We start from the raw sequence: 288358 nt of genomic DNA, 5'->3' as shown, positions 1-288358 counted from the left end.
ATTGATTTATGAGAAAAATTACATGTGAAGTTAACAATATATATATATATATATACATATATATATATATATATATATATATATATATATATATATATTTACAAATTGAAACTACAACAGACTGCACCAATATAATAGTCCAATGATATTTGAGTCGGTGTTATCATATCCTTGTTGACTATCAGCTGTTCCTAGTATGGCATAGCTGCCTGTTTTGATTTAAGACACTATATGACTTTATTTAGGGTAACAACTGATGGTATCTGTTTATTGCAACAGACAATGCAACTGATTAGTAATTTTTACACTAGTAACACTGGCAACAGTGTTGGGCATGGGGTGTAGAGGGGGATTCAGATGCATCATCCACTATTGACTATTTTGGTGCAGACTGCTCTAGTTTCCACTAGAAAAAATACCTGTAGACGGGAAATGAGTCTATACAGTTCACGGGTATCATATTCAATGATCAATGAAAGAATGAAATAAAAATAAAAGCTGCTTAACTTACTTATAAAACACTAGTTAGCAATAAAGTTTCCCATAAAGTATATTGAAATATATATCCACTGTGCCTGCAATACTTAGCTTTTTACTAAGCATCACCACTCTATAATATACACTTCAGCTGGCGATACAGATTCTTATGACATGGAATTTTTTGGTCCGTCTCGTAACTTATTCAAGAATAACTAAATTTTTTTCTTAAATAAATAGTTTTTTTTTAATAACTAGTGATCTGTATAATATAATGGGGAGACTTTAATAAGCAACCTACACTCGTTATTCGATTGCTATTATTGAACAATTCAATATATAATCAACTTCGACGTATGTAAAAATCGTACACAATAAAGACTTATAATAAATTACCATAACAAGAAGAATCTCGTACACAATAAAATTTTCTTACAATAACATTACAAGACAAAAAAACCAACTATGGCCTAGACTTAAATATCAATGAAACCTTACAATATTTATAACTTGCCCAACTTGATATCAATATGTAACCACTTTTGTGAAATGGAGGAGAGAATTATCCCCATGTATTACCAGGAGCCAAACCCACATGTTAAGTCACTTAAACAAATCTCGTCACTAGTGAGAAATATCTTACATATTTTCCTCATATTCATAGCCATTTTCAAAGTCTCAAAATATTAGTTACTTCTTATTGTTTATTGTTTACTACCCTAATATAACAATTGTATAGTTATTCATTATATTACAGTTATTAAAGTAAAATCAATAAATGAATTATAAAACTTGAGTGTTACATTATATAGATCATATGATCTTTCAACAACCTATTTAATATGAATTAATATCACATACATATATAAATAAAATTAAAGGTCTTACAAGCTCAAACTATAAAAGTGAGTAAGATAGAAAAGTAGTAATTACTTAATTCAGACTGTATCAATCATATACTTGGAAGTTATACTAATCATGCAGTTCTGCATACCATTTTATAATAGAAAAGTAGAAGAGTAACTTACAAACAATTAATCACCACTGTTAGAACCTAAAACACATTAGGTACAGTTTTATAAAAACCGAACCAACAAATTGCACACAGGAACAAATACTACTGCGTTTTCAGTATTAAATGTTCTTGTGTTAAGGAATATGTACTAGTACTCATATTAGTAAACGGGAAGGCCTACTTTGTTTTATTTAATATCTGTTTCGTAATTTTTCAATAAACAAAAATGTTTTTTTCAATTAATAAGACTATTTATAATCTGTTTTTATTATATACGTTAAAAATAGTAAATATAATATATAAAAATAAAATAGTAAATAAAATCCTCACTTAGAAAATTTAAATTTGACTGATGATTACATGTTTTGTATTCTGTACTAACACTGAACACTTAACTGGTTTGAAATATATTTTAGATGTTATTTTGTGATAGACCTTTGTTTATATTCTCAGTACCTAAGTAAAAAAAATTGATGTAAAAATAAGGTAGAAATTCTGGCAATGATGTATGCAGAGAAGCAATCAAAATCCGAATGTGTGACGAAGTAAAACAATATATTCTAAATTTTGGTTGAAAGATTAAAATTCTGTTGTCACACTAGACACATTTTGATGTTAATTTAATATAATTTTACAAATTTTTACTATTCTTATGGTTAAATATTGGAGCAGAGAACAATAAGTAAACCAGATTTTTATAATGCATTATATAATCATTGGTACTTAATAATAGACTAGGCTAATAGTACTATCAATCCATTCCAATGGATCTACAGTATTAAATAAAAATCACATGTTTGTAATTAAAATAATGAATTTAATATACAATGACATTTTCATAAATTAATTAAAGAAAAATAACCATCAAACAACAATGACAAGAAATAGTGATGAATAGTAATTAAATAATAAAGAAGTAATTAAAAAATAACTATGGCAAATCCTATTAGTTTTTCTAAATTGACTTTTTTTTATTTAAAAACAGGGTCTTGCGATTTAAATCATCTTATGAAGTGTAAACACATTTTCAAATTGTAGGGCCTAAATGTAATGTTTTACAATTGAAAGTGATATAAATCAAGGGGGAGGGTATGATAAGCGGACTCGGTTTTTTATATCGAAATTGGCAAACGATATTACTTAATCATAACCATCAATGTAATCAATCGATACTAATTAATTATTTTGAACCGTTAACTTAGGCCTATCTATATCAACAGCTGTAAACACTTTCAAATAATACACGTAAGGTAAAATTTCAATTTTACATAAGTAACATTTGATCATTAAAAATTGCAGTCAATTTTAGAAAAAATACACAACATTGCTTTGAAAAATGACAAGACATATTTTACGTGGTTTCAACATGTTGGACTTGTACCGAAACACCCATTATTCGAAATTTGTGGGAAAGAAACAACTGTAACTGTGAGAGGAGCAAATATGGTTGTCTTCAGTTTTCCTCATTTTTGTTATAATAATTTGTTTAATCACTGTAAATATTAAATTAATATTTTAATATAAAACATATGATTGTTATTGAGGACTATACTTTTATATCGATTGATGGTCTAGGATTAGAGATACGAATATTAGGTATCGATGATTACATTCTTCGATATAAAAAAACCGGGTCCGCTTATCATACCCTACCCTAAATCAAGATCGTGGTTAAGTGTAGAAACTAAAGAAATTAAAATTTAAATATAGCTGTGTTTTACTTGGTATGTTTGTTTTGTTGGTATGATATCTTCATTATTTAATAAGTCTTTACTATTACATGTCCTAACTGGTTGTTTTATGGTTATGGCATCTTTATTATTTATACAATTATTTCAAGTGTATCAAATTAATTATTTTAAATATAACCTTTTATTTAGTATTTTAAATATGTTTTTGTCAATTAATAGTTCTTTTTAGATAGCCTATAAGTATCAATGATTACAGTAAGCAATATATTAAGTGGGTCCACTTATTGCACTCTACCCTCTACCTCTACTTTAAAAATGTCTTTTCAGTTGATTTAAATTAGTTTGTAATCAAATTATTTGATTAGTATCAGTTGGCTGTATTGAAATTTGGAATTATCCAATTGAGGTTATATCAAATCACTTCTAATATAAATACAATAATTGGAAAAAATAATAACATAAATTTTTAAGTCATACTGAATGGTTAGGTCAATATAAACATCAATTTTATAGCATTTTAAATAAATACAAATCTAGGCCTATTGGTATTACTCTGACTAAAGGAATTTGAAAAAGCACACAATTTGTTACCATACTAATTTGGCTTGGGATAAACTATCTGTTTGAGACATTCAGAAAAGTTTTAGACCAAGTCTTATTATTATTTTGATTGTTACTTATATAGTTCACCAATAAAAATTGATCTTATTTTTTACAAGCACTTCTATTTTATACAACTTAGCAGCCTATAAAAACATGATTGATACAACAAAATACCTGGCGATAATTTGTAAATAACAAACTAAAACATTTATCTATTAACCATTAAAAGAACTTAATAAATTTAAACTTATAGATTCTTCCCTCCGAACTTTACTTACTGTTTTTGATTAGATCATAATAATAAATCAGAACACAGTAATCAAATTGAATATTCACGCTTTTAATTTGGTTTTATGTGTACAGCATTTGTTTTTCGATTCAAAATATACATATTTTGTTTGACAGTTAAACAAAATCAAATAAGAGAACCCCATATGCATATGCAGAGTACAGTACAGAGTACGATTTTGTTTATGTTTTCCGTTCCGTTCCGATATTCCACTATTCCAGTACAAAATAGATTTGAATTTTGACGTAAAAAACGTTGACGATGTGTGAACCCCAGCTGTGCTGTTTCAGTGTTGTGTCCTTTATTTTAATTTAAAATGTAGTTTTTTTACCCAATTAGTGGTTAAAAAACTATATAAAACAGTTCTTAAAACATTTTTGTTCATAAATTTACATAAAAATGTTTAGATTTTTTTCGTAATCTTTTTTTTTCCAGTACTTTTCCTACAACTAATCTTACCCGTTAACTTTAATTGTTTTCAGTGTTTGTTTACTATTAGTAGTTTTTTCAAGTGAGAAGGTAATGGACAACTTAAAATTTGCCCCTTCAAACAACTCAAACTGTTTGGATTTTGATACCATAACTAAATGATCACAATTATTGTTCTAATAAGCAAACAATGAACATCATTTCAGGAAAAAACTAATTTCTAATGACGATGTCAATAATCAAAACGAGTGGCAAATCGAAACAACTAGAAACAAAAGACATTTGTCAACAGCCAACGTTTCAGATGTTAAGAAACCTTGTAGACCTACAGAGTACGTTGCAAAAACTGCTAGACCTATTGAATTGCACAACAGATTTGAAATGCTGAGTAACGCCAACCTAGGCTCTGAAGAAGAAACGATGAATGACGATAAATGTAGGACGAAGGTGAGGCCTCACACCTATATTTGTACCCAACATTGTCAACATAAGTAAAAATGATGGTAAACATTGAACAAGTAATTAAAAAAAGAGTCATATTCATTTAAATGCATAGCTAGAGATAAAGTAAAAATTAACACTGATACTATTGAAGCCTACCGCGCATTAGTCAAACATTTAACTAACATGAAAGTAAACTTCCATACATACCAAATAAAGGGTGACAGAGCTTATAGAGTAGTGCTCAAGAATATGCACTTCTCTACGGAACCCCAGGAAATTAAAACAGCTATAGAAGCTTATAACCACAAAGTTAGGAATGTGTCGAACCTTAGAAGTAGCAAATCTAAAGATCCACTGTCAATTTTTTTTGTAGACTTAGAGCCAGCATCAAACAACAAAGACATTTTTAAAATTGAATTCCTACTAAATGCCAAAATTGTACTTGAGCCCCCTTACAAACGTAATGATGTGGTGCAGTGCAAAAAGTGTCAAAGATATGGGCACACAAAGGCTTACTGCTGGTACCAAAACCGCTGTGTAAAATGCGGCTCAGATCATGATACTAGCAGCTGTAATAAATCTGTAAATGTTCCTCCCAAATGTGTATTATGTGGTGGTGAGCACCCAGCCAACTATAAAGGTTGCTCTATTTACAAAGATATTAAGAAAAAGGCTTTTCCACCTCTAAGACCAGCGTTAAAAAAAGACACTCCTCCTCCAGTGCAAGATCGAGAAGTAGATAGACCTATATCTGTTCGTACTCAAAATTCAACAGGTAATCAGTCTCAACCAGTATCACCAACCTTATCTTACGCTAGAGTGGCATCAGGTCAATCAAATGTAGAAGCAAATCACAATCTGAATCAAATAATTGATGGATTTTTAAATAAGTTCGAAATTATGATGTCTCAACAAGCCCAGCAAATAGGTACATTGATTAACCTATTGACAACTGTCATATCAAACTAAAATGAATAGATTTTATAGGATTGGACTCTGGAATGCCAATGGCTTGGCCCGACATGGCCAAGATATTCAACTTTTTATTTCAATACACAAAATAGATATTATGTTAATTTCTGAGACCCACTTTACAAACTTAAATTTTTTCAAAATCCCAAATTTTTACTTTTTATTCTACAAACCACCCTGACAATACGGCGCATGGAGGTAGCGCTGTGCTAATCAGAAAACAAATAAAACATTATGAATTACCTAGATTTCAAGAAGATCATATTCAAGCTACAAGCATAGTGGTTGAGGACTGGATGGGACCACTTACATTTTCTGGTGTTTTACTGTCCCCCGAGGCACATTATTACCAAACTTCAATTCAACGAATTTTTTCGAAACTTTAGGGCCTCGTTTTGTAGCAGGTGGTGACTTTAATGCCAAACATGTCATGTGGGGTTCAAGGTTGATTAACCCTAGAGGTAGAAAATTTGTTAAATTGCATGAATGACAATCACTTGAGTTACGTATCTACAGGGGAACCAACCTATTGGCCTTCAGATCCCAACAAAATTCCAGATCTTCTTGATTTCTTTGTTACGGGAGGTATTTCTCCTAACTATATGGAGGCTGTTTCATCTCTTGATTTGTCGTCCGATCACTCTCCGGTCATCCTATCAATAAGTTCATCATTTGTATTGAAAGAAAAGGCAAGCGTCCTTATCGAATAAAGGCACAAACTGGGTGAAGTTTCGTGAAACGTTAAATGACAGTTTAAGTCTTAATATATCACTTAAAACAAGAGAGGAAATAGACAACGCTGGAAATTTTTAATTATACTGTTCAGAAATCTGCTTGGAGTGCAAACGCCTGAACTTAATAATACAACGTGTGGCAATATTAATTACCCAATATATATTAAGCAGCACATTGCTCAAAAACGTCGCTTACGAAGAATATGGGCAAAATTCTAGAAATGTAAGAGATAAAACAATGTTTAACAGAGCATCAAGACAGTTAAAGATTTTGCTTAAAAACTTAAAAAACATATGGTTTCAAGAATTCACTTCAAATCTCTCCCCAACTAAAGCAACAGACTATTTCTTTATGGAAAGTAACAAAAAGCACAAAGAAACCGCAAGTGCCCATTCCTCCAATATCTAAACCAGATGGTTCTTGGCGAAAAGTAACAGAGAGAAAACTGATTTGTTTGCTGCATATTTTAGTAATGTTTTCAAAACCATACCCTGTAGATAACAACTTTGATAATAGACTTGTTTGTAAAGGAGTTTCTTGATTCAACCTAATCAACTCTCACTACCTATTGGCTCCTTTAAACCATCTGAAATATATGATGAGATTAAAAATCTTAATCCCAAAAAGGCCCCTGGTTATGAGTTAATAACAGGTAAGATACTACAAGAGCTTCCTAGGAAAGCCATACTCTTTCTTACCTTCGTATTTAATGCTATTTTGAGGCTTGAATACTTCCCATCACAATGGGAAGGTGGCTCAAGTTATTGTTGTTCCTAAGCCAGGAAAACCTCAAAACGAAGTAATGTCCTACAGGCCAATCAGTCTACTACCTATACCTTCTAAATTATTCGAAAAGTTATTTTTTTTAAAACGACTTCAGGTTATTATAACTGAATGCAATTTAATTCCCAATCATCAGTTTGGTTTCAGAGTGCACCACTCCACTATCGAACAAGTCCATAGAGTAGCTAATATAATAAGGCAAGATTTGGAATCAAGAAAATTTTGTTCTGTGCAGCATTTCTCGATGTGAGTCAAGCTTTTGACAAAGTGTGGCATGAAGGGCTTCTATTTAAAATAAAAAGTCATCTACCTCACACTGTTTACAACATTATAAAATCTTATTTAGAACGAAGGTATTTTCAAATCAAGTTTGATGATTGTCTTTCAGATCTGAATGAAATAAACTCTGGTGTACCTCAGGGAAGTGTACTAGGACCAGTGCTGTACTTAAATTTTCACGGCAGACATTCCAACTAATCAAAATTCTTTGACAGCAACATTCGCCGATGACACTGCCGTACTGGCATCCCACTCCAACCATGTTGTAGCATCACAAATTCTACAAACTAACTTAAATTCTATCACAGTTTGGGCTTAAAACTTGGAGAATTAAAGTGAATGAAACTAAATCTGTCCACGTCACATTTACGTTGAAACATGACACCTGTCCACCAGTGTTTTTAAACAACCATTCAAATTCCTCAAAGAAATGAAGCTAAGTATCTGGGTGTACATCTCTCGATAGGAAGCTGACTTGGAAACCACACATATGGAACAAAAGGCTCCAATTAAATTCAAAATTTTCAAAACTAAATTGGCTTTTTGGGAACAAAATCCCATTTATCAATAGAAAGCAAACGGTGTTGTTGTACAAGACTGTTCTAAAGCCCATCTGGACGTACGGAATTCAACTGTGGGGAGTTGCTTCTACATCAAAGTATTGAAATTTATACAGCGTTTCCAATCTAAAGTTCTCCGAAAGATATTACAGGCCCCATGGTATGTTCGTAATGAAGTCATTCACAGAGACACGAATATCCCTTTTGTTTCGTGTTTGAAAACAGAAGTATCAAAAACTTTGTGTTATGTAAACTTCTCACTACATGTTCGAGACGATAGTCATATTAATTTAGAACAGAATAGTCCATACTACTTTATAATAGGAAAATAGTTAAATACTTATTGTAGAGACAAAATATGTTGCATAACAAACGTGGAGATTCTGCTATTCAAAGGTCCATATATTATTGAAACGCCATTCAAATATAAATTTTGTCACTAATTCTGCATTATCCTGGTCCTCAGTCTTCTAATTGTGTGGTCTCCCAATTATAGCTAGATTGTTTACATTGTAATATGATTTTGTTAAACAGCGTGTCAAACCAGTATTAAACACATTGAGCGCAATTACATTGGTTCTATTAAATTTGAAAACTGTTAATGAAGGTTTTGTGTGTGCATAATCTTACTTATACAGTATGCTCTTTGACACACATTTTTTGACACCTAAAGAAGACGATAGATCACTATTCTCGAAATATAGTGTTCAATTTTTTTTATAACATGAAAGGCTGTTGTTCATGAGGACATTGTCTTGTGTCTTCTAGTTCGATAGTTATCTCTGCCTCTAGTATCATACGACTGAATGGCCGTTGGTGATGGCACATTTCCCACCATTAATCTCCAAAGTATAATGTCTTGGCAGAGTCAACAGTTAAAACTTTTTAGGGGTAGGTAGCCTGCACAATTCTCTAAATTTTAATTTTGCAATATTAAACCCCTTTTAAAACTAGTTTTTTCATATGCACCCCACAATATCAATCCATACTGTACATCAGATGTATAATTAAGGTAGTAATATATCAAGTCATAATATAAGCCGTCAACAGAACCCGAATAGGACATTTTTGTACTACCATATACGCTTTTCAGTATCTGCATAAGATGTTTTGGAAACCCTCTTCTGCCTAGGATGTTCTATAATAGTTTTCTGTCAAACCGATCGAATGCTTTCTCGAAATCTAATAGTGCTATATGGCTGCCGCAGTTATGTTCACGATTCTTCTCAAGCATTTGAATAATACTTGTTTTAATACAATGGCATTGCACGATATCAATTTACGAAACCCACATTGCTTTTCGCCTATCATAGCTTCACATATAGTCTCTAGTCGTCTATTGATTATTTTAGCGTATTTGTATACTTATCTGATCCCTTTATAATTAACTATAAGAGTAATTTTGTTTACCTTTTATAAACAATTAATGATTTTACTATCGTGCTTTTCCAAGCATTCGGTATTTAAGGCGTACCGACAACAAGAGTAAAAAGCACAACTTAAATTATAATCCTCCACATTTTAATAATTTTACACTTTATTCGTCTGATCCCGTGGCTTTTCACATTTTGAATATGTTAAGTGATTCTTATAGTTCTTGAAGTTATGTGTTAGTAACCTTAGTCCAGTCCTTCAAACTCATATTTCGAAATTGCCTTATTTCATAGTCCTCTATAATGTTCTTTCCATTGTTGTTCTTCTACTACGTTTAAGCTAGCCACATCTTTAGAACCAATAGTCTAGAACGTTCCTTCCAAACTTCCAGTCTCCGAGGCACATATTGCTGTGAGAGCTACCTGTCTAATTAACCTTGTAAGTCTCTATCGTTTGGAAGGTTCAAGTATCTGGAAACCCCAGATCATAAGATTTTTAGAAAATTTGGTCTCTGATATTGGAAACCACCAGCTTCTATGAGTTTCTGAACCCTGCTAGTTCAGCCGCCGAACTCTTAGCCTCCGTGAGTTCGTGAAGTCTGAAAAAAATCTCCTGATGTTCAAGTTTCTAGAAGCTTCCAACCTTTAGGAACTGAAATGCTCTGGACTTTGGCAACTATCGGTCTTTGTGAGTGTACGGACTCTAAGAGTTTTTCAATCTCTGGGAGTCCAATACTTCTGACAGATATCGATCTCTTAAAATCCAACATATGGGAGATTTCTGTGCCTAAGAGCCATCGGCCTTTAGAGCTAACGGATTCTGTGCGTTTTCGAAATCTGTGAGCTCCCAGGCCCTGATAGTTTTCTCTAGCAGTTCTCGGTCTTTGGGAGCTTCCGATCTCTGGAACCTCCATGTCCCTGGGAATATTCGGTACCTGACAACACACAGTTTCTGGTAGATCTCGGACTCTGAGATCTCCTGGCCTCTGATAACTCCCATTCATTACGATCTCTTGTCCAACAGATCGTAGTGACATGCGGCCTCAGGTAGCTTTCAGTGCCTGTCGTGGCTCTAAGCCTTTGAAAACTATATCGGCCCTGGGAGTTTTTAGCCTTGGAGAATTCCCAACTTCTGATAGGTACTAGTTTCTAAGTTTGTTGCCTTTGGTAGCTCCTGGTCCCTAGTTGCTTTCTGTCTCTTAGAGCTTTTAGACTTTGGGAGTTATCGGAAGCTGTCGGTCTATGGAACCCCTCAGCCACTTGATATCTTGTAACTCCAGGCCAACGTTTCGAGACGTCAGAACCAGAGGGTTCCATCTGCAATTTTTTGATTTTTTCATTTTATTGTATTGATTAATGTGTACATTAAGCATTTTTGTACTAATGTTTGACAGATCTCGGCCGTTAGGAGGTTTGTTGTTGAGAACTCCCTAAAGTTTTCTGGCAGCTCTCGGCCTTTAGCAGATACTACCTCTAGCAGCTTCTATAACAAAACTACCAAACGACTAGATTGGGATACTTCAATGCGTCGGTAACTGCTTCTTTCCTGTCTTTAAAAGCTATTTAACATTGGAATTTCTAAATTTCCTATCTCTAAACGATTCCGGACTTTGAGAGCTCTAGTATACTAGCTAAAACAGTAACCATGCAACCTGGATATAAACTGGTTTATATCCATGTAGCACTGTTTATTTTAGTCTAGTACTGTTTAGTCATGTAGCATAACTAAGTGGCCTTTGAGTTCCGCCCTCTTGGCGCAAAGATCGCCGAAAAACCATTTGGTTAACAAGCGAGTTAACAACACAATAGAACTTAGTGATGATTTTGGTCAGAATCCATCCAACAACAAGGAGTTTTAACTAACTGTTTATAAAATGTTTTTCATTCTTTATTCAAAAGGAGTCAATAAACGACCTTGGGTTATTATCTATCACATAGGACATTCATGCTGATTTTGGTTAATCATGAAACGTCCATGTTTGTGTTAACGGTTTAGCTCTTGGGCTCCTCAAACTTGCATAAAATCTCTATATCGAAATTATATAACATGCGTGAGTTATATGAGTGTATCTTAGTGTCCATTTCGTAAAAACTCTTATATTTAAGATCTTAGTATATGAACGCAACACTTAATGGAAATAATGGCTTTCACGTTTTGCGTACCGCACTATACGTAACATTTATCATTTTCCTTATATACTTAGCTATGACGAGTGATGGGGTGAAGCAGTGCTTAAGTAAATAAAAAGTGAGGTCTGGTATTTATTTATAAATTTAGACAGTTTGTCAGATAAATAAATAATTTTTGTAAATTATAATAAGGAATATTTCACTTACGAAAAACGAAACATAATATAATGCTGAAATCCGTCAATATTCTCTGTTCACCAAACAATCCCAGCTGATGTCTAGTAAAGTTAGTGAAAGCATCGGAGTTAGGAATGCGCCTGCAATTCTACAGGGGGTCCACGAAGGCCCAGGCAGGGAAATGACGCAGAAAAACTATACATAACTATGCAGATACAAATATACATATATTCAACTGTAAATTTATACAGATTTGTCTAGTTTTTATTACAAGTAACAATACATCCAAGTGGAGACATGCACAGAGGTTAATATCCCAGTCCTAACTTAATTTCTCCAAAAAGTGGACATGCCAAGTTATGATTCTAGCCTCTTCCAAAACGGAAATCCGGGGTTGCGTTGAGGATCTGAAGGAGTCGTGAAGGAGGAAAAAGATAGCTCTGGCCACCAAATAATGCTGCGACAATGGGGGGGGGTGGGGGGGGGGGGGGGTGGGGGGGGGGGGGGGTGGGGGGGGGGGGGGGTGGGGGGGGGGGGGGGTGGGGGGGGGGGGGGGTGGGGGGGGGAATCCAGTTTTTAGTGCCTCGGAATCCGAGATAGGCAATAGGCTTCCAGAATAGTGCCAGTTTTAATGCCATATTTAATAATATTTAAAACTATCTTGCTGAGTTCATGTCTGAATCCTTGTTAAATTACATTTAAATCATGGTAATTAATAGTATTTGAAACTAACGTATTGAGCCCACGTCCAAATCGGAAGATATGTCTTAATCAACGAATGATGTTTTAATTGTGTCGGCAAAAGAAAATCCGAGTTGATTTATAACTTTGAGTTTTCAACTTTTTATCGTTGGCCTGGAATATATTAAAAAAACCCTCGACTAGTATTTTTTGTATTTACCTTAACAGTTTGTTTATCTGTCGAATACCAGTTTTTTACATAACATTTATAAATTTATCTTCCCATACAAAGTCCATTTTGAAAAACTGTTAAATCATTTCATTTTTACTTTACAGCCTAGGTTACCATTGTTTTACAAAATATGTAATAAGTGTGTGACAACATATATAAATAAAACACGTAATAAATATTCCAATCCAAATATGTATGTTCGGTGATTTGAAAATCCCCCTAAATGGATTCTGCACTGTCCTTAGATACACGTAATTTTTAACTATGCTAAATGCTGAATTGGGTAGCTTCTATAAAATTACGAGAAGGTACTCACCGAAATTAATCACGACGACCATCAAACGATAAATTTATGTTTTCTGAAAGCTAAACCGTTTTTATTTTACTTCTAGAATCTGTTCCAAAATATTTTGTATAGCATAGGTTCGGATACACACTGAACACTATAAATTTTATTCAGAAATGGTATCATCACTTCAAGTGGGAGATAGAGTGCGCAAGGCCTGAGGAGCGAAGCCGGTGAGTAAAGAAACAAAATAATGGTACACAAACAAAAACACAGGAATGTGATAAGTGAAATAAGAATCTACAGAGTATGCAGACGTAGTGAAAGTGGTACATGTTTGGAGCTCCCACGGACGGGTTCATTGAAAATATAGATTCCTATCATATTTTGTATTTCGATATTCAGATAAGAGTGGAAAACGGTGTGAGTCATGCAGTTATTAGTGTGAGACTGGTAGTTCATCAATTGGAAACCAGTGTAAAACAGTAAAATAACAGAGTAAAGTGAAAATCGAGAAGAAACTTAAAAGAATTTGAAGAAGGAAACCCCCATCATCAGAGGGAAAGTAGAGCCGAAGACATACGCTAGCGAAGCGGGTCAGGATGTTTAAATTTCCCTTTTCATAGTGAATTAAAAATATCACGTTTTAGGTGAAAAAATTTTGTCAAGAATCCAAAAATCGAGTCCGACTTAGAAATATGATTAGGAGAAATAGAGTTGGTAATGCTAAGAAGAATAGAGATCAGTGGGGCGTAAGGGACGTGGCAATAAAGAGAATCAAAATCTAAACATATAGACAATTAACTCATAAAAGACAGTCGCATTAACAGAATAAAAAAGATACGAGATTAGTGATTTTCCGAAGATAATGGCCTACACCGAAGTCACGAAGAAAAAAGGAAACAGCAAAAACTTTCAAAATGTGACAAAAAGTGAGAGGTCCGAAGCACCACGCTTCTAAGCTAGTAATGATCAGGCAAAGGAAAGGGAATCGGAAAGTTACGAAGTGAAGAGATCATCTGAAATACAAGCTTGAAAGTTAAAGAGCATTTAGTGCGGCAGTAAAAGGGGTTCATAGAAGCTTGCTGAAAAGGTGAGAGTGCTAAAGGATAGTGGATCGATAGCAACGACTCCCGATAGGGAAGGGAAGGCTAACTAAAGAGGAAGAATAAATAAAGAGAGGGTAAAAAAAAAAGTCAAGTTGAAACGCTAGTCACGGATTATGATCTTTGATGATCATTCAAAATTTGATATTTAACACAAACACAGAAAATGAGAGAAGAGATATGAAGGAAGAAACGCAAGAAGATAAAATAATCTGATATCAGCGTTTTAAAAAACTCGTTTAGGGGAAAAAAGAAAGGCTCTGCAATATAAGGAAGAGTTGTTAGGTCAAGGAATACGTGAACTTGGCAAGGGACTCGTGACACAGCTCCGGCCACAAGAACTAAGCACAAACCCCGGTTAATCGTAGTTGGTTATGACGAAGATAGTGTAAGTATAAGAGCAATAAAAAGAATGTTGGAGTGTGTAGTCTGCAATAGAGAGAAAGGTCGTGCAGGTTACCATTATAATGCGGTAGTGGAAGGGTGTCCCAACGAACGTAGATGGGTGTCAAGAAATAAAATTAAGCTATAGATATAAACAAAGAAAAAAGAAATACAAAAAACTTAAGAATAAGTGAAACCAATGATCTTTCCATGAACAAAGTGCATTTGTGGAGATACAATTACAATAAAAATGGTCGCAAAAATAAAACACTGAATCAAAGAAATAATGTGATTGAAAACGAAACCTAAGAAATCTTGACAAGAATCAACATTTGTGCCAAGGTTTGAAAAATATTGCGAACAGGGACTTCTTAACCTCTATTATTAATGCCTTCTGAAGACATTCCCTTCTCCTTGACCACTCTCCAGCAACAAAATATATGCGTTTCGTTAAACCTCCGCGGAATTTAAAATTTTGTAGTTTGACTTATAGTGGATGCCAAGTTAAAAGAAAGATTAAATCAAAAATCTCAATTATATATTTTCAAATTTAAAACCATGGCAGATATAGCCTAACAACTTTTAGCATATAAGAATAAAGATTTCAGTGAGCAATCAAAATGCTATTGATGAGCAATAAAACCTGACAGGATTGATGGTTGGTATGTGGTAAACATCATGCCAAGATATTAATAGTTTGACCTCGACCGTCCCTAGTAAAAGCCGGACATGTACTGGTGACCATATTGTGTTGTAACCTTACCAGAACAATGTTAAACCACTTTTATGACATCGAAAAAATTATATGAGTTGTCTCGTTTTAAAACATTTCATTTATATGTATCCAGCACGCTTTTTCTGTTCTTCCGATAATTTTATTTTTTTTTTTTTTTTTTTTTTTTTTTTTTTTTTTTTTTTTTTTTTTTTATGTTACGTAGGGGGAATGCATTGCCGCACGGAGTGTGGGACTCCCTTGCGGAATACCCACTAAAGCCTTCCCGTACGGGCCACGGAGAGCCCAGGCCGGAACCCTTTCGGATGACCATTCTTGCCTGGTCCGTGTGTCTCTTATGTCTCAACCAGGACAAAAACAACTTGTTTCGGAAGCTAGGGGTCAGCCAGTGCATCCGTCTTTCACACGCTTCTGATGAAGGATCGCATGTGACGTGAGTGGTGACTGCATTCCAGGCGTCCTCATTCTGCAGCATCATCTCCACAATGGTCTCTGCCGTAACATCACCAACTGTGGTGGCGAGCGTTTGCCTGGCCTCGGTGAAGCGCCCGCAAGCGAAGAAGGTGTGATGAACATCATCATCTTCCTCCGGCAGTAAGCACACCGAGGCGACCTGACTTTTCCCATCCTGTAGAGGTACTTCCTAAAGTAACCGTGCCCCGTCAGGAACTGACACAGGTAGAAATCTATCTCCCCGTGGCCACGATCTATCCAGGATTGAAGCTCTCGAATGAGACGGAAGGTCCAGCGGCCGTCCAATCCTTCCGTCCACCTCCGCTGCCAAACCTGCAGAGTCTCCGCCCTGGCAGCAGCCAAGGCATCCTTTCTACCCGCTCGGCAGCCTCCCGGAAGACGGTCTGTCTCTCGATGGCCAGCAGGTCAATAGGAATCACCCAGCCACGACCGCCACGGCTGAACCGGAAACGGTGCGATAGGCGCAGGCGACCCTAAGTGCCGCTCTTCTCTGTACCGATAACAGCTTTTGACCTGTATCGCATTATCCTCATGACACCCGCCCAAACCTCTGCGCCATACAGAAGGGTTGAGTTTACAGTAGACATGAGGGAGGCGTTCTCTTTACTTGACCTAGGGCTTCCTACGTTAGCCATCAGCCTGCCGAGAGACATAAACCTCCTTTAGAGGGCTTTGTCACACACCCGCACTGAATTGTGCCTCCCAATACCGAAGACGGCAGTCGAGTAACACACCCATGTGTACTTCGCCGCAGTCCTTGTCCGAACCTCGACACCCCCACCACATTTCATAGAGATCAGAAGTGGGGTTTCTCCGTCGAAGGTGAGCATAACGATTTCGGTCTTGGGAGACCGCCAGCTCTATGTTCCATGGATCGTCATCCAAGGCATTGACCCGAATCATGTACCTGAATTAAGGCGTTAACTGTGCCAAGTACGGCGTCCTCGCCGTGATGGACTGCAGCAGCCACGTCATCAGCATAAACCCACGAGAGTAGACGTAGTGGGGCATCTCGAGGCGAAGCAAACCATCGTATGAAACATTCCAGAGGGTTCTCTGGGCCGAGAATAGACCCTTGAGCCGCACCGGCAGTGACCTCTTTTGTATCTCCTTCCGTTCTTGGTTTCATACATTAGCCGTCGGTTCTTCAGGTAGTCCTGCACAATGACCAGGGAGATAGGTCGGGGCACACTGAAGTCCCGCTGCAACGCCTCTAGCATGTCTTCCCACCGAGCAGAGTTATACGCGTTTTTTACGTCAAGTGATACACCTACAGCACAATCGGCCGAGCCTGGTGACAGGGCTGTTTCGGCCTGCTGGACGGACACTGATCACCTCTGAAATGGCGTTCAGAGGTGAGTGTTCGCTTTCGAAAGCCATGCTGCCGGGGAGAGAGATCTCCGGCTGGCTTCGGATGGACGACAGCAACCTGGGTTTCAGCAACCTTTCATAGAGCTTCCCCGCGGTGTCAAGCATACAAAAGTGGCCTGTATGCCGACGGGGAGTTCGGATAATCTTTTGCCTTTGCTGATCTCAGCGCCAACCTAGCAACCTTCCAGCGCGACGGGAACACACCCGCTACCAAACATGCATTAAACATGTTCAGCTGCAAGAGCGGATAACTCGCCGCCACAATCTTCAAAACCTCAGCTGGAATGCCATCAGGTCCCGGAGCCTTCTTATTTCGCATGGTAGTACACCGGCGCGCTACAAGCTCCTGCTCCGTAAAAATGGGAACGTTCTGGTACCGGTCTCGCTACTCTCTCCTCCCGCCTTACAGGGTGACTTGAGGAAGAGAGCTTCCCACGATCGTCGAAATCATTCCAGCAGGCATTTCCGTGCTTTTTCCCTATTCCTCCTAGCTTTTTTCGCACAAGTTTGTATCCTCTTCCCCAAGGGTCCGAGTCCACTTCCTGGCAGTGCTCACGCCAGAATCGTGATTTGCTCAAACGAATTGCTGCACTCAGAGCTTTCTTAGCAGCCTTGTGCTCTGCCGACCTAGTTATAGCTTCAGGCCGGTTTCGAGCTCGCTGCGCTCTACGTCTGCACATTAGTGCATTTCTCCTGAGCTCGCCAATTTCGTCCGTCCACTGAAGGCTTGGCGACGGCCACCTGGTAAGGTCGTTTCCGAGGCATTGACGAATTGCAAGCGTGTTCTATCAGTTTCATGGAACGGAGTCGATATAAGCCTCAACCTCTGCTGTTTCTGTGGACTCGGGAAAACCCCAGAACACCAGCCTCGATAATACGATCTAGCTGCTCGACAAGTTTTCCCCTGTCCAGCTTAGCCAGGGGGGGATTTCCAGCCATGAGTGTTTTCGGGTATTCTGCTCAGCCGCAGGCAGCAGAATTATCGATGAGATGGGAAAGCGATGAACTCCGTGGTTCACTAGCAGTTGTAGACGTCCATCACTCGCCTTTCCGCATAGAAAGGATTCAAATCGGCCTCGATACGCATCGTAATGTCTGGTTTTGACTCTCCGAGTGTGCTTCGGAAGGTCGGCCTTGTCCCTCTATTCGCGAATTCCAAATCGGAGTCTCGAGAACATCTACCAAAATCATGTCTGCCCCTAACGTTTAGTCACGGGCATACCCCATTCGGAACGCACGGGCGTTGAAGTAACCCGCCACTATAACACGCCCAGGGACGCTTTCGGAGACTTGGTCTTCCAGCGCCCTTCCAACCTTTCCAGGTACTCTCGCGCGGGGAGTATATTGTAGGGAGATGTAACACACTGTAAATGGTAACGCTGTTCAACTTAACCCAGACATAACCGTCACCGGAACCATGACTCAGTACGCGGACCCACTCGACTCGTCTGCGATCCAAACAGCCGCAGTGCCGGATCCAACGTAAAACCAAGATGAGCTGGTTTGGTTTCGGACGGGTTCACTGACGATCACTATCTGGGCTTTGGTCTCACAGGCCAGCTGTTCAAGGATTGCGTCCGCAGCGTGACATCTCTGCAGATTGGCCTGGATAAATCGGATCATTTTCGTGGCCCTAGCACGGGCTTTCCTGTCGTCCAGGGGCTTTCTTGAAAACCACGCAGGCACCTGATCCTGGAACATGATCTCGGTCTTTGATCCAGGGTTTCCGGTACATAAGACGCAAGAAGGAGCCCCCGTGCAAACCGCCGCCTTGTGTTCGGCGCTGCCGCATTTCCAGCAGTTACTGCTCCTATCCGGTCCGGAACAGTTCCTCCTAGTGTGACCGTAGCCGAGACAGCGGAAGCATCTGTCCACCTCCACACGGCCCCGAATCCGGCAGACGACCCACCCGACCTTGATCTTCCCCTTTTGGAGTACTGTCAAGGATCACTCTCGAGCAGCTCAACCACGGCCTTCCTCTGTTCTTGCCGGTTAGGCTTGAAGAGGGTAACCCTAATTTCGCCACCAAGGACAGGAAACTCCCTGCTTAGGGCGTCCGAGATGTCGGCTTCGGTGGTCAAGGCATCCAGATCTAGGATCTCTAGCCTTGCCTTAGGAACAATGGAGCGAACATCGCCCCTGTCGCCCCACGCCTTCTGTATCGCCTCCTGGAGTTTCCTTCTGTCGTCGCATTTTGCGATTTCCAGTAATACTCCTCCCGTGACAGTCTTCCTTATGTGGCGTACCACGGTGCCTGACTCTTCGGGAGTAACTCCAGCCCTCATTGCACCAAGAATCTCGGCGTATGACTTGCCAGCTTTAGGCTTGACAATCACCACCTGCCTCCCAGGCCTGGAACGCGGGAGTTTCTCCGGCTTCTTTACTTGTGGGGGAGGAGGTGGAGGTAGGTCTTGCCTCTTCCCGCTCTTATCTACGGCCTTCGCTTTCCTTTTTTTCTTTTTAGAGACTACCGGGCGAAACTCGCTCTCTTCTGTCTCGTTGACAGAAGCAGCTCTCCGGCGTCTCTCTGCCGCTTTTCTCCCTTGGATGTTCAGGGGGACTTCCGGCCGCTCCGATAATTTTTAAAGGGATTGTTTAGCAGAGATGAATGATAAAGAGAAAGATCTGGTATCAGTTACTATAATAGAAATTTATTATTTTTAGTTTGGACTTTACATGATGTACTTCAGTATTTTATTTTTCTGAATAAGCAATAAAATTATAAAAAAATTCCGATAATTTTATTGCTTATTCAGAAGAAAATTAAAAATACTGAAGGACATCATGTGAAGTCCAAACTCAAAAATTAATAAATTTCTATTATAGTCTGAGTAAATGATATACAGATCTTTCTCTTTATCCATTCTTCTCTGCTAAACAATCCATGTATAGATGGTGTAACATCCTGGGCTATAGCTTACATGAAAATTGAATTTGCCTCGAAAGTTCATTTGATGTTGAAGATGTCAGATGACTACCTTAGTTCAATAACTTACTATTTCTTAAGTCCAGTATTCATTCGATACCGTTTAACTTTTACCAACTTGAGACGAGTCAAATAATATTAATTCATAAAAACCACCTTACAACAGGACATATATTGTAAATGGTTTCAAACTTTAAAACCAAACGTAATTTTTTAAAGAGTGGACCTGTTTCATGTCGTATTGGCCGGCATTGAACTCTACTAATAGAGACATTTTATTTGATTAGTATTACTCGACCCTATGCTCTCTAATTTAAGGTTTTCCTTCCGACTCCTTGCGGGCCATCCTTCTGACATGACAAAAAATGGGTAGTTACTTCAAAAAGCTATTTATAGGTGCAGTATAATGATGTGCCAAGATGCATTAATGAATGGACGATTGCTGTTAGCTGTATAGTCGTCCGCGGAATTATCAATCTCCGTGGGGGACTTGTTTTTACACCTTGTATATTTAAAATGAGACATCTCCAATATTTCTCCGGCCAAAAAGCGTTTTTTGAAGTTTAAACCTTGATTTCCCCTTATTTTTGGGGGATTTGGGGGAACAGGATTGTTTTCCACTAACTGGCGCGTAAAGACTTGTAGGTTGAAGAAATCGAAGTTGATTTGTCTTAGAAGTCTTACTGGGATATTGTAGTTTACGGCTTGGTAATATCGCTTAGTGCGATAGGCGCGAGTATTTCGACACATCTTATATCAATAACAAAGTAATGACTGTGAAATAACCTGTCCAAGTTTATACCTATAACATTTTATATGTAAAAGGTAAGTACATAGTTCCAAAACGGCATATCCGCGTAACTCGCGAAGCAATAACGCGCAAGCTTTATGAACTGTGTGACTTTATAAATTGTTTTATAAGCTTCCTGCAAATTGTAAATTGCCGATAGATCTGTGAAAACAGCCAACAGGTTAGAAGGCGCACCCCACACGGACACGACACGAGGATGGATTGTGCTCAGGAGTGAGATGTGTCAGTGTGGCAGAAGAGGAGTATCCAGTTAATCCGTGGCATTCCTTACATACACGCGCGCAGCCGGAGCCTCTCATCGTCCGCTATAAACTCCGGGACCAGGTTTATCCTAGACCTGCCCTTGGATTGACACACTATAGCCGTATGTCCTGCAAGCGGGCGGGCAGCGCATCCTGTATTACTCGAGCGTCTTTACTGTCGACAGGCCGCTTCAAACAGAAAGTCCGCCGCTATTACCCACATTCGTGTCCGCCCCACACTTACCTTCTCTAACACCATTTATCATTTCGTTTGCAGCAGAAAAGACTAGATATTAGTTTGTAAAAAATTATGGTAAAGCGAGTTGTATTAAAACTCTGAGTGATACCTTCATATACACTCAGTTATAGTATATTTTCAAATGATAAAAAATAAGAATTTAGGATGTACTTGGTATTATTATAGGATATTAGTATTTAAATCTTCCAGATTAAAGATTGATAGGGTGTGCTTTGTAAAAATGATTCTAACGTAACCCTTAATTTGTTACAGTAGATTTTTTAATAATTTGGTGCACAATTAAATTTTTATTTGCCTGCTTTCCTCATATATATTATATGATAATATTATATATATAAATAATATATATATAATATATTATTAAAATATTATATGTGCGTGTGCGTGTGCGTGTGTGTGTGCATGTGTGTGTGCGTGTGCGTGTGCGTGTGCGTGTGCGTCCAGCAAAAACCAGGTATCGACTGTTCTACACCGCCGCCCATTTCACTACATATTAGATATATTTAATAATGAATAAAACTAATATAAGTACTAAAAACACGTTTTGAAAACAACAATATTTTATTTTATATTTTTATTAATGCTTTTATCAATATAAATAAAACTAAAATACTGTTCGATAGTACACGTTGCCCATTGAGGAAGGCTGAGACTGATTTGCTATTTTGTTTTAAAACTGTGTGTAGTTGTAATAAACCAAATTAGGTATTTATGGAACAGGAAATCAGAGAAGTACATTAACTAAATGAGCCATTCCTTTCATGGCTATAGGTTGAGGAGCGCAGGGGAAGTCTCTGATCATTGCTAAATGGGAATTTTACAAAGCAATTCATCAGACACAAGGTACAAATTCTTGTGTATAAGGGATATATCGAGAGAGAGAAGCGAGTGTTGTTATCTGATTTTGAAGGATACGCTACTGGGGTGAGGTTTATAAAAGTTGCTTATTATTTTTAGACTGAACCAAGAAAATAAGTATTAGATAAGCAGTTACATAGTGAACAGAGATCAGAGAGCAAGGACTTGCACAGTACTGTATCAGGTTTACAGGTGTTTATAATTTCGATGAAAACCGAGCTACAAACGATTAAGTGAGCCGGGTATTCTGCAAAACAGGCAGATGTTTCTTTTAGAGTAATAACCTAATCGTAAATATTATAGATGTTGTTTAGATTATTAGATTAGCCTTTTGTACTCATTTTATGTAAAAACTACTATGTACGATTGTGTTGAAAGTGATAGCTCATAATAGCTAAATGTTCATCATATATGCCTACGTGTGTTTCAAAATTACCATAGAACTCCACATTACATCATTGCTCTCTCCAACAAAGCTAAAAAAACTCCGACTGTAGGACACCTCTGCCTGGCCTAAGATGCCCAAGTACTACAGTATTTTTGTTTCTTGTATCAGTAAAACATCAATAAATTATGAAATGTTGATTGATGAAATTTTGAAACACTGACATTCAAAATAGGATATATCTTCCCAACTGCCATGACTTATCCCTTGTCGTTGCAATGCTATTTACAAGTTAAATTCGCTATTGAAAGGACCTTGTTATGTTGCCCGCAAGGAAACAGGTAGTCAAAATATTAATGAATGAATGAACTAATACGAATGAGCTGTGCGTTATCACGGTTAAATCGTTACTTGAATTAATGATGAATATTGTCAATATTTAATATGAATTATTAGCTACTATGTTTATTTTCTTGTTGATATGGGCCCAAGTTACCTTAAAGTGTAATAACTGTCACCTTATTGTAACTGGTTCTTGTGGAAATTTATTGAATTAAAATATTTTGTTATTAAAGTAATATTTATTTTTCATATTTATGAGTAAAAAGTTGTATTGTTATAGTTTACTACAAGAAATACAATGAATCATTAAAGAAACAAAAAATTATTATTATCGTTTAATAGCAAACTCACGATTTAAGCTTCAACTTGCTTGTTAACATTGTTTTATATAAAACTATTTATGTGTTAATATCACACTGTGATCGGTGGATTAACTTACTTTCGTACTAATTTTTGAGTTATCAAGCGACAGGCTTCCATCAGTATAATTATATAACACTATAGTTTACCAAAAGAATGGTAATCTTAGATTACCATTGAGGCCTTCCAAACGCATGTGAAGGAGGTCAAATGGCACTTCTGAAAAGATAGGGTAGTCTATCTCCCGGTACCCCCGGGATCGCAGGGGCCTTCTTCTCCCCTCGAGTCTCCTTCTGGGACTATCCCACCGCCACCAACACTAGGCAGGATACGCCCCACCAACGCATTTGATCACAATTTGTGTTCAGTGGTATAAGCTAACAATTCTTAATCTAACATTCAAGTGGTTCAAGGAGAGATTTTTTAATGTATCGGCAAAGGAATTTTATCACCTGGCGTCCGTTTGTAGTGATCGTAGGACGTGAAATTGTGTAACTCGCTTTTAGAATCACTGCGGTGACTATTGGATAGTTGAACATAAACAAGGACTTGGTGATGATCCCATAGTCGACGGTTGCATCACAACATAACATAACAGTGACTCACCACCTTTCGCTACCTCTTGCGGAGTCTACATAATATGCTGACGTTCTACATCGTAATAAACAACTATTTGAAATATCTAAAATATCTGTGATCTATACAGTTTTATCATAACGTAATCCAAATTGTCTACGATATCGATGAAGTAAAAGCCGACATGAATGTTTAAGATTCTACTAGTTAAACATTTTAAAATAAATCTCCTAAAAATGTACATATTTTACAATATAAATGCACTATATTATCCATAGCAATTGCATTAATTTATAAAAAATGTACCTTAAAGATAAATTAAATTATCGGATTAATTATCAACGGCTTAACTCTGCACCATCTCCACAATTTTATGAAATAAAATTAGTTTATTATGCAATAGAATTTTTGAAAATTTTGAATTAAAACTTATCTTAAAGAAATAAGATTCAAGATCTGAATAGAACATTCATAAATTGCTCGTAAAATTTAATAAACCCAATTCAGACTGTGGTCCTTCGACTGTGAATCTAGATTATCCAATAGATTTTCAACGCAATAATCTCAAATGCATCTGACCGTTTGCTGATACATTACCTAAATCGCACATTTTGACGAAATTGCAGGAAAAAGCTATAATTTCTTTTAAAAATATTAAAGACATTAATATTGCTGCTGACTAGATGGAGGTAACTGTAAAATTTGGGGTGGGGGGGGGGGGGGGTGGGGGGGGGGGGGGGTGGGGGGGGGGGGGGGTGGGGGGGGGGGGGGGTGGGGGGGGGGGGGGGTGGGGGGGGGGGGGGAAACGCAGACACAGCCCGGTCAAATTTTTAAAGCACAACCTCCAGTTACAGCCGAAGTTACTCAGTTATAAAATGAGACGCTTTGAGGACTTTTTAAACAAACACAATGACACTGATCAAAGCCAGTAAACTAGATTACTCAAGGCAGCTTAAGAAAAATATCAAAAAACACTACATATGCTAACTCTGAACAATGGACAACCGGTAATGAAAAAAAATCCCAAACCAACTACAACCCAGATACCTACAGAAAATGGTCTGAGTGCCCCAAGAAAGATCATTGGGAATCATTTTTTAGTTCATACCAAAAATGATCTAATACACAAATACAAAAACCAGGCACTTTTTCAACGCAACTTGTGTCAAGGATAAAATAAAAACAAAGGAAAGTTAACCAGTTAAAGATTTTTCACCCAAAATATGGATTGTCCTGTCAACACAAAGATTTGATCTGGTTTTGTCAACCACCGTTCAAGGATCATAAATCCTGAAATGTAGTCATTTTAAGTGAAACATGGCCTTAACCAAACATATCTAGAAAATACAATTATTAAAAGGTATACAGACTTGTATTGCTGACTTCTCTAGGAAAAGAACACTTAAGAGGGGGGTGTTGCTATTTATTGTAATCGAAAACCTAAAAATGCTTAAATAGCTTAATCTAAACGCATGACCCGTGATCCAGGCGGTCGACCGGGTTGTATGCCCCACGTCCCCCACCCTCGGCAAATGGACATAGAACTTGTGTGTGAGTTAGCAGCAATCAAACTCATCCTGAAGAAAAGAAGAGTTTTACATCCTAGGAGTCTATAGGACCTGACCCGCAACTTTCAAGTTGCTTTAGAAGCTATTTACTAACCTTCCCCTGGAAACCATAACCGACATGGAATGACCCTGTTTGTCATAATGGGAGATAGTTAATGTGGACTGTCCCTCAAACTACCCCCAGCACCAGGAAAAATGAAAAACGGGATTCAAGAACTCCAGGAACTCCTCCTTAGCTACAACCTTTCACGCTGTTAAACCTACCTCCCAACTAGGAATAACATCCCAATAGCAGGACTTCAATTGAAAAAAGTTGAAAATGAGAGAAAAACCTTGTTTGCTACTAACTCTTGGTCCAAATGAACTTTCAGTAGCAAATAGTTAAACAATCACATCTCAGACCATACTGGACAGATATGCACTTTCTCTACAATCTTCCAATATTGCTTGGACTCCTGGCAAGCAACTGAACACGAAGACATATTTTGCGACCAATCTCTGGGGATTACTTGAGACTATCCAGCTTGTGAAACAGAGTCCCTGGATATGAGGTTTAACCCCGACATTGCCCAGTGCTGAGGAGGCATATTGTGTGTTCTCTTCTATAATATCCTAACCTACCATCCTGGATGGTAGAGTGGTTGTCCTAAAAGTGAAAATGTGCAATAAAAACAAAAAATGCAACATCAGCGCCTAATGATCAAGAAACCATTCAAAAGAAAGAAAATCTTTAAACAGGCCTTTAATGCACATCAACTGACAGGAAATGCGGAGAGCAAAGCTTATGCTGCTCTAAAGAAAAAAGAATATGACCTCCACATTAAAGCCTTAACGAAAGCAGCAAAACTCAAACTTCATACAAGAGTCAGACAATAAAAGTAAGGCAGCTTGGAGTCTGATAAATGGCGAAAGAAGGCCTAAACAACATCTCAAAGGACAACACAAACTATGCATCAATGGCACAGACACAACTGATCCTTCTAAAATTGCTGAACAACTCAACACATACTTTGTAAACGCTGCTGATCCATCCTTTTCTAACACAAGCTCTGGGAACTTCAAGAATGCCTGAAACCCCTTACGACTTCGATCAAAACTTTGTGCTCTGGCCTACCAACCAAGAAGAAATACTTAACTCCATCAAGTCCTTAAAAACAAAATCGTCAGCCAGCTTTGATGAAATATCCTCAAAGATAATAAAAGCATGTAGGAATGAGCTAGCCCATCCTTTCAGCCAACATAATCAACAAATCCTTTGCTCAAGGAATTTTTCCCAAGCATGTTGAAAAGTGCTAAAGTCTACCCAAAGTTCAAAGGAGGGGAAACGAACAAACAAGAAAATTATAGGCCTATATCAGTTCTACCTACCCTCTCTAAACTTGTTTGAAAAATTGCGCTTGCAAGATTGATGCATTACTTGATTACCAACAATATATTGCCAGAAGAACAGCATGGATTTATAGCAGGACGCTCCACATTAACTGCTATCACAAGCATCACTGAATCCCTCATAAAAACCTTAGAACGAGGAGATACAGCTTCTGCCATCTTTTTGGATTACAGTAAGGCTTTTGACAGCTTAAACCATGATATATTGTTACATAAGATGGAAAATATTGGCATTAGAGCAAATGCATTAAAATGGTTTAAGAGCTATTCTAATTCAACCGGACCCAAGCCGTTGGAAATTATACAACTAACCACAATATACTACAGAATTCTAAACATCACATCTAAACAAGAAAGGCCATGGTCAAGAGGGAAGTCCACCACTAAGGATCTATCCTAGGGACTGAATACTCTTCATTATATATGTTAGTGGATCTGCCTAGCTACTACCTTTCGTGGTTACTTTGCGGGTACACTTATGTAATGCAGATGATACATCTAGCTACTCCTCCTCCAGAACCAAACACCTGAAACCCTGGAGATAGAATCTTACATCGCAATCAGCATGGCCCAAGAGTACTGCTATGCTAATGAATCTGGTCCTCAATGAGAGTAAGAGTCAGCAGATCTTCCTAGGAAGAAAAAGAAATGAGGTAGCTGAAATACCAGAGCTAAACAGAGTGCAACAGGCTAAATACCTTGGAGTGATCATAGATGATAAACTGTCATGGAACTCTCATGTCGACCAACTTTGCATAAAATTAAGTCTTCAATATATGTCTTGAGAAGACTTAAGCAGGTGACCCATGCCAACACGGCTAAAACAGCATACTATGCTCTGTTTGAGGAGCCATCTGCGATATGGTCTGGCTGTTTGGGGAAGCTCCTCCAAAGGAAATCTTAAAAGAGTTTTGGTACTCCAGAAGAAGGCTATACGTATTCTCTGCAATCTTGGAACCACAGGATTCCTGCAGGAACTCATTTAGAGATCTTAACATCCTTACGGTAGTCGGACTCTTTATCATAGAGGCCTATGCAAGTAATCAAAAGCTGGCAAGAGGAGCTGACACCACACAACTTTGCAACAAGAAGAGCCAACAATTATGCTTTGCCTGTCCATCGGCTAAACATCTATGAGAAAACAACCATCCTACATAGGTGCAAAATACTGGAACATTCTCCCAGATGAAGTCAAGGCACACACTAACCATCAACTAAGGAAGAGCGTCTACAAGTGGCTGCTGAAACGCCCCTTCTACAGTCTGGAGGAGTTTTGAATCTGGCAGCAATGAACTTGATTAGTTTAAATTTACCTAATTTGTTGAATTCTTTAATTATTGTTCTTTTTAATGTATAATTTCACTTAATGACAAACAAAAATGATTAGGTTAAGATTGACTCATTACTGTTCTCAATGAATATGTAATAAAGATTTATGATAATGATAATGATGTCAGTAATTGATTTTTACCTTATGTAACTGTTATCCAGATCTATTATCCAAATATCTATTATCCAGTAACTATTATCTAATAATTGATTTTTGACCTAATGTAACTACTATCCAGTGCATTTGGATTAAATATATCTAAGTTTTAACTGTATATCTAAACCACTATTATGGTTTAAATTGTCAAACATTGTTAAAAATAAATTAAATACACATGAAGAATATTCAAACACACAAGTTTTAACTGGACTAGTTTATAGGATATGAATAATTTTGAGGCTGCCCAAAAGGACATTGGCTCTGTTCATAAAATTTCTTTACTGTCTGCGTATCACAAGATATATTGAGAACTATTTGAGTTATAGACTTTAAATGTTGTCTGAAACTTCATTTATACATGAGTAAGATCGAGTTTTATGATTGTGCATGTCCTTTAATTGAATATTTCACATACTATCTTTCAAAGACTGTTACACAAAAATCACTTCTATATACGTTTGTGTGTGTATTACTGGCTGCCTTGGTTAACATCTGTTGGCTAAAAATTGCTCTCTATACAAGGCTAAAATATTTCAAGATTTCTGTTCTTTGAGTGTCACAGAGCTCAATGCTGGTTTGGTGGTATTATGTAAGAATTGAATAATTTTGCAAGTAATTTCATTTTCTTCATTACATGCTTATTAGTATTTATTTATTACAGCATTATATTATAATGTTTCTGGCAGAAAATCTACCAAATGCCACTTGAAAACATTTTCTCAATGAAATATCTGTAGATGGAATCATTAAAAATTGTTAAAGAGAAGCTATCTTCATCTGAGTTATAACTACTCGGCTATTAGTTGTTTGTAACAGTTAGTTGTTTGTGTGTTGTTTTGATATATTAGCTACATTTTTTTAAGTTATTGTGATATTTCTTTAATTGAAAACTTACACTGTTACAAGAAGATTGTATTACTTCACTTGACCTTATACAAGGTAAATCAGTAGTTGAACGAGATTCTGCTATCCAAGAAAACATCCTACTAGTTTTGTGCAAAATGTACAAATGTTCGATCCTGCTATTTGTTATAAAAATTTTAGACTTTTTATAACATTCCTTGAGTATAAATGAGGATGCAGATAAGAAATAAGTGTTACATTTGTAATGTACATAATAAATCAAAAATAAATTTGTCACAAAAAATTTTTCTGATCATTTTTTAGAGAAATATTGTCTTAAAACATAATTGAAAGTAAGTTAAATACGGATCAAACAGAAAATAAAATAGTTTGTACCAAATTTTACGTAATATTTCATATAAATCTAACTACAACATTTTGTACACTGCCTTTTTTGCATCCTATAAGATTATTTTTAAACAAAATTCCCCAAAAAGGTTTAAAAATGATATAATAGTAAATTTTTAATGACTTTTTCCTAAAGCCTTACATATTTATAGAAAAGGCTGCAAAATATCTTGACGTTTTAATTTTAAACAATTCCGATATTTTTCAAATAATATTTTTCCTCATGACAAAGTGTTAAAAATGCATTGTAAACTGAAAACATAAATAATAACTTAGAAAATTGATTTCACTAAAGATACAATATCAGAATTAACAGTATGTTTTTGAATATTTTTAATTAGAAACAATGTGTAGTCATAATATATCACATGCAACTTAACAAAGAAACAGTTTATGCACAAGCCTTAAGAATTGCCCTGTTACTCTTTCCACCTGATAAATATTATCAAATGTGCTAGTGTACAAGGCAAAATGGTGCCCGTTTATTATGATTACCAAATTTAGATTGATAACAGTTGCTAAACATAAAGAAATTGAGTGCAGCTGTTGCCTGACATTCATTCAGTAATTCACCCACATTCTATGGCCAGTTTTACAAAATAATGTTTGTGATAGAAGACCAATACTTATTTCAATTATTCGTATATTACTTAAATAACTTAAATATGCAGATGTAATACCAGTTTTTAAAAAAGGGGAAAGGCAAGACCCTAACAACTACAGGCCAGTGTCAATATTACCTAGCATATCGAAGGTCTTTGAAAAGATAGCCCACAAGCAATTATGTACATATTTAGAAAACAATGGTTTTCCTCTGTAAAAATCAGTATGGCTTTCGCTCTGGCCACAGCACTATTGAGGCAGCATCTGAAATGATTGAGCAAATTCTAGAGGCCTTGGATGGGTCGCAGGATACTGCTGGTATTTTCTGTGACCTATCCAAGGCCTTTGACTGTGTAAATCACTCATTACTTGTAAGTAAACTTAAATTTTATGGAATCTTAGGTAAGCCTTTGGAATGGTTCCAATCATTCCTTACTGAAAGGAAGCAAAGAATATTACTCAACAATAATGGCATAAAACATACATCATCATGGGCAAACATATGTAGTGGTATACCACAAGGATCTATTTTGGGTCCTTTATTGTTTATTGTTTTTATAAATGATCTGCCTTATAATGTTAAAAATAATTTGATATTGTATGCAGATGATACTACATCCCTAGTCAAATGTAACCGAGGACAACATATTAAATCAGAAATTGTTAATTCGCTCATAGATTTAGAAAAATGGTTTACATATAATGGGCTTGTACTAAATAGTGATAAAACTCAAATTGTAAAATTCCAAACATTGCAAAGCAAGACCCTGTCAAATTTTCAGATAAATTTTAAGAATACAACTCTGACTGCTGTAGATTTTAGTAAATTTTTGGGGCTCCTTATTGATAAAAATTTGTCCTGGAGACCATACATAGATGTCTTAAACAAAAAACTGAGTTCAGCTTGCTACCAAATGTTTACATTAAGGGAGTTGGTAGACATTAAGACTAGGCTTATAGTTTATTATTCTTGCCTTTATTCACTAGCACAGTATGGAATACAAATATGGGGCAGCTGCTCTGGCATTATCTCTGTCCTCAAAATTCAAAAGAGATACATAAGAACCATGCTATTTTTGGATATAAGAACCTCATGTAAAAAAAATATTTACAGATTTAGAAATATTGACAATTCCATCATTGTATATTTATAGTTGTTTAATTTTTATTCATAATCGTCTAAATTCAGGAAATATAAAGCAACATGAGCACCAGTATAACACCCGTTTTAAAGATAGACTGCAATTTCCTGTACACAAATTAACATTATTTGAAAGTTCACCAAGTTATATGGGAACTAAATTTTATAATAAGCTTCCTCCTCATTTAAAACAGCTTAAAATGTCTTGTTTTAAGAACTCAGTTAAAAGTCTACTAATTAGTAAAGCTTACTATAGCATAACTGAGTTTTTACATGACAGTCTTTACGATCACATGTTTTAATGTTTGTAATATTTTAATGTAATGTAAGTTTTATTCTGATGTAATTGTATTACAGATTTAGTATTTATTATTGACAAGCAACCTGTTCACACAACATCTGAAGTTGTAAAATCTGTGAATGTTTTGTTGCAATAAACTTCTTGATTCTTGATTCTTGATTACATATATGGAGTCATAGTATAAGACTTCCTATATGTTTAGTAAGGAATGGTAGTAAGGAATCCAAATTTTTGCTGTTCTGACCATGGCACGGTGTCTGTGTCAGATATGTGGGGTTCTACTGTAAATTTAATTTTCAGAAGTCTGAATTAAAAATGTAAATAATTTTAATTTTTAGGAAGCTATTCGTTATTAAAACAAGGTGTAGTATTCCAGCTGTAGTATTGCTACCCGGGAATTGCAACCGTTATTCTATTGAATGGTATTGCAACCCCGAAATACCCTGACCAGTATTCGTCATTCAAGGTAGGCCTACCCTTAACTATACTAAATTATGTCTTCTCGCCTAGTTTTTGGCCTAATGAAGTCTTTGTTTCAAGATTTAGGCTGAGGCCTAATTATTTAAACAAGCAGCATTCATCTTCAAACACTAAAGCTTTAACTTCAGTGACTACTTTATTTGACAAGCCTAATAGTTATTTTTTGGAGCAAAACGAAGATCCCCCCCAGAAAGACTAGAGACAGGTTTTCACTTAGTGCCTAAAACTAATGCAGGATCAACTTACAATACAAATAATCAACTTGACGCAACTAAAAGTAGGCCTACGCCTAACATAAGTGATGTTTCTTTATATCATTTGAACATTCAGTCTGTTAAAAATAAATTGCTTGAATTGGAGCTCTTTCTGCAGAATATTCAGTGTGACATTCTTTGCCTAAACGAACATTGGTGCTCACAGGAAGAGTTAAATTTTTATGTTCCTTCAGGATACAAGTTAATTACAAGTTTTACCAGATCTTTCATGAAACATGGTGGAGTATCCATTTATGTGGCAATTAACTTTACTTTTGATTTTCTTTGCATTAATGTCAAGGAGTTATGTGAGGAGCAACAATTTGAAGCTGCGGCGGTGGCATTCCCAGACCTTAATCTGATTGTGGTTGCAGTGTACTGTGCCCCAAACTCTGACATAAATGTTTTTACTGACAAACTTGAAAAATGTATTTTATTTATTAATAAGTCTTATAAGTACAAAAACAGCAAAGTTGTAATATTGCTGGAGACATTAATATTGACCCTAGGAACAGTGATCTTAAGATTAGAGGTTTCTTAGATAGGCTAAGGTCTTATGACTTTTTTTGTTTAAATTTTGAGCCTACCAGACATAACTCTTGTTTGGACAATATAATTACTAATTTTCACTATGAAGATGTAGACTGTAAGGTAACACAGCCTCATCTATCAGATCATTTGGGATTAATATTAAGTATTAAGCCTAATACTAGGCATCATGGTGATACCGGTACTGACAGTGCAAAGGGACTGAATAGTAAAAATAAATCTTTTAGGCTACTGAATGCTTTCACTGTAAATAGTTTTAAGGTCATGCTCAATAATATTAATTGGTTAGATTTGCTATTGCCTTACAATTTGGTTGAAGATGCATTTGATTGTTTCATGGAAACTTTAAAATACTGTTTTGATATTTGCTGTCCAATTAAAACTAAGCCTACGCCGCCTAATGATGTACCGGTAACTGGAGTAATGTCTCATAGTATAGATAAGAAATGGTACACTGTTGAGTTGAAAAATATTACTAGATCAATAATGTTAATCTATTACAATAAGTCCCTTGTTAATCCTAACTACAAAATCAGTTACTTGAGGCTAAAGCAAATTTACAGGTCTCAAGTTAAGATAGCAAAAAAACAGGCAAATGAAAACTATATTATGAATGCTACAAATAAATGTAAAGCAGCTTGGCATATCATTAACTCTGAGTGTGGAAGGCTGTCTAATTCAACAAATAAGTATGATAGGCCTATACCTATTTCTGTCAATGCTTTGAATACTCATTTTATAAATGTAGGAAGTAGGCCTAATGTTAACAGTACTACAAGTCATGATAATGTCTCTGATCCTATTGATATATTATTGTCAACATGGAATGCACCTCCTCTAAATGTTTTTAAATGGAAAGAAGTCACTGTAGATCATGTAAATAAAATTGTAAATAGTTTAAGTAATTCTAGAGCTGAGGATGTCTATGGTATGTCTAATTTTGTTCTAAAAAAGATTGTTTCTAGCATAGTAGATCCTCTAACTTTCCTGATTAATTGGGTTCTACATGAAGGTACCTACCCTAAGTGTTTAAAAATAACAGTTACAGTACCAGTTTATAAGAAAGGTGATAGGCAGGATGCTAATAGCTATCGACCTATTTCGCTCATTCCTGTAATATCTAAGGTGATTGAAAGTGCAATAAAAAGTCAACTAGAGTGTTATTTTGAAGCCAACAAAATGTTATCCCCATCTCAATATGGTTTAGGAAAAACCTTTCTTCTATTAAGGCTGTTATTTTGAAGCCAACAAAATGTTATCCCCATCTCAATATGGTTTAGGAAAAACCTTTCTTCTATTAAGGCTGTGGAAGATGTTGTATCACATGTAATGAGTGGTTTTGAGGCCAAAAAAGAAACATCTGCTGTGCTATTAGACCTAAGTAAAGCTTTTGATGTTGTTCCTCATAATGTTCTTATTAAAAAACTACAATCTTATAACATTAAGGGGAAAGAATTATTGTTAATGGAGACATATCTGACTGATAGGTATCAATTTGTAAAAATTTCTGAAGAAAAATCTGATGTTTTAAGAGTTTTAAGTGGGGTACCTCAGGGCTCTGTCCTGGGCCCTTTTCTGTTTGTGATATTTGTCAATGATCACCTGCTTTTATCCCTGATAAATGTATTTTATATGCAGATGACATGACACTGTTAACTTCAAGGGCTAATTCTGAAACTAACTGTATTGTTAAAAATTATATGGTTGAGAGATCTAACCTATGGTTCTGTGTCAATCAATTGTCTGTAAATAGTAGTAAAACAGAGGAAATTGTATTTAGTTTATGTAACTTAGATGATAAGACTTTAAAATTGTTAGGAATTACATTAGACTGTAAATTGGGCTGGCATCATCACACAAGTACCTTGTGTACTCGCTTATCTAAAGTAGTTTTCCTACAAAGTAAGCTAAAACAGTACACAAATGACAGTTTAGTCATAAATGCATACTATGCCTTTTTCCACTCGCACATATTGTATGGCCTAATCCTGTGGGGAAACGCCCCTGGTGCAAAGGAGGTTTTTAAATGGCAAAAGCGAGCAATCAGATGTGTTTCAGGTATTGGCTTTCTGGATAGCTGTAGATCACATTTTACAGAGCTAGACATACTTACTGTTCCCTCAATGTATATTCTCCAATATCTGATCTATGTTAAAGAACATTTGGATGAATATAACCTAAGAGGTAGTTGCCATGAGCATAACACTAGAAATAAGGGCCTAATTGATTGTAAATATGTTAGACTAAGTAAAACACAACACAGTTATGGTTACATTGGGGTCAAACTGTTTCATAAGTTACCATTAACTGCTAGGAATGTTACTGTACATAATTTTAAAAAAGTTTTACAAAATTGGTTAAAAATTAAAGCCTTTTATTGTGTTGAGGACTGGGAAACTGCTGACATGAGCGACCTTAAGTTTTAACAATACATAGCCTACCATTCTAGTCTAATATTTTATATGTTTTATGTAGGCCTTTATATTTATATTTTTAGCATAGGGTTTAATTATTTAATTTATTTACATTCTGTATGAAGTGGTATAAATGTATCTCCAGCTCTAATGTTTATAATATGTTCATTTTTTAACTAGTTAAACATTAAATTTGTTATGAATGTGACATCTTTCAGGTTTGAAAAGAGGGCAGTCCTCGTGTTACTGTTGTGGAGATAGCAAGAAGTCTCAATAACTTCGTGGTAAGTAACTGCTCAGCTTATACCTATTTTAAGTATTTAGATTCTAAGTGTAGGAATAAAATATTGAAATCAGTTGTAGGTAATTAGGCCTACTAACATTTGGACAGGGAGCAATGTAGCCAGCATAGTGCCATCAGTGGTAAGTTATGTTAATTTGTTTTCTTGTTTACAGTTGGCAGGCCTGATCTGCCGTGGTTGCCACAAAAGTTTTTACGCTCGTTGTAATATTGAAATATAAGTGCAATTAATGAATTGTGAGTTATTTTTACTGTTACACAATATATTTAATGGAATATTGACGAGACAATATACAGCCATTACGTAAAACGAACTGTAAGCAGTGAATGTTGAGACAGTAACTAAGGACAGTGACAAGCAGAATTGGAAGCGTGTTGTGCTGTCAACAAGCAGGCGGAGCGCCCGACAGACTTGAGCAGGCTTGGCCAGTGCTGCCAACGTTGCAGGGATTGTTGTCCCACTAACACTGCCCTATGCCGAGAAACTCCCCTCCGACTATTGTCCATTGCAGCCCCCCTGACACCCCCACACCTTCTGTCAAACCCACCCTCAGATGGCAGCACAAACTTTGGACATGTGTTGATGATAGGTGATTCTCATCTACGACACTCGAGCAGGAAATGTGTAAATCGAGGTGCCTATCTCGAATGTTGCCCTGGAGGGAAAATATTAGACATTAAGGCTAGACTTCTAAGTTATGTAGGTGTAAGTTTGTCTGTTATTTATATCCATGTTGGTGCTACTAACTTAAGAATGGGTTATCGGGGGGGGGGTCCAGGTTACGATGGCGGGCAGGGTAAGCGTGAGGCCCTCCATGACATGGCGGATCTTCTGTACACTGTCAAGACCAACTTTCCAAATTCAAAAGTGTTCTTGGACAGTGTTTAATCAGGCAAGATATTGGCTCTCCATGATTTCAACGACCAACTTGACCTCATGTGTAACAACCTTGGCGTTGAATTTGTGGAGGCAAACACTTGTGTCACCAGACGGGACCTCATCCGGGATGGGGTGCACTTCAACAGAAGAGGTATCTCTCATTTGGGTTCACTGTTTGTGAAGGCTATTGCGGCGGCCTTGCAGTCTCTGGAAGTAGAGCCAGCCTTTTGACTTTGACGTTTTTGGTGTATCTGAGACCTGGCTTCACCCCGATACTCCATCGGATAACTTCTCTGTACCAGGGTACACCATGTTGCGCATGGATCGAAAAGACAGAGTGCAAGGTCTTTCCAGAAACACAGCTGGTGGTGGAGTGGCCCTTTACGTTAAGGACGGTGTTGTGTATGAACAGTGCACACTCACTGAAGATGTGGACCCTGGTATAGAGTCTCTCGATTGTTTTGAAGATAAAGGGGCAGAGGCTGGGCTTATGTGTGGTTTATAGGCCTCCTCATGTGAAATACACCTCTCTTTCTGTCTTGTTTCGTTCACTCTTTGTTAATCTGGCCATAGAGGTGAACACTGTTATGTATCTAGGTGATACAAATATTGATGTGTTATCAACATCAAGCAATGATGCAAAATATTCACGCCGACTCATGCAAGAGACTAATACAAAGCAAGTAATTAACGAGCCAACCAGAGTGACAGCAACTTCAGCCACCTTGTTAGACCACATCATAGTGGACAGGTCGGCTGAAGTCATGAGGACCGGCGTCATTGATGCACCATTATTCTTGACCATGAAGGGGCGAAGATTACGGACCACAGAATGGTTTGCTGCACCATCATGTTTAAGATATGCAAAAAGATTCCAAAAATGATTACCTATAGAGATTCTTCAAAATTTGACAAAAAGACGAGCTGCCAGTGCAACTGCTGAAGTTGATTGGAAAAAAGTCACTCGGCTGCAAGGGGTAAATAGCATTGAAACATTTATCACCACTCATATAAAAACTGTGTTTAATAATGAGGCCCCAATAGTTCGTAAAAGAGTAACCAAAGATAAAGCTCCTTGGAGAAATGACATCATAATAAAACACACCAAATTAAAGAATAAGTTGCGAAACAAATATTGGAAAACCAGGGACAGTGATGATTGGAAAGATTACAAGAGAGCTCGCAATAACCTGAATAAATTGGTGTGGAGGACTAAGAAAGCCTTTTTTGCAGAAAAGTTGTCATCCAATAAAAATCCAAAAGAATTTTGGACATGCCTAAAGAAATGTAATGTTGTTGGAAATAACAAAAATAAAAGTTTTCCCACTTCAATTAAATATTGATGATATAAATAAGTATTTTATTGAAATGGGGTGTGGAAAACAAGTAAGTGTCGAAAAAATTGCCTTCTTTAAGGAAAACAGGCGAGAGGAAGTGGTAAATGATTTCATCTTTTCAACAGTAACAAGTGACGAAGTAAAATCAGCAATGAATGAAATCAAATCAAAAGCAGTCGGGAGTAATGAAATTTCAATAGATATGATCAAGGCTGTGAGTCCGTATGCCATAGAGGCCATTATACATTTGATAAACAAGTCATTAATAAATGAGATTTTTCCTGAAAACTTGAAAATTAGTCTTGTACACCCTTTGCCAAAGGTGGTAGCCCCTAAATGTGTCGAACAGTTAAGGCCCATATCGATATTACCTGCAATATCCAAGATTCTCGAGAAAATTGTAACAAGACAAATTGTTAATTATATGGAAAGAGAAAACATTTTGCCAACAACACAATCTGGTTTTAGGAAAAGCCACAGCACATGCACTGCCCTGGTAAACTTATTCAGTGATCTGATCGATGGAAGAGACCAAGGAAGATATAGCTCAGTTGTAATGCTTGACTATTCACATGCGTTTGATTCAATAAATCATGAACTGCTGGTGGCGAAGATGCATTATTATGGATTTGGCAAAAGTGTAATAGATTGGGTCAAATTATATCTATATGATAGGAGCCAAATTACAAAGTTGGGAGCTGAGGCATCTGCTGTCTTGTTTAAACGTAGAGGTGTACCTCAGGGAAGTTGTCTGGGCCCAATTCTTTTCAACCTGTACACATCAGATTTTCCTTCATGTGTGCAAAACAGTGAAGTACACCTGTATGCAGATGACTCACAATTGCACTTGTCATATGCGCCTGGCAACATTGAAGAGGCGTTTCTGAGGATTAACTCTGATCTAGAGAGAATCAGCCAGTGATCGCATGACAATGGCCTCAAACTCAATGATAGCAAGTGCACTGTGATTCATCTTGCCCCACACAACCTTGTAGAGGCCCTAAGTGACAGGGGTCTGAGAGTTACGATCGGTGGCGAGAGTTTGGCTGTTTGTGACAGCGTGAAGACTCTCGGCGTAGTGCTAGATAGGGACCTTACGTTCTCCAACCATGTCACTTATACCATCCAGCGTGCCATTGGCAGGTTAAGGGGTCTCTACAGGTTTAGGGATCTGCTGCCGGAGTCTGCAAGGCTGCAATTAATGCAGGCTTTCGTGTTCTCTGTGTTTTACTATTGTTATCCTGCTTATGGCAACAGTATCTCGAAGGGAGACCAGGAGCGAATCCAGAAGCTTCAAATTCCGCAATTCGTTTTGTTTTCAAATTGAAACGCTTTGATCATGTTTCTCCTTATCGAGATCCTGTTGGCCTATTGCCGATGGAAACTGTGTGCAGGATACAGACCTGTATTTTAATTCACAAGGTTCTGTCTGACGGAGAGCCACAGTACTTAAGCGGGAGGCTCTCATCCCGGGAGGAGGTTTCAAAATACAGAACCCGTCATGTCACGCACTTGCTACACTTTCCAAAAGTGAACCTGGAATTGGGTAGGAGGAGCTTCTCTTACTTTGGCCCAAAATTATACAACGACCTCCCCAAAAACCTCAAACGAGTAAAACTAGATTCATTTAGAATAAAAGTAAAAGATTTTTATAAAAATAGTCATGTAGTTTAAGTTAGTTTATTATTTAGTTACTGTTAAGTTTAGTGTGTACTTGTTAAATATTGTTTGTTGCACCTATTTTAAATATTTATAATGATTTACCTAAGTTATTCTGAAAAACAGTCTTGTATTGAGAAACGCTTGGAAATAAAAGGCATTTTTATTTATTTATTATTTATCTTTACCATTTTAGAAATAATGCTTTCTAGCAGTGATTCTGTGTACCTGGTCCGATTGTGTTGCAGCCTGATCATCACAGCCATAGCACATATTCACAAGCAGTTATCAGTGTAGCTATCTTATTTTTAGCACAAACTGAAAAAATGTTAAAATTAAAAAAAAAACTAGTAGTGAAAATTGTAATCAATATTTAGTTTTGAAATAAGTAGAAAAGTTTAATTTTGTGATTTAACTCACTTTCATCATGGTCATAATTGTTTATTACATATACCAGTTTTGGAGTGGTTTAGATTATTAAAATCTCCTGTAATGGCTCATGATATAACAGTCTGTCACTACACAGATTTCATAAAATATAAAAATTGGACCAGTTGGAAAGATCATTGTTTCATCAAGTTGTGAGTTTTAAATCAAAATTATCCATATACCCTTCACCAGAACACACTTTGGACCCACATTCACATTGCTTTATGTAGTTGGTCAAACAACATTCCTTATCTCAGACCACTTTGTTCAATTTTCACATTCGTAATAAAACATTTTTAAATTTTGAGAAAGATAGCTTGCCAGGTTGTTGGTGAAACATATTTTTTGTGTAAAAAAACATTTTATGGAAAGGCCAAGAAAACCAAAATAATGGTCAATATAGGTATGTTGGATTGTTAGGATCCTCCTGTTTTACATACTGTACATATACTTCCTTCACCATCATTTTTTCAACTGCTACCTTCAGTCTGTACTTCTAAAGCTTTTCTGCTTTACTAACCAATTAAGTTCATTGAACGCTTTCATTCATTCAAGATGGGTTGCTTCCTGGTAGGATTCTTAGCTTTTGTAGGATCTATCATATGCTTATGTAGCTGTTATTAAAGGGACAAATGGCATCATGAACTCCTAGTTCAAGAAGTTGGGATAAAAACAAATATACTTTCTGAAACTCGTGACCAAATGACATTGTTGACCAACTTACCAACTTATTTGGGTTTTGAAACACACCATGTACATTATTTTAAAAGACCAGGTTCATATAGCTCTTTAAAAATAGGATGTATTTGTTTTTTTAGTCTTTCTTACAAATTTTTTTTTGTATAAAGCAATTATCATTAGCATTAAGTGATGATAACTGAATGGACACATATGGATTTAAGGGCCTAATTCAAACAAATTTTAAACTGAATTCTTTATGGAGCCAAGTTTGTGAGGATAGCTTCACTCTTCTTTGCTAAAATTTTGAAAGGAATTTTTTTTAAGCTTCTTCTTTTGAACCTTCCGATTTGGAGCTTCTGAGATGTCAGTCTCTAGATGATCTGCATTGCCATTCTGTTGTATAAAATAAGCTTGATATTGAATATGGATTCCATAATTTGTTTTTTCCCCTCCATCTCATATTTTCAAACAAAAACTAGTTAAACTGAAGAAACCAATTTTGGCACATAGGTTTGAATAGCTAAAAGGAAAATTTACAAAAAAAATTGTTTTATTTTCTTTAATATTAACAAAATGGTGTCTGTTGAACAATTTTCAAGTCAAATAACAAAAAACCAATTTCATTACCATTGGAGTTGTAATGAAATTGTTTTAAATAGTTAATGTCTAATAAATTTTTTATAACTATACATCAGACTCCACTTTGTTAATATTAAAGAAAATAACTCAATTTTTTTATTATTCCTCTTATCTATTCAAACTTAAATGCTTAATTTGGTTTCTTTAGTTTAACTAGTTTTAGAGATAACAATTTTGTTATACAAAATGGTGGCTGGTGGCTAAACAAGACATTTCTCAACCTATGTTTACATAACATTTATTGTTAAAAATTATTAATACTATCACCCACAGAAGTTTGTGACTTACTTTTGTGAACCCTGTATATTATACATTTAAACGTTTAACATAAACATAACATAAATGATTTAATATGAGTTGAGTTTAACTCCAGTTCACCTTCCTCTTAGTGTAGTGTCTGGAATCTGACTGTTACAGACTTTGCTCCTGGAATCATTTGAAGAGATCCAAAAAAGTTAATGATGAAAAAGCTCAAAACGAACAATTTACATTGTTTCAAAATTAGAGCCACCTAGATTACTAAATATACAAAAATATAATGTAATCTAGGTGAATTAGCATTGTCATTGTTTCATAATGTGCACAACTGTGTGCACTACAATGTTTCTGACTAATGTATCTTTTCAGACGTTCTCTAAAAGACTTTTAATATTAACACATTCACTGCTAAAAAATATATTGAAACTTATTTGGCATGCTAATAAATTTTAGTATATATAGAATACAATGGCCGAAGGTCTCCAACCGGAGATGTTAGCAGTGAATGTGTTAAACAATACATATTCATAACCTTTAGGTGTTTATGTTCCAGATCTACATTGTCTCTATTCAGTGCCTGTATCCAATGAATTTGACCGCTGATAGATGTATTCTTTTGTCTACTTCATTGCCTTGTAATGCCGTACTTTCCTCAGTGGCAAAATGCAATAAAATGCTTTGCGTCCGCAAACTAATGTGTTCTTTTTTATAATTTATTTGATGTCTTGTTTTATATAATATTCTTCTTATTGTGCAATTTTAAAATTATGTATAAAATGTACTGTTAAACTAATTTCATTCAAGTAAGAATGTATTTATGATTTATATTAAAGAATGTTTTTAAAATAGATTTCTCAATTTTGGTTTCACAATTCCTTTCTGGTTCTGGAGTTATTTTAATCCTTTGAGGACCCCTTTTCTATGTCAGTAGTACGAAATTAATATAGTTGCATTAATAGTGATAAAATTATTGTAAAAATAATAATGTACAGGGGAAAAAGTGAGGAATTGTCAAACATACAATGAGTGTATGAAGCAACTAACACATGAGCCCCTTCACACTGATGCCTGTTAGTGGATATCATGTTCTGATTTAATTTATACTTACTTACCTTTAAGTGGTCTGGTGGTCATATTTTTGATCACCATGTACTATAATAAATTATATTATAATACATTTTAAAAATCGTAGCACTGAATGCTACTATTTTGTATACAAGGCTGAGATAGACATCCACTTCCAGTATAAATGTGGTGCGAGAAAAATTATTGGGGAGATTTGCGATGTCAGAAAGGAAGTGTTCAGGATAGGACTATATTTTTAAAGGCAATGTAAGTTAGAAAGATTAGTCAACGTTATATCTGTCATAGGCAATAAATAGGTCAGTATCTAACTTCAGAGTGTAATAATAAATTATTATTAGCCCTGAAAAGCTGATTTATTTACTAGTGTACACTCCCCTAGACCTCGGAATAACCATTAATTGTATTGCAAAACATGTGTTTTCTTTTAAACTGATAATGCCTACTAAGAAGCAGTGTACATATTGTCACAAAATACTTTGTTGTAATTTAAATTAACTTTAAACATACAAATAACAAAACCCTATAGGGGACACAGTGATGAATGAAAGCCATACAAATTCGGAGTCTAGAATTGATGAGATTTGAAAATTTATTTGGCTGAGATTTAGTACATCACTAGTCCATGCACTTGTTCCATTAGATGGAAGTTATGGTCCACCACTTCCAATTCAGTAACATAGCGGCAGGTAAAATCTTCCCTATGCCAAACTAGTGTACAATACATATTATGGTATGGTTGTTGTGTCAGCATAGTTAAATAAAATAATTAATAAATAAAAGAAGCTACAGCTCAGGGTGGCTAGTGCCAACAATTTAATCAGAAAAATACATGTACTGTACATTAACTAACATGCAAGATATGTTCATTGTCTCAGACTCTGCACTAGCCCCTCCAGCTTACTTTGACCCACTCCAGTATGAAAACGTTTCAGCATACAACTGTCTTTGCAAGGTAAATCCATTTCATTAAATGGTGAAGGATGAGACATAAATATATTGTTCCTGAAACATCTTCAAATCTGATGCCCAGCTGGAATTAAACGAAAGTTTTTTACTGATCTGACAGGAGATTTGTGAGACCTGAGTCTGCTCTCCTGTAGTGGGGAGTTTTGCATTATGGGTTAGTAAATGGTGCAGATATTTTTTCCATATTCTCTTAATAGACCTTCCTTGTGTCTTATTTTAGGAGGAGCTGTATTACACAATACAGGAAGCCATGGCAGTGGAGCTAACTTACATAACACTACGTAAATCTCCTCCACATAGGCACTATTTAACCACAAGGGAATGCAGTACTCAGTAGTCGAGTATACCAGGGACAAAGCAGAAGTGCACATACTGTTTCATTGATTCCCCATGTTTATGTGACTTTTAAAAGTGAGAGGTCTATGCAGTGTTTCACCTAGATTACTGGATTTGATGTTAGCTTCCAGCTATTAAAATAATTTCTTGATTATTAAGACCAAGAGGTGTGCTTTCTATTGTATTGACTGTATTTCTGTAACTAAAGCAATGTCACCTGCATTTAAATAAACATTTGTTATACTAGTATCAGGGATTTCAGCTATATAGATGTTAAATAAAATTAGTGTCAAAACTGATCCCTGAGGAAGTCTATAATACAAATTGCAAATGTCTGTAATTACTTTCCATATAGCCTAAGTGGACTTTTATTAGTCTATTGCTCAGCATTCCATTTAAAAGCAGAAAGAGGAACGAATAAGATATGATGTTACAAAGTTTACAATGTAATGCCTCCCTCAAACCATATCTTAAGCTAAGGAAATATAACTAAAGGCTGCAAATTACTTCATTTTCCTCTTGTTACCCTTCTAAATTAAATATTTTGATGCAAGTACAAAGCAGTTAGTGTAGTGGTCATAGCAGATTCTACCAGGTCTAAAGTCAGCTTGTTCTGCCGAATGTAACCTTGAGAACAGGAAAATTACAGTTGTGGGCAAGTCTTTATAACAATTTTGACATATACTTGGGAGGGCTATGGGATGATAACTATTAATCTACATGCTAAGCTTATTTTCTGAATTCAATATAAGGGAGACACAAAGGTCTTTTAGGACTAAGTGCGGAAACAGCCGTCTCTTTTCCTCGGAAGAAAACAAAAAAAAAAAACAATGATTCATGCTCCAGGGTGCCTTGACGGGACAAGGTTACTTTGGTCCTACCTCAAGTACAGGTACCTTTTTGCTCTTACATGTACTGACCACTTATTATTGCTCAATGATTGATTGCTACTTGTTTACAGTTAGTTTTATACTTATTGACAAAAGAAGTGAAAATTGAGATACAAGTAATATATTCATATCTAATTGTAAAAATGCTTAAAAAGAAATATATTATTAACAAATTAAAGTTTTGTTTCAATATGCTAGTTTTCCACGGGTCGAAAGTGGCCAATGGGCTGTAGGTTAAAGACTCCTGCTATAGATTACAACTACTGTACACTGTACACAATCACAGCAATCAATTGTGTTTATTAATATAGAAAGAATTGTCATATCTGATATCTGGACTAGTGACAATAAAATGTCTTGTCACTCACTGTAAATTCATTTTGCGAGCAAGGAATGTCACGCAGGCAAGCTCAACACCTGCCTTATGCTCCTAGGCCAAAGGGGAGAGGACCTGAGAGAGGTTATCACAATTCCATATCCGGTTATAACATTATCCAACCAACCCTGGCACTGCATTAGCCCAGATATGACAAGTTGTACTGTACCTACCACAAAATCAATATTATGATGAAAATGATATTAAGGGTAAAAAAACCACACTTAAATGACTGAACATTTTTAATCAGGTAAACACAAGTGTGTTATTTCTACAGTAATGTAGTAACTAATTTCTACTTGACAGAAATATTATCACAGCAGTAGTTTTATTGCAGTCACAAGAGCCAGTTTGATGTTTACAACAAATAATTACTACCCTAATTAATTTAAATCTATTCAGTTCTGAACTTTTACAAAATGAATTGCATACATGTTCTACTCAGTCACCATTCAATATCAAGATATATTGCATAAGTCTTGCAATACATGAAGTATCATTGAAATCGATAATATGAAAATGGTTTTATAACCATGACCAATTTTAAGTCCATCCACATTCAAAACTTACAATAACTTAAATAATTTACAATACTTTATCTACAATTTAACTGAGTCACTATTTACTTAGATAAAAATTTTAAGTTTACATGTGCTAGACAGTAAACAAATAAAAAGACTAGAAAGTAGACTAAAAAGTGTCAATGTTCATCAATATTTTGTTGTAGCACCATCATTTTTATTGTACATTTGACATTTTGGTGTTTTTCTTAAGCATATAAACTCTCTTTGATAATGTGTCTAGTTTTAAAACTATCATGTTGGTTTTACATAAAATATGTAAATGTACAGAGATGTTTTGTTTTTGTTCATCATTTTTATTGCCACTAGTACAGGACAGTCCAATGAAAAGCACTTGAGCTTCTGTATTATCGGTTATTAGTAGTGTTTTTATATAATCTTACGTGTTTTAGTTAATTTGAGATTTTGCCCACAATTTTTGTTATAATCTCCAACACAAAATTTTTAATATTTATTTAAAGATTGTAAAATATAAGGTTGGTAAAATAAACATACTCAAGCCATGCTGTGTAAACCATTATTTGAATGTAGTCAATATTTTATGAAATGATATTCACAGTTTAAACTGTGATAAAACAAATTTTTTGGTAAAATTATTTCAAAATTTTTAATTTCTAGAGTATGTATAGATTTAGTGTTCATACGGAAAAAAATACAACAAATCATTTGAGATTTTGAATTCTAAACCTGCCAAAAGTTTATTTACTTATAACTACTTAAAAAGATGTCTGCACTGCATATGCCTATGCTCTTTACATATTCAAAAAAGGTTGTAATCCTATTTCAAATTGAGTTTAAAAACCATGATATTTCAAATAATTTTTCATCCATCACCAATTCTGGTCCATTTCAAACCTTACCTTGTTTTTCAATATGTGTCAAACTAATCTGCATTCAATACAAAATGGCTCTTAAGCAACTAAGTTTGATACAAAATTAACCTCATCCTTGAAACTAATTTTTGCATAACAATTTAAAAGTGTTTTAGTTTACCTATATTGTATTAATAGGTGCAACACAATATTTGAGTGGTAGGTTAATCATCTATTAATCAATTGGTGAGAATGTTGGAACTGATACATGATGAATAAAAGATTTTAAGAATGTCAACTTTGAAAAGGATGAAGACGATGAATTTTAAAAATAAATAAATATTGAATAAGGAGTAGTGAATACTACATTTTTCAACTTTAAAGATTAGTGTTTACATTTTTGTAAGTGATTCAATATATTTTTATTGTGATTATATAAATAACAAGCAAAGCTATTAGCTCCACATGTACTATAGTGTTCCAAAAGAATTTTTATCCAGCAGTAGATACTCCAAAACCAGCTTCTTACATTTTTTTGTTCCTAAGCCATCTTTATCAAAATTTAAAACATTTTTCCCTTCTACAATATTGTAAATAAAAATTTTAGGTAATTTCTAAGCAATCCAATGGTTGTTATTTATCTTTGGAAAAAGAAATATTAATGCTAATCCCCATCTACAAATTTTCAGGTTTTTCATAGTTGGCCAAAAATAAAGTTTTTTGTTAATGGGGACTGGTTTTGAATCCAACGCCTATTTTGTGAAAAAATTTAAGGTTCAACTTAAAAACTGTTTGATACAAAAATTAATTAAAGCTTATTGAAAAAAAAAACAATTTTATGAAATTTGTTAACCCTTTTAGTGCTATAGCGTCTACGTCGTAATGTAGACGTGCGCGTTTATGTCGAAAAGTGCTAGCGTCGTAGACGCAGCATATTTTTATATATATTGGTTCAGTTTATGCAAGTTACTGGCTGCAAACGATGACAGTTCATCCAAAAGCCATAGAGTAAAGATATTTGTATATTTATTTGCCGACGACCAGCTGTTTATACGTCATTGACGTGAAATAAAAAGGTCAGTTCGGATGTTTACGTTGCAAGCGAACTGACGCTGTGCTTTGTTTACTCTGTTTCATCTTATTTTATCCATTAAATTGTGTTATAATTGTGAAATACTACTTCATTAGTATTCCAAATCATTGCATTACTTCATTTTTCATTTGTGTTTTTCGTGTGTGTTATATTTTACTAAGTTACAATGTCTAATAAGAACATTGCAGGTTATGATTAGTTACTTCACCTTTTTATAGTTTTATTACTGAATAAAACAATTATTTAGGTAAAAAAGGTGTTGACTGTGTTTGAATTTCTTCTTTTATAAATAATAATAAAGTTAGTAAAGCATTTATGCTAATAATAGTAAGTGTATTACTTTTGTTCTTGAGCATTTCAAACATTAGGCCTATATGTAGGGCAAAATTTGGCGCGGACAACTTATTATATTTATATTTTTAATCCACACTTCTTATTTGTTGTGTAAAAATAAAATCAAATATATGTAATTTGTTTAGTTTTAGTTGCTCTTTCTGATGGTAGCCTCAGAAAAATAATATAAAATTGTTTACATACTAAAATTGTATGCCAAAGTGAAAAGAAATTATAAAAAAAATTTATATTATAAAGAAAAATTTATTTATAACAATCCAAATATGTACAAATGTATGTTTTTGTATTTATTTCGGTTTATTGTTTAATTATCTTCAATACAAAAAAAAATGTAATAAGATATGACCTCAAATAAGGAAATAGTAAGGAATTTACTAAAACTCTGCATATATGCACTAAAATGCATAGCACTCTTGGGTATGGCAATGCGCCAGACCCCTTAGCACTAAAAGGGTTAAATTATCAATTTTGAGAAAACATTTGGAATAAACTTATTTCTTTATAATCAAAGTTTAACCAAACCATTGCAAGTTTTATTAAACTATTACAAAAGTAGCATTTTTTTCTGGCATTCTTGGGCAGTTATGTATGGAACAATCTTGGTGTTTTCCAGATTTCTTGAATACTCATAATTCAAAAAAAGTAACTTAACACATTCACTGCGGATGACAAAATTACCGGCAACAGAAAATGCGGGAATTTTGTCCAAGGTATCCCAGAAGCTTCGTTGGCCGGAACGGGTGACGTCATGTCCGTGCCGAGTCTGCTCGTCATCCGCACTGGGTGCCGGTCCCCGTGTTGTATGTGCTCGCAGAGCACTAGATTTCGGCACAAACACTCGCGAATTACACGTATATAGTACATGAATGACACGTAAATAGTACATCAATTACACGTATTGGGGTGGGGTGGCCAACTGAGGGTGGGGGACGCCGCCTTCACCGTCCCTAGAACTGTTCGAACTCGACTCATTGTCTTCATCAGATGAAAAATTATCGTCAATAACATTATCGTCTTCCTCCATTATGAGTACATACACTTACACAGTCAACAGACACTATAATCCACTCACACAATATCGCAAAGCATACACAACAAACGAAAATGGCGAACTGGCGACGAATCGCACCAACCGACTCACCGAAACAGGCACACCTCGCTATGAGTGTTACAGCTTTCCTGGGCAACTGCTCAGCTCACACTGAGGCAATATGAAAGCAGCTGCCGTATGCCGAGCTCGCTCGTCCACTGCCCGGCGCGCCATTTTCGCATGACGAGCATGCTCGTCACCCGCAGTGAATGTGTTAATAAATCTGTGACTCTTGTGAATATTGAGAACCACAGCAGACAGGTTTAAATCAGTGAATGCTTCTTTTGTAACCTTTTAAATTGCCTTCAAGTAGTAAGGCAACACTTTTGAAATCTACTATAATTCAGTTATTCAGAAACGAGAATGATATTTACCATGATATTAACCCTCTCCCGGTCGAATTACTTTTTCACGCTACTGGGCTGAATTGATAGGGCTGCTTTGCTGTGGAAGGACACTATTATATTTTTATTATTGTAACAACTCTCTTAAAACAAAACTGTTTACATATTATATATTGTTGTAAATATTATAAAGGTATCTATAACATTGCGGCATTTGAAAATTATTAAGCCTAAGGTAAATTAAATCTAAACAAAAACTGACTTATACAAACAAATGTTTTTATGTTGTTATATTAAAATAACATTAAATGTGTTGTTTAAAGAGCTGTAAGAACATATTGTTAATATGTCAGTAAAACATTAGTTTCAGGAAGTTCTAATACATCCAATAATTCTATAAGATAGCAACTTTACATGGCATTGTGATGAAAAATAAATAAATACCTGTTAATGAAGTGATCAATAAAACGTTTTATATACTACTACTAGATAGAATCACATATCACTTGAATGAATGAGGACCACAGTACTGTCAATATATATTTCCATTAGCAGTTTTGAAAGTAGCCGTATGGTAGTAACTCAAAGCAGAGAGCAGTGATAAAGCAGTTGGTGATGATAAGGGGCAATTGGACTTAAGCACCAGGCTCCCCCTCTGAGTAATTGGAGATGAATGCCCAGGAGAGAGTTAAATAAACAAGTAAAGACTTTTATAAGTGTTCATTCAGTATACATGTTCAAATAGTAAAATGAAATCATGGTAAATAAAAAAAATTAGACTCATAATAACAATGGAATGGATCAGAAAGAGGTAAATGATACAATAAAAAATCTTAAAATGAGTTACAATGTAGTAGTTAAAAAATGGTAACTACAGACCTAATAGTGTTATTAAAAAGTTAATATTGTCTTATATTATATTAACCTGACTTAGTGTTAGTCACTTCAGTTGATATTTTGAATGCACCAAAAACTTACAATATCACAAATTGTGGAATGTAAAATTATTACTGACTAAACTGACTGAATATCTCTACTGACTAGCTTTCTGTCTCTTGAATGAAAGAATGTACAGGAGCTGGAATTTTGTCTCGGCCTTTCAAATCTGTCAATTCTATGACCACGAGACACTCCACAACCTCGGCCCCAAGTTGTGTAATCAACTGACACGATGCTGCCAAACTGCCTGCACAAACATACAATTAATTACATTTAATGGAACATAAGAATTTCCAGCCAAAAATACATAAAAGCAATTTATATTGGGCTAATAGGGGTTTTCACTTTTAACTTTACTTTTTATCACATAATTTTAAGATAAAAGAAAATAATATATACTCAACACATTTTCTTTATCTTAAAATTATGAGCTAAAAAGTAAAATTATAAAAGACTGTAAGTGTCAAAACCCCTTATTTCAGCTTTTAATATAAATATAAATAATCAGCTCTCTTCCAGGAAATTTATAAGAATTCATATTTTCCACAACTCTGGTAGGAAATTTTTAAATGTGCAATGTGGACAGAATAGAAGTATATATAACATAAAGAAACAAAATGGAAAAAATAAGGAATTGCAAAGGGAAATGCTGACCATAAAGAAATTGTAAGATGGTAAAAAATAAGTAGTACAAAACTAGGTGCGAGTCACAGGACAAACAAAAAGATTTTCTGCATGAAAAGCTGTAACTTAGATAGGCAGAGACAAATTATATTAAACCAACAATAAAAACTAAACAAAAACACGCAGTGTTATAAATAAAAAACTTTGAACAAACAAGAATTGACAATGAAGTACAATGATGAATTAAAAGATAATATGATATTAAATAGAAAAAATTCCACATTCAAAACAAAGAAATAAATTAAAACCCTACAATATGCTTTAAAAAGTATTTATTAACACACTGATTGCAATGGACGCACATTACTACTATTCCAGTTGTCCTAAAGTTGGTTTGTGTCTTGTGTCATTATAAAGGTGTTTAACAATAAAGATTAAAAGTAACACTGGCCCTGAGAAACAGTAGTCTTTACTGTATCCTACCCAAAATTAAATTTATGTTAGTTTTTGTAAACCACAGTTCTTTGTTTACAATCTGAAATAAAAGAATATAGTAATCTTTTAAAGAATAGCTAGAAATACCAACTTGCTTAACTTTACTTATCAGTAGTCTATAGTCCTTGGACAGAACACACCAGCTCTGTACTGCGTTCCATCCAAGGTTTCTGAAACTTGGTTTTCCTGATTCCAAATTGATGTTATGTCAATAATTTGTTTTTCTCTAAATAATGAAAAGTTTATTTTTAATGACTCTTTAAAATATCTTTTAAATATTACTTAAATAACCATGTTTTATCAATATGCTACCTCGTTAGGCCAATTAATTATTGTCAACTTACCTCCAGTGGCCAGCAGGTCGTCCAGTAGCACCACTTTTTGACTAGGAAGAATACTTTCTGTTTGTATCTCAAATGTATCCTACACAAATAATATAAATGTAAGAATTTTATACATAATCAACTGTCAAGGACTTAGTAAATGGAAAAGTATATGAATTAGAAACTTTGCTTGCATTATGCTTTTTTCCATTAATGAAAAGATGACCATTGTTACAGATTATATTCTTAATAGTATTAATGTCTTATTAATTTAGAGAATATCTTACAAGGATTGCCAAGTCGAATGTTAAGTCCCGGACTCTCACAATAACTGCATAACAGTCAAGACCAATAAAATACGGTTTTGGGATGTTCTTTTTTTATCCAAGTGTGGCAATTAGATATCAGACCTTGGAACTCAAATCAAAATTATTACAAACCATGGAAACTAGAGGAATCTGACCAAGACACCCTAACTGACTTTAGCTTTAGATGCTGGTAATGATTTACAATTTGAAAGCAATAAACAGAAACAAAATATCCAAATCATGAATAAATAAGTTCCTATTCAAATCTCCTGGTACAGAAGCTAAAATCAAAGATATTTAGGCAAACAAGGAAAATACATCAATAACACAGGAGATATCCAGGAGAAACTGCTAGAGACTTCTACAACTGGATACACATATGAGCAACAGACACAGTTACAACAATCTTAGCAGATCATGATCAAACTAAAAACCAACCACCTCACAATATTTAACCCTATCACTCTCTTTATACAACACCCTGTCTTCAATAAGCAACAATCCAGTGTTGATTCGGCCCACTTGCTAATTCAGCAATGTAAAGTAGAGTTATTGGTACCAATTATACATTATACATTGGTACCAATCAACAGAAGAGATTCCAATAAATGATTATAAATAGGTTTTATCCTCTTTCTTTGTGTGCAATGAATACGGTATATAAAATACTAATTACAATTTAACATTTATGAATATCCAAATATTGGTAGGTAAGTATCGACTGGTACTTGCCATTATTTCTTATTTATAGCAGATTAATTTCTTTATTGAACCTTATAAACCTGATATCTATATTTTAAACTAAAAACAGTATTTTACATAATACAGTTTATAATAGTTACATTTTAACGCTTACAGTGCATCATTCAAATGTGTCTGTACAATCAAAATTATGGTAAATGTGGCATACAGGAATATCCGCATTGTCTTGTTTTAGTTTATTGTGTACATTTATAATTCAATAAAATGCTGCATATGTGTAGGAATGCTTAAATGTATTGATTTATAGCCATCAGGAAGCAAATTGGAATGTATCTTTTAACTAGTGCTATTCTTTTATTGACGTCCACCTTACCACGCGAGGTACAGCATACACCTGTAACCATACAGCAGGCCCCGTATATGGTGCAAACACGTGTAAAACCAGTAAAGCTTCATAAAAGAAATTGGTTTGTCATTTATTCTTTCAAGAAATAGAAAATAAATTTAACTTTGGCAAAACATAATTTTTTTAATCTCCCAATGCATGCTAATTGAACAGAGGCCAAATTAAAAGTAAAACACACATTAATATTACTAACCAGTATTTTCACGTTTTAAAATTGTTTTGTGTAATTTAGAAAATGTATTATATTCTTTGGTGTTATTATTTTATTATTTGTTATCCTATGATAGTATATCATACATATGTACTTTTCCCATATAAGTTGTGCTACAAACATACAATATCATAAAAACCCCTAAATTATATTAGCCTATAATTTGTTGTTAGAAATCACGCAACTTAAATAGGTACATGCTGTTTATTATTGGAAATTTAATTATTATTGTTTATCTATCATGCTAATTTCATAAATGTTATGTTTTATTTCTTCCCCTAAAGTACATTAATGACATAATTTTTTAAATATGACGCTAAAACAACAATTCCTATTAATGTTCATTACAATTATTTTAGTAAAAGAATAAATACTTTTTTGTAGTGATATGGAATGCTTTTTGATGTACACCTTCATTTTTATTCATTCACAAAATCATTTTTAGTGCATCTTAGAAACTGGCACAACAATAATTACATAGTCTTATAACTTATTAAACTGTGGTCATTTTTTATATCTTGAATTTCTTATTAAAGATGTCTTATCACCCCTAACGGACAACTTTTTCATTCCTCTTACAAAAAACCTTTTTTCAATATAAAAATATGATGTATTCTATGTATTAGTACTATAAACTCTGTACTTTATATTTTGTAACAAAAATACTGTGTATGACAAAAAATTATTTAAGTAATAGTTTTATTTTTGGCAATTTAAAAAAAGGCTTGCAAAGTGTTAAAAACAGCATGACTATATTGAACTTCTTACATGGCACCAGATATAGGGTTAATAAAGTTAAGTAATCTGAAACATTAGTTTTAAAACTAAATAATACAGCGAATTGTATTTTTGAAAGTACTGATGAGATAAAAATTATATTAATCACAAACATAAGATGAATCATTGACTTTTTTAGCACAACCTAGCTGCTACAAATAGCTAAATGTAAGAAAGGGGCAAGGTGGCATAAGACACAAAATAAACAAATAAGCTGTTCAGATAAATAACATTTATTCTGCTACATGCTGTATTTTTGAAGTAAGTGCCATTTTGACATTAATTTTTAATATAACTGAAATTATAAAAAAATAATAGCAAAAAAAAGTATAAAACAGGGCATTTTTCTTAAAATTAGCATATATTATTGATAAAAATAAAAATTTATTTCAAATAAATTTAAATTTCATTTTAAAATGTAACTAAACTGAAAAGTTTTAAAAACTACTAATTATGAGTATATTTTCTAATCACAACACTATCACAACCTAGCTGCTACAAATAGCTTATGTAAGAAAGGGGCAAGATGGCATACGACACAAAATAAACAAATAAGCTGTTCAGATAAATAACATTTACACGTGCACACGTGATAACTGAGAAAGCAGTAATACACGCCACGGATATATTTGGTTATGGCTCTGTAGGAGATGTAAAACAGAGGAGCAGGTGGTCGGAGCTATACAAAGTGCGCTCCTCTCCCCCTGCCGCAGAGTGAAGGTTGTTTATAAATACTTCCTTGGCAACCGCAATAAGCATCAAAGGTGCACGGGCATTTTGTTTTAACTGAAATATTAAAACTTTAGTTAGGATAGTACGTGCATTCTGTAGTTACTAGAGCCACTTCTCTGCACAATAAATAAAATTATATAGTTTATAACGCATTTATTAATTTTGAAATGTAGTTTACTGGCAGTATTTATATTCTAAAATATAATACATGTGTATTTAAAACCCATTTGAGCGTATTTATTGTCATACTAAATTACTTAAATTCGTCATCGGTTATTAAAAATTATCGTGGCCTTTGTTAGTATTAATACTATTGCTTTGCCTTGTGTCAGCAACATTTCAGTAACCTAACCCATAAAATAAACAATTCGGAAAAGATTCTGAAGAGCGTATCTCCTCAGCCCCAAGGACATCAGAGAACAGGAGCCCTCAAATCTGATTGGATTTTGCAAAAGCCTCAGACTTTGAGGACACAAGATTAAAGTAAGGGAGGCGCAAAGGTCCTTCTACGACTAAGCACGGGGACAAACTGTCCTTTTCCCTCAGGGCAAAAAAATACCCCATAAACAAAATGAATACCACAAAATTCGACTGAATAATATTTCATAATAACAACAAACGTTACACCAAATTCGTAAAAAAGTCAATCCCTTCAGTCATAAGAACTTTTAATTTTGTAATTGCTTTGATGAAAACCAGAACAATGATAAAATAAAATAATTGAACGTACTACTACCAATTATTTATGATTTATTATATATTAATTCCAAATAATTAGGTATTTACTAATCATAAAGTACAGCAACACAAACAAAGAGCACAATATTTAATAATAACTAATAACATGGTCTAGGTATTTTGTACGATAATACAAGTGTAAAAGTATGAGGGTTTTAAATACACTTTTATTTCAATATAATCTGCAACAAAATACAACAAAAAAATCACAAGATTGAATGAAATTTTATTACAGATCTTGCAGTAATTTCTCTTAAAATATCACATGGGTCAACTGGAACAACTGCTGTTGTTCTTGTTCACAAGCTTGCCATTGTTTCTTTTTTAACAAAGGCTATTATTACTGTAATGCCATACTTTATTGTTTGTTTTATAAAATTAAGACATACAATGTAAGTAGTAAGTGTTTTAATCTGTAAAAGAAATATTTGGAGATCATAGCAGTGAAGTAGATCATGAACGTGGATTTTCTGATGACAGTAATCTGTTTGTCAGATATATATATATATATATATATATATATATATATATATATATATATATATATATATATATATACATATATATTTATGATACTGATGATGTAATATATAAATAACAGATTATAGATAATCTTAACTGACTGATAATACAGACTCAGCATCCAGCTATAATGTATAATGCATACTTACACTGACTTCATATTTCTGGATGCTTATGTAGAGTTCTTTGATAATTTTGCTATTTACTTATAATTTTTCTTTATATTTTTATGAAAGTAAACTTAATCCTTTCGACTTTTTTGTATTTTGTAGCAGATTACATTTGAATAAAAGTTTATTCATTGTTGCCTAATATTGTGCATGCAATAAATCGCACACTGGTCCTCAAAGGATTATGCAAAATAACATGACTTACAATCCCATATTCTAGTGTAAAAGCAACTTGGTTGACTTTCCCAGGGAGCTTGCCTTTCTTCCGGATAGGAACAAATGGCAAATCAAGCTCCAGAGCTAGTGTGGGGCCGAACAGGAAACCCCTAGACTCCAGTGCTGCTATCACATCCACACCGCCCAGTTTCCTCACATGACTAGTGAACAGTTCCTGAAGTGCATGAAATGCTGCAGAACTTCTCAATACAGAAAATATGTCTCTAGAAAAGCATAAAGTTGAATTAGTTCAACTTCCAAATAACAAATATTGTGAATGACTTTTTTATGAAATCTTATTTTGGTCTAGTTTTAATGACACATTTCACATTATTCCATGATTATTTAAGTGGAAAATAATTCAAAAATAGATATAACCCAAGATGCCATTAGGCACGATGGTGCAGGTTGGGACACAGGTGGGGGATAGAATACCAAATAGGATAGATTTGTGTATGAATAGAGTAGTTAATGTATGTGTATGACAGTTATAGTTAGTTACTTTTTCTAATTTTCTATAAAATCTTTTAAAATAAACTGAAGTTTATTAAGTATTTAACACCCCTAATTTTGTTACTTTGTTTTGTTATTAATTTATTCACTAAAAAATCGAGCATGTAATGAAATGATATAAGTTTTGGTATGTTTTATTCCTGCTTGCCAGTGAGATCTTTGCAGAAAGTCTAATACTCAGAAACGATAGTGTCTCTATGTTGGGTATCTGCTCCCGCATGGCATTCCAGAGTAAATTCTTGGTAAATATGAGTGTTTTTGAAGGTTTATTTGTATATCAGCACTAAAGTAATTTAATTAATTTTTTAAAGTAATTGTATAAATGTGTTATGTGATCCTCCAATATAATTATAGCATAAGTTGCTCTAATATGTAATGGTTGTGGAATACCTGATATGGCTGAGCAAGAAATTAATGTAATAAAGTAATAGATGCCTTACTGTAAGTTTTAGGTAGGCCTCATAATAACAGTTCCATCGGGTGATATAAACCACGTGCTAAAAAATCAGAACGGTATATTGAACGGTATGTGTTACAATATTATATTGAACAGGTTCAAAATTATTACTTTACATAACGTCATATTTTTCCTGCACCTGACCAGTTGCTGTATAATTTCATGAAACTGACACAAATATAAACTATTTCACAATTATTGGATTATTATAACGTTATAACAAGGATAACATTAAAAAAATAATAATTTTTATTTTAAAAACATTTTCTTGAATTTGATGTGGGATACACAACAGTAAAAAATCATTGTAAATACAACAGACAACTAATACTCAAGCATCTCACTGGGATAGGGGAAATGACTCACTAAATTTTCAATCAAATTTGGGCCACTAGATGTTACGACAATATGCACTTTCGATTTACAAAATTGACACAGCATGTTTAACTTCAAATAAGAGCTTCAGACCACTTCTATTGATTGGAGTATATCTGAATATATAATACAACCGCATGTGTAACTGACTGACTGACTCACTCCACTCACTACACGTATACATAATTCTAACCTACTTTCCCAGATGGAGTTAGAGACTTGATAATTTGGTACACAGATAGCTTTCCACGTGTAACCACCAGGAAAATCCCGAAAAAGTGAGAATTTTTTCATTTTTCAAGCCCCCTCAAAAAAATTCCCAAAAAATCGCGCATTCTTCACCCCTGCAGGCAATTTTTTGTAAGCCCGATAGCGGGCGAAACCGTTGGAGCTAGCTCGGAATCTGACGGAAAAATTCATGGTCAGGAATGAAGTGAACTACAAAAAAGGTCTAATGACTTTTTGCTCTATCTTACCATGGTTAAGCGACAAAACGCTCGAACATTTGAAATTCCAGAGATTTTTTCGATAAAAATAATGTTTCAAGCCCGATTATCGGCCGAACCGTTGGTCGTAGCTCAAATCTGATTGACCCATCAAATTAGCAAATTGCGCGATCTACAGAAAAGGTCCAGTAATCTTTTTGCCCTATCTCGATTGGTTTGGCCGGAAAAAACGTGATTATAATGTACAAATTTTTGTTGTAACTTTTACGCGAAACTTTTGTTTTTTGGGGTCGATAGCGGCGAAAACCATTGGTCGGAGGTCAAAATAAGACTAACAGTTTTATTTAGGAAATAAGATGAACCTACAAAAAAGGTCTAGTGACTTTTTACTATATTTCCCTTAGTTTGACCGCAAAACGCGATTAAGTGAAAAATATTTGGACATTTTCGCCTAAAAATTTACATTCCGGGCTTGATAGCGGCTAAACGGTTGGTCCTTAACTCAAAACAATTTTAAACGGGATTTAGGAAATCACGTGATCTACAGAAAAGGTTCAGTGACTTCGGGAGTTGGCTGAGCGTTAGCTAAGCGACAATAGTATATAGGGACAGAGGAATATTTATTATGTTCACAGACACAATACCCTCTAAAAAAAGGCCCAAGTGTGTCATTAACCCCCGGTAATATTAACCCCCCCCCGGGGATTTCCTGGTATGACCTGATAACCTCCTGTACATTCAACCCCCTGATGTGTTAACCCCCCTGGTAACATTAAACCCCCCCAGGGAATTTCCTGCCATGACCTCATGTCCGAATTTTACCAGTCACCAAATCTCTTAAACCCCCCCCCCCCCTGGGGAAGATCCTTGGTATGACCAGATAACCCCCTGGAGACTTATCCCCCGGTAACGTTAACATCCCCCCATGGGGAATTTGTTCATATGACCAGACAAATATCCTGACGAAATTAAACCCCCTCTTGTCTTAACCCTCCTTAACATTAATCAACCCACACCAGTGGAATTTCTCGCCTTGACTAGATAGGTCTCCTGCGTGATATTAAAACCCCCATGTTCGACCTTTAAAATACTGCCTTGAAGGTCGGTTTTTATTTATGTCGTTTTATACTAAACAATATTCAAGATAGCTGACCCGTGCAGACTTTGTCTCCCACGTGCTCATTTCTGGCTAAAACCAATAGGTTCGTAGATCAGATATCACTGAGGGCACAATCGAAAGACAAAATTAAATTTCCAACAAGAAAGGTCCTGTCACTTTTTGTCGTTATCTCTAACGGTTTTAACCGCAAAATGCCCTCAAAGTCAAAAGTTTTTACGAATCCGGAAATAAAAATCTATGAAAAAGGTTCAATTTTTTAAATTCCTTGTCATTTACTTAATGTCCGGACTTAACCAGTCACCGAATTTCCGCTTAATCCCGAATTTTTGGCAAGCGTTTACTTTGGGGGCCCTGGGGGGCGATAGCCCCCAGCGGAGTTCCGTAAGGCGAGTTATTGTTACTATACACGCCATGCTTGTAATAATCCTTTTGGGGGGTGGGGGGGGGGGGGGGTGGGGGGGGGGGGGGGTGGGGGGGGGGGGGGGTGGGGGGGGGGGGGGGTGGGGGGGGGGGGGGGTGGGGGGGGGGGGAAAAAACTTAAATGCTGATACATGCCAAATCATAAACAGGAGATTTAGGAAGAAATACAAAAAATAGTAGCTAAACATTTCGTTAAGAAACTAATAATTTGATAACTGCTACCAATGTTATTACCAATATGTTAATTGAACATTTTAACGGGCATCCCTGAACAATTGGCTATTAAGTTTAATAATTCCAATTACTCTTACAAGGGTCAAAGATTTGAAAGAAGCATGTTTCTTTACCCAGCCTCTGAAAAAAAGAGGATTCTTAAAATAATAAAGAATCTGAGGAATAGTTTTTTTACAGTTAGTTGGGACTGCATATGTACTAACTTTATTAAAGAATATTTCAAATGGCTATAGCAGGACACTCTGTCATATATAATTAATACAACACAATGTCTTTGGAAAATCAGGGATTTTTGCAGATTAGTATTAATATTTCTAAAAAATTGTACCGTATTTTAAAAAACAAGGGAAACTGCTCAGGACATTTAAAATTAACTATAGACCAGTTGACACTTCTTTCCTTCTTATTTCTAAGTGAGTATTTTGCAGGACAAGTCTATTTGTAATAGGTTAATTGATTTTTTAGAAGCTAAGAGCATACTTTTTGTAAAAGACAACATGGATTTCACTAAGGAAAAATATTCCACTTTGTCAGCCATTAATCAAATTTTAATGATAATAACTGAATGAAAGGAATAATAAATGGGTGGATTAATAATTTTTGGAGTGATTTCTGGATTTAACAAAAAAGCTTTTGACTGTGTAAAATATAAATATTTTTGCTTTGACAAATTAGAAAACTATGGAATAAGAGGGACACATCATGATTTGACAGAAATCATTACTTAGTTTGTCAGTTATAAAAAATATTAATCAGGCTTGGGTCACATCTAAAAGAGCAGAACTATTAAGTGAGGGTGTGCCCTAGGGTTCTGTTTTTGGTCCATTGCTATTTAATATATATATTGAATCAATGACAATTGGAAATGTAAAGGTTTAATCCTAACCAGACAATTTTATATTGCAGATGACACATCTATACTATATAAACATAAACTTACATAAAACTTTGGAGGAGGATTTAGAAATCATAGCAAAATATACAATTTAATAATGTAGTGCTATGTGTTACTTTAATGAAAACTTGTTAAACAGTAAAATGCAAATAAATCAACAGCTGTTAAATTTTACTTCAAATAAAAATTCTTCCTTTGAATTTCAAACAGCAGTTGACCAAATTTAAATAAATGAAAAATAGAAAAAAGCATCAGCTGGTTTTTGTGCAGGAAAATTATTTACTGCTGCACTGTATAATGTTGTTATCTATTTTTAAGGTATGTTTTTTTTTTTCTTTTGGAAACCTGGTATAAGTGTTCATAAGCTTCTCATTTTTGTGTTACTTAAAATACTGTATTTTAAAAATAGAATGAAGTTTAAAGAAAAAAGCCAAATGACTGTTTCAGTTGAGTAAAAAAATTTCAAGAGAAGAAAAATTCTGATACAACGATTACAAGATCAGTGAGAGTGAAAGAATAGCAAACAGTATTAAGAAAGAAGACAGTAACAGGTATAACAGTGTTATGCAATGAAAAAATAAGCAGCAATGAGAGAGGCCAAACGCAAGTATGGAGAAAAAAAGATTTTCATTTAGGAAAAAACAAGCTCCAAAACGTTAGTAATGCCACTGAGTAAATCTAGTGGGCTACCGATAGGTCTAATGAAATTTAAAGTAAGTAGACTTTTAGCATCCAACATCAGTCCTAGATATTTAAACACCCAAAACACCCAAATCTTTAGGTTAAGGCAGTTTTTAGACATTCACACAAAATGTACCCACAAAAAAAGATTACTGTAGTAGCAAAGTGAAATTAAAATTGAAACCTACTCAATAAAGAAATAGAAATCTTTTAAAAACTGCAAAGCTGAAAAAACAAACTGTAAAAAATTTATATGAGTTTCTACTATAAAAGTGATTATTAGTATAAACAAATACCTGGACTTAAAGATGAGGTGGTTGAATGGGAAAAGGGCAATTTAAAAAAAAAAATATGCTACACCTTATTTTTTAAAGTGTTTTTTTTTTTTTGTGTGTATGAAATAAAGCCATTGTGCTATTTAACAAGAAGAAACGTGTGTCAATAATAAAATTTACAAAATTGTTTGGGATGCTATTAAAATTCTGTTTACTTAGTCCGTTTAAAATATGTATTGCTTATAAAAGAAACACTCCGATTATACAATGTTAATAGTTGCAAACAACCATGAGAATTGTCAATGAATGCTGGAAAACCTTTCAAGAGATTAAAACTATGATGGTGAGAAGATGTTTTTAAATTGCAATAATAACAGTCTCGATTATTGGAATGCTGGTTTTGGAAACTGCAGTGACTACAAAGATGACCCAATGTCTGCAAATTCTTTTTACATTGAACAAGGTTTAAGTGTTTTCGAAAAAGGGGAAACACAATTAATTAGAGTAGGTAATTTGGTGAAAAACACATTAAAGAAAGAATGTGCTGCAGCAGCTCATCATAACTTGTTAAAAAGAAAACACGTTTTACCTGTTTTCTAAAATCATGCAAGGGGACTAATATTCAACCCAAGCTGTGTTCAACCAGACTCAATATTAAGGAGCAAAAGTGTATCCTGCAAATTTGACCTACGCCACTTTTACGAGTAACAGAATTAGATTCAATCTGCTCTTGTGTCTCGCCAAAGTTTGGAAAAAAAAACCATAAATAAGTAATAATGCACTAAATATGTTCTGGACACTAAATATGAAAACAAACAATACTGTTTTTTATTTATAAAAACTAAATTTGAAATTATGCTTGACATGACAGAAAAACAAATTTCTAAGTAATAATCTATACTCCTATAGTGATAGGCTAATTAGTCTGGGTTTTTAAAAACAAGTATATTGTTTGTATTGAATTAATGCTTCCTGAGAAAAAAAGTTTAAAGTAAATTTTTACTTGGAAATATTTGTGCACACAAGCCATTGGCAAAAATACGTGTAGGGATGATTGTATTGGTAGCCGAGAAAAATTTGTTTGTTCAAACTTTCTCAAAACCACAAAGAGTAAGGTTGTTGTTCACATCATTCACCTCTGACTTTTTTTTAAAGATTGCAAATCAAGTTTCTTGCTAATCATAACTCGAAGTTCTGCCAGGCATTAAGGTCAAAATAAGATTTAATGGGAAAACCATAGGATAAACTCTTATTGATTCAGTTGAAAAAAAAAAAGATTTTAGAAGTAGGAATCCAAAAATCTCATTAAATAAATGGACAGCCTAAAATGGAAAATTCTTATCTCTCATTGAAGGACAATTTATGTTCATTCTTCCTTAACAAAAAATTTAGAACAAAAGGTGTATCCTTCTGGATTAGGAATTGAATGAGAATTATTGGGAGAACTGGTTCTTAAGTATGATGATTAATGTTATCCTTGGCAAAATCCTGGGAAGGGTGGCCAAAATTTATGATGGATGAGTTTGCTGTACCCATACGTTGCATTGCTTCAAGAATACAAAAAACTTCCATCTGTACAAGGTGTAAAATTCTAGTGGAGGACTTCAAATTTAAAAGATTATATATTTAGGATGTTCACGAAATATTATACTTAATTAAGGATATGTCAAACTTACTAAAATAAAAGATTGTAGTTTAATTTGCACTTCTAGCTATAGGCAAAGATTTAAAAAAAGAATACTTAGTCCCAGTTGTAATTAATGAAGAGGAGATTTAAAATCTGGAAACATAAAAAAATTTAAAACAAAATACATTATTTCAAATATCTTATCTCTTTTAAGGCCCATAAAATTCATATTTGTAACTTCTTAAACTCCCCAACCATTAAATTCCAATTTTACACTGCCAAAAAGCGCCAGCCTCTCAAAATGGCACTTTAGTCACTCTTCTACAAAAACTGTTGTAACTCATCTACAAATTTGCAGTATATTAATAATTTTTGTTTTGGTTTACTTACTATTATATTTTAAAGCATACAAATATTAAAAAATAATTACATTCTTATTTTCTTTTATTGTATTAGAATTTTTTATATTTGATTGTTAAAAACTAGGGTAAAGCAAAAGTTTCAAGGAAACATTATTGTAAGAAATTACATATTTTCACACAAATACAAAAAAATCAAGTGATTATTATCAGAAATGAAGTTTTTGTAAATTATTTTTCCAATAACGTATTTCTTTGGTACATAAACTGTCTTCCAAATTTCGTCTTTCTACTTAATCAAAAAAGTGAAAAAAACTTGGAAATAATTATAACAATTTGAAAAAGATATCTATTTACATTTGGCATTTGATATATTACAAATTAAAAATAAAGAAACAAGGGAATAATGTATTCAATGAGGGGTGTCGATATATCGGCACAATGGCGTTTTTGAACTGATTTTCGGTGCCAAGATTTTAGCTCACAGCCATTTTAAAAATATAATTCTCGAGCCATTATATCAGCCCGTGGCTTTGAAAAGGCAAGCCTTAGAGTTAGACATGACTTAAAAACTAGTCTTAGATAAATAAAAATAAATATTAACAAACACAAATAGGCCATGTTATGTTGCAAAGAAGCTGTTATTAATTCATTAGTCAAACACAACAATTTTGTCACACACATAATGTACAGCCAGTAAAGATTAGTATAGTGGCTTGTATTATATTAATATTTCAAATCTTGATGGTTTTGAGTACCATTTTACTCAAATTGGGTGCTAAAAATTAATAGCTCTTACTTTTTAAAGATAATTATTTCCAATTTTCATAGAAATGATTTAGCATGTTTAATTAAAATACAAATAGCATTAATTTTTTCAAGACATGACTCACAAGAATTTTACACAATAGTTTAAGTATTAATTATTAAATTTTAAATCACATAATTAACAAACATTCAAAAATTCATAAAGAAATTGTTTAATAAGGTATTAGTATTTTAACACAATCACATAGTGAAACAAAGGTCTAGTATAAACTTTCTCAATAAAATTTGTGTATAAATTTTTACATTTCGTAATACACAATAACAATAAAGCTGAATTTTTGTATACGAAAATAACACACGAAAACATCACTCAAAAGAGATACCTTACAGTGACAGTTAAAGAGTTTTAAAGTGAACAGTGCATAAATTCATCTACAGTGTAAAATCATTCTGACACTAAGACGCATTTTAGTTACCTGTGTTTTAAATGTGTATTTAATTTTATATTGCGTTGCTACTTGATAAACTAAAAAGTATAATTCAACTATGCAGATTTGGCAACTTAGCTGTATGGGAAGTAAACAAATTTATAACAACTGGATTGTTTTAGAAAGATTTTAATTTGTTTAACAATAAAATGATGAATATTGAATCTAAAAACACAAGAACAAAACTGATATTTACTAAAAGAAATAATAAAACTCTTGTTTTAATAATGTTTCTTGCCGTCTAGAATATTATTGATGTAAGTTAGGCTACCTATATCTTAAGAAAAATGGAACCAAAGTACATCTATCTCAACATGTCATTCAAAATGTATTAATTACAATAATATATAACTTATACATTTCATAGGGCCTATATTATTAACACTAGTCCCAAAAAGGGGTCTTTGAATAGAATCTATAGCGATAACAAAATTATTTGGCTAGGACTTGCTTAAATACCTTGTAAAGGTACCTAAGTCCCACTTTATAAAATGAGGCCTAATTAAATATACAATACATGTAGTTAATCTTGTCTATTACTAAAGAACATGAATGTTCACAACAGTAATGGTCTTAAACAAAGTTGTTTAGGCTTTATATTAATATTCAGGGTACTTTACTAATATAAAATTAGAGGCTATCTGTAAAATTTACAAAAAGAAATCTAACCGATTACCTTTAATTATGCAATAATACAACATGAACCTCTTAACTCAGCCCTTAAATTAACTTTTAGTTGGTAGTTATTTGAAAAAATATTAATTTTTTTAGTTCAAACTGTAAAATTTCTTTCTCTAAATCACAAATTTAAAAATGTTTAATAAAAAGCTAATTAATTACAAAAACCAAGTGGCCTAACTTGAATTTAGTACTCATTGGTGTTTCGTACAGTCTAGACCCTATGCTAAACAGTTATTTTACTGAATCAGATTCTGTTACACAACTTGGGTTGAGTAAAAATGATATAGTGTAAACGAGACGCTGCATTTTACATAAAACAAAGAAAGCATACATACAAACATAAAACATGTGAGACTTATATTTAAGGTTTCCAAAGCCTAAGAAGACCATCTTCACTGTATGTACATAACAGGTTCTGATGAGGGTGGTGAGACACACCAACAATTAACGTTCTTCTCATGTAACATTCAAGGTTCGTTCCAATTTACCTGAAGATATGGAGAAGCAGTAGTATAACACCATGTCTTCTCCCACACAGTAAATCCACTCTCCCCTTGGTGACAAAGTGCAGCAAATAAAGTCGCCTCCTTCACGTTTACCACTTGAAAAGGAACGTACAATTTGAACCCTGCATGTTCATGATGACAACAGTGTTGGTTCGATTACAGACAACAAAAATGTTCCTGATTCTTGGGTAATAAAATGGATACTATTGACAGCAATATCAGCCGCTCCCAGAGATTTGAAAGTGTTTGTGCATTCTGTTGATTTCATACTCCACACTTTGACAGTACCATCACTGCTCGCACTTAGAATGCTGTGACCATCTCCAACTGAAAAACCACTTCAATTTACAAATGAGTTGTGACCTCTGAACTCTTTCAGTGTCTTACCTGACTTAAGTCCATGTATTCTAATAGTGGTGTCAAAAGAAGCACTAAGAACTAGACTGTTATCTCTGGAGAATTGTAAACAAGTAACACCCTTAGTATGAGCCTTTTCAAATTTTGCGAAGGCACTGGCCAGTAGTGATTTTCCAAACCTTTACTTTACCATCTTGTGCACCTGATACAAGCATCTCAGAATCCCGACTAAAGGCCATGCACAATACAGCCTCCTCCATCATCATGAAGTTGTCTTGAGCCTGATACTTTAAGGTCCTTTCTAATCTTGCCAGTTGTGAAATTCCATACCTCTATAAAACCATCTACACTTCCAGTTACCAAAAATTGAGACCATCAGGAGTAGAACGCTCGGCATCATTCTAACATTGAGAAACTTTTGAACCAAAATTTTGAGTTTTGTTTTTTGACAACTGTGTAAGGGATATTTTTTCATCTTCCCTGGTCTCTAATAGCTGCTTTTTCCCTCTGAAGCAAATCTATTGTCTGGTCCCTGGAGGAAGAAGACCTTCGGTGCTGTTGCCATTTGAGAGGCCTGTCCTGAAAATAAAGCTAAGGTAGACGAGAAGCATTTGTGGCACAACACGGAAACTTCACCTGATCAGAAGCTTGGGCAAATGGCTGCTGCCGAACCGTTTCTTATCGTATTCAACACACCTCTATCAGTCCTTCAGAGGTAATAGCCTCACGAGGAATTCGAAGTAAGAATCTCGCTAATAAGTTTGTCGCCAAATGAATGGTAACGTTCACGGTTCATGCTGGTTTCCAAAACAATCATAGGATCTGTTTTGTCTAAGAAGCAATGATCTTGCTGCACCTAATTCCTCTGAGCTTCTAATCAAATTCTAAAACAATGTGAATACACCTACGAGAATAACAGCCTGTTTTTTCACTACAGATCAATAAGTTTTCTAGATATCTGCGTAATTTTAAGTGATTGCGTAAGCATGGCTTTTTTAAGAGACAGTAAATCCCCAGATAGGCCATTACTGTATAATGTCTGAAAATAAAAACGTATCCACACTATTCTACAGTAATCTGAGTGAAACACGCAGGTTTACTATCTTGAAAGAGCTTGCAGAGAAAGTGTTTTTATAAGATTGTAGACTCCTTCAAAATATTGTTGAATTAATCTTCTAACACCCCACACTCAGCTGACTCTATTTCAAATTGACATTCTTTCCAAAACTATGATAATCAATTTGAGATATTTTGAAGAATATAATCGAACTTTTAAAAACAGTTTGTCTTACCTGTATATCAATCCTGGCAAAATTAATTTAGGCCAATTTTGTTTATAATAAACAAAAATCCTAAACTTACTACATAAGAAACTTACAAATTCTTTTAAACTCACATGTGGTATCATAATATATTAAGGTTTTTTAATGTACATAAAGCTTTTAAGCGATTTAAAAAACTACAGACACCACTATCACAAAAATAAACCTCGATCAGTATTAAATACACTATTACTTTACTCAAACACTGTGACTCAACAACAAATAAATACACAAGAGGACCATCAAGAAAGAAGATACGACCAATTCGCCATTGTTCGCCCAATGCAAACCAGTGTTGTGGCAATCTCCAATTGCTGAAATCTACATATAACTTAAAATTTACCTCGCATTAATATACTAAACATAAATTTAAATACAACACATTTAAAAACTACACATTATAACAGTAAATTTATCTTATAGTTAATTCTAAAACAATTAACTAACAGGGAATATTTTATTCTGAATTATTTGTATCAATTATGGGGAATTATACTATGATAATTTTACAAGAAAGAGATGTTTTTTAGAGCTGAAGACATTTTCGTTGTATTAATCATTCCTATTGAAACGTAGAAACAATGATTGGGGGGGTGGGGGGGGGGGGGGGTGGGGGGGGGGGGGGGTGGGGGGGGGGGGGGGTGGGGGGGGGGGGGGGTGGGGGGGGGGGGGGGTGGGGGGGGGGGACACAACGCTGTGGTATTTGTTTATTCTAACCTTGTTTGTAATTATGTATTAGGTTAGTTATTTACCTGGAGAAGAGATCAGATTGCAGATATTTTGTTTCACTGAACGATGGCAAATGTCCAGAAAAATCCTGTTTCCTTCACAATCCTTCCATTGTCAAAAATAAACTTCAAACAAAGAACTGTGAACATGTTACAGCCTTCTACTCATGTTCTATACATTTCAAACATAATAGTAAAATCAATAAAATATACAATGCTTCAATCAACTTTAGTTCATACTAGCTGGTATATTTAAAACAGATTATTAATAATACCACTATTGTGATGCAAAGTTTATTTTGAACATGTAACTAAAATTCATACTGTATACTCACCAATGCATTTCTTATGGAGATCTCTAAGAATTGATTAGAAGGTAGTGGGATAGAGTCTGAGTAATTTAATCATTCTAAAAAAATAAAAAAAAAACATATGTTATGGGATTTGAGTTCATATGCAAAATAAATTTCAAATAATGAAAAGCAGTTCAATTTAAGCAATATATTTTTGCGTCATGAAGATACACACAAAGAAAGAGTTTGCATTTGAATTGAAAAAGAGGGAAGAAAGATATGAACTCAAATTCATAGTTACACAAATTAAAATTCTGTTGTTGCATTCAAGCTAACAACTTGTAGAGTGCAATAAAAAATGCAAAATTTCATGTTTATCCAGAAAATGGGACTTTTTGGCTGGGGTATTGTTCAGGTATAAAATGAAACTCTTTAATATTTACATTATTTATATTAAAACATAAATATAAATAATCATATAAAATACATTAATTCACAGTGATTAACAATTTACAGACTATATTTCAGTTTTATACATTTTCTTACGTTACATTTATGAGGGTATTAAGTCTGAAAGGGTATGACGTTTTGGTTTCTTCAAAATTTCAATACATTTAGAGAGTAAAAAAATAAATACAACGGGGAAAGATGTTTTGTACTGTGCCATATGTTTAGTACAATACTTCTCCTGTCACACCTTTACTTTAGTTAGTATCAAACATTAATGTGTCATATAATTGTAAAATAGTTTTAATTTTTTTGTAATTTGTTAAACCACAAATACCAACATGATTCTATTAAACAATATTGATGTGACCCCTAGTGTACAGTTGTTAATTTCAAGTTTATTGCTCTTAAAAACAAAACTACACTCCTGGAAAAAATAAACACTATTTTATGCAATTACTTTGAGATATACTTGTCTTTCTTACAACATGAGAATCTTAAGAAGTAAACAAGACTGTGATCATCACAAGTATAAAACTAAGTTAATAAATGAAGCAATAACAATGTTTAAACAATAAATATATAATCAAGATATCCAATAAAATTTCCTATATTCCAGCATTGTTTCTGCCAATGTACCTCTTCTTCCACTAGAAACAACAAACTTACATACTAATGGTCATATGTAATTGAACCAACACACACTAAATACAGTACAATACATGTAATGATGTAAACTCCTGTATATTAAAGAACAAACTTTCTAAAAGCATCAACATTTGGTATTGAGGTTAGTAAAATTGTAAGGTTAGTCTTGAAGGTCCAAGACCAATATTCTACATTCATTTAGTTTCATTCTTCTACCAATTTGCTAATAAAGCTGAAGAGTGAATGGTGCTTTAAGTCCAAACGTGACAAGTACTAAAGAGCTTGTTAACACAGAAGCTCATATTAGGACCCTACTATAACTTTATATTTCATTATCTATATTTTATAGACTATATTAAAAATCTTAGTATGACAATCCGAAGGAATATAACTTAGGTATGCACTTTAAATTAATATTTTTCAATTAAAACCAATGCATTTATTTTATCCAGGAGTGTATGAAATTTATGGATAGTGTCTATATGATTATTTAAAATAAATATTTCAACAAAATTTAACAATAATAATAAGTAATTAACATCATTTAATCTATAGAATTTAAAATGTTGAGCAAGCTTTACATTTTATAAAAAAAGAACAGTTTGCCAGCAAAATTGTTAAACAAATCAGTAAAAAAAACATACCATTTTAATACTTGTAGTAACAACATATAACAAAGATCTTAGAAGAATAATAAAATATAAAGGTGTTTATGACATATCACAGCACAAAGACCTTCAAAAGCTTGACAAAAATAATGAAGGAAAGGAATTAGAAACAAATAATTAAATATATCATAAAAGGTAATAACTAAATGAATATAAATATATAACACGATAGGATGTTAACAAGATTATCAAGATGATATGCGATTATTACTGAATCTCAACCTTTATACATTTTTACAAATTAACGAGTATTTTAACACTGAACAATTATTTCATTGCTTCTAGAGAATATTTCTTCAAACAATGACAATTTTATAAATATCATGCAAAAATATATAAATATGGAAATAAATTAAATAAATTGACAACAATAATTATCATTTTAAGGGGAATATAACAATATAAAATAACAAAATTATGTATACATTCCTATTTGTAATGTAGATTACTTGAAAATTAATAAAACACAATCTGGGAAATTCAATGTTATTACTGAACAATTACGGATAATACTAAATCTGTAACAAGTAAACGATGAGTACGTTTTCTTTAAAATGCACATAATTGAAATACAAAATGCAATTGAAAACATGTTTCTATCTCGAATGAGGTATGTCTGGTATAATAACAAGAGAGCTACTAACACCTGACTGTGGTATACTAAGTGTACTAGTGTGTCAGGCTAAGTATGGACCAGCAGTTAAGGTATTAAGGGGATCTGGAATGGTAAAAAATTCTTTTACTAATATTTTTTATTACATTTTATGAAACTACAAATTTTTCTGAGTCTGTTGATATAATTATAATACGTAGTTTTTCTTACCTCATGCCTCATGTTAAAAAAAATCTTGTTGCACGGACATATTTTATCTCCTAAAAACAAATAGTATGCTGTATACACTTTATTATATAAACACTCTTTTACCTTAGTCTTATGATTGAGTGTTTGGTCAGCAGGCATGAATGCTTATTGAATATCAGCTGTCATCATTCCATTGATTGACACCGTAAACATTCAGATTTAGTAAAACAAATCTGTGACAACCCAAAATGTGAATGTAAAAAGCGTATATGAGCAAGGGTCCAAAAAAAAAAACAATTTTTATTGCAATTAGAACTTTGGAGAGTATATGAGGCAGTGGCCAGTTATAACAGACATGTAACAAAATGCAGAGTTTTGCATGCAATGGCACCCAGGTGTGCTATGAAATTACTGAGCTCTGAAGGCATCCATTATTGTGGAAAATTCATTTCAAACTTTTTAAGAGTAGCAAGAAGGCAGGAAAGGCTTCAGAAGAGAAAACTTGGAGAAGAAAATCCTGCTTATCAGAGTGGAATGTATTAAGTATAATCAATAAAAGTACTATAATTAAGTAAATGGGTTTTTTTACAAAAAATTCATCCAAAAAAGAACATTATCTCAAAAATTACTTAAGATACTGATTGAAATTTTTACACAATATGTAGAACACCTTCTCACATAAGCTGATTTGTTTTGTATAGCTTAAAAATATATTTGTAATGTACAACAAAAACAATATCCAAAATAAAAATTTCAAAACAATAAAAGAAAAAATGTATTTTTTCAGCCATTTAGTAATACTGACTATTACCAAAAAACTGCATATGTACCAAAGTTGGTTGGTATGGGGTAAAATATCAATTAAGTATACCCAGTAGTTTCTTAGAAAATGTTCCTTACATTAACATTACTGAGATAAATGTTAGCTGGATACACCTGTTACAAACAGTAACATCAGCTTTGATCAAATATTCCAAATGAGTTGTTTGTTCAATAGTTATCTTTTTGACAATGAAGAATTTGAATACGACTATCAAATAACACAATGTTATAATGATATACATGTTATTTTGTAATATCTGATAATAATGAATGTCTGAGTTGTGAAATTAAGTAATGCAATAATGTGTGATTAATTAATGTAACAACAGCCAATTTTAAAAATTAAGTAATGTACGATTCTGGATGGTTTAATATTCAATTAAAAATCACTAGTCTTGTGTTCGACAAATTGATTAGTATTCTGTAATCACTATTTGTTACTTTGCAATACTCATCATTGCTTTACTGTTGGATGTCACAGAACATGAAGTGGAGGAATTTCAGGAAACTTTTCAGTAATATTTGGAAGGCTAAATCAGGATTTGTTACAACTCTTCCCCAGAAAGTTATAAAAGAACAATATTTCTCATTATCTCAATTTTCCTTTCAAAAATCACTTAATGAAGCAGGAGGATTTTAGACCAAGAAAGGGACTTGAAACAAAGAAGAGGGACTTTGAAGAACTTGGATGATAAAGCTTTAGCTGATCACCAGACGATGGTTTGCTGAATAAATATGTTCCATCATGCTAACTGAACTTACTTTTGGCCACAAATTTCTTATCTATACCTGAAAAATTGCTATATCACACACATTTAGTATAATAAATAGTCAAAAGGGTTTTAGGTGACTATTATTTATTATACTAATATAATGGTAGCCCTGTAATGTGGAGTTAATAACATCACAAGTACTTAATAACATTAAAAAGGACAGTGTTTTAGTTACAATTGTTGGGCATATTTGTATAAATATCAGACCAATTTGACATCTTTAAGCTCTTTAAGCAATGGTATTGTTGGAATAGGCTAACTATAAACACATTTGAAAACCAACTTAAGTGATTAACATGTATTTTATACCTTCTGTGTACCTAAAAAATATGTCTTACATTCTCAGACTTGTCAGTTTCTGGGAATTCTACAACACTTCTGTCCAGTTTCACTGGAACTATCGCACAACACGATCGTTGCTACACATAGAGGTAGGTTGTTTCCATTGGAACTCACAACGACATAACCTTATGATTGCTGCTGCAACAGATTCTAGACTGGTTAATACTGGTTATGAGATGATGAGATAACCATGACACTATACATTGCAACAAATTCAGAGAGGCTGTATTTATTATTCTTGGGTTTACCCCTCCTCATAATTCAATCGCACTGGATATTTTATTTCTATTCAGCATATTTAAAATCTATAACAATGTTTAAATCATTTTTATTTACCTATAATTTTAAATGTTTAGTGTTAAAAATGTTTTAATACTTTTCCTGGTTTATGCATTATAAAAATATTAAAATTTCATATGTTTGTAAAGATTATTAGATTTTCAATCACTGACTGATAATTGAAATGTCCTAACTAATTATATTGCTATGAAACAAATCCGGTAAATGCAAAGTGACGAGATGTAAAGAAGTGAATATGGGATTCTGTTGCAATGAAACTGTTATTCGGGAACTGCTCTATGACTGTCATGATCCGTTGCAATGGTGTGTGGTGCTTGTGGTGTGCTTAGCATACCTTGTAACCACATGACCTAGTTTTTCTTGAAATTGATAGAGGAATTTCTCTTAAGAACGAAATTGATCATGAGTAGCACTGGTTTTGGTGGAGGTTGAAATGTTAAGCTATCAAAAGTATAATACATATAAAATAAATAATTTTATCCCAGATCATATTTTTCTTAGCTTGACACAATTGAAACCGACAGTCATACACATAAATAACAGCTGTATTATCGTTAGACAACAAGATAAAGAGCTGAAGTCACCACCTTTCATAAAATATTTGTTCTGTATATAGTTAATACTTACTTGTTCAAAAACTACATAATATAAAAGCAAAGTAAGTTGATCCTACTGTTTTTTCATATTTAATTGCGTGACAACACTGGTCATTATATAGATAATTGAGATTCAGAGAGAACTTTTGAAAAATACCTTGAAGTATTTTAAAATATAACAATGTAACTTGTTTTATAAAAACACACTGACAATATTTTATGTTCAGCTGGCAAGAGATTTTTTCAAAAGAAATCTAATTAGAGAAAAAGTACAATAATTGTGACTATTTTTAGATTAGAGTAATACAAACTCATGGTGGAATTTGAATACCTAACAAATGTAGCACTTTCTCTAATGTTTTGGTGTCAGTTATTTAACACTCCAGATACTATGATAGGCTCACTGTAGTAATAAGTGAGTTGACAAAAATATTTTTATATTAACTCTAAAGTAATTAATTAATATACAATTTGAATATCAGATACAAAATGGTTCTAGTTAACTTGGGTTTTATACAATTTTAACAATCCTTTCCACTGATACAGTAAAAAGTCTCACATTAAAATTTAGCTAGATCTATTTTATAAACACATAGAATGTGTTAAAAATTTTATATATATATATACAAGTCTTCTAAAAACTCTCTGTTGAAAAGTTAATATACCACAGTAATTTGTTTAAAATTTATTATTGACGATAGACTATTTGAAAGTACAGCAGGATTTCAGACATTTGCAATCGTTATTTGTTACAAAAATAAATATATAGTGGTAGAACTCGCCAAAGTCAATTTTGAAACAGAGCAAATTTATTTCAAAACAACTGAAGCATAAACCTGAGAATTTACTCAATAATCTATTGACTTTCATTTCAATATTTATTTTGGAAGCTCTTACTCTTTTAAAAAGAAATTCTAACATTTTCCAAAAATATAAAACTATTTTATATCCATTACGAAACATTGACCATTGATATCCATTGCTACCAACTTCCATTTTTTTAGAACATGTAATTTACAATAGTGTAAACCTCTACACTGCATTGATGCCATCTCCTAATTCAGAGACTGACACTTATGATATTGTTTAGATGGCCATTGAAATCCCCACTGCTGCATGAGGACTACCATTGTGTACTATTGACTACTATAGTAGGAGGTGTGGATATAAAATAACCGGATTTGTACTGTCTGAGCCACAGAACGAATGCAATAAGGATGAATATTGTACGGTCAGTCACATGACTCCCCTTCCCATTCCTCCTATTGTTTTGTCTGGCTCTCATAATTAATCCGCCAGTTATATGCAGTTAATCTTTTATCTCTGTGTTGGAAAAATTTTGAGTATCCAGAATGAACAACATGTGAACATCAAATTTCTCTGACGTTTTTGGCCAAACACAACATTCCCGTCTTAGATCATGCACTCTTTTCACCTGATTTAGCCCCTATGACTTTTTTGATTCCCTAGAGTTAAGTCAGCTTTGAAAGGAACGAGATTTGAAACTGTTGAAGCTGTAAAAAAAAGCGACGGAAATCATGAATAGGGTTACGGAAAATTATATGCAGCGTTATTACGCATAGTGGAAAATTCGCATGGAGCGGTGTGGATATCGAGGAGGGAGAGTACATTGAAGGGGATAACATACAATTGTAAATATCTGCAAGTAAAATTTGTTTTTAACATCAGTTTGGTTATTTTCTAGCTACACCTCGTATTATGGACTTTAGAATAATGAAATGTTTAGTAATTTGGTTGACTTTTAACATTAATTAACATATTAATGTACCTTGATCATTAACTTGAAATTTCTTTTAGTAAATAAAAATCCGAATCTAAGGTAGTTAGAAGCAACGAAAACCAAAAGACTGTGCAATAAAATGTAAATCTCTTTACAGTGTATTATGTAGTCTTCACCCCAGTTCATGTAATAATTTTTCCACAATGTTGAGCAATTTTATATTTTTACATTAGGTCTTTTCTTGTATGATTTGAAACAATGCCTAAGAATATTTAGGGTTCTAATGTTGCACTGACTGTTATGATAGGCTTTATCGACCACTTTACACCATCGCATGTACTATACTGGGTTTCCTAAAAGTCTATAAACACTTAAATATTTAAAATTAAAGCACAGTTAAATAAACGCAGATAATGAAACTCTAGGTTTGCGTCCTTATTTTACTTACACACAGTTTGGAGTATGGCAGTCTTAGAAGGATATAACACTTCATGTAAAACATTCTCAAGAGAGGATTTTACAAATTTTTTGAACCTAAATTTGTGCCCTCCAACGGATTAAAATGATTTAAGCGTTCATTCACATTCTCCCGAGGTATAAAATGTGGTTTTATACTTGGAAAACAAGTTTAGAGAATATTACTGTCTTAGAAATAAAATTAGTATTGATGAAAGCACAGTAGGCATCAAAGGAAAGATAATTTTTAAAGTATAAAACAAGGACAAGCTCCAAAAGTGGGGAATTAAAGTACTTGTCCTCATTGATTCTGCAAATATTTGCACCTTACTGGGGTGCGGCTTCAACTAACTTTCTTGTCAATCAGCCTGATTTTCTGATGACAAAAAATCGTGTCAACATTGTTAGAAAACCTCAAAAACACATGGAAGCATAGAAGGATTTCGTGTGTTTTGTGAAAGGTATTATTTTAGTGTTAAACTTGCCCCTGAGCTAATTAAAAAAAAATCTAACACAAACCATTGATGGGAATAGAAAGGGTTTACCTGTAGAAGTAAAGAAGAAGAAGAAAATTGTAAAAGGGACTATCACTATGATTCATCTACGGAAGAAGTGAGACGAACAGTTAAAAACGGAGATAAAGAGGTAGTTCAGAAACCTGCTGTTGTATGCAGGTACAATCAATCAATGAAAGGTGTAGATTTTGTAGATCATTTTATCGCTTCGTATTTAATTACAAGGAAAACAATTAAGTGGTGGCACAAAATTTTCTTTTGGTTGTTGGAAGTGGGTGTTGTGAATGCCTTTATACTATACAACAACAACAGGTCCCCTGGAATGACAGCAATATATAATCTTCAGTTCAAAAAGATTGATTAAAAAACTTGTAAGAGAAACAAGAAATCAGAGAAAGAGAGGGAGACCTGCTAGTTTTGATGAAGATGGAAGGCTTAGTGAAAAACTTCATATTCCTTAGGAAAGGGAACAGAAGAAAGACTACTGTGTGTAGTAATCAATCAGTACCAGGTGGGAGAAAACGGGCAAGATATTACTGCAAGACATGCAGCAAGGAACCAGCACTACACTCGGGCCACTACACCCAGCAGAGAGTTCCAACTGGGTGGGAGAAAATGTAACAGGCCCGTAGCGTGGCCGCCCGATCAGTGAGGACAGTGCAACACAGTGAATATCCAAGTGCATTCTGGGCCCTGAGCGTGACCTTCTGAGACATAGATATGTTCACATAGATGTGTTATGTGTGGAAATCTCAGTTGCTCCTCCGTACTTTCGGATCATGTCTAAAACATTAAAATGCACTCAATATTGTGCACCTGATGAAACAATCAGAACGCCTCTTTATCTGGATTACACTCAGTGTAAACCAGACAGACCACTTTTGTAGTGTTGGTGTCTCTGACGTTGAAACAATGCAAAGAAATCGTTTTGAATGTTTTCGCCACTGACTTTTCGGATCTCTTCAGATGGATGGACTCCAGATTTCCAAGTCAAGTCTGGGACAGTGTCGGATTTCAGATGCTACACTGTGGAATTAAGACAACGTGATACTGTGATTAGATCCTTCTTCAAAAGTAAAATAATTGAGATTTCACATCTAAAACTTAGCAGATTAAATGCTGTCAGTATTCTGTAGAACTTAGCCCAATTTGGGTACAAATATTTTGAAAAATGAATAGAAAATCTAAAATATAATTATTTTATTCCCCAGTCTCTCACATTCTTTGGTGTGTACAGCACGTTTTGTGTAGTGCATCTGTATTGTGCACTTTTATGGTTTGTCATTCTTTGTACTGCTATGAACGTAAGGTATATGCTTGAATTATTTTTTAATGTAAAACTAGTTCTTATATAAAATATTTTGACTTGGCGAGTTCATTGCCATATATTGATTTTTGCTTGCTTTACTTAGTGTAATAAGGTTTTTTGACACTTAAAAAAAGGATAGATTCCGATTCTATGTCCAAAATCTTGTTATCTTTATAAACTACAGTACCTTTACAACATTTAACCAACTTTAATATTTTATAATTTTGTTCATCTTTTAAGACCGTTCTAATAATACCTGAAAGATTTTATGCTTCATTTTTGGACAATTTATAAATATAATGAGATAAAAGTTTTACAAAATACAACAAATTAACATTTAAAAAACTCAAATTTGTAGACATGCATCATAAGGTGTTTGGAACAAACTATAGTAGATTAGTATTACACAAAATTAAAAATTAAACAATAATCAAGCGTAAATAAATGCCTGTTAATAAATGTCTAGAATCTAAATTAAACGTGTGTTGAGTATTACAGTGGTTCTTGTCAATACTTCAACAATATCACAATCCTACAAAACAAGCTTGTAAGCTTTAATATAAGCACAAAAGTTATAATAACTATAAAACAATATTAATTGTCAAATCTTGTGATGAAAAATTAACATCTTTTGAGAATATTATAAATTACATAAAATATAAAACAATGATAACACTCAAAATTACTAAGACCAACTTGATTCTATATGTGACTCTTTGAGAGTAGTAGTCACATAGAATGACCCCACTCCAAGAGTAATAGGAACAGTGTCACTGAATTGGTGTGCATGGTATCATTTGGCCTCTTCGTCAAAATTAAAAGCACTAAAAGCTTCCGCCCACTTGAAAGGGTCACTCTTTTTTGTTTTCTCATCTTTATTTTTTGATAAATTACAACTAGATGTGTCAGTGCTAAAGAAATCATCATCGAATGGATCACCGCTACGTGCAAATATATTAATGGAATCCGGTTTTATGGAAGAAGAGTCATTCCTACGTAAATTGCACATTCTAGACTTCAGATCAGGTCCTTGCCTCTTATCACTAGAACGCTTACTGGCCAATTCTTCACTTAAACTCTCAGATTCAGTCTTTAATTTACCTAAATTTTGATCACTATTTATTTTACATTTTCTTTTTGTAATAGAAAGTTCTAAAACATTTTTGTCGAGCTTTGAACTTCGCGGCCTGTTCACAACATCATTATTACTATCTCCTAAAAATACATCATCACTATTCTTTTGTTCTTCTAACTGTATTCGTTTTTCACTTAAGTCACTAGAAATACTCCTACCATTAGCTCGTCTAGTTTCTGGTGGAGTGAAATCATCCTCAAACGGAGATTGACGACTTCTCGGTGTCAACACTTTTCCATCTTGAGGGCTGAAATCTGCACCATCAGAAAATCCTTCTTTTCTTTTAAAAACTTCATCTGGAGATGATTGAGGTTTTTGTAGGACGGCTTTACTTCCATAGTCAGAGAAGTCAGATCCAGCTCCTGGGCTCTTTTCACTTGCAAAGACAAAATTTTGTGATGTAAAATCATCTTCAAAAGGTGAATTTTGACTTCTTTTTTTGTTTCGATTAACTCGTGATCGTGTTTGAAGAGTCTGAGATTTTCTAGCCCAATGTGTATCTGGATCTCCTACATTCTGTTCTTCCCTGCTTGAAGGCCTGACATATCTACGGTCATACTGTTCGTCCTCACTGTTTCTTGATCGACACCACATCTGTTTCCTTGTTTGACATCTTGGAGAATCCTCATCTCCTTGCTCACTAAATTCATCTTCCCATGGTGATTCATGTGATCGGTCCCTATAATACTGGTAGTTCCTTCTTCCTTGTTCACGATCTCGCCAATCTCTTCTTGAGTAGTTACCATCTTCCCACCTTCTCCGCCTTCTGTCACGGTAATTTCTACGAGGATATCTTTCATCATCCTCCCAAGTTAATGATTCTCTACTGCTTCTTCTTTCACCTTCTGTACTCCAGGGTGACGGTCTTCTTTTCCTCGAGTCGTCTCTTCGGGAGTCATCTCTTCTGGAGTCGTCTCTTCTGGAATCGTCTCTTCTAGGATCATCTCTTCGAGAATCTTCCCTTCTGGATTCATCTCTTCTTGAGTCGTCTCTCCTTGATTCTTCTCTTCTCATATCATCCCTTCTTAAATCATCCCTTCGCCTCTCCTCTTCCCAGGAAGAACCCCTGTGTTTTGGTCTTGTTTGCCAAGAGGTTTCTTCCCACCGCTTTTCCTCCCATTGATCTTCGCTCAGATCCCTGTCATCCTCTTCCCAAGAAGAAGGGTCTCTGGATGATTTCCTCCATGGAGAGACTTTTCGCCGTCTTCCTCGACGTTGGTTAGGATATTGAGGATGATGTTTGAAATCATAAGGAGGAGTGTCGTCACATAACGAATCACCATCACTCCAACCATTCTCTCTTCGTGGAGGTTCATCCCATGAAGCATTGCGACTTCGCCTGCTATCCCAGCCCTCCTCTGATTCCTCATCCTCCTGCCAATCACTTGCTGGTGGCACTTTATGACGTCTTCCCTTTCTTGATTTTCTTTCTGGCTGTTCATGCCAAGCTGGAGAATAAGGCTCTTTTGATGTATCTTTACTGTCAACTGACCAAGGGGAGACATTACCTTCACTATGTACACTACCTGACTTCTCAATTTCTGTAATACCATTGTCGAATTTTGCCCATCCTTCAGTTAAACTGTTAAAATCAACTTCTTTATCTTTACTATTATTTGTTAAATTTTCTCCCTTTAATGACTGCAATGAACTAACACTAGGTTCTTTTACTGGTACTGATTGAACTGGAGAATCTGATGCAGCAATACTCTCATTTGATTCTGCCACTGTTGGTAATGTTGATCCCAAATCACCATGTACTTCTTCACAAGCTTCTTCATCATCTAAAGCATTAGCATCTTCTTCCATTATTGTAGACTCCATGATAGACTGTGTCTCCTTAATAGTTGCTGTTGGTGAATCTGTGCTTTCACTGTGAGGTCTGGACATTGTCAAAGTATCAAGTTCATCTTCAAATCTTGTTACTTCTGCTATGCTATCATCTTTATCACTAAGTGGTTCTGTTTCTTCTTTGTCTGTATCCTTTGAACCAGTTAAATCATCAAGACAAATATCTCTCAATGCTGCATATCTATCTACTGTTGGCTTTGAAAGAGGTTCAGGCATTTTTACTTCTTCATTTGAGTCATTGTTAATTATACTATCACTGCTTTCTGGAATTGTTGATTCTGAATTGTATTTGTTAGAAGTCACAGTTTCTTCTACAGTGGAAAGTTCAAGAGGACTGTCAAATATGGTTTTTTCTTGTTCTAAAAGTTCACGGAAAACAGCATATTTGTCAAATAAAGATTCCTCTTCTTTTGTACTTACCTTATTTTCAAAAGTAGGATTAAAATGAGATTCAAATTCAGCTTTAAATGGAGGAGTATCTTCATCAATTGATTCTCTAAGTGCAGAATACTGCTCACTCTTCAAAACATTTTTCCTAATTTTATCACCATCTTGAATAAATTCTTCAGTAGAAGGATCATTTTTCTGAACTTCAGATAAATTTTGTAAACACTTAGTCAATTCCTGGAGTGTCATTTTGGATAAACTGGTAGGAGACATGTTCAAAGTGGCAGCTAGATCACTAAACCCAGTTTTACTTAACTGACTAAGTGTTATATCCAGTGAGCTAACAGCATTGTTTGGCGTTGGTCTGGGAGAAACCGAAGAATCTCTAGATATTGAGTTCTTTGGAGATAAACTTTTTTTCTGGGGAGGAGGAAGTAAGGGAAATGGTGTAAGATAATACTCAGGTTCTGAGTGGGAAGGAATATTAGTTTTTGAAGGCCTATGGGGAGCTGATATTTCATCCCCTCCAAACCGCGGTCGTCGTGCAGGTACAGGAATGGGAGGACTTTTCACGTCAGATGGCATTTCTCCTGAACTCTCACAGTTTTCAATGTAATCATAGTGTGGATGTTCGTCTGTATGAGGTGGTCTCGGAGGGGGTTTCATCACAGCTGTCTGTAATTGACGTTTGGGAGGTAGAGGTGGGGGTTTAATCAACGTACTGGTTACTGCAGGTCTGGGAGGGGGTTCAGGGGCAAGATCTCCCAGAAATGATACATTCGGTGGTGAAGGAGTCTCAAGTCCTCTATTTTTTAATGTTACCCCTTCCATAACTGGTGAGCTTCGATCATATGTTGAGTCTAGGGTGTTTTGTTTGATGATGCGTGATCTTGCCTTTTGTTTAGGACTGGGGAGTTTGACTAAGCCAGATAGTATGTTCTGTTTGTGAAGCCTAGAGTATTTATTTCTATTCCTCGATGAAGGAGGGCTAGGTGAAAGCTTTGGAGAACCGTGCTCGAGAGGTTCACTTTGCTTTTCTGGAGGAAGAGAGACCCGAAGAGGACCATGAACAGGAGGACTTCCTTCCGACGGTTGAGGAGATTTTCTGATTGGTGTTTCAAAAGAATTCGTTGCATTAAAATCAGACTGGTCTGAAAAATTTGTGAAATCTGCAAAACAAGTGTCAAATGGGTCCTGGTTCATGCTAGGTACTACTGCAAAACCAACAGAATGAGAGAAATCACTATCAACAAATGGATCAGTTTTGTCAAAAGGATCATCACCAAATGGATCAGTGGCTGCAGGTGCTGGAAATACTGACTCCTTCGATGGCTTTTCAACAACTTCAGAATTATTTTCAAAATTGGCCTGAAAAAGTGGAGGATTGTTCTCCTTAGGCAGTTCTCCAACCAAATCCTTTAATACTTTCTTTGGCGGGTTCTTCAATTCCTGGAAGAAATCCTTCTTATCGATGTAAGGTTTTATTTTCCCAGTACCTAATGGATCTAGTTCTGTAAAGACATCAAACTGGTCTCGTGTCTTGTTGTTCGGTTCTAGGTCAGCCTCCTCCTTTAGTACTACCTGAAAACACAAAGATTATCAACATGAGCAACAAAAATATAACGGGATGCAATGAAAATATATCACTATAACACAGTTGGAAGGAAGAAAAAAGGGTTCCCCACATTGAACACGGAAAAGTAATAAAAGGGGCAAATGAACCGAAATCTGTTACTGCCTGAAGAGTGTGGCTTGGGCATTCACTACTTTGAACAATACATTATATACTCTGTTTGCTTTACAACTTTTGGTTGCGCTATGACTGTCAATGATGATTTTATAGACAAACCATTCTATTTTAATCAGATGTTTTGTATTTGCTATTAACTCAGAAACCACTTTTATAAAACCCTCACATTTCTAAGGCAGTACAGTTGCTGACTTAAATACATAATTAAAAAATGTTAATTTACGTAGACTGAAGTATTGATACAATATAATATTATGGTTACTAAACTAAAAAATATTAGTTGCTGATAAATACGAGGGCCATCCAGAAAGTAGTACCCGTTTCCGCCGCGTGAGGCGCTGACGACGCGAGTAGCCGCCGGTCAAGGTCAGATCGCTTCAGTGGCTTGTCTGCCTTCTCTGTTACAAGTTCCGTAACGCTAGCATTGCCTGTGTTGTTTCTGTGGCAGTTCATAATGTTTAAAAAAATTGAAAACGCCGCCAGTTGTGAAGTGAGGGCTGTAATGAAATTTCTCAACGCAAGAAACGTTCGACCTTGTGATATTCATCGCCAATTAAAGGAAGTGTATGGAGACAATGTGATGGAAGAGTCATCTGTTCGGCGCTGGTGTCGTAATTTCAATTTGGGGAGGGGGAACACACACGACGATGAGCGTTCAGGGAGACCATCTGTCATTGTGTCAGATCAACTGCTGAGGTCAGTAGACGAATTCGTGAGGAACGATCGGCGCGTCACAATTGATGACATCTGTGAACATTTCCCTAATGTTTCTCGAACAATTGTTCATGAAATTGTCAAAGACCATCTGCATTATTCAAAAATTTGTGCAAGGTGGATCCCTCGCATGCTTAGAGATGAGCACAAAACCAAGCGTATGGCTGCTGCATTCACATTTTTGGAACGTTATTCTGATGAAGCAGACACGTTCTTGAATCGCATAGTTACTGGTGATGAAACGTGGGTTTGTTATGCTTCACCTGAGAGTAAATGACAGTCAATGGAGTGGCATCATACTCATTCACCAAAGAAACCAAAAAAATTCAAGACTGTTCTGTCCACCAGGAAACTTATGGCAACCATTTTCTGGGATCGACGTGGTGTACTGCTTATTGATTTTATGGCCCGTGGAGACACTATTAACGCTAATGCGTATTGTGAAACATTAAAGAAATTACGGCGGGCAATACAAAATCGACGGAGAGGTCTATTGTCTGATGGCGTCATTCTCTTCCATGACAATGCCAGGCCTCATGCAGCGGGGATAACACAACAACTTCTGCAGCAATTCAATTGGGAAATTTTCGACCATCCACCGTATAGCCCGGACTTGGCCCCTTCAGATTTTCATCTCTTTACAAAACTTAAAGAGTTTTTGGCGGGAAAAAGATTTGATAGCGATGAAGAACTTAAAGAAGGCGTGACTACGTATTTCACTCGGATGGCGGCGGAGGAATATGACGCTGGAATACAAAAACTCGTCACACGTTATGACAAATGCTTAAATTTGCTTGGAGATTATGTGGAGAAGTAGTTTAAGGTATGCTCTTTTCAATAAAAATGTTTATATTTGTTAATATTTACTTCTCTGTCTTTATTTCACAAACGGGTACTACTTTCCGGATGGCCCTCGTACTTTTAAAACCAATAAATTATAAAATAGATTTTATTAATTTGATAAATATTAAAAGAAAGTAATAATTTATTATATTTTCATAATTTCCCTATTATACTCAACGGAATACTCGACGTGGAGCCTCCCTGTTATCTATTCCTGTTCATAGATCCTCTATTTACAGTAAATCATTCATAGAGTCTGCTTGACCACTCTGGAATAATCTCCCGGATCATATCAGAGGTATTCGTAGTCGGGAACGGTTTCAGGGGGTGCTTAGGGACCATCTTTTTTGGGCCTCGTCGGGTTGACGATATCGTGGCATAGGGTATGGGACGATGGCTTTGTATGAACGGTGATGGGTGAATGTATGTTAATTTCCTTTTAAGTTTTACTCTATTTATTTATTTTTAGTTTCATAGAGAACCTTTATTACTTTATATAAATAGAGATTATAAGTTTTGAATGTAAAATAGTAATGTAAACTGTATTGTGGCTCTTGTTTTACAGTAATAGTATAGTTTATTAATTTATAGTTAGGTGTAAGAGAGGACTTAATAGTCCTAACCTCGCCAATTGAATATGTTTTACATTGTATTCAATAAAGAAATTTTTCATTTCATTATTCTATACTATTAAATACATGAATTAAGTAAAGTACTGGTGTCATGCCGGGATGACTGCTGGTGCCTAGGGTTTATACACGAGCATGCTAGTCTCACTGCTCTCTTTTATCAAGATTGTGGAAAAACCAGATATGCCAGGAAAAGGTCTTCAAATAAAAGACAAAATTGAATTTATTATCTACAAATTTCTTACTGGTGAAATTTACTTGACCAATAAACTAAAGTTTTCACAATTGATCAACTTTTTCATTTAATAATTTAGGTTTTATAAAAAGTATTGAAAGTTTGAACTTATCCTAAAACTGTAGATTAAAACTTGGTGTGACAATAGCTTTTCACAGAAAATTTTCTCTGATGAGGGGGGAGTGTAACTTTGAGCTTGTTTCCCGAACAAATATGGCAAGGATGGTGACAACTTTGATAATGCAAATTAAATGCATTAACCCTTTCCGGGCCAGGCGGCAATATATTGCCGCCATAGGTCGCATCTGAAAAGTGCCAGGCGGCAAAATATTGCCGTCTGTGACATATGCGAAAAGCGCCAGGCGGCAATATATAGTCTCTTTGATATTCGTCATGTTCTTAAATAAATACAACGTCAAATAATTAAAGTTTTATGTTTTTTTATTCCTTGGTATATTTGTAGATAATTAATATGAATATCATTTTTATTTTGGAGGTCTATGCATTTTTATTTCGTAATTGTCACGTGACATTATCAGCTGACTTGGTCTTTTGTTGTTAATTCTTTATGCTTTAGTGTAATCGTATTATTGTATGCTGGATTCTTCTTCATTATTTTATTTTGTGGTTGTAAATATTAGTAGTGTTAGTTGTTATATGCTTAGCTATTGTGTGTAGTAGTTACAATGACTGACAATTTGCGATCTCACAGGAGTGAAATTGTAAATAGAAACAGTGTAAATAAATTTCAAATAAAATTGTGTAAATAATTCTTAGTAAATAGTGTTTTTTAACTCTATTGAAACTGTTTATGGATCCTACAATCATCTGTTTACCGGTACATCCATAATGTGAATATTTATTTTAAGTTTCTTGCAATGTAAGAGTCAGTTGCTTTAACACTTATAAAATGTTGCGAAGTACAATTATGCGTATTTATACAAAATGTGTCATAAGAAATTTATTTATGAGAGAAATAACAAAAAATTGTGTATGGCTGTTCCTTTCTAAATGTACAATATAATAAAATAGCTTCCCACACTAAAATTATTTTTTCTTTTTTAGTTATTTGCAAAAAATAAAATTTTTTATGTAACCTATTAAAACATTATTTTTTAAATTTTAAGTTACTTAAAACTACATCTATATATTTTTTGTTGATGGTATATATCTATACGAGTAATTTGGTGCAACTTTTAGGCCATTCTCTAAGTTTTATGAAAAATTATAAATTCTAATCTAAGAGGCTGCAAAATCGCCAATTTTAGCCTGGCACTTTTGACTAGTCACAAGGGGATATGAGATGTGAAAAAATGTTGCAACATCTCATATTTGGTCCTGGCCCTGAAAGGTTAACTCTTTGTTTTTTTTTGTGTCCGATGGTTCAACATTCCCATACATAAAGATTTTCATCTTGTTGTCAAGAACATTTAAATTTAATTTCATCTCCGCTCAATACTGGTACCTTATATACTTGATGTTTATAATAACACATTCTAAGACTCTTAAAAAAAAGTTGATAGTTTTTATGAATAATGACAGTTTTCGATTTTGAACAACCTAGATATACTGATTTTGTAAGCAATCTAAAAGAGAACAATGACAAATATGGACAATAATGGATTAGAACAAGAGTAATGGTGGTTTGATGAGGAGGGGAAGGGAGGAGAGGGTTTTTAGTGGTGTAGAAGTCATTCTCTAAAAAATATTTTATGTTGAGTTGAAAACAATTTGTTGGATGAAGTTAATAACTAAAACAATGAAGTCTTTTCACATAAAAAAATAAGAGCATTGTTATACTTGGATATATTAAACTGACGAAGTAACAATGACTTGTTATAACACAATGTGAAAGGTAGTAACCAGCAGTAACTCAGAGCTGATAGCTGTCTGTGCATCCCTGTTGTGATTAAATAAGTAAAATACTTACATTACACGCTGTTGATGTACTTGAATTTATGTTTGCTAAGCAGTCACTGATGTTGTAAATTACATCAAATGCCATTGACAGTGTAAACAGTGACAAGTGGTGTTTCACTAAGCCGGTGCTTTTGGTTGCTAGATAAATATTGTTGCATTAAAAAAAATAGTTTTGGTAACAGATCTTTAAGATATATTTTTGTTAAAAAAATATTTTGCTTTACCTCTGAGCCCTAGAGATTCAAGTTGTATAATAATTAGCTCATGTACCAAAAAACCAATAGCTATGTTATAGGCAAGCAGTAATTCCCCAGTTCCATTCTTCAAGCTGGTTAAGAATTTCTTGTATAAAGCTGACCAATGCAGTTGTAGATTTGCCACTTACACATTCATGCTTCTCTCTCAGTAAGTTGTTATGAACCAAATAATGTAAAAGTCTACGAGCACAATTTTTTAAAATTACTTACGAAAAAGTAGAAACAAGAGTAATTAATCTGTAAAATTCCTTAAATGTATATTTTTAATAACAATAAACACTGTAAAATGATACAGGGTCTGTTCAATAAGTATCAGGACTGGTTCCAAAAATCAAAATTTATTGCAGTTATTATTACAATTATTACTAATCTTCAAAATACATTCCTCCTGCATCGATACACTCAGTTTGGTACGTCTGCCACTCGTTAAAAGCCCGCTGGAAGTCAGTTTCCAGAATACTGTAGAGAACCTTTGTTGTTGCCTCTTGAACCACTTCGATGAAGTCAAATCGATGTCCTTTGAACTCCCTTCTCATTCGTGGAAACAAGAAAAAGCCTAATGGAGCCAGATCTGGGCTATAGGTTGGGGTGGGGGGTTGTGAGGTAGCCACACCGAATTTCACCAGCAGCTGCCGCACAAAATTCGCTCTGTGGCACGGCAAGAAGTTTCCAGTTCTTTGTCATGGCTGGTGGCACGTGCGTTATTTCGCAGGTGTGTCAGTACTTGCAAGTAAATTGCAGCATTTACAGTTGTTCTAACTCCTTGTGAACAAATCCACACCAGTAAACAAAAATCAGCATGATTTAAATTTTAAATTTTGACATCCATGCTTTTTTTGGATACGAGAACCCCTGCATGTATTGTTCTGAACTTTGATGTTTTGTTTCCGGGTTGTACTGGAACACCCACGATTCATCGCTGTTTATGACGTTGACGAGAAAAATCATCATCTTCTTGAATGCAGTCTAAAATTACTTACAAAATTTCAACCAACGACAGCTTTTGCTTCTTGCTCAAGATTTTCGGCACCAGCTTCGTGCACACTTTTACTTATCGCAAGATCCTATGTTACAATGGTGTGGACGGTTCCGACTGAAAGACCGATCTCCTCACTAATAAGGGAGATGATTAAATGCCTGTCAGTCAAAAAATGTTTTCACTTTGGCTGAGCATCGGTTCGAGCGGTCATCGGACGTTGGACGTCCAACATGATGATCATCTTACAACGAGCTCCCGGCCTTCCTTAAACGTTTTGTACCACTCAAAAACTCTTGTGTGGTTTAAGGAATCATCCCCATAAGCGTATTTAATGAGTTGAAGGTCTCGGATGCGGGGATTTCCTGAGTTTAAAGCAAAACTTCACAGTGTAGCGTTGCTAGATGGTCCACTTCATGCAGGCGTGATGACATCAAAGAAAACACATATCACAGAATCCCCATCTTATCTCAACGCATGCCAGCAGGCGACTGAATTAAAGTGCGGCTGAGTGGTAGAGGACTCCTCTACCAAGGTGGCTGGTCAGACCCCCCTCCACCACTCCGTTGAGGATACAGCGGACCAGTACCAATACTTATTGACCAGACCCTTATACATCAAAGATATAACTGTTTACATTAAAGCTAAATACAACGTTGATTCTTACTGCAGTGTGATGCAATATCACCTGATGGGTGTACAGAAGGGTAGAGTCAGATAAGGGTGTCAGCCGGACTGACCAGTCTGGGTTGTAGCAGTATGTCATAACCTGACATCTTTTACCTGATCTCCTTGCTAGATTTAATCCAAAGTTCTGTTAATATAATAATTACTTTATAAGTGAATTTGAAATTGCTAAAATAAAAAAAGAGTATGTCAAAATTCTTCCTTAGGCTATACATACTGTTTTTGAAACAAAATATTTTCTGACAATTGTTCTGGCCAATTTTTACATTTTATAACATTTAAAATAGAAATGAGTCCATTATGGTGCAATGTCACATATATCTATATTTCACACAGGTCTACCCACTACTTTCTTCAGATGATATTACTTGAATTTAACAATCTCAGCTTTTTCTGATGTAAACGTTCAACAGCCCAAACAAATATCTAACAATGGGTTTTAAGTGTTTTTGTTTGATACATACAGTTCCTATTATACTGTGTCAAATGTATATTAACATAGGCATTTGTTTTAGGCATTCCTTTTTCAAATAAGGTGGATTTAATTTGGATCATTTTACACATAGCTAGTAAAATACCACGAGTTTGCCTCTTACTAAACTGGACGATGATAAGATAAGGGCTTTGTCTTGCAGGGTAGGCATACTGTGTATGGCTTGTATATTTTATATCAAGAGTATCATCAGTCAAAACAATTTTTTAGAAATAATATCTTCTATATTTTCATTTTGAATTTCCAGCATTCTCTTGTCTTGAATATTTTGGTTCCAATTACATTGTTCCAGATTTTACCCATACATTTTATAAACATTAAGACTCTTTTATAATTTAATTATAATAGTTAATTTAATTTTTCTAAAGCTGCCTAAAACACTGCATGAGTACACTTTTTACTTCAAATCTTTTACTTGATCAGTAAAATTGGAGCTAGAGTTCAGTCATCTATTTTGGATAAAACTCTATTGATTTAGTAAATTCAATAATCAAATTGTGCTATAATTTAAATTGATCTTTTATAATTTCTTAATTTGCTTATGACATCATTAATGAATAACATGTTTAATGCAACCTTGTTCTTTCTAAGGCAGCCCTTACATTTACTGTGTGGTTACACTCCAGTGATTATTAAAACACTAAACTTCCAACTTGTCAATAAGAATAAATAAAACAAACTACACAATAGAGGTATTTCACTGAGGCAGTACAATACTAATTGTGTAATGGCATGTGTGGTTACACCTCCAGTGAGACTCTCAGCTACACTTCAAAGTAGCTAGTAGCGCGAATCACAGTGAACATTAAAACACTATACATCCAACTTGTAATCAAGAAGAAATGAAACACACTGCACACTGAGGCAACGTGTCATTGATGGAGTAATTACCAGTGTGATTATAGCTTCATGAGCTCAGTTTTCATCCAAACCAATAACCCTCTGATATGTTTGTCGTCCACTCAAAAGACTAAAACATGGCCCCAGCTTTGATTAGTAATAGGTGTACTATAGGAACATGATCTATACGTAATTGTTTCCTTGTATTTGTTCTGGATCAAATCTGAGCCGGTGAGAAACCGGTTGGTATTAACACCTCAATCAATAACAACTAAATAGACTTTAGTTTAATCTGAGTGTTGATTGAAATGAGATTATAGAGTTTAGATACTACCCTTTACAGAATAATGAGAGTTTTTTTTACTGTATTATTATTGACATATTTTCCAATATTACAAAAATTAATGATTAGATGAACATTTTTACTTATTGTATCTAAACTATCAGTAGTGTACAAGATTTTTTTGTCTGTTATTTATGATCATGTTTTAATGACAAACTACTAAAGTATATAAACTCAAAACCAGTTTGCAAAATGATAAGAAAAAGCCATTCGAACTTAAAATAAGATAAAATGTCAACTTTCTCAGCTCTACATAACAATGCTAAAAGCAAAGTAAATTGATTTTGGAAAATTACACAGGACAACATAAGTTAAAAATATCAACAGGATAAAATCAAGAAACAAATATGCTGTAACAAATAAAAAAGCAAACTGTGCAAAAGAATACATTTACTTAGAAAAATGCAGTGTACAAAAATTTGATGAGCATGACTGAAATAAGAATATTCAACCAAGAAAGAAGAGAAGAGAAGGAATTATTATTTTCAAGAAGGATAGTAATAAAATTGGTATTTTACCGCTGACAAACTGACCTTGGTGGGTTGTGTCGAGTTGGTGGTGGATGTCTGTGGAGGGGGGGCCGAGAGGGGGGAGGAGGGCAGTTCACCATCGTCGAACAATGCCTCCGTCTCCCGGTCGAACCAATGTTGTTCCTTGTCAGGCTTGGTGGGGGGTGGGGGGGTCTCGGCTGACTGACTGTCACGCTCGAGCCAGTGTCGCTCTTTAGGCGAGGGTATGGTTTTTGTGGGAGGAGGAGCCAGTTTGGCAGAGGAGGGGGGCGCGAATGAGTCCCCAAATGGGTCCGAAGGGGTTATTCGCTCCATTTGGTTTAGCCCCTGTTGGATGTTGTTCAACTCGAATTCTAAATCCAGCAAGTCCGCGATGGCCTGTAAATCAATGTTTCTCTGTCAGCCTTCAATCGGGGGGAGGGTGAAACCTACAGGGCTCCACCTGTTATCAGTTGTAAATACTTCCATCTAGTACATGAGCATTAAATTCTATCAATAAATCTGAGACAATATGTATTCTGCATTTACACCATGCATTAAGGATCAATTTTAAAGGAATCATCCAAAAGTATATTTTATTATTTCAATCTGCACTATTCTCAAACATATCAATGAATATAAACCATACCAAATGGAATTGAAATTTAATAGTAACAACTATAATATGATGTTTTATTGTGAAAATTAATTTACTCCCATTATTACGTGGACTAGTAAAACTTTTTCTAACTTTACAATAATTTTAACAGTATAACTAACTAGGAAAAACTTGATATGTAACTTTACAGATATGTAACTATAAAGTTAATAAATAATTGAAATAACTATTCCATATTCAATAGACTGATTGCAGTTATCTTCAAGCAACTTTTCTACATAACTACACAAAAACTTTCTATATAATAAAAACGTTTCTTCATCGAACATGATCTCCGGAGCCCTAAACTACTATCATTTCCCAATTATACATATACTATAAAACTCAGCTTGTGGAAGTGATAAATGTCCACAAAAAGCATGTAAAAGTTGAAATTTAGTAAAAAAATATGTTATAAATAGCTCAGCTAAGTTCGTTGACCATCTTTGTTCACTATTTCGTACCAACATGGTGGCCATTCAACTCAACTCTAATATTTATGGACCAAGAGGATTTTCTGACTTCCTGTTATGAACAATTCTGTTACATCTCAAATGGTTTTAAATTATATCAATTACATGTAAATGTTATTAGAATTTTTCCATCACTACGAATTGTCAAAAGAAATGCTGAAAGAAGTTTAAACTTGGTACAAACACTAATCTTATAAATATCTTAGTAAGTTTATTGGCCAACTTCATACAGTTTCATTCCAAATCCACAAATCATCATTCTGACCTCTTCCTTAGATGGGTAACTAACCAAACAAATAACTACTATAATCTAGGTTAAAACAAACAAATCATAGCAAAGTCTTGTGACACATGTAAGTGAGGAATCATATCAAACATATTGTGTATCAACTTTGTTTAGGCAATATTTAAAACATGCACTCAATAAAACTAACACTAATTGTTATAAACTGAACTAGAAAAAGGTCTAAATACATACAGGTATGTCTGTTTACATTAGCCAATCACTGACAGCTGACCAATACCCAATAGTGAACGGCCATCAATGTGGCAGAAACAAGATGGTGACAAGTCAGGGAATAGGAATAGGCCTTTTTATTATTGGTTCATTCAAGAAGAAATTCTTAAAACCATATAGTAGCTGCACTTTGATTAATTATGAACTATTATAACTATGCACTCAATGTAATTATAATCAAGATGATGAGTGAATGACAATGGGATCTCCACTGACACCTATTTTTGCCAATATTATTATGGAGCGGAAAGCCATGGGCTATGGTTCAGTTTATACTGACGATTGGTATAGAAATAAATTATACTTACTGAACGATTTTTTTATGATATTAATAGTATTTCTTCTCCCATCCACCTCACAAGGGAAGTGGAATCCCAAAACTACTTAATTTAATGATAATGTTTAGCGAAAGGAAAGACACGTACAAAAATATTTAAACTGCCAATTTAGAGAAAGAGTTGCCTACACTTTATGTGATAGAAGACAGTTTATGCTCAGATAAAGAGGTACTAAAAGAGAAAAGTTAGAAATCTGAATCTTAGGCAGAATAAATACCCTCAATCAAACAAGAACAAACATAGAGATTAACATTACCAGCAATCTCCCGGAATATGCCGGGATTAAGGGTAAAAACTAGCACAATAACTAGAACAAACTAAACAAAAAAATAGCATGCAAGATTCCAAAAACAGTGTTTACAGTATGAAATGTACTTTTAACAGAAAATACATACGCGAGACAAAAGACCTATTAAACAACACAAAGAAAACAAGAAAAAGGGAATAACAGAGAAGTAAAACACTTGCTTATCGTTATTGGTTAAAAGAGGTTCAATTGAATTGGGATAAAGCATAATATATTGGGAACCTCATTTGTTTAAATGGAATTAATCGAGGCTGTGCTGTTTACTGGCATTATTTATATATATTTCTTTTTAAACAATTAATTACAACGCAAGTGTTTTTAGTCATTGCCAAATCAACCTGCTCTATAGAGAAAGGGTTTAGTAACAAGGGCTGCACCATTTTGCCCGCCTGCGTGACCCCCTGGTCACGTGACCGCATACGTCACGAACCTGACTTCTGCCGCGTCTACCCGCTTGCCACTATGGGAGCGTTATGGTTTACACGCTATTACACATCAGTAGAATAATATAATTAAGGATATCCTTATATATTCTTAAACTGTGTGATCTGCTGAAACTAGCAGTATAAATATATTTCAGTTTATATTGATTTGAAAATTGTACAACCACAAAAAGGCGTGTTTGAACTCCGAAATGCAATACATTGAAAGTTTAAAATCGTTATTTTTTTGGTTAAAAACAAACTTTTAGCGGCAAATTTGTAGTAAATTAGTTTATCTATAAGTTTCATTGGAAGAATTGGAATAAAATATTATTAATATTCCCTTAGGCTTTTCTAAACAAACGAATAATAAAATAATTTTAGAATGAAATAATATCCGTCGAATCTACTTTTTTTCAATTTCCACACATCTTATTGGTTAATAACTATTTAAATAATTTTATGGATATGTTTGAAAATATTTTGTGACTTAACTTAGGCAATGTAAATGTCTAGTAGAACCAATGACGAAAATATTGCAAGTCCAAATAAAATTAGTTCGTTCATTTTACAGCATTATTTGTTTACTGTTTTGTTTAAGACGTCAATACCTAAAACTACAATTATTATGCATGTTAATAGATTGATACAACTTAATAGTTACAGCACTCATTTATCTAGTTCAACACTGTTCTTCAGTCTTTTTTTTATTGAATCCACTTCTTAGCTTTTTTAAGCTGTTTCCTCTTGCATTCTAAGTTACTATTAACATTCCTTAATCTAATAAAAGTTCTCACTCTGGCATATACGTGTATGGCTTGCTTGCAAACATTAGTTTTGTCCTCAGGATCTTGACAGCTTTTGCTTAAGGTTTTAGAATGCATTTTCCTTTTTTTCGCAATGGATTTATACAATATATCATGCTCTCTTCTCAGATTAGTTATTTTTTGTTCTAAAACATCAATGGAAGATTTCAGATTGTTGTTTTCTTCTAACAGATTCTCGCATTTTTCGCAAACAGAACTCGGTTGTACGAGGTTACTTTCGTCTAATCGGTCTGTATTTAGCGGCTCAATTCGAGGTTTTTTTGGACTGTCTAATCGTTCATGTGCATTTTTACGAACACGTCGTTTTTCTATCCGTTCATTGCGTACATCGTCATCGTCATTACTGATAGTGGGAAGTTTTATTGACGGAACAACAAAGGGCTTTAATAACAATTTCTGAGCCCTAATAAGCGATTTTTCATGTCATCAATGTAGTCAGATGGTGCAAAATGATCACTACACACATAGGCATACTTACAATTTACAGCGTCTCCTCTTTTACACTTTGATTACCAAATTTTACAAGTCTCACTGTCTTTGGAAACTTATGGTACACTACTCGCTGTTCACTTCCTTTAGTCTTTTTAGAGTTATTTGGACAAGTAGCCACAGCACAACAACTCATTTTGACACTGCATAAATAAACTAAATCCACATCAAATCACTGAGGATCAACCTCAATTAAATCACTTCGGCATGTGCATCAGCGTGTAAACGACAGTGCACCAATGTAACACATGTTCAATGCCAACACGGCCAGTCCCTGCAAGTTGCAACGCGGTGCAAGCCCGGTGGCGGTATCTGGCCTGATCAGGCCAGCGACGTCACGGCACCCCCCTCCCACCACTCCGCATGCCGCGGCGGCACCGCGCTGAGATCAAAGAAATGGCTCAGCCCTTGTTACTAGGCCCTGACACCCTCCGCCACTTCCAGTTTCAACAAAGGTTATTGCTATTCACACCAAAATATTCGTTTTAAATTATTTTTACATTTCTATCAGACAGTCCACTACTTTTAAATACTTCACAGAGGCTTCATATATTAAATTAGCAGACCAACTGCTCAGTCATCAATCAATTGAAATTAGGCCACTGTGGTTGGCATTTATAAAAAAATAAACTAAAAAATATAACTAAAAACACAGAGTAGAGCTTACTAATAAATGCAGTGACAGTATGGTGGTACTCAGAAGTTCATCTATGATAAGCCAATAAAAAAATGGCCAAACCCCACAGTCTTGTTTCTGCCATGACGGTCACTGGTCGATGGTCAGTGGTTAGTTGAGTGCAGACGTATTGTAAACTGTATTATTAGTTCTGTTTTGATTATGAGTTTCTTGTTTTATTAAGTGCATTATCTTCGAGACAGTGTACATGGAATTGACAAACAATATGTTTGTTATAACTTCTGACTTGTGTGTCACAGCTTTTGATATGATTTGTATATTTTTAACCTTGATTGTAGTAGGTTGGTTAGTTACCTGAGGGGAGATCGGATTGCGGATCTCGTAGCACAGTGTTACTGATTTCTTGAATCAATGAATAATGGCAAATTTGTGGCCAAATTATTCTACTTTCCACAATCCACTTTGTTGTGATTAGCACACATCCCTGTCTACAACAAGCATGTAGCACTAATCTAATCTAAATAAGAACACGTTTACTTTCCCTAATTTTTTGTATAAGTTACAGTTTATTTCAAGAAAATCTTGTATCTCATACCTAAATGTGCATCCATTATTTACAGAATTAATGTACCAGAGTAGGCAGTGGATTTTAACATATTTAACAGTAATTTTATCAATACATATTTATACGATGTACTTATTAACAATTCATAATAAATAAACATGAGATCTGAGAGAACAATTAAATTTAGAGGCTAAATTACAACTATTCTCATACCTACCATCATTAAACTTGTAGTGATTATCTATCTCAAGGGTTCTCGTTTCGGTCTTAGTCTTGAGTGGAAATAAGCAATTCCTTACCAAATCAGCATAATTGTTTTTAGATTTTTAACTTTAAAAATAAATCGTATTTACAAAAGTATACCTGTCACAAGATGTAATTACTTTAGTTCAATGATTTGGTAGAGAGGCCCTAAATAGACTGTTGACTCAAATTACTTATTTAGAATATCAGAATGACTTAAGTTTCGCTTGTTAATATTCTAGTAACAGTTTCAAATAATTAAAAACTCCATTATTTTGAAATTTTACAGACAAAATTTGTTGTAAGCATATACAATTGTTTGTAAAAGCATGTATTTGATTTAATTGCAATTAATAAAAAATTACATTTGTAAATAAATTCACTTACAATTCATTGTATCTAAACTTTTAAAATCTTTCAACAGCCACCTTCTTGAAGCCTTAAGAGTTATCAAGCGGTGTGTAAGTTTCGTCTTAGTACCAAGGTTTGTTTGAATCAGGTAATGGTGTTCACCATAATGTCCATACTGTTACTGTATACTACCCAAAACTTTGTACAACCTCTATTTGTAAATCTTACAAGATAACAAAATTTTAGAACAAACATTATTGTAAATGATCTGAAAATTCTAAAGCACCTTTTGATGTGCTCTACAGTTAATTAATAATCAGATATAAAAATTTCTTTTCTAAACTTTAAAAGCCTCCCCATCTTGGAACCTTAAGAGATATTTAAAAAGATGCCAGAATAACAGTTGTTCATAATTATTTAATATGGTTTAATGTTGTTTTGAGTTCATTTCTGGAAATAGTCAAGTTAACATATTTAACAAATTCAAATAACATTCAGTTTATGACAGTTTTCAGTTCTAGGGGTTATGATCAAAGAAAATGAAATAAAAGTCTTCTGGAAATTCTGCCATGGTATATTGCAATAGGTAGATTACTATAAATTCTACCTAATAGCAATCAAAGCTCTACAGATCTGAATTGGGGAAATCTATTCTCAACTTTGCTGGGTCAATTTAATGAAGTAAAGAAAGCAAAATTAATTCAAACAGTTGGAGGTATTGACTATAAAACACTTTCTGATAATAATTCCAAAGCTTGTAAAATGACTATTAGGCTTGCAATTTGGATATAAATCTTGTTTTAGAGCAAAACTTTTAATATTAAATCAAATTTATTTGCCAATTTGCCAAATGTATGATGTATTGTACTTATTTTAACATCCTGTATACCAGCGGTTCTTAAACCTCCCTGTGGAGGCATAGAAGATTGTCAAGGGAGGTGTCAATATATTAGAATAATTGGAGAAAGTGGATAAAACTGTTGAGGAACATAGCTTGCCAGCAATTTTCGTAATGCTTTTATTTGTTTATTGCTTAATTCTTGACACTTGCATAATTTGTTAATAGTGTACTGCAATTTGTCGGACTAGTAAACATAAAAATGGACAGACTAGTTATATGTTGTTGTAGTAGGCCTAAAAATGGCCAAATCATTGCAAAATAAAAGACTATACGAGGGGGTACCCAAAAGTAACCGGAATTGTATTGCTGGCAGCCGGCAACGTGTAGTACACATTCCTGCCGCTAGGCGTGTGTCGCGCAACCCATTGCGAGCTCAGTGACCCCAGTTCCGTTGTCCTAGTGCATTCTGTTCGTTCGTAGTGACTGTTTTCGCTAACCCTGTTTTGTTCTTGTTTCGTTTTTTGTCATGGCAAGTTTAAGTGAACAACGTGCTGCTGTGAAATTTTGTTTTTTACTTGGTAAAAATGCTGCAGAAACTATTTTAATGTTGAATACAGCTTACAAAGATGATGCTATGGGGAAAACTCAGGTCTACGAGTGGTTCGCTCGATTTAAAAATGGCGACATGTCGATTGAAAACAAACCTCGTTCTGGACGTCCATCAACCTCTCGAACGGACGAAAATGTTGAGAAAATTCGTGAACTTGTGCTCACCGACCGTCGACAGACAATTGAGGAACTATCAGAGAGTAGTGGGTTAACTTGGAGCTCGGTTCAGCGAATTTTAACAGGAGATTTAGGACTGAAAAGGGTTGCTGCCAAATTTGTTCCTCGACGTCTGACTGACCATCAAAAGGCACATCGAGTTGAAACTTGCCGCCTTCTGAAAGAACATCTCGAAAATGATCCCGATTTTTTGGAAAAGGTAATTACTGGTGATGAGTCATGGTGCTATGGTTATGACCCAGAAACGAAGCAACAGTCAAGCCAATGGAAGTCGCCATCTTCACCTCGTCCAAAAAAATGTCGGCAAGTCAAATCAAACATCAAAACCATGTTGATTTGCTTTTTTGATGCTAAAGGCATTGTTCATTCTGAGTTTGTTCCTCCAGGTCAGACTGTCAACCAAACATTTTATTTGGAGATTTTAAGAAGATTGCGCAACAGTGTTCGCCAGAAAAGACCCGATTTGTGGCAGACTGGAGACTGGTTCTTCCACCACGACAACGCACCGGCACACACAGCCATCTCAGTTAGGCAGCTTTTAGCCAAAAACGGCATGGTTCTGCTGACCCACGCACCTTACTCGCCTGACCTCGCTCCATGCGACTTTTTTTTATTTCCACACATGAAAAGAGGCTTGAAAGGTCAACGATTTAACAGCGTTGAAGAGGTTAAGAAAAAACGAAGCTCGAGCTTGCAGCCATTTCTAAAGATGACTACAAAAAATGTTTTGATCAATGGAAATACCGTTGGGACAAGTGTATTAGTTGTAATGGAGATTATTTTGAAGGAGATAAGGTCGTATTGTAAAAAATTTGATAATATATAATTTTTATAAAATAATTCCGGTTTTTTTTGGGTACCCCCTCGTATAGTGATGATTGTATTAAATATGGCTTCATTATCATTGACAAAAACTGTTGTTACTACCTCAATTCGTTATTTGCAATTTTTTTTTTAATAATAATTCCATGCGGATTAGACATTTGAAACTCAACTTTACTGGGAGCTTTCAAATTGAAAATGGGAAATGTGTTGAAGATATATCTACCACTGCAATAAAATTAATCAATGAATTTGTAGACCTTGTATCATGGCATTTGGCATAGCTTGAGAATTAAATCAGGGAGTATTTTCCAGATTTTAGGACAAGAGCTGCCAATTTAAGTTGACAAGATTCATTTAAAATCAATGTGGATGTACTTCCTGTCCACATTCAGGGACAGTCAATTGACGTCAAATGTTATTCTCAAGTATTGGTAGAACTTTACAAAATGGGTAAAGACTCACCCATTGGTTGAGTTATCTCACTGTTTACCCACAAGTTGCTTTGGAAGCTGCAAAGTTGATGTAATTTTCATACACATACCTCTGCGAGTCTGGATTTTCAACATTGGCTAATCTAGTCAACATTTTGAGCAAGACTGGACTTCGAAAGTTACTTGCGATGTGTTTTGTCACTGTTACAACCAGATATTAAAAAAATTGTAAAAAACAACAATGCCAAACTTCTTATTAAGTTACAAATTCACTGATATAATAGTGTCATTAACTACCTGTTGCAAATTTCATAAAACATATTTTTTTAGATTTACAAAACAATTGATTTATTTGTTTCATTGATTTATTAAACAAACTTACAAGAGGCAACAAGCATAGGCAAAGACTGAATGTTCAAAATGGTATCTGAGCTAATAATAAAAGTTTTGTAAAAAATAACATATTTAATTTTAAAACGGGTAAGTCTAACCTATATCCTAACCTACAAATTGAAATTTTACTACTTGTGTTGAACACATAAGGTGATGATGGTAGAGGGGAGGTGTGACCAAATGTACTAAGGGAGGCACAAAGCCTGAAAGGTTGAGAACTTCTATTTTACAGGATTTTGTTTGGTTAATTTGGGGATATTTATCTGAGTACTGCTAATACTAAATATTACTTTTTATAAGAAATATAAATTTTTACTGTGCTTAGTCAATAGTAAATCTTCTAATAAATCATAGTTATTGTTCAATACAAACAAATCATAGTTATTTTGCCATAAAAATATGTTTGCCTTAAAAAAGGAGTGAATGTTGCTGTAAGATTTGACTACCATTACTAAAAAAGTAATCAATACATTTCCAAAAATTCCATTACTTGTATCCTCCATTTGGAAGTTCTTTATTCATAAAGACAGTAAAAGACAAGACTTCATAGAGTGGATGAAACATATGATCAAGAAGATAAGGATGATATGAAGATGTTCATATTAATTGCAAGAACAAGTCACATGCATAAGCTGGTTAGTGGGAATGGTGAATGCGATTGCTTTATTACAAAATCAGCATATTTGTATAGTGGTAAAATTGAATAGAAGTTTAAACTTTCAATTCTCATTTACATCCATATACAAATGTTATGAATTTTATCAGCCATAAAGATGATATGGCTGAATTTTATCACAAATTCGGTGAGGAATACACTTCCAATAACCAAGTTGAAACATCCAAGTACGGTTGTGGCAAATGTGAATAATATGGGAGTGAAAATGTAGCCTTGTTACTGGCACAGGTCTAATGATGGACCATTCCACTCCTGACTACATTGGTTGTTTGCTTAAGTACATTTTCCAATGACGAATTTCATTTCACTACCTAAAAGAAACAATCTGGCTTCTGAACAGTTAGGTAACTAACTATTAATGTCTTGGATATAAACATATAATTCCAAAGATTTAACATAACATTTAATGAGGATAAATAAATTGGTAAAACTTGTTACTGAAATTTTAACTGATTATAAATATAATACTACTTCACTCTCTCATTCAGAGAGTTCATTAAATTTGTTTGGGATCACTTAAATATTATATGTTATAAAGGAACACCTAGTACAACTAATTCACCCAAAAATCAGACCCTTTTGGAGAATCTGTAAAGAAATTAATGTGTATTATGTACATGAAACATGTTTAATCAGACAAATATGGACCAGATTTCTTTAATAAGATTTACATAAATATTTTAAGATTTTGCCATACTCAACTCTGGAAGAATTTTTCAGGCTTTGGGAGATTTTGTGCATTGGACATGAGCTCCTGGCCTCTAGACGCTCATTGCCTGAGGCAGTTTCTGTAATGTAAAAAGTTACAGCCTCTAAAAGTTTTTGTCCTCTGACTTCTGGAAACTTCTGTTGTATACTTCATGGCTTCTAGAGTCTCCCGAACACTAGCACTTGGAAAATTCCTACTTCTAAATGAGTTATCAGCCTCTAATTGCTCCTGGCTTCTAGTAATGTATAGGCTAATTGGAATTTCTGATAACTTGATATTTCCAACCTCTATATGCGTCATCTGGGAGGTTTTTGCCTTTAAACCTTAACTTCCTACTCATAAGAGTAGTTTATTAACCCTGGATCTGTCAAACGACAAATAACTAACCGTTTTTGCAGTCGTATTTTTAATCAAACTTTTACTATAGAAAATCAGATTTAAGTAAAAAAATTGTTTAAGAATATTTGAGATATTTCACAGTTTAATTTATTGAATGATTTATATTTATTGAATAATAATGCGTAACAAGTAAAAGTACCAAGTGATATTAAACTTTTCATTATGAAATTTGCCATTAAGTGATATATAATACTGAAAGTTTAGAAATAAAATAATCACAAAAATGTGAATATGTATTTTTTTTTGTTATTGTAAAAACGCAAAAATTTGAAAGTTTTCGAAAAAAGTCAAATAGGTTGTTGAAAGAAAATTTTTTTTATGTTTTGCATAAGAAACCTTTTGAGGAACATTTTGCATATTTTGAAAAAAAAAAAAAATTGTTTCTACTTTTTATAAGGCTGTACTTTGGAATATTTGTTTGTAAACTATTTTATTTTTTTCATTTATAATGCCAAAAATTCTTAAATTTAAATATAAGAGTTAATAAAATTGTAAATAATGTTCCTTGCAATGTAATGAAAAGAACATATATAATAGTATATACTTTACTTCAACAATCAACAAACATTCTACATAGGCTTAAATGATGATGTGAACAACGAGCAAAATAGTGCCTGACATTACAGATCCAGGATTAAAGGTGCAAATGTGCTCTATACATTTGCTGGTAAACATTTTTATTCCATAAAATATTTATACCAATTTTGATTATTACCTATTCATGAGAAACATTGTAGGCTCCACAGATCATCAATTTTAGTTCACACAGGTATTGTTAGGGAAAAGGGTTTTTGCCAAGGACTACAAAATATTTACTCTCGGTTGAAGTATCTTCAATAAAATGTAGATGTTTGTTTTGACGTGACAACGTCTTAAATTAGGTTGCGGCTCGGAGTCACTTATGAAAAAGTGCAACGCCCGGTAACGTTACGATGCCCGTCCAGTGGGTCCGCCGCACGGGATAAAGCAGATAACTGTGGGTCCGCCGCACGGGATAAAGCAGATAACTATGTTTATTCGTGAAAATGTGGAGTGCTTACATTCGTCATTTACAACAACTACAACAATAAAGGTAAATAATTGTACACTGATATTTCATTATCGTAAACTATGATTGATTGATTAATTGTTAGATTGACACAAAAGTTGAGAAACTGAGTTTATAGGTTATGTCATACTATTGACAAATGTTGATAGTGTTAAGTAAATTATTAATTTAAATCACTCTGCAATCAATCGTAATTCAGTCGATTGAGAAGAAACAGCGCGTATTGCTAGTTAAACATTTAAAATAACAAATTATAACCTCTAACCTGTCATAACAGTGCGACCAAACAAACGAACTAAACCGATCAATCACCACGCGCGGAGTTAGAATTTAACTGTGTTAAGCAAGAATTTCAAATTCCAATTTTAGTAAATGTTTTATTCAACTTTACCATTTACAATAACAAATTTTAATTAATTTCAAATTATGTACAATGTTTTAGTAAACAAAATATATTTCTATAGTTAAAATTTGTGCAATTCTTATTTTCATTCAATTCCTTGTTCCTATTGTGCAATTTAATAATATTCATATCAATAAATATTCTACCGAGAAAAAGACGTTGTCACGTAAAATCTTCGCCCGTAAAACCGACTTTACAGGCAACCATAATTTTTTTTTGGTTAAATATGTATTCTTTATATCTATCTTCTGTCATCTTTATACCCCAGTTTTGCTCCCTTTGATGCATGACCTACAACTTTCAAGCATTCCAGGCAACCCTCGATGTTTAAAAATTATCAACGACGCAAAACTACTGTCTCCGAGGCTCTTCCAGACAATCTGAAAGATCCTGAACTAACCCAGCAGAAGAATAGAGTTTTCTCCTGACTGCCAACCATGGAAGGGATATGAGCCGGCTGGTGACAGAGCACTTGAGAAGAGAGTTGATATGACTCGGGCCAGCAAAAATTCCACCACCATTTCTACATCATGATTGACGGCTAACTGACTTGTCATGAGATAACTCTACTGCAGGGCTTGCACACATAATATTGTTCTTGTTTCCAACGTCCCCCTCCAATATATATTATTCTAAAATGTTAATATAATAAGGACAATTTTAAACTCCTAAAACGTGATTTATTAATATAACACTAGCATTTCACAACTTTAATTCTGAACGGTTTGTTGCTTCTTCTCAGTGTGTGCAATTTTGTAATTTATAATTAAAATATCTTCCTGTTGCATAGCAGACTCCATTCCAAACAGCTGTAGAATTCAACAATTCAAACAGTTTTTTACTGTTTACCTTTTTTAGAAATTTTAACTAAAATATTAATGCAACCATAACCATAACAAGACTACACCACTGCTTTGCATGCACTCACTGTACTGTTCATACAGTATAAAAGAAAAATTACTGTTACACTACACAGTAATGCATATGCAAAATGCCTTGACAGATGATTTGACCTATGCTTGCTTGTTACGCCAGTCACCACACATTATTCTCTATATTTTTCTCTGTATTCCTACTCGGTCAAAAATGCTTGATACAAAGAGATTTAAATAGCTTTACCATTCAAGGAGACATTTAGATGGATGATTAAGACTTCTTTCCGTTTGCTTTTATAGGGGGAAAATATAATAATATTGACTCTTTAGGAGGAACCAAGCAAATTTTGTGCACAAATTAAAGATTTTAACTGTTGAGATTTAATAGTTACATAACACTGCATCGAACCTCCCTGAAAATCCCCATAATGGTTGGTACCCCACTGCGGAGAACCTTCCCTCCCTTGGGCATTACGTAATTTAGGAATGGCACCTTATGGTCAAAGCTGTTTAATAAAAAAAATTGTTGGTGCTCTGCAAATTGTTATAGAAGAAATTACTGGAACTTAAAAATATAAAATATATTTTAACTTTGGTGAAAAAACATATAGTACCATCATAAGAATCAAATTGAAAAATGTTTCAAAGAGATAACTAAAAATTGATATGTTCCAGCTATGTTTTTTTCTTGGGAGGATTTTGTTAAGCAGTTAGATGAATGGTCTTTCTTTAGAACTTCAGACGGAAAGAAAAACAGGGTAGCTTTTGAAGTAATTAGCAAGATTAATGACAAAACAGGATTACCGCTTAAGCATTCGATTTTGTCAATTATAGGTACTTGTAAATATGTTATAAAAAAAAAAAAACTAATGTTAGAGGAACTTAGTAGATAAAGTTAGTTACAGAATTATTATCAATGTTTATTTAATTCCTTGATAATTCTATTTGAGTATAATCGGTATCATTGTTTTCACTTGAAAATACAGATTATAAATATATATTTTATATGTATTTCAAAGAATACGTATCACACAAGGCCAGTAAGACAGCTCTTGTGTGGGTCACAGCAGTCTGTTGCCCGGAGCTATCGGTAGTTGTAATGAGGACAGAACACTTTATTTTTTCCTAGCTGGAACAAACAATGTGCTAAATTACAAACCAACATGGTCTATGAAATGGATGAATATCTAGGCCGGTTAGGGAAACCGAATATATAGCCTCCTTTGTACCACTCACATACAACTGTTTCTGAGGTACAACTTATTGAGGACTTGAACACTTCAGTATGGTGTGTGGGGCAATATGTTTCATGTCAACAGGTATTTAACAAGAGAGCTGTATATGTGGCATAGACTACAGATGAGATTTGGAGAGAGGAACAAATATGGTCAGCCTTTTCTGCAATGAATTCCAGGTCATCAGTCAATCAAACTGGAAATATCTAGGAAGGTATTGTCAATATGAACTCTTTTAATGCGCTTAACAACAGTGATATGGTTTCTTTTTAGGCATTTTAAAATTCATTTTGTAACTAGCCAACCACAGGAGAGGGAGCAGTGCGAGGCACCATTATAATACAGATTAACAACAACATTATCATAATGTTATAACACGAAGAGTGTTTTTTTGTTCTCTTAGGATAAGAAGCTTATAAAGATAGCTTAGTCCTGTAAGAACCTTTGCGCTGCTTCCGGAGTGATAGGATATTCAGGATGGGTAAGGTTAGGGAGTAGGGGCCGCCTCCTGTCGAGATCCATGAGGAAGAATTAGGGCACTACATCTCAAAGTCATCCTGGAAGAAGGGGAGGCCAGCTCTGAACGAGCCTCTACAGTCAAAGTAGGCAGGGGGTGGCACACCCTTGTTGAGGTTAACAAGAACCTCTGAGGTAAGGGAACAAATCCCACCAACTCCAACAGTCATCTTCCACAGTAGATTAGACCTATTGAATTGCCCATGAACCCCAGAATCTCAACATTTGCGGTTAGTGATGTGCCGCTACTGGACATCCATAAGGTGGCCCAGATTGAAGTGGCACATTGGTTTTTGCTGTGCCCAGTGGTGGGTTCAACTGGTAGGTATAAACCAGCCAGAAGTGATCCCTACTCTGGTTTCCCTTCAGAACGAATAAATCTTTCGCCTTTTACGAAGAGTGTTAGGGAAAGATCAATGAACTTGAAGTATTTTTCCACAAAATGCCAGTAGTAGCAACAGCAATCTGTTTTTGGAAAACTTGGATGAGGGCAAATAGTAAGTTCCTTCTTGAAACTCTTAGAAGCTATAAATTAGTTTCCTGCTACTAAAGGAAATCAGCAAGCAAGGGGGAGTAGCCGTTTTGGCCAAAAGAATATTTTTGCAGTAGGATTCCCAAAACTGATATCACATGCATCAACTCAGTTTTTAGTTCTCATTGGTAGAAACTAACTTTCCATACACAGAACCATACATTGTCACATATTCTATATATCCCTGATGGCAACCTCAAACAAGTATTCTCAAAATTTTCTGGATTGCTTGATACAATATCCTAGATAAGGCAAAAAGAAAAGTGGCATTAGCTGCCGATTTTAATATTATCATATTGGTGCAATCTGGTAAAAGACAAGCTTCTTATGACACTAAATTGTCTCTCACTGACCCATGTCCCTGCAGAATTTGCCAGTTGTTTATATAATGTAGTGACTAAATTTGTTCAAAATTTTTAATTTATTACAGAGGTGTTTTTATTTTTTATCATAAAGCCCTTATGATCTAAATAGCTTTGATATATATTTTTATTAATTCAGATACAACCCAAAAAAGATTTCAGCATCCAAGAATATTCAATCACAAAAGATGGGAAGATTTGTCGGCCTTGCCTGAAGATAAATTTTTGTGATAAGACTTTTCAAATAGTAAATCTATTTATCTTATATATTTTTCAAGATTTAAATTTCATTTTTAAAATTTATCTCCTTTATGAAATATTGATATAAAGGATCACCAATATTTCAAATAGTGGATCACAGTTGACATCAAAGTCTCATGTTGGACTAAGTGCCAACTGTTTCTGGAGCAGCGGTCATCATGGTTGTTTGGCGCTTACTGCCACTATATACTTTACTGCTGGATTTTGAGAAAGTTCATTTAGATGGATGGCTAAACACACGGTGAGCAATCGGTACATTCTACAGGTGGACAACAAGTGTACTGCTGTTTGGAATGATGTCTGCTATGCAACAGGAAGATATATGAGTATTAATCAGATTTCAGAGAAAATTACTTTTCAAGACAGAGAAATATATTTAATTAATGTTTTACAAATATAATATAAAATCTTGTCCTCGCCACTAATCGCAGCAAAAGCATAAAATTGAATCAAAATCCAAACCAATACAATATTTTTCTCCTGTCACCTGTCAAGAAACGTGTTGGGCTTTCATCACTACCTAAAAAGACATTTGTTGGATAGGATGGGATTCCAACTAGTGTTCCCAAGGCATCAGTTCTCTTACTGACTACACCTCTTGCCAATTTAGTAACCCGGTCTTTTAAAAAAGAATTCCCAGGCAAACAATTAGCCAAAACAAACAAATTTTTTAAATCACTATGACACACAAATGATCAATTGTTCTCTTGCCTAGCTTTTCAAAGTTACTTGAAAAGTGCTTGCTCAGGTTGTAAGATTCATTCAGAAACAAACAAAATCCTATCACCGAGTCAATTTGGGTTTTGCAAGGGTCTTTCAACCAAACTAGCTATTTACAATTTAATTGACTTTATCATTTCTCCAATTGAAAATGGTACACATTCGTTCATTGGGAGATTTCGCATTCTTCTCACAGTGGACAGCATCCTGGCCCCCAAGTCTCCTGGCTAGTATGTTGTCCGCTGTGACAAGAGAGTGAAGTTTCCCATGCTGATCCGAAGTCTGGTGTACATTTAACATTCTCATCAGTGATTTGTCTTTATCATTCAATTTAGTTTAATGTTAGATAAACCAAGTTTGTATAGTTGTGACTTTACTGTATTTTCATTTCTCAAATAACAATTATGTATACAGGCTTGAATAAGGTCTTAAACCAAGATTGTTTATTGACAAACGAAAACACGATCATTAGTTACTTAAAATCTCAAGATTAATAAATTATCAATTAACTAACAAAAACCACTATTCCTAATGTTTCTGATAACTTTACTATAGCAAAACACATTTATGTGAAATAATGGTCATGACAAAAATATCATATGAACGATGATATAAATATTGGGATATGGACCCATCCAAATTATTATGCTATCCAAAATAGTTCTTCAGAACAGTTAAACTGCTCAAAGTCTATATCACAACTAGGACAAACTAAAACCTTAATACTTTTCATTATTACATTTACTAGTCACTGCTACACTAAGCAAAACAAAGACAGAAAACGCTGCAATATAAATTTACAAAACTCATATTGAATAATGGTCTGTATTAATTGTGCAGCATGCTTTGGTCATAGTTTCACCTTTAGCCATTAGAGTGTAGTATTAATCAAATGGTGCTACTACTTATTTCATTTAGTTTCATTACGAATATAGAAAGAGTCTTTAGTTTACAACTGTCATGCATTATATTAAGATAACTAATTAATTTTCACTGTAGCCAACAAGTAAAGCTCTGTAATTAAGAGATACCCACATATTGTAAATGTTATGTAAGATTGTACAGTATGTATAGTACATTTTTATAGACAGAGTTTTATATGCAGATTTTTTTAAGTAGTATATTCTGAGAGGCAACTATTTAGATTAATCACAGTAATAATTTTGAGAAAATTTCTTATTGAAGGATAAAATTACAAATAATATAAAATAAGAATGATTAAATTTCCTTCATGCTACAACTTTTGTTTAGAAAATAGGCATGATCTCTCACATCTTAACTTTTCCCACAGATCATTGAAATTCTTTACAAACTTTGTTACAACATTAGTTTTCCATTATCCACCAGTGTTATAGTTTTATGCTTTAATGTGCTTGATGTTAAATGAGAGCCCTGCGAAAGCCTTGTGCTCACCTCGGGAGGAGCGGAGGAAGACTTGGAAGTGTTGTCCTTCCCACTATCTTCAGTTATTGGGCGCAATTTACTGGAAGCTGCCACAGAGTCCGATGGAGTCTAAAACAAACATTCAACCTTTCACTAGGACAAGAAGGCTGAGGAAATCTCTTACTGTACTTAAATCTAAAAGGTCTTTTGCGAGGTTTCTGGATTGACAGTATATTCATGATGGGTAAGGGTAAGAGGTGACAGAAACCTCCTGCTGAGATCCTGTGGTACAACCACCATGAAGTGGGAAGCAAAAACTACCTGTCATGCCATCGTGAAGGGAAGTAGTGTAAACTATCTCTGTCATGCGGCTTTGGAAGAAGAGTAACTTTCTCTGTTTGAACATCTACCACTCAAGCGGGTAAGAAATAATTCTATCACACATCCCATGTCTCAATTATGCAAATTGGATGCCTGAAAATTATTAACTGAGTTGGGCTGTTGAAAAACAACTGTGAATTAACAACTTTAAAACAACAAATTATACCGATTGAGTGGTTAGCCTATTTGAGGTAAATAAATTGAATAAATTAATAGATATATATTAGGAATTTAAAATACAAGAAAAGTGAACAAACTATGATAATTTTAGTAAAAAGTTTAATAAATTATTCAAATTACATGAACTTAATTAAAATTTCACATTAATAAACAACAAAGCTGTAAAGAGTAAATAAATAAAACATTAACTTACATTATAGAATAAGAATACTTTACAGACACTGTGAAAGCAAAACCAAACATTCATAGTAAGTAAATGTAATTCAAGAAAATATTAATAAAATTACAACTATTAATGAAATAAAAATAAAATAAATACCAAACTAAATCATAAAAATTCTTAACTCTTTGACCTCCTAGTTTTAGCACAAATAACGATTATAAATGCCTTGGAGAACACAAAAAAAACACATATTGAGTGCTTTTTATAGAAAAAAAATTAAAAATTAGTGTTTTAGGTCTGGTAGATTTATACAAGAATACACTGATCTTGTCAACTTCCACCCAAGACAACTATCCATTTAAGGTGGGCCCTCCTACCAGCTTTACCACACACCAAAGACTCATATAGATAGGTGTGCATCAGATTGCAAACATTTATAATGCCAGGTGTGGGAATTGAACCCGGGATTCTAAAACCCACTTCTATGTCCAAGATTAATGCCTTAGATCACGCAGCCATCCTAACTTGATGCCTTGAATGTACTTAGTATAGCTCATTAATGATTTCACTTTACTGATTCTTCACCTTGTGCTTTCACTGAGATTTCTGGAGTGAATCATCATGCGATGGAAATGCTTCATCAAAGTAGGCCAATGGGTTAATTTACTGTTAAAACAGTGCACTGATGAGATTAAAAACAATCTGCAAGTTTGAGGAACACATGAGATAAAAATATATGGATGCAGTATATTAAAGCAATAACCAAATCTTCTAGCCCAAACTCTCAAAGAGGCAACATTTATATGGATAGGTTCCTATTTCTCAATTTTTGGTCAATTTGACCTACATTAAGAGATGAGATAATTAATTAAATAAAATTTTTGTTAGCTACAGAAAAGTGACATGTTGTATATCTAACATGCAACACCCCCACGGCTTGATGTGAAAATCATCAGAGAATGATTATCTCAATGATGAATCTCAAGCTATTTTCAAACTATCTACTTTGGTTTTTAGGGTTTTCTTAAATTTTTATGATTTAGTTTTTGGTAACCCAGTAATATTGTAATTGAACAAAGCAAGTAAAGTAACATAAAACATGTATTATAAATTAATTTACATAATTTTTGTGAAATGCATAAATTACACTGCAAGTCTGTAAATCAGTAGTCATTAATTACACTACTGGATAACTGAATAAACATGAGAGATTTAAAAAATATGTTGTCAAAAGACAAAACCCCGCTCATTCATAAATGATGTTAAAAATAAAAAATACAGACTTACCATAAATCTTTTCCTCATATTAAAACAAGTAGATTCTATTTCACCTTGAAAAACATAGGGAATGTAATACTTCAAGACTTAGAGCTACTACGAATGCATAGAGAATTACAAAAAATGTACAAAGGTTATTACTTACAGCTGATTTAAGATAACCCCAATAAAAAGAATTTACTCTTTCATGATTTTATGAAACAAGTGACGTTTGCACTTGTTACACAATAATTTATTCAATAACAATGTTAATAAGATAATAATTCAATCTTCTACTTTTATTTGTGTTTTAAGTATAATAATGAATGCACTGTCTAAATGCAGTGAAATCTATTGCAGTTAAAGTGGGTACAATAATAACACTGATGATCACACACCATTTTCTTAAACAAAATGAAACTAATTAGTGCAATATTGATTCATTAACAATTAGCACTACCAAGTACTAGACCAGAAGGAATGCAACAATCACCGTACACGACACTATTGTGGTGAAGCATGAAGCACACGACACTCAATAACGCTTTCTTTGTGTTGTTCAATTGACCAGCATTAGGCTTGCTTTCTATATGACACCAACTGCTTATCTACGGCACAGCAACACACTACTGCTCTTGGTACCAACCCTCAGCAGTTGCTAACAGAAAGTATGTCACTTCAATTATTATTACTATCACGAGTTTAAACAAAGATTTGCATAGACTTAAAGATATATTTTAGACATTAATTGTACTTAATAAAATATTACCAAAAAAATAGGTAGTAGTTGTAGTTAAAAACCTATACAAATTAGGCTATTTTCCCATCTAAGAATACAATATTTCTTTTAAAAATTGTATTTATTGCAATAAAAATTATAAAATAAATGTTAACTACAACAAAATGGGAGATTTTATATGAAGTAAAATCAAAGCTGTACAGGTTGGGAATAACTTGTATTTCGTTTATTATAACTGAATAGTGTATATACACTTTATTCTTTGTTTCTGTAAAAGTATAACTGGAAAATTCTAAAATAATAAACTGAGCTGGAAATAATAATGTTTCAGTGTGTTTCTGAACACACTGAAACATTAGTGATAAAATTAGATCTGGAATATTTTGAGTTTATTCACATATCTCATATGGTATAAGATCTTGTTTATGTTAATAGTTGTTGTTTATGCTAGAACAAGTGCACAGAAGCAGGAAAGAGGTTTTGACTACAAAGTATGTGTGAACTGTTTTTAAGTTCAATATATCAATATATCAGTTAAAAATACAAATTTAAATGAATACTGAGTTGTAGTTATGATTTAATTAGACAGTTATTAGACGTTAAAGAATTTAGCTCTTGAATTTTTTACAATAGATCATGTTTAGATTTCTTATACAAATGTAATATTTGCCTTATAGATACTATTAATTATTTAATTTAGAATTAATTCACGATAGTAGTTTTTAATTTTTTACTTGTGAATTTTTACTTCTGTGTTATTTACTTCTAGTCTGAATTACTATGCATATTATTTAATACAGTAGTTAATATTTTGTGTAGATAGTGGTATCAAATTAGGAGATTAAAAGAGATTTTTTATTGACAGTTTGTAGTCAGCTTGTGTAATCACTGAGAGTGAATTTATTATATATCAACAGTACTCTAGTTAACACTTTGGTTAGAACGGAAGTGAGCTAAAACGGCTTGAAATGACACTTCTTGACCTCAGTAATTTATCAATTCTATGATATATTTTCTTCATTGGGACAAAAAGACAAACTCTAAACATGGCACTTAGAAAGAAAGTAAATTAAAAGAGCTGAAAGTAGATGCTTTTTGATCGAAGTTGGTTTTTGTTGGTATACGTTTTCTTGATTGGGTATAAGGCAAACTCAACTATGGAACTGGAAATACCTTAGACAGAAAGTGAATTGAAACAGACGGAAATTGACACTTTTTGATCAAATTAGGTTTTTTATACAGTAAAACCTAAAATAGACCCAGTCCAAATTTTATGTAACTTTTGAATGTCTCAACCATGGATACTGAAATAAAATGTGCCTGGTATGTATACTTCTATCTGAAAAATATCATAGGGCTCCATCATATTACATCATAAATGCTTTCACTAAGAAGGCTATGTTCTTCAATTTCAAGAATTGAGAATGAAGCAAAGGTCACTGCTAGTTCAGGTGTATTTGTAAATGAATTATATAGATATTACATTGACAGTTTATTACATGTGTTGATATAAATACTAGAGTAACTAAGAAAACCAAGAAATTAGAAGAAAGCTAATACAGACTCGGTGTTGCTCAACCAATGGCCTGACACTGTAGGCACCCTCTGTTGGCTCAAGTAGGCACCCTCTGGAAATAATGCGGAAAGCAGTCCCAAGGGGGAGTGATGCCTGGGTTGATGGGATTATTAGTGGGCGTGAATCCCATTCACCAGCAGAAAATGCTGAAGGTGCATTAGCATTTTCCCATCGTAAAAAAAGTAACTGAGAACAGTGTGTCTTGCTTGGACCATATATTTTAAAAGATATAGCTACATGCAATGGCTAAGAACTGCTTTGATATAGACCTTACAGACCACTACAGCACCATCTTGACTATGACTGCTTCTACCCCTACAGTTAGAATGAACACTACAACCACCACCACATACATTGACCGCACAGTCCACGCCATGCAGTAAGACTGTGGGATCTGTTTTATGTTCTCAACAAGTCAATGACTTAAATTTTATTTAATATGAGGGTCACTCTAATAGTTTTAAGATATCAGCAGACAGTGTATACTGCAATAATTCTTCTACCTCATAGTCCAAATGCCAGTCCAAATGCCTGCCAGTACCTGATAGCGGACTTGGGTTCATCAGTGTAATGGCGTGATCTGCTCAATGTGTAGTCGTTAAGTATCAAGAGAGTTTTTTCGGGTTATGATTTTAAAGCTTGTTTGTCTCAAGAAGAGTGTGTCGAACATTTCAAAATTGCCTTTGGTTCTGAACCATGCTGCAGATTTTAGGTGGGATTCGGTAGGGGGCTGTATTTCGCTTTAAGATGACGGACGTTCAGGAAGGCCACATTCTGCTGTCACTCAAGAAAATGTTAATCGGGTGAGTGCTATGATCCATGAGAACAAACACTGCACTTATTTAATGATTGAAGGTTTGGCCTAACTTGATTCTTAATCTACATTAACAATATGTTTCAATATAAAACTATATTTGGAGAGGAAATGGTTTTTGTTTGAAATTACAACCTAGTTATTGTGAAATGAAAGCCTTGCCTAGGAGGGAAGTGCGAAGATATGCCTTATACGACTTTATACTGTTACATGTTAGAAAACTTAATACTATACGATTGTGGGTCTCGTATCAATATAGAGTGTTTGTGAAGTGATTGAAAAAAAATGATTTCATACAAATACTTAGGAATAGTATTTATATATACTTAAAATCGAAGAATCACATAGTTTACATCAAACACTAAACACTGTTTTGCATTCAAAATTGAAAGTAAACTTTTATGCGACTACGAAATTACAATTGAATTTGACAAATATGTAGATTTACTATTTGCTTTCAGAAGTATTTCTTAGAGAGTAATATATAAAACTATTCTGACACCTTTATTCATTGTCCAAATGTCTATATTGGCAGCCGGTTTCAATAAGCGAATAATATGTCCTATGTTGACACTATTTCAAGATACTACATACTAACAATAAGATAAATTTGGTTTAATTACTCAAATTACTTCACATTTATAAAAATGTTACAAATATTTTTTCATGAAGTACAGCACACTTATAATAAACATTTTGAGAGTAACACTGGAATCTAACCCTTCCAACTATTGAAAACCTTTTCTACAATATATTCTTATATTTCTCAAATGCTTTATACCTAAGAAACAAAACATTATTTAATACATCTGATATTTTTGAAGTGACTGCTTCTTTTGGTGGGCTATGGATGTATATTTGGGATGCACGGGGGAAAATCTTTTGTTCATTCCACGGAACGGTGCGTCACGTTTGCTGGCTCTGTAGCCGATAGGAGTGGAACTATTGCGGCCATTTCGATGTCAGGACATTTCTCTCTCTCTATTCAGTGACTATCAAGGCGTGCTAGTGAGAGGTTACTGTCACTCCTTGTTGAAATTACTACTTCTTTCGGTGGGCTATGGATGTATGTTTTCCAAATGGTTTCAAAGTAGAATGACAGCTATACCAAAATAAAAACAAACTGTTATATGAACATCTGATCTGAACTAATAGAATTTAACGTTAATGAAAAATCTGTTAGGAGAGATTAAAAGGGAAATATAAACCACAATAACATACAACATGCTTCTGCAGATTTTCCTTGGTTATGGAATTTTTCAGGTTAGGTTACATAAGCTCTAATTCAAAGCTGTCAAATTGTACAAAATTAATTCATACTCTCCCCTATTAGTAGTTATGTTGACTTTAACACATTAAAAACTTCCAACGCCAAACAATCGTTGCAAAGAGACTAAAATATATGGTAAGATACGGATTTGAATAAATCTAAGAGCTGTTAATTTATTTATTTATGAATCCACATAAAATTGATTAACTTACTGCATCATTTAAAAGCAGTATTTAAAGTTCATCAGAATCTAAATTTAATTTCAGCACGGTTAATATTAATTAATACTCCAGTTCACTACTAGTTTCATCCTAACGGGATTTGCAAAAGGATTAGAAATAAATAAATAAAATCTTTTCTAGCCAACAAAGTCGTTTTTAATCCTGGAAAAAAATTAGTCTTTTTGTTGATTATAACTATAACCTTTACACAATTACATTGGGACTTACCTTACATTCACTTAAAAATAAATTATGTAAAAACAGATTTTAACACTAAGTTTGCTGAAGAAACATCAAAACCATTCATTTACTTCTTAAAAGATAAATTAAATTTAACAATGTCAAGCGATAAAAACATAAGTACAACGGGATATGGAAAGCAATAGGTGCTGTGTTTATGGGATATTTGGCAAAATTTTACTCCGGACATTTTATTTCTTATTTCTGTTATTATAAACCCATAATTTTATTTTTAGAATACAAGGGCTGTTTTTTAAGTAAGGGCCGTTTTTTTTTTTAAATAAACAACAATTATTTTTTTCAAAATACATTTATTTTCAGAATCTACGTACTTTTTTTATTTTTCTACATAGTTGCCTTGTTTGTCAAGGCACTTATCATATCTTAAAAACTAAGTTTTGAAATCCCTCTTCAAAGAAATTTGCCGCCTGCTCTGACAACCAGGAGTTCACGGCCGTCTTGACTTCTTCGTCGTCATTGTAGCACTTCCCGCCAAGATGATTTTTCAAGTACCGAAAAAGGTGGAAATTGATCGGAGCAAGGTCGGGGCTGTACAGCGGATGATTCAAAACTTCCCAGCCAAAAGAGTCGATCATTTCCTGTGTCCGAGAAGCGGTGTGAGGCCTTGCATTGTCGTGGAGGAGCAGAATTCCCTTTGTCAACATGCCGCGTCTTTTGTTCTGAATGGCGCGTCGGAGACTGGCCAGGGTTGCGCAGTAGGCTTCTGAGTTAATCGTCATTCCTCGCGGCATAAAGTCCACTAGCAAAACACCGCGCCTGTCCCAGAACACAGTTGCCATAACTTTGCGCCGCGACAGCGTTTGCTTGGCTTTGATTTTGACTGGAGATGTTGTGTGCCGCCATTCCATGGACTGTTGCTTTGATTCATGAGTGATATGGGATACCCATGTTTCATCTCCTATGACAATTCGACTCAACATGTCGTCTCCTTCCTCGTCGTAGCGGGTCAAGAAAGTCAAAGAACTGCTTAATATCTTTTTTTTTGTGATCCTCAGTGAGGAGTTTTGGTACCCATCTTGAGCACAATTTTTTTAAGTTTAGGTTTTCTAACACAATTTCGTACAGTACTGACTTGGACACTTGAGGAAATTCTATCGAGAGAGTGGTTATTGTGAACCGTCGGTCCTCATGAATTTTTGCGTCAACTGCAGTAACCAAATCTCCCGTGATCACAGATGGCCGGCCTGAGCGATCTTCATCGTGGACATTTTCGCGGCCATCTTTAAATTCTCGGACCCATTTCCGCAATTTACCTTCACTCATTGCCTTGGCACCATACACCTCACAAAGCTGACGGTGAATGTCAGCAGCCGACATGTTTCTTGCAGTCAAAAATCGTATCACTGACCGAATCTCACACGAGGCGGGTGATTCGATAATCTTAAACATTTTAAAGATCCACAGTAATGCATACAGGTTAGCTACAGAGCTGCAACTGACATGAAGTTGTTCGCTAGGAATGCCGGGAGGCAGGGCGCACGCTCGTTACGGCAGGAACGCGAACTACTACCGTGTACGGGAGAACGGCCCTTACTTAAAAAACAGCCCTCGTATAATGACAATGAAAATATTCTAAGACTTCATAGCAGACAAATCTGATACAGTATAAATTGACTACCAAAGCGAGGGCATCATCCAACAATATTCCACCGACTCATCTCACACCCTTAACATGTCATTGTTGAAATTATAAAGACTGTAATACCATCAGCATATATTTGAATGTCTTAATTCAGTATAAGTTGTCACTGTGCAAATTGAAGCCCCAAGGCACTTATTAACTGGAAACCAAACTCTACTAAATTATAGTCTGTAGTTAAACATCGAATTTGAATCCAATAATCATAAATGTGTAGAACTCTTGACATTCTATATTTAATGTGTTTAATATTAATTTACATAACATTTAGAATAAAACTGGAAACAGTAAAATTTAAAAAATGTAATACAACATGAAAGCAAGAAATTTTAATTCTGAAGTATCTGTAAAGGAATACACACATACCTTTGAGGTGTCTCCGTATATACCCATCCCATACTTGATCTGGTGTTGTTCTATGTGCTGTTTAGCCATTTCTATTTCCTTCTTCTTCAGCTCAAAAACAACTTGGAATAAGTCCCTCATTGAAATCACAACCTGAAAAACGCATTAGTAAATGAGATAGATCAAAATATAATTATTCCACATCAAAAACACAAATTGTAAATAACCATCTATACAAATTTTACATATTTCTTTTTTCTATTGTTTATTTATTTAGAGTGTTTATGTTCGTTTGAAATATTTATTTAGTAATTATTTAGATGCATGATCAAATAAGTCAGTTTTGACACCTGAAGAAGAGGATAGATAACTGTTCTCGATCAGTGCACACACAGTTTCATGAGGTTAGTGTGATTAGCTGACATAAGTAGGAGAATGCATGTCTTTAACTTCTCTTTAGTTTTGACACCTGAACAAGAGGACAGATAACTTTACTGTTCTCGATCAGTGCACACACAGTTTCTAGAGGTTGGTGTGATTAGCTGACATAAGTAGGAGAATGCATGTCTTAACTTCTCTTTAGTTTTGACACCTGAAGAAGAGGATAGATAACTGTTCTCGATCAGTGCACACACAGTTTCATGAGATTGGTTTGATTAGCTGACGTGAGTAGGAGAATGAATGTTCTGATCAGACCCCCCTTGATCGTTATATTTGTATATCGTTATATTCAGTTACATTTGGTTTATGTGAGTTGTTGTGTGTGACATGAACATTTAGAATAAATTCTGATTAAAGAGTGAGCTAAGACTGTATGTTGATTTTCGAATCATATAATAAGTAAAATGATAGTGTCAGATTAACCAGTATAAATATGTGAGTATTCATAGTTTTTTTTTTTATTTTTTCACTATGTGCAATTTCTTTATTGCATTCTTTATTTATCTAATTGAGAGATAGACATGAAAGCTGACTGACACGCTTTTGCTCGCTCCGTAAAAAACCAGTATTTGTGCGGGAATTTGTGATTATTTATTGTTGAAACTGTCCATGTACAATATTTTTGTAGTGTTGGAGTGATTGCGAACCAGTTAGCATGCTTACTTGTCATTTATCCCGTGTAATTCGAATTAATAGTTGCTGCGTAAGCAGGTTTGAGGTTAGGAGCGGTGCGGTACAGTGCGGTGTGTCAGGTCAACGTCAACAAATAAGCGCTTTACAATGGTCAACTCAAGGAGCAACAGCTGTTCTAGTCAGGAGGAGCGCAACAACATGACTGTGGACAAGAAATTAAATCTGCTGACTGACGAAGTACGACAATTAAAACACGGTAATAGTGAATGTTTTGAATGTTTGTGAATGTACTGAAACTTTGGATATGTGCTTTACCAAGATTAAAGACTGTGAAAATTCTGTGAAAGAAAATGCCGGTAAAATTACTAGTGCTGAAAATTTGATTGAAAACCTAAGGAGTGAAAATGTAATTTTGAAGAATCTGTCACTGTGTTGAAGAGGAAGGTTGCCGCAAGCGAGCAGTACTCAAGGAGCAACTGCCTGAAGATCACTGGTGTGCCGGAGGCAAGGACTGAGTACATCTGTGAGGTCATGAAGAAGGTAGCGAATGCTGTCAACTTCAAGTTCGAGACTAGCCAAGAACCCGAGCAAGCCTGAGTCTCCACGTGGCATTATTTGCAAATTCTGCTGTCGGATTGATATGGAGGAGATGCGCCGCCGAGTCAAGGTGAAAAGGTCAATCAACGCAGCTGAGCTGGGCTATCATAGCGAGAACAAGATCTTCGTCAATTTGTCCTTGTCGAGGGATACCCGTCATCTCTGGGCCGAGGTGATGAAGTTTAAGACCGAGCACGACTAAGGCTACGCCTGGATCACCAACGCCGGGAAGATCTTTCTACGCAAGAGGGAAGGCCGAGCTGCTGTTCTTGTCACGGATGTGTCAGATCTGGACTCTCTCAAGTAACGTACATCAACCTCTCATCACAACTTTGATTTATATGTATTCTTTTTACCGCATGTTAAAAGCATTGTTATTGTTGTTAACTTATTGCATGCAATATTTATTAATTTGTTTTGTGCTTATTTGTTACAGTTGATATATTTCCCTGTATTAGAATTTCTAAATAATAATTAATGAGATCAAATAAGATTTTGCATGTATATTATCAAAATGTAAGGGGGCTACGGTCAAAAACTACAGATTTTCGTTTAAATATAATCAACAATGATTGGGATATAATTGCTTTAACAGAAACTTGGTTAAACGAGTCAGTGTATAGTGCAGAACTGTTCCCCGACGGCTATCAGGTATACAGTCGGGATCGGTGTCAACTGCGAACAGGAAAGACAAGGGGGGGAGGGGTGCTAATTGCAGTTTGAAATTATATTAAAGTTCAGAGACTTAGTGATTTGGAAGATTTTGGAGAAAACATAAAAAAAAATGGTTAAAGTTGGAGTTTCTAAACAAACCATCAATAATTGTCTGTTGCACATACTTTCCTCCTAATTCACCATTGGCTGATTATAATTCTTTTTTCGACAAATTTCATTCCCTATCACTTAAAAACAAAAAAATTTAATCCTTGGAGATTTTAATCTACCAATTACTGGAATCAACTTTGATTTAAAACTGGGTAATGAAATATGTAAGCAGTTATTATTTTTTATGGAAATCTACTGTATAATTTACTTTTGCATAATGATATAAAAAATGAACTTGGTAAAACTCTAGATTTGATTTTATCTGACATAGTAGGTTTAACTGTTGAACAGGATTGTTGTCCAGTAGTCAATGTTGATAAGTATCACCCGCCACTCAGTGTTACTTTTAAGTCCACTGTTCAGAGCATTAATTACATAGTTCCTAATACAAACTTGTTTAACTTTAAAAGAGCAGATTTTTTAATGTTGTATAATTATCTAAGAGATGTTGATTGGTCTAATTTATTGAAAGTGTGCAATGTTAATGAAGCCGTTAATTAATTTTATTCTTTTAAATATAATTATTTGTCAATGTGTACCTGTTCATCGTAAATTGAATTCTAAGTACCCTCCTTGGTTTGATCGATATTCAATTAGTCCTATTCTTAGGCGTAAGAACATTGTAAGACGTAAATACTTAAAATATATGATCCCTCGCATTTATGAAAAGTACAAGGAATTAATAAAAGTTTGCAATAAGCAAGCGTTTAAAAATCATATTAGTATTATTGAAAGTAATTTAAGGTAATCCTAAATCTTTTTGGCGAGAAATAAATAATCTGAGAGTAGTAAATGGCAGATCGGCTGTTATGAGTTTAGACAGAGAGGAGGTAGAGAGGGCGCGCAGATAACAGATAAGTTTGCTCAGTATTTTGGTTCAGTGTATGAGCACTGTCAGCTGGACAGTGAGGAGTTGTGGCGCTGTGAGCTCCACTCCCTAGTCATGCCCGGCGTACCTGTCATGACACTTACCGCTGTTACCAGCAACGAGGTGCTCTCGGCTCTTCAAAAATTATAACCAAAAACTTCCGTAGAGCCGTATGGTCTGCCTCCTTATATTTTCAAGGGTTGTTCCGAATTACTGGTTTTACCTTTACTTCAAATTTTCAATATTTCCATTTCTACTTCACAATTTCCTGACGTTTGGAAATGGGCCAAAGTTACTCCTATTTTCAAAAAAGGACAAAGATCAGACATAAAGAACTACAGACCCATATCTATTTCATCAACACCTGCTAAAGTATTTGAGTCCATATTGTACAACAGATTGTTTGCTCATGTAAAATGCTTCATCAGACCTCATCAGCACGACTTCTTTCCTGGTCGATCCATCACATGAAACTCAGCAAATTTTTCTGTATTCTGCATTTCAACTTTAGATTCTGGAGGGCAAATCGATGTCATGTACACAGATTTCGAAAAGGCATTTGACAAGGTGGACCATTTGACACTACTTTCAAAACTTATTTATTTTGGGTTATCTTCTTCATTGATAAAGTCGTTTTCATCCTATCTGTCCAAAAGAGTTCAATATGTTATTTATGAAGGTAAATTGTCTTCTGAATTTCATCTGGGACCTGGAGCTCCTCAAGACTCCAACTTAGGTCCACTTCTGTTTATTATATTTATCAACAACATCACTTCTTCAATTAAACATTGTGAATTTTTGCTTTATGCAGACGATTTGAAAATACTCAATAGTATAAACTGTTTCTGATTGTCAGATTCTACAAAATGATCTAGACAATCTTTTTCAATGGAGTAGGACTAATTTAAAATTCAACATAAAAAATGCTCTATTATGCGTTTTTCAAAAAGATCTCAGAATAATAGTGTTATTTTTAATTACTCGATAGGAGGCGTTGACCTGGCATCCAACAGTTCCATTAAAGACCTAGGCATCACGTTTAACGAAAAATTTTCATTTGTCGACCATGTTATTTCTATCTGTAAATCTTCATTCTCAATATTGGGTTTCATCCGCAGATCTAGCAATTTCCTAAAAAATACAAATGTTATCAAACTTCTTTACTGCTCCTTAGTAAGGACTAGGTTAGAGTTCGGCTCAGTCATCTGGAATCCACGGTTTGTTTACCTCTCCGATTTAATAGAAAGCGTCCAGAAGAAATTTCTAAGGTTTTTATATTTCAAGGAATTTGGCCATTACACAACAGTAGTTCCATATCTCGAACTGTTGTCAATATTTAATCTTGACTCCCTGGGTAAAAGGCAGCGGGTGGCTATTTGGTCTGCCTGTATAAGCTGTTGGGTGGCGCAATTGACGACTCAGCTCTGTTATCAAAATTACAGTTCTACGTCCCTAGACACAATTCACAAAACCGTTTGTTGTTCTCTCCTCGCTACTCTCTTACCAGTCGGGCTGCCAACTCGCCAATGAATGTAATGATTAGTCTTCACAATGCTTTGCCGCTAGATGTAGATATTTTTGGTAATTCTCTGAGAATATTTATAAAAATGTTTCAAATTGTATTGACTAGTATTTATTGGTAATCTCCGTCTTTTTAGTTTTCCATGTATAAATTAAATATCAAGTTCTATAAAATATTTCCATTTTGATAGTTTGTATGTTGTTATTTAGTATTTTAACTTTTGTTGTTGTTTGTTGTTTACTATTTATCTATTATATTGTTCTTGTTATTATTACTATTATTTTTTTTAACTTATACTACGTTATTATGCTTATTTATATACTTATGTACATATAGTATTCTCTCTTTCTTTAATTAATTATATAATTTAATGCTGCATTGTAATTGGGGAAACCTGTAATGTAAGCATTCTTCTTAATAAACAAATTTGAATTTGAATTTATATAATTTACAGGCTCTAATGTAATACTAAACCATAGAAACATTACAAGTGCCTTTTTGTGCATGCCCACTGTATTAACCTAACTGTTGGCAGTGCGTAAGCACTAACTGTTGCTTTTTCAGAACAAGTCGACGTTCAGTTTATTTATATACCATACCAGTCTGTCTGCATTATACATAATAAAAGTTTCTGTAATAGTGAGAACAGAGAATAAATGACTTAAAATTATTTTCACATAAACCTACATTATTTTCTCACAAACCTACTAAAACTATTTATAAAATAAATAGAACTTACTTTAAAAGAAATCCCCCTAATTAGTGTATTTTATTTATTGCACAACAATAAAAACTGAATAAAACAAAATGTGAAACTCTACCATGTAGCCTACACACCTGGCTAGCTGCTTTATCAGTCTTGATGCCGAAGAAGCGATGGCCAGTATCGGGAGAGCCAAATATGTATCCAAAGGCTCGGGAATCTGACATATCCTGTGCTATGAAGGAAATCTTGTGTACAGGATGGTGGTACAAGCAGTCCTGCAACATTAAAAATACATTAGAGGTAAATACTCAGTAAAGGAATGGGAGTATACCATATCATGAGCTATGAAGGATATCCTGTGTACAGGGTGGTGGTACATGCAATCTTGTAAGTCAAAACCATTAGGAGTAAAAACAAAAAAAATCTGGAGAGTCTGACATATTCCTAGCTATGAAAAATCTTGTGTACACAATGGTGGTACAAACAGGCTTGTAACAAACAAAGAACCATTAGAGGCAAACACACAGAGAAGGCTCAGCAGTCTCACATATTCCAAGCTATAAAGAGACATTGTATACACAATGGTGGTACAAACAGGCTTGTAATAAACAAAGAACCATTAGCGACCATTAGAGGCAAACACACAGAGAAGGCTCAGCAGTCTCACATATTCCCTATATAGACATTGTATACACAATGGTGGTACAAACAGGCTTGTAATAAACAAAGAACCATTAGAGGCAAAACACACAGAGAAGGCTCAGCAGTCTCACATATTCCAAGCTATAAAGAGACATTGTATACGCAATGGTGGTACAAACAGGCTTGCAACAGTCAATGAACTTTTAGAGGCAAACACTCACTGAAGGCTTGGGTGTCTGACATACCCCAAGCTGTAAAGACACCTTGTATACAATTCTTCACTTGCCAAAAGGACATAAGACCTAAGGTTATGCAATCACTAATCAATAATATATGGGGATTGCAACATTTAACGATAGCAAATGTAAAATTCCTGTTATCTTTTGAAGTTCTCTGGTCCATCTTCTTCCAATTGAAGCAAAAGCCCAGTACTCACTTCTCCGAAAGAGAGAGGTTATAAATGTTGCCACTGATCTTTAAATTTTAAGGAATTTTTTGCAACTGTAGTACTTTATAGCGATTGGCTGATAATCAGATGTGCACATTAGGAGAGTTCCCACTTCCACATAGGCGAAATGCTGATTCATCATTGAATATGGCTCAATCAAAAACATCAACATCAACTGATTTTTTTAACTTACAAAAACTGTAACAAAGTTCTGTCTTATAATTCTTTGAAATCTGAAGAAAAGAATAGATTCCAATCCTCAAACCGTAATGTTCTACTTTTGTAACATAATAATGGTAGTGTAGATGTGTAAAATCCTGTAATTCTTTAAATTCATTCATAGGGGATAGTACATTTAAAAAAAGGATTAGGAGTAGTTGTAGCATCTTCTTTAAACTTACCAGATAATTGCTAACTCTACTTCTCCACAATTAATAATGCACAACTAACTTTTTAAACAAATTTCACGGGGATACGAGAAAGTCTCTCACTTGTTTAATACTACAAGCAAATAAATAAAATTAGTGCTAGGAAATGCAATAAGTTATTTATGAGGTATTTAAGAATATTTTTGTTACTTCATTGCTATATTATAACAGGTCAACTATTTATAACTAAATTGATGAGAAGAATCTGGTTGGCCTCTGAAACAATCTCTCCATACCTCTTCCATTTTCAAATTCTCAATGGATGCACGTGAGCCTTTTATGCTGTTTCATGAAACTCTCATCAAAATTTATTGTTGCCATTAGTAAGAATCTATAGACTAGTGGAGCCTCAGTACTGCAGTGTAAAAGGTTTACTACGTAGACATCAGACAGACAGGAAGGCTAGTTTAAACTGTCTGTATCTAGTTAATGAAAGCAAACATGTAACAGCTGTGAGCAGACTGAAAGCTGTGACATCAGATGCATGTGGTAATAAAGATTCAGTTACTTGGATAGATGATCACAACATTCCTCAAGTTAATCAAACTTTTTATTAACTTCCCTTTGAGGGAAGTTTAATTTTCATTCACAGTCTCAGATTCCCTATACAATATTAAGGAACAGTTCCTGACTTACACCAGTCTTATCGTCTCGCAGCCGCAACCCATCAATGGCAATGTTGATGGTGATCCGCTGTTTGTGTTCCCCCGCCGCCCGTATTGCCATCTTCAGATCTGCCAGTGCCTCTTGGCACATCCGGTCCCCCCGTGGATCTGACACTTCCAGGATTCCAATCAGCTTCGCCTTGTAGCTCACCCCTTCTCCCAGGAATCGTGAAGGCTCATTTTTATCTGCAACAGGAGGCGAATATTTTAACTTGGGATTCTACTATGCTTTCATTTATGCAATAACAGGGTTGATTTGAACTAAATATTTACCATCAACAATAGATACTATGTTCTTTGAACAATTTAACAAAAAGTTCAATAGTACAAATTCTAACTGATAACGATGAACTCTAATTCACAAACTGCCAATGCTGATACTCAATAAGGAATTTTACTGAGTTCTGAAGGTGTTGACTAGGAATGGGAAATACACTAAACTTCTTATCTGTATTTGCTTTTCCCATCTGATATGCAAAATACCTACTTACTTTTTCTAAATAAGCATTGCAGTTCTATGTTACTCCCTAATTCCTAGGGAAGAAACAAAGAAAGTACTTTTTCATGTTTAGCCCACCTTGTACAATAGCTATTTATTCTTCCTAGACAAGTATTAAAGGCCTGACTTAATCACTAAAAATTATGCAAAATAGCTTTAAAAATAAAATTTTACACCATTAACTCAGCCTGGTGTAGCTCATCACTTTCCTCCTTAAACTTATATCTTGTTTTAACTGTAATTAAAAATTAATGATATGTTTCAATAGTAAACATATAAATCTATTTGCAGTCCATGAAATTAATAATATGAAACACACCTATATGAAATATTTTATATAGGTGTCACCCGCATACTTAAATGGTCATTGATACATACATATACATATTTTTAGAAAAATTAAGTACTACTTGGCAATATTGACAGCCATCTTAGTTTTGCTTTGATATGGTTAAGCTATTTTACACTTTTTGGTTTTGTCATCAATGTTTGTGTAATTCTTATTCTAAAGCTATGATATAAAACATACCCAACTTCTCTTTAGTTTACTCAAATTATCATTGGTTATGTAAAACAAAATATACTATGTTTAAATGTATTAAATGTGCAACTATGAATATTATACACATAACCAAAATAACCATAGACTTATAAATTACATTAATTTAAAGCGAGGCAAAAATAAAGGATTAACGTAGTTTTTACTGAGCAAAGTCCAAGGTTGCTTAAAACTGGTTGAATACAATTTAAGAAACCCCAGCTGGACGTAACAACTCTTGCAAAACTCATTTACATATGTTTGCCCTGTAGTCTCTGTCGTTAGGTGGTCATTGCGAAATGCTCAGTCATTACTTCAAAGTTTGTCATAAAATATCATCAAATGCAATATCATTAAATCATAATTTTGTAAAATGTGATTAAAAACTCAAGAAACTGTAAACTGCATAAAATAATAAACATACCAGGTTATTCAACTGCATGCCAACTTTTGTCAAAACTGTGTTATGATCTATTTGTTAAGTTAATTGTTGGAGATATATCGCATGTATTTGAATGTAACTAAATATTAATTTTGATGTTCAAAAATATATGTCCATATCATAGTATGCACTGAAATCCAAAATAAAACTACTTTACATCATAATATTAAATTTCTCCTATAAAATTATTCTTTATCCTTCAATAATTCCAAATCCCAATGGACTACTATATAAGTACAGTCTCAATGGTCTACATTCTGAAATTTATTATTGGGTATTTGCTCTCCTTTAAATCTGACCATATTTAAAAATTAAACACATTGTATAAATTGGTCCCACTTTGCAAAAATAGGAAGTATAAGATTGAATACACGATACTAATATTTAATCAGAATATGTTCGAGATTAATCTAAAATTGTTGTATTGACATACACAAAGGTAGAAGCAAAAATTATAAATCATTACATTAAATTTGAATTCTGTGTAAAGACAAAACAATTTATCACAACAGTAACTAGTAAAAATTATTATGATGCATCTATTATTTGGTCTAAACATGATCTATGGCTTTTGCAAGTGTTTCCCTCATGAAAATCCAATAGATGAATTTGGACGTTCATGTAATAACGTTAGACTTCTCTGTAATAAGAGAAAATTACATGTGAACACCATGAGTGTTATCCAACATGTGTAATCAGAAAAAATTAAATTGGATTCATTGAATTAAAATGGATTTTAATAACATGAAACCGCCCATAAAGAAATAATTAGTATAAGACAGTATCAATTTTTTTCGTATAAACTGGCTTAAGTTGATTTCTAAACCACTACGAATAATGAGGAAAGAAGGTTGATATATTGAAACGGATTTTAATCTATTCGACTTGGAATTAAAATCTTCATCAGTTCTTGATAATGTAAATTCCGCTCTAAATAAATATCACCTATCAATTAATGAAAGTAAAATTAATTTTATTTATTGTATTCTTCTCTAAATACACTAAATTAATCAGTAGGCCTGTAATACCTTTAAAAGCACACTGTTGAAGACACACTGTTAAATCAAGCAGAGTCAACAAAATTTGTGGGTTTAATACTTGATCAACACTTAACTTGGGATTTGCATGTTGATCAAGTTGTTAAAATAATTACCTCCAGTTTATTTCTAATTCACAGAATGTCAACAATTTGTTCAATTGACACTTTAAGACTCCTTTACTTTGCTTATGTAGACTCTGTAATTGTGTATGGCTTATGCATTTAAGGAGCTACATCAAAATGTATTTTAATGAGGATAATAATACTACAAATATGTGTATTTGTATTATTTTGGCCCTTGATTGGAATGATACAGTAAAAAATAAATGTTCTAGTTTGGGTATCATGACTGTTTATAGTCATTACATGTACCAAGCTATTCTCTACAATAATCAATTAATGAAAGCTAACAAACTACGTTTATTAGGAAGCAATTATTGTTATAATACTAGACTGAAGGGCAATATAGCAACTGAATCGCATAAATTGGAAATTTTTAGAAAACAAAAAGAAAACAACTTTCATTGGTGCAAAATATTTAAACAATCTTCCTAAATATATAAAAAATAAAAAGTGTTAAAAAACAAATATTGTCTAAAAGAGATAATAAGAAAAGATTCTTAACAAAACTTTATATAATTTTGGAGAGTTTGAAGCATAGGTGTGTATTGTTTTGAGATTTTAGGTGTATTTTGAGATTAAGATTTTAATTATAGTAAAATAGGGTTTTATTGAATTCATTTTTGCTGGATCGTTTAGGATAAGAACATATTAGTAAATACACTATTTTTGTATAATCCTAAGTAAGAATATATCATTGTTATTTTATTGTAAATGAATGACACCATTCATGAACTTACATGAATAAAGAATACTTCAATTCAATTTAATTGCATAGAAAAACCAGATTATTCAGCAGTTATCCTTCCAAAGAGGAAGCATGTTATATAACTGCACTAGGTTGTCATACAAAAACCCCAATAGACAATTCAATTGCCCAAAACCTTTTTGGTAATGGATAGTAATTCTACGATACTATCAACAATGACCAGGTAGGTAGGTGATTGGACTGTTTGCAAGGACAAGATTGTTCATGGGTGATACTTACGAGGAGGAAAAATGTTAAATATGGATTGACTTGGTTGCCTTACAATAATCCATTAAACAAAACCAATTGCTGACATAATCATACATATAGTTAGGAGGTTGAGCTGCTTAATAAGAAAAGATTGTTCAGCTGTTCCAAAGAGGGTGCATGACTTAGATGTACCTTGAGTAGGTTATCTTGAAATAATCCAATAGAGACAGCTACTGGCTGTCCAGATAGTTTCGAACCCATACAACATATTAGTAAGAGATAATAATATTCAGTAGGTAACATGTAAATGATGGATAAGTAAGAGGTATGTCTCATTTCAAAGAAAAGTTTGTTAGTGATTACACTTAAAAAAAGGAAGCTTGTGACTTGACTCAGATAAAAAAAAATTAAATTCAATTAAAAGTCTAAAGATAAATCCTCCACTATTTTGATCAAAGGAATTCCGAATTAAAACATGGATCACATTTTATCAGAGGACACAAATCTAAAACAAGCTGAGGATCAAGACAGTTACTTTGCATTAATTTGGATGTCAATCTCACTCTCAACCTGTATAAGTTTTGGAATTCCTAACTGATGGACAGTAAAACTATTCAGGGATCTGAACTTTGGAATATTGGGCCAGGAAGATTGTTTTCATATCACGTAAATGGAAGAGGTAGATCACCCAAGTTCTTCTACTCAATGTTCATTATACTCTTTTCTACGAGCATGTAAGTGATTGGGTTGAACTTCATAAGGCATCCACAAACAGCTGTAGGAGCTGTTTCATCTACAAGTGTATGGAGTTAGTATTATTACTTATAAGTATACTTCAACACTGAAAGTTTATTTTTTAACAGACATGACATTTCACCTATAAATCTTAGACTAGTTAAAAGATAGCTTCTCTGTTACTCCCTCCCATATGTTGCACTTACAAAAATAAAAATTAAGGCAAATATAAATCATGGTGAAGGACTCAATTAGGTATGTGGATTTTTTGAGGAACCAGTTAAAAAAGTGACCAATTCATTTTCATTACCAATGAGTTAAATACTGTACTAAATATCTCATGTGACATAAATATTGCCATATTTAATCCATGATGAAGGACTGTTACAATGTACATGGGTATTTCGAGGAACCAGTACAAACATGTGACCAGTTTCAATACCCATGAGTGAAATATTACTTTTAAATAAGTTATGTTACATTAATATCAACACGTTTTATATATACATGATACTGGTCATCCAAATTTTTGTCAGGAGGAGGTGATATCTAACAAACGAAATAAATTAGGTACTGACTCTGCAAATAGAATATCTTTTTCCTAGACATGTATCTAAGGTAATACTTTACAACTATTACGTGTTATAATGGACTAAATTTGAAAATCCCATAAAGAAATTACATTGTAAAGAATATGGATAACCTTTAATTTGCAGCACACTAAGTAAGTATAAAAGCAGCAAAAATGATTTCAAATTCAATTTTGTATCTGCTACATTTATTTATAGGGAAAACAGTAGAATGGTTAGAAAGAAGGAGTCTATTAAAAATATATTACAAATACAGATTTTTAAGCACAACTTGAGATAGGCTTTCCCTCAATAATACAACTTACTAATAACACATGATTACATAACCCCATGAAACATATTCAATCCAAATTGATGTAAACCTATACACAGGTTGATAGCTAAGGATTCAGGAATCCCCGTTTAACCATGACTGGAGGAAGAAAAATATTATTTCACAACAAAAGATAAATTAAATATAAGCATTGCTTTTATAAACAGTTAACCACTTCCTCCTAGAAGCACAGATAAAGTCCTTGCATAAAGACAGAACTCTGTTATTTTAAAATCATATTAATTTGTATTGTGTTGATAACTTATTTAGATCAATATTTTGAATAAGCCTACTACACATTGCACATAAATATAAAGTGACTAAGTTACATACTAGAGTATGCACTGATTCTGTATAAGTACATATAGTACCGAGGTAAGTGTAGTAATCATGTTATGTAAAACTATACAAAGTGCTTTGCAAACTTTACACATAGTACGCTACGTCTTGTTGTAAAACAATCGACCCAATTAAGCCGCGCAATCGGTACGTAAACATCGACCCTTGTAGTGGAACAAACTTTATGAGGAGAAGTTACGACGATTGGGCCACAAGACAATTACGCCTCGGCACGTCCAAATCGTCTCGGTTTGCCGTCCACGACACCGCACTGGGCCAAGATGACCACCCGGGGGCGAGACCCGAGGACGGCCTGAACTTCCACAGGAGCCTCGGGGGGTGACCACTTACATTTGCACGGGCTAGTCTTCTTCCGGAGGGTTTGCATGGGCGACAGGGCGAGCCGGTTATATCGCTGCGTCACTATTAGGCTTTGCGTCGACAGGAGGCGAATAAACTGGCTGGCCGGGCGGCCTTCACTCGCACTCTGGTAGAATTGATACCGTCAAACGTCACTGACAGAGGACCGTGGCCGACCATTGATTGCTCGATCAATACAGAGGGCTCGGCACTACTACCCCCTCCCAGTCACACTCTCGCCCGCCACCACCCACCTCTCGACGCCGAGTACACCCTACCCTTGCCAAAATCTGGCACACAATCTCCAAATATAAAGCTCGCCATTTCTCATTGAACATAAAAAAATGTGCTTACTATACTGGATATTATCATGGTTTGTATTGCATTTTTACCCACTGTAAAATTACATATTAACATGTCTAGAACTTTTTAGAGGGTACAACTTGGACATTCCCAGATAAACAAAGGATAAACAATAAATCATACTGTGCCACGAAACTTGGCAGCATGGAAGCTTGGTACCTTCCATAAGGAAGTTGTGCCACTGGTATTCTTCACGCCAAAATTAATAGTCCATTCAGAGGAAAGGTAAGTTTACAAACACTGCAATTAAATATTTCATTGATCTACAAACGTATAATTTAAAAAAAATCGATATCTATTATAGAAAAATAATTAACCACGGTACAGGGCATATTATTAGTCCGTACGTTGGAGATATAATTTAATCTCAGAGAATTCTAAGAAAAGGCTGTTCACAAAAGGTATTTACGATTTGTAAAATTAATGAACCGCAAATATACCTACACTGGTTTGTTTGTATATTTAATCTGATTTATTGTATAGCCTAGTAAAATCTGATGATAAATATTATTTTCTTTGATTTTAACGGTATCAAACATCCAAATAATGTGTTGAAAACCATCAAGTTCTTCTTCTTGTAAATAACGGATGAAGTTCTCAGTTTGCCAGACAGATCGCGCGCGCCACGTCGCTCTGTTCAGAGCATATTCACGTCACCGTCAGCTGTAAGCGCGCTGGTGGTAAACAGCCAGCTCGTGTGTGAATGTAAACAAGGCAATAAAAGGATTTGCGAGTGGTTCCGCAATGTGTGTAAACACTTTGTTGTTTCCGTTCTAAACATCCAAGATGCGAGAATTGGGGAAAGTCGACAGTCATCGCGTCGGAATAAAGAAATAACCTCACCATTTGGTAAACATTTATTTCTAATTTCACGCTGAACTGGAACGTCATGGAGATATCGTCTTTAAAGAACAGTATTTTGAGGCCCTAACGCCGGAGAATGAAACAGTTTTTATAAGCACCGTGGAAATCAATCAAATTTCTCTGCAACATTCCACAATATTTGATAGAGTAGGCTCAATGATTTAAGTAAGACCAGTATGAAGGAATAATAAGTCGATGTCGTAGTACTTTAAGTGAAGCACAATAATGTTATATGATAGGAGCCTTATGATAATTTTTAAACTGAAATAACAAGTATCAATGAGATATTATTCGAGTGTTTGTGGTCGAGAGAATTAGAGGTTTAACGAAATTGTGACGGACTCTTATTACAGGTTTTACGCGTGTAGGAGCACTTCTGGCTCGACAACCTATTTCAGTGTAAAGGTAAAATTATAAACGTGACTTCTGGATATGCCTTACTCTTCAATAGACCAACTTTGCAACATTGGTGCTAAATCTCTCCTTTGTACTTCAATAGATTCTAGAGATAATATGCGGACACACGCACATACTTTGTCGAACCGTCCCGATGTAATATTTATTACTATTGGAATTCCCTAATATGAATTTCACGGGCCATACACGAACTCACTGCGCTCATTTAGCGTTTCTCTGTGTTCATTCCATCAGATACTGTAAATATGCTGTTCCACAATGTGAAAGGACACTTTGTTACAAGAAAAGCAAAAAAATAAATGCAACCAATGATCAATGTCTATTCAAAATAATCGAGTCTCTCAAAGTTAGCGCTCACCAACTCAAAATAACATTAATTTAAAAATCGAATTTCACGCTTCGAGAAGAAGGGTACAAGTTTCTGAAGAAAATATATTATTCGGAACAAGATACAATAACATCGACAAAAGTGTTTGCATCTATTGTACTGATACATTATACACAAAAGGAAAATACATACTAATAACCTTTATTTTAAGAAGGGCAATGATCAACTTCTTGCTAATGAGGGTTAATATACAGTACGGTATCTGTCAGAGAAGCTGTTGCACTTTCTGTATCCATACATTAGATTATTTTGTCTCAACTAACAGTGTAATGCTATAGGATAGTGCTTTAGGCATGAACTATCAATATGGTCTGTGACCCCGGTCCTTACGTAGGCCTTACTGTTGTACTTTCTGTATCCATACATTAGATTATTTTGTCTCAACTAACAGTGTAATGCTATAGGATAGTGCTTTAGGCATGAACTATCAATATGGTCTGTGACCCCGGTCCTTACGTAGGCCGAAAATAGAATTTCAGTTTCTTTAACCGTTGTACGGCACCAAGATAACTATTATTTACATGTTTGACAATGTTTTTAAGTGTGTTAACTAAAAATCCTGTAAACACTTATTATTATTCGTACTATAACATTTTATTTCAGTTTCTACAAATAATTAACAATAATGCAAACAAATTGTTGACATGTATTAACACACAGCGATATTTGTTTTAAAACATGGTAAGATTACAATTCAAGCAAATAATATTTCAAAATAAATTTATAAAGGTTAATTTAACTCCTAGACTTAAACTTGATATTTATTAAATTATTACCGTTACTAAATGAATGATGGTAGAGAAGCGTATTAAATTTCAAGTTTAAGCCAGTTAAGGATGATAAGAATAAACCAGAAAAAAGAAAATTGTCAGGTCTACGTGTTTGCTTAAATATACTCTGACATATGTTAGTTGTTATCAGTGTGTTGGTCTTATCAGGAGACAAGTTTAGCCGTGAAGCAACAAACTTAAATATTTAGCTCGTATTAGGTCACCACAAATTTCTTATCATGAATACTTCATTTCTTAATACAGCCTTGGCGCAACAACCAATTGAACTGACAAATTATTCATCTGGTTTTTGACTAATTAGTTCAAATAAAAAATGAACATGACTTTATACACAGAAAAGAGAGAGATAATAAGATAATTAGACACATATCCTATGATACTATGAGAGATCCGTGAGAGAAACCAATGAAAAAGTCGTGATTGGTTTTCTGTTGATAACATTTTTAGAAATAAATCATCATTTGTTGAGAGAAAGCAAAAGTAGCTTTCCCTACCAAAGGGAGCGTGAATATGTGCTCCTGAAGCATGACCACTTAACTCAAGAGTTGCTACTACCACCGCTCTAAATTATTACCACTGATACTAATAATATTGGGCATTTTGCCAAATACTGTGTAGAAGATTCAGTCCAGCGTTACCAAAAGTAAGGACGTGGCGTGTGATACACCGCAAATGGCTGAGGACGACCGCATATAAGATTCATTCCAAAGGTAAAAAAATAAAGATGTAAAACGTGATACACCGAAAGTGACTAAGGACGACCGCAGAGATAATAATAATAATAATTATTTTATTCCATAATGACAATAATACATTGTATTCATACTTACAATACACATACAAACACGCATTTCTTATTCATTCACCCCAACATTCATGGAACATAAGACTCGAAGCTCTAACTAATTAATTGTTATTTAGATTTTGCCAACGGCCAGCCATGAACTCTTCGACAGAATAGAACGCATTTAACACCAGTAGGCGCTTCAAAGATCTTTAAACGGGTTAAACTGTATAAATCCTTCTGGGAGCCGATTGAGAAATCTGACTCCAGCCAGTGATGGCAACCGTTCGACGAAAGTCACCATCCTATGTTGTTGAGCATGGTAACTCTCCCTGACTCTAGTTCCATAGGAGTGAATGCCACTACCCTGTATAAGAACGCATTTTGATCACAAATACATGGCAACTTCCAATATATAGAGGCACGGCAGTCAGCAATTCAAGCTCCCTGAAAGCATCCTTACACGACTCTCTGATGTTGTTAATTGGGACATTATTCGGGCAGCTTTTTTTGTACTCCAAATACTCTTTCTACATTGTATTTAGTACAGCTGCCACAAAGTCTTAGTCCATGTGTCAGATAGCCTATGGATAAATCAGGCCAAAATAAGCCATCCTTAAGTGAACAATAATTGGCACCGTTAGGCAAAGCGGAGATGCCTGAAGTAACACGAGCACAGATATAGTCAACATTATTGTCTCAGGTTAAACCTTTGTCGAGGTACATCCCTAGCAACTTGATGAAGTCAGTGCTCTCTAAGAGCTCATCTTCCACAAAACTGCCGGTTGGCTTCCATTTTAAATTCTTAAAGAGACCTTCATTATACAATTTTTTTTTATTTCAATATAGTAGTTTTATTTGACTTCACAAGTATTATTGTATTAGGGTTAATTGTAAGATAGGGCCTTATGGTTGATTGATTGATCTTCATTTTGTCTGAGACAAACGTTGATGACATTAGATTTTGTACGGTTTGTTCTTAAATTATATCGGAAAAAAATTGTATGCTGCAGTTGACAGCAATGAAGGATTCAATTTCAAGATTATATTTCGAAGTTGATTTTATGCAGAGTCATATCATCGGCATATTGAATTGTCTTTCCTTTGTGGATCGATGAATGTATTCGATTTACATACAGAACAAAAAGAACCGGCCCAAGAGTAGATCCTTGTGGGACACCATGAACCAATTTATTTCTTCTCGATATGACACTTGAGATCTGCACTCACTGGTCTCTGAGATAAGACAAGAACCATTTGTGAGGAAGACCTCGAATGCCAAGTTCCGGATTTCGACCTGTACCGCAGCTGGACTCTCTCCTCAAAACGAAGCAGAAGACACCGAGGAGGCACTTGAACTCAATGATTCCGTCAAGCGGTAGCAAAGTGAGAATGTCATGCGTGATATACTGCAAGTAACTAGGAACGAACGGAAAGATTACATAAATCCAGCGGTAGAAATAGCGAGGAAGTGACGCGTGATACACCGCAAGTGACTAAGGACGACCGCAAAGATTACATAAATTCAGCGGTAGTAAAAGTGAGTATGACACGTGATATACCGCAAGTGGCTAATGACGACCGTAGAGATGACATCAATCCAGCGGTAGCACAAGTGAGGATGTGACGCGTGATACTCCGCACGTTGCTAAGGACGACTGCAGAGATTATACTAGAGTCCAGCGGTAGCAAACGTGATACAGTGCATGTGGTATGGGACGATCGCGGAGATGACATCAGTCCAGCGGTAGCAAATGTGAGGATGTGACGCGTCATACTCCGCACGTTGCTAAGGACGACCGCAGAGATTAAACTAGAATCCAGCGGTAGCAAACGTGATACAGTGCATGTGGTATGGGACGATCGCGGAGATGACATCAGTCCAGCGGTAGCAAATGTGAGGATGTGACGCGTGATACTCCGCACGTTGCTAAGGACGACTGCAGAGATTATACTAGAGTCCAGCGGTAGCAAACGTGATACAGTGCATGTGGTATGGGACGATCGCGGAGATGACACCAGTCCAGCGGTAGCAAATGTGAGGATGTGACGCGTGATACTCCGCACGTTGCTAAGGACGACCGCATAGATTATACTAGAGTCCAGCGGTAGCAAACTTGATACAGTGCATGTGGTATGGGACGATCGCGGAGATGACATCAGTCCAGCGGTAGCAAATGTGAGGATGTGACGCGTCATACTCCGCACGTTGCTAAGGACGACTGCAGAGATTATACTAGAGTCCAGCGGTAGCAAACTTGATACAGTGCATGTGGTATGGGACGATCGCGGAGATGACATCAGTCCAGCGGTAGCAAATGTGAGGATGTGACGCGTCATACTCCGCACGTTGCTAAGGACGACCGCATAGATTATACTAGAGTCCAGCGGTAGCAAACTTGATACAGTGCATGTGGTATGGGACGATCGCGGAGATGACATCAGTCCAGCGGTAGCAAATGTGAGGATGTGACGCGTGATACTCCGCACGTTGCTAAGGACGACCGCAGAGATTATACTAGAGTCCAGCGGTAGCAAACTTGATACAGTGCATGTGGTATGGGACGATCGCGGAGATGACATCAGTCCAGCGGTAGCAAATGTGAGGATGTGACGCGTGATACTCCGCACGTTGCTAAGGACGACCGCAGAGATTATACTAGAGTCCAGCGGTAGCAAACTTGATACAGTGCATGTGGTATGGGACGATCGCGGAGATGACATCAGTCCAGCGGTAGCAAATGTGAGGATGTGACGCGTGATACTCCGCACGTTGCTAAGGACGACCGCAGAGATTATACTAGAGTCCAGCGGTAGCAAACTTGATACAGTGCATGTGGTATGGGACGATCGCGGAGATGACATCAGTCCAGCGGTAGCAAATGTGAGGATGTGACGCGTGATACTCCGCACGTTGCTAAGGACGACCGCAGAGATTAAACTAGAATCCAGCGGTAGCAAACGTGATACAGTGCATGTGGTATGGGACGATCGCGGAGATGACATCAGTCCAGCGGTAGCAAATGTGAGGATGTGACGCGTGATACTCCGCACGTTGCTAAGGACGACTGCAGAGATTATACTAGAGTCCAGCGGTAGCAAACGTGATACAGTGCATGTGGTATGGGACGATCGCGGAGATGACACCAGTCCAGCGGTAGCAAATGTGAGGATGTGACGCGTCATACTCCGCACGTTGCTAAGGACGACTGCATAGATTATACTAGAGTCCAGCGGTAGCAAACTTGATACAGTGCATGTGGTATGGGACGATCGCGGAGATGACATCAGTCCAGCGGTAGCAAATGTGAGGATGTGACGCGTCATACTCCGCACGTTGCTAAGGACGACCGCAGAGATTATACTAGAGTCCAGCGGTAGCAAACTTGATACAGTGCATGTGGTATGGGACGATCGCGGAGATGACATCAGTCCAGCGGTAGCAAATGTGAGGATGTGACGCGTCATACTCCGCACGTTGCTAAGGACGACCGCAGAGATTATACTAGAGTCCAGCGGTAGCAAACTTGATACAGTGCATGTGGTATGGGACGATCGCGGAGATGACATCAGTCCAGCGGTAGCAAATGTGAGGATGTGACGCGTCATACTCCGCACGTTGCTAAGGACGACCGCAGAGATTATACTAGAGTCCAGCGGTAGCAAACTTGATACAGTGCATGTGGTATGGGACGATCGCGGAGATGACATCAGTCCAGCGGTAGCAAATGTGAGGATGTGACGCGTCATACTCCGCACGTTGCTAAGGACGACCGCAGAGATTATACTAGAGTCCAGCGGTAGCAAACTTGATACAGTGCATGTGGTATGGGACGATCGCGGAGATGACATCAGTCCAGCGGTAGCAAATGTGAGGATGTGACGCGTCATACTCCGCACGTTGCTAAGGACGACCGCATAGATTATACTAGAGTCCAGCAGTAGCAAACTTGATACAGTGCATGTGGTATGGGACGATCGCGGAGATGACATCAGTCCAGCGGTAGCAAACTTGATACAGTGCATGTGGTATGGGACGATCGCGGAGATGACATCAGTCCAGCGGTAGCAAATGTGAGGATGTGACGCGTGATACTCCGCACGTTGCTAAGGACGACCGCATAGATTATACTAGAGTCCAGCAGTAGCAAACTTGATACAGTGCATGTGGTATGGGACGATCGCGGAGATGACATCAGTCCAGCGGTAGCAAATGTGAGGATGTGACGCGTGATACTCCGCACGTTGCTAAGGACGACCGCATAGATTATACTAGAGTCCAGCGGTAGCAAACTTGATACAGTGCATGTGGTATGGGACGATCGCGGAGATGACATCAGTCCAGCGGTAGCAAATGTGAGGATGTGACGCGTGATACTCCGCAAGTGGCTTGGTACAAACCGCAACGTAAAGAGGATAAAAGTTCAGCATACAGTTTATTAGTTTAATTCGTTAAATCTCATTCACAATCGTACGTTATATATTTATTGAAATAACATTCTGGCTTTTAAGTGCCCTTTTCCATTTAATATCTAAAATAATTAAATTAATATTTTTATATTAATACAGTGTAAATAACAGCAAAAAGACCTTATATTTTAAATATAACATTATTATTTACAGTTTATGTTTTTATCTCTCAACCTCGTTATCTTATCTTGTATTCATTACTATTTTATATTATTACTAGCAGTTATCCGCCGCTTTGCACGCAATTTCGTAGGTTTGCACCCGGATTAGCTCTTCTGGTTCGAAAGAATTATATTTCCGACGCCAATGTTCAGTTTGCCTTTATGCCACGGCCAAGAAAATACATCAAAAAGTGTATATTTATGGTCATTTCATTTCATACACAGCTCTGAGAAGCCTACTTCTGTCAAACAACAACTAAGATGGGTTCTATAACAGTCTTTAAATTAAATTTATAGTAAAAGATAGTAACACTGTCTTTTAGATCTGATACTTAATATTTGCCAAAAATATAAAGTTAAAAGTACATTAACAATGACACTTCACGTTTGTTTCTTTATAAACTGAAAATATCGTTAATAGTTTAGAACATTTTGAGCTGGAATAGGTACATTACTTCAAAAACACAATCTAGCGAACTTTCATCTAGCACAATTCTTGCCGACTGAATCAAAGTGAGTCTTCGGAATCAAATTATGATGATCTTATGTTTTAGAGCCTTTTCTAAGGTAGATGAATAGGCTACTTACCTTATCGCTGAAATATAAAACGGCGTAAAAAATAATGGTTATTCCTCATAAAATCTACTTACTATAAATGTAAACTAATTGCAAATAATAAACAACGTTTACACAGAACAGTTGATTACATTAGACATGTACTTTTAATTAATATGTCACAACTTAGAGACCAAGATGGGATTTTCGCTACTTGACCAGTGGGGCGTAGCCTGGAGGGCTTTTCTAAATAAGAATAGGTATATTATTTATCCCTGGGACCGTATGAATGTTTATGTAAAATAGCAGTACAATTAGTTAAATAGTTTACGCGTGAAAGAAAAAAACAAACAAAGGCACTTTTGCATTTATGATATTATTAGAATTAGGATTAATATTATATTAATCGAAAACGATGTATGAAATACTGGCATAGGAAGTAAAATGATGGGGTGGTAGAATACTGGGAGAGTAGACACCCATAGCGTACCTGCTATTATTATTCTGTACTGGAATAGTAAGAGTATCAGCCTTCTTAGCTATTACCCAGTAATAATTGTGGTACGCCCACAACAATCTGATTTAATCACAAATATGTTACCAGACGCTCAACTGAAAGACTTATAAATGCCAAATTGAAGAAAGAAGTTACTTTTGTCTATCTGAAATCTGAAAACAACTTTAGGTCCCGCGTGCCAGAGCAGAAAATTTAACCCTGTTTAACCAGAAGCAGAAATTTTAACCCAGAATTGTGTGATTCTAATAACTTGACCCACCTCAGGTATGTAATTTCCTGTTACCTTCTTTTATACGTAATCCTTCCCTATCCTTTATACGACTGTCAGATACAAAGTGTCGCATTTGCTCTTGTGGGACTAGTAAGATTTCATACATTCTGTACATTTCTGCGGTATTTCACAAAAAAATTTACTCATCTGCATTTCCTCATCAGTCTACTTTATATTTAGCTTAATTACTTTAATAATTTTTAAACACAAGTATAAAAATGTATTAAAGTTAAGCACTATTTTGGCGGATTCTTGAAAAGCCGCAGAAACTATAACTCGTACGTAGACATTTTCCCATCAAATTATAGGAAATGTACAATTCTTAAACAAAGAAAATGTATGAAAAAATTAAGAATCTAAATTTCTGTCTTCCTGGAGATTTTACCAAAGTTTCAATTTTGGACTTTACGACACTATCGGACCTACATTAGCAATCGAAAATTACAAATAGTCTGCAGTAGTTGCCTGACACACAGTTCCTATCCTGCCCTGCCCGGCCTCATCCCTATCAGCCCAGCGTCCTTCAACCGTACGGCACAGTGCCATACATACACAGATCCTGCGCCCAGCCTCATCCATAACCCCCCCCTCCCACAGCGTCCGTCAGCCGTACGGGACGTTTCCATACACAGATCCGACACTGCCCTACCCGGCCTCATCCATATTCGACCAGCGTCCGTCAGCCGTACGGCACGTTGGACATACACATATCCTACCCTGCCCTACCCGGTCTCATCCATATCCACCCAGCCTCCGTCAGCCGTACGGCACGTTGGACATACACATATCCTACCCTGCCCTGCCCGGCCCCATCCATATCCGTCCAGCGTCCGTCATCCGTACGGCACGTTGCCATACACGGATCCTAGGCTGTCCTGCCCGGCCTCATTCATATCCGCCCAGCGTCCGTCAGCCGTACGGCACGTTGCCATACACAGATCCACCCTTCCCTGCCAGCATCATCCATAACCCACCCAGCGTCCGTCAGCCGTACGGCACGTTGCCATACACAGATCCAACATTGCCCTACCCGGCCTCATCCATATCCGCCCAGCGTCCGTCAGCCGTGCGGCACATTAGTATACACACATCCAGCCCTGACCTACCCGGCCTTATCCATATCCGTCCCAGCGTCCGTCAGCCGTACGGCACGTTGGACATACACAGATCCTACCCTGCCCTGCTCGGCCTCATCCATATCCGCCCAGCGTCCGTCAGCCGTACGGCACGTTGCCATACACAGATCCAACATTGCCCTACCCGGCCTCATCCATATCCGCCCAGCGCCAGCGTCCGTCAGCCGTGCGGCACATTAGTATACACACATCCAGCCCTGACCTACCCGGCCTTATCCATATCCGTCCAGCGTCCGTCATCCGTACGGCACGTTGGACATACACAGATCCTACCCTGCCCTGCTCGGCCTCATCCATATCCGCCCAGCGTCCGTCAGCCGTACGGCACGTTAGTATGTACACATCCAGCCCTGCCCGTTAATTCGTTTTAGTTTTTATCACGATTAGATACGAATTTACGTGCATTTGTGTTGTGATTGTATTTATATTTTGTTTGGTGTTACGAAACCAATTTGGAAAGCGAGTAATTAAGGAGAGTAGTCTACAAACGTTTCCCCGTTCTTGTGCCGAACGAGATAAAGTATCAGAAAGACTTTTTCTCTCACTCATCATATCACGCAATTTATTAACTGCGGTGTCTACCCATTTTTAAAGCGCACGTTAGAACTTATTGAATTCTTTCTGTCTTGCAAACATCGATAATGTGCTTGGGTTAAATAAATGTCATAAGTGTTATCAAATTGTACAATAAATCACTAATTCATGCCCATTTCCTTCGTAAAGAAAACAGATAACTAAATGAATCATGTGGTGTAGTTAATTTAATCACATTACTATTGCCTGCTGTCTGCTGGTCACAGTAATGGTTAGATGAGATGGTCTGCTGGTAGGATGGTTTCACGTATCTTAGAGGAGAGTCTATACTTTCATATAGTTTTGGTTAGTTATTCGTTTATTCATATTCAGCAATAAAACATTATTAAAACAAGACAGAAACACACGAACTAGAATGCACCGACGAACGTAAGTCTAGGTCAGCATCTGTCGGCGCCGCTCCATTTAGCTCCACGTGCAGCTAACGGAGACGTGCCGGACAGGGCTGGATGTGTACGTCCGCTCCTACAGCGCAGAAGACCATTCAGCGTAGAGCCGCAGTGGTAAGCAATTTACCCTCAAATTATAGAACATTCATTCCTCTTTACAAAAAGCATCTTCTTGACAGAAAAAAAGCGTTCGCCTTCCGCTTTATAAAACAAAAAATTAAAAATATTACTTTTCAGCTAAGGCGCAGGGCGCGTTCTTCCATGGAGGCTGTAAACTAGGTATTTTGATCTCAACACTGCATATACTAAACATTCACAACGAACAACCTTTTCCAAGGTAAAAGTTAGATTCAAAACTAAAAGTGAAAAAAAAACAAAACATTGGCTTTAAGACTGTGGTTATTAGGGGGGGACAGCCACGCACGCTGCATCGCCGGATTGCTGGGAGAGATGGTTGACACCGAGTTGACAGGCGTCTGCAAACCTGTAGCGAGACTGCAACATCGACCAGAGCCCAATTCCACCTGTGGCCGGTACCCGCTGCGAGGTAGTGATAGCGATTACTAACGATCTGGATGCACGTGAACAGTAGTCATCTGCATATGCCGTAATCTAGAGAACTATATAGCCTAATTACAAGATCCGCCAACATAGCCTGCTCAACCCTACTCGGCCATATTGCCACAACCAGCCAAGAAATGACGATATTAATCAAGAACGCCCTCGGGAACGCCTACATCCAGGAGTTGGCCATGAGGCAACGACACTCGATTCCTGGATTTTAATCAGATAGACGGAAAGATGTTCACGAGGCACGACATTCATCTATCCCAGCGAGGCAAGAGAAACCTAGCGGGTTTAAGCCTCACTAAGATGCACAAGTTCACCTCGGATCCTCCAATTAATATATTGCCTCCATCCCCGGGAGAACCGCCATCACCATCGACGCGGAGCCGCGATATTTGAGGATGCTGTCACTAGAGCCGGCTGCCAACACCAGTGTGCCGCCCATCCGGCTGCAGTTTGGACATTGCCCCACAACATTTACGCGGAGGCAATATGATCTCCACCTCCAAATAAACGACCTACAGTTGTACTTGAAAAATCAAAACCTTTTTAGGAATCCCACTTGGAAACGGTGGACAACATTGACCTACAAAACCCAATCAAAATGAACAAACACAAACACTCAAACAACTAAAGTAAGACTGCTTCATCAAATTTCTTAATTTGCAATCAACAAATTGCAGGATCAAATCCAACTTATGCGAGGCTCTAATAACCGATCTCCTTGTAGTAAGCGAAAACGGTTTCAACGTAGAGAACATCGCACTGTGCAAAATTCCAAATTACAAATTGGCGTCCACGTTGTGCCGAACTCACTCCTAAAGAGCAAGCGTTGGCATTTTTCTGAAACACAATTTTTGTCTAGCCCCCTTTCCTATCCAAGAATCAATAAATAGAAAAAGGTGTAGGATCAAACTTCAAACTATACGATCAAAATTAGTCGTGATCGGGAATTACAGGTCTCCTAATGGAAAAGAAAACATCTTTTTTAATTTGAAAAATTATTGACATGCCTGACTAACCAACGTCAGGAATTTGCCGTGGTCGGGTATTTCAATATTGACGCGTTGGACAACACTTACCATTTCACAATTCGATTAGTCGATTTACTTAGGTCAGTTAACCTGGAGTTGCTAGTCAAAACTCCGACGAGAGAGTGACGGTTACAACAAAAACGCCTACCACTCAAGTGTCGCAGTAAATAGTCAAGTAAATACAGCTCAGACCACTATGTCCAAGAAGCCGTCATTAGTGGGGTACAACTCAAAAGCCAAAACTAAGCAAACAGTAACAGACCGAAGACCAGAAATTGCTCATCTCAACACTTCCAATTTCTAAAGAAAGATGGAATTTTCTAAATTCATTTCAACCCGATGGTTTAACGACACTCAAAATTTCCATATTAACATCTGGTGCTCTACAAAAACGATCAATGTTTGAGAAGAAAATCTATTACCACGGGCATTTTATTTCCAAGGGAGAAATTGAATTTTTTATGCAAAATTTATAAAAACACTGCAAACAAATATATTTTTTCAAGAATTATAAAAAATTTACAGGAAAATGATCCAAGCTGCATAAGCATATGATATCCAAAATCTATTCCCTCTTCCAAAAACGTTTCAAAAACAACTTGGGGAATCATTAACAATAAAATAAAAGCTCACAAACAAATTAAAATTAGGGATAGGCTTGTGGAGGATGAAACGGAAATTGTCACCAATTTAACGACTGTTCTGCATCTATTAGTGGTGGCCACGGTCCTCGGCCATGTGGACCTGAAGTACGCCCCTTGCGAAGACAGAGCCTCATATCGTCAATAGTGATGGCGTTGAGGACGAGCTTCACCGAATTATTGAGCAGTTTTCAGCCAAAAATCAAACGGCCTGAATCTTATGTCTCCGTAGCTTATAAAAATGCTGCAAGAATTTAGTAAAACCATTAACTCAATTAGTAAACTATTCATTCAAAACTGGAATATTTCTCTCCTCTCTCTTAAAAATTGAAGAACAACCCAGCTTTAGTCACTATTATCGGCCTGTCTCAATTTTGCCAGTGCTGAGCAAAATGTAATAAAAGCTTTTTCTTACAGGAATGCCACTTTTTGGACAAATACAATCAGTTCTCAAGTAAACAATTAAAATATGATTGAAGAGGGGATTGAATATCGAAATCACACAATGACTGTGTTTTTAGACCTGTCAAAAGCATTTGACTGCGATGACCACGGTACACTGCTCGACAAACTCGAGTCCAACGGCATTCGAAGCGAACCCCAAGTCACAGATCCCAAGTTGTCCCAATATTAAATAAGTCGTCCAAACCAATAGAATTAAGCTATGAAGTCCCTCCAGGGTGTAGGCCTATACTCAGTCCTGTGCTTTACGGCAACGATAAAAATTGTCGCTTCTGCATATAAAAATTGGTGCAGTTTGCCGATGATACGATTCCATACTTCCATAGCCTCAATCTTACAACAAACTCTTCAAAAACCAACGTTTTGAATTTTGCCTTGCGCACTGCGGGTAACCAGTATGGGCCTGTCATCTTGTTGGCTGACTCCACACTAGAAGAAGTCATCTTTTCCAAATTTCCTAGGAAAGCTCATTGAACGAGGCCTGTCTTGGAATGAGCACATCGACCATGTTCGTGGCAAAATCTGCTTCAGGCATTTTGTTCTGAAATCTTTGCAAAATACTACTCTAGTTAGGTACTGATTACGGCGTATTATGGCTTGATTTACCCCCATATGGACTACGAAGCTTGCGCAAATACTCAGTTTCAAAGAGCATTCAGACTCCAACAAAAAGCGATTCGAATAATGGCCAAAATCAAATTTAGAGAGTCGTGCAAGCAAACTTTAAAGGAATTGCAGCTGTTGGCTCTGCCACGCCATTGCATTTTGGAAAATACTTTTTTTTTAATGTTCCACAACCAGAGGCCGAGACATACACATATATGAGACATGTGGCAGAGCAAATTACTGAACTGGGAGACACAGAACGGCGGTTTATGAACGCTTGTTCATCTCCTCAACAGACTCCCCAGTTTAATTAAATATGCTCCTAAGGCGTTAAAGACTCGCCTCATACTCTTCTTGGTGTCTCAAGCATTCTATATAACAGGTGAGGTTTTTGTATTCGACTAGGAGATCGTCCAGTTAGAAGACTGACTTCGTTGTATGAAGTGGGTTGCATTAGCGATGAATGAAATAGACGTAATTGTATGTATGATTGTATTGTTGTATAAATGTCTGAAACTTTAGAAAACTCGAATTGACGTTTGCCATACAATGTACATAATGTTGATTCAATAAAATATATTTTGATTTTGAGATAGACTGGAGTATTTCCTGGACTTAAAAGAAAGGAGTATCAACAACTAAAACTCCTACTCTAGCATCAAGTTATAGGTAACTAGTCTTGCGCCTATTTGAGTTATGTAACTTGAGGAGGCAAGGTACTGTTTAAACTGTTTAACAAGGCTTTTTGACGTCTATCGATATAATTTAATTAATATAAACACTTTCTATAAAGTCGAAAATCGATTAAAAACATCAAAGGACAGAAATTTACATGTTTCGCTGTTTTCAACAACACCTAATGAATATGAATAGCGTCGTAGTTAGGAGAGAGAAGCGAGAGGGGGAGGGCTGATTGGTTTTATTAAATTACTCCTGAAACGTCAGTTCCCGGCAATATGATATGCCACGGGTTATGGCTATACTATACTATACTTTAATATCTTCTTCTCTACACATGCCAACAAGCATAAGTTTAATAACTACTTCCCTACTACAAGTTGCCTTCCGCCACATTTGCAGATTGCATAAAAGTGGTATTACGATAGTACAAATGTGCAAATTCATTATAAATTGAAACCTAAAACCACGTTCCACTGCTGTATGGTTTGCCTAAAGTGCACTAATAAGGCTTAAACTGTGAAGTGTTGTCAAACTGTATCGCCTCATTATAATACAATGTAGCCAAATATCCCTCCAAGGAACAAAAATTGAATTTCAAGAAATATTTGCATTTGCTTGAACAAGATTGTAATCAACTTACTTTTTGTCGGTAACTTCTACGGGGAACTGAGTGAGGTCGCCAATGTTAAAGCGGTAAATTATGTATGGACAGTTTTGAGAGAGGATTACACAGGAATCTGAGAAAAGAAGAATGTTTTAAATTATGTTATGTGTCATATGTTTTAGATTATGTACATGCAGATTAATTGTAGGTAAAGACTGCTTAAATGAACATTTACAACGTATAAATGCCATACATATAAAGTTTGTAATTTAAGTTGAAGACTATAGGCTTTCACACTTTTTGGACATGGCGACGAGGAAATTAGACGAGGCTCTAGGTAGGACATTCAGTATACAGGAAACCAAGACACGCCGACAGATATCTGAATGTTTAATCTCACAGTGTCGTCTAGTCACCAAGTTCGGAGTATTGAATAACTTGTATTATTCTTACTTTACTTCAGATTTACTTATTAACTTTAGTTAACAGATAAGGACAACTGGAATGCAGATGAGAGAACATCAGGAAAACAAATGATGGTTATATGTCAGGAGTGTGCCGCAATTCAATCAAAATAAAAGAAAGATTTATAACTGACATTCCTTACATCCAAAGAACAATAAAATTGATAAAATAGTAGATTAAAAAGGAAATGATATTAAAAGACAAAACCAACAAACCTATATTCGAGCAGGAAATAATACTTGTGGCAGTGTGCACCTCTACATAATTCTACGTACTTGTGGCTGAGTCTACATTGGAGGAAAAAATACTTTATTAACGGCAACTCAGCCATAGCGGAACAAAGATACAAAACCAAACATTCAATTGAGTTCAACAAAAAAGTTCCTAAGCAAAAAAGAGGAACCCATATAAAATAATCGATAAGTAATTCAACACAAAATTTCGAGTGAAGTTATCTTCAAAACGCTGGCAGACTGTGAAACAGAAGCGTGTGAGGCCTCATATTCATCTTACAGTTTAGAATTCTGTACTTGTACAAAAATAAATAGCATTACGATGTACTACATATACAAACAATAGGCCTAATTGTAATAGCAAATCTTAGCATGTTTAGAGGCTCTACTATCTTATTAAAACAGATTTTTTAAATGGCTTTATGTTACATAAAGAATAATGCACATTAAGTAATGTGAAAACCAACAGTTTTCCGTTTTACTGCTGTATCTTTATGATGTGTACGAAAAACTTATTTACTACATATTGCAAAATATAATGCAGTATACTGCAAGAAGCCGTATCTTATTATTATTATGCATTGTAAATAGTTTATGTATATTGTATTGCACATGTGTGTTGTTTGTATGTATGTTTTTATTTTGTTAAGTATTAATGAATATGGGGAAAAAATCAACAAATTGTCTATTGGTAGTAAGACATGTTATATTAATTTTGACAATTGTTTACAAAGTATAACCGCAAGCACATACATCATTAGATCTAGGATTTCATTTGGAGAGAATTGTCACCATCGAGAGCTTAGGTGTGGAATGGAGGTCTTACCCTAAGACATAGACTGTTCGTGAACCACTATATTGTTAATAAATTTAAAAGATGTGGATTTTAATTGAGCAATCGGTTATTTTGATGCTATTTTGTACAAATTATATATTCAGACGCTAACACAATTGAAGATGTCCGAACTGTTGTGGCCTCGAAGAGGCGACCTTGCTCGAGGAGCCGACCCAAAAAAGGAACAGTTGAATTACGAGAGCGGACGCACACGCACGCGCTCACACAATCGTTTTGTGTCGGTCGCTGCTGCTGAAGTTGTCACTATGTCCATTCTCTAAAGAACTCATAAAAAACAAAATTACTACATTATATAGTAGTGTTTGTTGATAGTCATCTAAAATGTTTCCGGCAATATTATTTATGTTGTCTAAATACTCTAAGATCGAGAATTTAGAATTTTCATAAATTGTATAAACATTAACTCTCCTTCTCTTTCTCTCTCTTCCTTGCATGAAGATGAAAATTGGGGCCGGTTAGATTAACATGGTCGCTTATAAACTTATTGAAAAACATCACACCTGCATTTACAAAAATAAAAGGATCATCTATTTATGAATTTACTTAAAGTCAATAATATGTAGTTGTTATTGCAATGTATACAATAATATGCAATCCTACATTTGAAATGCCTAAATAATTTCCTCAACCTGGTAATAATCCCTTTTTTCTCAGCAATTGGAAAATATTTGAAGCTTTATGCATTGACATTTCACATACACAGTATATTGCATATACAAAAGTGTTACATGCATTACACTACCTTTTACACAAAATGTTTTAATCTTGTGAATGTTTAATAGATTTTAAAATAATATCAATTATCACGTGACTGAGCTGGGCCTCTCCCGTGGCACGGCGGCGTGGGCTCAAAGAGATAGAAAGAGAGGAGTGGTGGGCATTGGCGACTTCCGCCGGAACCATGATAATGGAGGCTGTGGTGTGAGGCAGGCAGACATACAGACGGGCTGGACCGTCACCTAATGGCATGCTAAGCCTATCGGGGTCTGCCTGGAGTAAATCCGAAGTTACTATATGACAAACTGTCTCAGTTGCTGTTTATTCTTAATTAAGCATATAATGATCTGTAGTACACCTGAAATTACTTCTTATTCCATATAGCATTCACTTTAACGTTTAAAATATAGCAATGTACACAGTGTAGAAAGGTATGGATAGAGAAGAGGTAGGACATAGAATGAGTGGACAAACTACCTTACCCTGCACAACTCTGGTTCCGTTCATACAGCTGCTTCCTTGGAGATAGAAGAGGTATGAAATAATACAATGAGTGGACAAACTAACTATTAAAAAACTATATTTTATAAATTATTTTCCTCAGTTTGCCTGCATACAACAAAAACTTCATTGATATAACAAGTAGTAATCGATTAACTGTTTTTTGTGCAATTAATGAATTTGTTAAATAAGGTGTAATCTTTTACTTCTACATTTGACTTGTTTTATTACATGATGTACCTAATACAATAAAAAATATTATAAGTAGTATGTTCGGATTGTGTAATTTTCCTATGGAAATAAATATTTTTTTATTCCTAGTGATGATTCCCTGATGAGTCGAGACGTGAAACATGACTTTATAAATCACTTAGTGATTGTGCACGTTTTTCTACTACTTTTTTTATGTTCTCAACTGCAACGGTGAGAAGCAAAATCATATTTAGAAAACTGAAGATATAAAGAGTTAAAAAGGGACTAAATAAACTAAAATTACAGGTCAAAGGAAGATCTCCAAAACTGAGAGGTGAAGAGGAATACATCGCACTGCACTGTTAGTAAACTGAAAGGTGTGTTCTAAAATAGTCCGATTCTTTGGCAAGACGTTTGGATTATCCACAGCCTCGTTTTGTATTGTTGGGCTAACGAAAGCTTCCGACGCGACGTTTGTTTTCCCCCATAGGAAAGTATATCCTAACCTAAGGAAGTGTGGAATGCGATTACACAGTAATAATTCCTTGATAATACGGCAGGAATCAAGGCCGTACTTGATCGCGGTGATATTATGGCACACATAACATTAATGTTTGTTCTGTTTAAGAATGATTGTGGAACAGAACACAATGTGAAACATGTGGAGAATTAAGGCAGTTGATGAAATGGTGACACAAAGCTTACAAGAAAGTTTTTATAAACACTGTCAGCAGGAAATATCGTGTGCTAATGTTTCAGGATTCAGTGATACTGTACTATATTGTAAGATACTGAGAAACCCTCGAGGCGGGTAAACATCCAAGCATCGGGGAAATCTTAACGCGTAATCCGTTTATATGACATCACATATTACACGTCCACACTGGACCAGTCATAGCTGAAAGCTTTTAGAGTGGAAGGATGGGAGGTGTAGACCATTTCCATACAACCTATTACTTTCTATTGTACCTTTTCCCAGGGATGAAAACATAGCTTTCATACAACTTTGTGATACTGATGTTGAACGCCGAACTGTATACTGATGTAAATTAGAGGCTAAAGATTTCTGCAAAGATAGTAGAACTTGTGCCACGGTGTGAAGTCCCTTATAATTTGAAGGACAATTATATACAAAATACGTTAAATATGTATGTATCTTTCAAATGTATATTATTAAAAAGTAGTAAAAGTTCAATTCTAAGAGTTCAATTAATTTTTTTCACAGAAAATAAATTTACCCGGTAGACAAAAAAAAACTGTTTCAACCTACTGAGTGATAGGCTTTAATGACGTTCAGTCAAATTCCATAGTTTGACATGCACCATCATAGATCTCATTCTTGCCTAAGTAGAAATGAAATTCCATGCAACATTTAGAGTCTATAGATGAATAAAAATGGTCAAGCTATCTTACCATGTGATAGGCCTACATTCATATTTTTCTTCTCTTTCATGGCTGTTTTTAAAACATAAAAGTTCCAGGTAAGAGTGTAGGCACTACAACAGAAGAATCTGCTGAAATAAAATCTTGTCATCGACTGTTAACATTGACTACTCCTCTACTTCTTCACTTTATGAATAAGCTACGCGTAACAAGAATCTCATATCATTGTACTTAGTTTGTTTACAAATGTAAGTTTGAAAGGATCATAGGATTTCGCCAACGTTATATGTTACAAAATGTATAACAACAGGTTTCGACGTATTGAAATCCATCCTCTCGTCAGGTCGTTTGATAAATAGTACATAAAAAAGAAGAGAGAAAAAGAATCAAACATCCCCGACAAATACTTGAGTCAAGACAGGAGATAATGAACCCAGGCGTTGTCATTCCGCAGGATGCAAGTTACAACAGCACAAGTCACGATCAAACAAACCTCAACCAATAAACTTCGTACCATGACATTGGTCTAGGACCAAAACATAGGGCAGGAGGCGGCTTATTTTAACCCTTCCCGACTATCGCTTTCCTGTGTCATTACTTCAAATGAAACGCCGCGAAGCCCCAGCAAGTGGCGACTTTTATTTTCTTGTTAGTATCCCACATTCACCTGTGCTGGGGTAACGTGTGATAGTGCTCTCGACTTCTCGTGCTGGTGAATTGCATCTTGTGCAGTGACAACGCCTGGTTCATTTTATCCTGTCTGGACTACAAGCAGTTTATGTGGAACCCCTTTTCTTCCTCTTCTTTTTTTGTGAGTCAATTATCTTCCAACTTGACGAAGAAGATAGATTTCAATCCTCGAGAAGTTGGGTTATACATTTTGTAACATGGCAAATATTAAAAATCTATTTGTTTATACTGCTATTTTCTCACTGCCATTATTGTTATCCGCAAGACCATGTAAAATATTAGCTACCACATCCCATGGAATGACTTGCACCATTATCGAACCCAGTGTTGCTCATATAGAAATGAAGCTACCAACATACAAATTTTAAGTCTATAAGTTAGTTCATTTTCAAGATATCGTGCACAGGACAGGCAGAAATTACGTTTTCCCGATTCTCGAGTGCTAACGCTAAGCCTAATTACATTTAGATTTTCCTTTTATTATTTTTTAAATTTCTAATCATCTGTTACTTTCTGGATAGCCCACTTATTTTTAACAGTGAATAATTTATTACTTTGACAAGATAAAAGCAACACTGAATGGTAACATCTTGAATTAGGGCGCTATTATGGGTTAAAAATAAAACAAATTAAAGGATAAAACAATTAAACAAACGTGTGTGTTACAACTAAAATAATGTGATAATACCTACGCAAATGGGCTGTATAACCGACTTAACATAACAATAATTTAGAATTAAAGGGAAATTTGTTTGGCAGTGAAAGTTTGTTTAAAAATAGAAAATGCCGAGATCCAAATTTAGAATAAAATATATAAGAGCAAATAGATGGGAAACGATTTTCAAATGCATCTAAATTATAGGGAACCATATTTGTCGACAAAAGAATAATTATACTAACTCGTAAAAAAACAAATTTAACAAGGGAGGTAAATTGGTTATGTTTGTACTAAATGTTTATTAATTTTTACTTTTAAGAGTGGATTAATCGGCTACCCATGTAGCTTAGCACAATGCTCGACGGAAAACAATAAAGTACAATAGTATTATCCAATATGAGGGGGGAGGAAGTACCAAATGACAGATAAATATTTACTGCAATGTTCGATTTGTTTGTTACATTTTACTGTTATATCTAATAATATAGTGTCCCGTAACTCACAGGAAGAAAGTATATCACATTATTCCCCAAGTCAAGATAAACACATTTCACCGTATGAACATGAGTCACATGAATCTCCGTTGCTTATTTTTCCATCTATTTGTCTGTACGTGTTTTTATTAAACAATATCTCTAAAACTAATAAATTGAATCAGTACTACCAAATTTGGATAAAATGTTTATAGTAAGAAGGCCAATCACTTTACAAAAATATTATGATATTAGCTTAAGTATATTCAAAATGGCAGTCATTAAACCTTTTTAACAAAGAATATCTTTAATTGTGGAAATAAATTCATATATGTCTCTTATTTATACTGAATCTGAAATATAGCCACTATCCAGTCAAGGCCTGAACGCTACAATTTTGTTTCAAATGGCTACTGAATCGTTAGCAGCCGTTGGAAGTATTAGCGGCGGATGCATATTTAAAATTGTAATCAATGGACGTGAATTAGATTCACTAACATTGTAAGAGCTAAATAAAGAGGGCGAAAAACATTTTGTGTACTGTATATTATACGATCTCGCTTGGTCCCATTTAGTTTCAAACTATAAATGATTTTACATATAATTTTCCAATATAAGTGATTTACATAAGTAATACACATCATGAAATTGGTTTAAGTTAATTTGTAATTCAATCATGCTTAAAAGGATTATTGTATTGTCCTCTCTTCAAAAAAGTGCAGATCCGAATTGTCCCAGTTGGGTGTCACGTCGTACTTGCGTAGTCTTTTTAACTCGATGGAGTGCCTGGAAAGTGAGTCTAACCCTACGTAGTGCATAATGGTGCAGTGCTTTGTAACCTATCCTTAATCGCTGACACACTCTCTACCATAACTAGCCACGATTATACGTGGTATATAGATTTGTCGTGACGAATTTAAAGTGATTTGTAAACCATTAATGTATGTAATCTAAATATTACCGACAATAAACATTAGCAAAGAATAACGGTGAAAGTTATATTTATAGGAAATCTGTCACCACAATTTTCACTTATAATGATCGGCCTAAATATAACGTTTCATACGTGTTGTTCTGCAGATCGTATTTTCACACCACGGATATTGTAATGAGCCTGTAACACGCGCAACCCGGCGGGCAGGTTGCCGTTCATTGTCCCTCATAAACTATGAACCACCTCGAAACGACAGGCCAGCGAATAATTTCCGGAGTTTTAAAATGCTCTGGAACACAAAACCTATTATGGTAAAGAGAACTTGGCGGTCAAAATTGAACAATGGCTGATAATGTATGTTCAAGAACGTGGATTATTTATTGATAGTGAAAATTCTTTTCTTTGGAGCATTACCAGATGATGCAAGATAGCCAGTTGGGGAAGATAGAAAATTAGCTTATATTAGCAAACAAATTGCTTATCTTTAACAAGATCAGTCGCTCCAAAATATTCTCATTGTGGCTGTTGCGTTTTAATCCACCCGTACACCCCATCCAACACTTAACAGCTTTAAGTGTATGAAAACTATTAATCCACATCAACATCAATCAGTGTATTTAGTGCAAAATGTATTAATTGCTTCTAACAACTGAAACTTCAATTGTAAGCTCTCGCAATCGCTTACTAAGCAATAGTTTGTCTCTTCTCTTGTGGTAAAAGTGATTTACCAGATAGATGTGTGTGTGTGTGTGTTTGTTCATTACTCACATGGAAGGATGCCCAAGTACAATAGACAATAAAAACAACATACCATTATCAACTACAAGGTCAAATACCTATTACACAGCATTGTTATTTTGTACGAACTCAATTACTAAACAGTCAACAACAAGGATAGCTTTTATCCACCCCTAGCCCTTTGAGGTTTATTCTTACACACTTTCTTTATCATAGAATTATGAGATATCTTATGTTAAAGATATGATTAATATGCATCAAAATGATTTATAGTTGTTCTCCAAAAGTATTTACTTTTGATTAAATATTATGTTTTTAAATGTTCATAAATTTAAAAAGTTTGAGTTTTTCCTGATAACCAATAAAAAATATATTAAAAGCTCCTCCCAAATTAAAACCTTAAGGTACTTCAGAATTAGTGACAGACTCTCAGAATAGACTCAATTAAATTGTACATGGACTATTCTAAATGCTTTACCTAAATTATAGGATTTAAATTAGCAAATAAAGCTTAAAGAGGGAAACTAAAAGCTTAATTGTTTTCTCAAAATGAAGCGAAGAGGTATATGTCAATTACTATTGAAGAAAAGATCATATAGGCAATAATTCTAAGTAGAGTTCTCCCCCATTGATACAAATATTGAAGATATATTTTAACTAGGTCAACTATGTCTTCTAGTTCAGTTTCATGTTTAGGTTTAGGTTGTTAACAGACTCGAACTTAGGACATTTTTGTGGAAAGACAAGTTCACCTTAGTAATAGACACTGCCGCACACTTCCCACACTTTGAGCGATCAAGACAATGAGTCAAAAACATTAATAAACAACTACCGTTCATCTCACTGAATGACTGATTTATAATAGTTCACTTGTGTTTAACACTATTCTATTCACTTTCGTGTACTACTAAATTGTTGATCATGAGAGCCGATAGTGGGAGTACTAATAAAAACATATACACAACACAGTTAAATGCTTGTAGGCTCCTTGAAATGTATCTTATTTCTTAAATGTGATTAAATTTTTATTGTTACACTTCTTTGTACTGTTTTTATCCAAATTGCATGTATACACTCTTTAGACTGATGTATTTTATAATAGATACAAGTGAGTATCAAAAAACCTGACAGAATATGAGTTTATCGCACAGACAGAGGGATTACAATTTGACCTTTTGACCCAAAAATCAATAGTTCTTCACTAGATCAAGAGGAAAATAAGCACCAAGTTTCAAGTTTCTAGGAACTTTCTATCAAGAGTTGCCACACACATAACAATTTTACACCCTTATTTTTGGTCAGAAAGATGCAAATTTTAAAGACATCATTAATACTCATATATCCAAAATTGTTTTCCTTTAAAATATATTTTAAAAATATTTAAATGATGAAGTATTTGATATCTTTCCTGCATAACTAAAAACTGTTTGATAGCGAAGATCGCGATGGTAACAAAACCTTAATAAATCAGAGGTTTAGCAAAACATTTGTTTTTATAATGAAAGGCGACTTAATTATTTGGCAGTGAACTTTCTATTCAAGGGAAACTGCGCATGACTTGATTTCATAACATAGGTTATTTGTATTAAATGTTAAAAAAAATGTAAGTATACAAATCCAAAATAAGAAAATATCATTGTCTTTTAAATAATATTTCATCTTTGTTAAATTTTTGTTTCAAAGTTATTTGTGTTATTTTTTAATTTGCATACGTTTCAAAGTTGTTAGTTTATTTTTAAATTTGCATGTGTTAAATTTATTAGTTATAGGTACTTACAAGAAATCTTTATATATTACAAATTAGGCGTTGTAAGAATGTGTTCCAGCTCAAGACAAAAAAAATATTGGAATTTTGTTATTTGTCCGTAATTCAGAGCTTTTTAAAAGCTACAATTCCAGTTTTGCTGGTTTTTTGGAAACTTTATTTCAGCTCCAGTTTTATATCTATAAATGGCTTGTCCAATAAATTAGAAGCATAAGCTATTTAAAAACTACCAATAAAATAGCAAACGGCACAACAAAGTTTTAATTTTTAATTTTTGGGTTGAGTACAATAAGCGGACCTGGTTTTTTTATATCATTGTATATATTTTATATTATTTGAACAATAACTAAATCATCTGCACCAACTGTGCATGCATTTTCATATTCTAGACACAGTTTGTTCTATACGTAACTTCTTTTAAATAAAAAAGATAGTTCACTTTAGAAAACCATACAAAATAACACTAACAGATCAGTTACTGTGTCTTTCTCTGTTTCAAGATGTTTGTTTGGGTAGGGTACGATAAGCGGACCCGGTTTTTTATATCAAAGAATGTAGTCATCGATACCTAATATTCGCATCTTAAATCCTAGCCTATCGATATAAAATTATCTATAATCCTTAACAATCATATTTTTAAAATTAAAATATGAATTTAATATTTACAGTGATAAAACAAATTATTATAACAAAAATTAGGAAAACTGAAGACAACCATATTTGCTCCTTTCACAGTTACAGTTGTTTCCTTCCCACAAATTTCACATAATAGGGTTTTCGGTAGGAGTCCAACATGTTGAAGCCACAAAAACAATATATTTTTTTATGTCTTATCATCTTTCAAAGCAATGTTGTGTAATTTTCTAAAATTGACTGCCATTTTTAATAATCAAAATTACTTATGTAAAGTTGAAGTATTACCCTACGCGTATTATTTTAAAGTGTTTACAGCTGTTGATATCTAGACTATTTAAGTTAATAGTTCAAAATAATTAATCAGTATCGATTGATTATATCGATGGTTATGATTAAGTAATATCGTTTGTCAATTTCTATATAAAAACCCGGATCCGCTAATCGTACGCTACCCGTTTGTTTTTTTGTAATGTTTTCTTTATTATTTAAATACCATTTTTCCTATCAGCTGTCTTAATATCAGCGCTTGATTAATGGTCGTGGTTCTTTTATTATTTATGACATTGCGTAATTGTTTAAACTATTCCTAGTAATATGAAACATGTGACTTTAATTTAGTATTTCAGATACGTTGATATTGATTGATACTTCTGTTATTTGATATGTAAGTATCAGTAATTGTAAGAAGCTTATCATACTCTGCCCTGAATTTCTTAACTATAGACCTCATTTCGGAGATTTTTGTCACAATATACCAAGGTATCATAGAAAAACAATATAAGAGCATATTACACCAGTCCATGCTAAAGAGGTTGAATATCTTACTTACTTAATTAAAGCATATAAGAACCACATCAATTTACATGTAGGCTACCAATAATATACTCTAAGAGCCCTTACCTTTAATATCATCAACAGGCTTTCTAGAAGTGTGAGCAGATAATGTCTTCAGATTCCGTTTCAATGTAGACAAACGTCCCAAAGTATCCCAGCCTCCAGATTCTTTTAAAATCACGTTTTTTGCGGGAATTACTTCTTTTTCATTTACTGGTTTTGTTTCCTCAACTTTGACTACTGAAGAACTCATGCTGAGTATATTTTACAGTTCAAATAATAAACAACTCAGGATCTCAAGAAAACTGACAATAATAGAAATTTGTCAATGGCATTATATTTGATTTACAAAAACAATTCTTCCCTGTGTCCTTTTAACAAGATTGTCACTTTATATTAGATTTTGTAGTCTGGTAGCCAATAAAAATAAAAAATATAAAGCTTTTCACTTGAATAGTCTGATACACTAGACATTCATATAAGTTAAGGCTTGTTTGTATATATGTATTGAAGTTGTTTCTAATATTTGTAATGTTTTGATATCATGTAAAACAAATATTTCCTAGATCCTGTACGGGCAAATTTTATAATACATAATACGTCTCTGTTCATTTTAAGAAATGTTTGAACAATATTATTCAGGCATAAATTTTGTTAGCTAAGCTATAAATGCCTATTATGAATAATACAAGCCATAACATATTTCAAGGCTATTACTGTGCTATTTAATCTTTATATTATTCTTGATCACATGTTTCATTATTAATGTAAAATAAATTATTATGCCTTATACATTCAATATTATGCCAATTAATTATAGATTTAATTTTTGGGGAAATGACATTTTAGTAGAACCTACTTACATCCTATTAACTTATCCCTAAATATTGTTATGCCAGTATTTTTATTTAGGCTTATTAATAGGCTACACATAATTAATCTTGATGATGAAGTAATGTTGGATTTTTGACATAATATTATGAAGACCATACACAATCACTTCTGGTTAATGCAATTGCAATACTACAAAGTTTATTGTTTTGATACTTCATCTAAAATATAAAGGTTTTAACTTTATAATGATTGATTACATACACATATACACACACGGATAAAACAGAGCTGGAACATTTCACACACACACAGCTCTTCTCGTAACTATTACTCAAGTAATTTCGAACTCCAACAAAACTGAACTAAGAGTAACCAAGTAAACAATAACACCAAACAAAGTAAACTAACCTATAAACACAATCGCAAAACTAACTTATAAATTTCAAGATGGCGGAAAGATTATTCCTACCTTGGGTTTTGGATATTATTCAATCACCAGTCAGTGAAATAAAATGCATATTATATATACATATATATATATACTTTTTGCGATTCAATGTTTATTGAAATTAAATAAGGCTATTGCCATTTATACAATTTAACGTAAATAAAAGTCGTTTGACAGGTGTTTGGTCTTCCGATCATATGTTAGTTTGCTTGTTTAAACGCATATGTGACAGATACGGCCAAATACAAAATAATTGAATCGGAAAAAGTAAGCGCTCTGTGGTGTAATGGTAGCACATTCACCCGGCAAGTGAGAGATCCGGGTTCGACTCCCGGTGGAGCAAGTACTTTTTGCGATTCAATGTTTATTGAAATTATATATATATATATATATATATATATATATATATATATATATATATATATATATATATATATATATATATATATATATATAATAGAAAAATACTCAGTCGAATTACTAATGGAGTTGCTATGCTCTAATAAAAAGAGTGAAATATCTTTAGTACACTTAACCCTGTGTAATAAGTGTTTACAAATTGAAACAGTTTTTCAGCAAGACTATTACTTTTTACATGGTACGAACTACTAGTTCTAGTCTCAAAATCCCAATCGTTGGCAAAACTTAGAAAATTTCTGATTATTATCAGACATAAAGGTATCTGGTGAGCCAAATCTAGAAAACGTTGTTTTGAGCTTCTCAATTTTTGAACTTGGTAATTTAGAACTATGGTTTTTTAGTTTAATCAAATTAGAATATACATCAACAGTCATATAAATTTCTCCGGCAACATGAACTAAACCAAAAGAGATTCTTTCGAAAGGCCTACTCGATTCGGTTGCCGGAAACTTAACAATAAAGCTTCTTTACAGTTTTTGAATCTAAACATTTCACATAACTTGCAGGCTAAAACAAGCTTTTCTTATAACTTATAGAATTCCCTTATGAGTAACAAGAGTCACTCACACAACTCAGTCAATAGATATTGGAAAATGAACTGATAACAGTGGATGATTTTGACACATATATAAATCAGATCACATAGGATAACTATGTCCCCTGAAAATTCCATTGAAGAAAGTTTTACTGCCAGTCTTGACTCGTAGGCGGCTCAACAACAACAGATTACTTAATCTCAAAGATATTCTAGCATGTCAAGATTAAGTTATTCAAGAGGAAGATGTTGACATTGCCTATACCAATTGTATTGGTTTGTAACAGCCACCTTGAATCAATCATGCCCCTGCCAAACGTTACGAAACAGGTCATGCAATCTAAAGAATGATAAATTCAGAACAAGCTTCAAAAAGACCAATTAAGGATTCATCATGGTCCCTCTAAGAGAACAATGGAACCATTAGCTATACTGAGTCTATATGCCAACATTTCTATAGGCTTATTGTGAATGTCACTGAAGAAGCTCTTATGATTTTCACTGAGCTCAATAGTACTATTCAAATCTTCAACGAACTCAATCTCAAAACAAATCCTGCTAAATCAACATTCATTCATTTCGGTTTGCGACAAAGTCAGTCAGATTACAGTCCAACAGTCATGCTGGATGAAACTGATATCGACGAGGTCATCTACGCAACGAAATTCCTTGGAATACACCTAGATTAGGGGTTTAACATGGGATTTCCATGTAGATAGTGTTTGCTCAAAGTTATCCTCAGGAATCTATATATTGAAACAACTATCCAAATATTGCCCAACCCGGGTGCTGATGATGGCATATTATGGAGTAATCTACTCACACCTCTCCTACGGATTGGTTTTGTGGGGAGGTTGCACAAACACAAACTTTTCCAGATTGTTTTCACTTTAAAAAAATCAGTCTGAATAATTGCAAAATTACAATGGAGAGAGTCGTGTAGGCCAGCATTTAAAAATTTGCAGCTGTTGACACTTCCCTTCCTCTATATTTTGGAAGTGTGTCTCTCTTTTAAGTACAAATCCGAACATTTAAGAGGTATTAATGTATACTCTTATGAAACTAGAGGCAGGAACAATTAACGCACTGCGAGAGACAGGATGGTATTTCATGAACGCTTGCCTTCACAGGCAGGTGCTCAATTTGTCAACAGAATGCCAAATTCCATAAAAAGTGCAAATATGCCCAAGTCATTTAAGCTCGTCTGAAATCAGCTTTAATCCGTGCAGCATTTTATAATACAGACGAGTTTTTAACGCACGATTGGCTGACTAACACTGCGGCTAGAGTGGACAAATTCAAATAAACAAGATTAAGAATGGAAACTATTGTATGTATGAATGAGTCCAATTGTCGTGAATGAATCGTACATCTTAGTTAACATATAAAACTAACAATTGCAATACAATTTTGTACATTGTTTATGCAATAGTTATTATTATTATTATTATTATTATATATGATAAATGTGTCAACAAGAAAAACTTGCTAATAAAGAAAGGCGACCACAGCAATTCCTTTTACATGTTCAATCAATTAGTCTGCAGGAAGTGAAACAAATCATCAACTCTATTAAACCACCATCTTCAGTAGGGGTTGATGACATATAACAAGCCATGAAGTTTTTTCAAGATGAATTTCTGGTTCTGCTGACTAATATACTAAACAAATCCTTTGTTGAAGAAGTGTTTCCTACCCAAATGGAAACTCCAAAGGTTTATCCACTCCACAAGAAAAGGAAAACAGATGAAATTCAAAACTACAGACCAATCTCTCTCTGTAACAACATTTTCCAAGATCGTCGAATGGATCGTACTAATACGGCTTAGGATTCATCTTCAATACATGGTAACTGGTACCATTCTCATCTTGATTTTGAGGAATAAAGTTTCTGTATTCTGCATGAATTTAAAAGCACCCTTTTAGGGGTAATCAAGAAAAAAATTTACACAAATCATTCCAATAACAATTTGATAAATCAACACTTTCCTGAAACTTTAGAACAGGTAGGAAATACAAGCATTACTGTATCAACAACCCACATCAAGCTGGCTGGAAACATCAAGACTTCTTTTGATTTAAATGGTTCATGTCCCATATCAGCGTGTGGTTCAATAAACATCAGTATTGACAATCTTAGTTTTAATGCTTTACAGCAATGCTTGTAACTAAAAACAATCAATACCAAATTTTGATATCATGTGTAAACAGTTAAAATTGTTCAAAATTAGGCTTATATAAAAATCAAAGTGGAATTATAGTGTTACCTCCAAATGCAGTAAAGAAACCCTATTTTGATCGATCACAATGCTATCCACTTGATTTCTTGTTCAAACTTTAAAATGTTATCAACTCAAAAGGATTAACTATGAAAATCACATGCAATGAAACTGTTGTATCAACAACAGGCAATAGCTTGGGGCGAGCCTTGTGGTTGGTTACTGACAACAATACTAGAATCACATTGATATGTGAGGGTAACATTAATATAAACAGTAATTAATCCTTTCCTTATAATCCTTATAAATTAAAAAAAATAACAAATAACCTAATAGTAAAAATAATTCAGTAAAAGATTTCTTAACAAAATATAAACATAATGAACAATAAAATGAAAAACTGAACCACTGATTACGACTCAAACCTGTAGTTGTGGTGGTTCCAATGCCATACTCTTTAACCATAACCTTGTGGGTATATATTATGGCCTATCCGAAGATACAACAGAAGAGTTACAGAATACAAGCATAATATGTTGGCTAATAAATTGAATACTATAACCATAATGATGGATTGATATGTGAGGGTATCATCATTATAAACAATAACAAAATAGCATTAAACCCTCTATTTTGAATTTTATTTTAAATTATCTTCAAAGATTTCCTAATTATCCAAGTAATAGATGTTCTTAATTACAACAAAGTAGGAGTAAGCCACACCATATGTTGTGTAATAGACTTCACTAAGGTTGTATAATCATAAGCAATATTTCAAGTTGATAGCTCATTTTATTCTCGAGATGTCATATAGACAGATAGAGTGGCAGACAATTGTACAGAAAAGAAATGTTTACACCCTCCCGTCAGACAAAAATGAAATGTTTACAGCCAACTGAGTGATAAGACTGCAATGACCTCTAGCCAAATTCCATGGTTGGACATATTCGATTATGTAACTCAACTTATCTATGCAGAAATGAAGTTTCATTTCTAATTTAAAGCCTACACACGATATTTCCCAAGATATCTTGCCATATTATACATCCACGTTTTGTCAATTAAGTTAGGATTCATAGCAGTGTTTAAATTATAAAAATTTTGTTTAGGTAGGGAGGGTACTACAACACAAGAGTGGGATGAACTCAAATCTTCTCACATGAATCACATGTCAATGTATCACATGTTAAAATCTCATATGATCATACTCAGCTTATTAAAAAAATATTTATTCTGCTCTTTACTCGTTGCCATCATAGCTATTCATAAAAGCAATGTAAAAGTATTTGCTAATGCTCAGCCAAATACAAGATGGAGTGGAGTGGTATCCACAACTATCAAACTCAGAGTTTCTCACATAAAAATTAAGCTTCATGTACAATTTCAAGTACATAGGACAGCTCTGTACAGACTCACAAAACTATACAGGAAGACAAATACACAGAAATAAATTAAATTTGTCCAGTCTCATGAGTGATAGGCTTAGCTAACACTCAGCAAATAAAACACACTCTTACACCATAATCAATGGAGATGCCGATTTTGACTGCTTCAATAACAACAGAGAACAGAGCTAGTGAACTACTGGGTATCCATAGGTTCTAGAGCCATCTACTATTATTACTAGTTCCCTTATTGACAAATGTCTGTAAATCCATTCAATAATCCATTCAATAAATTACTATCAATAATGAACTTTAAATGAAGAAATAAAGCCAACCAGTCGCCGAGAAATATAACCTTTTAATACGAAGAAAAAGTTATATTAAGCATGGAATTTATCAATGCTCAGGATGAATATAATGTAACAGGAATAATTGAAGATAAAGTGAAATCAGCCAGAGAAAGAAAGAATATGATTTGTTTCAGGCAGTCAAGGAAACAGACAAAGCAAAGTACATAAATCAGGGCAATAACATAGAGATCTGAATAGAGAGATCTTGGATAAAATAATAAAAAAAGGCTAAAAAATCCTAATTAGACACATTTTACTATCAGGGTTAATAAAAGAAACAACTTCCTATCATCTCAACACTTTTTTGTGGAAATAATAATATATATAAATATAATAATAATAATAATAAATATAAAAATCTAATATTAAATAACTATTTAAAAAAATTATTATTATGAATACCTTCCAGCAGAAAAGGGGTCTGGGGCCCAGCCAAGAAAATGTTCGAAATATGAGGTCTGAAAATTGTGTTTTTGTGCAATTTTTTTAGGTGCAAGGGAAAGATCGTTCTGCCTCAAAGTTAACATTGAATACATACATATTCTGACATTTTTTTCCCTTTCTTTTGGGTTTAAAAAGTTTGAAGTGGAATGGTTAGTACTATTTTCTTATATTGTCACTCATTTGAAATATCAATTAACTAAAATGTTTATCTACAATGTCTAATGTATTTTAATATTGACAGTAATATTATTCCAACACATTAATAATTTATTTGTTTATAGTTAACAAGTCTAATAAAATAGTTTGAAATTTAATAAGGTTTATTTTAAATAAATATTTGATCTTGGTTATGTGGGATAGCAAACAAAGGGCTGAAAAAAATCCATTTCCAAAATTAGTTGGACTTATCAGTGACTTTCTTCATGTTATTACTAGTTTTTGAAGAGTCGGCAAACTCAAATTTATGATAAGCATATATACAATTTTACAGCTAAAGGCTGTATCTTGCCTAATGTATGAACCTCCTGAAGCTGTTTGTATGTATTAAAACGTTCATAGTATGCAATTACTTAGTTTTCATTAGTATACAAATGAGGTGCTTGGTAATTTCTCTTTGAACTTAAATTATTGTCATGTGTTTTACAACATAATTTTAGTAACATAAATTATAACTAGTTAAACATTTACAACTTACTTATTGAGGTATGATTTTTGGTTACATCCTTGCAAAGATCAGGCCTGTAGGTTAACATAAGTAGAGTTCTCATGTTCACTGAATGAATACATCTGATAGAGATCACATAATCACTGTCTTTGTAATCAGCACACAATATCTATACTGTCCTCAAGAATGGAATATGATGCAATATTCTGATAAATATATCCCATTAAAATATATTTATACATGTTTTGCTATCATCTTGTGAATTAATACTTCCCTTTTTGAGGGGACTTGTATTTATAAAAGTTTATTTTTTAAATATAATTTGTGTAATATATATATATATATATATATATATATATATATATATATATATATATATATATATCTAGTATATATAATTACATAGCCCTTTCATTGCCATTTCCGGTACTTGTAGAATGTTCAATGTTTCCTCTTTACTCATGACAGTTTCCCCTTACTAGGACATACAGTTTCTTTTTGTAAAAATGAGTATTTTCCATAAATATCGGGTTTTATTCTTTAATGGCTTAAACAATATAGAAGCCTTATTGCATTAGCTTTTATTAATTGACTATGTTATAATATAATGGAGGGTATTTCATAACTCTTGTTAGATATATATGGATATGTTCCTAGAAAAGACAATCAAAATCAAGACGTTTCACTGAGATTAATAATTAAGACTAGTAAAAAAATTTTCACAGTAATGTGCTGTCTCACCCACGGATTTCCTAGATCTTGCCACTGTAAATAGTGTTCCAGAGTAACTTCCGTATTTACTATCTGTGGACCATTGGGTCCAAAAATCAAAAATATTACCATACTCATTGTGTACACAAGATAGATAAGCTATATAAACTAATACACCTCAATGAAACTTAAGAAATATGCACAGTATGATTATAGGTAGATTTCAAACAAATACGAGACCTATTGTAACATAGGGCACCAGAACCTATTATGTGAACATATTCCTAATATATGTATAGCATGAACTAAACTGATCAAAACAAATAATTGATGAAACTGTAATTTTGTATCTTGCTTTTTTTAAGTTTCATTATGGACCTCACTGATAAGTCATGTTGACTTGGTGGGGCCATGATTATGTAAAATTATGTGTTCAAAATAAATAAATAAAAAATAAATATGTATGTATGTATGGGTTTATGTAATATATAGTAACACCGATTTATAATATAATAACTGCCATAATTTGAAATAGATTCAAACTGAATTTAGGATAGCATTTGCAAAATGTCTTGGATGAATTTATTAGCTAGTCTCAACCAATAAAAAACATTTCAAAATGGCAGTAGTTGTCATTTCCTAACATTCCTAACAAGATACATATTACATTTTTAAGACATATCAAGCAACTTTAAACTTTAATTTTTAACAATGTTTAATATTTCTTAAGGTTTAATATAGCCACCATTCAGAGATTGGAAAAAGAATGGTTATAGTATGTCAGTTATTAGTTATTGCAAGCGATTTAGAAAAGTATTAAAAGTCTGTTATAACCATAGACAATAGACAAATTTTTATTTAAATATTCTTCAAGAAAATATTCTTATATGTTCTTATTATATTTTTGAGATCTTTTAAAGTTTCAAGATGGTGGCCATGATACATTTTGAGAAGTATATAATGACATAATGTAAATAAGATTTAATATGATAATTGCCATGATTTCTAAACATTTAGTTCAAACTTGATACAGTGATAGCACTTGCAGAGAGTTTGAATATGGTTTATTACCTGGTGTCTAGCTGCATATGACTTGAACAAGTTTATTAGTCATTGATTCTAACCCATAACAAATTTAAGGATGTCACCTGTTTGCACAACTTTTATTTTTATTATTTCTCAACATAGAAAAATTTGTGGAAAAATGTCAGAAAATTTGGTTTCTCTGGTTCCTTACATCATCCAAAGATAAACACTGATGATTCGTTAATATTCAGGTAAAAAACTATTTTCTTACAATGATAAAAAATATATACAGTTTAATGTTTATGAAAAAATGTAACACCCAAATGTTTGGCAGTGATTACTCATTGTGGAATATTACTTTCAAGGTTTCTGGATAATTAAAAACAACATGAGATCTGTGGAGTTTATGTAATGACTGAAGATTTGGTGTAGTAATTAACTTCCACCTTTTCTGCTAATTACAGTTTATTGTGCCAAGGATGGGATAAAGTGAGCAAGATGTTTGAGATGAATACCTAATCATTGTGGGTTAATGGTACAAATTATGTTTTTTTTTCCAACAGAAATGCCTTGTATACAAGAAAAAATATATTTTTTTATGAAGTAGATTGACCATTCTGAAATAATTTGGATGAGTATAAATAGAATAACATGTGAGCCTGCTTATGGACTGAGCATATTTATAATATTTAAGATTGATCGATCCTTGGATTAAGCATTTATTTATGTACCGATATGAAAAAATTGTACACAATTGTTTGCACAGTCTAAAAATTGTTTAGTGCAGTATTATTATAACTTATAAGGTTACTTCATCATACATATTTTAATTTTACATTTTATGCTTTCATCAAAGAAAATGAAATATATTTTTATGACATTGGGTTTTGAGTGGTATATTTTCCAACCTACAATTCTTTGCTGGTGAGGCTATCAAGCTGTACCAATAGTAATGCTGCTGCTATTTATAAGTTCATATTTGGGCTCATATATTATGAACCTACAGAGATGTTACGGTTAAAAATAAAAATAGTAAATTTAGATAATTATGTTTACTATAAGTTATAAATTTGAAATGGAACTTGGTTGAATAATATTGCTTATCGATGTTAGGCAACCTATTACTACTGGTCAATCTTTAAAATATATACTTGTGTGACAGGTCAAATTACGACATTTGAATATTCGCGGGGAATTGGCAGACTGTGACGTCAGTGAATCACATGTTGTCGGAATTGAGATTTATTTAATTAATAACGGAGAAATATATTAAACTTTATACGGGAACAAATTTAATTAATTAAAATGAGTTATACATAACCAAAATTCGTGTTTTACAAAAGTACTAAATAAAATTACGCAGAAAAGCCAATTGTGGGATAAAATGACTTGCGTATTGATGACGTCAGAAAGCACATGTTGCTAAAAATTTAAATAAAAAAGCTTTAGAAAAATAATAAAAGAAAATAGAAAGACTTAAATTGATCAATTATAGTGAACGTGATAAATTTTGACAATTATAAGAAAAGAATCAAATTATATTTCATCGTGAAGACGCTGATTTGAACGGGAGAGGGGATGAACATTGTGTGAACCGGTATGCGTAGTTTTTATACAGAGAATCCTTCTTCTCTGTCTGGACTTGAAGCAGTAAGGACGTCTACTCATATAGATGAAATTTGAAACTGTACAATAGTACATTGAAGTTGTAATAAGGGATGGGATGTTGTGTTATTGAACAAAAATCAAAGCAAAGTGAGTAGAATTAGACAGTATAATATAAAATAAATTGACGTCAAAGTCATTTGCTTTGTCTTTCATTGAGTATCCCATCTACAAAGAAATGTGGTAAGTAGGATAATAAGCTTTAAATTAAAGAATATTACTTTCAAAACTTATTTGATTCAAAGGTGATTGGTAAGAACAGTGAATATTTTGTGAACTTTATTATGATATAAACAATCATATTGATCAGAACTTTCAGAAGAGTAGTATTAAGTTTGAACCATTATTCAACCTACTTAAAAAAACCTGAGATAATATAGACCCAGTGCTAGTGATATATAACGTGTAGCCTACTTTCATTAATACAAACTACACTTTCAACAACACCACAGACATTGAAGTTTGATCGTTATTTAAATATCAACTTGGAACAATATGAGTTAGCCAACACGAAGCAAGTCGCACAACCAATGAGGGGCAGCACATTTTAGAATACCGATTGTGAGAAAATTGGGACAACAAACGGGGGCCTGGAACGTAGCAAAATCGTACAGCCAACTGGGGACTGGACCGTAGCAGAAGGGCGACCAAAGTGGATCGTAGCAGAATAGGCACAGCAACGTGGGGACCGTAGCACTTTGAAATCACTGAGGAAAAATGTCCTCAACGTAGTGTTACTAATTTTTTTGTATCAATGAACAATAACAAATGTCCACAAAAAATACTGTTTCCTTCAGGTAAAATGTATTATAAGACGGAATAATGAATTGTAACTCGACTTTTACATTTACTTTCCTCAGTTAATCATGAGCAGGCTGGTAGAATGGGGTGTTCATGGTCAATGCGGTAAAAGTTGGGGACCTGCTCGGTGGCCTGTTTCTCTCAGTATTTTCACCAGTGTAACCATGAGCAAGGATAGGGTTACATTATTTGTTGTGCTATATAGTATCATGAAGTACTTACCAAACAAAAATGTAAAATCATAGAACATTTTGGCAAATTTTGGGAATGATCTCTGTCTAAGGTTCAAGTGTTACAGGACCAACAGGTGAGAGGGTGTGGAAAATTTAAGTCATGACTGATGTCCAAGGGTAAATTAGATAGATAACAACATCTGTGTGCAGTTTGTGTCCTTAACAAAGATGACTTATTGACTATTCACAAGTGACTATTGATGATACTACTTTAGCACTGGGTATCAGTTATGGGCGTGCCCATAAAATAGATCAAAGAGCTTCCTACAGAAAGAAAAGACCTGGTATACCCATCAAAGATGTCATACTTTTCTGAGACAATGCCTTACCCCATACAGTATATTTTACGAGGAATAAATCAGAGTGCTCACATAGGGAAAAAATTGACAACCCTCCCTACCGCCCCAATTCGTCCCCAAGTGACTATTTTGGTTTGGACCCTTGTATAAGCACTAGGAGGAAAATGATTTGTAGACAGTCATGAGGCTGAGAAATGCATGCAGACCTAGTTTATAGCTCAACCTCTTCATAGAAAGTATTTTCAACCATTCAAAATTATGGAAATAATGTGTACAGCATACAAAAGAATACGTCGAAAAATTTAGAGCTGTTTGGATGATTTTCTATGAGTAATAAATTTATACAAAAAGAGTTTGGTTTTATTTTATTGACCATTGTACTTGTATATTGCTAAAAACGTTGGTATCACACAATTGTGTAACTTTTCTTGGCAGTATATGGTGACTATATGACGTTGCAGTTTTTCATAATCAGGGTGATGTATCTGAATATGTTATGTAAAGGGTTAAGTTAAGAATTATAAACATTTAAAGGAAATTTTTTGTTTTTATTATGCACATAATAAATGCAACTTAAGTTTGAATTAATTTTAAGCCAAATACATATCAGATAGTTCACATTATTGTTACATCCTTGTCAATTGTAACTGAGAGAATACACAATTCTTAAGAGGATAATTCAAAGAACAATTTTAATTTGATTTTTTTTTGGAATCATTACTTGATAAAGAGGATCTCAAGAGTAAACATAAAATGTTTAGCTATTGCATGATTTCAAATACTGAGTTTCAGATTAGCAACTACTGATTTTCAGCAACTTGTAACCTTATAAGCATACAGTAAAAAATTAAAAAACAAAATAGTTAGGAAAATGGATAGAAATTAGCTTTACATTACTAAATACAGCTATAAAGAGGCTCTTTATGGATGAACTGAAGCTTCTGAAAATTCAATGTCCTAACCAGGATTTGAGCCTGGGTCTCTGGAATGAGGAACTGAGAAGTTAACCACTTGGCTACCTCAGGTCGCTAGCTATTTAGGTAGCTATTTAGCTATATTAATGAACTAAAGTTAACCCAAAAAAGGTTAATAATGCTTGTTATGGCTGAAATCATGAAAGTGCTTTTTATACTATCTGGTGGAAAATTTGCAGTTAAAATGTTAATAAAAGCAGTTAACAAAGAATATGGAAATTAAATTAATATTGTTAATACAAGTTATAATACATAGTTATAGTTATAGTTAATAAGTTATACTTTATAAAAAATGAGGTAAGCATTTAATAAATAAAAATTGAACTAGACTCATTCTCTGGCATAGTGATGTGTTATCAATTCCAACACCCGACTTATTCCATGATTTATTTATTCCATGGAAATGTAAAGAGAATAGTGAGTGGTAGCATTTCAGACCTTTGCAATATCATTGTTTCTTTTACTACTTGTGCTTGAACCTTCTCCATTGTGAAAACCTCACTCAGTTAAACATGATTATACAGTTATACAACTTTCATTTAGAAAGTTAATGCATACTCTGTGAAATTAGAGAAATATCAACTCCACAACTAAATTTCCAAATGCAATTAATCGAACAAATAAATAAAATAATAAAGTGGCGTAAAATGAATGGTCCGGTTTCATCATGTTGATAACTCTTGATGGCTAGTGATGAAAATTTAAATTCTATCCATGGCAAAGGAGAATTGTGACACAAATTTGGTCTGCTTCCAACTAGTGTTATGAAATCAAGAGAAAAAGGAGCATATCATTCTAAGTTTAAAATTGAGTCATGAAAATAGAACAATCAATTTAACGTTTACTATTACTTTAGATATTATACTAAAATAATCATATAAATGAGTTTGGAAATGTTGTCTGCAGTTCTATATTTTTAAATTTAAAATAAAACAGTTTTACAAAAGAATAGATGAGAAATATTTATTTTGTTATCTACCAGGACCAATTTTATTGGATACTTACTGGACTGGTGAGCTAAAAATGGCTGTATATTTTAGGCATTCACTCTGAATAGCATAGTAGGCTTAAAGAAAGAAATGCTTTACCAACTTTGATCATAGTTGATTAAAACTAGATCTTTTTTTAGAATAAACAATGACTTCATCATTTCATGACTCTTTCACCAATTGATATTCTAGACTAGTTAGTATAGCAGCGTTATGTTAAAACAAACTAAAGAATTTAGTTGCCAAACATGGATATTATCAAGTTTTGTAAAGGATACCATTAGAGGGTTTTGTTCAGCATTTATTTCCTCTAGGACTGTACCATATTTTGTCTATTGTTCAGTAAAATGTTCAATATTAATTCTGGGTTAATAAGCCATAAAAGAAAGATCCATGCTAAATCTTTATATCTGTCCAATAAAAAAGTTTCAGGCCAGTCCCTTTATTCTGCCCTGAGGAGGATCTACTTCTGAGTGGTTTTTACCCGTCAGTATAACCTACACTAGGTGCATAAAAACAGATATTGTCAATCACATATCTTTGACAACCTAACTGATGTTCAAGAGTGAGACATCATCAATCAAAACTTACAAGATATTGGGGTAAAGGCATAACTCACTGCTTCTATGCTGTAAATGTGTTTGTTACCAATTATGGTTAATACCCAAGTCGTAGAATAACAAATACATTTGAAATCAGGGCAGGCTCATACTCAGACTGGTTTTGTCGGACAATTTTACTGGGGTCGGGCCAGACTTTTTATTTTAAGGGACTGTGTTGACGGATGGTGGTGGTACGTCATGGGGCCCGGCTGAATATCTTTCTAGGGCCTGCTAAAGCTAAGTACGGTCCTTGTATAATTTTTCGTATAATACAAGAAATAAGAGTTTTCTAAGTGAACTGCAAGTCAGACTTAAGGGATCTATCAACAACTACTATTAATACACTTCTGTTAAATAAATAAAGTCCTTAAACCTACATAAAATTAATAAATTTAAATGAAAACTCTTCATAATAGTTTAAAGTATTTCTATGATGACTTAATATTGAGTATGTAAGAATTCCGTTTTAAGAATGTTTATTTAGTGTATTCAACATAAACATGTACACAGCTTTGAAGAAAAGTATTCCTATTTCTCATAATAAATTTGAATAAAGACTAGATTACTGGATATATTCATTCATAATGCTGAAAGTGTTCTACCTAAAACTTTAATTAGTAAACACTTGAATACTAATATTCTTCTGAGAAATTAGTTTGAACCATCAGAGAAATTTCTGCTAATTTTTAGTTTTATTTTAAAGAGGAATCGCCTGGCTTAGTATCCAACAATTTTACAGCCATTTACAAAATAGTCACTATGTATATTTCTACATTTGGAGATTTTTCCAAGTTTCTTAAGGAAATTGGATGTTTTGAACTTGTACTGTATTTTACAGGAACATTTCAGAGTATTACATATTTCTTGATAATGAACTGTGTTCACAGATATTGTCATTAAATAAAGTTACTGATACAGTACTATCGACAGGCACTACCGTGTCCATCGTATAATTCCCTTCAATCCTCTTATTCTCCAGTACCAACATCAGAGTAGCTTTGTTACAGAGCTTTAAGTAGTATTGGAGAATCCCAGGCCAACTTGGATGCAAAAGTACAGCTGTCCTGAATGCAGCTGGACTTTCCGATAGTATGTAGATCTAGGCACTCTTCGATGTTCTTGATAAGTTGTTACAGACACACATATGTACTTTATTGCAAGCATTTCTGCTAAAAAGACTGCCAGGAAGGAAGCTAGGATCACCTGGAAAGGATGATCAAAGCAGAATTGTTTCATCATAGAATCTGAGCAAGATACAAGCATATGTGAGTTTTCCAACTTATTGATTATACTTATATGTCTAGCTAAGTAACTTGGTTCCTTTAAGCAGTCTTATAGTGCTAAGAGCCACCTTCTCCTACACATGAAGGAGAAGGGGAGGGAGCCGCAATACAAGGTTTCTAGAGCTGCTGTAGGACCATAGTTTCACTAATTCAGAGACAAGCCAAGTGCTGAATGCCATGTAGTCAAGCCATTGCTTCTTTTTACTCCACCTTTAGCTACCAGACTAAACAGCCATAGGCAACCATTGGCCTAATAATAGTCTTATAAAGCTAGACAGCTATCTTAGGCTGCATACTCGAGGTTCTACTACAGAACTGTCTGCTGGTATGGAAAGTGACTCTTGCACAATACCGTAACGACTTCACATATGGATGTCTGATCAGCTTTAATCAAGCACCTCACCCTTATACTTAACTTCTTTGGAGAGGGTTAAGCAAGTCCTCACTTAGGACAGAGCAGAGGCGGTACTTAAGCTTTCTCCGTCAGGTGAAAAGAACTATAGTGGTTTTGGTGGGGTTAACACTTAGCCCCTCTTACGTACACCGCTTCCACATACCAAATTCAAGGCTTTCTACATGAGTTTGATTAGTATAACTTCATGTCTATCCTATACTATAATTACAAAGCCATCTGTATAACCCTATACTTCAAAACCTGTAATTGCTACTGAGTCTAGTCAGTAGACTATTAACTACCATGTATCACAGAAGAAGTGATAGGACACCTTCTTGAGGACAGCCTTTAGCATCGTTCATAGTGACAAACTATCCACCAAGCTTAGCCATTAACGACAGAACAACATTGACATGACCTGATCCAACGAAGTAACCAGTTCTATACATGTGCTAAACACTGTTCTTTAAATTAAGTCTACAGCGGTGTAATCAAATGTGCCTCCAGAGGTTTTGCCCAGATACCTTAGTTCTGCTTGCTCTGTAATCTTTCAGTATTAGATGTCACAGACAATATGTTGAAAACTGCAAAAATGAAAGGGGTGAAGTATCCATATGTCAGTTTTAATATTAATACACAATAAGCTTTCAGGAAGAGATAGGTAGCTCCCACAGATCTAGATGTCACAAACACTGGAAGTATTAGCTGCCAGATTTTGGGAGGTCCCATAAGCCGTGAGATGCCATAGATTTTAATGAAAGACTCCAAGAGATTCAGTGGAATCTGATGCACACATTCTTCCTACATAACCTAGAGTCTGAGATCAGAAATATATAAAAACATAATCAGCCCTAAATGTTTAGATATTTCTAGTACATAAATTTAACAACGCATTGACGATCTTCATGATCAGTATACCTTGCACGATTTCAGAGGTAATGTTGTTCCAGGGTTGGTTTGCACTCATGTTTATAAAGCTAGATGATTCAGAAACTAAACTTTTCTAGGCGTATAATTTTTTGTTATATTTTAAAAATTCTTATGTATTATTATATTATGTATTCTTATGTAACTAAACTATGATGACTGTAGTTAAAAACTGAACTATAAAAAAATGAACAACTTTAAAATAGTTCTTTACTAACGTTTAATGAAGTACCAGAAACACTGTAAATGTTTGATTTTACAAAGTTAAATAAATAAAAAACATAGTAATTTTATTTAAAATGCACCATAACACAATATTTTCAAAAAAATTAAAAATTTCCATCGAGAGGGAGTTAAAAAATGTATATACTTAATCTAACAAAATTCAATTTTTTAAATCAGTTTAGTTCTTTAAATATATTTTTATGTTGGTATTGTAATAAAAACATTGTACCAAAGGAATGTCAAAATAAATGGGCTTGTTGCTGGCTTTAACATTTTTTATTAAAGTACTTAACTTTCTTACTATTTACATCCATAACATACTAGACTTAGATTAAGTTGCACACAAGTAATGTTTATTTGCATTAATACATCACTGTATTAGCTTAAGAGACTCTTTAAGACTAAAAAAACTAACTTTGCTTAATACTGCATAAAAGCTTTGAAGGATTATTATTCACTAACAAAATACTGTAGATCATTTTCAAAATATTTAAATTGATTTATAAAAAAAATATATTTCAATAAAAAATTAATATTGAATCAAGCGGTTAAAAACTATTTTTAATCTTACAGTTCATACTTGTAACATCTTTTTAAAATTTGCATCTTCTATACAAAGTACTTTGATAATATAAAACATGATTAACAACTATACATTTTTCAATTAATGTTAATCCTCTTATTACAATGTGATTATATTCAATTTGTTTCAAGTGATTGCAATGCCAAAAACATTTTTGAGATTCAGTGAAGTATCAATTCAGTTGTTTAATACAACAAACATATTTAGTAAAATATAATGAATCATTATATATAAATGACTACTTGAGAAACAGTACAAGTACGGTACACTAGGAATAATTAATTACACTATAACAATAAGTTGCAAATAATATATGACTTCGTGTTGCCAGCATAGCACAAACACAAGCTTAAAAATAAATAAAATATTATGTGCAATGTTCAGTAGTAAAATATGTCGTTTTTTTCATAATAATATTATTATTTTACATTGCTATATTCAACAAGAAGTTCATTTTGAGTTTGTATGGAAGTACATTTACTTCGAAGACAAAACCTATCTTTCTACAGGGAAAGTTCTTGCTACAATGTCTTGGGACAGCAGACACATATTGCTCCATGAACAGCGTAAGATTGCTTCCTGTGTATAGTACATAATAGGCAGTAGCCAACTGCTTGATGCTGTGAAACATAGGTGAGATAAGCCTATTCTAAGTATGATTTTGCTGCATGTCAACGTTTATTCAAACACAGTCATGTTGGCACAATAAAATTGCACCAAATTAATGGATAAATATTTGAATGTCCACTTTACAGACCTGATCTCTCATCATGTAACTTCCACATGTTTGGTCCACTTAAAAGAAGCATTATGAGGTCACCACTTTGACAATGACGAAGGGGTGGAAGCTTTTGTGTGCAATTAGCAAAGACCAAACCAATTTTATTCTTTTTACGACTGCATTAAATTCTTCTAATTCAGTGGGGATAATGTATCAATAAACAAGGAATTGTGTAAAGCATAAGATGTGTTTGGAATTGTATTTACTCTACCAATAAAGTAAGCTATAGTCGGGTTGGTGGATGAATATATCTCAGAGTAAATACAGCCACTACAGGTCTCATAGTTTGATCTGAATGAGTTAATAATGTAGTTACCATTTTCACTCATACTAAGAGATTATTTTATGCATTTAGAAATTTTAGAATGCACTGTCTTGGAACGTATTAAAACAAATATTATTGTAAAATACTTATTGTATATACAAATATATCTTCTGAAACACTTATCATTTTTGCATCACATCATTTTACAACTGAGCTTCAATTATACACTTGTTGAAACTCTGACTGGCAAGTATATAGAACACTTTGAAAATATTATGGAAAAAGTGGCAGAAACAGTATAGGTTTGAAATCATTCTCAGTGTTTACAGTTAAGTTAAAAGTTGTTTAAAAATGTAAGTAGCTGGCAATTTTGAACTTTGAATTTTATATAATTATACCAGTTATTGTTGCAAAATGTAACTCCCTTTTATCTTTGAATTGTGACTCAGTCAGAAGTCAAGATGTCCTATATTATTTAAGATATGTCAATTTAATTGTTGGAAAGAATTATTGAACCAAAAATTTGTGATAATTGTTTTGAATGTTTGGCTATACTAACTCCATTAAGGATTGATCAGACTTGGGAATTTTGAGAACACAAGCGAGTTACAGCTGTGAGTTGTGGCTCACTGAGTTCTAGTAACGAGTTTAGTACTCGTATTCATCACTGGCTGTGGTAGGGAAAGTCCTCTGTGGCTGAGGCTGTGAGCTAACGGGTCTACGGTGTTGTAGGGGAATGTTGACTTCTTCTGGTGAATGAAAGACCTGGTTGTTGACCCGGAACTGTTGAGGTGTGGGGGTGGGTCGGAGTGACTGAGGCTGCTGGTGCTGCACAGGTCTGCTGGCCTTGACTGGTACTGGCCGGCTCTCTCCCTCTTGTTCGACATAATAGTTGTCTGCAAGATGAAACAAAATATTAGTTCTCTAGACCATGCTGGACCACCCTCTCCCTCTCATCAAAGATCTCACTGTCTGTTTTAATTATATTCCAAACTATGGAATGTCTTATCACAGGAAACTCTATGAAGTCGAAGAAAAAAACAATTTATAAGGAGTTACCTATGATGTAACATATGAATATCTGTTCAAAATGTAATCGAATTATGTTGGGTAGGTCTTAATTGTTACGGTACTGAAACAATTAGGGTTAATTGGATGAGAATCTTAACAAAAATTCACTTATATTTAGTCAAATATATCATAAAATTTCAGCAATAAAACTGTTAAATAAACTCAAAATGCTTGTAATTAATCGTTAATGCCGTGAGTAACAACAGAAATTATTTATATGAAAACAATTATTACACTAAGTTCCAATCCTGCTCAATAAATAATGTATCAGACCAAGTTAAAAATTTCATTTAACTAATAGGCCTATAATTGTTACTTTGACTTACTTTTAAATATAATAATAATGATGGAAATGTTTCATAAGCAGTAATTGTAAAATTTTGCAAAGTTTTCTGTGAATCTTGTCATTTTGGGTATATTACATTCACTTTTCATTAGACCATTAAAAGTAAATTCTCTTACATCAATTTTAAATATAATTTAATAGTTATATAAAGAGGACTAGTATTTAAAAGCTAGTTTAGCTATCCAAAGAGCTAGCTATAAGTTTAGATTAAAACAATATTTTTTTAGGGAATCACACTAACTTGTTCAAATGAAGAGCAATTCAATTTGTTGTTTTAATTAAGAAATTCTGAATTTCAAGGACATTTGCTTAAAATTTGGCTTCTACATTGAACATTGAATGCACTCTTGCAATTCACATCAGTTTTGATACATCATTCTAAATGTGTTCTAGATTCTAGGATAGGTACCCAGCAACAAGGTGCTTTCCTGCTTTAACCACAAGTACAACAGTTGTATCTTAATAGTAAGCCTACTTTTAAACAAGAAAAGAAAGAATAATTTCATGCTTTAACATTTAAAGTAATTTAATCGATGGATGTTTCATTATTTTTTATAAAGATACTGTTTTGAGTGTTAATTCCAAACTGTTTTTGAATTACTGTATTCTCAGAATTTCTTATAGTTTTTATAATCTTATAGTTGTAAGTGAGCTGACACAAACCACAGCTTACAATCTGAAAACAACTAGAAGCAAAAATTTTAAATGCTTAAAGCAAATTTAGAAATTTAAATGGGCAGTTCAAAATTAAAAAGAAGCATGAAAAAGCATAATATAAGCAGTTTTGAATTCATTTAGAATAATCACTTTGAAATATCAATAACTTATATCCAAATAATTAATTTTCAGCCCAGTAAACAAACACTTGGCTTGAATTCAATTTAATTTTATCATAAATGTAATGGTTCTTTTACCATGACAAATTTTTATTTGAATGAGAATGAGCTAAACATTAACACTTCTTCATATGAAACAAAATAATACTGCATATAAATATTGAAAAACTGGGAGTGTGCAAAACTAACTGCAGTCTGTTTCACATTTGATTTCTTCGTTAACCCACATTATGTTATTGGTACACACGAGTATATAGGACATGTTGGGTATATAGGTCATCACTGTCTTTAGTCATAATTGAAGCAATACCCTACAGGCATATGTGAGTTGTAATAGTGCATGACCATAGTTTAAGTTATTATAAACAAAACAATCATCTCTAACTGTAGGCAAAATCACAGAAATATTCCACTGACCGGGATAGTATCGCTCAGAGTATCTGAGAGTGACATTGGGCTTGGTGTTGAACTCATCTTGGTTGATGGGTCGGTAGAGATATTCGTTGACAAAGTGGAATTGTGATGATTGCTTGCAGATGTTGTCACTGCTAGGAGGCATGCAGATCAGGTGTACCTGGAGGCAAGATATACTCGTACATCAACAGTGCATATATCAGCATGGATTTCCTTAGGCTAATAACATAAATCATGAGTTTTGATGGTGTCAGAGGGACATGAACACTTAAAGATAAAAAGCCTTAGAATTTAGCACTTAAATCTATGTATGAACTTATTTAATTATTTGGTGTGATGTCCAATTGGTGGTACTAAGTTGGACTTGTCACAATTCAGGGAAGTGGTGTGGTTAGGAGTAAGATGCATTTATCTGGTACAGTAGTTGGGGACATTAAGCAATTCAGGTAGGCTACAAAACAGGTTTTGAATTAATAAGAATTACAGTTCATTTAAAAATATTACCAGCTTCTCTGTTGTCTTTACCAAAAAGTACTGTTTGACATATGTTTTATCCTGAATATATATAGGTAAAAAAAATAAATCAATGTGTCTAAATTTGTGTTTGAATCTATTGATATGATTACATGACTATTAAAATATTATGATGTGTGGAAATTGATTTAAATAGAAACTTCAAAGGTACATAGACTTCGTATCCTTAGGTTTAGTTTGACTAGCTTGCGAAGAATTCTTTACAATATGTGCCCGAGAAGGCAGTTTGAACGTAGTTCTCACTTTTCCAGAGAATATTCATTTGCTCCCCCACCCCTCAATATCACGGAATAAGACATGTGCGACTCAAGCAATGGTAGACCGACTTCAATAGTGACAATAGTTTTTTAAGCTTTCTTACTTAACACAAGACAAAATCGTATTTGGCCTAGATTAAATCTTAACCAACTGTTCATTCCAATCCATACACTTATACAACTTCATTGCCGGAAAATCAACTGAACGTGGGACACTAAATTGTGTCTTATCAGTGGGAAAAATCAGGTTTGCGTATGGGTTTTGAAAGATTTTTATTTTTAAGAGCGTTAAGCTTTAAAGCATTAAGACTTGGTTCTTATGATTAGCAATAATTGAGTTGTACTATTGGCAAACATGTTGCCTTCAGGGATTGAATTAAGGAACCAAAGTATCCAATTTAATTTGCTTGGACGGACTTAATTTTGACTCGTGATGCATGGCTATTAATGTAAGATTTCACTAAATAAAAGATATAATATTGAAAACCATCGAAATGAGATTTTCAATTACGAAGAGTAGCATCGACACAATCAAATGCTTTGCTGAGATAGTGAATTGGTCTAGAATGTCAGTCGGATCTCATGAGTTTTAGGTCAAGATCCACTTATTTTATTGTCTTGAATGTTGTTCCAACTATGTTAGTTTGTTATTGTAGGACTAATATGAGAAATTATTGTAATGTTTGTAAAATGCCAAATTTCTTGAAAAATATAAATAAAATTAAGGTTAAATGTGTAATTATCGAAGTTGAATGTATCTTTGCTGATATTAATAACTGGAAATGTCACAGAAAACTTCCACCATTGAGCTTCATTTCAGACCCTGAATTTCTGTATTTCCCCGTGAATTAAAGTTGAGATAACTTCAATATGGCATCAGCTTTATTATAATGTAGTTTGAAACGACTAGCCAGTATTTTAGGAGAAATCTGTACCTGGTGGAAAAGGAAGCCCTCTGGGCAGATCCAGGAGTGCCTAGCATTGTCCTGACAGTAATGGAAGACCTCACAGTTTAGCCCCTCATCAGCGTAGTAGCCTGTATTACGACTGTGACAATCGAACTTGCTCTGAGGCAGCAGCAGTGTCAAACGGTCTGGCTCTTCTTTCTCTTCCTCCAGTTCCTCCAGCTGTTCCTCCTGGAACCAAAGTAATACGCTCTAGTGACATTCTTTCAATGTTTCAAAGCAAGGTTGCTACTCGTACTATATGAATTAGAAATACAATATAAATGAAAGTTTTTTCACAGACGTGACATCTTTTTATTTCATAAATGATAACAAAATTGACCTTAAAGACACTTATACAATTGAATCACAAGTTGAGACTAAACACTCCAGAAGAGGCATTAAACATAAATTGCATATTAAAAAAGTTTAAACACTAGAGAAAGTCGGTTCAGTAACATGACACCTAGACTGTGGGAGCTGAGAATAACTTTTTTAAATTATAATAATCTATAGAACAGAGCGATGCATCATCTAATGACCTGTTATTACTGCCCGACATCATTAGTTTCCTAGAGTTTCAGAATCTTTGCAAACTATAATAAATTTCAACAATTGTTAAAATAAAAGTTTTAGCAGAGCCAAGTTAAATATAACTTCTTGCTCATGGAAAACCTAACTGCAGTTAAAGTTTACAAGGTCTCCCAGGGACGTCTATAACTTATTTTACTACGAATTTTATACTTTTACTTCTTGGACGTTGTAATGTATGCGGGTCGACACTGTACTCTCTATGGGTCGGGAAGAATAATTAAACTACACATTTAGAGTAACATTGCTCTAGGACCGCTCGTAAAGGAACGGACGGGACGCGGAGGTTACATGACGGTGTCTGGTGGTGGACTCCGGGTGGACTGCTGGCTGGCCAGCTTGGACCGTTGGTTGTAGGGTAGTGGCGTGATGTGACGTCACAGGAGAGCAGCCTATGAGCATTCTTTATTCTTTTAGACCACATCGTATGTTACATCGCCTGACAATACATACTGCCAACATCACTGGTGCAGACATTAAATATCACTATGGATACCTACCAACTTAGTACTTCTCACACTAAATACACTACAGACGTCCACCAGTTTCCATTGATCGATAGATACTCACGGTGAGTTGTTGTTGCGGGTACTTAAGCCTCTGGCCCTGGAGTTGAGGCTGGGGCTGAGGTCGGCGGTACTCCTGCTGAGGTGGAGGTTGAGGACGGGACCTCAGTACGACTTGAGGAGTGGGTGAGGGTACCGGCCTGTATTGAGATGGCTGCAACATTTGATGTGGTTTGATTATTTACCAGTCAGTATGAATAAGACAATCAGCTTATAATATAAGTATATAATTGTAGTTGTAGATGTTATGAAATAGGAATGAGACGGTAATTTATTAAGTGGTTTGAGTTCTAATAACACTAGGTAATTTGTTGAGCTTTACATACGACAAGGGGTGAAAAACTGAGATATGGTACCCTGGGATAAATCCCAGGGAAGTAAAATATGCCCAGTTATATTTTAAGTTTATCTTAACGAAACTAAAAATATTTAAACTGTCAACTTTTTGTGCATGTGGATGACGTACTACTCATGGGCCAACTTAAAGTGTTGAAAACATAACAAGAATTATTACGACTATTTTACACTTTTTAAATGTGCCCCTAAGAAGAGACTGGATGTAAACAGCCAAAACACATTCTTGATGTTTAAAGAGTAGCCTATATGATCAGGTCCATTGTAATGAAATCAACATTAAATGGAATGACTGTATGGATGCAAACGTGAATCTATAGCTGAAGTCAATAAACCTAAATATCTAGGTCTTATTGTAGACATAAGCTGACTTGGAAAGAAGTCCTTGCCTTAGTGTAGTGGCCTAAATATCCATGCAATTTACAGTGCATAAAGTTTTTTCGAATATATTATGGTATACAGAGTGATAACATGGGGCCCAACAGCAGGAAGCCTTTCAATGTAATGGCAATGGTTAATAAGGAGTATTTTAAAATAATTACGTACGTTTAATAATAATTATAAAATACACATGGGTAAAGGTTATTGGACAAGTCATGCGAAGATTATTTTAGGAGATAGTGGCTCAAAGAGAAGTATATGAGAAATTGTAAAATCTGAAGTGTAATAAATGATTCCCCTAGTGCCTAGAACATTACGTGGGGATAGGCTACTGACCTACAGACTAGTTCCATGTCTGAATGTACGTGCTGAACGTCGAAAACTAGGACATTTAACACATCTCTTTCCTTGTGAATAACTAGGTAAATATTATATGTATCGAGAATATCCATATATTGCCATAACTCTGAATTGACTTCAAATCCACACAACTATTGTTGGATAAGACGTACTTAACATTGACATTCAATTTAACTGAAACATTACGACACTTTTAACAATGGGGCATTTCCTTGTGATTTCAAACGTACATCATGCGATGACATCACTTAAATTTGAAAAGGTCAGGCATGGTTGGAAGGTTTTACTTACATTCCAAAGCAAGAAATGTTTTCATCTAAATTAAAGTATTGCGTACATTGGTAAGTACATGGATAGTAAAAAAAGGTGAAGGATAAACGATGGGAAGTTTTTTTTACTTTACAACAAATTTTGTGTTTCATCTTCGTTAATTGATTTATTACTGTTATCAACACTCGTTTGGGCACTCCCTTATTGTCCCAGTTCTCCATAACATAATACTACAGAATAATTTTAATCCAATAATATTTATGGGGACATAGAAGTATTAAGTTATTTATTGCAAATCTCCGAAGTATGTTTCCAAATGAGTAAAACTCGAAATTAAGTTTATTTTTAGGTTTTATAAAATATATTTATTGTTAATCTATTTTGAACTATTAAAGTTATGAAATATTCTATGTATAGTTTATCTGTTATATAAACCGTGTGACTGCCCCAACTAAACTTCCAATATTCAATTATTAAAGAAACTATTAAGTTACAGTACAAATATACCTACAATAAATAATGAGCACAATAAAATATTTACGTACCAGTATACAATTTTTATTTACTATTATGTATTGTCACCAATTATTCATGAAAACCTTGGTGTGGCCTAGAATATGCACCACCTTTAAATTAAAGAATGAATGAAAAATGTATAAAACACGTAACAGACTACTCCTCGTCAGTATGCAATAATCCAATGATTAATACTCTGGGATCATGATCTAATCTCTATGTTATGGGGATATACTCCAAAGTGAGAGACCCACACGTCACATGACGTGAGCTTAGTATGACGGTCGCCACGCCCCAGACGCAGTTCAACACAGATAACGTGTCACTTTCTGGACCACTTTCTCCCAGAACCTGTCCCTAGCTGTTACCGCACCGCCTTTCCCGCGTGGGCACAGAGCACACGTACTGCCAAGGCGTCAACAGAACCGAGATTCCCAAAAAGGGATTGCGAATATCAATATATTTAATTGAAAGTTACTTTCTAAGTCAAAGAGACTTCATTAGTGGTACTGTAGTAAGCCTTGAACAAGAGAATGATTCACATTTTTGTTTGTTTCTATGTTTCACACATGAATGTTTCTATGAAATAGTCAACAGTTAACTGGATAATTTTAAAAAGTGATCTTACAAATCATAAACCGCTGAGTAAGGAAATGGGAGCAGTAACCTCTAAAAGCAATAAAAGACAAAGGCTCGTAATCCCAGAGGGAAGAGTCCATCAGCTCTAGAGAAATTAATCGCAGACCAACAACAATCTGTTTTATTTATTCTTTTCACCAACGACTTTTCTGTTTTTATCAATGATGACAATGTAGAGACTATAATGTACGCAGACGATACAACTCTTCTATTTGCAAATGACACAACACATGAATTAGTAACTAGCATTTTATCATCTACAGACAAAGCACTCCAATACTGTCTTCAAAACGACTTAGCTATCAATCCATCCAAAACCACACATATCAATTTTAGCAGAAGACATGAACAAATACCAGATATTCCCAATATTTCGACAGAACAAAAGACAAAACTACTGGGGCTCACAATTGATGCTGACCTTTCTTGGGGAGATCATATTAATGCACTGACCAAGAAACTCTCATCTGGGATATTTGTAGTCAAAAGAATGATGTGGATGGGAGGCCCGGAATTAGCCAAAACAGCCTACTACGCGATGGTGGAATCTCACATTCGATATGGATTAATTTCTTGGGGCTCAACATCCGAGGCCAACCTTAACAAAATCCTGATCCTCCAAAAAAAAGCTATTAGAACACTTGCAGGCCTAGGCCCTACAGATAGCTGCAGAGAAGCGTTCAAGTCACTTAAGATCTTAACCGTCACATCACTCTACATACTTGCAGTTGTCATCTACACCAATCAGCTGGACCTTCCAAGAAATGAAGACATACACTCATACAACACCAGGAGAGCAGCCGACTACAGTCTTCCTATTCACCACACAACAACATTTAGCAAAAAACCTTCATACATTGGCCGCAAAATCATCAACTCATTGCCACAAAACCTTAAGGACAAGAGAGGAAACCAGTTAAAAAATGAACTTCAGAACTGGCTAGTGGAGCGACCCTTATACTCGACCAAGGAGTTTTTTTGACCTTTTATAAGATGACAAAACATTGCACAAAATTAATAAACAAATAGATACATAAAATTGTAAAGCAAGATTATCACATGTTGACGCCATTGTATTTCTTAAAGAAATTGCAAATAAAGAATATTGTCTATTGTCTATTGTCTATTGTTGTGATGATGAGATAGTTGTATTACAATGCGTCTCAGCTGTGTCTGATTAGTTCATTGTTGTGCTGTGACGTTGGCCGTGAAGTTTTGATTGTGATTCCACTGGCCTTTCATTACTTCAGTGCATCTTATATTTTTGGTCCGACTGAACATTGTAACTGGCGCCGTTCATTGTTGCTTTGATTGTGAGGTTCGTTGCACCTACAACGTAGTTTATTTTCATCTTATGCCAATTGTGTTAGTGAATTACGCTGCGAAACGAAATCTCGAGTTCGATCGTATTTCAGTTCACTTATATTGAGTTTGCTTAGTCTCTATCAAATTTAAGGATTCTTGAGTATCAAGTGTTCAATGACATTTTCTTACATAATATTATCAATTATAATGCAAGTATTACGATACCTTTTGTCAACCACCAAAACAACCTGTATACTATATTTGCTAATGTATTTCGTAAATTTGTAACAAGTTTTTAAGTGTAAAGTAACAAATTTGAGTTTTGTTGTATATTAAATGTTAATTTCATGAATAACTTCTAACCCATTGTTTACCATTAAGCAATTAGCTTGAACATAGCCTATAATATACTAACTCTTTATTTGGGGTTGCAAAGACTATAAAAGGTAAAACGACAGTATTTGTAGTCGTCAAAATAACCTCTCAACTAGGAAAGAAACTGAGGATAAGAAAGTAGGTCGAACTAAGTAACAATTTAAGAATGGGCGTTCCCGTAACTTCGTCCGGCCAGTGGCCAGAGTGGGTGAGGTGAACAACCTAACCTAACCTAGCAGGCAGTGCCGCCGCGCCTACACCAGTTCTGCACAGACTTCCGTACCGGGAATGTGCCGTAACACGCTGGACCAGAATTCAGTAATAAGCTGATAAACAGCTGATCGCACCTGCTTCCCTGCTCACACAGTGCCGCAGGCTGTCCGATCTAATCAGGCCACCACGACTTCCGTATTTCGTTGTTTTACAGGTTCTCAACTATTCGCATGTGGGACATAACTTTATGGCTAATAAGTTAGGCTCAAGCAGTTTCGAGGTTGTAAACCACTCATGGTAAGTGAAACAGGTAAAATCCGGTCCACACATGAATATTTAGTGATGACAATTTCTAAGTAGATTCTTTTAGTAATACAGAAATACAGAAACAACCAAAACACATTTCCGTACGATATTTTGACATCACTAGAACATGGGGGAAACAGGATTTTCCGGACATACTCAATCGTACAGTTATAAAAATAAAATTAGTAACACTACGTTTTGAGATATGTTATCTGACCCCTTCTTCATGTGAATAACTAACCTACACATAACTTATGTCTAGTTTAAAATAAACACAACCGAGATTTGTAGTTCTGTTAGGTTATATATTCATCTGAGAAAGAAATTAAATTGCAGATCTGGAAACGTAGTGTTACCGATTTTGTTCTATCACTAAACGATGGAAAATATACGGAAAATCTCATGTTTTACTAAAAATCCTTCCATTGTCAAAGATAAACTTGAAACAGTAGAGCAGAAGAGCTCGTTCCCTTGTATTATCTTTATTCCCGCTCACTTTGAAATAGATGGATAGCGTCGAAAGTAAATATTGTTTAGCATAGAATTTAATTTACTTGTGAATAAATGTTTACCGCACATTGTTTTATTGTACGTTTTGGGATTTAATATGTATGTAGAGAAACATATTGGTATGAAGACAAAGAAACGATCGAAAATAGTCAGTATAGTTACTGATATAAACACAGCAAAGCACATTTCTACTTCAATCCTTTCTACTAATTGAAGTATCTTGTTTAGACAGGCGATCTTAAAAAAGCTGTGTAGTAGTTCAATTCTTTACAAAAGGAGGCTTTAATGATAATGCACTTTTAATCCTTACATCCATTTGAATAATGCATTCTGAGGTGTCTTTGACAATGAGAACTGAAGAGTTAGTTATACGAAGACTGCTCGTACCTGTGGGCTCTGATGCTGTCTCAAGACCAAGGGCGAGGGCGTTGGGGACACGGTGTTCCTGTCGATCTCTTCAGACTCCTCGTCCACAGGTGTCACAGTGCGGAACCCTTGAGGGGAGGAACCCAACAATCCCTGAAACCGAGCGAAATTGATCTAAACAGAGAACTATTTTCTTAATACACAATTCAAAAATATAATTTTGTTGGGATTCATCCAATGCTGTGCCTTGTAAGGTGTGATGAATGTTCTTTGATTTTGTATCCCTAATGCAAACTATAGTCACCTGGAAACGAGGGATATTGGTCTGTTGAAGGCCACCGGTGAAGGGTTGAGGTTTAGGGGTCGGTCTGATGCTAGGCAGGCCACCGGTGAAGTAGGGTTGTGTCTGTCTCTTGTCTCTGTCATCCCTTGTCTCCTCTTCGGCGGTCACGTCCTCCTGCGTCCTCACCAGAGTGACCAGCAACGCCACGACTGTCAAGATAATCCTCAGGCGCATCCTGTGAAAGATTTTTCGTGAGACTTTCAGTATTGCTTGACTGACAATAAACATTATACAACTGTTTTCAAGACTCGTAAGAAGTGTTACAACATTATTTTGTGTAACGTGGCAATTTAAAATGCTTCATTATCGGGATATGTATTAAAATGAAATATAGTTGATCAAAAATTCAAATTTGTGAAGATTTTTCATTTATTTACGAGTTATATCGTTACTTTCGAGCCACGTGTTAATAAATAATAATGGAAAATAAAGAGTTTTAACCAGACGGCAACACAAATCCTATGTTACAATTTAAAAACTGGAACGGCTATTCTTTTTCGGACTTTAAACCTAACAGGGCGAACAACTTGTTTGGCTTTTCGAACAATAATTTTTCTCTGCTTATGTTAACTAAAATCTGCAACCCACTCGTGACTTGAATCGCATTAGGATGTCGTTGACTATTGTCATACCAGAATTCATCTTGTAGTTTAAAATTATTGTAAATTATATCTTTTAAATTATTTGGTAGACATTTCCGTAGCCACAAACAATTTCATTAAAAATTTTAAAAAATTGTCAAAAGCTGTAATTTGGTTACCCCTAACGGTAGAATTAGATCCGAGTGCTATGACCCAATAACTCGAAACATTCATCTATACATTAAATACAACCGTTTTAAATTAGTTAAACTTTGCTTGTTTAAAAGCGTTACATAAATGCACTTTGTATTAAAATTTTCACCGGATAAAGGTGCGAATCATTTAATATTTTTAAATAATGTTTATATCCAAACAAGAATACAGATTAGTGATGAAATATTATATTTGTATTAAACATTAAATTTATTACAAATACACACAAGAAAGGGTAAATTGGTTAAACTAAATAAATATTTCACATGTCACGGACTTTTTACTTAAAAAAAGATTAAAAAATGCTCATCTAAAGGCCATTGAAATGAGTTAGTATTAAAAAAATAAATTACGTATAGATTAATAATAGATTATTGTATCTTATTTTAAATAATATAAACACAGAATGGTCGCTACGTCAGGCATTGACTGACAGTCCCAAGGAACTATTTACGGTTACGCATGGTTACTCAATATCTCCAGCGACCGTGTCAATCACTGACAGTATTCCGACCGCGGTTCTGCTCCGTGGGAGACTGAGAAAACACTTTCTCCGGGGTTATGTTCCGTCGCCGCCGCCGTACCGAAACTCGTCACAAAAACTAAATTAATTCGGGGAATTGTAAAGTGTTACATTGCTCGTACCAAATACTACAGCTAACGCTAGTTAATGCCAACAAGTAAGTGCCCGGTTATTTGTAAGGTTTAAGACGATGCGATGTAGGTTGATTGCGTTTAAGACCAAAATTGAGCCTTTCAATTACCTGACAGCTTATATAACGCTTCTGAATTGCAAAATCATGGCAAAAATTGCCTCTCGATGAAATGAACAACTGAACTAATGGTGTCATAGGCAAACACCCTAGTACCACATGCGTAAAGTAAAGTAAATATTAGGCCTATCTATATTCTTATAAAACATTTTGAAAACGTTATTTGAATTATGTAAATATTACGCCTATTACTTTTAAATACATTAGTTAATACTGTATATGTATATGTTGTGTTTTAAAATTATTATGTTTTATGTATATAATGTTCTCATAAAACTATTGCTTCAGTTAAATTAATAATGCGGTTGAATCTTCGGATATCGTATTAATTTTATGATTTGATGTTGTAAATCGCATTGTTAATGTATGTGTTGTGACATTAAAAATGTATCCAATAACATCGTGGGCGATGTTATGAATCTAACCCTAATAACTTATAAGCTTTTATTCCATCAATTTTCGGAAATACTCGTAGCCTATATTAACCACCCTGAGTATGTCCAATGGACATCCATCGCTGCGGATGTCCATTGCTCCAAGTTCCAAGTGGTGGTTGTTACTCCACAAAACACAAGTTTTCCTTGCGACACTCATTAGATGAAAAGTATGTCACTATATATAAAAAAAATTACTTTATCTAGTGGGGAAGCTAGTAGGCGAGCGGCGTAGAGAGACGGGAAACGGCCACAGCCAATCTCAGGTAGCCGAGGGTTCAGGACACGGTTACATGATACAAACTATAGAGCTCAGGCGGAAACTTTCCTCAACACCGAAATGTTGCAATCTGTCCTAGTGCACAAAGTTCCTCGTAAGTTGTCCTAAGTTGATTACGGACAGAGCTATTGATATAAATATTTCAAAAAAACCCATCAATTGCTAAGTCAAAAATAAGAAACACAATAAACTATATTTAACTTTTTGTATGAAACAGTGTTAATTAGAAACGAGGATCTTCAGGACGGTGTAATGGCTATCAAGTTAAGCTGTTTACACCGAATGGAAAATTGCGGACACAGATAATTGTGCTTCTCTGTGGACAGCCATTTTCAGACTGCGAATGTTAACCGGCAGGTCTGTTCACACACGTCCTCAGGTGGGAGAAGGGAGCAAACTGACTGAAGCTTAACCTATACAATCAAGAATTTGTATTTATCGTTATCATCAATACACTCTAGCCTCAATACACCCTAACCTCAATACATCCTAGCCTCAAACCACCCGTAATAACCAATATCTAAATAACTGAATTTACTGGACTACGTCTCCAATCCTATTCAAGGCAAATCTATCCTTATGTAGTTAAGAATCAATCAGTGTTTAAATGTAAGTAGCTATGGTCACTGTGGCAACTTAATGATATTTTCTGCCATCATGTGACTTTATTCACAAAGTAAAGACATCAGGCAGAGTATCAAGTCTTTAAATCCAGCACCAATCCACCCGTTTACAATAACAGGCATTTCAAGAGCTGCATATGTGGATTACGTCACCAATCCTATTCGAGTCACGAGTCAAATCAATCCTTAAGTGGTTGAGAACTCAAATATAAATTTAGTTACTATATGTAATATATCGGATTTTATTGTCATCATTGAAAGTCGTTAATGTAACCTATTTTATCTAAAAAATTAAGGAAAATTTCAACGGATTTTATTTGAAAAAGGACTCATTATTTTCGTCTTCTAACAAAGCCATAGACAATCTTTGCCTTTATGTTCATATTTCCACTTTACTTCAAAGATTGCATGTCTTAAACACTTTCACGATAGTTCCTCTATCACCAGGGTTTGAGAAGAACGAACCATCCGCAACGTCACCACGAGGAGTAGTGCTTCGCTAGAGGGGCCTACTTTCTTCTCATCCTGTTTTGTGGCGACGTCAGCAATAAATGAAATGTAGAGTCACTTAGGAAGAAAGTCCTGGCCAATTATTCCACCATCTGTTTTACCTGGTGGCCTCTTTCAGCTGGATTATTCCTGGGAAACAGTGAAAATACCGTTTAAGCCGACACATGGTGAGTCATCCAAGTTATCCGTGGATGAATGCTTTGAGTGTGTTGAAACATTCTATAATGGTACATTCTAGTCTATTTAGTTTTCTTGTCTTGGATATATCGTAACTAACTATGCTCACACGATGAAATTGAAGATTGTTTTAAAAAAAGAAAAAAAAACCAATTAACGAACATTTATTTTTTATTTTGACTCGATATGTTTTAATCTACTAGTTTTTTTCTAAAGTCTGATAGGGAGATATTCATACGAGAATTGTTTGAAGACACGTGTAATCTGAGTTTGCACGGCTATTAACATATTTCACAACTTAACTATTACAAACAAAATGACAACTCATCTTCTGTACAAACAAGTATAGTCTAATATAAATAAGAATTTTATACGGTGTATGTACTTAAATTTTAATTAAGAAAAATTATAAAGAAATGCCTATTAAGTGGGATGTCACAAAATACTAGTTTAACAAATTCGATACATTTTTGTTATTGAATAAATGTTTAGAAAATAAAGCTATAGCTGGCTCATTTTATTTGAGCAACTCATTGAATGGGAATAGTTTAATCTAACAGCGTATATAAACTGCTTAGCATATTTTAGATTGTTTCTTTACTAAGTTGTAATGAAGACGTTTCTAAAACTTTTCCATTTCCAGCGATCCTCATTTTTTCTTGAAATTAATAATAATTAGTTATGTTATTCTAAAAAGAAATAAGATGAAGTCTAACGATACCTAAATTATTAAGGATTCAACAGGTCCTCCTTAAAAAAACGTGTCATTGTCTGTTAGTTAGTCCGTCTGTGCGATAATTGAGAAGGGTTGTAGAGACTTGAAATTGTGTACGTACTCTTGGTCCAAGCAAGATCGCTATGAATTGGAGTAAAAAAGTTAAGGATAACACAGTAATAAGTAATATTCTAACATTTTTAACTGGACTTGTGGGTGACCATGATCGCAACGAGAAGAAAGTAGAATAAACAACGAGAGTATTCTGTAAAGCTAGCCAAATTATGACATTTTAAATGACTATATGGCACATGTGATGAATTTACTTTTTTGGAGTGATAGTTTCAGATAAAGATGGAACATTCTAACTTTTAAACTGAAATGAGTTTACGATCTGTCGGGTCATTCGATACTATGTTTTACCGATTTACTATTGCTACTTATAGCAGCCTACTCATCCGAGCCCAATAACATGGTACTGTACTTTGTCGAGAGTAGAAGTCAAATGATAGGCTATGAGAATAACTTCAAATAACTGTAAGTCATACAACTATCCTTGATCTACCGAGTTGTAGACGGTGTGTTTGATTAATAACGCAGTGAAACACGAAACTGACGGACGAATAGACATAACGGCGCTTCAGCCTTGCAGAATGATTAAACTCTATAAAGAAATGCCTACAAATAATATACCTGTGAAGAAAGGCTTCTAACGGTAACCCCCCCCCCACACTAAACTATAAATACTGAAAACCTGCATTGTGTTATACTGTTGTAATAAACCTAACGAACATATATAACCTAAGTGACATATATATATATATATATATATATATATATATATATATATATATCACTTGTAACGAAAGATGAAGCATCCTGACGATGTTAAAATTATTTAAGTTACCTTTTAGTAGTGCCATCAAAGTGGAAATCTGTTCGTATTATATATATATATATATATATATATATATATATATATATATATATATATATATATATATATATTGTGTGATTAAAACTATGTTTAAATAGGTAGTATTTTTTGTATTTCAAGAGAATCACATAGCTATGGGTAATTTCTAAGATAAAGCGTTCACAGTTGGAAGCAATACAGCGAGGCAATCCATATTTTCTTATATATAGTCGTTTGTAAGTATGTACTTACAATTTATAATTTGTTTTGTAATTGGGTTGTTCACTCAACCTAATCAGCATTTTTGCAAGACATGTTTCTCCTAACTTCAGCATCCTATCACCGGCGAGGCCATAGTTTATACGAGACAACTCCACATGGTGAGTTAATACTCAAAGACCGGTTATCAGATCATCTAATTTCCACAGTGATAATGTTATCGCCTGTGATATAACTAAACCAGCTGTAGCTTTCTCCATTCTAGGTACTAACAGGTGCTCACTGCCTACTTCAATTCCCGTCACAGAGAAAACTCATTACCATCCGTATTGAAGTCGTGACCATTGCAAAGCCTCCTGTCTTACCGGTGACAAAATACCAGAAGTCACCGCCGCGCCGCGTCGTTGATAGAACTATACAATTTTAGCGGAGCCGTTTGGTACGGTTTTCATCCACAACTTGTAGAATTAATGGTTAAAATTTTCCGTTTTAAATTTATTTTCAGTAACATGTTTTCTCTGACAGTAATACGCGTATTAATATTATCGTAATTTAGTTCGTTATTTTTCTCGGGTATTAAATTATTTTCTTTAATTGAAGAAAATATATGTTTTTAATCTCCTACATATAATTTTATTATATTGCTCGGTACTTTAGTATTATCGGGGCCACTATTTTTCGACGACTTTTTGTTAATGGAGACCTAAAAACCACATTATTAGAAAGAATAGATTTTATTTCACTCAGTGTGAATATTAAATGTTATTATAATTATTGTTTCTTATTTTATACCTCCCAAAAAGAAACGATGTCGGTGTGGAGGGGGCCAATATGTCCCTATCTACTATTTGTTATTAGGTTATATAAGTAAGTTTAGATTAGGTCATCATTAATATGTAACTAGTGGTAGGCTACTACAGTTCAAGATACCCTTTACGAGCCCTCATGTGATCTGAGCTTGAAATTGGGTACTATCTCGAGGGATGTTTTTCTTTTCTTCTTTTTGCCAGAAGTGCGGGGTGGCGCTGAGGGCGCCACAGAAACCCTCTCTAATGGCCAAGGCATTTCCGATCGATCCTTTCTCGACCTCAGATCACGTTCCAGATCGCTCAACTTATCCGACGTCAGATTAATATAGATTGATGAACAACTCTATCCTTATCCCCCAAAGAACCGTGTGTTACCTTGAATAGGATTTAAATGCAGATAACAAGTAACAAATGTATAAATAATTTAAAAGAGAGGAAAGTGAAAAGTGATTTTTACATTTCTTCAATAAAATGTTTACAGATTTCCATAATTCCTCTGAATAATTTAATAATTTCAAAATTTTATCTGAAATAAGGGTCGATTTTGCGATTTGCTCATTAATATACAGACAGCATGAAGGACTGCAAGTTGAAAGATGTTCAAATTTTGTTTGCCAATGTAACGTGATTTCAACAGTTCTCGCTGGGAGTGTTGTAAACCCATTCGGTTTGGAACTAGTTACTAATTTATGAGTCTGTACTATGAACTAATGATCCTAACAGCAATTTTAATACATAAGAGCTATAACAAGTCCAACCTAAAATCGTACGACTTTCACTTGTTAACGATGTAATAGGTACTAATTTAAACTATTAAGTTTTTCAAAGCTATGCTACAAAGGTAATGGCTTATTATTTCTTAAGTTGAACTTCAATTTACAGTTATTATTAGATATACTTAGTAGAACCACTGATGTGGGAATCGTTCAGCCCACTTAATAAACCTTATACTCAGCGGAACGTTACATATTATAATAATAGATTACATGATGCCACCGCTAAGGAATTATTTTTTATATACAGCCTATACCTGAACTTTTTACCCCACACATTATACAAAGTCAAATCAACATGCACTACTGTAACAATAAGAGCATTCATTTTCATCTTACAACAGCTTCTCATGAACATTCTAATAAATGAGCGCTGACCACTGTGGCTATCAAGTTTCAATCATAACTGCGGTTTTACTCCTCGATTGTGTAACTATTGTGTTTCAACGACGGAGTTTACATTAAATAAATGTCAAAAGTAAAAAAAAAAATACAGATATAGTAGTTCTATTTAGTCATGTTACATATTTTTCTTCCCTTGTATACGCAATAATACATAATGAAATGTTTAATATCTTTTAAAAGGCAAACGTTTGTCTTATATCCTTTCTTTCATACATACCTAGTTAAATATCCCTCATGCATTTAAATATAATTATGTATGTAAACATAAATATATATGTAAAACTTTAGACTCCAAGGTTAAACTCTCAAATTGTATGTTTTTATTGTTTTTCAGATATTATTTAATATTCTTCACATTTTAAATTCGTAGTTATCAATTTTCCGACGTTTTCCGACACATGACAGCATCATATTAAACTAATAATATGTTATATTGAATTTAATGTTGCGTTACTTTTATAATTTATGTTTAAGATATATTATAAAGAAAGCTGAATGGCGAAATACTACCATAGTAATCATACTTATAGTTTTTGAAATTAGGAGAATTAATTGTGAATACATACACAAAGACAAGAACACAATCGCACTGGTATATAATTAGTACACAAAATTGTAAATACTGTAGAACCATACATGCAATTCATATTCACACTATTTAAGATACAAATAAAATAAAAAAGACATTTTAAGAGGTTAACAATAGAACAGTTTGTGTTTTTTATTTCTTTCTTTTCTCTTTTTACTTTTAATCATAAACCATTCTATTTAAATTAGCTTGAAAAATTTGTCAGATAAATTAATACAAGTGTTTATAGCCTGCAAGGTAATATTTATAGAAGGTTAGTTCGACATCTAGGTGTGTGTATTTTAAAATCATCAAATAACTTCTTTGTAAAAGAAGTCATTGCTCTACTACTAATAAAACAAAATCAAAATTAGTCATCAATATTTATGTTAATTGGTTCAATCACCAAAATTCTCGAATAAGAAAGTGGAACAATAAGTTGAGAAACGTGTGAAAACAAACTGCGTTTAATAGCAAGCAAGTGAAATACGTTTTTGTGTAGTAACAATAGTGCTTGTATTTAATAAATTATTATAATACTCGTAAACTATTCCTTCTGCATTTCTAATAAAGGAACAAAATTTACTGTCATATTACGCTCAGCCGAATTCCATGGTTTAACATGCACCATCATAGAACACATTCTTGTCTATTTAAAAATTAAGTTTCATGAAAAGTTAAAGCTACGGATGAAGTCTTTCTCAAGCTATCCTGCCATATCATAGGCCTACATTCATATTTTTGTTCTGTTGGTTAGGTTTCATGGCAGTGTTTAAATAATAAAAGTTCCAGGTGAGAGTGTAGGCACTACAACGGGAGAGTCTGCTGGTATCTTGCCACACGATATATTCAACTTTTTTCATTACGTTAGGTTTCACATTGTTCAAATTAGATTAAATTGGAAACGGATATTAAATTTTGTTGTTTTAGTTTATGAATAAAAATCTAACATGTTCAAATCACTTATTGTTGTACCCAGTCTGTTTAAAATCTATTTATTCTGAAATTTTCTCGATCCCAATTATGGTTAGATCCTATTAGACCCATTAAAAAAATATTTACAAACTCTCCGCATAATTCCATGGTGTAACATCACCATCATCGAACTCAGTGTTGCTCACATGTAAATGAAGCTTCATGCAAAATTTCTAGTCTTTAGGTCATTTCGATTTCGAGATATCTTGCGGACAGACTGATAGACATAGATCAAAATTTTCGAGCCTCTCGGGGGATAGGCTTTGCTAAAACTCAATGTTCAAGTTTGGTGAGGGAATGCACCATAGTGGAAATGAAGTTTTCAGTAACACAATTTTGTCGATCAGCATTTGATAAAATATTTGAATCTAAGACGAATGATACAACACATCGAAATAGCCTCGGTCCTTCTCTACATCTTTTGTGTCTCCTGACAAGACAATGGCTGTTATATGACAAATGTCTGTCCTCACAACACTTCCCTATGAGTTGTAACGATGCTATAATGCGAGTAGCAGAGTGTAAGAAATATCGGAGAAAGTAGTACCGAACCAGTGGAAAGTCCAGTAAAACAGTGGAACGCCCCACAGTTACAATGAGAGCAGATGAAATAACAGCAACTCATGGGAGAGGCGGTGCAATTCCAGCTCTAGCAAGCCGGGATTCTGGAACTGCTGGAGAAAGCTACCGACCTTCAAGTGTCCTTGACAAGGCCAATGTACCGGTGGTACAAGAGTTTTGTTGGGGTTCAGAAGCTGCCATTACATGGAAAATGAATGTGTGTCAGTACACAGAGTGTAGTAGTTTAAAACGTTGGAAATAGGAAATATGAAACAAAAACTTCAAATATTTTGGGTTTAGGTGGGTAATCCTGAAACTCCCTTTCATAAAAAAGTTTTTAATAAATATTTAATTTAATTTTTATTTTATAATTACATTTTGAGGATTTTTCCAGACAGGAAATTTAGATTATGTAAATATTATTCAAATTCAACATATATTTAGATTTTAATTTTGTTGATTATAAGCAAGGAAATGCGAAAAGACCAAATTACAATATTAAAAAAAAAATATTGTAATCTGGAGTCAGTGACTATTTAAACGTCTTCAAATTTAGTAATTCCTAAATTTAGGTAATGCCATCTAAATTTATTGATTTATTAGATCGGAAGGAGACGTTCGACTCTCGACATATCTGTGATCCGAACTGACGACAGAGCTCGGGGGTTCAGGCCGGAGGATCTCCTTCAGGATCCATCAAGAAAACTGAGAGTGGTGTAGATTCAAAATTTGAGGGCCGTAGGTTCGATAAAACAAGAAGCTTTATTACTTTTTTATCTAAGTTCTATAGTTGAAAAAATGAACAGCTATGAGCTGATAGTTGGAGTGTCTATTTTCCGACCACGTTTGGATCTATTCGTTATAATGAAAATTGTACGGTTTAAATTACTCCTCAATACATTTCTGTGTCTCTGTTTGAAAGTTAACATTAGTAACTTGCCAAAATTACTATCACATAAATAAAACTGCAAATTGGCCTTACAGTTTCAGTTTAGATGTGAGACATTACAAACTCTTCGGTCTAAAATTAGAGTATGTCACTAATAGAGCTCTCTGGTTCCAAGGCGTACAGTGGTACTTCGAAAATATATATCTTCATCTAAATTTTGATAGGACGTCTTCATGCTCTTTAAAAAATGAACTGTACAATTCTAAAGTTTTATCACTTATCTGAGTCACTTCAATTGTTCAAAAGGCTAACTCTGTATCAAAGTTTGTCAACGGATCCTTCCGTGAAGTTTAAAATATGAATGTTGTATGTGCGCGAAAGATTTCCTTACTTGCGTTAGGTTAACAGCAAACACTTTTGTTATCACTAGGTGTTTACTATACGGTCTGAAATAAACCAACAGTTTAGGTAGACTCTAATTTAATATAATACAAGCAGTTAGCTTAGCTAACAAAATTTAACTTTGCGATCAGTTTGTTAGTAGGTATTATCATCTTGATTGAACATGTATAGATGAAAAGCTTTATTTGGTAGCCTTAGTATTTGAATAGATATAAGTTATATACAATGTTTAGTAAACATTTTCTGAAAGTAATTCTAATAATAAATGTAAAAGTTTGGATAAAATTATTACTGATCTGTTAATGCCAGTAATGTGAACCTCTAAATAAAGCTTTTTCAAAAGCAAGTTGAGCTTGAAATTGTAGCTCTGACTTTTCCATATAAGGTGGAATAATGAGCTATATATTTATAAACGAATACAAAAGTTGTTAGTTGCACGTTTAAATTAAATGTATTTACACTCCAAATAATTCCTTTTAATACAGGAAAGCGCAGATTAAAATGTAAAGTTTAAGGTTGTTTATAAATTTTCGTGTTTGCGAATTTGTTGATGGTATTGGACAGTATTGTTTATGAAAATCGTTACATTCAATTTTATTTAATAAACATGCTTTCAAAATGTAAATAATGATTTTTGAATTAAATGTAAAAAATATTAATTTTTTATGTATTTATAATTTATGAATTTAATAAATATTGCAGTAGACAACTCTGGATAAATTTCAAAATAACGATAGAGGTAAATAAATACACAACAAATAAATTTGTTAATGTTTACAGATCAGTTGGTAGCAAATTAATAATATTTTAAAAACTATTCAAAGGTTTATACTTACTTGAAGCGGTAAGTCCCAAAAGTTAATCACAAACACATAGACGGACAGCGAGCGGGCGACAGCGACGTCCGCTCTTATATACCCGCCATGTTGGAACAAGGAGGGATGGAGGGGGGAGTGCTGAGCCGCTTGGGCTGCCATACATGACATGGAAAATTGAGAAAAGTGCCATCATCTCTCGAGACCTAACAACTAATTTGATACCTATGTGAGTATGAAGGTTGTACGGTGAGCTGCCTTACCTCGCGTGTTCGTGCAAGAGTTACAGTCGAGGAGGATCCCGAAACTAAATTATAAGAAAGTAAGAAGAAGAAAAGTAGATTCTAATCATGGATTCTCAATGATTTTGATTGTTCGACCAACTTCTAAGTCTAAGTTTTCATAACCCCATTTATCTGAGGGAGGGAAAAAGTTACGGTATTTCCCTACAGAAAGGTACTCGGAGACCATATAACTTTCCTTTCTGACAAATTACGGAAGATGAAAATAAATATGACAAGAGAAGTAATCGAAAGCATGAATCTCAATGAAACATCTTTAATATTATATATTACAATAGCGAGTGAGAGTTCTATAAGTTGTTATGCTTTTGATAAATCATAATCCGAATATTATTCCAGATGGCTTAAAACTTATAATTCATTACTAAATGTTACACTGAAGAAAAAATTTTTGATTTTTTAAGAATAGTGCCTATTACAAAAGAGAACCTTTGCTCTGAAAGATGTAATGTGTATTATTAACTTAAACGTTTTTTCTTTCAAAGCGTAAGAGCTGTCTTGTACATATAAAACTCACCTAGAACTGCACAAGCTCAGTGCTCACAGTAAAACTAGCAATCTATTAATAGACCAGAAGCTGAGAGCCAATTTAAATTGTATAAGCACACAATCTGACGTTTTTGATTTTTAATTTACCCTAAGGAAGATATATCAGCTGTGCTAGTTTTGGTAGAGTCAAAAGTGAGAAGGTATCAAAAGGGTTAAAGGCATGAAATTATATTTTTTTTCTCAGACCACTTGGTATTTCTTAGCTTGAAAACCTACCACCAAACACGTCAATAATTGTTATGGTCGACTCAGCTAACTATATTGTGAGTCTTGATCTAGTTGTCTGACCATGATTCAAAACTATTGTGTATTTGTCTAACGATGGATTTGAAGTTTATCAATATATCTAAAATATAATCTGAAATTTGATTATCACTGTACGGTACTAAAGAATAACAATAATTTACTAAATTGTCACTACCTAAATACTTGGTTATAAGAAAATAATACCACCATTATTATTAGAATTTTAGGGTACTTTCAAGAAGAGACATCAAAATGTAAAACTGCATTTACCTGAATTATATACTGGTGTCAATGGTGTCTGTTGTTCAAACGGGGTTGCCATTATTATACTGTAAGTTACGTTACCGATACAGCAGACAAGAATGCATTGTTCATAAAAGTTCTATATGCGCATGGTCCTCGTATTTTTATGTCATACAAACATATCCATTGCGAATGGTAACTACTTTAATGTTATTATCCTGCTCTGTTTTGAAAAAGTTTATGTGACTAATAATTATTAAATATTTTATTTGCTGCTATTTATTATGCATTAACACAATTGTTGTATTTAACTTTTATCGCGTTCTTCCCTGTACCTTTCTGGTTTACCCTACTGAACGTGAGAAATATTTTCAAATACGAATCTCTAATATGTAACAAATTGTACAGGTTACGAGTAAATACTTTTATATATAAAACCTGAGCTCGAACTGTAGATACAGGAGCACTTGTCTTACATCAAAGTAAGTATTGTTTTTTTTTTAACATGTATCTTATAACGATTGTTAATATTTACTCTTAGGTTGTTTTACACTTTACGATACGAGTTTTTCTTCTCGATCAATTGCTTAACAGACTCGTTCAACTGATTTAATAAGTTCAATTGTTTAGCAGACGCAGCGTGGGTTGTCAACCCGACTCTGAGTACTTGAAAGAGAAATCTCTTCATTTGCTCAAAGTTGAGTGTTTAGCTGCAAGTTCTAGTCTGGTACACTCGATCGGCCTTCACTCACCCACAGTCGCCTGCTCATTACAATATTTGATCGCTATAACGGGCTTTCTTCGCTCCACTTTCCAGCGGGAGCTGGGCTCCTGCAATTAGCAGTAACAAAGTAAATGTGTCAGTTAGGGTATGAAACTCTGCAGAAACTATGCGTGAGATCAGGACCAACTATCAATGAATCCATTGTTCTCGAAATTATTTAAATTATCCGATGTAAATTTAAGTCTTCTGTTCCAAGGTAATTAATTGATACTGCTATAGCTTCACACCATTACAAAAACACATTAAAAAAGTGGGTTTATGATCATTGTAACCCACTTCTGTTATGAAAGTAGGGTAAGAAATCCTTTCAAAAACAGTATTTTCCATTAACTCATCTTACTCTGTATGAAAAAGATTAGCTAAATGCTACGAGATAGCTAATTTTGCTTTTCATTACACCAGTAGTAGATGTTTACAAGTTTGTTAAAGATTAATAACCCAAGTTTTCAAGTAGAAAGAATAAGTATGAAAACAATTAAAATATTATTATAGACACTGTTAGTTTCATGTTACTAAAACTTACAGATGTCGAGATAACTTAGTTGTTAGTGATCTGAGGGTAGCAGATAGTTTAAATGTAGAGTTTTATTTTTTTAACTAATTTTAAACATGGAATAAAGTAAAGAATGTTTTAACGTATCCTCCAAAACTGATATAGTTAAAAAAAAGTACCTTTGTTGAGAATACATAATTTAACGTAAAAACATTTTACCCGTACAATAGAAAAACAACAAAAATATCTTGAAATATAAAATTATTCTAATGTTCATGTAGAACGAACATTGAACATTGCGTTTGAGGTGAAAGAAGAAGGAAATACTTATTATTGCTAATTAAATTTTCATTTGTCCAAGCAAGACCACCACAGAAAACATAAAACCCAGAAGTCTTACCAGGACATAGATCACAGAATGATCCTATGGCACATCTAGAAACTACTATGTACTGGATATACAGCAACAATACCGAGTTCTGTTTACTGGTTCTAGTGCGTTTACCTTTGTGAAGCGTCTAGATTTAAGTAGTCTTTGATGATCATGTAGTAGATAATAAAAGATTGTTTTCTAAAAATAAAAATTTATGCCGTACTTATCTACACAGAATAAAACATTATACGTCGTGAGCTAGACGATTCACGCAGTAAATGATATATTGCTTTTGACAATTTTGTGTTTCATTCTGCTGACCATGGCCTTTTGAGAAATAACTATTGTTGTTCCTTAAGATTGCAAAATGCCTTCGAACACATCAACGTTTTTATTGTCTAGTAATTTTTTGCCGGGCTGAAGAATTACTGCACCATTATCAAATAATGCTATATAAAACAATAATTTGAATCATTAGGGTTCAAGCTGTTTCAGCACCACCAAATAGTGCATAATGTAAATAAAGTGATTTTCATTCAGCTAAGTATAAAACCACAATAAATAGTATAATATTGTCTTATATTTACTCACCGATCCTGGTCAGACATTATAGGACGCATAACTCTCGCAAGGAGGGAAAGAGAATAAATAAACAGACTAAAGAGACAATACTTTTTGATATGTTATTTTAAAGAGATTTAACAAATTCATCAAGTTATTATGTATGTATATGTATGCTATTGAAGCTATGATTACAGATCCCATAGGATTACAGTTTTTACTGTATGTTTGCGATTGGAGCTGCGATTGCAGTTCTCACTGAATTATTGTGTATTGCTGTATGTATGGTGTTGTAGATATGCTTACAGATCCCATAGGATTATAGTTATTGCCGTATGCATACGCTTGGAGCTATGGAAGTAGCTCCCTTAGGATTACAGTTATTGCTGCATGTATGCTATTAGAACTATGATTACAGATCCCATAGGATTACAGTTATTGCTGTATGTATGTTATTAGAACTATGATTACAGATCCCATAGGATTATAGTTATTGCCGTATGCATACGCTTGGAGCTATGGAAGTAGCTCCCTTAGGATTACAGTTATTGCTGCATGTATACTATTAGAACTATGATTACAGATCCCATATAATTACAGTTATTACTGTATGTATGTTATTAGAACTATGATTACAGATCCCATAGGATTACAGTTATTACTTTATGTATACGATTGGAGCTGTGGATGTAGGTCCTATAGAATTACAGATATTGCTGTATGTATGCGACAAGCTATGGATGCAGATCCTATAGGATTATTGTTATTGGTGTATGTATGCGATTATATTATTTATATGTCAACAGTATATATAACTTACACATTAAATTATTTGATGGAATACAACAACGTTTTCTAGTGTTAAATAAATGTGAATATAGTTCAGACAATCTCACTCTGGTTACTTGGCTAAGGTTCGGAGTCACAATAGAAACGCTGCTGTAATAGTTTCTCCTCTAGATACGGGACAAATTAAGGCAGTTATGATCTGCTCTGCTAACCCTTGCCAATTAGCCGTCAGGAGTCAGCGGGACCATGACGTGGTCAGGGCAGGGAGAGTACGGACATCAAGGTCAAGGATAGAGAGTGAAACTGGTCGACGGGCGCGGCGTCTGCGACGTGGTGGTGACGGCGGGGAGAATATACTGGTGAAGTTGTGACATGTAGTCCAGGATATATTTGCCAACTGTATAACCTCACATTGAACAGGGGATGATGAAATTAGTTCATGCTATTTTATTAACAACATAAAGAGCTATCATTTTTATAATATTAGTAAAAAAAAATCAAACGTTTGTTTTATTGCATTTTTTGTCAGCGTGCGCTTCTTAACCTTAACTTTAACTAAATAGGACATTCGAAATAAGACATTCTTTACCGATGTTATTTCTAAACAAATGAGTCTACGTAGTTTATTTGAAATTTGTTGTCATGAGCAGAGATAGAATACAAGATCTTACAATACAAAGGATATAAACATTTGGTATGGAAATATATTTTCTATCATTTCCAAACATAAAAAGATGAAAGGTGCCTCCAAGCCTTTGATAAAATTTGCTTATAAAAATTGTTTAAGTTTATCTTATATTTGAAGTTTGACCTGCCCAGCAACAAAGTAGAGGTTGCGCGTTAACTGAGGCGGTGGTCACTAGTACGCGAACTTGTAATACACTCTATTTCCATAATAACGTTCCATTAACTTCAGAAAGACGACGTATTCATTGATGTTCCATCTTAAAGATTCAATTATTTTATCCGCAAGTGTTAGAAACTTTATCTTCGTGTTATTAAATTACAAGGTAGTACTGAATTTGGTATCTTGAGATTTGTTTGCTACCATGTTGACATATAAAACCAGTATAAACTGTGAAGACTTTGTTTTTATCATTAATAATTATTTAAAATACCAGTGAAGTTCTTCCTATAGAAGACACTGTCAGGATCCTAATAAATAACTGAATAACTAGTGATGAAAACGTTCGATTCTGATCAGATTGTGTTGAAGCAAAGAGGACGGGTAAAGGCGGAATCTCGGGTAAAGGAAGAGAAGTAAAATAAAAATATGACATATACATAGATGAAATTAAAATTATACAAATCTATCATCTAGCGTTATATATACGGGAACACGTTTCTCAACCGGATGTTGTTCTCAATAATCTGGGGGCCATCAATACCATTGTTGATATTTTAGGTACCTATATTTCCCCAAGAATATTCTTAACTAAAAAAGGAGGCAATCCCTGCGGGCTTCTGTTGCTTTAAGCATAAGACCTCGTTAGAACTCGAACTACAAACTACACAATCCAGAGTAGCAACGTGCAGCTTTATAATGCTGGAAACCAGCCACTAACTCAAAAATCAAGAATGAGAGGTATACTTAGTGTCACTTACGTAAAGTTGCCAAGACAAAGTACAGTTAAATGTTTTCGAGTACAATGTCGTGAGTGATTAGAGAGGGCAATGACAGTAAGTATTACCGAATTGCGCTGAACATTTCGACCGTGCTGGTAGGGAGGCCTCGCACGTTCCATGGGATGAGCAATGGTTGCGGCTCTGTTGCACCAATGTTAACCATCAACTAGTTAACCGCCGAATTGGTGCACGGGCGAGAGCAACATTCGCAGTTCCTTGTCTTGCCTCATCTCGTTTGGCAACTTTAGGTCTGTCTCTTTATCGTACCCAATTTCCTCAAAACTGACTACAAAGAACAAAACTATAGACACAAGGGACTAATAAGAAAACTAGAATAAATATCTGAGCGTTGCGGGAACAAATGTAGTACTGGAACTGCGTTTTAGCGATCCTGACTCCCCTTAAAAAAAAAATCAAAAGATTGAATTAGTTTTCACAGTCTTTTTCAACTTATATAGAAAGTCTAAGTCATCATATTGGACTTTTGAGAATTAAAAATACACCCAAAATCAAATTTCTTTAGCTTTAGATTTTACACTTTTTATAGAATTTATTTTTGTTTCAGTTTTAAACTTATCTATAGAAATATTTATATCTTCTCAAGAAATATCGGTTAATGATCTTTTCATTCATGCACATGATTTCTAGAGTTTAAATCAACTAGATTCATCCTTACTTCTTTCTTTCCGTTTTACATGGTTTAATGGTTTACTATCCTAGTCGCCAGGTGCTGATAATTTTAATACACGCCTCCAAACCACTTTGAAATTCATTTTTCTGAAAATCCTCAAATTCTCATATCAAATTTCAAGTTCTATCGATGGCTAACACTACAGTTGTTTTTATGGTGTGAATGGGTCTGTTCTGGGTATATCCCTATGGGACAGCTTCTGCATTCATTCAAGACATGCTTACTCTGATTATATTTACTGAGTCACACTTTTACTGATTTTCAGTACCCTCGCACTCTCTACGTATACTCTCAGAGTATTGATGCAGCTAAAAAAACGTAAGAAAATAGGCACTTCGAGTTATAAAATACGTTGGATAACCAGACAGGCATCATTGAGCGAGGAACCACGGTCTGTTGTGGAAGTGAAGTGTGAAACGAAGCAGCCTTCACGTCCTTGTAAAGATGAACCAATTACAAGTTCATGACTTTGCATTATTTATCCCAAACCCAAGGTAGAAATCTAACAAATAACCTTGTCTTGGTCTTACCCGGCCAGCGTAACTTTAGTTTTCCGGTTCACATTGAATTAAAAAATAAGCAACTAATGTTTTGGTTTTACCTTTTATTTTGATTGAAAATGTTTTGACTGAAAATGACTTTCCATCGTGAGGCTGAAATGTATTCGAAGGTAACAGGAAAATTTAGATCATAACATATGAAAACGTTATTAATACGGAGATACTTTGGCCGTTCAGATGGGCAATCTAAAACGTAATTTAACGATACGTAGAAGACGTAAGGTTGGTGTTATAGACAAGCGAATTTGCTTAACAAAATATTACTATGATTGCAAGAAGATTCTTTATTGTAAAAGGAGAGGCCGACTTCGTTTTACGCATTTATATTTTTGTTCCCATCGGTCTGTACTGAGATAGGATATTTCCAAACAATTCTGAGGAGAGGCAGTACAGAATCTGTACGAGGCTACATACAAGATTTTAACCTGTGTTATCTTCACCTCACATCTAATATCTTGAACCGTACACTATTCAACTTGGTTCGTTTCAACCAACAGTCGGATGGCAAACCGGGTGGGCTGTAATGTGATAGTGTCTGTTGACCAGAGACCATTAATACAAGGTTCCTGAGAGTAGCTCGAATCTCTGGTTTACCGCTTTAGCCGTAAACATGTACCGACTGCGATGAAATAAACCGGTGTGATTCTAACCTGGGCTTTTTTGATCAGTTGGATCTGTATTCGACTAAGTTATATAATGTATGAATAGTCCCTTGATCTAACACTTGTGTGTTCTAACTTCAAACAAACCAGGTACGTTCTGGTTCGTCGGATAGTGTAATGGAGAGCTTAAATCGACGGTGACCAACTCTATGATAAGATATTGAGAAACATTACACTGAATGTTATGATAAAAGAACCCCCTTGGAACCTATCCGAGAGTATTAGAAGTTCTCTGTTTTACCATTTCTTGGGAAATATTTCTTTTCATATCTCACAATGTAGTCAGTGCAGATTACTAAAAATGTATATTATAAAACCTCTATTACCATACATTATGTACTAAATAAGATTTTTAGAACACATTATAGATCAATAAAAAGTCAGTACAGTTTTACAAATCAATGTTGTAATTCTTATCTTTTCATATTATTAGCTATCGTTTAGCTTATCAAGCTTTTTCCACGTGAAGAAAAATAATAATTATAAGTGTAGTGTTAAGGTTCTTATCGTTTAGTCTTGATGAGACCAGTTCCATGATGAAGTAACAGCTACTAAGGTTCCGAGCAGTTAGTATTAAATTATAATATTGCATCGTTCATGATATGACTTACTGTAATGAGATGACGAGGACTATAATATAATGATGCCATAAAGTGTAGTGTTTCAGTCGTTATGTCATTTTGCAGAATTTGCTTCAGTTCCGTATGTTTACCACGTAGTAGTGATTCCAAATAGAACCCCGTACAGTCGGACTTTAAAGAAGTATATCCGAGTCAATGAAACTTAAGACCTAAATCATTAAATATAAGAATACTAATTATTTATATTGCTCAAAACAAATAATCCGAAACAATATTCGGATACGAGGTAGACGGAAAGATTTATAACATACAGGTTCAACATTTGCTGGTTTGTACTTGTCCAATAGATGTTAAACATGGAACAATATTTGTTTTGCCGTATCTGAAATTTGTATAGAAGCCTATATTTTTTATAATCCTGGAATAAAACAGTATTATGAATAATAAAGTCGATGATTGAGATTAGTTCAGGAAGAGTGAACTGGGTGGATGTTTATTTCCTGATAAACCAGTGTTAAGGAGTATATTCAAACCTAGTTTTATTTAAATTTGATGTAAACTTTCTATCCTGATTTATCTCAGGTAAGTATCTTCCTTTATTTAACTTTGACGAGCGTTTTAAGGCTTTTGCTTATAAAAAGATTAAGTCAACAGTTTAAATCGAATTATTCATCTAAATTCCTTTATTTAATTAATTAAAACAATGTGTACTTGGATGGTTCCTTAACCTGAACAGGAGACTGCTGTAGGAGCCGGATGCGTATTAGGCCGTTCACTTTTTATTATAATCTGAAAGTGATTGCTCCAGCCTCCTTCCAAGAAAGGCCGCAAGTGAACGGCCAACATATCGGAACAGTAGAGCTGTAACTGCTAGGACAATAATATAAGAAGCACATCATGTTATAATACTTTACTTATATTTGCAATAAGATATTTTAAAAGTCCGCTTGAATTGTCTGAACGTTTGTTCTCACACTGAAAACGAAGTTTAAAATGTTTCCAGTACATTTATAAAACTGTATACTGTACCACTTAATGCTCATTGTCCATAATGGATAAGGGCCGGATATGAAGTCTTGGAATTCGGTTATATTGTTTGGAAATATGTGTATATCAGAAAATATTGAAAGGACTTCAAAAAGCTGCACACTTTCTTCAGATGCAATAACGATTAACTCATGAACCTATCAGACACCTTGTCTTGTGTGACATGGAGATTTTATATGTGAAATGATATACATCTAATTTTATAACCTGAAGCTATTAAGAAAAAACGTAAGACACGACTCATTAATTCTGACAAATTGTTTAATTTTTACCTGCTTCCTTTTTTCTTTCTTCTAGAATCATTAATTTGTTCATTCTCGCTTCACGCCTTCCACTTCTTCACCCACCGAAACGTGTAATATTTTTACAGACTTTTCTCTTTAGTTTTTGTACGAACGATTTTCGACTTTAACGTGTTCACCTACATCCCAAGGGTACCTGAAACCGATCTGTCGAGAAGACTCAACGACTGTGGGCATATCCTAGCATATCCTAGGCTGTGTACTTAGATAATTTGTCCCAATATTGCTTATAAATCTCATCACCCTGTTCAATGACATACGCGACAATGGTACGTGTCCTACATATCTGAAGGTGGGCTTTGTTGTGCCAATCCACAAAACATGAAATACTGACAAAATATTCAGCTATCGCCCAATTTTAATACAGCCAACAGTGACTAAGATCCTCGAAGAGCTTGTTCGAGATCTTGTCACTTTCCTCTAAGAATAACATCATCGAGAAGTAACATGATTTTTTCGAGGGAGGTTAATAACAACCAATATTGTTCTATACCATCATTTTATAGCTTGTAGTTTTAATGAAAGATTTCAGGTAGACAGCATCTACTTAGATTTTTCTGCATTAGTCATCTCATCTTCTGGCTAACTGGAGGATTACAGGGTCCCTAAAATGGTGCATGGCTGGTATCGCGTCTTTCCTTGTAGACATTGGGCTATTAAGTTTGCTGGGGCTTGATATTGGAAATCAAAAAATTAATGGTCCTTAGAGGGAGCCCTGTGGCACACCGGACAGTGCAGCATATATATTTACAGATTTCTACAGTACTGAGGTTTGCAGATGACATCAAGCTTTTTTCGAAGGTTTCCATCTGGACGATTGTCATCGGCTTTAGTTCTGTATTGAGAACATTGTCCTTTGGTGCCAGAAATACTACATGAAGATGAACTCGTCAAAATGCTCTGTAATCTCTTTCAACAGATGCAGCAGCTCCATTACTTATGACTACCATATTGATGGTGATGAACTTTGTAGAACTTCAACTGTCAATGTCCCTGGTCTTAGATTGTAATGCAGTCTATCTGCTCTTGCTATAACCATATTGAAGCCATCTTTATTAAAGCCAACAAAAGGCTAGGATACCTGTAGAGTATCTAGAAATAATTTTGGAATCTAGTCGTTTAAGGCGCCATACTTTTCCTTGAGTAAGCAAATATTAGAATAAGGATGTATTGTGTGGCCTCATACAACGAATTATTCTGTAAGAAGCTACAAAGTTGCCTAAATCGTTTATACGCCTGTTGGGACTTAGACTGGCTTTAGATCTTAATCTTAAACTTGTTGTTAATTATTTTAAATATATCAATTAGTTAACTGAACGTGGACTGATCGGACTGGATTCTCGCGCACAGGTTACGACCCATGCGAGGATCTTTTTCTATACTTAGTTACTATGGATGTTTAATGTGTCTGTTATGGCTGGAAATAAATGTATTTTCAGATAGCTCAACGTACCATTCCTGAAATCTGTTTGAAGTGTCTCTTCAGCATTCCACCTCTGGTCGACAGATGAAGATATCACGACTTGATATTTCGTCATAAGTTGCTTAACGTCAAGGTGAACTCCACCCCCATATTGGGGCTAATGACTCTCGAGACCAATTTTGGAGAGAACACCATCGAGCTGAATACATCTTCGACTGTTCGATCCTTTGAATCAAAAGGGTAGAGAATTCCATTAGCAGTGAGAATGACTTTTTCTGGAAAAGTGAAAGTGTTGTGGAAAAAATTGAAATCATTAGTGAATCACCTGTGACATGTTCACCTAAACTCATTGTTGATAACCATAAATCACTCAGTATCACATTCGAAATTCTCTGTTATTGGTGCTACACATTCTATTACTGTATTATCGTTGATATTTACATTATATGTTATTGTTGCTGTTATTATTTAGTTGTTATAATTTCCTCCGCTTGACTGTGTCGAATGGCCATGTTTGAAGAACTACTTGCCGCTTAAGAGAACTACTTGACGCAGAGTCGTAGAGTACGACTTGGTACTTGGTTCTTTCCGTTGTTACATACCTTTATAATTGTTAAGTAAGTATTCTATTGTCACGTTGTTAGTCACACACACACACACACACACACACAACACACACACACACACACACACACACACACACACACACACACACACACACACACACACACACACACACACACACACACACACACACACACACACACACACCACACACACACACACACACACACACACACACACACACACACACACACACACACACACACACACACACACACACACACACACACACACACACACACACACACACACACACACACACACACACACACACACACACACACACACACACACACACACACACACACACACACACACACACACACACACACACACACACACACACACACACACACACACACACACACACACACACACACACACACACACACACGCACGCACACACACACACACACACACACACGCACGCACGCACGCACGCACACGCACGCACGCACACGCACGCACGCACGCACGCACGCACGCACGCACGCACGCACGCACGCACGCACGCACGCACGCACGCACGCACACGCACACGCACACGCACAAACGCACGCACGCACGCACGCTTCTTTTGTAATGTATTAGGTATTCACTGTTTTTATTTCTTTGTTTGTTCCCTATACCAATTATGTATTGTCTAAGTACGATGGGACCCATTTAATTGTGCGGCACGCTAAAACTATAATAATAATAATAATAATAATAATAATTAATAATAATAATCTCTTTATTGCATTCTTTTAACAATTTTTTTACATCGTATCGCAATCGTCAACAGTTTTTATAAGTCCATTTACACGAGATCATCCACACATTCACACAACCTCACACTCACAATTCTTGCAATCATTCAGGTCACACAATCGCATTGACCTCAGATCCAGCAATCTTAAATATCCCCAGCGGCTTGACATGAATTCATCAACAGAGTAGAAAGCCTTGGACTCCAAAAGGAGCCTTAAGACGCGTTTTAAATTGAATTTTGATTATTGGAAATTTTGATTTCTTCAGGGAGCCTGTTGATTAATCTGACACCAACTTCTTGCGGTAGATTTTGCGCTAATGTCAATCTGTGTTGATGCGTGCGAAAGTTGTCCCTGCCTCTAGTTTTCATATTGATGAACGTCCCCCGCCACGAATCAAAGTGCACCTTGATCTGCAGTACACGATCACCCTCAAAAATATAGAGGCAAGGCAAAGTCAGCAATCTCAACTCCCCGAAAGATTCCCTACACGACTCTCTATAATTTAAATTTTTAATGATTCTGACAGCTTTTTTCTGGAGTCTAAAGACGCGCTCCATTTTTGTTTTTTGCACAACTTCCCCAAAAGTCTTATCCCATACGCAAAATGAGCATGGATTAGCCATAGTAGGCCATTTTTAAAACTTCTGGGGAACAAAATTTTGCTAGGATTGCGCAGAGCATATATACCTGAGGTAGCTCTAGCACAGACCCTGTCAACATGATCGCTCCAGGTCAGTCCTTTGTCTAGAATCATTCCCAAAAAGTTTGTGGAGTTAATTTTCTTCGAGAAGGTCGTCATCTATAAATACGGCCGGACTCACCACTCGATCATGCTGACGAAGGCCGAAATTTACTACGATTGTTTTTTGACTGATTTGTTTTCAGATTCATTTCAGTGAAATACTGAATGCAAGTGTTTCAGTTCCATGAATGAGGTGATTTCTAGTTCTTCTATTGATTTACTTTTAAAACAAAGAGTCGTGTCATCGGCATATTGATACCAGTTTTCCATGCTGGATAACTGGATGGAGGTTCCAAGAAGTGTTCCAAATCTATTGCAATCCAAATTAATAATGAAATTGTTGAAGATAAATTAAAAGTGGCAAACGAGTTCAACAAATACTTTTCAACCGTTGCTTTTACGAATTCGTCATTTAAGAATGCTCCAGTCTCACGGAGAAGAGACTGTGGGGACCAGTTGGCGTCCATGGCTTTGGCTCCTGTGTGTGAAGAGGAGGTAGCACTTGTCATACAGAGACTGAAATCAAAAAAGACCGGTAACGGATGTCAGTATGGCTACCTCAAACGATGCTTCAAGCATTATTTTGAGTCCTCTAACAAAATTGATCAATTTTTCATGGGAGACTGGAAGTTTTCCATCTCTTTTAAAGACGGCCAAGATCACCCCAATTTTCAAAAAGGACGATCCTTGTCTTACAAGCAATTATCGTCCAATATCAATTCTTCCAGTTTTCAGTAAAGTTTTTGAAAAACTTTTCTACGAAAGGCTTTGAAAGCTTTCTGGAAGAATTCGAAATTCTGAATCCAGAACAATTTGGATTTAGAAAAAAACAAATCCACAATTGACGCTGTGAACAACCTTTTGGACAATGTTGTCGATTGGTTTGGATAGACGAGAGGCATGTGCTTAGTATATTTCTCGATTTGTCCAAAGCCTTTTGACTGCGTGCACCACGAGACACTGTTGCACCAGTTGGAGAAATGTGGCATTCGGGGTGTCCCGCACTTATGGATCGGTTCAGTGCGTGCGTGGAGATTTCGAGCGTCATTTCAAACAAAAATTAAAATAGCCCACGGTGTTCCTCAGGGTTCTATCCTTGGGCCTCTCCTGTTTTTAATTTATGTCGGCGGATTGAATCCATGGATAACTATAGAGCAAAAATCATAGTAAGTATGAATCTGATAATTGTTGATATAGCTGATAATCCAGTTAATACAAAGTTTTAAATATGTTTTGCGTATTTAATAAGAATACGGGAGATGCAACAATTGGTTACTAATTTTTATTTTTTAAAGAATAATAATTAATTTATAAAAAATACCAAAAGCCTGTAACTAATGATTAATAACTTTCAACATGCTAAAATATTTTCTAATTGTAGCAAAATAATTATTGAAGAGTCAACAAAAATAACAATGAATACTAAAAACGATGACCAATAATGACTAGCCTCCCACAAGAAAACTCAACATGCGACAAATTAAATTCTAATTGTAACAGCACATTCAAATATTAAAGCGTCAACGAAAATAACAATAATTACCACAAATCTATAGACCAATAATAAATATCGTATCAATAAGATACTCACCATGCAACAATACTTGATTTCTGAATGTAACAGCAAAATGACCTTTGAGAATGAAAATTAACATTCGGTATTGATGTGTAATCTTGTTTTGTCGAGTTGTACTGCACGTTTCGTTTAGTAATTATGCTCTGCTATAGCTGGTTTTTGGTGCATCATAATTGGTGCATAATTTGTTCACGAGTCCGTGAAGATAATAAACGCTTTGTTTCAGTAATGAAGACTGAGCCACAACCACATGGAATTTCGTATACTCCAGGTGTACACAGAATTATCGCATCTTTCACTAGTGTAGCCAAAACATTTCTTCAGTTCTTAGGCTGGCTCTCTATCTGGAAATATCCGGATATCAGACTATTAAAAGTCTGCATGCCTCCAATAAAAAAGACATATTGACGATGATTACCTACGTTTCAGCCTCGAGTCAATAACGAAAAGGGCCACCACTTCATTCACTGTAGAACATCACTTTAGCTTTTGGTTTATTGTACAATTTTGATAGTAAAAATTTTACTTGTTGTTTTATTTGTGTTCAGGTTGTCACATAATATTATTCCTTTGCACTTCCGTTGCTTATAAAAACCAAACACTTTAGTTCAATACGTTTATTGTATTTATGATTCTTTCACGTAAGTCACGTAAAATAAATACTCGGATTAAGTGCCTAAAGTTAGTAAATTATCATGTTTATTATAATTCCATGAAAACATCACTAAGTAGCTGGCCTAAATCGTTATGTACTGACCTTAGATTACGTCTCTAGACCGGTTCTATAGCTCGTACAGTATCAGTTGATATTGCGTTATTGTCTTTGGTCCTTGCCCGACCAGCTGGAGAGACGAGGGTGTGCGGTGACGGACGCTGGTCAAGGTTCAGGGGTTGTGAAACCGACCAGGTCAAGTGGGCTGTGCCACACCACATACCGCGACCGCTGGGCAACACCCCTTAGACCTGACCTTGGAGACTCGTTCTTAGAGACTAGTCGGTCTAGACTTCATAAACTTGACCTAATAGTACTAATGAATTACTCAAATTTGACATAATGAACACATTGTTCTTTATGAGATCTAGTTTAGTTTCGATGCAAATTCACCACACAAGACATAAGACATTGACGTATTGTCTGATTATAACATAATTGGTTCACAAATACGGCAGTATACGTGGTCACAAATATTAAAAAAGTTCCGATTATAAATGAAACGATGAGAAATATTATTTTTCAGCTAAATATAATTCTCTAGTCGTTTTCATTCTTTCTGAAGACTTTTTCAATAGTTAAGAAGTTGGAGAGCCGATAAGGTTGGACATATTTAACAATTTAACTATGCTATGATTGGAGAAGGGTGAAAATAATTTTATTGGAAGGGTGGATACGTGAGAAGAACAATATGGAATCAGATAGCTAGAAAATACTTAAAATTAAGAAAGTGTTTAAACATAATACAAGCTATCTACATATCTATATTTGGTGCATCTTATGTGTTATTATCTTGATATTACTGTTTTTCAATACTTCAAACAGAGTCTTATTGCTTCTCGTTGCGATTTATTAATTCCGCTTTTGATGTCAAATTGAATTTAAATTATATACTGTATCAAAGTAAAATTTTAACTAATAATCTCGTTGTTCAGCTTAAAAATGCTTTAAATCACACTGAAATCCACCTGATAACTGTGCCAACAACAACATGTCTGTGTCAGGACCAGTGAGAGAGAGAGAGAGCGCGAAGCTTGGCACGTGTGGCGTGGCTCCATACAAACAGACATGCGAGTATGTACGGCTGACGGTGATCGACCTGAATTGTTGAACTTTAAACAATGACCAGATCAAGCTTGCAGCAGCTCGTTAACTATAGACAATGGTGACCTTGGACTTTCTAATTGGCTCGAAGGGGCCAATAGATTAACAGTGGAACATTGGCAAACCGGCGCAGGGCGGGTACAAACTGCATTGGCGACTTAGTCACCCATAGCTTAACTCACTCATGTCTCTCTGTACGTGGATGTTCAGGATTCCTGTCATCAGGTTAAACGTGATATCGCAAGTAGTTTTGCGGCGACTGAGAAATAGAATTCAGAGGGGAGGAAGAGGCGACCCTGTAGTATATACTTTATTATATGTATACATTTAAAACATGGCTACAACCAATTAATTGTTTCATTTCGGAATTTTCAGTCAGTAAAAAAATTATAATTGAAATACAAAGCAATAATTGATTATGTATTGATATCTGTTGAATTATGCATGTATTTCTGTTTGGAATTTTATGAAAAGCATAATCTATAGCTTTTGAACACAAAATTGAGGATGATCAACTATCACAACTTCTTTCAATGTTATAAATATCTTCGACAGAAAGGCTAAACTCAGTTTTTAGACAATACCTTGGAAGGTTATAATAATGCGCTTAGATCGAATAACCCGATAGAAGCAGAAATGGCGAGATTAAGGTCATTATACGCAGAGTAATTGGGGCAGTCGAAGCTGTTAGCGTAACAAGATGAGGATGACATTTCAGCGTGTCCGGGGATCCTCCTCCAGCTCTCTCTGGAGCCGCGGACTGGATCACGACTTTATCACCACTAAAATTAATTCGCCAGAAGAACTTTCTAATTACGTGGAAGCGATACAAATATCGGGATTAGTTTTATAATTAATTGACAGTGACTTAATGGTGAATCATTCTGTTTTCATAATTAGCTAATAACATGTTTTAAGTGAAAAATTGTTGGATCTAAATAGCTGGAAGAAGATGAGAGTTAGGATAAAGCTGGAGCCAAAGGTATTTGAGAGTGGAGTCTTTGAGGGCATTAAATTAAACTTGGCCACAGGGTGCTTTCCGTAATGGACGATTGAAATTTAGCCCTAGCGTGGCTTGCTCAGACATTCCTCATATAGAGATAAGAGCAATCTGCACAGTTGTAATTAAGGAATTTGATTAGCAGGTTAATTTTTCTGGTTGTAAATTCCAAGTATGTTCAAACCAGCCTGCTTTCGTCAGCTTATTCATTGTCTCATTTTCATAGTTACTTTCGCGATTTGAGAATATCGCAATTTTAAGTGTTATATAGTCGGAAGTACGGTAGAAATTACATCATCTCAGCATTGCGTTGGGCTCGATATCGTCACAAAAGGCATTCCAACGAGAGCCTTTTTGCAGTTATCGTGTTAATAGGAATTTTAAAGTGAAGTTCAACTATAGTGTTTCTGGTGAAAAGCCATGCGTTTACTGAGAGGGCCGTATTGTAAGGTTAGGTTTTGTCGAATCTGGTTTAAAAAAGTTTTAACCTTTAAGCTTAAGCAAAACATATTAATCGTATATACGTTAGGGTGGTGCTTACAAAAACAACTCTCACATTTCACTAGGGGTACCCTATCATTTAGTTCTGTGACAAAATAAGCATTCAAAAAAATTGCAAATTTTTAAAACTACTTTTAGGGGTCGCTTCTAAAAGTAAAACTACCTTAGGTCGAACTTAAAAAAAAAAACTATAAACTACTACTAATTGTACTAAAAACTAAAATATATAACAAACAGTCAAATTTGTCAATATTTTAACGCATATTTTTTATATTAATAATTCTTAAGTATACTTTTTTCATTAATAAAGATATAAGAGCACGATAATAGATTCCAAAGAATGAAAACAATAGTTTTTGTATTGTTGTATGTATGTATATGTGTGTGTGTGTGTGTGTGTGTGTGTGTGTGTATGACTGAGAGGAGATTGTCAATGCATGCACTGTTCATGTCGCGACTTGCTACCCCCCCCACTCCACACACTTCACTGTCACTGCCAGTCTGCCAGTTGAGTACAAATAGTGAAGCTGAGTGAGTAACTGTGTGTATTTATCGTGTGAGCATTACTGTGAATTGTGTTCTATTGTTAGTAGTAACACTATGTAGTTTCAATTTTAAAACAATTTTTAAAGCTTTTTTGAACTAAAACTTTTTATAATTGATTGTGGCTAAACCGAGTAGCTCTTCAACCATAGTGACTGGGAAAATACTGACATTTGGTTAGTTGGTCAGACGTCTTCAGATTTTATCCTGATAAAAACTCATCAGTCTTTTTTATTATAAAATGAGCAAAAACAGATGTACGAGAATCTGAAAAATTCCACTGCTAAAAGTGCCTTAGACATCTGGAGTAAAGCAAGAATACCAACTAGATTAAAAAACATGTTGTAAAGAAGCTTGAAAACATGTTTAAAATATAACAAAACCTAAAGGAAAACATAGAAAATAAAGGTAGAAAATCAGATAGTTTAAAAGAGCAAGAAATTGTATGCTTGTATGATTAAAACTGATGAATTATTCGACATAGCATATGCTAATGCTCTAGAAATGATTAACAGAGAAGAGAACACACAATGTTTGCGCCAAAAAGGCTGACAGGGAAAATAGAAAATATTGACAGAAAATTATCTAAAAAAGAGTTTGAAACTTAGAAGAAAAAGAGAAACAGGAATAAAAGAAATAGCATCTATATCTAAACATTTCGATAATAGTGAGTGTGATTATAAATTGAGTCATCAGAAAACATTTCCGAGTCGGAAATGGCTACTCAAAACTTCCAACAAAAAAGAGGGGTAGAAAAAGAATTGACGGCAACCTTGCTGTTTGCCTTAATGTCTCACAATGTGACAGAAATGCTGTCCTGGTGTTAACATCTAACCTCAAACAAGCAGGGTGTGATCCATTTCTTTGTAACGATAGATATTCATCAATTTGTCGAAACAGATTGAAAAACGAGAGGCCTTACCACGACATTTGAAACCGGACTATTCCCCTTATGTTCCTCTCACAGTTCACTGGGATGAGAGCATGCTTGAAGACATTATTGGATAAGAGGTTGTGGATCGACTTCCAATACTTGTGTCTAGAAAAAGTATTAATGAACTCCTGGGGTTTCAAAGATTGAGGCACGCGCGAGAGAATTAACAGCTACTGCTATTCATGAAACATTTTTCTCATGGGGAATAATCGATTAATTAATTGTATGAGTTTGACACAACTGCTGTAAACATAGGACATCGCAATGGAGCATGTGTTTTATTAGAATAGAAGATGTAAAATGATATTTTGTAGTGGCTATGTCACCAACATATTTGATGAATTATGTTAGAAGTTGTTGTCGTTTAAGAAGTTGGACCATCAACAGGTCAGACATCTTTCTGCTCAAGAGATTCAAGAAATTCTGGCTACAAATTAATTTCTAGCAATATGAATCTGTCATTACGGACCCTTTGGCTAATGATGCTGTAAAAGTGATGAGCAAATTATTCAATTTAATAAAGACCAGCTGCAAGACTTCCAATCTAGGGATGATTAAAAGAAACTCCTGGAGCTGATTATAATTTTCCTAGGAGAAACGCTTGAAAAACAATTTTCATTCAAAGCACATGCTGGTGTACACTGAGCTATTTGGATGGCCAAGGGAATTTATGCATTGAAAATGTATCTCTTTCACAGTCAATTTCAACTGACTAAAAGAGAGCTGACTGGTATTCGAGACATTTGTATTTTGTCTGCAGCTATTTACATTAAGAACTGGTTCCAAGCGCCTTCACCTGCTTACACTTCATTGAATGATCTGAAACTCTAAAAAGATTTGGTAGCTTTCCAAGCTGTCAAAAACACTTTAGTAGAGAAAGCTAAAAACAAAATAAAAGATCACCTGTGGTATCTCTCTGAAACACTAGTGGCTCTATCATTGTATGATGATCGAGTAACAAATGAAAATCGTGACAGCTCTATAAAATGACGGTTCTGATCATAAACCAAGTGGAGTCAGTTGATCTAAAAGTTGTTTAAATAAGATAACTTGAAAATTTCGTCTCCAATAACACAAAGAACTTCTAAAGAACACTTGGCTTAGTGATGGAGTTCATGGACAACTAATGTACAACGAATGGACAACTGGATTTCTAATGTAGACAACTGAAATCAGGAAGAAAGTTACAGGAAGAACATGAAGGCTGTGATACCCCTTTAGAGTTGTGAATGACGTAGCAGAACGTAGAGTAGCCCTTATAGAAGAATACAACAAACTCATAACTAAGAATAAAGATTAAAAACAATTCTTGGTTCAAGTAGACTTCAGGAAAACAGTTTATAACGACAGAAGCACAAACTACAAAACAGAAAAAATACTCAACATTTATTTTTAGTAATACCAAATATTTTTAAGATTACAAAAACATTGCGACTAGCATAATATAATTTAACTCAACAATATAATTTAAGTTTTCTTTAAAGTCTAAGGAGGCCTGTAGATATGCAATTATTTAAAATAGATTAAGATTTTGTCCAAAAATGTAATATTTAAGTCTTATTAGCGACCTCTAAAAATATGGTAAAAATATTTTAGGAGGTAGAACAAAATAGAAGGGTGCCCCATACAAATATATGAAAACAATTAATTATTGCTCATTTAAGCATCACCCTAATATACGTTTAATCTGAAGAAGTGCTGATTTGCAGAACACTTGTTCAGTTGGGAACACTACCTCAGCGAAAAGAATTCTTTAAATAATACCACTGCAGTGTTTAATATCGTGTCCCATATGGACATGTCAAGAAATCCAAGACACTTACAGGTCCTAACGAGAATGCCACGTTCACATTAAGAGAAGTAGCGTTCATTGCGTAGATGCCGGCCCCTGCAGAATGGTTATGGTTTGTTGTTAAAGAAAGATCAAGTCGGGTCCGAACAAACAGGTTACAATATAGGCTCTCAGTAACTACAGTGTTGAGAGCAATAATATCTCGCTTTTGTTATTCGCATTCTTCGGAACAGCCATATTATGTCCACTAAAAGGAACAAGATGGCCACCAAAAATTACAGGGGTTGTGAGGTGTCAAGTAGCCCATCAACCTACCGCACGTTTAGAGTCGAGGTCAGTATTGTGTCTTTCCAAACACCCCTTCTGCCGTTCCTCGTCACTTCTACTCATACTACATCAGTAAATATATTATTCATTGTCATGCGAACTTGGTGTCATATATCCTAGTATAGAGAATGTGTGTATCATATTAACGCTAAAGCGAGTGAGAGTGCGTCCACGTGTGTTTGTAGCTCTTGCACCTGAAATACTCTAGTTTCTTGGCTCTGTTGACTCCTTCTTGGTGGCCTTGGGAGGCTTGATTGATTTACTGTCAAAGATAAGCAATGACCCATTAATTTACGCCAATAAGGACTATTGTATGTATTGGATCAATATGAATCAAATAAAGACTTTGGAAGAAACAACAACTACTAAAATAACATATAAGCCTATAAAGATTAGGTATTTTCGACAAACTATATAAGTCCACTGTTTAGTGGAAAGGTCCACAAAATCAACAGGGTCATAGTCATAAAGCCCCTTAGGTTATTAGATTTCACAAATAAAAATGTCACTGGCCAAGTACTAATGTATTGTCATGTAATATATGAAAGAATGATAAATTTTGGTCGCAGATTATATGCGGGTAAAATTTTTCGTAGTTCAATATTATAAAAGCCGCCCAGAAGAGAATATTGTGATTATGCAGGATGCGGATTACATTAAACACTTTATTATCAAAAAACATAAGAAAGATGGATGATCCTGCAGTGTGTAAGAACCTCGATTACGTTAAAAGGACAAAGCATTGGTGTGGCAAAATGATTGCATTTTAAATAAAATATTCATCCAATAAACAAATAATAGAATTTTGGTAAAAACTAATTTAAACCAGTATAAGTGGTAATTGAAATAGATCTCTTCAACTTAAAAGAACATTGATGAATTCAATAAGTATTTTTTGGAATTGGCATGGATCTGAGAGCGCTGCTTTCCAAGCGAAACGACTTAGGAACTATTAGTATTTCTAGATTTAGCATAGTGAAAAGTGTTATGACTTAGTGAAATAGATTCACATAATAGGTAATTCATAATATGTTTAAAGCTATGTGTACTTAGAGCAATAATCAATTACGTAATTGTTTCATTAACGTATTTGAGGTTTCTGTAATGAGTAAATGAGCTTGAAATCTTCCACTTCCCTAAGTAACAATATTATAATGTTACAATCAAATCAGATCGTCCTCGTTGAGAATGGAGAAATCCTGAACGGTAATTATAAAACTAATTGAAACTGAAATTCATCAAATTGTGAACTATAGAATAAAAAAAAATCAAAAAGTGCACTTCATTGAGAGATACAATTATTGATCTGATGCAAGAGATCGGTGAATTCAATACTCTCTTATATCGATTGATTATTCTCTGACTTTGGTTCTATCAGTTATCAGAAGATGGTTGAAATGTATTATTGCTTTGGCAAGAATGTAACAGTCTAAGACGTCAGATCACTGAGATCAATATTGGTAACTACTATAACTACTATTATTGGTAACAGGATAAGGTTTTGGAGCCTATCTTGTTTAACCCGTAGCAACAAACCATGCCTTATGAATTTTCCTTTAACGAATACAACGAAATCAAGTGCTTCAGTAGTCAACATTTGAGATTGTCAAAGATAAACTTCAACTTAAATGTCACTAAAATTCAAGTTTCTATGACTAAATGGTAGGACATAAATTGTTAATACTTTAAATACCTCGGTATACACAACGAGTATGAATTGTGTTAGAGGAATCAAACTTACTAAGTTTTTATAAAAAGTTTTAAGGAATAAAATATAACCTGTAGCACGTGAGGGAATATTTGGGTTCAGTGGTGTTACGGATACTATACAGGTACATATCATGATTTGTATCAAGAATGGGATATTTATAGGATAATTACGGGAATGGAATATTTATAGGACTTAATCCCTTACATTATTTAGGTACTTTAGATCAAAAGACCAACTGCTACAGCATATAAACTAGCTCTGCGCATCAAGTCACAGCGGAAAATATGGGCTTTAGTCCTATTATTTGAATATTGTGAAAATTAGCCAGATTTATTGTATATTCTCTCCATGGGTTTAATAATAGAATACCTAGTGTAGAATTGTGCAGGATAACGAACCAGTGCCTGTTATGCTCATGATATATTTGTTATGTGTGGATGCCCGTCAAGACAGAAACTTTCCACTATCCTTACTATCAAGTCGTTGCACTCAGTTATTTCTGTCAAGTTCGTTAAGCTGCAGTACAGGGATCTTTCACACCAATTATGTCTAATTAAAGGCTATTTCATATTTTCAATGGTAGGTTTAATAGCATTCCCATTATGCTTAATCAAATTAAAGAGCAATTGTTCTCTAGGAGAGAGGACCTGTCATCCACCACCTCTTAGCACTTTCTTTAATGCGATATCCATTTCAACTGACTATTAATCCACGAGTTCCCTTTTTGGTCTTAGATTGGAAGTACATTAAGATTAAAGGCAAGTTATAATCACGCCTTTGCGTTTCTCTTAGAACTTTATTAGAAAATTATGAAATGATGTTACGTTACAAAGTTTCCATTTCACTGTATTTCCCGAAGTATTTGGCTTACGAAGAAAAATGGGTGCCGTTTCAATGTTTAAATGAGCAACGATGGACGTTAACTTTATCCTGTTAAAAATAAATGTATGTATAAAAGTATAACCTTATAACTAAAAATGACCAAGTACCAACGTTTCTTTAAGGTAGTTAATAGGCGTCGCTATGTCGTTATGCATCGTCTATGGGTAACCAAGGACATAGCGTTCTGCTAATGCTTGTGTCATGGCACCTTTCATTGTTGTAAACAAATTTGAGTAAAGTTTATAATGATTTAATTAATATAATAATAAAGTTAATAATAATTTAGTCCAACCATACCTCTAAAATGTGAGGAAAGGTTGTATGGTCATGTCAACACACCCTGAAAACATCGTTAGATTTCCTGCGCTGATAGCTGACAAGCGCAGTTGATCACTCTCTTGCTCCACATTCTAATGCTAATAACTTCGCGCCACTTTCGGTTTCGCTCCTGTTCAAGGTCCACTGACTGACACTGTACCGGCTAGGGACAGTTTGGGGGACAGTTTCCTGAGCTGATAGCTGACAAGCGGCAGTTGATCACTCTCTTGGTCCACATTCTAATGTTAATAACTTCGCGCCACTTTCGGTTTCGGCTCCTGTTCAAGGTCCACTAACTGAAACTGTACCGGCTAGGGACAGTTTGGGGGACAGTTTCCTGCGCTGATAGCTGACAAGCGCAGTTGATCACTCTCTTGCTCTACATTGTAATGCTAATAACGTCGCGCCACTTTCGGTTTCGGCTCCTGTTCAAGGTCCACTAACTGAAACTGTACCGGCTAGGGACAGTTTCCTGCGCTGATAGCTGACAAGCGCAGTTGATCACTCTCTTGCTCTACATTGTAATGCTAATAACGTCGCGCCACTTTCGGTTTCGGCTCCTGTTCAAGGTCCACTAACTGAAACTGTACCGGCTAGGGACAGTTTGGGGGACAGTTTTCCTGCGCTGATAGCTGACAAGCGCAGTTGATCACTCTCTTGCTCTACATTGTAATGCTAATAACGTCGCGACACTTTCGGTTTCGGCTCCTGTTCAAGGTCCACTAACTGAAACTGTACCGGCTAGGGACAGTTTGGGGGACAGTTTCCTGAGCTGATAGCTGACAAGCGCAGTTGATCACTCTCTTGCTCTACATTGTAATGCTAATAACGTCGCGCCACTTTCGGTTTCGGCTCCTGTTCAAGGTCCACTAACTGAAACTGTACCGGCTAGGGACAGTTTGGGGGACAGTTTCCTGAGCTGATAGCTGACAAGCGCAGTTGATCACTCTCTTGCTCTACATTGTAATGCTAATAACGTCGCGCCACTTTCGGTTTCGGCTCCTGTTCAAGGTCCACTAACTGAAACTGTACCGGCTAGGGACAGTTTGGGGGACAGTTTCCTGCGCTGATAGCTGACAAGCGCAGTTGATCACTCTCTTGCTCTACATTGTAATGCTAATAACGTCGCGCCACTTTCGGTTTCGGCTCCTGTTCAAGGTCCACTAACTGAAACTGTACCGGCTGGGGACAGTTTGGGGGGCGTACACTCCGCGCCGCGCCTCACTTTCTCCATCGCATAACATTCTTCCTGATCGGCTTTCTTGCACCAGTCGCCCTTATTGTCGCTCTCGGTCCTCTATCCGGCCTATTCATGATATGGGAATGTTCGGACTTCCTCTCCTTTCAAAGAATTCAACGTTGCACAATTCTTACATTGAATCGTTTAACAGAGCCTTTTATATCAGAGTGTGAATGGGTTCGTGACTGGCTAACTCACGGTGACGTCACAATCTGTGTGCTAATTAATATGAAACTGGGCCGACATTTGAGAATTGGGATGTGTTGTATTCAAGTCATGAAATATCTATCCCGAATCCTAAGTTATAAGGAACGTTTTTGGAAACAAATCATTTACTTACCTTACCGATGCAATGATTCAACATCATTTGGTTGTATGAGTTACGTCAGAAAATGTTGCTCATATTTAGTTAAACTGCTAAATAAGCAAAAACGTTTTTATGTGTTGCATCAACGTAAGGAGGGGGTGTGTGAAGTATTTACTTCGGGTACTCCGTTCATCCACGTATGCGCATATATGGATAACTTACAAATAAATCCCTTGTAAAATAAATCTCGCAATAATATTATTTTTTACATTCATTTTCGTGACTCGTTATTTAAAAGAAAAACATAAATCGTCATTAATTTACTACAGTTGATTAAATTTCAAGTTTTTCCACTATTATGAGCTGGGAGGCTAGACTCCGTTGAAACCGACTCGTATATACTCCATTATTATCGCCTGACTCGATATCATCACGTAAGATGACATTGGGCAATACTGTCATAGGAGTTAACTTCATTTAGAGTCCCGTTATCCGAAATTATGTCCTGCTGATCTGTGTCAAGTAGAGCCCTCTTCTCTATTTAGTAGCAGAAATCATCATACTGCCAGCCTCAGGGGTGATACAGACAACAGTTGCGCTGGTACCTCTCTGTAGTACAACTTGGTACTGATAAAGTAGGCTCTAGCCAGGGGACAACTTGATCTGTCATGATATTAACATAATTACCGTGTCAATAAAAGGGAGGAGGAATCTGCCATGCGAAGAGGGTGGAATGGAAGACAAGAGGGAGCGAGACCAACAGAGATGCTAAAAATGAGATTATAAGAACGGACAAGGGTAGATCTAAAGGAGGATGGGAAAAGATCGTAGTATAAGCCAAAATAGAAGAGCATGGAGACACGTTTTTGGTGAGGCCAAAGACCAACTGGGTGTCGACTGGCCACATGAGTAAAAGTGAGTAATCCTAAATTATGCACAGATTCATCATATAAATAGAAGATTTTTCGAATAAATTTCTCCAACAAAAAAAAATTGGGTGGATTCCCTTAATTAAAGTAGTAGAATCATACATATTTATATCAAGATGATGTACATTTCCCTGAAATATAAACAGTTTTTATGTTTAAGCCAGTTAGCCAGCTTAATAATTCTTTATCCGAAATTTCAAGCACTGCTGTCATTAGAAAACATGTTTGAAATTACAAGGCGCAAGGTAAACAAAGCACAAGATATGTATGTAGTGGACGGTAGGTAATACGTGAATGTAATCTCACACGGTCTTGAATTACACTTTTGGGCAATTTGTATCACATAAGCGCAGTGCCAACCACTGACAATTTACAAAGAATTGTTATAATTGGCAATCTGAGCTCATGGACATAACTGTCATTACCAATTGCGAGTGTGACACAAGAGCGCAATAGGGAAGTGGGAGAGGGTGCGGTGATGCAAGATTGTTTACCTTTGACAGAAGGTGAATTGCATCAGTGCAAATTTTTCTGAAATGTAGGTTACAAGGCGTGTATGTATGGATGAGATGCAGCTTAATGGGGCCATAGAGGATTTCGTTAATGACTTATAACACAGAATACTGGCTAAATAAGGAATCCAATTAGAAAGTAAAATTTTCCAAGAGTGTAAATACTTTAACCTAATATGAACTGATGTAAAATTTCTTTGCTTTTCGTTAAGCGGTGTCTGGGTTTTCAGTAATTCTAACTTTAATGGATGGGATGGCGAAAATATCAGATCAGAAATAATCACGAACACTATTGTGTGCTAGTGGAACCAAAACCAAATTAAACATTTTCAGTCAAAAAAATATTTAGTGACTACACACTAAAGCTGAAAAAACTGAAACTAAAACTGTGTCCGTCGTAACCTGAAAGCAAGTGATTAACATAACACGACTAGTATTTCTTCTACACTATGATCACTTGGGTATCACAAGTCTTTAGTCAGTTCAACAACAAATACACACTGAAGGATTTTCCGAATAATAATAATAGTGGGAATTATTTCTGCCGTGGGTAAAAAATGTTAATAACTTGATTTTGTCATAAAATAAAAATTTTATATCTCCTTCAATAAGACCTGCTGTGAATATAAACCACATCACACTTATGCTAATATAAATTTTAAGGACAGAATATCTCGAGGCAAATGGTAATGCCTCGGTTCCTGCACATTTTAGTCAAAATACATTTTTAATTCGAGACCACTGATTTCTCGCATTTAGAACAACACCAGGGTATAAATAAATATAAATACATCTGAATTTTCAACTCTGCCTCTTCAGACGTGAGTTATAATTAATGATATGAGTAAAACTTCTGACCTTTTCAACATCATGAATTTATTCTCTCCCAGATGTGTTTATTATGTCATGCAATTTGTTAAAATTGCTTCCGCTCGTACCAGTTCCTTTACATAACGAGTCTAGAGACAGAGTTGTCGATTGACCTAGACTAGTTAACTCGTTGAGTACCTCCTCACACGACCATAGTGTGTCTCTTAATCGTTAAATAAACAAGTTTATTAAGCCTCTTTACAATATAATTCGGTCAATTGTAATGGGAATCAGAATCTTACACTTTTGGTGTGTGGGAATTTGTCTCTAGAAGCACAAATTAAATTATTATTCTCAATTAAAACAAGAAACGAACAAAATATTGATGACAACAATATTAATGATGTTTGAAAAGAAATATGCAATTATAAAATTAATTCTCTAAAAAAAGAATACTATTGAAGGACGATCTATGCTGTCTCAGCTCATGGTACACATGTAGGTTGTCGGTGCGTATCTAGATGTTACTATAGGATCTTAGCAGGACGATCTATGCTGTCTCAGTTTATGTTACACATGTAGGCTACCGAGGCGTATCTAGATGTTACTATAGGATCCTACCAGGACGATCTATGCTGTCTCAGCTCATGGTACACATGTAGGTTGTCGGTGCGTATCTAGATGTTACTATAGGATCTTACCAGGACGATCTATGCTGTCTCAGCTCATGGTACACATGTAGGTTGTCGGTGCGTATCTAGATGTTACTATAGGATCTTACCAGGACGATCTATGCTGTCTCAGCTCACGGTACACACACAGGCTATAGTGGCGATACACACATGCCATTCTCGAATGCTGCTAAAGGAGTTATACGTATATTTACTCGCAACTGTTACTATATTCAATAACAGGGTGGTTATGGTATTGCATTATTCAGATATAGACCCATTTGCGATTATTAATTTTTGGTTTTGGGTGTATCTTTTGTTCTTTTGCATCATACTACAATTTGATTTCAGTTAGGGTTTAATAAAACAGTAAATGAGTTATATAGTGCAAAAGAAGGCTTTATCCCAATTTGGAAGAAACCGATACAGGAAGTGTCTGCTCTAGTTTCGGCTGGTTGTTGGAATGGTAATCACCTCCTCTACCGGAGCAACTGTGAATGTGAGAGGGGGTTTGTTGCACAACCAAATACTCACATCCACAGATTAGCCAGCTCCAGAACCTGGTACTGGAGTACTGGAGCCGCTGGAGCCGGCGGACCGGACTTTCTTCTGGTTAATGCGGAACTGGGAGCAGTCCAAATATAAACTTCCAGGTGATGCGGTAACTCGAAACTCTACACTCACCCACAGCTTGTCCATGTCAGTTGTAAGGGACTGCTAGTTAGAGCTCGACAATCTTGTTAATATGGGAAAATAACTCATAGGACAGCCTCGTCGTACACAAGATATAATATGCCTGAAAAGCATGCGTTTCTCGCTGAACTCTTACATAGGTAATATCATGTAAGGCTGAGTGTTCTAATAAAGACATGCACACAAAATATAAGGTCAGTCCAGCTTCGTGATCCCAACTGACTGTACGGACGTACATTACTCCAGACACGTCGGCCACGTGCACGTTTATTCCTACCTTGACGTTCCACTACTTCTATTTTTACTACACACAGACAATTCCGTAATAAAAATTTAACTATGTATTCTTGCAGTGCCATCTGAGGTAAAGTGTTAAATGGTGGTGAAGGTGCATAGAAGATTGAGTTTACTGAAGAATGTGATAAGTTTTCCCATTCTCAGTGCTTCCAAGAAAATGTCGATGGAACTAAACCACGGTCTTTTAAGGATTGGAGATGTAGAACAGCTTGAAATACCTACTCTTGGATTTTAGGATGCAATACATAGAACAACTTTTAAAACCCTAAATTAATTTAAATTACATATTTTCGACGAGCTGAAATCAAAGAAAACCGAAGTGTGATGGCCGAAGCTATGCAGTTTGTGTTAAATAAGATGAATGAATCGACGAGCCTAATGGAGGAATTAAGAGAATTAGTAACAGTAAAGAGATTATTTGTAATACGAAAACCGCACTCTACATTGAAGAAACTTCTCTAAAATAGTTAAATCACCAGAACAATATTACGAAAAAACTATGTCAAAATAAATTGGATACCTGAATTTCCATAAGAAAATGTAATTTGTCTGATGGAGGAAATCGGAGCTGTTCTAGGAGTAGGAATCCAGGATATGGTACATCAATAGCTTACAAGGTTCCAACATTCAAGAAGAACCGCCTGCCACCGCTTGTAGTACGGCTGTTCACAAGGAAGATAGCTCATGGTACCTAGCTCAACCTACTAAAGGAAAAAAATGTTCACCAGATATCAAGTTATTCCTCGCAACACTTAAGCAGAAATATAAACAGTAGACTATAATTACGCATTGTGTCAAGACGAAGAATTCTTTGTCCGGAAGGTTTAAAGTGAACTGTGACGCATGATGGACACCTATGAGAAACTTCCAGCACCAAAGTAACTTACAAGTGTTATCAAAGCTTTATTATTATTCAGGGGAATATGTTTAATCCACCATTTTATTGATTCATTTGGTGTGTTTATTATTAATATAGTTATTATTTTGAATGTATAGTTATTAAATCTATCTTGTTATATTTATTAAATTTATATTGCTGATTTTAAGGAATTTAATCTAATTTACAGGGTGAATATTTCTTTTTCTCATGATCAAGTTGTATTATGAACTAACGTTGAAGAATTCTCACTATGAGTTGGATGTTGTTTGACTGTCAACACTAGATAAACAGCTATAATTTAATATAAGCAAGCATAAGAAGATTTTAATAGTTTGATTGTAGAGTTACGTATTACAAAACACAATATTTATTTAATTTTTTCAATGAAATATGTATCATTAGAAAAAAAAAACATATTTTATATTACATCAGGCTATAAATTATTCATTAGTTGCAACGATATTTATTGAACAGGGGTCTCTTATTTTTCACAGATAGTTAAATAGATTGGAAACAGATAATTTTGCCTTTCAATATGACATCAGTTGATACACTTTCGTAGATTTTAAATTAAACAACAATTACATTAAATTAAACAATACGATCATATTTATAAAGTGTTATAATAAATATCGACTACAGAAAAAATATAGTCTATAGGGTTACTCTGGAACTGGCAATCGCCATTATATTATCGGTCTGACACGCACATGTTTTGACAGTTCATATAGTAAATAGGAGTAAATAAAAACTACCACCACTATTTATATACCATTTAAAACAAAAAGAATTACTGATTTCGATAGTAAATGTTTGCTGTTTTGACAACAGTGATGTAACAGTAACGTCATTTACTGTAAATACACGAAAATTAGTGCTGTATCATGGGTATGGTTTATTTTGTTGGTTTATATCTTGATATAACATTTTTTATAACATGTCAATAATGTTCTAAAACTTTGATGTTAGATCATCTGACATTACAGAACTTGATCTATCAGACTCAGACAACCTACTCCTTGACTGTGACATCTAGGTGTCCCTTTATGCTGTCTAGAATTCGAAATTAAGCTAATATTTCAGAAAAGTTCAAACTAAGGATTTATTTATTGTAAAACTAGTATAAAAAGTAAAATATTTCCATATAAAAATTTTAATAAGAAGAAATTTTTGATTTTTTGAAACCTGTCACTCTCACCACTTTACCCCTATACACATACGAGCCCACATTTGCCGGATATCAGGTAATGATTATTAATTTATTTATTATTCTGCAAGGAACATAATTCTCTAAATTTTGTACATTTTGGAAACATTTAGTATAAAAGTAATCGTACTTGTAGTAACAAATTTAGTAATTTGTATTAGTTGTGATTTTGAACATATATTTGGTTCTTATTCAAGAAAACCTGGATACCATTACATATTTTCTGAAACCAGATAACATGAAATATAGGCCCTAAGCTTTTTTCTTAGATTCTAATATTTGTTATAATATCACACTTTACAAAATGCAGTTCCATCACTTTAAAAAAATAAATTATTTATGCATTATTGTTTTTACCATGGTTATCTTCAAATTCCTCTGAAAACGATAATGTATGACACATGTAGGTTTATAATATAAACTCGCCTTCGGCTCGCTGGGGGCTACGCCCCCAGGCCCCCAAAGTAAAACGCTTGCAAATTCGGGGATAAGCGGAATTCGGTGACTGGTTAAGTCCGGACATTAAGTAAATGACAAGGGATTTAAAAATTGACCTTTTTCATAGATTTTTTTCCGGATTCGTAAAAACTTTTGACTTTGAGGGCATTTTGCGGTTAAACCGTTAGAGATACGACAAAAAGTGACTGGACCTTTCTTGTTGGAAATTTAATTTTGTCTTTCGATTGTGCCCTCAGATCTGATCTACGACCTATGGTTTAGCCAGAAATGAGCTCGGGAGAAAAGTCTGCACGGGTCAGCTATCTTGAATTGTTTAGTATAAACATAATAAAAACCGACCTCAAGGCAGTATTTTAAGTCGAACAGGGGGTTTAATATCACCAGGAGACTATCTAGTCAAGGCGAGAAATTCCCTGGGTGGGTGATTAATGTTAAGGAGGTTAAGACAAGAGGGGGTTTAATTTCGTCAGGATATTGTCTGGTCATATGAACAAATTCCCAGGGGGGGTTAACGTTACCGGGGGATAAGTCTCCAGGGGGTTATCTGGTCATACCAGGATCTTCCCAGGGGGGGGGGGGTTAAGAGATTTGGTGACTGGTAAAATTCGGACATGAGGTCATGGCAGGAAATTCCCTGGGGGGGGTTTAATGTTACCAGGGGGGTTAACACATCAGGGGGTTGAATGTACAGGAGGTTATCAGGTCATACCAGGAAATCCCCGGGGGGGGGGGGTTAATATTACCGGGGGTTAATGACACACTTGGGCCTTTTTTAGAGGGTATTGTGTCTGTGAACATAATAAATATTCCTCTGTCCCTATCTACTATTGACGCTTAGCTAACGCTCAGCCAACTCCCGAAGTCACTGAACCTTTTCTGTAGATCACGTGATTTCCTAAATCCCGTTTAAAATTTGTTTTGAGTTACGACCAACCGTTTAGCCGCTATCAAGCCCGGAATGTAAATTTTTAGGCGAAAATGTCCAATATTTTCACTTAATCGCGTTTTGCGGTCAAACTAAGGGAAATATAGTAAAAAGTCACTGGACCTTTTTTGTAGGTCATCTTATTTCCTAAATAAAACGTTAGTCTTATTTTGACCTCCGACCAATGGTTTCGCCGCTATCGACCCCAAAAACAAAAGTTTCGCGTAAAAGTTACAACAAAATTGTACATAATCACGTTTTTCGGCCAAACCAATCGAGATAGGGCAAAAGATTACTGGACCTTTTCTGTAGATCGCGCAATTTGCTAATTTGATGGGTCAATCAGATTTGAGCTACGACCAACGGTTCGGCCGCTATCGGGCTTGAAACATTATTTTTATCGAAAAAATCTCTGGAATTTCAAATGTTCGAGCGTTTTGTCGCTTAACCATGGAAGATAGAGCAAAAAGTCATTAGACCTTTTTTGTAGTTCACTTCATTCCTGACTATGAATTTTCCGTCAGATCCGAGCTAGCTCCAACGGTTCGCCCGCTATCGGGCTTACAAAAAATGCCTGCAGGGGTGAAGAATGCGCGATTTTTTTGGGAATTTTTTTGAGGGGTTGAAAATGAAAAATTTTTACTTTTCGGGATTTTCCTGGTGGTTACACGTGGAAAGCTATCTGTGTACCAAATTTCAAGTCTCTCTAACTCATCTGGAAGTAGGTTAGAATTAGTATACGTGAGTCAGTCAGTCAGTCAGTTACACATGCGGCTGTATATATATTAGATTTAATTTTTAGGACATTTTTAAAGCCTTTCGACTAGTTGCAAAATGACCGCCAGTTCCCATGACAACCATCATAGTTGTCGTGCATAAGTATCGTAAAATTTATTCTCATGATGTTATAAGCAATCAGCAAATATTCGACGTATCGCTGACTGTTTCATTCTACGACTTAAATGTACTAATTTCCCAAAAATGCCAGTTAATTATAGTGTAAGCCTGAATAAAAACGCCTAATTGATTTGAGGTATTAATTGAAGAAGACACTAATTATTGTTACAAGTTTTAAATAATATTGTAGTACTGGTAGCAATAAGACACCACAGTTCAAATATATTGTGAAACTAAAAAATTTTAAGTTACTTAAATTTCTTAATTACTTGGATCGCTAAAGATTTTCTTAATGAGTAACTGAAAGAAAACTACACGACACAGGTTTTAAAAACTATATTACAATTATTTTTCTGTTAAAATTACGTATCTATTTTATAAAAAAAACCCAATTTATTAAAGTAAGTTAGAGAACTGAAAGGGCAATATTTCTCAATCGTGGAGGATGGGAAAGACTAGTGTATTGACCGGATTGAGGTGGATAATAGGATCTTGATAACCGAACCGTGCTCTATCGCTCAAGAAATCAACAACCAACCATCTTATCTCGGTACATTCCGCTCAGCTAAGCACAATCACCAACAAAACACTACTTCCCCATTGACGTTTCCAACAGAACTTCTTTTTTGTATCTTATATCATTGTGGATGAACTCAAATCAGATGTTCATAATTAAAGAAAAAGATTTAACATTAGCCTAGGTTTGGCATTAATTAAACATAAAATAATTTAAACATAAAACTTAACATTAATTTACTAAAACATATAATGATTTGCTTTCATATTACTATATTTAATTAGTTTGAGTAAATACGTATTTCCAGAAAATTGAGTTCAATTATACCGGTTTTTAATTCATATAAATGATATATAATTATTCTTACAAACCTCTTTCCAGTTTTATTGTTTGAGAAAGTAAGAGGGGAGAGTCGACACAGTGCAAGGTTGATGGTACGTCCCAAGGTCACATACGGGATCTAAACCTGTGCTCTCTCTAACTCAGATCCAAAATCCGACGTTTAGACCGCTTGTCCATCAGCATTCTATCTTAAAAAAGCGTTCGATATGGTTAATCATGAGATCCTTTTGTATAAATTAGATTCGCAATAGAATTAAGAGTAAGCTAAGCCTAAAATGGTTTCAGAGCAGACTACAAAAAATAATTAACGCCTTCAGTGATCTTCAAAAGTTGGAATAGGAGTTCATCAGACATCAATGATCCCTGCTACACATTTTATTAATCTTTATGAATGATTTACAGAACTTCAATTGTAATGGTGATATTAACGATTTTGCTGTGCAATTACCACATTGCATTACACGATTCCATAAATCATGATCTTTTACAGCTAAGAAAATGGTGTTCCGTAAAATATGTAAGTAAATATGTGCAAAATAAAAGTTTACACTCTCATTGATATTCCATTCTATAACTTTTCAATATCCCATATAGAAAAGTAAAAACCGTATTTGGGAATATTACTCTATAAAAAATTGTCTTGCGAACTACATGCATTCTAATAAAAAATATGTTAATTTTATTGTAGTTTTAAAATTGTATAGATTTATTTAGACCTTAATCTCAGTTGAATTGTTAAATCAAATACATGTATCTAATAAGTTACGTTGCCGGTTAAGTCCTCAAGTGTTACGCCTGGCCAATTATTAAGTTTTAGTACTAATCCTGGACTGAAATATTTTAGTGTTCATAATTACTGTGATTTTCTTTTATACAGTTAGACAGGCTACTAAATTTAGTGGTTAGTTTGTTTCTCAACTCTGTATATTTTTATTATGTGAAATTCAGTATGCGCAATCAATAAATACATTCGCTCCAGAGACCGATGCCTACAACTTGACAAAACGGATCTCATGATTATTTTTAAATCATCTAAGTTCAATTTCAATTTTATTGACAGCTTTAAACGATATGGATATATTAAAAATATGAGCAACCTGCAATTTTTAACAAAACAAAAAAGTACGTTAGTTTAAGGAAACACTGTTATACCAAACTACAGTATTTTTGCATAAAATTGTCAAACCTCTCAGTAGGATTATAAGAAATTACAAAAAAAAACTCAACTAAAACACCATACGATTTACTTAATTGTACATAAAGCGCATTTTGAAGAAAATCAGGAATTACACATTTTTGTTAGTACAACCATTCATATTTTCTTACTCATAGTTTGCAACCAGCACTGTTGTAGTAATTTCGTTAACATACATTTTAGTAACTAATTAACATCGGTTCTATTTAAGTTTTATAATCCGAATGTGACGTTTATAAAAAAAAAATATCTTAATCTTGTATCCTCCATTAGAGCAATGTACGAGTATTTTTAAACAAGAACGCTGTATTTTGAAAACTTTGGGCAAAATAAAGTTAAATCATGTAGGATATCGGGGTGTCAGGATAAGTGGTTTTAAAAGTAGAAATACAATACCGAATGATATCAAATACGTGGTCTGCATAAATAAACCGATCTTTTTGTTTTTGAAATAAAATAAAAATATATATATATATATATATATATATATATATATATATATATATATATATATGAGTTTTTATAATAGGAAAACGTGTCGAATAAACCATTGTTACACTAGTGAGCAGGATTGTAAGATTTAAGCAGGACCATGTGGCTATTTTAGCCAAGTCTATACTTAATATTAGTCTAACAAAACAGTATCTTCAATATCAACCAAAATTAATCAAATGTAATATAATTAAAACCTTTCATTATGTAGCTGTCTTTAGGAAAATGTATATTAAATGCTCTTTTGCTGGACGATCCAGACTACACGCCACGATTATCACTAAAGATATACATTTGATCAAACATTTTATTTATAAATATCGTCTGTAACTCAACAATTTTCATATTTTTGATTATTAATTAATTATATTTTAAGATGAATTTTAAAATATTTTAGAACACGCAAGAAGTTCTACAGCACTGTACGTTTACACAGTGGTGAAAAACATGATCTTCATTATGTAAATAATTGTAATTCCTATATGGTTCATGAACCAATCTACAAACCAAAAAGGTGTAATTTTCATATTTACTAATATTGTATAGCACTTCTTAGAATGATTAGTTAGTGGATAAGAACCACATCCAGTAATTGTGATAAAACTGTTTAATCCTCCTATATGTAAGTACCTCTTCTCAAACAAACATAAAATACGCTACACGCCTATGTGATAACGTGCCGTTAAACTTTTTTTATGACATTGCTCAGCAATAAGATTGCGTTGTGCAGCCGTATTATACACTGTGCCATTGTACTTTGTGCTTTCGTTTTGTTCCTAAGTAATTTACCCTCATTTTCACGCCGTTAACACCTGACCTATTGTGGAACATGATAAAGTCAGTAACCGATGTACGTAAAATGTCAGGGTTTGACTTCCAGGAAGGATTTAGGCCATTCTGCCAATATAACAATCCTAAGGTTTTATATATATATATATATATATATATATATAAAACCTTAGGATATGTATGTATGTATATATATATATATATTCAAGAACAAAACAATCAATATATCTCTAAAAAATGAAACGTAATCTGATTTTGTTTTTGTTTTTAATTATGTACAGTTCGAGGAATTTAGCTGTGCTTATAGGGCCCTAATACTACCCTTTCAACAAATACACGCTATTTGTGTGGCGGGTTGCGTTTACGTGCTAGCCGCTGAGATGAAGGCGCAACAATCTCTTTAACGACTTTAAGCTCACGATTTAGATTTGCAGATTAGTATTAACAAATACATATTTTCAAAAACACATTAAACAACACTATAGCAACTGAAAAACAAGGATAAGTCCTATTATTGCTATTATTTGGTATTCTCTTATTATTTAATTCCACCACAATCAGCACTGTCACAAAACAGACTAATTGTAGCGAGTGTGATGAGTTATTTGGGCCAATACAATTCCTGAAAGGAGGGTTTTACCCATGAGTCACAGGAAATGTTTTCGGGACGCAGCGCATTATGCTACCTCGCCACCCCTCCCGCCTATAACCACACACTGAAGGTCACGCGCACAGCTAAAGTCCTCGAACTGTACAACAGGGAACAACTGATAAAGGCTACACCCGCACTACAGCGTTTATGAGCCCCCTTCAAGTCTTCTGTGCGAACGATCTAAGCTTGTCGCTGGTGTTTGACGAACTTGTAGGCTACTATTACTCAGAAGTGTTTATTGAATTTGTACGGGTTTCTTTGTTTTTCAAGATTTTAGCGTAATAGAATAGAACAGAGTACTTTATTGTTTATTGACACGTGTTATTGACAATGTTTCGAAAATGTTCTTAATGTTTAAAATACTATTTCTAATTACTGATTACAAAAACTTAAAACTCAGAGACTTAATAAGTTACAAATTCACAATTCGTAAGAAAGGATTCCACGTGGATTTTAAGGAATGAGTGTCAGAAGAGATTTTATCGAGTCAGGAAAGGAAATTAAATAGTTTTGCTCCTAAGTATGGTAATACATTTTGGAACAGCTCTAATTAATTAAAAAAAATTGCAATTGGTTTAATTTCATTTGTTATATTAATAGGAAATTTTAAGAAACAGATTTTTTTAAATTTTAAACAAAAGTCGAATTAGATTTGACGAATAAAGAGGTCAAAGCTTAGATAGCTTCCTTCTCACCGGGAATACCCTCTGCAACTTTCTCTTCTACAGATGCAGAAAATCCGAATTTGGATTTCCTAGCCTGACGTAGAGAGCACATTTTAGTCCTCCAAACGTCGTCTTTTATAACGATTGGATGAATAGAGAGTTTAGCATCGCTGTTACACGATTACAATTATAAATTATTTCATATGTTAAAAGATGTAATGCAATCTCAGGTGACTTGACCTGTTATCACCCACCATGGTGTCGCGGTGACAGATGTTATCAGCAGCACTTGTATAACCGCCAAACAATACATCAGTAGGCGCACTGCTCCGCCCGGGACCGCTTTGTCTGGCGCCTTACATAATATTGTATCAATAGGCGTGCCCGCTCTGCCGACTTTCTGCCGGTGAAAATCGAATTTAATCCCGAGGTGTTGCCCTCTAGAACCGCTAGGGTTGCATATGAGCTCCACGTGCCAGTTACACATTAAAACCCTTAAAGGCAAAACACTAAAAATTAATGATAAAATTAATGGTTCAATTAATGTTATAAAGAAAAGTTATATTTCTTAAATTAGAACTACTAAAATGGCGTAAGAATTCTACGTCTTAATATGGTGGGTAATGTAGAACTTACGAGAGTTATATACAGATAGCTGTAACTATGTGTCGGCCACTTATCTTTAAAATCAATATCAAGGATTTATTGAGGATGGCTGCTAATTTGGTACCCTTGAATACTCTAAACGGAAAAATAAAATGAACCCTTTCTTAATTCCTCTCTGGCCATAAGAATACTGAAAGTACAAAATGTAAATCTTATAATTCTTTAAGATAATAAAAGTACGTTTTGAACTTACGAATTTATTGCTTCACCTGTATATTTTTTTCGTCAAACTTGAGGGCTACAATTTCCTTTCAATACAAGGCGACATTGCTTAATAGCAATCTGCTTTAAGAAAAATATTGTTTACAGGTATCATAGAAATGGAGTGTCAATGATTCAGAAATAACTAACCTAGTAATTTCAGATTTGCGATTTCTATGTGTATTACAGTTCATGTGTACTTTATTTTGAATGTTTTCAGGATCAGTTAATTAGAGATATGAGTTAGAATATTACGTATCAGGTGACCCATCATGACCTGTTAAACACGCCATAAACCTTGAGCTTTACATTATCACCTGGTAGGAAACTCAATCCTCGGGAAACAATATGATAGGGAAGGTGGATTATAGTGTAGGTCAATGAGCCGATAGACTTTCCACATCAGCAGCTCTTGCAAAGTACTTCCTCGTCTGCAGTTTTTTTATTGAATGTCTCAACACCTTCCACATCCAGTCAGTCGTCTGTTCAAAGGACTGCTTTGCCATAGTAAGGGCTTTAAGCAGCATGATGGCTTTCTAATCGCAAGTCAGCTGTCCTCTTTGCGAACCCGTTGACATCTTGAATCTCCTTATCTGTGGAAGCTGAATCATACGTGATTCCTTTGTACATTAGAGGTAAGTTGTGTTCAAAATTTTCATGTAGCATATGTAATAAAAAATATACATTTTAAAATTTGCACAAATTTTCTACATTTATAGTATATATTTGAAATACTTTTCTTTAAATTTGCATCCACTCAAAATATTATGGAATGTACAATTTTATATATTTTGCAATGATGACCAAAGCACAACACTTGAAACCATGTAAGGTTGTCTGCAACTTTCCCATTTGCCCTGAAGATAATCCGAGCTCCTCGAACCTTCACCGTTCAGCAGCGGCAACTGACACCGGTGATACCGAGGTAATCGCCTCAGCCTGAGATCACTGTTACAGCTACTTGTTACTGTCGGTAACGGAAGTTTCTCAGCCGCTATAACGACATGAGATTCGGTAATGTATACTTTTATAACTTAGAGAGACGATGATAAACATAATCTTTCTCTCAAGGGGTACATCTATTGGCCTAGCTCTAACAATACACTTGGAACATTCAATAACTGATACCACATAATTTTAGAGAAAGAATATTCAGAGCTCAAAAACGTGGGCTTATCATGAGTAGGTCAATCTCCATTCAAATATCGTTTGGGAATATATTTAAAAATTAAAACAGTAATAAATATATCCAATGATAGTGTCAGCATTCTGTAAGTGTCGTCAATCAACCGTCACTTTTTACTCAGGTTAAGTTGGATGATATATGTATCTTAAAACTTTCGATACTACTGCCAGTAATGTTCCAATATTTTCTAACTTTAATTAGGATATTCCTTTGTGGCTTCGCTGGTTTATAAACTTGGGATCAGTCGTACTTTTTATCCATTATAATTTCTTTTCCTGGTTCTACAAATTTGGACACTCATTTATAGTTACTACTTCTTTTGTGTTTGTTTACAATAATAAAAATACATTATAACTTTGTCATCCAAATCAAAAATTTAAAACTTGTATAAATACACTTGCCATCTGCCATTAAACATTTGTGTCTTAAAGTTTAGATGGGAGTGCCGATGGCCAAGCGGTCTAAGACATTGGACTTTGGGTCTGAGTTAGACACAGCGCAAGTTTAAATCCTGTCTGTGACTGTAGCACTTATTATCAGCACCATCGACCTTGTACTGTATCGACTCTCCCCCTTATTCTGTTTGATAAGATCTTCGCACAGGCCCATGACCCATGAGGACAGTCAGAGTAAGGCTTAAAAGGGGATCAGCCTCTCCTTTGTATTAAAAAAAAAAAAAAAAAAAACAAAGATATCAGAGGCTCGAACTAAGTTCAATTGGTTAAACAAAGTTCTAAAATACATTTAATCAAATCATAACAGTAAAGGTCTAAAATATTATTATCATTCGTTGTCTATAATATATATATATATATATATATATATATATATATATATATATACTTCTTATTTTTTACAAGTCGATAAATTTTGAAGTTTTCTTATGATGCTATCCCGTTCATTTTGAAACCAGTCTGTTTATTCAGAGCGATAAAACTTTGGCTACTTCTGATTTACTTATCTTTATTTATTTATATTATATTTATTATCATTTTTCTCAAACTATGAACAAATTGGCCCTTTGTTAAATTTGGCGTATTGTCAGCATATCATTAACACGATGAGAGACACAAATAAGGCATTGTGAGTTTACAAATGAAATAGCTTTCTTTTCTGTCGAAGTTTTCGGTCCATGTAATTCATTAGCATTTTCCAGTTTTTGTGTCAGTGAAATTTTACCGCCGGTCACGAAGTCCAACGCCAGAAACTGAGATATTAATAACGGCCGCCAGTCACGCACTGCAGACCCTTGTGTTACATAAGTATTGACAGCTTCCACATCTGGAATAACATTTATTTAATCTTTTGTTTGAGACTATCTGTACAAAATATTACAAGGCATTTTTTCACGTCAGATTGTCTATTGTTAGTTGGATGAAATATAAAAAAAAACATTATAGTAAATGAATTGTTACTTTCACATGGTGTGCACCTCTAGAAAGTTAGATATTTAAAGAAAAAGGGTAATTTTAATTGCACAAGATGTATAAACGTAAGAAATGTAATAGCTTTCATAGAATAAATTTCATAAACTGTCTGCCCGTTTTTACTACGTAGTGTACACGTATGGTTTGCTCTCTAGGTTTTTGATAAGTAATATGATTATGTGTTCTCTGCCTTTTTTGTGCCATTAACGTTAAATTTTATATTGCCGTTCTGAGTGCGATATGAACTATTTTTAGTTATTTCACACATATTAAAACTTGGATAATACACCAATACGTATTAAATATGGGCTAAAACTAGAAACTAAGACATTAATAGTTCAGTATGCCATATAGATTAGATTAAAAGGTAAATTGCTACAACTACTGTACAAAAGAAGTATAGGACAAAAAAGTAAGAATAGTAACTAGATAATAAATGAGCAATGAGAAACTTTAAGAACATTGCTTAAACTTGTGGACAACACTACAAGAAATAACTACACATTTAGTAAAGAAAATAAGAAAAATATAAGCAACAATTAGTTTGTTTCATATAAATAATTCTGGAGTTGTCAAAAGGATACAGTGTGCTTTCCTCCGGAAGGGTGCAATCTTACCGCAACAGAAAAAGTCCATCTTCGAAGACGTCATTCCTCAGTCTGAACATTCTCTGAGAAGGAGAGTTCTGGAGAAAGTAGATGCTTCCAGAGGGATAGAATAGGGACACGCAGTTCGATACGTGGCGGCACTCCGGGGACTTATATTGCAGTTCGGTAGTTTGAAACGGAAAGGAAGCAGAGAATACATTGCGTGGAGACTTCAAAGGGTACAGTCCGAGCTCCAAGCTTCATGCCAACAAGTTCACAAAACCTTCTCTGACTAAAATAGAGTCTTAAGTATTGACCCTCGTGTGCGTGATCAGAGCTGCACATTATTCGCATAAGTGAATTAAAGAGCAAGAGTAAACTCCTGGTGAAATAGATTCGAAGAGGATCACGAACGATTCTGAACAGGGCTCCCACATCACTTAGCTCTGTTACTTTGATAATTTATGTGTGGCTCGGGAGATAGAGGATAGGTGAAGGTCACGTCAAGGCAGTGTATCTAAGGTTCATAGCTAGTGAAGTAAATGCAAAGTATTGGGAAAGATGTTCTATGAAAAGTAACAACCCTACAATTTAAGGAGTTCAGAAATATTGCATTGGGATGAGTCCACTCAAACTCGCCAAGGGCCATCTGCAGTTTCCTGCTGTCACCAGGAAAATCCAACATATCGGTAAAAAGCACAGGGACATCTACAAAGAATAAATCTGTGATGGATTAGACCAGGTCGTTAATGTAATGTGTGGTGTGTGTGTATGTGTTTGTGTTTGTGAGTGAGTGAGGAAGAAGTAACTAAATAAGAACGAGGATACCCATACTGACCAGTCTAGAAAACGAATTAATAAAGTGATGATCAGCGATAGTTTAACCAAAAGATGTCGCCGAAAGATTCAATATGAACCCCTCGAAGAACTGATACCATAACCGCTTTAACATAAGATGGTTATGCTAATTGCAATAATACAAAAATAGATTTAATTAGGTGACTGGCTACATTTTCAATTTGTAATTTTTATCCTAAATTATTCATAAAAAGTTTTTAGACATTTATAATAATTGGACTTGATTAATATTCATCTAGACTGAAATGAATAAGTACTAATGATAATATCTGCATCATTAATGCGTTTATAAAACAGAAACGGAAATTTCTTTTCTAGTTTTGTCGCGATTTAATAATAAGCCATTTGCTTTTAACGGATGATTAAAATTACTGCATTCACATATGATTTAATTTAATATATTTTTGACTTAATTGTTTATAATAATGATTATCATCTGCATAAGACAATAGTGTAGAATTTATTGAACAAGTTAAGTATATTGATGTAAACAGTAATAGAGTAATTGATCCTTGAAAAACCATATTTTCAATTATTTGATCATCAGTAAACTTTGTCTTGGAGTAAATATTATTCCGTTTTATTTTTAAATGAGATTTTGAATAAATAAAATAGTTGAATACCTTAATTTCTTAAAATAATATATTTTAGAATATTTTCCTAAATACTTAATACATTATATGTTTGACTAGTTTATTGTAGGCAGTTTTGAGATACATACGATACTGAAAGTCTTATTCACAAAGTGGATAGTAAATTAGTTTGCCCAGTTCTGGATTTATAGTTAATTGGTTTGGGTTTATAACCTTTAAGGAAAGGGAAGATTATTGTAAATTATATTTAATAGTCACGTTGAGAAACATCTTATGTAAACAGTACTTCTCTTTTGCACTCAATAATCCTTATTTGTGAGTAATCATTTTAATCCTTAGTAACATATATTAGGAAAGCCTTAAAACTTAAATAGTACTCTACTAAAGCCGAAAGAAATATGAGAGAAAACTATAACAGTGTTTAATCTGCATGTTTAAGAAAACCAAGACCATGAAAGTTAATGAACAGTTTCAAAAGATCAAAATAATAAACAAATAGAGTAGCAAAGTCTAGAATATATGAATAAAACAAAGGGGAGAAGAGAGTGCAAGAGACAGAATTAGTACAGCACAGTAGATCTCACCTAAAATAGCAAGAAATTAATTTCAAATGATCTTCCAAAATTTAGTTGGATAGTCATTTGCACGACTTATTTTCTGGTTCTAGGAAGTAAGTGATTTATATTTTTTTAACCTTTCGTGTTTTTGAAGTAATACTATCAAATATGACTTTTGTTTTTCCCGCCAGCGGTAAACAAATACTCCTGTCTAACCAATATTCATCATCATAAAGTTATGTGCGGGAACAAGCTTGTAGTTGGGGGCTAGGGATTGTGTTTTAAACGTGTAGTTTAAAACACAATCCCTAGCCCCCAACTACAAGCTTGTTCCCGCTGTAAACTCGCTATAGTAACGTCGTCTCTCTTCATCCCCTGGGTCTCCGTCGTTGCCCCAGGCTGCGGCACCGATAATTGTCAGGTGTCTGTGGAAACCGATTGACATTTTGTGTCCCTGTCCTGTTATGTCACCGTTATCTTATGTAAGTCCACTCTCTCCAGCTACTGTAATCAGTCAAGGTTCAAGGTCACCAGTGTTACCGTTGCTGAGTAAATCATTCTCATCTCACCATAAACACGCACTCGTAAACTTTTATGATTGCCTTCAAATCAGTTAGATTTCTCTACTTAATGGGGTAAAAGCAACGGATTTCAACTTTGAGAAGAGAAAATAGTGTTGTTTAAAAACTTGTAATGTACAGTCAGGCTAATGATGGTTTATTTATATATATGCTGGACACCGATGCAGCATGGAAACTAGTTGCAAGTTATTACCTACCAATTTTGAAGCTCAGTGTTTAATTGTAGTAAGCAAGGTTCAAAACAATATTCTAATCTTTTTAGCATTATTTTCTGTTGGTAATGAAATTATATGGAACGTACCAATGTGGTGCCAATCTTGTTTTCTTACTCTGCGCTCAACAGAGGTTACAGAAAAGGTTTAAATAAGAAGTGTTGTTACCATGAAGCTTACTATATGCATTCAAGACTATGAATGTAAACCAATTGAATATTAGTTAAATTAATTAAACTTATGGTTACGCTGTTGTAAAACAATGTTTACACAGAGCAGTTGACTACATTTAACAATAATTAACATTTTGTTAATTTTTTTAGTAACATTATACTCAATTTTGCTAATTAACAACATCAGTTTACCGTAATGCAACTTTAGAGACTAAGATGAGTTTTTTTGGAGCGTAGGGTGTAGCCCGGATGGATTTTAGAAATAAGAATAGTCATTTATTAACCAGGAACCCTAAAAATGTCCATGTAAGATCTAAGTAGATTCGGTCTAGTACTTGATTTCTTCACACACAAATACGAACACCTACAGACTATTAGATTTTTATGTAATAATCCTCTCCCTATCATTTAAAAACTAAGTAAACCTGTATTTGTTTTATAGAACATCATTGTTATATCTAACCTATTAATAAAAAGAATTATATCTGCTGGTTTGTAGCTCTTGCATTGGGACAGGGTTCTGGGCTGCCCTTTGTCTTTGTCCCATACCCATAAACTGAACTTTATAATTTGGAACTGTCATTCCTAATGAAAAAGAGTAAAGTAAAAAAGTATATTAAAACAGACAAACAAATTAAAATAGTAACATATGTTTCAGAGGACTACAATTATACAAACCCAAACAGTAATGGTTATTTTAACAACTATCTACTGTGAATGCAGTTTCTGTACTAAATTATTACTGTCTCAATATTTGTGTATGCACATATTGTAATATTTAGAAATGTCTCATTAAAATGGATTGTAGTTAATTAATAATTTATTCTAATTAACTACCCAAGAACTTGCACCATTATTACATACAAAAAAATTAGTCAATAAATGGGTAGTAGATACTGGGCGAGATGGATTTCGTCAGTATTTTTCCTCAATCTACACCTAGGTATGCTGTTTTATTTTTGGTATTGAATTTCTGTAATATGTTTTTGTAATACATTCAATGTTAGTCCGAATGTGAGGTGAGGCTGTGTAATCTTTCGAATGCAGACCAGGGAGGGCGTGTGGTGCGTGCGCGCGCGCGCGCGCGCGCGTGTGTGTGCGTGCGTGTGGTCTTTTAAAGATGTGCAGATGTGGAGTGGATTAATCCAAGTCTCTCTCTACTTATGTTGATTAATTTTATAATATAGTCTTTCAGATTGCTCTTTTTATTTAATTTGGTTTACATTACCTTTTTAAGTTACCAACTTTCATTTCCTACATAAGTTATATTCCTTTCTATTTTTAGATTTTTTATTAACTAAATGTACTCAGGCATTCAATGCTCTGATCTTTTATAATTTCTTTTACAGGTTCAATGTTTTTATCATTTGTTAGGCCTAATGAAAACTTTGTTAATGATGTTAATTTATTCCCTAATTTTAATTTAAGATTTTTGAGTGTTATTAGTTTAGTGCAGACTGATGAACTCGTATCCCCACATAGAGGCTGATGCCCATGTGGGGATAGTTTCCTAGATATATTTTTTTTTATTTATTTTAATTACTCTGCATGTAAATTATAGAAATAAATGCAATCAATCATCAACCAATAAGATATTTACGTATTATTTAAAAATCATGCTAGTTAAATGTAGCATTTTGTAAATTCGCTTCTTAAATTTAGTTTCGTTATTGGCAAGAATGGAAACAATATTCTATAATAGTTAAAATATTTTAAGTTATAGATGTATTTGAAAATAAATTGTAAGAGATTTATAGTACAGATTTTACTTTCACAAATATATCAGTGCACCGCGATTATTTATGATCTAGTGATGTTAAACATTGTTCACTTACTGATTAAGGATTAAATAATTTCATTTCTATTTAGAGTACATAGTGAACAACATTAAATTACGATTAGGTAAACAAAGTTTGAAATTTAAACAATTTATGTCGGTATAACATTTTAAAATCTTATCTATTATATTTGCATCGAATTTATAGAAGTAGACTTTAATGAAATCTGCCCAGTGAACACATAACCCCAGTAATTAAACTCTTCCATTTTTTTAAAAAATGTATCGTATTTTTGACTATGCATTAAATTGCTACTTGCCAAATATTGTTATACTATGATATCAATTTTATTTCTAATCATTTATTATATTCAAAAACGTGATTACTCAATAAAACTATGTCTTTACTTTCACACATTTAAATTAAATCTATACGTGGGGGGAGGTAACACGTCAACAGTAGTGTTTAAACATTCCCAAGTTTGAGTGCGTGTGACAGTGTTCTATCATCAGTAGAAGCTGTAACAGTTCAGTCTCGCGACACAGATGGCAGCAGTGGCCGCGTAAACTGTCTGTGACTTTAGAACTACTGTTTTTGTGCAGTGAGGAATGTAAGGATTGATAATGTTTTCTATCAATTCACAAAAAAAAAAAAAAAAACAAAAAACAAAAAAAAACGGTCAGCATACTTTTCCTATCCATCGATTGTAAACATATTACTTACAATTATTAATAATATTATAATGATATTTTATGTTTACTAACCGAGTTCATTAGTTGGACACCAAATTAAGGTAGTTAATATCGAAAAAATAAATAAAATTATTGTTGCATTTGGTGTTTAGTAATCCATCAGATTCTTGTTAAGGAAAGCAGCACTGCAAAGTATTCTGCCAATGCACTAGTCCCTGAAATTAAGTGAAAATTAAACAATTAACATTCGTTCCAGAAACAGACAGATAAAGCGGACCTTCAATGTTAATCGACAAAATTTCATTTTATTACAATTTTGAACGATTCGAAACTTTTATACGGGTTCTTTTGTTGTATACGCTCGTAAGTTGCCATGTTATAAAAACATTAGAGATCATGTTTAAAATTTAAATTAACATTTCTTGAAAGGGAGGCAATCGTTATTAAGATCATAATGGAGAAGAAGTAGGTAATCATGTAAACAGGTGCACACTAGTTTAATGGGTCTGATCCTAATTACGAAATTTACGAACACAGATAGTTATGGTTTTTAGAGATAGTAGAAAAAGCGGTTTATGCAATAACATTTACTTATAAGCCAAATAACACTCACTTACTGTTCACTTAAACTCAATAGCGACAACGCTATTCAAGCTGAAATTCGGTATGATGATCATATACTGTACCTATTTCAAGAAATTCATCAACTAAGTTGTGCAAAACTGTGATATTTGTTTACATTCGTTTTCAACACAAAGCTTTATAGAAATCTTATCACAAACACAATGAACACTCAATAATACACAATATATAATATGAAAGAAAAACACTAAGAACTGTAATAGTCTATGAGCCGAGAAGAAATTCGCATTGTGTAGACAGACGCACACAATGCAGACTTTCTTGAAATCGTTAGAGAAATATACCCTAAGAATACATTGATCATGAGCCGCGCTAGTTATGTGTTGGGGGGGGGGGAGGACGAAATGGGAAGGTTGATACTTTCCCTCTACCTCTAAAGGTAAAAAATACGGAACTGTATTGTTTCCTCAGATCGTATTTTTCGTAGCTTGAAAATTTTAAAACAAATTGTCAGACAAGTAAATAAATGTTAAACAAACGTCAGCTAACATACATACACATACCGACAATTTCGTTGAAAGAGGCGACCTTTGTTCTCTTTTTTTGATTGTCTAAATGTGATATAAGTATTATTTAAGTGTATAATGGCTAGTTTTAAATGTTTCAAGCCAACAAATGTATGATCTGAGAAAAAAATATATCTAAACACTAAAATTGAGAGTGACTATATTTGCAAACCAGAAATTTCCGATGGTGGCAATTATCATGCTCTAAATGTGCTTACTGTGTACCGGTATTACTTAAATTACGAGAGTTGAAATTATTATAAAATTAACATTTTTCCTGCATGGGTTTTCCGTTATGTTCTATTGTCTTATTGTACAATAACAATATTTCAAGAATAACTATCTCTATAAAGCCGAAGTTTCACTTTGTAGCCGAAATAGCATGCTATAAACTAACGCGAATCAAAGAAATACAATAAAACCCTACGAAACTATATGTTTTCAGTCCCTGTTAGCTGTCCTACATCCCTAACTTAGGTAAGTTCGTTGTCAGGATCAGCTCCCTCTCTATTCTCCATTCACCTGACTCTCTGTACTTTCTATATTTGATTGTACTTCTTCCACTTATGTCCTTTATAACCCACTATGCTGTTCTCTAGCGCCTCAACTCTTTTAAGTTCGTTGCTACGCTCGAGTGCCTCTCTGCTATTTATTCACCTCTGACTACTTTCTACATAGCTACTTCTCTCAGGTATGCCCTTTATTTAATTTACGCCTGTAATAATCACCTTATAACTATATGTGTTGAACTGATACCATATACCTGACGCTTTAGTGATTTTATGACTGGACATAAATACAAGGGTAATTTTGGAATATAATATGATAATGAATATGGCATTGGCTTCAGTAATTAGGAATAAATAAATTTGTGAATCTTGCTGTTGGCTTAATCTAAATGTTGTTTGTTGTCTTCACAGTAATGCTGGCATCTGTTGGGAGTCAGTGGTAGTGAGTGGCAGAAACAGATGTGGCATGTGAGAAGATTTTGGTTACATACCATTAAGATTAAGTTTATGTTTTACTCTAGAATGTTTTACGGCTGAGTAGGTCTTAACATGAAATTCCGCGGTTTGGACACTAAGATTGATCGTAAGTGATTGATTTTTTTTAGTAAAATCTTAAAAATATTCTTAAACCGATCTTGGTTGTACCTGTAGCACAAAAGTAATGATTTGACAGTAATGAACCAAATTGAAAATAGTAAATTTCTATCGCAATTGTAATCTGGGCTCAGAAAAAAGAAATATATGTACGGTGCTCCTGAATTTATTCAGTGATTTACAACGCAAAGAAGAAAGAATATGCATCATATTGATGAGTATGGATTATTCTCATACTATTAATGTGTTAAATTAAGTTACAGCGATAGGTAAATTGAAAAACTATGGTTTTGATACAAATTTGATTGCTTGAATGAACTCATATTTTAGGCGCAGATGTCTAGTCACGAAGCCAAGTGTTGTTATTTCAGAAAAAAAAAATAGTGAATTATTTAGTGTACCCCAGAGAAGCTGTTTGGGGTCCAATCTTTTCAACCTATACGTGCAGTTCATAACAGACCACATATATTTATAAAATGTACTTTTAACTGGCCAAAACTATTCCTCTAAACGATTCTCCTTATAAACTACTAAACTACCAATGGATAAAATAGTTTTATGTTGTATTGCACGTTCATTAAGAGGATGTTTATGATTGAATTAAGTATTATTTTAACGTAGTTTTAATTTAAGTTATTAAGTATAATTATAATGACAGTTAATCTAAAAACTATATATCAGCTATGACATGATTGAACAATGAATGGGGTTTTCACTCATTTAGTCATTTAAATCCAAATAAACAAGGGTATCATTGCAATTTGAACTTAAATGTAAGTATTTTTGTTGTACAATGTCAATCAGGCATGACATTTCAAACGGTGTTTATTCAAACATATCTCCTCGTATGTACTTAAATGTAAGTTTGCATTAAAATAAAATGTGTTAAAAATAAAAAAAATAGACTCGAATTATGGTTTACACAAGTCAAGTATAGTTTATTCATGTTCATAAAATAAAGTACACTTAAATTGACTTGACCAAGACCAAAGGTAAGTGACGCGCCACTTAAGTACAGGAAGAATAAGTATTTGTTATCAGTTGTTACTATTCATATTTTATCTGATTATTAACTGCATACAGAATATTGTTTCTGAATTTTCCGTTTATATGTTTGTTATTTCACTGATCCATTATTAATGTTGAACAGTTCACATATCGATCATCAAAATGTGAAGCAGGAGAACTTGTTATTTACGAGCCAGTCACTCAATCAGACACAGCTATATCACATGCTCGTTAAAATTAGAAATCACAAGAATTATAATTTGTACTCGTCATACTGTATTTCTTGAAAACGTAGCGAGTCTCTGTGGGTCGGACGAGACAGTGTAACACCAGTGTCTAGTGCAACACCGCCTTGGACTGGGGGTATGGCGCGGCGCGGCGCGGCGCGGCAGATCGCGTGTTGTAAGCGTATGAATAAAGCCTCGGGTCACAACAATTAATTGTTTGGACGTTGTCCTAGCACCAGATTATCTGCAAGACTTACGACATTGTTGGAGATGATCTAAGTATGTCATTGTAATTCAAATATGCTTAGTTATAAAATATTATATTTTAAAGATATATACTCATGAAGAATATACAAGAGATTAATGAGTTATATATCTTACATACATTTTTGTTAATGTTGTTTCCAGTTGTTGTCCTAGTGTTTGAAGAAAATTTCAAAATTTACTGTACACGTAATGAATATTCGGCTTTACCTAAAATACCCTAAGGGCAGAATAAATACCTCTTCTTTTTTGCAAAAAGAAAACAAAGTGATTGGGGGTGTGAACCACTCTTAGGGGTGAGGGCCTGGTGAGATGTAAAAATACTCTCCGGTATTATTGTTATACTACTGTCACGCACACATTGTGGGTGACCAATGTCGAGTTACTAATGAATGAAGGCAATCTTTATCTTCTTGTAAATTGACTGTAATGCAACTTATATCCCAGAGTATTGAATAATATGTAGTAGTAAGTAAGTTGTCCAGGAGTGAGTGACAGAAACATATCGATACGGAAAGTGCCGTCAATTACCTTAATTTATCTATCTTGACTCTAACACCTCGTTTTTGTTGGAAAATAGTGTGAATTAAAAGCTTATTATTATACCTAATATAATAAAGAGTGGCAATTAATAAATATAATGAAAAACTCAAATACTAAATAAATACTCAAAACTAACTAATTTTACAAAATTAATACGTATACAAACAACAAAATATTATAAAGTTAGCAACAATAATAAACTCTAAATTGCAAAAAAAAAACAATAAAAAGTAACAAATAACAAAATAAACCATGACACAATGCTTAACTTAAGGTTAAAAACTTATGTTGTATAAAAGCAGTTATGTTGTATAAAATTATGTTGTTTTTGTTAAAAAAGAAAAGAATTTGTCACTAGGTTAGTTCATACTAAGAATTCGTCAAAAGTTAAAGGCAATAGTGTGTTTACCAATGTTTAGTGTGGTTTATTGCATTAAAAAGTATATGTAACCGATATATTTCTAATTGAATACAATTTAAAATTTTAGTTGAATGTTCAATTATTTTATTTATTAGGCGTAACAGTGTGATCTGTAATCTAATGAATGAATTTACAATTGTAACCTGTCATTTTTATTTTTTTGATAGGTCTTCCAAGTGGGTCTAAGTATAAAATAAATTATAACGCAGAAAGTGGTAAGCCACTATCTTAAATACTAGGTTTTCCATACGTTGTTGTAAATAAAATGTAAAAAGCGTCATACTCATTGCATTGTCAGTAAAAGTAATTTAATTTGCTTACATAGATAACTTAAAAACTGTTTGAACGGTGACGCACTTAATAAGGCTCATGGACGCCAACATATAATATATTCTAGCAAGTATACAAGATTACAGAGACGTGTTTCGGCTGGATAATGTTGTTGCATGGGCCGCCCAGGCTTGTTACGCGTACTGTGGTACGAGTAGGAGGGAGTAGCAAGGCGCCCTCAGCACTCTCACCCCGCGAGATGGAAAATAGTGGACGGATTTGGGAAAACGGGAAAGTAAAAAATACCCCAACCAGTTCCTCACCTGCCATGGAAAATTCAGAGAACATCTATTCAAAGTGTTCAAGTTCGGAAACTCGGATTTGGAGCACTAGCACGACTTTCACACCTTACTATTTTAGATGAAGGGAAAGAAAAATAAAAAAAAGTACGAGATAGCTTTTGTTCAGAATATGGTACGTGAACGGCAGGCTTGAATCATGTTTCTGAGTGTGTACGGAAGGTCCTCGAAACCAAGAAAGCAGAAGTAATGTAATGCGGCATCAATGTTTCCCAGCCTGGTTAAACAAACTGGAGGGATTGTTAGATTCAGAGGGAAATAATGTTTACGCCGATAGTTAAATTAACTGGCGGTCTATGTTGAGCGCTGACATCAAATTAACATTTCATCCAGGAGATAACGTAATATGCTACTATTAAAAATTGGATTTGTATAAAATGTTTACCTACTTAGATAAGAGTAATGTAGCATTTAGTTGCTCAAAATATAATAAAATACTCACCTAGTTGTAATATTTCAAAATAGAGGACATTATATTTCTAGTCTCGGACGTTAACTATTGCGGTGCGAGATTGCATTTACTCGCGAGGACGAAGCCAAGCGTGGAAAATAACTTACTATCGACCCCGCAGTTGACTTTCGAGACGAGTATTGAACGGTATTTTACATCGCAATAAAACAGGCACACGAAATATTTTTAAAGATTATCTAACATTTCATAGTCTAGTTATTTTTTCTCTACAAAGAAATAAATTATGTTATAATTCATTTTATTGTTTAAACCAATTATTTGTAAATAAGGTTGTTAAAACAACTTAGTATTTAAATATATTTATATGGGGAAAGAGATATTTAAAATAAGGAATGATGTGTTTATATAGAGAAAGTAAAGTTTGGGAAAGGAAAAATCAGCTGAATTAACTGAATTATACATTGACTTTCGCAGATGTCAGCTAAATTCGAATGTACCCATTACCATACAGAGTGATGAAAAATAATTTCCTATGTCGAGCTTAGTCTCTAAAGATATAAATGAATACGTTGGTCTTTTATACATATTTTTTTTAATATAACTAATCATTGAAACGCTGATACAGTAGCTGTAAAGAAACATGTTGTAACAAATATTACTATTTGCTATTTACAGTATTTATAACTGCATATAATTAGTGTTTAAACATTCAAATTTAAACATATGAATGCATTACTATAAAAAATTGTAAAATAAAAATAAATTAAAAATGTTAAGATAAAATAGTTTGTATAGTGATTTTTGGGTTTGAAAATTATGAAATTTCATAAAGTTGGACTCTGAGGCTAAAGAAACTAGATATTATGAGCTCACAAAGACTACACACATAAACCAGGGAGATAACAATAACGAAACCCTCAAAGAAAGCTCGTTATTCCAGGTAATAGTTCACTATAGAAACACATTGCACAACCAAATATATATTTTAATAATACAAAATTGAGGGCGTGGCTGCTGTACAAAATCAGAACCATAAACAACGTTAACATTACCCTGCGTAGTTCTGAAAGGGTGCAATAAACCTTACGGAGTTAATAGAGTCTTTTGTCATGTAAAGTACTCCAGTTTTTGTTCTAACCTCCAATACAAACAAAAAACTTTCTTCTTTGAAGTTGTAATTTGTTATGAACTTTAAATCAAAGAGATTATAAAATCACTGTACTCCTTGTTACAGAAAAGCAAAAAAAAAAAGATTAGTAGGTAATAATTGTTCGTGTAATACTGTTCAATGTGTGTATAGTTAGTTAAAATTATGAGTAAAATAATTCTGATCTTTGACATACACCAACCTCATTAACGTTTCAGTTTATTTGACATATGATGCATTATTTAATCTAAATAGTTTACATGTTATGCATTTTTATACATTAACCTCCTTCTTATAAAAGTACATGCAAAGATATTATACAAAACAAAATAAAACTGTAATACCTCTATTTTTAATTGTGACTGGATTGGTTATGAATTTATGTGGTGGATATTATTTTTAGTATATTATTATTATTTATAGATTATGTGGAGTATATGGTAATGAATTCATTACCATAATAATGGTTATTATGTGAATAAGTGGTGTATGAAAGAAGAAACAGAAGAACTAAATTTAGAAAACTCATATTTAATGTTTTTCAACAGTTGGAAAATCTGAAGATAAATAAAAAATATTGCTATTGACACATGCAAAAGATGATGATATTACTTGTATAAATGTTGAACCATTCTAATAAATTGGGTGTTGGATAAATCTTACACTTAACACTAAAAAAAATTTCTTTCGTGATCCTGTAATACCAAAATTATATTTGAGGTGGCAATTGTCATTTTGTGTTTAATTTTACATGTTTATATAAACAGGGTGTCCACGAATAACCCGACTTTTCTGGTGGTTTCTTCTCATAAAACTAACGAAAAACCCTTCATATGAACATATTTCCAGAAACACTATATTAGCGAACTGCGGCTATTGAAAGAACTTGTCCGATTTTATGGGAAAGAACGGAAATAAAGTGAAACTGGTTAAGCGAACGTTGTTACGACGAACGCTCATTTAATAAACATATATTGAATTCTTTGAATTATTTTTCGTATGTGTTGTATCATCAATTTTTATAACTTTTTGTTTATTTATTTTTGACCTATTTATATAATTCTTTCAAAATTAAATTCTCTACAAGTGTTCTTAAAAAAGTTTGCATTTTTATTACCCATTTAATGAAGTCTATGTACTTCAAATATTAACAAAACATGTTTTCGAGATTTAATTTTGCGTATGTTAGAACTCATATATGTAGTTACAGGTCTGGGACGTATTTTATTCAATTTTTCCTTTCCCAGAAAATCAGGAGAAATCCTTCGCTAGCCGTAGTTTGCTTACAGTGTTTCCAAACATATGTTTATATAAACGCTTTTCATTATTTTGATGAAGAAATCACCTGACAAGTTTGTCCGGTTACTCGTAGGATACCATGTATGTTAGTATTCGAGATATACTTTTGGTTTTAAAAGCAATCTTTGAAATGGATTATACTTGTGGAAAAGGATGTCTTTGCTTTTTAAATTCCAATCTTCTGATTCACGTCAAATAAATGATCACTCAATTAATATCTTGATATATATTGACGTCACTTGAACAAGAAATTAAGCCAATAAATATGAACTTGTAAAATTAAACATTGTAATTGTAATTGTCTTGTTGTGTTTGGGTGCGATTTGAACCGGAAAACATAGAAGATAGCCATGAAATGTGCCATTATTAGAGGTTTTAATCCAATGGCAATAAATAATTTGAATATTTCTGGTAAGAGCTATTGATAGTTTAATAGAAAGTTATACAAGCAGGCGAACAACAGCTCTCCTTTTTTTGAGCATGGAAGGATAGAGAATAAGCTGCCCAATAGCGTTTAAGGATATATGTACACAAAACTTCGAAACCAAACCAATCTTTTTCAGAAAGTAATATACATACATTCAATATTTTAATAATGTTGATTTGCCATAAACACAACAATAAACGGGAAGTTAAAATGTTGTAATGGGATCGCATCCCTACATCTGGTCTAACATAAACTCCACAACTCCTTCCAGTTTATTATCCATTTCCGCATAATGACATACCAAGCAATAAACAGTTCATGATGCCATAAAACTTTGAAATTGAGATAATTAAATCTCAGATGCGTTTTTCAGGATATGAATAAAACTAGTTTTGGAAACTTTAGTTATCTCACAAAACAATAAGGGTACGGCTGTTTATACGTACACTATGTAGTGTCAGTATTCGTTTAATATCTATTTAACCCTAAATCGAATATTTTCAAAAATTATTCGAGATCAACATTCTTAGGTCACTACAAAAACACCTCATACAATACTGTTCTGTACAATAACATAAATACATCCCATCACTTGATCTGTCTGGCCATCTTCATCATTAAGGTTCATTATACAGTTTGACAGTTATGTTTGTCAAATTAGGAAATAGCTGCATAGAACACTGACTACAGGAATTAAACCAAACGCTACTCGTTTAAGGAAGCTTACTGAAAATCATAAACGAAGTGTATCAGATCGTAAGCAGTGCTGGTCTGTAGAAGATATGAGTTCGTTCTACATCACACTGTAGTGAGTTAGAATTAGTTCAATACCAGCAGCTTTACATTATTGTTCTGAAACATACCAGTAAATGTAGAAGAGATATGAAAATAATATACAGTTAAGGAAGTGATGATTCTATGGAAAGGAAATATGACAATATAATGGAATGGGTAAAGAGATAATTGTACAATATTGTTGATTTTATTTGTCCCTCTTGTCTCTCTTTTTACATGAATTTTTTAATATCTCTATCTCATTTAATATCTCCAGAGATGGAAATAAGTTTACCAGGAAGATTTATGTTGCTTAGGATACCAAAACATTTATTATTCTTATTTAATTTATAACGTCCACAAGTGGAATCTATTAAATACTTATCTTTTTTTTCCTTGAGTATAATGATTGCAAAAAAATTAAATTTCTTTGAAAGTCTCGTTATTGTAACCTTAAACAGACTGGAAAAGGATTATGACATATTGCTTAAGAACTTGTATAAATATATAATGCACATTTGTAACTTGTGATACGATATTCACAGGTTACACAAGTTGTGCCATTTTTGTCAATCACTAGGACTCGTAACATAATAAAAACACTCAAATTCGATTAACTAGGATAAAGATGTCTTACTCAAATTGACAGATACAGATACCTTATTTTTCAAGTATATAAAATTTCCCAGAAAATATGCCTTTGATGTGAATGTAAAACATTGGCCGGGCATTCTTAAACATTGCAAATGAGTTTGTAATGTAATCAAAGATAAAAAGTATTGAATTTTTTACAAAACTTTGCCATTATTATTGATTGTCACTACACTAGACCTTTTAATGACACAGGACCACATTGATTCCGCCCTAAGATCGGCTCATCCATATGTAAGTGGTTGCCGCCCTGTGTCGAGGTGAGAGGTTGCTCTCCTCACACTCAGGTCAGTGTATGTTTTAGTAATGTTGCCTAAAATGGCAGAGTTCTACCGTGTACAGACACATACCACTATCACTGGCCTCCAATACAATTGGCAGAACTAAATTGATTCCGCCCTAAGATCGGTATCAGGTTTTACCCATAAATATTATATATACTTTGATTACCATTGCCAAAATAATCTTGTGGACCAAACATGCAACACCCAAGAAAAATTAAGCTATTTCACAAGGTAAAAAACCCGTAATAATGATTCTTTCACGATACACAGGATTTGTATCGCTGTATCACGGTATAAACTATTGTTGAGAGCAGTTATTGCCGGTAACAAACTAAAAGAATAGTTATGCAGGTTATTGTCAAATTTTGATTTCGTATAGTTGAGTTTTAACTGCTAACTATTGTGTCAGGATGGATTATTACCCATCAGTGTACGCGCCGCATGTAACAATAACTCCATCGTTACAGGAGCCATCAACCATCACAACGTGCTCAGTACAAAGGCGGTATAGTAAACAGCGCCGGTAGTACGCTTGAAAACCTCACAACTTTTTATACCCTCATGGCTTTTATCACTGTTGAGAAAACTTTAAATAGTGCACAACGCTATAGTGAGATAGTGCTTTACATTTTAAAACATCTGGTCTTACTTTTTAATGCAGATCATAAATTTCTACTAATTAAATTTTGAACGTATAGAATAACATTTGATATCTATAAATTATTATAAATATTTTACCCTCTTATTTATAAATTTTGAAAACAAGTTATCTTTTGATCTATTAAGACAAAAAAAACCCTCCAACACCTGGAAAATGTAAAACTGAACATCCAAAGTTAACTATCATTTATCTTAACCCAGATATGCCTGAATTATTTTTTTTTTTAATTTTTTTAATTCTACAGTTTTTTTATATACTATAAATGTATTCTTCAACACATTTTAACAATAAATTGTAAAAAATTTCATCGTCGTTTAGTAAATAATGGGTGGCCTATATATAGGACAGTAGGGAAAATATGAGTGAAATGCTAAAATATTCCAAAAATGCTTTTTATTTTTAGAAGGGTTACATTTACATTGGATATATATGTTTTATGTACTTAATTCAACTGTGTTTTTAACAAAGATATATAAAAACAAGCTTAAATAAAATTTTTAGTAAGTGCATTTGAAGTTTATGGCTTTGTGTGGTAATCAATAAAACATTTAGTATGAAGGACCAACATCACACTTTTGGCATCTGGTAGTGCACTTGGCATGGCAATGCCCACATCTCGTTTGCTTTTCCTGAGGAACAACAAGGTGGTCCAATCTGTCAAACCTGGAGTCCACTTTTGATTGTTTCGATGGCCGTCCAGCCCCTTTGACGCGCACCCTTTACCAAATGTTTCTAGCAAGGTTACAGGCAAGTCTGCGTCTGAAAGACAAGTGGTCAAGGTTCCCTCCCGCATGGCGGTGAAGTTGCCAGGCATTTTGTTCTGCACTGTCAATGCAGTCACAGATCAGAGGGAAATACCACTTCTTACCTCTGATTTGGATTCGGTACAGGCTCATATTTTGATCGCACCGGTCCACTCCGCCCATTTTTTTGTTGTACTGGTGTATGAGGTTTGGTTGAGGGATGAAAGCATGTTTCTTGGCTTTAAGTGAAAAGCGTTTTACCTGATGTATGGGTTGTACACCAACAGCATTTGAAACAACAGTGACAATACTGTTGTCATTCCATCTTGCAATAATTAAATTTTCATCACATACTTTTTCGTATTCAAAAGTTCCCCTTTCTTTCTTTTTCAAATCTTTACTATCAGTCAGTGGGCACTTTGCTATTCTGTTCTCTCTCACCGTACCAATAGCTCTTATATTCTTTTGGGACAGTTTCTCAAACAAAGGTAGACCAGAAAAAAAATTATCAAAATACAAGAAGTACGGGAAATCACCATTCTTCTTCAGAACATCACAGTACTGCAAAACAACACTGGCACCAAGGCCCAAGTGTTCATACTGAGGGTCCAAGGTGTGGCTGCTCCCTTGGTAGGGGTCTTTCCAAAAACTACATAGCCATTGGGTGTAGCACCAACCCAAATTTTGTAACCATAGCGAATAGGTTTGTTTCTGATGAATTGTTTCAAACCATGCCTCCCAAAATATGGGACCATAGACTCATCAACTGAGTGGTGTTCTCCTCATGTGGTGCGTAATCAAAAAATGTTTTGTTCAATGCATCAAACAATGGACGTACTTTTGCATACTTGTCATCAGCATTGAGGTTGTCATTATCACAAACATGCAAATTTGACATAATAAACTCAAATCTGTCTCTAGAAATTGCATTTACAACTAATTCATTGCGAGTGTCCAAAGCTGTTTCCCAAAACATTCGTCTTCGAGGTAATGGAACATAACCACTCAACAACAATACTCCTATGAAACATTTCATTTCATCGACAGTTACATCACCTAAACGGTTATGTAATGCCGCATAACGATTTTGTTTTCTCAACTAATAAATCTACAATATCATCATCGAAAATACAGAAAAAACTGTTCCATTGGTGTTAATTTTTGTTGTACTTCCTGTCTATTACTCCAAATAGTATCATCTAGTTTTAGGTCCTCTTTGACCCATTTGTACTGCTTTTTTAGTGAATGGCTTACTAACCTTTTTTGCTGGTTTCTCTCAGTGAAATTCTGAATTCGTCTTACTTTTTTATTTGGTGGCTGTGTGCTATGTCCATCTTCGCTGAACTAGAGGGTAAGGTTGGTTGTGATAAAGAAGGATCCTCTTCATCTTTGTTGTCACTCAGTTCAAATTCTTGGGAAAACTTCAGCCCCGGGCCAATAGTTTGGTTTCCTGGAAGATGATGGATTGAAGTCATGTCCTCATCCCCAGAAAATCCTCATCAGTGACATCATCATTTGCATTGATTGGTGGCTGAATATATACGCCAATTTCTTCATCAGGTGGCACTTGGATCTCTTCATCTTCTAGCATCGTCAAAATTTCATGAAGGTTCAAGTTCCTAAAAAATTCAAAGTACGATAAATAACAAGGTTTTTCAGAATTTTTTTATAAAATAACTGTTTAAAAAATTGTATTGATGCTTAAAACAAAAAGTTTTAACCCAATTACTAAGTCACGACTTGAAATACAAGGGTCGAAACTCATTTGAGAGTGGGAAGCATTATTGTTGTACATATGCCTACTGGACTACATGTAGGACGGGCCAATTTCCAAACATAACCTATAAACGGTCTGAATTTAGAACGGTCACATTTCAAGATAAATGTAATAACTAGTTAGTCAGTTATTAGGAAATGTACTTAAATAGGTTTAAAACTACGAAATAATAGTATTGTACTTACTTTTCGCACATGGCGCAGAGCTCATGAAGTTGATTGGAAATCCTAAATTTGTAAACTAGTCTAAAGAAAACAAACTAGTTGAAGCATTCACTTGATTGTTGCTCAGATGCATTCAGTAGCTCTTACTGAAGACAGCAACCACCCTGCCACCTGTTGGAAAAAGCTGAAACTACTTCAGAAGTAAGCTTTATGGAGAACACTACAAGTGTCCTAAATATAGGTCACTAAGGAATTAAAATTCATGATCACAATTGTTTGAATGATATTAATAAATATTTTGACAACGAATCGCGTATTTTGCAAGATCCTGCTCAACATAAATGTAAACTAAATTAGGTGTTATTAATTGTTAAAAGACGAAAATAAAACTAACATGTGTAGTAATAAGTAGACAAAAAGAAGTAACTTAAAATAAAAATCTTATTCAATATTGTAAGAACTAATTTATTCTTGACTGTTATACTTTTGAAATCTAATGAAGTTACTATCAATTTTAAAAATAATCTCAACAATTTGCCAACATGTATAGCTTTACAATAGACGATGCAAAATTATTTTGGTATAAAAGTATTTTAAATCCAAATATTTATAATAAATAAATAAAAATGCCTTTATTTCTTAAGCGTTTCTCATTACATAACTGTTTTTCAGAAGAACTTGCGTCATAACTACTTAATAACAATAATGTAATAATTAATAACAATAACTTATCAACTAAATAACAATGACATACATTACAACACACAAACTAAAACAAAGATTACAAAAACAGTTAAAACGTTATAAATTAAATATTTTGGCAAGTCAAATACAGAAATGAAAATTATGTCAATAAAATATATAAAAGTTCTAAAACCTACAAACTAATATAACAAAATCACTACTTAATATGCAAATCTTTTATTAACATCTTAGTTGTTGCTGTTGTATAATATTTTAATTTTCTTTTTAAACATGCTAACAACATAACACTTTATGGTCTCAGGGAGGTCATTATACAAGGTCGGGCCAAAGTGGTGAAACTTTCCCTCCCGACCTCAAGCCGCACTTGAGGAAAATGAAGCTTTCTGTCTTGGCGGGTGCTCCTTTGAGTGATCTCTTCCCGAAACGACGGTTTGTGTCCCAGATACGGAGGCTCTCCAAGACATAGGACTTTGTGAGTCATGCAGTTTGTCAGGACGTCTTCCATTGGGGCCATCCCGTCTTTCTCTCTAAAGGGGGATACATGTTCCTTCCGATTCAGGCAAAAAATGAACCTAACGGCCGAGTTTTGCACTTTTGAATTTTACAACCCCCCCCCCCCTGAGATACTACTGTATTTCGGTATGTAGGGTAGCAGTCGTATAAGTGACTGCATGATCTGTAGCTTTGCGGACTCTGGAAGCATATTTCTAAATCTATACAGAACTCTCAGTCTACCCAAGGCACGCTGTGTAGCATATGTTACGTGGTCACTAAAAGTGAGGCCTGAATCCAGTATGATCCCTAAAGTTTTCACTTTGTCACACACTGCCAGACTACCGCCACACAGCCTGATCTGCAGATTAGTCTCGCCGAGGGTCTGTAAAGTAGTGTGTGGGGCTACGTGAAGAATTGTGCACTTGTCTGTGTTGAGCTGAAGACTATTAGCCTCCGACCACAAGCTTACACTAAGTAAATCAGAGTTAATTCGACCAATAGCCTCACCCAACCTGTCCAGGGCATAAGATAAGTGCAACTGACAATCATCTGCGAATGTGTACAGATTATTTTGAGAGCAGTAAGCCTGCAGAATTACCCAATGCCCTATTTTATTGTTTCAGAATAATAACTGGAATGACGGAGGAAAAAATCAGTTTGGTATTCGAGTATCACTACCTCCTAGAGTCCCATACGTAATATCAAGCTGTTCGACCACTGCATTCGATTAAAAAAATTGCGAACAAGACCAATATCACGACTTGTACAATTTTGCATGTTACCTCTAATAAGAAAACAAAACTGATTTTAAATATTTCACGAAACGTTTTTGAATCGCAGCGATTCTTTACACAAATATGAGTTCTTGCATCCAGAAATACAATGTGCTTACTCTAGCTATCAATAAAATTCCACTTTTAATAAAAAAAATATTTATACAGATGTTCTCTCCTAAATTTAACTTAAAAATGCCATGTAATTTTATCTTGATTATTACAAGATATAATATTAATAAATATTATTCCTATGTCACAGTGACCTTTATTTTTGTATTTTAAGAATCTGGAAGGGATTTTCCTTGAGGGATGTTACACTTATATGTATATAAATATACATTATATATAGTTGTTGTATATATATATATATATATATATATATATATATATATATATATATATATATATATATATATATATATATTGACACCATGCCGACGTGTCAATCAGTCATATTAAAAATAATCATAAGATCGATTTAAACAATGAGATAAATTTAAATTATGATTAAATATTGCCCAAAGCTACCAAAACGTTTAAGATATACAGAGTAAATGCTCACAAACACTATTAATTCCGGAATGAGATATAAAAATAACGCTTTTATAGCTCTACTAGGAATTCAAGAATCTTCAGAAGATGTTCTATATTTTTACATTAAAGTGATAGTTACATATAGTTCACGTTTCGAATATTGTGTAGCACTTAAAATTTTATTTTTAGAAAACTAATTAATTTTTATTTGTGATGAGGTTTTATTTATCAAGTTTAAAAGACGTATTACGTAGACAATACAATATAAAGTTTAGCATTTAAGGACATTTTTCCTTCATGATGAACATCGCCTAAAATGTTTTGTACACGTCAAAAAGTAGAAACCGAATACATAGATACAGTATATTATACAATTTATATATTTTTATGAATGTATCTGAAATAGTTTTAACTAAACACAAGAGGCACGCGCTGCACAAATACAAACGGCAAAAGTAAAATAAATATGAAAAACAACTGTAATTTAAGACAAATTACATTGATGGTAAACATAACAAAAATACACTTTTAGAACTGCAATGAAAAGTAGCATGAGTGTTAGGCAAACATCTCATAATGGATCATGAAGAGTGAGTATTACGCACGTGGATTCCAAAACAAAATGTAGAATAGAAATGGAAATAATAAAACGAAATATTTTGTAATGGATAGCTTTGAAGAAGGGGAACAGGGAATAGCTGAAGAGAAAACTGACAAGATTTATGGCCTTTATTTGTCTCTCCTTTGCCCTCTTGAATTTTAGAAAATCAACTGGTCCGTGGTGCAAGATTTGAAGTATACAACAGAAAAACAGATGTTATTGGTTTTCAGTTTTTAACAATTACATATTTGATTCCAAATCGATTATATAATGCAAGAATAAATCAAATCTTGTATACTTAAGCACAGTGTAAATAAGTTCTCTGCATAAAAATTAACTTTTCTAAACTGTTTTCATAATGGATTACTGGATTCGCAGACAAATTATTGGTTCTTATCTTCTAAGAAGACGAAATGAGGTAAAATATCAAAACAACTGTTGTATTTTCTTGAGATGCAATACGTTTATTTCTGTAGCAAGTTAACTCAATAGACGAATGTGATGAGTCAATTTGCAGTAAACATGGGTGTAAGCAGCTTTGGACAGAGGAAACTCAATAAAACGTGTCTTCTTCCTTTCTGAGCCGATCTTGTTCAAAACCAATAGCCATACACAATTATATTGTTGTGTACGCAAGGCTCACGACAAATTATTTTAAAGTAAACCACCTAGGGGGATAAATGAAGAAATAATGAAGCACGGTCCACACAAACACACACAAAAGTGAACTAGTAGAGTATTGCAAAATGGATTAAAGAAGCCTACCAATTTAGGACATGACCGAAATCCATCTATTTCACGATTCAAAATATAACTGGATATTATTAGATAGGTCTCCTGCTACTCACTCACTCGTCCATTTTTCGCCATAAAACGCAGTGCAGGTCATGTCGGCTTCTTAATTTTAAGAACTTTGTAGTATGTCTATTATTAAAAGGTTTTTAATCGTGAAGTAGTAAATGCTATGCTAAAAATTGATTTTTAAACTAAAATAGTTGTAATATGATTTAAAACCTTGACACTGTCACCATCAGTGACTTTATAAGTAAAGCTATGTAAAAATAAATCGCACTCTTACAGATTTATGTGAATTAATTAGATTATTATTTACTTCTTAAGGAATATAGCCTGTCAAACAATGATAATGGCTATTTAGGCAATCATAACAAAAGTAATTTTATCTTATCTATTGCTATATTGCGTCCTTTCAAAATATTTTATATTCTCTGATATAGAGAAATAATACCTACACAGTTTTGAATGTGGTTTATATTATATGATAATTTTCTAAATATCCTATGATTTGGATCTTCAATTAATTAGTAATTAGTTAAATTTATTATGATAGTACATCAAACAAAAAGAAGCGAAATGAAGTTTTATTTTATAATTAAACCCTTTATTACTCAGCCATTGTAGTTGAGAGCCGCGTTGTGATGGCTTGATGGGTGATGGAGTAACTCTGTAACAAGCAGTGATGGCCAATAAACAATCCTGTTACCATAAGGTTCTATCACGATAATTAAAGTACATTATGTAATTAACAGTATACAATTAACATAATACACTTACGTTATTGTTCTAGTGTTCTCAATGCACACCCATTAGAGCTCGTTTGTTTAGTTCAGTTGTGGTGCAGTTTTGGATCACTTTCCAAACATTAGTTTCTACATCAACGGACCAAACATAGACCAACATTATCTATACTATTATACACAAATCTAATGATGTCGCCCTGTGTGTGTCCAAAATGTACTGAAAATTTAATGGACATTCTTAGAGTTCCTGATTAACACATAAACCTATTCCTATTTCGAAAATTCCTCCGGGCTACGCCCCACTGATCTTTAAACTTCCTTAACACTCCATATATATTTCTGGACTTTGCTTATTCGACAAATAGTAAATGTGTCTTTAATTGCCTATAAAAGTCAAAATTAATAAGTATAACAATGTATTTACATTTGATCAGTTGATGGTAAATATTTGTCGTTATTCATCTGTAAAAGTTTGGTACACTTTACATTTAAAGTTACATACATAATTTCAGAGGTATTTATAAAAACAGGTTCACTCTCCAATTTCAGGGCCTCATCTTCTAACTTAAATAAAAAATTAATCAAGATATTAGAATATTATTCAGTGACTATCACATACCTCGGGATTGTTTGGAATGCCATTAACAATGTGCTCATGGTGTTCTTATATTTCAAAATGAAATTGTAATCGAAATTACGGGAAATTGCTAGTATACAATAAACTATTGTCAAAAACAATGAGGCAAATTCAGGATCAAGAATCATGTTTAAAAGTATTCTAGTATACAAATGTGCAATATATTTTATGTATATAATATTATATATGTATGTGTATGTCAGGGTGAATTACAATCCAATCATGCCAATTTTATTATAATCAATTAGAAATAATAGGAATTCGGTTCGTCCACTTCATCTACAAATACGTGATATAGAAAACATCGCGTAGTAAAAGTTGTTGTAAATACGAGTAATCCAATTACTCAGCAAAGGTTATGCCTACTATTCTAGAATACTAATAGAAATGGTTTTTGAAAGCAGTTCACCATTTGAAGTCAATAAGTATCTTTAACGTTGTGTTCGACCTCTAATGCATGTTACCAATAGTAGACCAGTTAAATTAAATCCGCGTTTACCTTATAATGGCGACTTTTGGTGTGGGGAGGAGTACTATGGTGTCTGGGTGTATTTCAACGTGTCGGAAAAAAAACGTTTCTCAGTGCAGTCTTCACTTGCTGGCAGTCGGATACTATTGTATAGGTAAATATCCTAAATTGGTTTGAATAAAATATTATTGTAGCGATAGTTTGTGTTATGATAATATTAGTTCTTGTTCCAAGCTAGATTAAAATGGTAACATAAAAAGTAATTAGTTTTTTTTAGTTACAAAATAGCAAGCATCAGAGTTTGTACGAAAGAAATGATTTTTATTTCAAGATCTTTTGCAATGGAAAGTTTGTGAGTGTGAAATGTGGTTTCCTGTCATCCGCCACCGTTCACTTATATACAAACATCAGTAACACAGCATTTAAGAACCTACAATTAATCACTTCCTCTGGTGGATAACTAACCATATAAACTTTGATCTAGGTTAAAAACAAATCACACCAAAGTGTTGTGACACGATGAAATCAGGGATCAACAAAATGTATGTATCTCTAAAACTCCATGCACTAACAATCTAAAACATAACCTAGACTAGAAAACTAAGAAAATAATACGTCTGATCGCAAACCTAGACTTTAAGTATTACGTCTGATCGAAAAAACAATATGGTGTCAGATCATTGAAATGGGAACTAGCTTTTTTCATTATTGGTTCGTTTTAGATGAACTCTTAAACAGCGCACTGTGGCTGCGAACTGATTTATCTAAACTCTATATTCTGTTTGATTTAGATTTTAATTAGAATTTCAGTATTGGCAACAAAAATGCCCTGTGTTGAGCTAATAGTTGGTTCATTGAGTGTGGTTGATCCTTTTATTAATGTATGAATCCTCTATTAGTTTGTATTTATAGAAATTAGGATCATAAATATAATTCATACTTCAATACTTCATAATTCATACTCAAACGATGAGCAGAATTGCTAAGTTCAATGTTTGTTGGTTGTATGTACATGACACTTTTGTATAAAAAATGGAGGGAAATCGTTTTACCAACGTTAGACAACTATTCGCTTCGCTCAATGTCGTTTTAGCATTGCCGGAATCTCAAAACTATATATAGAAGGTAAAGAAAATAATTATATGGGGTCTGAGGAGAAATAAGAGAAAAATGTATAAGTATTACAACTTAAACTGTACGTTTGCAGTAAATATACTCGTACAAATACCAGAAATCATAGTTAGGTTCTCTGTGAGAGTTACTCCTTACTACGCTGTCCACACCAAACCGATGTTACGTACTGGAAAACTAAGGGTAAAACAGCTCTGTATTACATGTTTACTACAATTGCAATCTTCACGTTGCACAAACTCCACATAATTCAAATGCCAGCGAGCGTTTATGCGGGGCTGCAGCCGGCGATACTGTGGGGTGAGTAAACAGACGCTGGGGTCTGCGTACTTTATGTGACAATCAATGCTACTTTATGGTTATAATATACTGTGAAATTATTTCTGAGATTTCACAAATAGGGTATACAATTATGTTAAACAGTTTTTTGTAAACGAACGCCGATATACATAGTGTTATTTATATATGTATAGAACAACAAAGTGAGATGAGGTCATATACAATAGGTACTTTCATAAAGGTTACTCTTTTAAACTTCTCCTCTGTGACGAATAACATTAGCTCTTAGACCTACGCGGGCGGCATAATGATGGTCAGTAATCGAATTTTGGACATGTTAATTTAAGCTGGTGGTTCTTCACATAGAGGCCAAAAGAATTCCAGTTTTTTAACGTGACAGCAATTTTTCAATGTGGCTAGAATCACGTAATTTGGATTACAGTGATTACTGTTGCTTTATCACATCGTTTTAATAGTTTGATGTATTTTTAAATTTTCTTCCGTTCTTATTTTATTTTCAAGATTTCCTTAATATCCTTGAAGGGTGAAGTATTCGCAAGGTTTTATGAAAATTCCAGTATATAGATTTGTAATTATTTTCATATACAGGGTGTTCACAAACGGTGTGGCACAAACTTCTTTGGGCGATATTAAATATAATTTAAAACAAAAAATGTCATCTAAACGTAGGTCGAGAAATGTCTCGTTAGCCATTTTGTATTGTTTTATAAAAAATTAATATATCATAAAGTTGTAAAGCTATAGCTAATAATGGTGTGATTTGCTTTAGTATAAACAAAATGGCGCCTGTCAAAATTTTTAAAGTAAACTAACAAAACAAACCAGTATAGTTATAAAAATGCACAAGAAACCAACTATTTATTAATTATAATACAAATTCCAGCTGTACCTTTTGCGATGAAATCTGTCAACGAATAAGCGAACACGACCACTATAGGTACGCTTGTAGAAGCCGGGACCAACAAATAGCTAATACCTCTCAACTGTGACATGTTATTTTATTACTCATCTTATTTATTACTACCGATTTGCGAAATTTGATAGCTGTAGCTTTACTAGTTCCAGAAATATATTTTTTATAAAAAATAGAAAATTGTGGCTAACTAAAAAAGACATTTCTTGACCTATGTTCATGTGATATATTTTGTTATAAATTTTGTTTATAACCCACAGAAGTTTGAGACACCCTTCTGTGAACACCCTTTATATCTGATTTCCTTACCCTGATATTTTGTGTGGGTAATGTGTTCAGAATTCATGTGAATATTAAGTGTTTTCTCCCCATCGTTTACCAAGCCATGTTCATATGGAATTTAGTCTGCTTCTGAAACACAAAGTGGTACCGTGTTCTTAATTGGTCTCCAATTCGTAAAGCGCTCTTCGATTTCTTAGGGGTCTCAAATACAATTTTGTATTGTATATTTTAAATATTCTATTTATTTTATCACTTATTATTTGGATGTAAGGAACATTGGCTAGCATTTGAGGTTCTTAATTATGATTATATCTACTTTTGATAAATTCTGACCCCCATTATTTGCTTCGTTAATCTGTGCAGTGTACCAAATCTCATGTAATGTGTTACTTAACGCATTTCACCTATCACTGTCTCACATGTAAAATGTCCTACGTTCCTAAACTGCCTCGTTGACCTTATCGTTTCCAACTTCTATAGTAAACTTAATTTTTGGATGTATAACATATATTTTGAAAGAGTTCAGCTAAGCATTTTGACGTTCGGCCAAATTGCCCATACATAACATATATATCGGATTGTTCTCAGACCATTCCAATATAACCTTTTTAAAGTTTTACATGTACATGTAGCTTAATACTTCAGGAGTTTGTCAATAACATATTATGCTTTAAGTTTAGAAAAACATACTCCAAGAAGTTTATTTGTCCTGAACAGTAACATTATCGTGACTAAATATCACCCAATAAAGAACAATTACATTCCAGCTGTGTAAAGACTGTGGGATGTACCTCTCACTTTCCTCCTCCTTAAGACGTTAACTTTTAAAAAAATACAAAGGCATCTTTGTCATAATTTGGTTCTTTAAACTGTAGTATTCATATTATTTGTACTGAAATATGTTTTTCCCTCACAGCCTGAATATTATTGTTATTTATGGAATAAACTGTACTCCAGTTAGCGTTATAACGTGATATTTTGTCATTTTGTCTATCAACTAATGCATTATTTGTAGACTGGAACCACTGAGTACTAAAAAGTTATTTATTATTATCCTCATATTAAGTGAAGAAAGCAAGGTACACAGCTCTTGAATTGAGGTAATGACCAAGTGACTGGTCTCGATCTTTTGTTTTTGTATTGACGGATATTACCCATATTTATGCAGTACAACTTTATGAAGTATGTGTTAACCTTAAGTCACGAGACCTAAAGAAGCAATGCCACAAGATGAAAAGTTTCAATAATTCTGTTCGGAGAACTTTGTTAGGGAATATCAAATTACATTACTTACAATCGTGATTTTATTGATAGATCCCAAAATCTTATTCGAATTTCACTGAAATATATCAATATCGAGGAAACATTTACTTATAATGTGAGCGGTGAATCAAGTGACTAGTCTATTTAACCCTTAAAACAAAGTGGTGGAAAATAAATCTAGGTGTAAGCTTTTATTTAAAGCCCGAAGGTGGCAAAACCAGAGGTGTTACTCAAGTTCTAATGGCAAAGTTTCCCTTAGAAGTTTTATAATCTATAAAGCAGTTTATATAATATTTAGCGATATTTCTCAACGTTCCGCCACTAAAATGACTTTACATTCGTGATTTTTGTGCGTATTCATAAGTTCGGTTGTTCTTTGTGAGATCGTGGTCGAACATAAGTTTTTGTACTATAAAGGCTATAAAAATACGCTTATTTTTTATTTCATTTTTATCTCTAAAATGGTGTTAAATAAAAATGACTAACTTCTAAAGCTTATTTAAAAAAATGACTGGAAATTTGTGGTGCTGCCTGTTACAAAGTAGTAAAGTTGACAATTCTAAATTGAATGGAAAGGTCCTAGAAATGTATTCATCTTTACCCGTACTAATTAGAGTTTATCTTATATTTGGTCGCAAATTTAAGGTTAGTCAGAATTGATTTATATCAGTTTAATCAACGTAATGAATCCGAACATTTGACATACGATGTAACATTTCAACGTTTATCTCTCTTCCTGTCTCTCTGAATGCATGTTTGTCAGTCTGAAACTGACTGCACGTAATGATGTCTTACACTCGATATGCAGCGATAAATATCTAATTTGCCTGCCATTCAGTCTGAACATAGTACGGTACAAAGTCCATATTTTCTGTTAGGGTTTTGACAAATGTTGCACTTCCAACAGATTACCTCATAAATGCAAAACGTCGAGTTGTATCTTAAACCCAAGAAGCAAAGTTTTGTGAATATAGGAACTAATGTTTACAATTAATTTGATACTAAAAATATTATTATGGAGCAGAGGAGGATTGGACTATTAAGTAAATAAATAAGAAGTGAATCTAGTACGTACTGATAAAACAAATATTTAATAGAACTGAAAGTTGTTATTAAAAAGCAATTAGTGGACTCTTAAACTCAGTTTAGTTTAGATTTAAGGATCTTTAAAATTGAAAACATTACATATGTTTGATGGCGTTAAGTATTATTATTTAAATAGGAAATAAATATTAAGTAGACAAAAATTTAAAAAAATGTTTGAATTTAAATCTCTGAATAAATACAAAAAATTAATGCAAGTTTATATTTATTTGCTCTAAATATATACGTTTAGTAGATTAAAGTGCTTTCTTTTAGTAAAAATAAATACATTTTTGTCTAAAAATATTTCTTTCAATAAAAATAAAATGTGGTAAAAAAGTGGTATAAAAAACCTTTCCATAATTACTATTTTTATTACATTTTTGTGAACCCATTAATATTAATAGTTTTGTTTTTTGTAAAAATAAAAATGTAGCACAATTAAATTTTCAATAAAAATGTTGTTTTAAAATTATAAAAATAATTTTGGTTCAAATACAATTTATTTCTCTGAATTATATAGAGAAATTTCAAACTGTATATTACAAAGGAAATATTTTGTGGAATCACCATTTTTTCCTAATAAAAATTAAGAGTGAATCGTTCTCTCAAAATTTCCTTTCAATGAAGAATAAGTATTTAGTTAATATTGAAATCTAATCCATCAGTAAAAGCTAAAACATTGAGTGGACACCTTAAGACAGTAGTCAAAGAGATTCAAAGAAACGCCATTAGACTTGAAATAAAACCATTATTTCAACGAAAATCCTACAAACAACCTTATTAGACTGTAATTAAAACTAACCTAGATTCCACACATAACGCAAGTATGGCAGATCCAACTGAACTCCGAGTCTAGCTCCAGTTGACCTTTCATTGCAGCGTCTGTTATCTGCACACCTGGTACTCTGACTCTGACAACTTATATTGTGCTGTACAATTAATTTTAAACTAAAAATGCAGTAGGTGAATATATATTTTAACTACAACTGTAACTCTTAATTACCAATTATCAATTGACCATCATTACTAAGGATTTATTTGCCCTTGACTGTGTTCTCCAGCACTGCACGAGGCTACACACACAAACTCAACACTGTAAGGTGTTACTGGCGCTGTTTATTACACCACCATTGTGTCTGAGCGCACTGTGATGGCAGAGTTATTGTTACATGCGGCGCGTACAGTGATGACTAATAATCCATCCTGACACAATAGTTAGCTCCTGTTGCCAGTTAAAAGTTAACTATATGCAGTTAAAGTGTGAAAAGATCCACTGTAACCATTATAGTAGCGTTTTACTGTATGTATCCTGCCCCACAGTTCCAAGCGATATACTGCTCAGGTTCTCACCTACTATTCTATATTGTTGCTTCACGTATTGTTAAACAGGCTTTGTAGAGGACTGTCACTTAACACAGTAAAGAAAGTGAAAAACAATCTCTGCACTATATCCTGCCCCACAGTTCCATGCGATATACTGCTCAGGTACTCAACTACTATTCTATATTGTTGCTACACGTATTGTTAAACAGGCTTTGTAGAGGACTGTCACTTAACACAGTAAAGAAAGTGAAAATCCATATCTGCACTATATCCTGCCCCACAGTTCCATGCGATATACTGCTCAGGTACTCAACTACTATTCTATATTGTTGCTACACGTATTGTTAAACAGGCTTTGTAGAGGACTGTCACTTAACACAGTAAAAAAGTGAAAATCCATATCTGCACTATATCCTGCCCCACAGTCCCATGCGATATACTGCTCAGGTACTCAAACTGGGGTACTATTCCAAAAACTCAAGGACTGAAATACTTTTTATAGAATACTATAAGTAGCCGTTATCAGTGGATCCTCTGTATCTACGTAACTATCTCTATAACTACGATGAAACTATCATACGTTGCTACATTGAAGTCTATCAAGGTAACTTGTATAACTATTACTTGTGTGACTGCTACGTTGCACATCCTTTCTCGCTGATTCTGAATATATTCCACTCTGCTTCCAACAGGGACATCCTTCTGCAACCTTTTCAGATCTCACTTAACACTTGTAATAAATGCATCGAATCAGTTATTTAAGATCAGATAGTTAGCTCAGATCGCTACCTACTTCATTTATACACTATGTATTTGAAACAACGATTAAACCGCTATGAATGTCCATGGCTAAATCGATAACCATTTCATCACCATTTGATCTTATTTCAATTATTTACATTCCGGAACGCCCTGAGACGTATGGCAGACAAATGACTTTCACATCAATACTGCTAGTTAGTATTCAATAATGGCAGGGGCTGTATATTTTCCGAAATGCGTGCGCACGTATTCACAATTTGACAGGGATAACATTAGAAAGCACGAATACTTTCCTAATTAATCTACTGTGAGAGTACAGATAAGTAACCATGGTAGGGTATGGATACACACACAGCGACGCGACGGGAAGCGATGCAATGCAAAATTATCAAATACAGCCAACAAATGGAACATAAACACATAGTGCCGCGTCCAGTCCAGATGTGTGTGTATTATTTCTATGTTAACATTTATTTGATAGTTTCATGTCGCTTCCCACCTTATAGCGTCGCTGCCTGTATATTCGTGCCACAACTTAGAACCACCCGGCTTTGGTATGAGTAATGCGAAGAAGTATATATATTAATGAATGCCTCTATGAGAACAAGTAAGTAAGGTTTTAAAATACACAATTTCAGCAAAAATTTGGAATGTAGTCATTACCGAAGGAACCCCCTTATGTATGAGACGTGCAAACTCTTGCTCCAAAACTTTTTATCAAATGTAACTTTCCCCAAATATATAGATATTATTAAGAGTTATATCAATTTGTTATTTAAAATAGTATGGTTTTTATTAAACTATTATCGGTTAATGTTTTGAGTGGATAAAAACAGGCATTGTTGTAATCTTATTATTAGTTTTGGTTTTGAGTTATAATTGTATTATTTTTATCGTTTTTATTATATGTTTTTACATATATAGTGTATTTACGTGTACTAAATTTCGGTACAGATTACTACATAATGTACTTTGATTACTAAGGGAATTATTATTCTGTCAATATGGTTTATAAGCCATTACCTCATTTGACACTAACTCCATCATTACATCAGTCATCATGACGCGCTCAGGTATAATGGCGGGGTAATAAACATGTCTGGGAGTGTAGATGCAGTAATCTGTGAGCGGGCCTAGTACTTTGTTATTTCGCCAGTTAGATATTTTAAATAACAATTTATTTTATTGAAAATATTTTGAAAGAAGTACGCTATTATTAAAAAAGACATGACATAAATATTTAACTTTTCATGTACTAAAATTTGTATTTCTGTTTTGAAGGTATGTGTAATCTGATATATTCCTAACATTAACCAAAAGTATATAGTCTGGAGTAGAGATAAAGATGAAAAAGTGCAAAATCTGTTGAATACAGTAATAGAACATCTGTTGCTAGATAAGGGCGACAGGAGGTTCTGATACAGCATGTGATCTAGACGATATCTATCTGACTACCGCGTTTACGAGCAGAATTTGAATTGAAATACTATAGTAAATATTTATTGTGAAGCTCCTACTCATATAGGTAGACTATATATGAACTATAACGCAAGGCTTAGAAGAAGTGAAAAAATAATTTTTAATACTTTAAATTTATGTCATGAAAAATCATAAGGACGAATCAATAATAATAATAATAATAATAATAATAATTAGGTGTTGCGTACTTAAGTATAACAAATAAGATTAGTATTACTGAAATTTGGGATAAAGTAATGATTTCTTCTGTTTCAAGCATCATTGGGGGTTGCAATACACCTTAATTTGGCGAAGTACATTATAGTTACAAGTTTGATAGTAACTGTGTATTTTGGGAAATCTTACACAATTTGTTAAAGAAAGATTTTGAATGTATTAAAACTTACCTTTTTATTTGTGATTTTTTGTGTGTAGCTCACGTTTTCACTGTTTTTCACTCCGGTTTTGCTCGTTGTTCTGTCTTTTATGACAGAGAATGTTCAAAGTTGCAGTTAAGTTGTATTTAGGATGGGACATTTGAAAGGAAGTATAATATGAAACCCGTTTAGAACGACATTTTAAAATTTAGGTTGCATTGAATTTGTCTTATTTCTGAAGAAATAAGACAAATGGTCATTTTGGGCAAATACATTTTTAGTATTATTGTAAAATCCTACTCATAAATAATAATAATAAGCGCAATTGAAATAATAAATTTAAAATTTTAACCGAATTTTTGATCTGTCTCGTACCCTCAAAATTTTAAATGGTTTGTATATTAATGTATGGTAGGATTCGAAGTACTGTGTTTATGGAAGTTAGGTTACCTTAAGGGTACAAAGTATTAGATCTAAAATTATACTAGCACCTTTTTCCAGTTACTTTCAAAGTGGGCTGAATGTGTCTTACATACTAACTGGTAACCAATAAGTGATGACATGGCTATTTGGTATTCGCAGGACTCCCTAATGAGCTTCGGTCAGACAAAACAAAACCTAATAAATGCTATGTTAATTATGTCCCTCTAGGAATGAAACAAACCATTTTCCCTAAATGGGTTTTTTGGGGGCAGTTTAAAATTTTTAAATATGAAGTTACAGTGGCCCTAGTAATTACAATTGCGTTAAGTAATAAAACGGCTTAAACTTACTAACCTGTGTTTTTTATATCAGATGTTTAAACTGCTGCCCAGGACACCTGTTTAGAAGCTTTAAACGGCACACTGTATTGATTCACGTGGGATATTTTGGATCCCTTTTGTTTCCTAGAGGGGTGTCCAGAGTTTCATTTTTGTATCTTTCTCCATTGAAGGTTAAGCAGGATCCATCTATGTTTTTATCTTAATTAATTTAAATCAGTTGCCATTTTGTGCAACTGGGTTGAGATAGAAAGCTCTTGTTTCCACTGTTATTCTTCGTTTATCAAGACCTTTAAAATGAGGTGTCACTTAAATGTTATTTACAATTAAAAATGTTATGTCCCCCAAATCCCATTTTGGGGAAATAGGAAAAGTTGTAGCAGTGACTAATAAGTTCACTTCTATTTCCTAGAAATGTGTCCCAAGTTCCACTCCTCCATCTAAAACTAAACAGAGTATACGTATCTATACTTTTAACTCACCCTAATATTTGCATAGTATAGTACTGTTAATCAATTCTGAGTTAATTAAGAAGTTTCTTTGACTCAAAGGTAGTGTAAAATCAATAACATATTAAACTGTATTTAACACACAGACAAGAAAGTGACTTAATACAAACTTAAGAACTACCATACACGAGATCCATGCTCAGTCAATCTCAAGTTTCGTCAGAAATCCCAGTCAAGAAAACACGAATAGCTCTTTACACTTTACCTATGAAGGTGATGATTTTGCAGGCTTAATTGAAATATTCAAAATTTGTATAAAACCAACCAATTCTAACAAAATTTCTCCATGATATGTGTTGATAAGTTACTGAAAAAACTTAAACGAGTCACGTTTATAATACTAGTATACTAGTACTGTAAAATGTTTAAATTCCATATAAAAATTAAACGACACAATTTTTAAATTCTCTACAAATACTTTCAGTACTGCATCAAAATGCACAAATTGCATCTATGTATTGCTCATGGCAAACGAACTGCAGCCTGATATGCTCAATACATCCGAGCATGGGTTTATACCCAAAAATGCTGCTCTGCTCAGACATGACAATTAGAAATTGGCAACAATATTTAATTGAACGCAATACAAATGGGGGGGGGGGGGAGGGGGTTGGTAAATTTGGTCAATTTGAAACTGGTATTTCACCCATCAGAGTATAATATTCATTAATATTATTTTTAATCTAATAACAAAGAGTTCAAAATTTTAAAAACATCTAAACAAAGTTATCGTAAGCAAATAAAAACCGCTAGAACACGGAATGTCGAACAAAAATCAGAGACCGCAGAACTTTAAAAAAAAGTCCGTGGAAACGGATAAAAAGAGTTTCGTCACAAACAAACAACTCAAAAAATCAAGTCCGAAGTTCATAAGTGAAGTAAAAATTCCCTATGTTGTTCAGTTGTGGGGCCCATTCTTTTTATCATTTATGTGAAACAGGTAGAATTCATCAATTCAAAATGGAGAGGTGATTCAATATGCAGGCGATACAACTGTCTTCATCAGATCAAACACGGAACAAGACCTTTAAATCAAAGCCTTTATTGAACTAAACTCACGCATCGAACACTCTTCTAAGATAAATTTAAACTAACTACGCCAAAACTAAAATTGCCTTCGAGGAGATTATAATTTAGATCTTACCCAGTCTTTATATGATCGATGTCACCCTGTACTGCCGATTCAAATGTGAACTGGTTAGGGAAGTGACGTCCACCAGTACGAGACCAAAGGCAGGGACAAATACAGAACTGAACAACATAGAACGTCTATATTCGAACATTTGCCATATCAAGTTGTTATCAAGATAGACAATAAGCTCCCTGAATATCTCAAACGAATCAATGAACCCAAGCAACTCAAATCTTCGATTAAGATACTCAAGTCTTTTATTGCCAAAAGGTATTTTACTCTGTTGGTGAGGTTACGATGAGCCGATGAGATAGCATTTTATTATTATGGTATTTTTCCTTTTCTGATATCTGAAACATTCAAAATACAAATATATTGTTAGGTTTACATGTTAATATGTAAAATTGAATGATATCTTTAGATTAGTTTATAGATTCTTTAAATAAATGTTATCAAATGACGATTGCAATACAATTTGGTCAATTGTTTTACTGCAATAAAGAATGTTTATTATTATTACTAGGTTTGTTTGCTATTATGTTCAATCAGTGTTTTTCTTGTTTTCAGCAAGAAACTCATGAGATTAATGTATGCACAAATACTTCTGTCGCTCATGACAGAATATACCAGGGTACGCAATGAACTTTCCAATACAACTGTCCATACAGATTTACAGATAGTACAGGTAGACTTTTACAGTTAGTTATCTTACGAAGAGCACACAGTTTATTTTGGGACATGCAATGAATGAACTTTCCAATACAAATTTCCATACAGATGTACAGATAGTACAGGTATAGACTTTCACAGTTAGTTATCTTACGAAGAGCACACAGTTTATTTTGGGACATGCAATGAATGAACTTTCCAATACAACTTTCCATACAGGTGTACAGGTAGTACAGGTATAGACTTTCACAGTTAGTTATCTTACGAAGAGCACACAGTTTATTTTGGGACATGCAATGAATGAACTTTCCAATACAACTTTCCATACAGGTGTACAGGTAGTACAGGTATCGTCTGCATAGAGACAAATTTAATATAGCCAATGTAACTAGTCTTAATGTTTGGTTGATGTTATTTAAAATTTGTTTTCCAAAAAAAAATAACAAGATTATTTTACTCACCCATTACAAGAATATGTACATCCAATCTGTACCAATATAATCTAATTCAACTTTCATACTTTATTAATTAGCTACATTGATTTCTAATATTCATTTATTATTTCTAGAGTTTAATTATACAATGAAACATAATGCCGGCGGAGAATGAATACGAATAAAACAAGAAAAGATTAGCAGAATTGCCAGGCGAGAGGGAGATCATTGTGAAAGGCTCAGTGACAGTCGATAACATTCCTGTCCCAGTTTGTTTTCTTATCTCAGTCACATTCCTCAGTGACTTCTTGTAATCTGCCTGCTCATACCCGAGTCCTAAATTTGTGCTCTCGGACTTTAATATAGTACTGTATAAAACTGCAATACGGTGTAGTAAGTGATACCGGTATTAACTTTTTAATAGAGACAAATCTGCGTATTAGACTTATTTAAAAAATATTTGACCCTGCGGATAGCAGATTTTATATAAAAACTGAGTTGACCCTTATAATGTCGAAGTCTCAGCTAGTTTATGAGGCATACGTAAGTATTGTGGAATGTTGGCAGTCAAGGCTTTAATTGTATACTTATTTTTATGTTGTATTATTTAAAGTAGAAAACTTGTGGTGTCATCTGGTTTCAATGCAATATCACAGTAAAAGTCAAGGAGCCGAGAGTCAATTTGTACTGTATAAGCACACAAACGGGATTTTTTATTGAAAGCGGTAGAAAATTCTCCTTAAAAAAGCCGCGCTCGTTAAGGTGAAGGTCGAAATTGGATAATATCAAAAGTGTTAAAAATATGAAATGATAATTTTTCCTTGGATCATATTTTTGGTTACTTGAAATAATTAAAATCAACCGTCAGGTACGTAAATACATGTTAAATCAACGTTAGCTAACCATTTGTGGAACCTTAAATTAGTGACTTTTAGTCTCCTTAGTTAGTTTTCTGACGACCATATAGCTATTGCTAATGTGTCTGGCGGTTGGTTTAAGAAAAAACATGATCTGAGGAAAGAAAAAATTGTTTCATATTTGTAACCCTTTTTATACGCTCCTATATTTCCTCCAGATTAAACCATTACAGTACTGAACAGACTAAGAATATGAATGGCTTAGGGGCTTTTTTAAAGAATGCACTGGATATACCAAACACAGTGTCAGGAAACTAACAATTAAGGAGCTATGTCTATCCGTTAAAAGTTATATAACTATTACCAGACGTAATGTATAATTTGATTATCCAAGATCTGATACCAGATCAACCTGTGATATTTACAAAAGATAGTAAGAGGAAATTGAATCTATTAAAAATAATTTACTGAATGAAACAGAACACAATAAATAGAGCTTTAATAGAATTAAAACAACACTGATGTCCGACAAAATTTTCTCCTAAAAAGGCTAACACATTTTACACTTGGAAAATTAATGCTCGTAAGTTTTGCACAAAAGTTTCCGTTTGTACTGAAGCAATATGAATGGACTTCTAGCTTAACTGAAATCTACCTAACATAATATCTAACGATGCACATTCAAGCCTCGCCATCAAGTGATTCTCTGGTTTACTGCTACTCAATAGTCATTGGAGGAAAAGGATCTAAAGATGTTGCATTCTTCTTGGACCAATACATCACTAAATGTCTTGATAAAAGTGTAAGAAATCTACATATATTTTGTGACTCTTATGGAGTGTATTTGGTGCATGCTATAAAAAGGTTTGACAATGTGCAAGTGACCTATCCTAAGGAGGCTTTCCTACATGGAGTCATATAAGAACATGCGAATTATATAAACCCAAACTCTAACTTAAATTCTCCAGGACTGGATAGAAGCAGTTGAAGTGTCAACGATTTCACAAGACCCTTACAAAACCCCCTTCGGCCCCCTTACAAGGACCCCATGAATTTTTGCTGCCTCCAAGAGCATACACGGGTTTTTATTGGCTAAATTTATCAAAATAAGAGGTCATTGAAATTCTTGGAATCTCTTTATTTGGACTAAAATAATATCGTTCTATAATTAGTTAATCGTCTGTTATTCCAGGTTTGCTGTCAACTACTAATGCAAAATACAAAGCTTTAAACTATTTGAAACAATTCCGCATGAATGCAATGGCAAAGGATTATTTCTTCAGTCTATAAAAAAGGGAATACAACCTAAGCAGAAATGAGAAAGGTTTGGAACATTTTGTGTATTGTAATTAGTTAATTTGTTTAGTTATTTTAATTACTTATTCTATTGCCTAAGTTTTATAAAAACAACAACAAAAGAGACACAGTATATTTTCAAGTAATTAACAACATACACCAGGTTTACTTACGTCTGCATACCATGCAAATAAATAAAAACTGCGTTTTCCAGTGACGTCTATTGATTTTAAGGTCACCAATGGTGCATATGCAAACACTTTTATAAATATATGAGTGTTTTTAATGTAAATCAGGAGTGCCTAACCTTTTTTACCCAAGGGCCACATTGTAAAGCCTTTATGGCCAGGCGGGCCAACATCCCAGGGCATTTGGAATCCCAAACAAAACGTATTGCCCGGGGGTTTGTTCCAGAAATCTTGTGCAAAATATGAGTTTTAAGGTTATTTGGCGCTTGTTTTCTGATTATTGTAATTTCTTATTATTTATTAGTTGTTAGGTAAAGGTTTATAATATATTATGTGTTTAGGTACTTTTAGTAGAAATAAATATAAACCCAGACTTTTGGATGTTTGCTCTAATTCTGAGGGAACAATAAAAAAGTCACCAATAAATTGAATACATTGATTTTAATTAATCCTACTAGGATACTAGGACATACAAATTACGTGGCGAGTGGTGACCTTGAGTTGGGTAGGGGTTATGTCGCCGCTCCGCGCGCTGTGCTGTGCTTTACGCGCGCTCTATTCGCCAGCCGGCAGCCACCACCGTAGTCAGTGAAATCTGTCTGCAACTACTTTACTTCTTTGAACACTCATACTCCACCAAATGAATACGGCTCGTTCTACGTGAAATCGGCTGGACTGCTTGGTTCTCAAAATTTGTATTTATTTAATATTTCAAATGCTTGTAAACAAATTTGGTTGTTTTGGCAACAAGGCGGGCCACATAAAACTGACTCGCGGGCCGAATCCCCGCGGCCTTAGGTTGGGCAGCCCTGATGTAAATGATCAAATCGGTTATTATAGGACTATCATCAAACTGATCCAAATTTAAACACACTAAGTCTTTGCAAAGTGAGTATAGAATCGATACAATGTTATTGTACTTAAAGACGGACAAGAAAGTGAGTTAATGTAAATTCTTTAATCATCATAAATGGGCCTATGTTCGGCTTATAATATTTTTTCATCAGTAAACCCAAGCAACATAACATACACAGCATATACACCATTTATCGTTTAGTATGCTATGAACATTGCAGGTTAAGCTAAAATATTTAACATTTGTATGAAACTAATCAAACAAAGTAACTTACTTTGTGCCATCACATGTGTTGGAAAATTCACATTATAGTATGTTTACTACTTTATTATGTGTTTTCCTTGTTCCCAACGAGGTTACCCATAACACTCCCAACAGACACATAAAGACAAAAAAACTCACATCGTGTTCTAGAGACGACTCATTTTATACTTCATACACCTCGGGGTGAATATCACTAGGAGTATACTAGGGAAATGTTACACTAATAGTTAGACGTGATCTGTAAGAACTCGCAAAAGAGGAGTTGTAAGATAAGAATTTTGAAATGTACACATCCAAACTCAAACTCAAACTACTAAATTCAGTTTACACAGAGTGACGACTCCGGAAGTACAACACACGTTTTATTCACTCTCTTCTTCCGAAAGTTTTCCAATCGTCTTTATGTCTCGTGCCGGACTCGCGTTGACTACAGATTTACCTCCTCTGTCCAAGCTCTCCTGTGTACAGTTGTATAGTTTCTGGAGAGAGAAAGTGTATTCATGAGTTTCTTAGTTAAATTGTTATATACTAAAGATATATTATTAAAATAACAGTTTATTACAATTATATTATGAAATGTAAAACATGTGCAAAATAATATGTAATTTAGTTAGAAAAGTTTTACAATACGTAGGAAGAATTAAATGGTAAAAATAACAAAATAATTAATTATTTTGCAGTAAATGTATGTACGTATTTACTGATTTACACGATCTTTATAAAATTATTGATAGGAGTTAGTAGACTTTGAGAATATTCAAAGCTCCCATTCTGTATAAAATTCACATACCTCAGGATTACCCACATTCACCCAAATCTACATAACACAAACACCAGTTACTTTAAACTGGATAAAAATCGCTGCTTCAGTCAGCGAACATAAAGAAAGAAAACATCAAAAACAGTCAGTGTAACATTGAAATAACTCATGTTAATGCAGCTAAAAGTGTAATTTATTGAGAGGTTTGAAAGGAAATATTCCCCTGAACTAGATGGCATTCGCTGCTTCAGTCACTGTAACATCCACAAACCTCAGGTTTATGTAGCTAAAAGTATAATGTATTGAAAGGCTTGAAAGGAACAATTCCCCTGAACTGGATGAAATTCGCTGCTTCAGTCACTGTAACATCCACAAACCTCAGGTTTATGTAGCTAAAAGTGTAATGTATTGAGAGGCTTGAAAGGAAAAATTCCCCTGAACTGGATGAAACATTTTCTACTACAGTAAGTTTAAACATCTACATACGTCAGGTTTATTGTAGCTATATGTGGAATGTAGTGAGGGGCTTGAAAGGCAACATTTCCCCTGAATTGGATGACACATTTTCTACTACAGTAAGTTTAACATCTACATACGTCAGGTTTTTGTAACTATATGTGGAATAGTAGTGAGGGGCTTGAAAGGCAACATTTCCCCTGAATTGGATGACGTTCCCTACTGCAGTAAGTTTACCATCTACATACGTCTGAGTTTTGTAGCTATATGTGGAATGTAGTGAGGGGCTTGAAAGGCAACTTTTCCCCTGAATTGGATGACGTTCCCTACTGCAGTAAGTGTAACATCTACATACGTCAGGTTTTTGTAACTATGTGTGGAATAGTAGTGAGGGGCTTGAAAGGCAACATTTCCCCTGAATTGGATGACGTTCCCTACTGCAGTAAGTTTACCATCTACATACGTCTGAGTTTTGTAGCTATATGTGGAATGTAGTGGGGGGCTTGAAAGAACAATAGTTCCCTGAATTGGATGACATTCGCAGCTTTAGTCAGTGT

General features: G+C 34.3%; 4 protein-coding genes and 1 pseudogene across 7 annotated transcripts in view; all 5 read right to left on the bottom strand.

Annotated features, from left to right (window-relative positions):
* The window catches only part of LOC124354505 (TBC1 domain family member 31-like), a 20316-nt gene extending 16058 nt beyond the window's left edge, over positions 1-4258 (bottom strand). The window contains exon 1 of the mRNA XM_046805017.1: positions 4065-4258. The gene's annotated coding sequence lies outside the window, so the exon portion shown is untranslated. The remainder of the gene's footprint in view (positions 1-4064) is intronic.
* A 45981-nt stretch (positions 4259-50239) lies between these two features.
* On the bottom strand, positions 50240-56923 carry LOC124355756 (adenine phosphoribosyltransferase; the record flags this gene model as incomplete). The annotated part of the gene is made up of 3 exons (XM_046806911.1): positions 50240-50720; positions 51937-52015; positions 56687-56923. Coding segments are annotated over 3 exons (462 nt in total), but the record flags the coding sequence as incomplete, so codon positions are not given.
* An 8545-nt stretch (positions 56924-65468) lies between these two features.
* LOC124355754 lies at positions 65469-78037 on the bottom strand (annotated as a pseudogene).
* On the bottom strand, positions 69674-167809 carry LOC124354503 (protein disabled). 4 transcript variants are annotated; one of them, XM_046805011.1, is made up of 7 exons: positions 167685-167809; positions 127024-127238; positions 125001-125144; positions 119299-119430; positions 110462-110560; positions 92255-92608; positions 69674-83615 (listed from the first exon to the last, which is right to left on the bottom strand). In XM_046805011.1, the coding sequence occupies exons 1-7, from the start codon at positions 167755-167757 to the stop codon at positions 79455-79457; spliced, it is 5178 nt and encodes a 1725-aa protein (XP_046660967.1). In that variant the 5' UTR covers positions 167758-167809; the 3' UTR covers positions 69674-79454. The 4 variants fall into 4 exon arrangements, with proteins under 4 accessions (XP_046660967.1, XP_046660966.1, XP_046660968.1 ...); XM_046805010.1 differs by lacking the exon at positions 167685-167809 and adding an exon at positions 160422-161685; XM_046805012.1 differs by lacking the exons at positions 92255-92608; positions 167685-167809 and adding an exon at positions 160422-161685.
* Positions 167810-178043: 10234 nt separating this feature from the next.
* On the bottom strand, positions 178044-202656 carry LOC124354501 (alpha/beta-gliadin A-II). The gene is made up of 7 exons (XM_046805009.1): positions 202569-202656; positions 190871-191084; positions 190588-190719; positions 184976-185125; positions 183806-184006; positions 182083-182239; positions 178044-180308 (listed from the first exon to the last, which is right to left on the bottom strand). Exons 2-7 carry the CDS (start codon positions 191081-191083, stop codon positions 180061-180063), a joined length of 1101 nt encoding a protein of 366 aa, XP_046660965.1. The 5' UTR covers position 191084; positions 202569-202656; the 3' UTR covers positions 178044-180060.
* Between the last annotated feature and the right edge of the window lie 85702 nt (positions 202657-288358).

The sequence above is a fragment of the Homalodisca vitripennis genome, chromosome 2 (assembly GCF_021130785.1).
Source record: "Homalodisca vitripennis isolate AUS2020 chromosome 2, UT_GWSS_2.1, whole genome shotgun sequence".
Lineage (NCBI taxonomy): Eukaryota > Metazoa > Arthropoda > Insecta > Hemiptera > Cicadellidae > Homalodisca > Homalodisca vitripennis.
Note: the sequence above shows the minus strand (reverse complement) of the source record. Positions and strands in the feature narration are given on the sequence as shown.

Bases quoted from the DNA above. Each gene is read 5' to 3' on its own strand.
- LOC124354503 (XM_046805010.1), bottom strand. From the start codon at position 160,608: ATGAGTTCTTCAGTAGTCAAAGTTGAGGAAACAAAACCAGTAAATGAA. The intron at 110,561-119,298 runs GTATGTGTGTAT...TGTTTGTTTTAG, and splicing joins TATACGGAGACACCTCAAAG to ACTCCATCGGACTCTGTGGC. The intron at 92,609-110,461 runs GTGAGCACAAGG...ATTGATTTACAG, and splicing joins CTTCCTCCGCTCCTCCCGAG to GCCATCGCGGACTTGCTGGA.
- LOC124354501 (XM_046805009.1), bottom strand. From the start codon at position 191,083: ATGCGCCTGAGGATTATCTTGACAGTCGTGGCGTTGCTGGTCACTCTG. The intron at 190,720-190,870 runs GTGACTATAGTT...GCTCGGTTTCAG, and splicing joins CCAATATCCCTCGTTTCCAG to GGATTGTTGGGTTCCTCCCC. The intron at 184,007-184,975 runs GTGAGTATCTAT...CTTTGGTTCCAG, and splicing joins ACCCGCAACAACAACTCACC to GAGGAACAGCTGGAGGAACT.